The sequence below is a fragment of the Hippocampus guttulatus genome, chromosome 19 (genome assembly GCF_054856545.1).
Source record: "Hippocampus guttulatus isolate MCC_2025c chromosome 19, RoL_Hgut_1.0, whole genome shotgun sequence".
NCBI classification, from domain to species: Eukaryota; Metazoa; Chordata; class Actinopteri; order Syngnathiformes; family Syngnathidae; genus Hippocampus; species Hippocampus guttulatus.
In genome coordinates, this window is record NC_141279.1 from 5037967 (window position 1) to 5316799 (window position 278833).

The window sequence follows — 278833 nt, forward strand, 5'->3', positions numbered from 1 at the left end:
ATGAGCCAGGCTAAATATTGGCCAGTGAAAAGACGCCCTCTTCTTGCACGGACGGGACGTGCAGGTTATTCCAAGAGGAGCACAGAGAATCATTTATGTCTCTCTCGCTCTCTTTCTCTCTCCCCTCGCCGTGGATCTGAGTTCAGCCAATCTGCGCGCAGTGACGCAGAGTGAAAGGCTGGATTTTGCCTTGACTTCACCATCATATTTAACACCCTCACTTGCTCCGAGGCGTGCTTCTTCTTCTTCCCCCCCCCCACCTCCTCCGTTTATCCAGCTGCACGCCCCGAAGGTGTCTCAGCGCTCTCCTTCGTCTTGTTACCTGTTCAGACAGAGCCGCCTGCGTTGAGAATTGTTAACCCACGGAGAGCTGATTTTTTTTTTCCGGATAAGTGCGCGTCGACCACTTGCGGGGACTTTGCCTTTAAAAAAAAAAAAAGAAAAGAAAAAAGCTTGGTAGTGAAGAGACGAGCTTTTGGGTGTTTCTTCTTTCTTTTCTTTTTTTCTACGTGCTGCGCGCGGACGTTGGACCGACGCGCGTCTCCGGACCTCCCCGTTTAACGGATCCTTATTAGGTTCCGCGTTTTTGGCCCGATGTGTTTGGAGAGCAGCCGCGTGACGACGATGTGGTTTGCGCAAATCGACCGTTGGTCTGAACCCACTCGACCCGGTCCACCTGGACGCTCGCTGATGAACCTTTGAACAATCTGCACAAAGCTCGAGGGGTGGAGGGGGGAAAACCCCCTCCAAAACCACCAACAGGACTCGGATGCTGAACCCACGACGCTTGAACACTGAATCCTCTACTCAAGACGGCAAGTGAAGATGGGTCATTGGTCTTTAATGTATATTTCATTAGACTGGCGTCCAGTCTGATTAACATCATCAGCGATGTAGTCAGCCTGTGCATATGCGTGCTCATCATCTGCAGTAAATACTCACATCTGCTCAAAAGGGAGACCATGAAGATGATCCTCCTGCGGAAATTCAGAGTTTTCATCCTGATGGTGTTCCTGGTGGCGTGCTCCATGCACATCATGATAGACTTGCTGCCCAAGCTGGAGAGGCAAGGCGCGGGAGGCTGCTCCTGCTCGAACGCGCCCAGCGAGGAGCCCCGCAGCTGGGCCAAGCAAGGCTGGCCCAACAAGCACACGCTGCGCATACTGCAGGACTTCAGCAACGAGCCCAGCGCCTCCAACGTCTCGTCCCATTCCCTGGAGAAGGGCCCCGCTGCCGGAGACAAGTCTCAGGGTGGGATCAGGAGGCCGGAGCACTACGCCCAACGCGGAGACAGGAAGAGGCAGTACATCCAGGACGCGCCGGTCAGCAAGAACACGCCGGCCAAGGGTTCGAGGCTGGCCGCCCTCTATGAGCACCCTTTGTATAAAAGGTCCTTGCCTACGCTCACAGACGAGGATACGCTTTTCAACGTCAACACGGACATCCGGTTTGATCCCAAAGCAGCGGAGCAGGACTGGTTAAGTATACTGTATATATTTTTTAAATTTATAATCATGAATCCCAAGTAAGAAAGTTGCCGCCTTTGCAAGACAGCACACTGATACACAGGACGGGTTCAGGGTTTGAATCTCACCCCCAGTCTTCCCGGTTGGAGTTTGCATGATTCCTGATGGTCCCTCAAACATGACTCCACAAACATGCATTTGATATCTGTGAAGAAAATCTGGAAACTCGTTCTAGCCAGGAATGAAAATAACAAATCCATTGAGCAGGAAATATGAAGTAAACCAGTTTTAGTTGCTTTCATGGACCAGAAAAAGTGATGTGACGGCCGTGATCTGGCCCCCGGGCCTTGCGTTTGACACCTGTGCTCAAAATTGTCCATAGGTGTGAATGACTGCCTGATAGAAAACGGAAGGATGGATTTATTTCACATATGAAGCTACGATACTCTACTTCAGTGTGTGCCGGATTGTGCAATCTCATTTGTTTGGCTTCTGTGCAACAACTGTCAAAAGAAAAAAAAAAACAACAACAACAACCTGACAATCCTTTCACACAGGAATGGCGAAGGAAATCCCGAAGAGTTCAGCCCGACCGGAGAGCTGACGGCCGACTCCTATCCCAACTGGCTGCGCTTCCACATCGGGATTAATCGTTACGAGCTCTACTCCAGACACAACCCCGTCATCGACGCTCTGCTGAAGGATCTCGTCAACCAGAGGATCACCAGCGTGGGTGAGTGGCAACCTTCCACGGTTGGAGCTTTCACGTTGTACCAGTGTTTTTGGCACCTTGCTGCTAGCGGGAACGAAAACTGACTTGCTGCAGTCTGCCGATTTGCTTCGTGGAAGGGACAGAGCAGTAATGTAACGGGAGGAGCACAATGCAACAACTACCATGGCTTCTTTTTAGCCACATAGAATTCTTTCCGTTGTTGCCTCCTTGTTTGTTTTCATTTCATTCACGAAAGGCCCCAAATGAGACTTGGACAAGTACAGTGTGTAAATGCTAATAGACTCTTTCATGCACCCTGGAACCTGATAACATGTTCAGCCCTCCACTGTAGTGACCGCTGTCCCTGAAAGGGTTAAAAGACAATCAAATGTGTCCGGAACTTTTCCTACAAGTGCTTCAATATTTTGTTCTAGTTCCTTTTGGGGGGTTTTTCTTATCAGTGATAACACTGATAGCAGACATGTGACTAGCTTGCGCAATGACTTCACCCCTTCTCAGTCCATTTGCGGTCCAATGTTGAATAAAGCCTCTGAATTTTTGTTCAATTCGTTTCATATTGTCCTTTTGGCCAAAAATCCGAAAAATGGGCGGAGCTTGTATGTCCATTTCTGACCGTGTGTTTGACTGCAATCTTGGAGTGGGAGGAGCAGAAGCAGGAGGAGGAAGCGGCGGCTGCTAAAGTGACAGTCAAATGCGGTCCTCACCGTCACAAGCGGTGACATTGTGAACACACTCGAGCGCACACGCAAGGATGCATCAAGACTTAAGCCGCCCGCAGGCTTTGTCATACGACACGAGCCGAGTCTGATCAGCCAAAGGCCAAATCGACTCTCCTACGGTGTCAAAAGCGCCACGGAAGAATGCATTAAGCCTGGAAGAGCAATGGCAAATCTCCCCACAGCTAGTGGCCGCGGTTTGATTTCCGATCAAATGCTTTTTGATCGACAAGTCACGATGTCAATCAGGCACTCCGCAGAGAGCTGAAAAGTAGACACCTGACAGAGCTCGTGTTTTGTTTTTTTTCCAAATTCAGAAGGGATTGTCTTCCTGTTTGGCTCAGTCTTGTTCCCAAATTCCAGGAGTGCTTCTTGCCTCAGGTCGCTCACGCTGCAGTAACTCTTCAAGGGGAATTGCCAGATTCTAGGCTCGGAGAAAGCTCCAAGTGGCCTTTGGCAAAGACGAAGAACTTACCTGGGAGTTTTGCATGAAGCGGTACAAAAGCCACATTCTCGGGACGACTTGGGGAATTATTTTTTTTCCCCCCTCTCTGCTCCAATTTCTGACTGGGTGTTGCGTGATTTCCTCTCCCTCTTACTTTCTAACTCCCTGCTTGGGTGGATTGAAGGAAGGCGCATTCTAGACAGTTAAATACATGGTGACTCAGTAATTACAGAGCCGTGACACAGGCCGGGGGCACAACACCAACACAAGCCAACGGCACTGTGTTATTATCCGAATTTACGGATAGCAACGCTTGCATTTATCATACACCAGCGAGTTTTTATGTTTTTCATCGGTGGAAAACTAAGCAAAGGCGTCAAAAATACGGCGATACCGCAAAAAAGAGCCAGACAAATAATAAATTTTTTTTTAGCTGTGGATGTTTATCCGTTCGTATGAGCGTAAAATCATGATATCGTGCCACGACGACTTGCAATTCATTTGCATCACAACAAGCAGAGGACTTGTAAAAGTCTGCACACCCCCTGTTCAAATGCCAAATCCTTTTGGTGGCTTGCTGAACTGAGGTCTCGTTGCGTATGCTCCAGACCTCGCTCAACGCAGGGGCTGCTGGATTACGAGCATTTTAAATCATTTCTATGGGGGGAGGGGGAAATTACATACAGAGATACAGTGGATCCCTTCTGGCATTGGTGGCAGATTTTTTGTTAATATTTTTCTTTTGGAATTTGTTTTTAGGAGTCAAATTGGAGGTTTATCCACCCATTTTTTTTCAAGAATTTTCAAACAATTTGGAGTCTTCAACTTAACCTCACATGCTTGTTTTTGGAGCGAACCACTACGCTACCGCGCCACTCTTGATTCAATATATACAACGAAATTAAATCATTGATTCTGAAGGTTGTTCTTTAGCCCGAGGCCTTCCGAACCCGAGCTTTGCAATCGATCAGCGCTGAGGAGAAATAACAAGAAAGGAAAGTCACTTATTTTGCTTTTTGGAACACAGCGTCATGTTCAGGGGGGGGGGGGGGGGGGGGGGGGACATGACACACACACACACACACACACACACAGACAAGCACATGTTGGAATTTCATGATATTTAGTTTTCATGTTTACCTTTCTATCCTAAAAAAAAAAAAATCTAATTTGAAAAAAATCTAACATGAATCGTGTTATGACGAATATTCATATGACACACGTGTTGGGCATTTTGTTGTGATGCTTCTTCAAGGCTACTTTTGATGAAAACAGGCTTTGCCTCTGCTTTGTTTATGCATCAAAAATCAGTGAAGCCCCGCGGGCAAAAAAAAAAAAAAATGCATCGTTTTTCTTATCATGCTTTAAGAGGTTTATTAAGCTTTGTTTAATTTGTGCAGCTTTATGAGGAAAGCTTTTCAGAAAACAGCTGAAACAGAGGCTTTGGGTGATAGGGAGCTTAACGGAATTAAGTCGGTTGTCGTTTTGTTTACCTGTTATTTACACAAAAAAAAAAATCAACTCATTGGATTAAATTGAACCAGTTATTTCTTTATCTATTTTTCAGAATGCATTCATTAAAGCCCAATTATCAGCTTGACGACAAATGATAATTTGAATGTGCAAAGTTCAACTAAGCTGAGCTTGTCAATAATTTCATATCAATATTTTATTTATGCTTTTTTTGTTTGCTTGCTTTTTTACTCCAACAGCGATGAAATCTGGAGGCACTCAACTCAAGCTCATTATGACCTTCCAGAACTATGGACAAGCTCTCTTCAAACCCATGAAGTAAGCTTTTTTTTTTTAACCTACTTGTCCTTCAAAAATATGTTGGATGGATTTAGAAGTGCACTGTTCCCTTTCCGTTTCACTGTCAATGTTTTGACCTCAAATGCTTTGAATATTTGACATCTTTTGCCATCGCTTTTGTGTTGCTTTAAACTTGAACCGTGTTTGGATTTCGAGTGAACCGCGGTGGATTTTGATTGAGCAGTTGAGTTGCATCGAAGGCAAGCCCCCCGACATCAAAATTTCTCTTCATTTTGAGAACTTGATGACTTATTCCCAATAGGTGTGAATGCGAATGATTGTCTAATATGAGCAAATAGACTGACGGAAAGTGTGGCGGGCGTGCTGAAGCCGATCCCAGCTAGCTTCGGGCAGTAGGTGGGGGGACACCCAGAACCGGTCGCCAGCCAATCGCAGGGCACACTTAAAACGAACAACCATTCGCACTCACAATCACACCTCGAAACAATTTAGTGGGTTCCATTAATCTGCCATTCATGTTTTTTGGGAATGCGGAAGGAAAACTGAGTACCCGGGGAAAACCCACGCAGGCACGACATGTTGAAGATGGCCGTTATCTTGACGCAGCTTCACGATGCCTTCAAGGTTCCGCTCGTATGGAACGGCGGATTGACTCCAAGTGAATGAAAAAGCCGCTGAAAGAAATGACTTAATGCGATCTCGCGATCCGCCTGTGATGGACAATTTAACAGCCGCTTTTTAGCGCTAATGCCCCATAATAAGTGTACTTTTTGGCTTAGCGCCCAGTCGGAGTTGAAAGCTGCAGCCTTTCAGGCGTCACTCTCATACCGAACGTGCGATGGTGTCATATTTTATTTCTCATTGCGTTTTCCCAAACTAGTCCTCTGTCATTTTGCCGCACGTGACAAGCGCGGAGCTTTTTGCCTTTTAACTCATTCGGTACCAACCAATTCTGGACCAAGTCTGAAAAGACGTTTAAAAACGTCTTTGGGAGTGAATGAGTTAATTGCAGATCCACTTCTCCTTTTGAGGCATATTCCTCCCTTCTATTGAAAAACTCTGACAGGTGAACCGCCCATAAAGAAGTGATCGAGAATGAAACAAATACCTTTTTTGTTTTCCTTTTCGCCCAACGGGGGGCCTCCCGCACAACCGGTTGGCTTAACTTGTTAGGATAAGTAAAGCCGAGCCGCTTCTCGACAAAGTGGAAAGTTTGATGAATTCACATTAGCCTTTCTCCACGGCGTCACCTCGAGATAACACATCCCGAGAGAAGTACTCTTTGCTCCTAATCCTTCCTCAATTTGTGGATTTAAATGTCACCCCGTCTTTTTGTGATGATGATTGTAATTTAATTGCGGGTTAATAGCGTCCTACAAGGGCCTCATGTTTGGCCCCCCAGTTTGTCAGCATACAGAGCGGGGTTAAGCCCGCGCTTGATAGGTAGCGGCGGCGTTTCTGAGATGATGGTAATTACTGCTTCAGTCGTATGACACTAAGTCAGGCCCAGCCCACCGAGCCTGAAATCGCACTGACGGGCCGGGACGACGAGTGATGAGGAACGGAATGGGAAAGGGGTGAGGTGAGGAGTGCAGAAAAAAAAAGCCTCTGGTAAATGGGTAATAAATATTGATTAAACTTGTTCAGTGAAAATTAATGTCCTCTAAATTTGACACACCACAAAAAAATTTTTGTTTCCACCTCTGCCAAATTGAAATTTTAAAAAACTGCCAAGTATATGAACTAGGGCTCAGCATCTTTTGTCTGCCGACACATATCGACGTGTACGAGCTGTGACAATGCAACTACTTCCCAGAATCCCTCTGTGACAACGAGGCGCTCTATAGCTGCCATGGCGGCGTGAAGCTCCTGTCCGCATATGCCGGCTGTCACTTTGTCAGGAAAAATCTAAAAGCAACACTTCAGGAAACAAAAAACTAAATGGAAACTAAAATGGAAAAAAAACAATTGTGAATGAAATAAAATAAAAATTCACTGAGAATGGAGAATCGGACTTTACTTTAACTCCGCAACACTTAGGGACCTTTATTATATTGCTTTTATTGTATTATTTATTTTTTAATCTTGGCGCCATGAAATTTTGCACGTTCAGAAACACATCATATATGTTATAGTTAACAAAGCTAAAACTAAGCCTAAAACTAAACAGAATTTAAAAAAAAAAACTAACAAACAAACCCGCTCTCAAAACTAATTAAAAATAACGGAATCAAACGAAAAAAAAAAAGTCAAAATAAATTAGAACCCTGCTTTTCCCACTGCTGCAAATGCTGGATGACAAATTGGACGAAATGTGGCGTTATGGCTCGGACACAAATCTGTTGCTTAACAGTCGTGTTTGTCGTAACTGTGTGATGTTTGATCATCCCGAGGACCAAAGGCAGGCAGAGAGGAAGGAAGGGGTGTGTGTGTGTGTATGTGTGTTGGCTATTCTCTCCCCAGCCCCCACTGCCAATCCCGCTCGGATGCACTTGACTTGAATGAAATAGGGCAAACCATGATAACGTGTGTGTGTGTGTGTGTGTGCACTCATTTGGCCCGGGATCAAGGTCTTGCCAGATTTGCGCGCTCATTCCCGCCATTTCCATCATCCACACGCCTCCTCATCTCCTCGGCCGCCGTCTACTTTGATTCGGCGTGTCCCAGAGACGGACGGATGCGTCACACGTGCCCGCCGTCAGCCTGGAAGTCGACCACATGGTGTCTGGGGTGATCCTATCGATCCGACCATCCGTATCTGTAGATAACGACCCGCGACTATACTATCCACCACCAGCCGCTGTCTTGCACTCGGTTTTCTGTCCTTAACATTTTGGCTCAAAAACACACGTGCAGGAATCAATCGGGGAGGGGGTGGGGGGGGGGGGCTGTGTATATTGACACTAGCTGTATTTTCCTTTACTTTTTGGATTTGCTTTGTCAAACAAGGTGCAGGAACTACTTTTTCCCTGCAATGGTTCATTTGTGTGTCTCGTGCAGGCTGTGTTTTTATTGCTCTTTGATTGGTTGATTGTTTCTTAAAGCACTCGAGTCAAAGTGGAATGCACGACTTTGATTTGTTGATTCTAGTTTGCAGAAACACGGCAACAACTTTGGCACGTCGAACCACGTCCGTGACGAGTTTCCCTTTGACAAAAAAAGAAAAAGGAAAAAAAAAACAACAACAACAGCCAGAGAGCATCAAAAATACAGCAAAGGTTCGGACGTGCATGAGGCGTAAATGAGGAAGAGGCTATCTGGCTTCATCTGTGGGGAAATATTGTCAGTCCAGACCAATTTCTAGCCCAATGTCTTGACTTCACTTTCTGTCTCAGCAAGTAGTTGTTTACTGGTTTTAAGTTTAAGTTTACTGGTGTGTGTGTGTGTTGCATCAGGTGTTCAGTATGTATCACGGTTTTCACAGTTTTGGATTCAAATTAGGGCCGCGCTGTTTTGGCTGGAGGCGGGGGGGGGGGGGGGGGGGGAGAGACGTTCTAGCTGATGATGTCAACGAGGACTCCGCCCGATGACATTGTGTCTGCATGCGCTGTGGCTTCTCCAAACATCCAAGCCGGCTAAACGAATGACACACACTGGATCATGTTTTTTTGTGGTAATGTTTTACACAACCGGAAAAAAATGGTTATTATTTTCATAAGAATTATTATTATTGCCGTATGCTATTCTAGGCAAAATGCTCGCTCGCCGCCCACTTCATGCAGCATATGTGTCCTATCCAACGCAAAAACGATAATTGCTGATTTGTTTTTCCTTTAGTTTTAACCGTGGTGCTATTTGTCGATTTGGGTCATATTTAATTACCAAGAGTGCCACGTAGTTTTATCTGAGATTGTACTCAACGATGCTCTCGATCTTGACTTTAATTTGTCATTCAATTTGCTTTTTCCGCTTCGTCCGGGCCTCTGTTCTCCGCACCAATGGCGGCTTTATGCCGAAGTTATTTGGGGAAGAGTTGATTGTAATATTCACGCTGAAATTAGCGTGGGGATCACACAAAGCCCATTAGATGATGAGTGCAGATGATCGAGGGGAAGGAGGCGGGGGGAACGGCCCGATGATTGATGTAATGATGGTGTGGCGCTCCTTCCTGCTCTCCCACTTAATTGTCGCGCTTGCCAATCAGCCGGCACGCTTAGTCTCATCCCAATCGATGGGAGTATTCTCATGAGACCCGCCGGCTGGATCTCCCGATTGGCCGATCCATAATTGTGCCGGATCGGGGACCGTGAGTCATCTTTGATTGAAGCTGCGGGCGGAGACGGGAGGCGACATAATGCCGCCGAGTTTGTGTCAATAATGTCTCGACAAAGGCGTGAATAATAGCCTGAAGGAAATGTCTGTGTTAAATGCGCGTTATCAGTGAGAAATAGTGCACGCGGCATACGGGAAGTGATGCTACGGCCTCTGCGGGAGACGGAAGAATGACATTTGCCGACATACGTGAGTTCAAAGTTGCGAAGACCTTTGCCAGACTTTCGTAAACGGTTTTACTGGTCGCAAACAGTGTTTTGCTCCGGCAAGTTTTGAAAATGATCGAAATGTCTTTGCGACAACCCGTGTGCTGCCGCGCGTACCTTTGAGGGGCGTGGCCTAGTGAGTGACATCAGAGAGTCGGAATCGGGCTGTCAAGGATGTCAAGTTTCATGTTCCAGTGATTTACTTGAGAAAGAAATAGCTCCGTGAAATTGTTTTGAATTTGTTTTAGCGTTTTTTTCATTTCGGATACAGCCCCCCCCCCCTCCGTCCCCACCCCTCCAACTGTTTGCCATCATGTCGACTTGTTTACTGCGCAATCAAGTTTTCACAAGGTCCTCCGTGTGTACGGTTTGACTTTGAGTCAGGAAGCAAAAGGATGAACCGCCTGGAGACAAGTCATTCAGAGCGTCGCTGATGGCCACTCCGGTTTGAACTTCACAGATGGGGGGGTTGGGGGGTCGTCGTGGAGGTACAAACTGCACGCTTGCGATGTACACATCGCAAACCGGCGCAAGGCATAGAAGAAACACGCAGCTGCGCTCAGCCGTGGCATCAAACATTTCATCCTGAGGATAAAAATAATAACGTGAATTAGCACGAGTACGATGTATCGCCGAATCAGAATAGCTTGAAAATTACAAGCCATTCAACCACTCTCGGATTCATATTTTGAGGGGGGGGGGGGGGGGGGTTGCGTTAAGTGTTCCATCGGGTGTTTTTCTGAAAATGATCTTTAAGTAGAGTAAGAATCAAATTGGTAAAAGCTCCTTAGCGAGCGGCGGAGCGATTATGAACAATCCAATTGCGCCTTCAGGCTTCATGAGTTGCCCCGCCCCCACTGCTCAACCAGACCGCTTTTTGCACCGCTTTGATTTATGAACTCATCGTCAGAACGATCATCAATAACGACAGCATCAATAACTTGAGTGGAGCCGTCTTTGATTCGAATAACATTTTACCGAGCCAAGTATTGTTCATCTAACGAAGTGCACCTTAGACGTGCGTAGCAGCACAGTAAAGACCGAGAGCACAATAACCTTGAAAAGCAGCGGCACTATTAAGGCGCACGTAGAATAAGCGCTCTTCTTTTGTCGGAATTCCCACTCCAATTTCGCATCCGTTCCACCCGTGATCATTTTTCTTGCGTTGAGATGAGTGTGACGGCAAAGGGCAACAGTGCACGGTCGCTAAGGAAGATTATACTGGGACGGTAGAACTGGCGGGGAAAGGACAGCTTGTGCCTAAACAAGTCTGCGGTCGTAATCTGTTAATGTTTTGTTGGCGGGATGCCATTGGCAGTATTCGGCGGGCATAGTGATTTTTTCTTTTTATTTTTTTGGTAGCTAACAGTAAGTCAGAGGGATTTTGCACACTAATGCATTCTAACACAGTGTTGCTTATAAGCTCAATCATTAACGTAAAAAAATAAAATAAAAATAAAAGAAATCAAATACAGTGATCCTTCGCTATTTCGCGATTCGTTTATCGTGGCTTCAGTGCATCGCGGATTTTTTCCAAACATATTCATTAAAAAAAATTATTTGTTTTTCATATAGATGTAGTACAGTACTGTATATGTTGTTCTATGTGACTCACTGTTGTTTTGCTGACTTTTGCAGCTTCTCGCGGACCGTTTGCTGACTTTTTGCGGACTTAAAAAAAATAAATAATTTTTTATGTTTACTGTATTTTGTTATTCATAAACTAACCTAACTTATGCATGTTTAAATCTATTAGTATACAGCAATAAGTCATGTTAATTATTTCAAAATGTACTTCTACATGCATGTATACCATTAAATTTGGCTTTATAAATATTATGTACATGTACCTATGTGGAGGGGGGGGGGGTGTCGCTACTTCACAAACCGTGAATAAAAATAAGAACCAAAACACTACTTAGATGAAAGGATGCAAAAAAAAAATAAATACTATGGCGCAAAATCACAAGACGTCTCGAAAAATGGCACTTGGAACAATCCGAACTTTCGTTGCCGGGGAAACGTATCGCTCTGTATTTATGGCCGTCTCAAAGTCAAAGCTAATTCCACGCGGCAGGACTGGGAATGCCTTAAAAGGCCGTTATCGCTCCGACGCCCCCTTCAGGTAAATTGTTATCAGCGTTAAATTCTTCCGCTGGAGGAACGATAAGACGGCGTTGCAGCCAGCAAGAAACGACCAGCCAGCGTTCCCATCTGCATATCAAAGCTTCTGCCAGATTTTCCACTGCCATCTGCGCGCGAGCTCACGCGCGCCTTCTGGGTTGGAGGTTCATCTGACGATGACCCCGGGAAAAAAAAACAAAAAAAAAACACCCTTTTGGAAACACATTTATCAGGTTGTTCAAAACAATACCTGTTTGTTCCTGCAGGGTATTGCTTGAAACTGGCTTCTTTGTCGCCTTTTGTTGACATGACATGCGCGCGTGTTAAATGTTGACGCAGTACTGTGATCGGTGTGGAGAAAAAAAAAAAAAAGCTTCCTGGAAAAGCACCGAGCGGGAATACGAACGCTGATTTTATTATTTTATTTTTTGTGACATCTGTACTTTCCCCAACTTGGACTTGTAACAAGCAGGTCTGTTTTCACGAATGACTGTTTAAGAGTTTTAAATCTAGGTGTCGTTTGTTCTTTGTTTTCAATTCAGTGAAAAAAAAAAATCATTACGCATACGCTCCAAAAACCCGATTCAAGAGTTGGCTTTTCTCACGTCTGTCAGCTTGTCGATTGGCTTTGGGTGAGCTGTCAGTCAAAGGCGTCTTTTTCCCGGCTGTCTGGATGCGGCGCACTTCAGCAGTTGATACGCCATTGATTCATTTGGCCCCGTCCCGACATGCGAGAAGCGCACTCCGCTGTTGCCTGACTGAAGAGGCGCTTTCTCTTTGTCTTCCCAAATTCAATCGACAAACGGCAGCCGGCTCGCAGTCACGTGTTGTTGTGTAGTCTGAGTCATGTGTTGACTGCACGGATGCCAAACAGGATATTCATCACGCTCAAAAAAACCAAAACATTCACCATGAATTGTGACATAGACGTGGAAATGCTGCGTTTTTGAGTCTTGAGGCTCCGAATGCACGTCATAAGTGAACCACAAAAACAGGGTGCGATTGTCAAGGAAGAAGCGAGAAAGAGAAGACAAGAAATAAAAAAAGAAAGTATCGTAAAATAAATTTTTAGTTCGATTCCGTTATCTTTAATTAGTTTTGAGAGCGGATTTGTTTGTTAGTTTTTTTTTTTTTAATTCAATTCAGTTTAGTTTGAGGCTTAGTTTTAGCTTTGTTAACTATCGCATATATGACATGTTTTTGAACATGTTCAAAATTTCATGGCGACAAGATTAAAAATTAAATAATACAACAAAAATAAAATAAAGAATTCGTCACATGAACAAACACGGCAGATTTAGTGGTGAAACTGTGTTTTTGTTTTTTTTATGTTGTTTTCTTTGGAAGGAGGCGTCGGAGAGCAGCCACAGCTCATGTAACAACAGACCGTCTCTTTTATCCGATACCACGAGGGCAGACTGTTTTCGTTTTAACAGAAGTATGCTGCATTTTAGAGCGTGGCGTTGGCTGACGCGCAAGCGCTAGCCAAGCTTTATCCTGTGAGCTTCATTCGTCGTGGCTTCACGCTCTTGATCGAACTGCACGAAGAAACCTGTCCGTTTCGTGTCAGGGAAATCACTTTGTGCCTGGTTGTTAATTGGCAAGGAATGAAGCATGCGAGCATTCCCGATTGTCTGCCTTGATTCGAGATCTTTAGACTTTTTTTTTTTTTTGTTTGTTTTTTCCAAGACATTTTTCTCATTCCGTTAGCTTGGCCTCGTAGCATCTGGACATTCGGCCCTAATGAGCCTCTCCCCTGACGTGTCAACAGCATCTGTTCCACGCAGCTGCATTTTGCCCTGCACTCGATTGAAGTCCGGCGCTTTCCTCTTGTGTCTGCCTATTGCCCCCCCCCCAACCCCCCGTGCTTCACTCTGCCAAGACAGAGGAGAAGAAAAGGGCTGTGCAGTCAAAACAAGTGATGCAAGCCACCTCTGATGAGGCGATTAAAAAAAAAAAAAAGCAAATGCAAGTCTCAACTTGAGCCCATGAGTCACACGGGAGCATGGCAAGTTCGTTTTTTTTTTTTTCATCTCTTTTCTTATTCTTCGCTGTTACGCATCAAACCGAGCAAGGTCTCATATTTCCCATCCCGAAGTAGCTGAATAGCCTCTCGGTTAGTGCAGTTTTAACCCTCACCTACTCTTCATTTTCCATCCGCGCTCAGGATGTGCCGAGTCCCTTTTTTTTTTTAGTCTATCCTCATGATTGTCCAAATCCAATTTATAAACTTGCTTTACTACGGCCGCATGTAAAACAGCTGATTGTGCGTCAACCTAAATCATGTTCTAAGTCGGTTGGATGGAAACAGGAAACGTCGTCTGCGGATTGTACAGTCATTTCCCCCCTGACGCCGAGTCATAAAGTGACGGTTTTACATTTATATTAGACCATAAATGCCCATTAGATGTGTGCATAATGATAAAAAAAGAAAAGGGAAGTTATTAGCATTTCGGGCCCATCGCATCCCTATACCATCCCTGCCGTTCCCCTGATTATTAACTCATTCACTCCCAAAGACGTTTTTAAACGTCTTTTCAGACTTGGTCTAGAATTGGCTGGTACTGAATGATTTAATGTCAGTGCGGTCTGGATAAAGAAAAGACCATATGTTTAGGATTCACCAAAAAGGATTACGGTTTGTTGTTGTTTTGCAAAAAAAAAAAAAAAAAAAAAAAAGAAGGGAGAAGGGAATAGGAGAGTCGGAGAGGAAAAGTGACTTTCGCATTGTTAGGCCTGCCGAGGAGAAAGCGGATTGGCAAAGTGGCGCGGATTAGCGCGCGGGCACGTTCGGCCATCCCCGCTGCGAGTGTGACGCTGCGCCGCGTATCCAGTTAACTCAGTGTAGGGGGATAATGTTTGTCCGGCGCTTATTCAAATATGAGCTTTGGAGCCTAAACACAAGCTGGCCTAAAAAAAAAAAAAAAAACCCCCAATAATAATAATTAAACATTCGCCTTCCTTGGACCAGTGGGCGGGGATGTTATCTGCTCATTACATAAGGCATTATCAGTTGCTCCTGCGTACAGATTTGTGTGTGATGCTACTTTCTGTTTTTGTGACTCCCAAGAGGTCGTAGAATGCAGCCAAGAGAGGAATCATCAACTTCTCTGACAGGCCTATTAACTCATTTACTCCCAAAGACGTTTTTAAACGTCTTTTCAGACTTGGTCTAGAATTGGCTTGTACTGAATGATTACTTGGGAATAAATATTCCCGCCAACTTGATCCCGCAATAGGAAACGCTCCCATCACGGTGTGGGTCTTGGTCGAAACTAAGAAGTCGACGCATTTGTCATCGAGCGCAAAAATCTCGAAGACGAACATGTTTGAGGAGGATTACGCCGGTTCCTTCCACAGCGAGGAAAACTGCACGCCAGTTGTTGTTGCCTGTTGTCCGTTCGCCCAGTTGGCAGTCGCGCCTGAAACCGCCGTGCTTCTTTTCCCTTCTGTCCGTCATATTTGAGGTATGTCTCACTCGCGCGGGACTCGAGAGACAGAAACGCTTCCAATTTTCTGCTTGGGATTATTAAATAAGATTCTCATGCGGGTTTCGCGGCCAGCATGCCGACCTCGATGTCGGCAGATTTTGCTTCGAGGTTTCACCGATGGCCTTCTCGGGCGGCGTTGTACGTGTTCTCCCTCCGCACTTGTGTGGGCTTTCTCAGGCAAGGTCTTCCGACTTCCTCCCACGTGCGGCTCGCTCATGACCTGGACGGGATCAAGCGGAGTGGAAAATGGATGGACGGATGTTGTCTTCTCCTTCTCTTTTTTCGCCACGCGTCGTTCCGCTTATTTTGTCCTCCGGCCTGTTATTGTCGCGACAAAATGCAAATCCCCCCCCCACCCCGCTCCCAATATCCCGCAACCCCTTGCTGTCATCTTCAGGGCTAAGGCCGCTCCTCTCCCTCTTCGACATCAGCATTCTCGCGACGCTCACATCCCCGGGAAATGTTCACATCCGTCATAAATCGCCGGCCCTCTCGCAAAATGTGTTTTCTCTGCTCATAAAAGCCTTCCAGACAGTCCTTATAAATGTTTAACAAGGTCAGCTTTGCATTGTGCTTTGCAGCCCCGGCCCATCCACGTGGCTTTCGCTTGCACTTCAGACATTTGAAATGCAATTAAAAAAAAAAAATATATATATATATATATATATATAGATAAATAAATGAATACATAAAAAGAGGGAGTGAGCGCTTTTACGTAACAGAACTGATTTCATTTTCATACTGGATGTACTTGATACACTCCTGATTTTATTTTTTTTTTGTGGCTGTTGGATCGTTTATTTCTGTCTCCTTCCATCTCGCTGACTTTTATGCCCGACATTTTTTGGGGGGTTTTTGCGCTCCCTGCATCCGGTTTGCCTTCCAGCCAGCCCTCCCCTCCGCACCCTCGCCGCCATGGTCTCATGGCTCCATGGTTTTCCCCGATGAGTATTTTTATATGCGCCGAGCCCTGTTTCCCGTCTGCTTATCAACGGTTTGTGCACCCCACCTAACAATTTGCCAACATGGGTCTTACCACAGGCGCTGGCTGGAGCCATTCTCAGTTTACCACACCTTGACGTCTGTCCTCCCCTCTCTTATTCCATCCCCTTTTATCAAAACGTGGAAAAATCCCTTCGTGCATGTGCGCTTCCTCTCATGACGCCGCTCACGCTTGTGACCCTTTCACTCAGATTCTTTTTTTTTTTGTGGTAGCACCAGCACACTGTATATAACCTGGTGAGTCCCCAATAGTCGCAACATTTGGTAAGGTGTTGTCGCGATCATTTTCCTTCATGACAACTTTTGCGATGCTTATCACGCGCACAGGATTGTGGATTGCGCCGGCCTCGTTCTTGATTTAGTAAAAAAGAAAAAAAAATGCAAATGGCGGCAAGTGCGCAAAGGTCACAAGTTCACAAACTTTAAGAGTTTGAGTCATGATGAATGAGTCGGGAAGGCGGGGCAGGTGCTTTGCGAGGGGGGCGGGGCCTAAAACTTTGCCTGCGGAATGGGCCCCCTTATCTTGACGTAATGGGACACGGCAAACTGTTGGGTGAATGGTTTTCTCCCTTAATTCTTCCCAACTCGGTGCTCATCGTCGGCCATTGTGGACGACACCAGAACTGAATAGGAGGATTAACATCACGTGGCCACTTTTAATTACATTTTGTGCCTTATACGGTCACATACTTGATTATCTTTCCAGCCTTGCGAATATTGCATGAAAAGTACACGGTTGTGCAGTTTTCAAGTGTCAGCTGTCAAAAAAAAAAAAAGATGCAAGAAAGCTGCAAGGATGTCGAGGCATTGAGCGTCCAATCAGGTTGCCACAATTTCCTTTTGCCATCGTGCATGTTTGATATGATCTGCTGCGATGTATTAACCCCGGCTTCTTTGTCTCACTGTTTTTTGAGACGAATATTGACCTTGAGACGGCATCTCTCATTTCGCCACCACGTCATTTCCGATGGTATTGCAGTATATGTTTGAGGGTTTGGCATCAAAAACCGGTGGTGCGGAAGCATGTCGAAGGTACAGCTAGCCGCAATAATTTCAGCAATTCAAATCCAACTCCTTTTTTTTTCTTCTTGAACTCAGCAGGATTGCAAATGCAAGCTAAATTAAATAGAGAGGGAGGGAAAAAAAATCTTTGCTGCTCTGCAGAAATGAACTATTTATGCAGGAGCGGAAGGCTTGAATATGGAACAGCCCGCCAAAAAGCAGCGCATATCTTCCGTTATCTGTATTTGAGCTTCCCCCCCATTAGGGAGCAGCCCGCCGGCGTGGACTAGTTTGCAGAAATAAACATATCAGACTTTCTGGTTATTAACAGAAAAGCCCCCTTTGACTCTAATGACGCCCTATTAACAAATTCCCCCAAATCCATTTAGCATCATCGGCATCTTGGTGATTTCTTGCTTCCTTTCAAGTCCAAAGCCACAGGAAATTGGGAAAATCCATTAGCTATGCCCCCCCCCCCCCCCCCACTCGATGCTACCGTTCACGGAAGTGCCGTCCTACCCCCTGTGGGCCTTTACGGCAAGGGCTGAAGGAAATAGCCCGGGCATTAATGGCGGCTTTGATTACTCTCCTGTCACTAATGTAGCCGACATGAAAGCGGAAAATGAAGAGAGGGGGGGATGACTTCTCTGCCTGTATCAAAGGCATTCTGAAGGCATCTCGAGTATGTTCGTCTTTCCATCCGCCGCCGCCAACCTCCGAGCTCATACTGGCTTCATTTCAAAGTTTCGGTGCAGAGGTGGCTAACTATTGAGAGCGACAAATTACAAATGTCTATTTAAAAAAAAAGAAAAAAAGTCAATATTGTTTTTGATTAGTGCCAGGGGGCCATTTTATCCCAAATAAAGACAACCACCTGGCTCAGGGGTGTCAAACTCATTTCACATTGCTGGCTACATATGGACTCGGTAGATATCAAGTGGGCCAAACCATTAACATGATACCATACTGTGCTACGAATCACCAAAATCTTGTCTCTTTCCTTTGTTTTGGTCTCAAGAAGCATTAATTGGCGCTTTCATTTCATTTGCTGCGTTGGGTCTATCTCGGTGACAGACTGAGACTGCTGTTTTCTTCCCCGATCAAAACAATGTTGCCTTCAACTGTGATCAAAACAGTATGCCCCCTAGCGGATAATTCACGAATTGCATTTTATTTAAAATATTCCTTCTGTGTCTTTAATGCATTTTTTGTTTCACCTTTAAATGATCCCACTGGCCGGATCGAACCTCCTTGGGGGCCGGTTCCGGCCCGCAGGCCGTATGTTTGACACCCCCGGCCTAGCTAATGTAATTTAGGGAAACCCTTTTAAAAGTCATTCGTCACCTTCATAAGCCACATTTATATCCAGCTGCTAACGATTGAGTTCATCCCTGTTTTGTTGAAACACTTCTTACAATCAATTCGCCCCAATTATGTGGGTGACTGGGTGATTTAAGTATGTCGTTATAACACTTCGTCATCAGAGTGTTTAACCGGCTTTGGCTCACGTGAAGCAATTTAGGGTGTCAACCTGAGCAGTAATGAGAGCGGCTTTGCCTGTTTCAAACCACCCTGGCAAAAAGACCGCTTGTTGTGGAGGGGAATGATTTCGCGCAATCCGCGAGAGAAGCGCACTTCGGAAAAAAAAAATGCAAATTCTATCGTGGCAGGGAAATAAAGGTTCCGAAGGAGAAGCACAGGGTGTTCCCGCTAACTGGCATGCTGTAATTTGGCTTTTTGGCCCAAGCGTGCCACACATGCAGATCACCGAGTGAGAGAAAAATCCCAAAACATTCTTCTCAATAGCATGCGAGCCAGCAGTCAAAGTTCAGCTCGTTTCCACCCCTGCTTGCTATTTAGTGCGCGCCAGTATTTACCAAGTCTCGTCTTTCACTGTAAATTACATCACGCTAGCATTAAGTCACATAATTGCCACTTAAGCCGCATGATTACTTGATTACATTCTTGTAATACAATTTCATCGTGCGCATTTCCCCACCATCGAGCGTTCTTGAAACTAGATATGGTTTGCAAATGCGTTTTTAAGCGGCTTGATGGTGGTTAATAACCAGAGGCGGGTCTGCTCGTGCATGATGAGCTTTGAAAGCGCGTTGTGTGATGCGACCCGCACTGACCGACCCCCGATGGGAGTCTGTTTTCCACGGCAGCGGTGCTAACAGGCCACACGCGGCGCCCCGCCCATCCGCCATCCTCCTCCTCCTCTCACAAGAAATGTACCTGTCGCCGATTTCCTCTTCCGCCCGCCTGCTTTGCCATCCCACAAGTGGATGAGTTCCTTCGGGTGCCTTCAGTGCGACTCAGTTCATTTGATGTGAAGCACGGCCTCCCTGACCGAGCCCACACAATAGCTGCAACATGCTCACAAGGCTTCCGCTTTGGTGTGGGGAATAAATCTTGGCTGCCATTTTCTTCTCTTTCTCCTGAAATCCTTCTAATTCTATTAGCGGCGACTGTTCAAGAGTGGTCTGATAAGGCGCAATGAGGGCCACGCTGGAGTGGTTCTTCTGGGGTTTGGATGGTGCTGGGCTGCGACACTGTTTCAAATATTTCTAATGTAGAAGTGTGTGGCCACAGTCCGGTTCCAGTGCTCCAAATCAGGGCTGGACAATTCACTGAATTCAAATTGGCATCGCAATGCACTAGACTGTCATCTTCAAATCGCAAAGGCTGAACAAAAATGTTTATTACCCAGAACAAAAGCACACCGACAATGCATGAACAGAAAACGCTGGTCAAACGAACCAGGACAAACAATACATGAACAAAAAGGCGCTTGAAAAAGGAAAGCCAAAAATGAAACCGAAAAAACCAATGACATGTCAAGAATCCAATTTACACATAACAAAACAAAAAAAAAGTCCAAACAAGACTGTACTGAAAAAATGAGGTACGAAAGGATCCAGGTCAACTGTGACGAGCGCAAGAGCAACAACAAGGTCAAAATAATCAGACAAACTGCAGGCAGTTTATGTGTGTGTGTGTGTGTGTGTGTATGTATGTGTGTGTGTATATATATATATATATATATATATAAAATGAGCCATGCACATCCCCGATAAACACTAATTGCACGACCTCGGTCATCGTTCACGTCCTCTCTCGTACCTTCCTGCTCTGCACCCATCAGGATGTGAGCATACACAAATGAGAGACCATCTCAATAGGAACCTGGCCCGCTAATAAATCCATCCGTCTCCACGGGTGCAAAAGTGCGAGCGAGAGAGAGATTTGAGGGAAGGAATATGGAAACCTGCGTCGAGTCGCATGGTCATGAATAATGGAAGGCGCCGGAACTTTCCCATCAGGCTCGGCGACAGCCCAGCATCCTCCTGTGCCATTGTGGTTACAAGCAGATGAAGGCCGCTCGCGCAGCGGGAGAGGCAGATAGAACTGCAGAGAAATGGCCCGAGAAGTGAGCCAATGGATGAGATGGACGTGCTTTGAGAGCTGAAGAGAGAGGTTGATAATTAGCAGTAATTGTTGTTCAGAGAGGGAGAGAGGGGGGGGGGAAAAGCCAATTAGATTGGGATTTTTTCATCCCAGGAACTTCTTTCTTTCTATTTGCTTCTGTACTTGCTTTTAATGCATTACTTCTTTTCATCCTGCATGAATAATGATCTGAACATGTTTCGCTGTCTGAAAGGTACGCCCCTCATGATTGGTTTCAATTCTTATTGTGTGTGCTGAGAGATTGTGTCGTTGTGGCTTACTGTACTTTAATAGATATAGATTTCTCATTTTAGTTGTTTTATTTATTTGTTTTACTTTTAGTTTAAATTGAATCGGTTTTCATTTATGTACCGTATTTTCCGTATGATAAGGCGCTTTGGAGTATAAGACACACCTTCACTGAATGACCTATTTTAAAACTGTTTTCATATCCATGGCGCTTCGCATTATATGGCGCATAGAAGGGATGCTCCAATTGCGGCTGGGGTTGCGTTATACATCCACTGGATGGAGCGACGCTAAAGGGAATACAATACAATACAGCTTTATTTATCCGGCGAGTTCACAAACGTTGCAGCTCTAACAAAGCGCGTTACAGAACATTTAAAATAATATATCCAAGAAATATGAATATTGAGCCATATATAAGGCGCATCGGATTATAACGCACTCTCTTGGCTTTTGAGAACATCAAATGTTCTTAGGTACGCCTTATAGTGCGGAAAATACGGTACATGTCAGAAAATGTCCATCATCATCTGAGCAGAAGCGTTCATCAGCACGCATAAAATCAGACAGCATGAAAAGGCAGAATCTTTCCCCACGCTGCAGGTCCACCTAATGTAGTGCGTACGTGCATGGCCCACGCATCCGGTGAGGAAATAATGCCAGCTGACCCACAAAAGGTCCAGCGAGAAGCGGCGCACTGTCAATACAGAGCCGCGCTTGGCAGTCTTCCCGCTGCACTGGAGCGCCGCGGGCTGCAGGCATCAAGTCAAAGAAAGATGGGCCATGACAGAGCTGTAAAGCAGCAGCTCTGTATTTAGTTACACGCTGGCCGTCCTCATAAGCTTCTGTTGCAGCACGCCGCAGAGACAAAAACTGCTTGGAGGTGAACAAGCTTACAGGCGACGTGAGAAGTTCCCGGCGCCTTTTTTTAGCGGGACTCGAGAGGCTGTTTCGTGCGCTCCTAATCAATCACGCCTTAATTATTCATCGTAATGCACGAAGGACATCATGAGAATTTGATTTTCTTGACGCTTTACAAAGACGAAGGCTATTAACAAGATGTTGTAAACTGATGGGTGAGTTACAGTGTTCTTCCACTAGAACAGTTTATCGTTTGTGCCACTGCGAGTGGATATCGCATAAGCGATCTTTTTGTTTCTTTTCATGGGATTTTACTATGTGCAGGCTAGTTGGAATTTAGAGTTGAGGTCTGCTGCAAGAGATTCCGCGTTAAGAGTAAGAAGTGGCAGAGAAGGTCCCGAACAACGATACCAGTACCAACACAGTACACTGTCACTCCCAAAGACGTATTTAGAAGTCTTTTCAGACTGCAGACATTCAATCCCAGGTATTTATATATTTTTTCCTTTTTTTTCAAGACTTAGGGTAACAAAGGGTCTTAAAATTGGCTGGTACTTGATACAGTTCGTGAACGAACGTAGACACAAATAAAATGCTCAACAAAAATATTTACTTCAGGAATTTTTTTTTTCTTTCCTGAAATAAATATTTTTGTTGGACCGACAAAGTACCAATAGAAATCGCTGGCAACAAAAAGCCAGAAAAAGGAAACGTGAACAGAAAGCGCTTGCAAAAAGGCGAGGGAACGGCAAAACCCGAGAATACCGTACACGAAATTAAACCGGACTCTAAACGGACAAGAGCGACTCGGGACATGAGCGAGAAGGTTGAAAAAGTAACATTGGAGGCGGTACAGCGAGCAAGGTCAATAATCTGACAAAAACGTGAGGCGCATGGCAGTTCTTAAATACTTGAACAGGTGCACATCCAATTCTCTGACGGTAGTGAATACGGCGCATCCCGCAAACACCGTTTGATGCTGCGCTTGGAGGCGGAGGACGGCCATTGTTGACACAATCGGAATAGGGGAGAGGCATCATCAATCTTGTCATCAAAAATCAACATGCTTGTTTATCTGTGACGGCGTGCGGGCGCTTGCGTGAGTGTGTGCGTGTGGCGCGCCGAAATGAGATTCATCTTTTTGGTCCGAGCCGGTTTCTTGTGGGCTGCGGTCGATAGATCGATGCGGAGTGGAAGACACACACACTCAGCAGAGCCAGAATAGCTCTGGAAAGGCCACAGCAATCAGTCTTAGGCGAGCCATGTCCCATAATCATCCCGTAAAGATTGTGACTCCGAACCGAGGCTATTTGAGCAAACCGGCACCGGCGACACTTTCAAAAATGCAGCAATTAGAGACGCCGATAAATGAGCGGCATGATGCAAGCATTGTCTGATTTTATTTGATTTTTTTTTTCTTGTTTGCTTCAAATCCAGCAGCAGGTCCGTCTTAAAATAACAGCGAGACAGGACGGCTGCTTTTTGTCTCATAGCAAGACTTAAAACCGACGTGGGTTGAGCGAGAACCGCCGATTGCCAGCCGGCGAACGGAAAATAGAACGCCTTCGTCAAAAATGGCTGGCATTCGTCACCTCGGCGGGACTCGGTAATAACGCCGTAGCATCGTCTCCTCTGTGAATGTTTTATGTGAAGCAATCGTGTTGTTTCTTCCGCAGAGAAAAAGAGGCTTTAGCCGCCCGCTCTCATGTCCTTTTCAAATGTTTTTCATTTCAGCAGTAGCTATGATGCTATTTAGCGCAAAGATGTCATACCTTTAGCCTTTTAACTCATTCAGTACCAGCCACTTCTAGACCAAGTCTGAAAAGACGTTTAAAAACATCTTTGGGAGTGAATGAGTTAAGGTTCTGATCAGTCGGGCAACTTTGATGATTATAAAAGCGCTCATGTTTTATCCTTCAGTACACCGCGAGGGCCACGCTGCATACACGAAACCCCCCGAAGACCCCGACCGCAATATTCTATTATTAATAATTCAGTCCACTGTATCGAAGCCGGCTTTCATACGTTCCATGCATTTCATTTCAGTAATGAGTCATGAATCACCAGATTCAAATTTGCACATGGAGTGCGCAACAAAACAACGGTGTCACGCAGATCGGAAAATATTGTTTGAGCATTTCGTACTTGGTAGCTTCTTGCAAATACATCCCACCCCCCCACCCAAAAAAAAATCATCACGCACTTCAAATGAAATGTCAATTGGGTTCGCTTCTAAAGAAAAAACATTTCAAGCTAGTCGCGCTACATGTGTGCATCTTGGACCCCCAAAATTAAATCCCAGCCGACAATGATTTGTGTTCTCATCCGGTATTCAATGAAGACGGTCCTGGCGAACGTCATCGCGAGCCCAAAGAGATATTGTCGAGACTCTTGCACGTTATATTTCAAAAGCATCACTGACTTGTCGTTCTATTCACAGTGCAGGATGTAGAATTGGGTCGCATAACGTGATTAACTCATTCAGTACCAGCCAATTCTGGACCAAATCTGAAAAGACGTTTAAAAACGTCTTTGGGAGTGAATGAGTTAATTGGTCGGGAATGCCGGCCTTGTGTTGCTGGCGCGTACATTGGCGCGGCGGCATCAATGATGGGGATTCGTTCTGAAAGCTGAATGAACGGCGAAGATTAGGGTTCGTCTTTTATGCCACCCGGCGAAATTCATCATCTCCCCACCCACTCCAACGAGGCACACACACACGCGTGTAATCCACCTCTGCTCTAGAAATGGAGATTAGAAAGCGGTGAGGCCTCTTTTATGGCTCGCTCGGGGGGAATTCGGCGATTTGTGTTTACATTTCTGTTCCCGGGATTCAATTTCAATCGATTCTCCGTGTTTGTCATGTCTCGGCTTGGCGTCTACGTGCGTTTGAAGCCCTTTTTTCAAGCACGTTTCCTCCGCTCCCGCATATCTTAAAAGCATCCGTCGCTACCTGTCTTTACTCCCCTGGCAACGCTTGGATCGATTACAAACCTCCATTTTTAATCAAACGGGCCGTCTAATGACCGCAGAACGCTTGTCGATTTCCATCCGGCTTTGATGCATTTTGAAAGCGAATGAAAGCGATCGGGTCGCCGCGCCTCGCGTTCAAAACTGCCCTGTCACGGTGCTCTTGATGCGTGACCAAAAGCGAAACGTTTATAAAAAATAAAGCCTTATAATAAATTTAGACCGAAGCGTATGTTTTGTCCTTTAGTGCCAGTTTTTTTTTTTGCTTAGTTTTTTTTTTAAAGCAGTATTTTGGGAAAGGCAAGCCTCATGGTTGGGGATTATATCAACACTTGTTAGTTTGGCATGCACTTGACATCCCACAATTGTGTTTTGTATCTCGGCGGAGACAGAATTGTGAATGATTTTTTTTTAAACAAAATTTTTGCAAATGTGAGAATAGCTGGCGAGAGTCTGTGAGGACGATGGAGGGGTGCGAGGGTGCGAGGGCGCGCGCGTGCTGTAATGCGCAGATAAGGAGGCGACGCGAGCTGTCATTGCATCGTGATCAGATTACGTCGCGATGATGGCTTCATCTTGAAGGCCCGTTTACAGGGTAGCATGACCAACAGCTCCTGATGCCTTTGTGTGTGTTTGTTGGGGGGGGGGGGGGGGGGGGGGGCGGTTATACCTGGCACACCTCTCCTCAGGGATGAATGCACAGAATGACAATACAAATCCATTTAGACTTAGATTAATGGCGTACGCCTTCCTGTAGCCCCCCCCCCCCCCCACCCACCATCTGAAAAGCCTCTCAATATCAATCTACTCGAGCATCCTTCTTCCGGCATCCTCCACCTCCTGCACTCGCGGCTCCTCACGGTGTCTCGCCACATGCGGAAGCTCGAACAAAAGTGCTTCTGCTCGGTTATTTTGATTTTCGGGCTCTTCTTTTTGTGGCGCTCTGTCCTCTTTGAAGTGGCGGTATAATAAGCGTACTTTTTTTTTTTCCCCCTGTGTGTGTTCTGAGGGTGTTACTCAGGATGTCTGCATTTATGCATGCGGTGCGCCGGCCCCCCGAGGAGACGGAGGTTAAACGTAAACTGGATTTAGTTCTGGACTGCATTATTCATGGTATCGATACCGTGTTTATTTGCGCTTCTTGTGACGCTTTGTGAAGTCTGCTTTTGTCTGTGGCGCAGGATGCTTCAAGTACGCCGGCATGAAGATCGATTCATCGCTTTGGTAGCGTTCGGCTGAACTTGAGTAAAGAATATAGCGAGACGCATATCGAAGCAATCAACATGATCCAAAAATACAAGAGGACGGTCCCCTGTACTGTATTGCTCAAATTCATCCCAAATGTGCGTTTGTCGGATGAACTCGACTGACCTCAAGAGCGCACCGAGCGGGTTGAATTAATGATACATCTTGACTGTCTTAAAATCATCGAGGAGGAGCTAAATTTAGCCTGGCTTGCTAGCAGAAGTTACTTCTTGATGATTGCATGCACTCGTTTTTGTTTTTTTTGTTTTTTCCCTCTCAAATCCAACCACGAAAGCTCCATCGCCGTGCCTATCTTTCCTGGAGCGAAGCGTGACTTAACTCACTCTTGGCTTTTACTTCCTGCGAGTGAGTGGCGCGCTCGCTGGAAGGAAACAGCTGTCTTGCCGCATAGCCGACCCGGGTTCTGAAGGGCTAATGGAGTAACGAGACGGAGGGGGAGGGGGGAGAGGGAGGAAGAGCACTGTAGTGCCTGGGGAGCTGTGACAGCCTGACACTGAAAATGTATGACAAACACACACACACCTGGATCACACTGTGAAGGTTATTTCGAGAGCCTCGAGGCTTGTGTATTGTGCTTTTTCAAAAAGATGGAGTGCCCCCCCCCCGCCCTAGTGTCTTATTAGATTGTGAATTTATGGATTTTTCTTTTTGGGGGGGGGGGGGGGGCGCGCAAATGCATTGTTTTATCTATTTGGCATTGTGTTTGTAATTTGATGAGGGAATTTGGGGGGGGGCTGATAACATGCGAAACTGTCCACTGTAGTGACCAGTGTCTCCGAAAGGGTTCAAACAAAAAGAAACATCATTCATGCTTTCAAAATGGAGCAAGGTACCTTTCATTTCCTTTTCTGTTCATTTTTCTCATCTTATTCTGGATGTCTAATATTGATGTTTCTCTTTTTTTTTTCTTCTTCTTCTTGTCTCCCTTTTGCAACATGATACAGTACCGCTCTCCCTCCCTGTCAACGATCCTTTCCATCATTGGCGTCTTTCTCTCCTGTTTCCCGTTCCCCCATCCCATCCCCACCTCCGCTCACATAAACCAAATGTCATCTCGACCATGCGCGGAGCACTTACTCAAAGCACAATAGCCTGTCACGCCTCCCCATTTGGGGGCGCCGAATCCACGCCGCAGACATAAAATTACAGCGCAGTGCCACGGCGGCGACGCGGGTAAATAGCCGCGGCGGACGGACGCTCCGCCGCGCAAAGCACATCCTGTCTTGCCCCGCTCGCCGAGCGGCATTTAGTCACTTTATCAAATGTCGCCGCTGAAAAGGTCAACCTTCACACAGGCGCACGCTCGAGATAAAACAATGCTCCGCCTCCTCTCATCGCCCGCGGTGATGACTCTGTGCTATCTTGGCCTCCCATGCTTTTAAAAACTCACCTTTGTCCTCTTGGCCCTTCGTGTGTGTGTGTGTGTGTGTGGAGGGGAGGTTGCAAAAAAAAACATTGGCAAAGTTTAGCGAGCTACAAAAAAAAATGCTTCAATCTCTTCTCCCCGCTGTTTTTGAGTCGGTACCATCTATGTACTGAACTCTATCTGCAGATAGATTTCTCCACATGCTGCACTTTCACTCACCTTTCAAATTCTCACACCGCGGTGTGTTTGCTGTTCGACCATCAAATTCACCCCCACACCCCACACCCCCCTTTCACCGCCTGCTCTGGGGCCCCCTCGGACCTTGGTAGCGGAGCCAAGAAAGTGTCTGCCCAACCAGTGTAAACTATGTGTTTACTGTGGGCCCCCCCCCCCACCACCCCCGGGGGTCAGCCAGGGCACGTTGGGCCCAGTATGTCTCACCTGCTGTCATTGATCACAGCTCTGACTTCAGGATGGACAAGCTGTTTATTGTAATACAGATTAATTTATTGCTTGCGGTGGTGAAGGAGGGGCGGGGGGGGGGGGGGGGGATACATGGGACCTTGAAAGCCTTTCAATTCATTTCAATGGGGAACAATTAATTGATACGCGAGTCAAAGTGCTTGATCAAAGAACTAATTAAACTTGTAAGTCATTATATGACTATGCCACTATATGAAAGCAAAGTGAGTTCGTTCTGAGAAAAGGGAAGCTGTCTTCCTCTCTGTTTTCCCCCCTCCAGCTTTGTGGCATACTCAAACATTTATGGAGCCGGGACTTTACGATGTGGTCATGCATTTATGTATATTTCCGCGCGATCAAAACATGCATGAACATAGGCACGGCTCTTTTCGAATTTGCACTCGTCCCCGCCGCCGCCCGCCCCATTCTTGTCCAGAAATAACATTTTCCCGCATATTCTTGCCTCGGCTCTCCTTTGGAAGTGTTTGGGGTCGCGGGGTGTTGCGGCACGCTCCAAATAACCGTATTGATTAAAGCAGCGAGTACTGTTGTGGACATGGGAAGTCGTTCTTTAAAACCGTAGGTGACCATGGCGTGCATCAATCAGTTGAGGATGGATATTTACGATGTACATAAAAGAAAGTTCCGAATTCCGGGCAGTCTTGATGTTATTTTTGTTTTTCTTTCACGACATTGCTCTCATAGTCCTGCTTTGCTTGCCTTTGACACGCAATTAGTCCGACACAACGCAAAGCTGTCAAGCCTATAGCCTCAATATTGTGCACTAATATAATATTGTCCATCTGTGGACGCTGCCCTCACTATCCATCGTTTTCATTTTTTTTTCTCGAACGTGGAGTGAAGCAATCCAGAAAGAAGAGAGAGTGTGTGAGCTGATCAAAAGATGCTGTTTAGTCAGTTATTGGAATGAGGGGGGAAGAGCAAAGGGGCGGCGGCAATTTGTTTTCAATTGAGTCTGAAATTGCCCACACGCTGGACTGTTCTCCAGCAAAATGACTATTGAATAATAAGTATTGCACGTTTGAGTCCTTCATTGAACATCGCAAAAGCACTAATGCACATACTAATGCCGTGAGCTGTCAGCCGCAGCTCACGGCCCAGACGTTCACACGCAGCTAACCCGCCAGGGCCCACCTCTTACCTCATTCACTGCCATTGACGACGATAGACGTCACAGATCCATTTTCACTTCAAAGCGATTCCATTTATTTATTTATTTTTTGCACTTGAACCCAAAGACCTCTGCCTAGCAACAAGTGACCACGATGAAACAAACTGAAGATCTTAAAACGGATTCTTGCCTCGAAGGTTCATGCGATCAGCTAAATTATCGCAAGGGCGCAATGCCTGAGCGATTGTGTGTTGAGGAGTAGAAAACGGAGAGTAGAAATTGAGGCTCGTCCAAGGGATGACTGTGCTTCTGGGCACCGCGTTGGGATAGTTAATGACTGGTATGTATGTCAGTTACACAGCTGTGGAGCGAGCGAGCCAGCCAGCTGAAGAGTGGAGAAGAAAGAAGAGACGAGAAGAGAGCTAGATGCAGCAAGGGAGTGGGGGGGGGGGGGGGTGCGGACCGGTACGAGGCATGAAGCTGTGCATGCACAAGTGGAGTCAGCAAAGAGTGAATGAAGATGCGGCGGAGGAAGAAGGAACGGCGAGAAGATGCCAAGATATTTCCGAGCCTTCTCATCTTCCTCCAGCAAGTTAAAGAAGAAATGGCAGAGGTTGTCAGTCTTTGAAATTGTTGCTTCTGTGCAAAAAGAAAAAAAAAAAGACAGTAAAAGTAGAGCTCATAAAAAAAAAACGTGGGGTGGGGGGGGAACTCAAATACCATGCTGTCTTGTTTGATTTTTACACATCTGTCCTGCGCCGTTCTGGCTGCTGTTCCATCTGCGCTGGCTTTTCAAGTCTTAAAGGGGGTGAGGGGTGGGGGGGGGGCTCTTGCATTTCTTGTAAGAGCTTTAAAATCCGCCGAATGTGTTGCAGGATGCAATTTTTCCGCCGGATCAGAGTCGGGCGGGAAAAAAAATACACAGTGGGAACAGGAATGGTCGCTTCAGGAGGTGTGGGGTGGGGGGGGGGCTTTGACCTTGAAATTGTCCTCGATCCTGAAACACTGACTTCCTCAAGGGTGTTGATTGAGATGCTTTGATTGCGGCTCGGGTTTATTTCTACAAACGGCAAACGGGGGTGCAAAGGCGGAAAGCCACAGCGTTGAGTACCCCCCCCCCCACACACACACACACCCCCAACTGGCTTTTCTGTCGGACGCCATTCAGACAAACAGCTCAAAAGAGGAGACGAAGACGTCGCGTGAAGTATCGGACGATTGAGTTTCTCATTTCCCTTTCTTCTGTGTGTCCCTTCAGGCAAACTCGTGAACAGGAGACGCCCCCGGACTTCTTCTATTTCTCCGACTTTGAGCGACACAATGCTGAGATTGCCGCCTTTCATCTCGACAAGTAAGACGGAGCAAAAATTGCAGCCGCTCATACGAATGCCCCCGAATTGTTTTTTTTTTTTTTTTTTTTTAAATCGGCAAGTGGATTAGACTAGCATGAGGGCTGCTGCTTAACACGTCTTTGACGAGAGCAGACCCTTGAAGGCGGGAGACTTTTTTTTTTTTTTTAATTTGGGGGCCGTGGCGATGTGAAAAACATTCCAGTTTAGCCGAATCCTCAAAAAATATGCATCCGACGATGGCCACGACAAGGTCAAGTTGCCAATGTGGAGGCGGGGGAAGGGGGGGGGGGGCGACGACAATGTCCTGCTTGATGTCCTGCTGATTTTACTCGGGGCCCTGATTGCGAATCTGCACCTCCTCATGTCAGCTCATTAACCACCTGGCAGGGAAGACGGCAAAACCGCAGAACACTTGACGCCAAGGGCACCTTTGCCTTTGGAATATGACCCGTTATTTTACACGCAGACGAGAATACGAATGTTTTTGAGCCGTTTCACGTCAAATTTGCATCGAGTGATTAGAGCGATGATCGAAGAATCGTAGAAGGGGAATAATTACGGATAGGAAACACCGGGACGGGGATTGCAAGAGGGATATCGCCGCCAAGGTGCCCTCGAGCAAAGCACCAGCGATTGTGCAACCACATGATGACATAACTGCCTTGTGTGGGGGGGAGTCAATTTAATCCCGGCAACCTGTACTGCTTGGTGGGAAAAAATTTATTTAATACGAACGAGAGCCATACAGCAGGCTTGGCCCATAATGGCCTTCAAATAATATCTCAATTTATTTTTGAACCCAAATCCAATTTGCAGTTTGAATCAACGTTGACACATTATTCAAAGCTGGTTTGGTGTTTTTGTTCCCCCCCATCTCCCTTCCGCTACCCCCTTCTGGGTATTGCTTTATTTCTCCTGATAGCAAACAAGCTTTGAAACTGTTTTCTTCCAGCGTCCATTTTTTTCCCCTCCCCTAATCAATGTATCAATCAATAAAAATTTGACCGAATCAATTTTAAAACATACAGCTCATCAACAATCACCTCAAAATGATCATGAATTATTCATCTATTAATTTAATAGTCGTTTAATCATTGACCCCAAAAGGTTGGTAAGTGCCTGTAGATGCTCCAAGGTGGCAACAATGCACTGTTTGTTGAAACGAAATTCCTCAACTCAACTGTAACATAGTTCCTTGGTTCTAAGATGGCACCGAGGCACTACTTTTGTCTGAATTAAGTGCCTCTGTTTACTTCAGCACAGTTGCTTGAGAGCAAAAGTGTCACAAGATAGTGACAAAGTTGTACTTGCATCGCTTAGGATGAGACCAAAAAAAACAACAACCCAAAAACGTGTTTTTCAGCAAGTGACGCAGGACAGGTTGAAAAAAAGAAATATACAAATAAGTTATTTCAGAGATGCCAAACCGTGAATAGGTGGGGGGGTTGACTGTTTGAGCAATGCAAGTTAGCAGGGACGTTCTATTGGAGTAAAAAAAAAATAATAATCTTGTCAAATAACCTCGAAAGTCACCCAGGCCAACGGTTATGTTTGCAGATGCGTTCCAAATGGTAACAAGGCAAACAAATACCACCGGTGGTGGAAAACATTCCTTACGTAATGCAGCGACACGAAAGAAGCGGAGAGATCCCCTGAGCAGAAGGTCAAAGTCCTCCAGTCTTATTGTAGTTAGCGTCTGAAAGCATCGAATGCTTCCGCGTTTGTTTCACGTCGACTGCCCTTCTACTTCTTGCCTTTCACTGGCTCCATCAATTTGGTATTCTCACAAAACGCGGAGCCCGAACAATGACTGCAACCTCCTTACTTAGCAAAGCAGCACGCTTCTTGACTCTTCCCCTCGAGGGAAGCTTGATGAAAAGATAGGAAGCATCGGGAGGCTACAAAACAGAAACGCTGGTGCGCGTGTTTGTGTGTGTGTGTGTGTGTGTGTTTTCCCTTTTCCATGCCGGCACAAGACGAAAGCGAGGTTACAACACTTGCCCCGTTCACATGCGCACCATCATGGCGGGGGCCGAAGAGGGGGGAGCGACGTTGAATCTGCTCGCTTCCTTCCTTCAGGCACCGTGACACACTTCTGCATAAATTGCATTAGCAGCAGCTTTTGTCAACAGTCTGCTCCACATCTGGTGCGCTTCTCCACACACGCACACGCATACTGGCAACATATGTGTGTGTGTGGAGGGTGGGGGGGGGGGGGGGCTGAAGCGAAGGGAAGAGGAGGAAACCAAAAGCATGAAAGACCCTGTGCCCATTCTAAATATAAGCCAGGCAATGGTTTGCCAAAAGCAGCACTTCATTTTTTTTTTCTCTCTCTTATTTTGTCTGTTCTAAATTAGACCTTGGCTGCGGAGTGGCTGCTCGCTGGTGTCGCAGAGTGAGGCTACATTGCCTCCCAGGGGGAGCGGGGGGGGGGGGCATAACCACACAAAACCTCCTTTTAAAGCAGCATTAACAGCCAACGCCGCTTCTCTTATAGGCTACATTGCCATTAACACACTTCATTATGTGATTGGATTTGCTTCGGGGAGGGGGGGGGTCGGCAAAGAGCATGGACCAAAATCGAAAATAAATAAAAATAATAATAAATTATGACCGCATTTTTGACAGTTTACCTCTTGAACAACTGTGCCTGATCAGGGAACCAAAAAAATCTGAGCTAATGCATTCATGGCGGCGCGGGCACCCGCAGCGGCTCCTCTCGTTGTCTGTTTGAGAGAGGAAATTTCATCTGCGCTGTATAGCACATTTGACCATAAAAATTGTACTTGATACTTGATCTGCCTTTTATCCGGATTTTTAAAAATCAATCACTAAAGTGTTTGCTTTTTCTCTTCGGTGCATTGCCATTTTAATACAAGATGGCGGACAAAAAACAAAAACAAAACAAACACCTGCTATGAAAAGAAATGGTCGTTTTTGTGCAGTCATCTTCTCTCTGTGGTTGCTCTTTTCTTTCATTTCATGGCAATTTTCCTCTCTTCCTCCAACTCTTTTCTTCACCCTTTGCCCATCTTTATTCTGATCCGTCCTGTCCTCCCACTGCCCCCCCCGGGCCCTGCCCATTTGCAGTTGTCGGGCACTATCAATTGTTAAAGAGTCAGTGCCGATGTCGGAACTGGAACCCACAGATGCATTAAAATCGACACTTGGCATGCACGCATTCGCACGTGCAGCCTGAGGAAAACCTCATCTTCTCTTCCTACCGCAACAATACCACAACCTGGCTTTCCACTTAAACTGCGCCGGCTAAAAGGCGCATGGACCACAAAAGCCTTCAATGTTGGAGCGTCAATACAATTTCCCCCCGAACGGATGGTGAAGTTATCTTACTGGGCTTTTACATCGGGGGGGGGGGGGGGGGGTGAAAAGGTGTCTGGTGCGGAATGACCGCGGTGTGATGATGCAGAGCGTGGTCACGATGCCCTCTAGTGGCCATAAGCGGCATTATGAATTTTGACATCGTCCTCGTCGGCTAATGGGGAATATTCTTGGATTTGTTTTATGATGGGATTGTTTCAATTTTACTCACCCGCCATGCTGACAATTGAATACTCTCCCGTGTTTGCTTTGGCTTACTGTAGGATTCTGGATTTCCGCCGTGTCCCTCCTGTGGCTGGCAGACTCGTCAACATGACCAAGGAGATCCGAGATGTCACGCGGGATAAAAAACTGTGGCGGACATTCTTCATCTCACCAGGTAGTGGACAACTCGACTTGATGTTTGAAAAAAAAAAAGGCAACGTGAAAAATATAAATTGTTCTTCGTGTAAAGCTATTTCTGTTGCCTGGGGGGGGGGGGGGAATACTTGGCGATGTTCATCAAATGGAGAGTGACTGGAGGCTTGCTTGCATCAAGGCACAGCAGTTAATGAGCTCTGCAACTTTTTTTTGGTCGCAGGCACGTGGGGGGTGGGAGGAGGGGGGGGGGGGGGGGTCTCACGGGAATGAATTTACTCACAGTCTCAGCAATTAATACAAGTCATTGAATCCCTCCAGGGGCCATTAATCTTGTCTGAACGTCCTTCCAAAATATGTGTGCAATGAATTCTTAAAGAGGAAAAAGAGAGCACAACCGAGGGTGTAAATCACCCCCCCCCCCCACCCCTCTTTTTCGCTCAGCCAACAACGTGTGTTTCTACGGGGAATGCTCGTACTACTGCTCGACGGAGCACGCTCTGTGCGGCAAGCCCGACCAGATCGAAGGCTCGCTCGCCGCCTTCCTCCCGGACCTGGCCCTCGCTAAGCGCAAAACCTGGAGGAACCCGTGGAGACGCTCCTACCACAAACGCAAGAAGGCAGAGTAAAGAAGATCCTCGCTCCACACCGGTCAGCGCGCCACTTTTGTCCGTCTTAAAAATGACGTTTGGCTTTTGTGACACGCAGATGGGAAGTTGACCCCGACTACTGTGAGGAGGTCAAACAGACTCCGCCCTATGACAGCGGGACAAGACTTCTGGACATCATGGATATGACCATCTTTGACTTCCTCATGGGTACGTGAGATATTTTTTAATTTTCACTCGAGAGCGAGTGCACGTGCTATTTCCCGTTCCTTAAAATCCCTCGACAGGAAACATGGATCGGCATCATTATGAGACGTTTGAAAAATTTGGAAACGAGACGTTCATCATCCATCTCGACAACGGCAGAGGGTGAGAACTCACAGCGTTTCTGTGTTGTTGTCTTTTTTTGTTTGTTTTTGGCCACAGTTTGCTTGTAAAAGTAAAAGTAACTTGGCTAGGTTACTGATGACTCTAGTTTAAAGAAACCAAGTTAGTTTGTAAGCTAATTCAAGTAGTTACATTCAACAGATGCCCACAACCGCCCTTAACACAAAATTAACCAGTGTTGTTGAAACTGATTTGGAAGGACATTTTGAACAGTGGCATTTAAGAATAAAGTGTTTTTTTTAAATTTAGCATAAAATAATGAGGACATTTTTTTAAACTCAAATACCTATAATTTGCGTCACTATTTTTTATGAAAAAAAAAAGTATGCATTTATTTTTATTTATTATCCAGGTAGACTTTTTGAAGCTAGATAACACTTTGTCAACAGTACAGAATGTGCAACGTCCCTTCATATTTTCTTGAGCTGACACAAACTGAAAATAGTGACCAAACGTGACTCCGCCGTCATCTTTCACGTGGTCGAAACGCGACAACGGTGCAGATTTGACGTCACTCCTCCAGATGGGAATGCAAATTCTGAAGTCGCAGAATGAAACTCCATTGGATCACAACCCGACAAATAAATAAATGCATAAATAAAAGGCACTTCCAGAAGTCATTCCAAGTTGTATTAACCTTCCATGCTTGTTTCTCTCTCTGTAGGTTTGGAAAACACTCCCATGATGAGAAGTCCATTCTGGTGCCACTGACACAATGCTGCCGGTAAAATATTTGTGGGGCTGAGAGCATGCCTGTGTGTGTGTGTTGTGTGTCTGTGTCAGAGTGTGCGCTTGAGCTAATCGCCTGGATTTTGTGCAGGGTACGCAAGTCGACCCACTTGCGTCTGCAGCTGCTGGCTAAGGAGGAATACAAGCTGTCCACTCTAGTGGCGGAATCCCTGGTGAGGGATCGTCTCAGTCCCATCCTCATCCAGCCACACCTGGACGCCATGGACCGCCGACTGCGCCAGGTCAGCACTTTTCCTCCTGACGTTATTCATTACACCGTGAGCTCCTTTCATCTGTTTTGTTTCCATCTGTCCATAATAATAACATCTTTGTCACTTTTTTGGGGGGGGGGGGCTGTCACTCGATGGCGCCTGTTTTCGCAGGTTCTGCAGGCGCTGGTGGAATGCATTGAAAAGGAGGGCTACAGTTACGTGGTGGAGAACGACCTCCAAGGGAGCCAATGGACAGACCACAGCGAGCCGAGGAGGAGGTAGCCGGATTGAACTTGAGCTGGGAGGATTTGAATCGCCTCCTGATGCGAGATAAGCGCTTTCGGGCCTCGCTGCCTGCTGGTCGGAACCTAGTGGACGCAACAGAACTCGACGCAGGTGACCTCAATGCGGATCTGGGATCGGACCATGAACTTGAGTTGGACCTTCCTGCATCGCCTTGGCTCTTACAAAAAAAAAAAATAAATGACCCAGCCACACTTAGGTGTAGGATAGTAACCGCAGCCAGACTGACCTACTGCAGCACTAGCAAACCGTGAAAGTCTTGTATGAGACGCCTTGTCTATGTCTTCTTCCGGACCTCTTTTGAATTCAGTGAATTCTGAGGGATGTGTTGAGGTTCTTCAAGCTGAGCAATCTGTTTCGATACATACTGATGACATCACAAGCGTTCAATTGAGTTGACTTGGAGGAGGAGCTACTTGTTTTTGTCATCACGAAGAGACAAAAAGTAAAATTGCCTTGACAGTAAAAAAAAAAAAAAAAAAAGTATATTTTATTTCCTGTCAAAGCTCTTTGGGGTTTAAATAATTTTAATTGGAGTGCAGGTTAACTCTTGAATTTGTCCATTATATTGCCCGGAAATGTCCTCGAGAGAGTATTTATTAAAACCCATATTTATTGTTTGAAATCAAATCAGCCTCCAAAATAACATCATAGTGATGTACTTTCTTATTTGCCCCACAAGAGGGCGTAATTGCTGCGTGCTAATTATTTCCCGGCTGTGAAATGTACAATAAATTGGGCAAGAGCGTGTTTACATTTTGAGTTTGTGTCATTTAACTCCCAACAGCTGTCTTACCTGTATCACCTGTCATCACCAGTCACAATATTAGGTACACTTTCACGATGTAATAAATTCCCAGTTGAAGGGTTGTATCAAAATAGTGACCTTTGGCATATCATTTTATGTATTCGTTGACCAATGAGCGTTTTTACGGTGGTAATTTTGATGAGTGCGGAACAGCACTGGAACATACCGAGAAGTGTTTCTATTTATTTTCTTACCCTGCCATGATGGTGGAAAATATATTGGAAATATGCGCAGTATGTCCCGGTGCTGTTTTACGTCTGTTTCAATAAAATTGTTTTTAAAAATAAAATAGTGTATTTGTCAAAGCAGAAAGATGGATACGTGTTATATTTGCATGTGCTGTAGGTGTACCTAATTTTGTGGCCAGTGAGTGGAAACGGTACCAAAAAGCCAAACGTTATGTCACATCGTTTTGTATTCTTTGTTTCTTTGTAATATACGACTTATTGTCCGGATGTTGCTGTCACAAAGAGATTATTTTTCGGGATGTACATTTCATTCATCAACAAGAGCTTAGAGACGGACGGGCGAGCTGGTGGTTCTGTCGTTGGCTCAAATTTAATATATATCATAGGAAAATCTAGTGCCTGTGCATTGATAGAAACTTGAATGTCTAGTTTCATACTTTTCCCGGATGGTGAGTACAGAGAAGATGGGGAGTTGTTTGTATGGATGCATGTGTGTGTGTGTGTGTGTGTGTGTGTGTGTGTGCTCATTGCAGTCCTGTGTCAATACATTGTGTGTGCGCGTGTTTGTGAGAGAATCCATGGAGAATGTACACAGTATGTTTTCCTGGTTTAAAAACGACAACAACAAAAGGTTTATTTTCATCATCAGGACATTGTTTCTGTAAAAAAAAATAATTGTTCATTTTTTTGCATCATGTTTAATTAAAGTGCAATAAAACAAAATGCACAGAATTCAAAGTCTTTCTTTTTTTATGTGTTTGAAAATATAGAAATAGACAGCAGCAATGTGAATAGTTGTATGCCATGTTTGGCGAGGGTGTGTGTGGACGAGAGGCCCAAACAGCCTGGCCCACCGGGAATTGTGCTCCAGATTAGCCGCTCCTCGCCTGATGGAACTTGACGACTATGATTCACAACCACTGGGCCGTAGTCACCCCCCCCCCCCCCCCCCCCGTTTCATTGTCATGAAAATTATTTACATCAAATATGACGCATGCCATCCAGAATAATGAAATGCTCTTCCACTTGAGGACAGAAGGTACCATGAACCTGTTTCCATTCATACAGCAAAATATTATACTCGACTAAACATCCCCCTATTTCAGATTAAATAAATGCAGGTGCACACATGGCAATAGCGTGAGTCCCAGTTCCCTGTGGTCTATTTTGTTTTGTTGCGCCATAACTTTTCCTCGCAGTGTGCAGCTTTATGAAACGTTACTTGTTGGTTTCTCATCAATGCACCCACAAAAGGAGTCATGAATGGAAGAGGTCGAGCCGGCGACAATCCATCTAAGAGCGGCCTGAGGACAACAAATCGCTGCAGCCGGCCGCAGACAAGCCGCCAGAGGAAGCATCGTCATGGGAACAAGCCATGACCCTTCTTTTCAGCGAACCGACCTTTTTTGGGTTGTTACGCTTGGAATGGAGCGACGCAGCGTCACTGTGGTCCACTGGTTAGTGTGCACCGGTTTACCAGCGTAGAGGTGCAGGGTTGAAATCCAGGTTTCGGCCTGTCTCTACGGAGTTTGCATTTAAAAGCATTTTTGAACGACGACAGTATGGACATGAAGACCTTTTTGGGGTGCTGCTTATGCGTTCAATGGAAGAGCGCCATCGTATTCAACTGGTTAGTGCGTTGGCTTACGAGCACAGAGGTGCAGGGTGCCGTCACGTCGTCCACCGGCGAAGCTCGTCCCATAGGTGACCACTACACGAGAGACGCCAACCGTCTCACCAATTATGTCTTCATCTTCAAAAACGGACTCATCTGGTCGGCCGCCTGTGACGACAGACCTATAAAAGTGGTGAAAGTTTCGTACAGGAGTGGCCTGATGGTGAAATACATCCCTGGCTAGGCAGGCGGAACGAGTTCTATCCCACCATCTGTTCCACTTATAAATTTTGCAAGAATCGAACCCGTGTGTCCCGTCACCTCGTCCACGGGTGACGTGAGTACCAGAAGCGAACACTCCACGAGAAATACCGAGCGTCGTTACATTTTTTTAACCTCGTGTGGCTGGCTGACGCCCTTTGATTACATCTAAAATTTTCGAGCCAGAGTGGCTGAATGGTAAAAGACATGGCGGGTAGTCAGGCAAACCGAGTTCGAGCCCCACCGTCTGCTCTATTTTTAAATTCAGCGATAATCGAACCCGGTTCCCAAATATTGTCGTGATCCATTCGACCACGCTGGGTCATTGGTCAAACTTTTCGAGTGGGGTATATGTATAGACCGACACAACGGGACTATCCAATGACAATAGATAAGCATAATCGTAGCGAACGCTATCGTAGAAAGACAGTCAAGTGGAATACGACGGTGGTTCATGACTGCTGAACTCGAGTTCGAGTCCTGGTGCTGGTCTTTGGCAGAGCACTTGTCATTTCGCTCCGATTTTTCCCACACAGTATCTTCCCATTCACTTCCTCTTTCAAATTAAAGGCTTTATATGTTTATTTTTGCGTTCCGGAAGTGGCGTCATCATAAGAAACCTATTTAAGCCGGGACGAGGCAGTCATTCGTTCTCTCCTCTGACAGCTTCCACTCGTCCTCGCCCACCTGCTCCTGCTCCTGCTCCGCACGCCTGAAACAAGATGACGGAAAACTTCAACAAGGTGACTTTTTACTCTTTAATAGCCTTTAACAACACTCACCTTGAATGGTAAGCAGCACTTTAGACGTGCACGTACCTGGCTAACGTGCTCAGCAAAAACGTTTGCTCGAGCGTTAGCAATCAAGGTCTCCTGCGACCTTACTTTGCAACAAACCCCCCCCCCCCCCCAACATCCTACGACGAAAGCGGCGTTTCGCCAAATTGGTAAGTAGAGAAAACTAATTTCTAAATTCACAATTAAACCAAACTAATGTGCATGCGTGTTAATTGTGTCATTTCTGTTCACAGGTACAAATCTTCAAATGGAATCAAACACGGGCCACTCGCTGTGCGTTTTAATGTGGAATGCAAGTCCTGAATCGTTTGGAACAAGCCCATCTAATTTCTCTTTTCTATCCACAGGCTTTGCATCTTCTACAGAATGGCCAACCAAATTGACTGCAACACGGTAGAACTGCCACATTTTAAGATGCCACCATACGACAGACTAAATCCCTAATGTGTCGATTCTCCTTTCTGTCTACACAGGCTCACATCGACGGAATGACCCATAAAGTGGCTGCCATCCTGGCTTCACGAGGCTTTAGCAGGTCTTTTACATGTGTACCAAATGTCTGGGTGCTAAGCCACTCGCTTGCAAGCTTGAAACTCAAAAGTTGTTACCGTGTCTTTCAGGCCACTGTGCTGTCGAAGAGGCGTCCAGCTCTGCTCTAACAAGTGAAGCAAACGCTTTAATACATCTGATGACTCGTAATTAAATCGGCATGTGATTGACCAAAGATTGGGTGTCAAATCCAGAAACAAAAGTTTGGCTTGAAACACAGGAGCTTTTCCTCAACCAACAAAGCTCATTGACCTGCTGGTTGAGTAGGCGCACCTGTGGCGGGGCTCTTAATTCCTGGCCCCCTCACACTTATCCAAATGGTCAGGATCGTTGTCCGGCTTCTGCAGACCTTGCTGATGATCATTTGAATCGGGTGTGTGTTGCAGATGAGGGAGAAAACGGCAGCTGCTCAACATGCACGTGTCTGTCCTGCTTTTGTCCACCAGGTGATGCTGAAGGACCTGATATACGTCGTGAAGTCGAGTCGTCCCTCCTCAACGTTTGGACTTGTTGCAAAATTCCATGCCAAGTCCTTGAACTGTTGCTTGTAGGCAGGCCCTCGGCAAACATGGCGTCACGATCCACCTGATGTCACACACACGCTGACTGGTGACTGAAGCTACACCCAAAAAGCAATGCACATTTAATTTTCAAGCACACTCACCTGCTTTTTTTTGACTCTGCTTGCAGCAAGAGTGCTTCCAGAGATCCTCCAACTGCTGGGCCAAGAGACAAATGCGACAGGCTTGTAGCTGATCCTCAACGTTGCCGTTGAAAGGTTCAAATTCAGAGCTTGATGAGTCACTCGTTTGCGGTGTTGGCAGGTTTGACCACCTTGGATGAGTTGCTGGACCAGTAGCAGCTTGGACTGTTGGTGCTGATCACGCAAATTAAACTGTTGCAGCAAAAGGTTCCAGTGTCCAGCAGCTGCGGCAGCGTAGAGTAAAACGGAACTGCGTTTCAGGTTAGTAATTGGTGTCTACTCACCTGTGCCTTGTCATTCAGATGGAGCCTGTGCGATGAGGTGAAACGTGACTCTGAGCCATCTGCTGGTAAGAAGTCTAGTTTCATTTCAACAAGCGTGTGTTCATTTTCCACAGAGTTGAAGGAAGACGGTTTTTGGGTCCTCTGTGCCGCAAGAGGGAGGAGCCTGCTCACTGCCAGAGTCCACAGACGAGCAGGAAACGCTTTTTGCTGTTACTGTTATTTGCAAGGTGCTGAAGCCAAACTTTGCCTGAAAGGCAGGGAGACATTTCCACTCGTTCAATGCAGCATGCCTACTTTTAACTGTCTCCTTCTCGAAGCGGCAATCAACACGATCAGCTTGCTGCTCACAAAAGACCCAACAACTCGTCTCTCTCGCTGGTAAGTTTCATGCCGAAAACATCTTTGTCTGCACAAGACATTGACTTGCGTGTAACTCACGGATGTTTTTCCTCTTAGATCAACGCACCTGTCTGACGTTCTTCTCACAAGCGGACCACTTCGCCACCCAGCGACAAGCAGACTGCCATCCAACTTGCAACTTTTTCCTCTGCTTTGTGATTGTCTGTTCTGCAAAAGAAATAAAGCTTTATTACAAAGAACACTTCAACTCTCAACTTCATTCCTAAACGCATCACAAATATAACTTAAACCATAAAAAAAAAAAAAAAACATTGTTAATGTTTCTAAACTTTTTTCTAAAAACATTTTTGAAAATTTTTTTCAAATTTTTTTCTAAAATTTTTTTTCTGGATTTTTTTTTTCGGGGCAGAAATTGAGGAAAGCGGGTGTGGCATAGCTGGAATGGCGACTCATGATTGGCTGATGGCCGTGGAAGTGGGTGGAGCATGGCAATAACGTGCTGTGATTGGTGGAAACGAGGGTGCGGTTATGCAAATGAGACGCGCTCTGATTGGCTGGCCAGTTATGGGGCGGGGATATGCAAATTACAGCAATACGATTGGACAAGAACTGGAAAGTGGGCGTGGTTATGCAAATCCGAGCATTCTGATTGGCTATGCGAATTTATGCAAATGAGGGGCACGTCGTGATTGGTGGGTGCCAAATTGGGTGTGGTTTGGGCTAGCTTTGCAGAACATTTTCTAAGTCCCACTTGAGTTTTGAGGTCAGACTTGCACTTCGGCCACATCAGACAGTCTTTTCCCTGTTCCGGGCGGTTTCACATGACCCAAAAGCTCAATTCCTGGAGTTTCGAGTCATGTGGAGACCAATGGGACCAGCAGTGATACACTTGTGACTGATGCGCCACTCTCACCTCAAGACTTCAGTCTTTGAAAAGTCTTCCGTTGCAGTGATCATGAGGCATGAAAGGCTTCGAGAGAGTGGAGGATGGATTTAGTCATAAAAGACAAAGACTCAAACTCAAGTTGTTAACACAATTTATTGGACAGAAAAGCCAACATGACATTGTGAAAGCATTTCGCCAGTCAATGTTTGTGTGGGCCTGTTCAAGTTGCACGCACACAAACACTGACGTCAGGCCATGTGCTTGACCAGCTCATGCGTGAGGTCACTGACGTCTCATGACACACCAAGGAGGGCATGAGCACGTCCGACTTCTCTCACTCAGACAAAAACTAAGTGCCGTGCCCTCCACAACAACATGATCACACTCGTCTGGTCAAGTTTTTAAATGAGATTGAAGTTGGCCAAGTTAGTCATATGTATGTAGATATTACATATATGCATACATAGACACATTTAAACTAACTTGGTCCACCTCAAGGTTTAAAAACACATTCCACAAGTGCTTGATGATAATCGGGTTGTCTTTGTGCAGTTGACACTTTTGTGCAGGACACGAAGCAGAAGTTTAAGTTGAGTGAGAGCTTGTTTTGCCTTGACACGGAGAACCTTCGCTTTGTGCTGCTCCCCTCACCATCTTCTACGGCGCCGCAGCAGCGGACCAACGGGAAAAAGGGACGTCTCCTCGTCGAAGCAAAACAAGCTCGAGGGAAACAAACTCCTCTCGAGTTGTGTTAAATAGTAATAGTAAACAAATTAGAGGAGCAACGTATAGTAATTGTGCTCCGAAATTGTCGACATAAACACATTCACAGATAAATGTCAAAAAATCAGTTTAAAATGTTAAAATTACTCACTAAGAACATGGCATGTGGACAGCGGAAATACTTGCTCGTTGAACCGGATGTGTTACCATTCTTGTGCTTGTTCTTCTTCTTCTTCTTCTTGGTAGATTGGATCTCCTTAGTTGATATCGCCCCCTACTGTCCGGGAAACCACAAAGGCGTTTGGTATTGGCAAGCAATCTGAATCTAATTCACAGGATGAGCCAAGTATGCAAAAACACAAAAGGAATTGACTTTCCCAGTTCCAACTCGTCCAGAGGATCATTGACGCAACAAAAAAGACCGACATGGTGAGACAGCGCCTGATAAAGGTACCCAGAGAGTTGTACTTTTTCGGTGGGACTGTTCTTGAAAAGTTGAGAGCCACTTCAATCGATGGTGCATTATTCCTATTGAGCACCAGCAGACGGCGCCCTTACGTTTCTTTAAGACCTTTTGTTGTGTTGTTTTGTTTGTTTTTAAGCGTTAACACCGTCGACGACGGGCGCGAGCGTCTTGCGAGTTTGCGGTCGAATTTTACAATGATTCCTACTGCTGTTAGCTGACATTGTAAAATCGAAATCGGGTTGATTGTTTCCTCTTGCCAATGGCGAGCCCTCTGCTGGAGTTTGAGACTGAAATGTTTGTGTGACTGTCCGGCTGTGACGGGCTGCTGCTGGTGGTGCAGGGGCTGGGAATTGACCGCATTCTGCTGCAGTTCATGCGGGTGTACTCGGAGCAAGGAGGCAATGACACGACCAGCGAGGCTACGACATGCCCAGCTCTGAACAGCTTACCTACCCTCCAGCAGCTCAACACCACAACGACATTTTGATTATATTCAGAAAAAAATAGCCTGCGGTCATTTTATACAATACATCAGCGCTTTCATCAAGCGGTTGACAGAATTTTGGCAAATGATCCTGTGCCGGACGGTCAGGACGTCGCCCCCACCCGCCGAACGTTGTTTTTGAAGTGGTGGTGGTGTATTGATTTTCGTCGTTCGGTCAACTTTGCTTCGGAGGTGGCGGTTGGGGGGGGGGGGGGGCGTATTGATTGGCGTATACTGTATTCCCGAAGACAGCGAATACTTGGAGGGGGTCGGGGGTGATTGGGGCCCTGCAGAAAGTTTTCTAACCAATATGAAATGAAGTTTGATTTCGGCGTGATTCCTTTAGTGTTGCAGGTTCTTCAGCCTCGGGACCCGTTTGGACCAGCACAGACCAAAACCACCCCGACGAGACTTGGGTCTCAACTATTCCAACGGAGTTGCCCTTTTCAACAAAGCATCTTGAAACAATGAACAAAGTTGGCTTCCATTTTTGGAAGTGTGTGTTTACGAATGTTTTACTTGTGACTGAAGCAGACAAGAAACGTGTGTTTTATTCAAGCACTTTATTCACGATCGCCAATAAAGCAAAGTAACAAAACGACACTGTCTATCTCTTTGTGATGCTCGTCTTCAATTTCAAAGCAAGTTGGCTGAGCAAACTCCCTCTCCTGATCTCAGGACGGTATTATGAAGGGAGCGGAGGGGAGAAAGCGGTGAGGTTGAGGGCTTACGGGTTAGGTTCGAGTGCCGTCACGAAGTTGAGGGCCGAAGTTTGGAACACAAGAGGACCCTCACCCACTCACTCCACGAGAGATGCCAGCCATCTCAAGGCTCACATGTTGGTTTTACCCAATATTAGATATATTTTTTCGAAATTTTCGCGGCAGAATGGACTAATGGTAAAATATGACGCGTAGTAGTCAGGCGAGCCGGGTTCGAGCCCCACTGTCTGATACATTTATAGAGCAAGAATGGAACCCGGCTTCTCCGGGGGCCACGTCATGTCTTTGTCCATTCGACCACGCAGATAGCTTCGATTGCAAATTGGTTGGTCGTATTTAGATAATCTTACTTAGTTAGAATCGTAACAATAATTATAAATGTAAAATCGGTTGATCCTGTTGTCCGTTTATAACCGAATGGTGAACGACTGGAATTCCCAACTGGTGAGCTTAAGTTCGAACTCTGGTGTTGGCACTGATAACTTTCATTTTTCCACCTTCAACTTCACATTCATCTTCTCAGTTATAAAAAAAAAAGCAGGAGCTGTCATGTCACTCTATAGCTGAATGCTATACGACTCGGCGATTCACCTAATGCACTCCAGTTCGAGTCCGGGTGTTGGCATTAAGCACTTTTTTTAACATCACATTCACCTTTTCTGTTATACACACGTAAAAGCAACAGGAGTGAATATCAGTCTGTTGTCGAATGGTTTACGACCAGGAGTCCAGCCTGGTGAACTCAAGTTCGAGCCCGCGTTTTGGCACTAATCAATTCCGTTTTCCACCTTCACATTCATCTTCTGTTATATACATGAAAAGCACAAGAATCACTGTCAGTCTATAGCCGAATGGTTTACGAATGGAAGCCCCGTCTGGTGAACTCAAGTTCGAGCCTGGGTTTTGGCGCTAAGCTCCTTTTCACCTTCACCTTCTCTGTTATATACATATAAAAGCGACGATATTCACTGTCAGTTAATAGTCCAATGGTATATGACCGGGAATCCCAACTGGTGAACTCAGGTTCGAGCCCGGGTCTTCAATTACTATTTTAAATATATTTTTTCTTCCCCGGAAGTGACGTCATCAACGGATACCTATTTAAACGGCGACAACGAGGCAATCATTCTTTCTCACCTTCGACAGCCTTCGCTCGTCCACATGCTGCTTCTGCTCCGCGCTTCTGTCCACAAGATCACGCAGAACCCCAACAAGGTGACTTTTTACTCTTTAATCGCTTCTTAAAACACTCACATTGAGTGGAAAGCGGCACTTTAAACGTGCTCGCAACTGGCAAACATGCAAAGCAAAAATGTTTGCTCGAGCATTGCCATTAACGTCTCCCGCGACCTGACTGTGCAACAAACGCTTCCCCCCCCCCCAACTTCCTAGGAAAGCTTCGTTCGCCGAGAGGGTAAGTCGACAAAACTCCTTTCTAAATTCACAATCAAACAGAATATGCTTGTGTGCATACTAATTGTGTCATTTCTGTTCACAGGTTCAAATCGCGTCTAAAATGGGACACTTGCTGTGCGTTTCAATGTGGAATTTAAATTGTGAACCATTTGGAGCAAGCCAAACTAATTTGTCTCCTTTCTGTCCACAGGCTTTGCATCTTCTACAGAATGGCCAAATTGACTGCAACAAGGTAGAACTGCCGCATTTGAATACATATCAGACTAAATCCCAAATGTGTCGATTCTCATTTCTGTCTCCGCAGGCTCACCTCGACAAAATGGCCGCCATCCTGTGGCGTTTGGGTCTTCCAAATATCGGGGTGCCCAGCCACACGCTTGGAAGGTTTGAATATTTAAGAGTCGAGAGCTAACGTTACCGTGTCTTTCAGGCCACCCTGCTGTCGAAGAGGCGTCCAGATCTGCTCTTCACAAGTGAAGCCAACTCTTTTATAGATGTGCACATGTGCGAGTACTCGTAATTACATCAGCACAGGTGTCATATCCAGAAATTTGAAAAAAGTTTGGTTGAACCGCAGGACCTCCGACTCAACCAGCTCCTGAAAGCTGGTTGAGTAGGCGCACCTGTGGCTCTCGCACACCGAGACAAATGATCAGATAAGCTGTCCGGCTTCCGCCGGCCTTGCTGATGATCTGATCATATGAATCTGGTGTTGCACCAGGGGGAAAGGGCGGGAGAGTGGCCCAAGACATTTGCTCAACATGTGCATGTTTGTCCTGCTTTCAGCCACCAGGTGGTGCTGAAGAACTAGGTAACACGTTGTGAGGTAGAGTCGTCCTCAAGGTTTAGGGCTGTTGCGAAATTCCAATCCAAGTCCTGGAACTGTTGGTTGGAGGCCCTCAGGAGACGTGGCGTCACGATCCACCTGATATCATGCACGCCAACGGGTGACTGAAGCTACACCCAAAAAAAGCATTGCACATTGAATTTTCAAGCACACTCACCTGCTTTTTCTTTCATTCTGCATGCAGTGCAGCTTCCAGTCAGATCCTCCGCCTGCTGGGCAAAGAGACGAATGCGACAAGCTTGTGTCTGCTCCATTTTCAACGTTGCCGTTCAAAGGTATGAAAAGACTTGACAGGTCTCGTTTGTGACATTGGCAGGTTTGACCACCTTGGATGAGTCACTGGACCAGTAGCAGCTTGGCCTGTTGGTGCTGATCATGCTGGACCAATTGTTGCAGCAAAAGATTCCAGTGAATCAATCAGTTGAAAAATGAAGAGCTTGTGCGGCAGCAGCTTCGAGTAACATGGAACTGCATTTTGGTTCGTAATTGTCTACTCACCTGTACTTTGTCATCCAGATGAAGCCGGAGGAGTCTGAGGCGAAATGTGACTGAGCCATCTGCTGGTAAGAAGGCTCATTTCACTTCAACAAGCATGTTCTCGGCAGAGTTGAAGACTACTTTTTTTTTTTTTTTTTTTTAATCCCCTCTTCAGGCAGCAGTGAACATGATTGGCTTCCTGCACAAAAGACCCAACAACTCGTCTCTCTCGCTGGTAAGTTTCATGCCGAAAACATCTTTGTCTGCACAAGACATTGACTTGCGTGTAACTCACGGTTGTTTTTCCTCTTAGATCAACGCACCTGTCCGACGTTCGTCTCACGAGCCGACCACTTTGCCACCCAGCGACAAGCAGACTGTCATCCAACTTGCAACCTTTTCCTCTGCTTTGTGATTGTCTGTTCTGCAAAAGAAATAAAGCTTGATTACAAAGAACACTTCAACTCTCAACTTCATTCCTAAACGCATCACAAAAAATATAACTTTAAAAAAAAATGTTTTAATTCTTTTTCAAAAAATTTTCTTTCAAATTTTTTTCTAAAATTTTTTTTCTGGATTTTTTTTTTTTCAGGGATTTTTTTTCCGGGGCAGGAATTTTGAGGAAAGTGGGTGTGGCATAGCTAGAATGGCGGCTCATGATTGGCTGATGGCCGTGGAAGTGGGTGGAGCATGGCAATAACGTGCTGTGATTGGTGGAAACGAGGGTGCGGTTATGCAAATGAGACGCGCTCTGATTGGCTGGGGAGTTATGGGGCGGGGATATGCAAATTTGCAGCAATCTGATTGGTCGGATAGTGCAAAGTGGGCGTGGCTATGCAAATCAGAGCGTTCTGATTGGCTATGCAAAATTATGCAAATGAAGGCCACGTCGTGATTGGTGGATGCCAAAATTGGGTGTGGTTTGGGCCAGCTTTGCAGAAAACTTTCTAAGTCCCACTTGAGTTTTGAGGTGAGAGCTGCACTTCGGTCACACCAGACAGCCTTTACACTGTTCCCGTCGGTTTCACATGACCCAAAAGCTCAATTCTTGGAGTTTCGAGTCATGTGGAGACCAACGTAACAAGTAGTGGTACACTTGTGGCCATACGAGTGACTGATGCGCAACTCTCTCCTCAAGACTTAAGTCTTTGAGAAGTCTTCCGCTGCAGTGACCACTCAGCATGAAAGGCTTTGAGTGAGTTGAGGATGGACTTAGTCATGGAAGGCAAAGACTCGAATTCAAGTTCAACAATTTATTACACAGAAAGGCAAACGGGACAATGTGAAAGCATTTTACCAGTCAATGTTTGCATGGGCCAGTTCAAGTTGCACACACACAAACATTGACGACAGGCCCGAGATGGGAGCAGCTTAAGTCTTGCATGTGCTTGACCAGCTCATGTGTGATGTCACATCTCATGACACACCAAGGGGGACATGAGCACGTCCGACTTCTCTCACTCAGACAAAAACTAAGTGCCGGGTCCTGCACAACAACATGATCACACTCTTCTGGTCGAGTTTCTAAATGACATTGAAGTGGGCCAAGTTAGTCATATGTATGTAGATATTATATATATGCATACATAGACACATTTTTAAACTAACTTGGTCCACCTCAAGGTTTAAGAACATATTCCAGAAGTGCTTGATGATGTTCGGGTTGTCAATGGTAGCCGACACTGTTGTGCAGTACACGAAGCATAAGTTTAAGTTGAATGAGAGACAGGCGGGCGTACTCACCTCCACCTTGTGGTGCGACGTGCCATCAGACATCAGCTCTCCAAGCACACAACAAGGCTCAATACTCACATGTGTTCAAATGCAGGTTGGGCTCACTTCAGCATGTCCTCAGAGTCTGTCGGCTGCACCTTTGGCCCAGTCGACTCTTCGATCTAGTCAGGCAGAAAGAAAACAAAAGTGGGAAGTCATACTCTTCTGTTCCCCCCACCCACAAATATTTTTTTTGTCGGTTTTTGTTCTGATTTGTGTAATTCTTCACAGGATAAGTGGCAGACCTTCACTTCTAACACGTCCATTTCCAAATCTGCCCGCTCGCGGCTGTCTCTCCACACCTCATGTACATTGAGCAACCTCCTTTCAATCAACTGCTCAACTACTGAAAAGACTCAACGTCGTTCAACCGTCCACTAAAGTTCCCGTAAATTGGAGACAGCAACACTGCCCCCTCCTCGCGGACGAAAACGGGATCTCAAAATCATGAGAAATGCTCACACCACATAGAGAAACACGTGAAAATCCTGAATGGATTTGGGGACCCGAAAACACCTGTGAAAATGACGAGTATATTTGTGGACATTATCAACACGTATTTTATGTAATTGAGTATTTATTTTATGAAAACCACAAATTGATATCGAAGAACAATTGCAAAAAAGTCACGGATGCATTTGTGGGAATAGTTTGCAGATAAATCTGCCTTCATTTGTGAACTGGCCACCGTAGTTGTGTTTTTACGATAACTTCCATGACTTACTAACAATCAACAAATTAGAGGAGCGACGTGTGGTCATGATGCTCCGAAATTGTCTGCATCAATACATTTGCATATAGTTCGTTAAAAGGTTAAAACTACTCACTGTGAGTCCGGCTTGTTGTCCGCGGAAAAACTTGATCGCTGAACCGGATGTGGTACGCTTCTTGTTATTGTCCCTGTTCTTATTCTTGGTAGATTGGATCTCCATGGTCCATATTGCCCTCTGCTGTCCGGGAAGCCACAAGGGCATTTGGCAATAAATCAGACTCGGAATCAAATTCACCGTATTGGTCAAGAATGCAAAACCACAAAAGGCATTTACCCCCCACCCCCTTCCAGTTACGACTCGTCCAGAGGAACATAAACAGAACAACAAAGACCGATATCTTAACCCCCCCGCCCCCCTCCCGACAAAGATACCCAGAGAGTTGTATTTTTGGTGGGACGACACTTGTAAAGTTGAGGGCCACTTCAGTCGCAGGTTTGTCGTTCCTATTGTGCACCAGTGGACGGCGCCCTTACGTTTCGTGAATACTTTTTGTTGTTTGGTTTGTTTTGTAGCGTAAACACTTTCGACGACGGGCGCGAGCCTCCCCGCGAGTTTGCGGTCGAATTTTACAATGATTCTTCCTGCTGTTAGCTGACATTGGGACATCGGGTTGATTGTTTCCTCTTGCCAGTGGCGAGCCCTCTGCTGGAGTTTGAGACTGAAATGTTTGTGAGACTGTCCGGCTGTGACGGGCTGCTCCTGGTGGTGCAGGGGCTGGGAATTGGCCGCATTGTGCTGCTACATGCGGGTGTACTCGGAGCAAGGAGGCTACGACACGACCAGCGAGGCTACGACATGACCAGCTCCGAACAGCTTACCTCCCCTCCAGCAGCTCAACACCACAACGACATTTTGAGTATATTCAGAAAAAGATAGCCTGCGGTCATTTTATACAATACATCAGCGCTTTCATAACAGCTGTCATCAAGCGGTTGGCAGAATTTTGGCAAATGATCCTGTGCCGGACGGTCAGGACGTCGCCACCCGCCCGCCGACATAGAAGCCTCCTGTTGACTCATTGTCGTCGTTGGGTAAACTTTGTTTTGAAAGTGGTGGAAGCGTTATTGATTGGAATATATTCCGCAAGACAGTGAGAGGTGTATCGGGGCCCTCAGAAAGTCATCTGAAACGAAGTTTGATTTCACCGTGATCCTTTGGGTGTTGCAGGTACTTCAGTCCCGTTGGGACCAGCAGTGACCACCCCGCAACCATCCAGACGAGACTTGCGTCTCGACTGTTCCAGCGGAGTTGCCCTTGTCAACATAGCTTGAAACAATGAATAAAGTTGTCTTACACGTTTGGAAGTGTGCGGATGGATGTTTTATTTGCACTTTATTCACGATCACCAACAATGCAAAATGACACAATGCAAAATGATCTCTTTGTGATAATCGTCTTCAATCAAAAACGAAGTTGGCTTTGTAAATCTCAGGATGGCATGATGAAGGCATGCGGTGGTTGAGAATACTGGCGGGGTCCAGGGTGAGGTTTGAGTGCCTCACGTTGCCTCAAGGCAAAGCAAAGCCCATCTCATAAGTGACCACTCCACGAGAGACGCCAACGGTCTGGCCAAAAGTTCATTCTTGTGATCAACCCCCTGTGATTACAAATTTTAAAAAAACGAAATTGCCGTTCCGGATTGTCCTCATGGTCAAAGTCAGTGCGTGGTAGTTCTGCGAACTGTGTTCGACCCCCACCATCTGCTCCGTTTATAAATTTAGCAAGAATCGAACCCGGGTTTCCCGTCACGTCGTCCAAGGGCGAAGTTCGGACCAGAAGCAGATACCCCACGAGATGCATCTCATCGCTCCAAATGAGATCATGTGCCTATCATTTGATATATATTTTTTGAAAATTTCGTGGCAGAATGGCCTAATGGTAAAAGAGGACACGTAGCCGTCAGGCGACTCGGGTTCGAGCCTCACTGTGTGCTACATTTATAAATTGAGCAAGAATCGAATCTGGCTTCCCGGGGGCCACGTCAGGTCTTTATCCATTCGACCACGCGGATGGCTTTGGTCAGAATTTGGTTGGTCGTATTTAGATGATCTTACAAATACTTAAACGGTTCAGTAGCTCATGATAATAGTTATATAAGTAAAAGTGAACAGTAGTACTGTCAGTCTATAGCCTAATGGTATACGACAGGGAGTCCCGACAGGTGACCTCAGGTTCAAAACCCGGTGTTTGCCCTAGGTAAATCCCCCCCCCCCCCCCCCCCCCCCCGCATTCACCTTCTTTCTTACTATACATGTAAAAGCGGCTCAGGTAATTGTCTGTCAATGGTCCAATGGTATGTGAATGGTAGTCCCAACTGGTAAACTCAGGTTCGAGATCCGGTATTGGCGCTATGCGCATAGTTATATTTCCCTCCCTTCACACTCTTCTGCTTTTATTAATATATATGGAAAAGTGGGTGGTGTAGTTCAGGACACGGCCTAATCGTATACGAATGCGAGTCCCCACTGGTGAACGCAGGTTCGAGACCCGGTGTTGGCGCGATGCGCATGGTTTTATTTCCCTCTTCACATTCTCCTTTTCTCTTACTATACATGTAAAAGCGGTTGGTATACCTGCCAGACAATGGCCCAATGGTATACGAATGCGAGTCCCGACCGGTGAACGCAGGTTCGAGCCGTGTCTTCTATCACTCTTTTAATTTTTTCTTCTTCCCGGAAGTGACGTCATCACCGGATACCTATTTAAACGGCGACAACGAGGCAATCATTCTTTCTCTCTTTCGACAGCCTCCGCTCAGCCACACGCTGCTCCTGCTCCGCACGCCTGTCCACAAGATCAGGCAGAACCCCAACAAGGTGACTTTTTACTCTTTTATAGCCTCTTAAAACACTCACATTTCCTCACTTTGAATGGAAAGCAGCACGTTCAACGTGCTCGCACCTGGCAAACATGCAAAGCAAAAATGTTTGCTCGAGCATTGCAATTAACGTCTCCTGCCACCTTGCAACAAACGCTTTTTTTTCTCCAACTTCCTAGGAAAGCTACATTCACCGAGGAGGTAAGTAGACAAAACTTATTTCTTAATTCACAATTAAACCTAATATGCAAGTGTGCATACTAATTGTGCCATTTCTGTTCACAGGTACAAATCTCGTCTAAAATGGGACACTTGCTGTGCGTTCCAATGTGCAATTTGAATTGTGAACCATTTGGAGCAAGCCCAACTAATATGTCTCTTTTCTATCCACAGGCTTTGCATCTTCTACAAAATGGACCAATTGACTGCTACAAGGTGAAACTGCCGCATTTAAATATCGGACTAAATCCCAAATGTGTCTATTCTCATTTCTGTCTCCGCAGGCGCACCTCGACAGAATGACCCTTAAAATGGCCGCCATCCTGTGACGTTTGGGTCTTCCAAATATCGGGGTGCCCAGCCACACGCTTGGAAGGTTTGAATATTTAAGAGTCAAGAACTAACGTTACCGTGTCTTTCAGGCCACCGTGCTTTCGAAGAGGCGTCCAGCTCTGCTCTTCACAAGTGAAGCCAACTCTTTTATACATGTGCGAGTACTCGTAATTACTTGAGCACAGGTGTCAAATCCAGAAATTTGAAAAAAGTTTGGTTTAACCACAGGCCCTCCTACTCGACCAGCTTGAGTAGGCGCACCTGTGGCTAAAATCAAACGGTGGCGGGGCTCTTTTCTGGCTCTCTCGCACACCGACAAAAGATCAGATTCGGTGTCTGGCTTCTGCAGACCTTGCTGATGATCTGATCATTTGAATCGGGTGTTGCACCAGGGGGGAAACGGGCGGGAGAGTGACCCCAAGACATTTACTCAGCATTGCGTTTGTCCCGCTTTCATCCACCAGGTGGTGCTGAAGAACCAGATAACACGTTGTGAAGTCGAGTCGTCCTCGAGGTTTGGGCCTGTCGCAAAATTCCAATCAAAGTCCTGGAACTGTTGGTTGGAGGCGGCACTGGTGCAGGCCCTCGGGAAACGTGGCGTCACGATCCACCTGATGTCATGCACGCTGTCAGGTGACTGAAGCTACACCCAAAAAGCACGGCACATGCTTTTTCTTTCCTTCTGCATGCAGTGCAGCTTCCAGTCAGACCCTCCGCCTGCTGGGCAAAGAGACAAATGTGACAAGCTTGTAGCAGGTCCTCACTGCTGCCTCCATTTTCAACGTTGCCGTTCAAAGGTACGAAAAAGGAGTTGACGGGTCTCGTATGTGTCACTGGACCAAGTGTTGCAGCAAAAGGTTCCAGTGAATCAATTGGTTGAAAAATGAAGAGCTCGTGCGTCAGCAGCTTCGGGTAAAATGGAACTGCATTTTGGTTCGTAATTGGTTTCTACTCACCTGTACTTTGTCATCCAGATGAAGCTGGAGGAGTCTGCGGCGAAATGTGACTGAGCCATCTGCTGGTAAGAAGGCTCATTTCACTTCAACAAGCATGTTCTCGGCAGAGTTGAAGACTACTTTTTTTTTTTTTTTTTTTTTTAATCCCCTCTTCAGGCAGCAGTGAACATGATTGGCTTCCTGCACAAAAGACCCAACAACTCGTCTCTCTCGCTGGTAAGTTTCATGCCGAAAACATCTTTGTCTGCACAAGACATTGACTCACGGTTGTTTTTCCTCTTAGATCAACGCACCTGTCCGACGTTCGTCTCACGAGCCGACCACTTTGCCACCCAGCGACAAGCAGACTGTCATCCAACTTGCAACTTTTTCCTCTGCTTTGTGATTGTCTGTTCTGCAAAAGAAATAAAGCTTGATTACAAAGAACACTTCAACTCTCAACTTCATTCCTAAACACATCACAAAAATGTTTTAATTCTTTTTCAAAAATTTTTCTTTCAAATTTTTTTCTAAAATTTTTTTTCTGGATTTTTTTTTTCAGGGATTTTTTTTCCGGGGCAGAAATTTTGAGGAAAGTGGGTGTGGCATAGCTGGAATGGCGGCTCATGATTGGCTGATGGCCGTGGAAGTGGGTGGAGCATGGCAATAACGTGCTGTAATTGGTGGAAACGAGGGTGCGGTTATGCAAATGAGACGCGCTCTGATTGGCTGGGGAGTTATGGGGCGGGGATATGCAAATTTGCAGCAATCTGATTGGTCGGATAGTGCAAAGTGGGCGTGGCTATGCAAATCAGAGCGTTCTGATTGGCTATGCAAAATTATGCAAATGAAGGCCACGTCGTGATTGGTGGATGCCAAAATTGGGTGTGGTTTGGGCCAGCTTTGCAGAAAACTTTCTAAGTCCCACTTGAGTTTTGAGGTGAGAGCTGCACTTCGGTCACACCAGACAGCCTTTACACTGTTCCCGTCGGTTTCACATGACCCAAAAGCTCAATTCTTGGAGTTTCGAGTCATGTGGAGACCAACGTAACAAGTAGTGGTACACTTGTGGCCATACGAGTGACTGATGCGCAACTCTCTCCTCAAGACTTAAGTCTTTGAGAAGTCTTCCGCTGCAGTGACCACTCAGCATGAAAGGCTTTGAGTGAGTTGAGGATGGACTTAGTCATGGAAGGCAAAGACTCGAATTCAAGTTCAACAATTTATTACACAGAAAGGCAAACGGGACAATGTGAAAGCATTTTACCAGTCAATGTTTGCATGGGCCAGTTCAAGTTGCACACACACAAACATTGACGACAGGCCCGAGGTGGGAGCAGCTTAAGTCTTGCATGTGCTTGACCAGCTCATGTGTGATGTCACATCTCATGACACACCAAGGGGGACATGAGCACGTCCGACTTCTCTCACTCAGACAAAAACTAAGTGCCGTGTACTCCACAACTACATGATCACACTCTTCTGGTCAAGTTTCTAAATGACATTGAAGTGGGCCAAGTGAGTCATATGTATGTAGATATTATATCTATGCACACATAGACACATTTTTAAACTAACTTGGTCAACTTCAAGGTTTAAAAACATATTCCAGAAGTGCTTGATGATGCTCGGGTTGTCTATGTGGAGTTGACACTGTTGTGCAGTACACGAAGCACAAGTTTAAGTTGAGTGAGAGACAGGCGGGCGCACTCACCTCCACCTTGTGGTGCAACGTGACATCAGACATCAGTTCTTCAAGCACACCACACAGCTCAGTACTCACACGTGTCCAAACGCAGGTTGGCGTCCCCTCCGCATGTCCTCCGAGTCTGGCGGCTGCGCCTTTGGCCCAGTAATCTGACTAATCTGGTCAAGCAGAAACAAAAGTGGGAAGTCACGCACTGCAGTCCAAAAAAAAAAAATGTTTTTTTTCTTTTTAATTCGAGTCATTATTCGTAAAGTGGCAGACTTTTACTTTAAACCCATCCCTTTCCAAACGTGCCCACACTCGCAATGCATCTGCCTGAGCGATCCACTTGCTGCTCTCTTCACACCTCAAGTACAATGAGCAACCTTCCTTCAATCGACTGCTCAACTCTTGAAAATACTCAATATCGTTCAACCATCCACAAAAGAAAAGCGATTGCGATATGCCTACTTTGTTGCATCGAAGTCGGGAAACACAATTCGGCTGTAGCTTGTTTCCCTCGAGCTTATTTAGCCTTGACACTGAGAACCTTCACATTGTGCTGCTCCCTCATCATCTTCTACGGCGTCGCAGCAGCGGACCAACGGGAGAAAAAGGACATCTTTGTGTCAAAGCAAAACAAGCTCGAGGGAAACAAATTACGGTCGTGTTTCGTTTCCAGAGTTGTGTTAAATCAACAAATTATGAAAAGTTCGTTTTCCTTTAATCAATTTCCAAGTTTGAAACGAAATCGGAGGTAGAGGTCGTTCCCGTGAATTGGAGACAGCAACACTGCCGTCTAGCGGACGAAGATAGGATCTCAGAATCATGAGAAATAAATACTGCACATCGAAAAAAACCCACTTGAAAATCGTGAATGGATTTGAGGACTCGAAAACACGTGTGAAAATTACGAGCATATCTGTGGATATTATCAACACGTATTCTTTGAAATTTAGGATTTCATTTTTGAAAATCACAAATATATTTCGAAAAACAAGTCGACAAAGTCACAGATGCATTTGCGTGAATAGTTTTGAAACAAATCTGTCCCCTGACGTGAAGCAATCACACTTCCACTGTTCGTCAGCAGCTGTGGTCTGGAAAACGTACACAACAGCATTCAAGTCAAACACTCTTCTCGATTGCCTACCTGAGGTCTACTTTTCGGCAGCGTGCTCGCTCATTGCCCCCCTTTGCTGACGTTGTTTTTTACGAGAACCTCCAGTGACTTAGTGAGACACAACAACAAAATTAGAGGTGCAACGTGTCTTAGTGACGCTCCCCAATTGTCTACAGCTATACACTCAGAGATTAACGGCAAAGTCAGTTTAAAATGCTAAAATTACTCACTGAGAAAGGGGCTTGTGGACAGCGGAAATACCTGCTCGTTGAACCGGATGTGTTACCATTCTTGTGCTTGTTCTTATTCTTCTTCTTGGTAGATTGGATATCCTTAGTTGATATCGCCCCCTACTGTCCGGGAAACCACAAAGGCGTTTGGTATTGGCAAGCAATCTGAATCAAATTCACAGGATGAGCCAAGTATGCAAAAACACAAAGTCGGAACTGGTTCTACGACTTCACGCTCCCACCCATGAACAACCCCCCCCCCCCCCGCAACACCACAAAGAAAATTTGAGCATATTCAGAAGAAAATAGCATGCGGTAATTTTATACATCTTGATTTCTTCAGCACTTACACAACAGCTGTCATAAAGTGCTGAAACAATGAATAAAGTTGGCTTGCATGTTTCGAAGTGCACTTTATTCACGATCGCCGTTAGAGCAAAAAAAAAAAAAAAAACGACACGCTCCATTTGTGGTACACTGGTTAGAGTGCTGCCTTACCAGCGCAGAGGTGCAGGGTTCAAATCCAGGTCGTTTGCTCAGTGTCCATGTCAAGCTTTTTAAATGACCAGGTATGTAAAGGTCTTTTTGGGTTGTTACTTGTGAGAGCAGTACAGAACGCCACTATGGTCCACTGGTTAGGGCATCTGCTTAACAGTGGGAGATGTAGGGTTCAAATCCAGGCCTCGGCCTTTGTTTGTATGTCAAGCTTTTCTTTGAACGACTAGTTACGTAAATGCCTTTTTAGGTTGTTCCTTGGGAAGTCATTACTGAGTGCCACCGTGGGCCACTGGTTAGTCCCCTGGCTTACCAGTGCAGAGGTGCAGGGTTCGAATCTTGGACTTGGCCTTCTGCTGCTGCAGTTTGCATGTAAAAAATTTTGGACTATGTATGTGAAGACTTTTTTGGTTTGTTACTTACACACACAACAGAGCAGCATTGCCGTGGTTGACTGGTTAGTGTGTCAGCCTACCAGCGCAGAGGTGCGGGGTTCAAATCTTGGTCTTCGTCTGCAGAGTTTGCATTTATATATTAATGCTTTTTCTAATGACCATGGATGGTAAGGTTTTTTTTTTAAATAACCATGTACAGTTAGGCGTTTTGAAAGAAAAAAATCTTGTAAATAAGGACTAAAATAGACCATGTATAGGAAGGCGTTTTTAGCCCCCCAAAAACGACCATGCATGACACCTGATTATCTGAGTATTTGAATGACGTGTTTTGCACCAGGCAGAGATGGGGGGGGCCTTGGAAGTGGATTGAAGACAACTGCTCAACAAGCTCCAAGACCATCTCTCCTGCACACGTGCGTGTTTGTCCTCCTCTTGTCCACAAGGTGGTGCTGAAGAACCTTATCCATGTTGCATGGCTTTGGGCCAGCCTGAAAAGTGGGAGACATTGACACTCTTTCAATGCACCATCATGACAACTTTTTTTTGATACTTTTGACTTAACCTGTCACTCACGGACATGTCTTTACTCTCAGGTCGACACACCTGTCCCACGTTCTTCTCACAAGCCGACCACTTCGCTGCCCAGGAACAAGCAGGCTGCCATCCAACTTGTTTTTTTCTCTCTTTGCTTTGTGATTATCTACTCTGCAAAAGAAATAAAGCTTGATTAAAAAGAACACTTTTACTCTCAACTTCATTCACAACATTCTCACTTATTACTCATCACAAAAATCTAAAGTACCCAATTTTTCACAGGTTTCTCCCCCCACCCCAATTTTTTTTCTTCCCCAGGATTTCCCTCCCCCCAAAATTTTGGGGTGATGAATGAGAGGTAAACAATGCAAGGGACGTTGTTACAATTTGATAGTGTACCTAATGTTTTGGCCTGAGAGCATGAAGTTCTCTCCTGTGCCAACGGGCCCACACACAGAGGACCCTCGCAGACCTCGGGGTGTTTTCCCCGCCTCGGCCACCTCTCGGGACCCTTCCAATTGCTCCGTCCAAGAGTCCCTTAAAAATACACCCCCCCTCCCCCTCCCTATTTCATAGACACGGAAACAATTTATGGTCATTACAGATCATTACAGATAGCATCTCCAAAACTTCCCTAAATGTCTGCCAAAGTGGACGCGCGCGGGCGCGGGCGCGCAGACACACACAAACGAGCACGCTGGACAGTCAAAAGAGTTAAAGAGGAAGAAAAGGAAAACAACGACGCAGAAGGGTTTGTTTGTTGGTTTGGTCTTAGCAGTTTGAACTACAGCAGCAGAGATTAGACTATAAAGAGAAGCAAAATAAAACATAAAAGCAGCATGCAAGAGCGACGGACCACCCAGAAACTTCTTGGATGTGACTCACGGGAGTGTTTTTCTTCCCCCTCAGATAAGCTGTTTGCTACTGTGAGACGGTCTGGGCTGAGTAACTGCATAGTACCACCATCAATGTACTCGGGGAGAAAAATTAAGAAATGATGATGGACGATGCAAAGCGTTGGGGAGTTTTTCCATCTAAAATCTGCTTCAAGAGGTTGAGGTCAGGGCTCGGTCAAGTTCTTCCAACCCAAACTTATCAAACCTCCATTTGACCCCCCCCCCCCCCAAAAAAAAAATTAGAAGTACTTCATTTCAAATAGTAATATGAAATATAAAAATGCATTGTTAGATCACCGACGTCCAAGGGGGAAGTAACGGACATCCAAGGAAACCACATTCTCCTCTTGCACCAAATCCAATTGACAATCATGCAAACTTAACAGGAGCGGACACCGTCTGGGGCAAGACGGAGGGGAGGAGGGGGGGGATGTCGAGGATGTTGGAGGGAGGGTGGGGGGGCTCTGGAGGAAGAGGAGGCCGCCACCAGGAGAGCTCCCAGTGGACGTCGGCTGGCTGAGCAGAGCAGCAGGAGAAACGACGACAAGGTGTTGCTGCGGGAGACACACACACAATTTTTTGGGGAGGGGGGGAAAAAAATATATCACATAATAAGTGCAGACATGTTTGACACTTCTCACTATCCTTTCAACTGTTTCAACTACGATGGAGACGCGTACGCATCTTGTAGCACGGACCAGGAGAAGAAAATGTGTCGGCCCGCCTACAGGTAGGAAAGAGCCAAACTTTGCTGTTTCTTTTCTAGTTTTTTTTATTCCATTATGAGGAAAAAAGTTATCTCGGGGCGTTTTGATGACGGCATACTAACGGCCAGTGTTAGTGTTCAACTTTTGTGACAAAACAGGCTTTTTGGTTGTTTATCAAGCAAGCAGCCATTATTACAAAATTCCAATTTTACCAAAAAATATATAACACTCAATTTTCACATGAATGTGCATTGTTAAAAATATGTATGAAGTATACCAGAAATGAATTGACAGCTTTGTTATAATTGCGAGTAAATACGATTTAAACTACCGACTTATTTTCTCGAGGTAAGCACATTTGAAAACTTCAGTTTCCTTTCAACGATTTTATGACCACATCTGAAAATAGCACCATTGAAATACATTTTGCATTACGGTACCTTTTTAACAGGGATTCTGAAATATATACATTTTTTCCTTTTAACTTTGTACTTCGATATATTTCTCTCGTTCAGATGACATGACTTTGACTTGTCGTTTTTCCTCTCCCCCCAATATGTACGAAACACAGGCCATGTGTAGATAAATGTAGAAAATGAATATACTGTACATTCATTTTCTACATTTATCTACACATGGCCTGTGTATTTCGTATTTATCACACCCGAAATGAATTCAGTATATTTTAGGGTCACTACAATTTAAGTATGAATATATAAATGTATGTAAATTTCCCCAGTGTGGGACAAATAAAGGATATCTTATCTTATAAGAATTCATGGAATGGTGATTGTGTGTTTATATGTGTGTGTATATATATATATATATATATATATATATATATATATATATATATATGCTGAATTGAAATTCTGTCATTTTTAATTCTCTCATGAACTTTGACCATGATAGACAGTTGAAATCTTGATCCGCTTGTCTAATTGACACGCGTGTATACGCGCACGTGTTCACGTCAGCTACATCGCCCTGATCGCCATGGCGATCCAGCAGAGCCCCGAGCAGAGGGTGACACTGTCGGGCATTTATGAGTTCATCATGAGAAGGTTCCCTTACTACCGCTCCAACCAGCGGGCCTGGCAGAACTCCATCAGGCATAACCTGTCGCTGAACAGCTGCTTCATTAAGGTGGCCACGCAAGTAAGATTTCATTCATGACGAAAAATTTTGGGAGATTTAAAGGATCTCACTGTCGCGTCGCAGGTTCCCAGGACAGAGGGAAACGAGAAGGGAAAAGGAAACTTTTGGACTTTTGCCACAGGATGCGAATCCATGCTTGACCTCTTTGAAAACGGAAACTTCCGACGGCGCAGGCGCAGGCGCAACATGAAAATCGGCCTCCGCGACGCGGGAGAGGCTCCGCCCCGGCCTGCCGAGAGCCCCGGCAAACAGCGCGCGGCTGCGGTCCGCCCTCCCGAGGCGGACCCTGACCTTTGCCCTTTGAACCCCGGCAGGCCTCGGCCACGCCCCGTGCCGAACCCCCTCGCCCCGAAACCGGAGTCTGAGATCAAGTTCAGCATTGACTACATCCTGTCGACCCCGGACCCGCCCGCACCTGGGGTCAGACCCTCGCACGTTGGCCCAGCAGGACCACCCGTACACGTTCTGGAGCCTCAACACCTGAACCTGCAATTCTGGACCCTGTGAGGGTGTGTGTGTGGAGAGGGGTGGGGGGGGGGGGGGGGTTCTGGATCAAACTGTGAGGATTCTTTTTTTTTCTTCCAAAGACAATAGTCATTGTATTGACTTTAAACTGTAATTAAATGAGAAACAAAGTAGAAAGGTACAGTACAACGTGTTGGTTTCCAACGCAGAGAAAAAAAAAAAGAACAATATTGTAATTAAATATACGGCATGCACAGATAGGATAGACAATAGTGTCCCGTATACATTTACATGAGCTAAAATACTGTATTTTTTTTTGGAGTTCATTTACTCGACAATGTTAAAATCGGAAACATTTCTTTGAACCAAAGCTCAGGATTAGCGTGTAGCGGGCATGACGGCGGCCTGTTACGCCCACACCGGCGACGCGCCCCAGCCCACTGCCTAAATTCTTTCTTTGTCGCTGACCTTTGGGAATCCTGATTGACTGACACTTAAATTCTAATCCACTTGCTCCTTATTATAACACATTATATGCACCTTCTTGCTAATGAAAAAAAAAACAAAAAACCAAACAGGTCTGGCAAACACATATTTCCTGTGTGAGGGAGATCAATCATACTTGTGTGCCGCTGAAGGGACATTTTTCAATTTAACCTTTATATAATGCGTTGACTACAGCGGGGAACACACTTAACATGAGTGGCATTTAATATAGCATAACACTTGCAAGGTGAGGCCCAGATGTGACCCTATTTAAATAGTGAGAGGGGGTCGGGGTAGCGGCTGAGCTTTAACAACGTCGCCCCCCCCCCCGCCCCACTTCCTTTATACACATGCCTACAAACCCCCAATGCGATTCTAATTAAACACTTTATGCCTCCTTTGCAAATGCCCCTCATCGATCCGCGCAATTTTTTTTTTTTTTTTTTTTTTTGCGTGAGGTGCCCCCCAGCAAACGTCTGCAGCAGCGCCAGCGTTTATGGATCAGCAAGTTTCCATTAAGAAAGTTGTTGATGTCGAATAGCGGGCCACGACGTGGATATATTTGGGTAAATTAACTTAGCATAAAGTGCTTCCAGGCTTCTGGCTGCCAGGACCGATGTCGAAAAACGAAGGCCAGAAAAGTCTCGGTATGTTTTGTGCTCTGAAAGAGTGTGGGGGTCGTGTGGAGCTATTGGGCTATTAAATAATAACAAATCCCTTGAAATCTTGCAGTAGCTCCAGCCGTCGGTTTCGTAATTGCTGACGCCGACCACGCTCCCCATTTTTTAAGTCGACGTGGATAACTTCATTAAATGTGTAAAATGAGCAGCTCGGGGGCGAGAGGAAGTAGCGTTGCAGGTCGGATTACATTGAGAAAGCCGCCGATGTGAGACGTTCATAAACACAAACGGGTCATTTAGTTTCAAGTGATTACAATGAGGCTGTGGAAGCACCGGGACGGATAAATATCGGACAATTATTTCTACAAGTTCCGATGAGGATGTTTCCTTCATTGTGTTCTGCAGGCAAACTAAAGAGAAGTATTGGGGGGGAAAAAAGCATTTACTGTATTTGATATTCAGTTGTAGATTTGTGAATTAACCTGACAACATGCTAAGCTGTCCACTGTAGTAACCACTGTCCCCGAAAGGGTGAAGACACCATTGCAGAATTGTCCTACGGGTAAAGAGCGTACTAGTAGGCCGGTGAATACGCAAACTGTTTTCTGTAGCATGAAATCATGATGCGCCGGCAGCTAAATGAGCTTTGTTGAAATAGCCTCGAGTCTTCACACTCACACACAGACAAACAAACAAACGGACGCATGCGTGACCTTTAGCAAACATTCAGGTGGCGGTGCAACCAAAGCAGTCCTCTTTTACATTGGCCTCGTAGGAGTAATGAGACAATCAACTCAGCATGTCAATCGATGGCCGCTGGGTGACGTGTTTACATTTTTGTTGTTGTTTTGCAGTCTGATCATGAAAACAAACAACACCATCATATATGAAGCAATTCCAATCTGTACTTGTCTCTCGGGCAAAATATTAAATGGTTGCATGCGCAAAAAGAAATATTTACAATTTTAAAGCATTCCAGAGGTGGTGAATGATACCGAATGATATTCTGAGTAGTATGGAGACCAAGTTCTATGTTGCACGGCAGTAACATTGCACTTCATGGGGAAATAACATGCAATGCAACGACAATGCACCACAGTTCTGGCCGCAGTTCCGACTTCCTGCCACTTGGGCTGACGTCAGTGTGCAGTACCTTTTGACACCGCCAGAGGCCGCTTGGAAGCTGCGAAAGGAGTCTCCACTGTGTTGAGCTCGGCAAAAACGTTGACCCCCGAAGCAGAATAAAAATCTGAAATCATCCAGAAGAGATAATTCAGGATGTGAACACAGTCAAGAATAACACCACCACTTTAATTTTATGACTAAATTCTTGGACAATAACAGATCAAGGGAATTGTGACTCAAAAATGTTATTTACACAACAATCTTTTTTTCCAAGAATGACAGCGTTTTGAATTTAATATGATAAACGTCAAAAAGATAAACCAGTTACCTGTTTGCATCACAATCCGTCACACTTCAAGTGTTCCTTTTTTTCTGGTGCTTACGTTAACAGACCCTACTTTTATTTTGACCGAAGGGGAGAGAGAAAAAAAACAACAACTCCTGTACAAAGGAAGAGGTGATTACAGACGACAAATTGGGAAGGCCCTGGTGTGGGGTCCACGGGCCCCCATAAGAGAGTCAGGGTAGGGCAAAAGGGGTGGTTAAATGGCAAGCGTTTACTACAGGTCAGCCAATTAGTCTGGCTCGTCAATAAAACGCACAAAGTCAGGAGGATGTCACACTGCTAAGGTTTTATTTGGTTCATGCAGATGTCAAACAAGGAGAAAATCACACACCTCCACCGGCAATTCTCCACTTAAGTGTTCGGTGATGCACACAGAAGCACAACGTTCCTCCGAAAAGGAGCGATACTAGGACCCAGTTACACATCAGCAACAAAGACGACACAAAAGCATGAACGGATTCACACGGGGCTAGCGGAACACCGGCAATGCACGAGGTATGTCAGTAAAAGTTCCGAGACTGGAGTCAAAGAAAGATCTCTTTGTAAATCCAATTACTTTCAATTTCGGCCCACCTGGAGTCTCACGCACTTCCCGAGCCTTTTCTGCAACACCTTCATGCTTCTGGCACCGTCTGCATCCACAGCTTCTAAACGGATGCCCTTGATGATCCCTTGACCTTTGGTAAGAGGTGGGGGGAATCCCACAGAGACGTGTTGTCGTGAATAACTCTTGTCTCTTCCCGTGCACTGAACGATTATGACAGGATCTCTGTGGACGAGTTCGAGGTTTTGAAATGGCTCTTTAGCGACGCCAGTCTTGGAATTTTTCTGACACACCTCTTGGGTTGAAAAGTTCAGAGCGGGGAGAGGATGCGCCAGTCAACCTAAAAAAAAATTAAACAAAAGATGGATCCTTCATGTCTCAATGACACGTGATGCTTCTTTACACAGGTTTACATTCAGCCCACAAGAACACAAACAGAACCACTAACAGAACAGACGTCAGCTAGCAGCAATGTATAAAACACATCAAGACTCCATAAAAAGCCACACAAATAAACGACTGTCCTTACATAGATCATTTCTCCATATAGTTTTCCTTGAGCGCAATAAAACCATTTAAAACTCATCTGAAGGAGGAGGGGGAAAAACATTACAAATAAATTATTTCGACACGCCCTAACTCATTAATGAATTACACCCAAGTGCTCGTCACGTAGCTGATTTACATCCAGTAATAGTTCAAATGCCACGCCGCAGTCAAAAGTGCACGCTTGCGCTAAGCACGTGGGAACACGTTTACTCCCGTCAAAAGCATGAAAGGTCTCGTCGGTGAGCGCCCGAGCTCATTTCCGGAGAACAAATAGCGGGCGTCGGAAAAATCAGACCCTCACGTTGGCGTCGAGGAAACGCACACAAATAACGCGCAAACTGCACCAAAGTGGATGAGATGATGGAACCGTGCGGTAAACTCGTCATTTCCGCCTCCAAGGGCAAAACGCATTTGGACCTTTGAGCGAAAGAACGAGAAGAATAGAATACGACTGCCCCCTCAATTCTCTTCAGAGCATAAAGGTGGTCACACAAACAAAACGAGTCAATTACATCTCAGCACGTAACCGCCTAACTCGGCGGTTTGAAAACTATAACACACACACACACACACACACAAGCAAATTGGACCCCAAATAAAACTACGCCCAAAAAATTTTTTTCCTTTTAAACGTCAAGTTCCCGTTACTTGTGCAGCATTGTGGGGCGTATCCCTCATGATACAGCAGCAAGGAAATGTTAAGCTCATCATCCCTCGTCCCCCCATTACAATCCAACTGTATATTAAATTTATCATTTACACATTTACAACCGACCTCGGGTCGGCTTGCAGAGGGACACAAACGGAAACAATATTCTCGTAGGAATGCTCGGGACAACCAAAACTAAACCGGAGGATTTCCTAACTAAATGACTCGTCGTGTGTCAAAGCATGCTGGGAGGTTTTCGGGGACTGTAGGAAGCCCCCCCCCAAAAAAAAAAAGGGGCACACCCAGTTTACGACTACATGCTTGCGTGAAGAGAGACGTACCGGGACGGTGTCATTTCATGCCGCTCGGCCCACCCCTTTTTCATTTATTTTTGAACATATGAAAATAGACCGCTTTGTTTGGTTTTTCCCTTTTAGACATACAGACTCCCTTTCAATGAGGATACATCCCTGTCGTGGATCTAAATAGTGTTGTTGGACGTGTCTCGGTCCCTCCAGGCCATCCTCCCAGGTGAAGCCGACGACAGCTCTACATGGCAAACAAAGTGTCCTCCTGTTTGTCCGGCTTCTTGCGGCTGGGGGTCCCCTGCGCTGTGCCGGGGTCGCCACTCGTGGGCGATGGCAGGTTGGGGACCATCTCTGCAGCTTTGGCCCGCTCCTCAAGGAACTTGTCAAACTCTGCCATCATAGAAGCAAATAAAAATGAAAAGTCTTAGCTGGGCTGCAACGACTGCTGAACGGTTGAGTAGACGCACGCAAACGCTAATCTACTGCATGAGGGCTCTGCGATAAACAGGAGTTCACTGTACTGCACTTACCTTCACTAGTCACGCCCTCCTCGCCTTCCTCTCCTTTCTGTCGATAAGAGACAGGTTTTAAATGTGACACTGCACACAGGAGGAAAAAAAAAAAAGCTCCCATCCGTAGTGGCGGCACCTCAGAACCAGCATGCAAGCAATTGTCGATAAACAAACACTCATCTGTTCAATCAGATTACCCTGCCACCTCTGAAAGTCCTGAATTAAAAATGACATTAACGTGCATCGAGAGAACCACAAACCCTCAAACGCGCGGATGGTGATATTCAAAAAAGAAAGGATTGCATATTTGTGTAAAATGAGCATGCGCAGAGACCGTGCAAAAGCAGATGCAAATGAGTTGGAATTGATGTTTTACAATCTTAGCACATGGGCTGCATTTGGGGGAAGTTTTAAAGAACGTTACAAGGGTAAAACTGTACGACTACAAGTGTAGCAGGAGAAGAAAAGTAATTTGTTATGCTCATTTTTAACAATATGCTGCCATGTTAATGACCACCGGTTCCCACAACGGCGTGTTAGCAAAGTCATCTAGGATGTTAAAATTGGATGATCAATGGGGGAAAAAAGGTGTAAGTGGCTACTCGAAGTAGCGAGACAAAGGAGAAGACAGCATGAACAAAAAAAGTCAAAAGGAGGCAGAACAAAAATCAAAAATCATGATGGGCTCACCACATCAGTACTGAGCCACTCCTCTATGTCATCCATGACAGAGGACTGGCCTCCGACACACTAGAGGGCGACATCAAAACGGCCGTGGGGTGGGCCATTGAGGGCAGCAAAGCCACAAAAGAAAACAAAACCCACCCCCAAAACACAAAAGATGATTATGACAATTTTTTGAATGAACTTACAGCAACTTAAAAACCCCCAAAAACAAACAAAAAAACATTTTTAAATGGGATGAACAAGGTTGGTGTAAAGCTTCATTTTTTAAAAAGGATTAATCGCCCCGCCCCGTTTATTTAGTGACTCCTACATTTAATCATTCAACACTCCCATTTAAAGGATTCTGTTAAAATAATCTCAATTAACAAGGGGCTATCGTGATTTGTTCTTTGGCTAAATAGCATCTGGCAGTGCTTGCTGCAGGGTGCGGAATTTCTACATCTGTCTTTATTCATGCACATCTGAAAAAAGTGTTTCACTGGGTAGACTCACCGTGGCGGCACGTGGCTGTTGTACGTCCAGTGTGGGAGGATGATCAGCCGTCGCAGCAGCAGCAGCAGCAGCCGGGCTGTCGCCTGCCGAAGTCCTGAGAAAGGAAAAAACCATGATGCATTGAATGAGTGTTTTAGTGTCATTTAACCCTTTAAGGGACAGCGATGACCACAGTGGACAGGTGATCATGTTATCAGGTTACAGGGTGCATGAACGGGTTCATTAAAACAGCTGTTCCAACTTTTTTTTTTTTTTTCCCCCACCATGGGCTGGTTCACATAAAGCAAATTGTTTGACAGACCAGCATTAAATATCAAAAACAACAACAAAGGCAACTCACGATTACACCGAATGTAGTTGTTGTGATTCACAGGCCAGATTTAAAGGCTCGTGAGTGGCACGTCACAAAGTCATTGATTGTTCAAGCCTGCCTATTTGACTTACATCTTGTTCGGTTCAGGGAGCGATACAGTCCTAGTTTGGGCGAACACGTCAAATTCATCTTGGGAAGGGGGAGGCTTGGAACTGCTCAAAGAGCTCAGAGTGCTGGTCACAGTGTCTGCGCCAACATCTGCGGGGAACATAAATACGCTTCACAGTTTACCGCTAACACAGGGCTAACTTGCGCAGCTCATCGACAGACAAATATGACACATTTGTTCAATTCGTTTTTCGCGAGTGGTCCTGAGCCCTTTTTTTTTTTTTGTGGGGTTGGCTGTAGTAGACATACCGAGTCCAGCCAGGCGAGAAGCCAAGGTTGCCGGAGAGGACGGTCTCCCCGCGGTGGCGCTGAAACTCGGGGGCAAGCCGCTCGGGGCGGCGTTCGGCATGTTGCTGACCACTGCCGGCGAGGCGGGGCCCAGATCGATCAGGTTGTCTTCCGTCGCTTCACTTAAGACCTGGGTGGGGAAGAGAGAATTACATATGAGCAAATCAAACTCATTGTTGTGCGTGTTTCTTTTCCCCCAGTATGGCTGCATCGGGGTGCGAGGAGGCGGGGGGGGGGGGGGGGGGGTTCCATGCTGATATGTGACAGCATAACCTTATGATAATACGGGGTGGAGACAAGAGTGTAAAAACAAGAGACAAGAGTGATGACGTTATGCAGCGCAAGACATGGGCATCATCGATGTGTGGAAATGAAATCTAGCCGATAAGCTTCAGGACAGCATGAAAATGTCTGTTTGGGAAAAAAAAAGTTTCTTAAGGGGTTGTATACTTTAACTGCAATACTTAACATACAGAATATAGCATCAGCAGAATATTTATTTCTCTCATAATAGAAAATGTCGAATAACACTCCCCTTAGAAAGATGAGTTTATTGAGCTGCGTAGTCAAAACACGCTATCAAGGGTTGGAAACTCTTCATATTTAGCCGGGTTTGAAAAGTCCACATTGGGTCAGACTACTTTCACAAGCTACCGATCTTTTAGGGAAGGCTGACATTGGTTTCATACTTGCCTGTCTCAGCTAGCCACAGAAACAGAGAACAGAAAAGAACAGGGGGGGAAAAAAAAATAGAGTTTGAGTACAGTTTGATGCCCGGAGGGTGACAGTGACAAAGAAACGATGGAACATATGCACAGACAGTGCCCGAGTCACCGGAAACCTAACAAAGCAAGCGGCTATATGCTTCTGTCTTTCGGGTAATGTCTGTGGAGGCAAAGTACATCTTGAAAACAAATATCGCGGGAACTAAGCCTCGGCAGAACGCACTGCAGATGGCTTGCATCATTTTCTTGGATGTGACGTTTTTGTTGTTCAATAGAAAAGGCACATTTCAATGATTTAAAAATACAGTGGGAAAAGGGCACTTCTTTTACTCGTCCAATTCAAATCAATTGAAACTCATTCTTGTTTGAAGCTGCGTGGCGATTTTCTGAATCAAGGCATTGATGCCCAAATTGAATGACTGCGTCTCTGTTGAGCTTCCAGTTAATCAGGCATGAAAACCAGGGAATGACATTATGAAGACGGCTGAGAGCGTTCGGGCACACCAGTTAGAAGCGGAAAGGCGCTGGCGTCGAAGAATGTGATGTCATGCAGCCGCGGGTTGCGACAGTAAGCAATGAATGGCAGAACAGATGAGGGGACACGTTTGCCCCCGCCTGAAGTACCGACTTACCCCGTTGTTGACACTCTGGGCTGTAGACCTTCCAGATCGGAACCTCTCGTATCTGTAGTGGCGAAAGGGCATTGTCAAAAAGGGGCGGCGACAAAAGCGGGGTCAGTCCCGCGTGCAGCCGACGACACTGTCAGCGTTTTCACCTTTCGTAGCGCAAGAAGATGTTATTGAGGTCGTCGTTGACGTGCAGCAGCTCCTCGGTCACGGCTTCGTTTGAGACACAAGAGATGAGCTCCACGATCCTCTGTTGCATGGCTCGACAAGTCCTGTTCAGCTCCTAAAAACACACACAGGGCACACAAATATATAAATTAAAAAAAAGGAGTGCAGAAGTGTTTTGTGTGTGTAAACTCAAGGCAGGAGCGCTTCCTTGCCTGTAGCAACTCGTAGTCCGAAGTGTCCTCCTGTCCCGGGACCATCTCAGTCAGCATCTCAGACATGACCTTCGTGTTTCCTCGAACAACATCCAACTCACTGCGCAGTCTGCAAATCTGACATGGAAATGAAAGCAACAGACTGAAAAATTACGGACAAAATTCACCCTTTCATGCACCTTGTAACATGAGAAGCTGTCCACTGTAGTAACCGCTGACCCTGAAAGAATTCAATTGCACCCTCTTGATGGGAATGGATGTGACCAGCTGTTCAATTAGTAAGACTCACTGGTCAACATAAAGTACAGTAAGTAAAATTCCCGGTATGTATTAAAAAAAAAAAAAAAAGTACCTGTTCAGGTGTTGGGTTGATGGATCCAGAGGGTTGAATGTTTGGAACCGGAGGGCTAGTGTAGGCTGTTGGAACTGCATGCGGTGCAGGCTGGGGAGGCGTGGTGTACTTATGCAGGGTTGAGTCACCCTCCGGTGCAGATGCGGTCTTGGTACAAAGCAACAAATGACATGAAACGATCTGGCCGCACGCGCCAACAATCATCCGCTTGTATGGGATCTTGTCTTACCCACTGAGGCGTATGTATAGGCGAGAGGGTCTCCAATTCGGACAGGGGGAACTCAATGCCTTTTCTCTTGAGCTCCTCATAGATTTGGACAACGCCTGTGAGGTCAGGGCTGCTTCTGAATGCGTCGGCCCACGCCTGCAGGTGCGGGCGCGGAGGAGCAATATTTTAGGTTTTCGTTCCGTTCAGGTTCCGATAATAATCCTCTCTCCAATTTAACTTGACTAGTCGCCAATTAACTGCAGGGCATATATAGACAAACAACCACTCAGACTTGACACTGGTTCTTTTCTAGCAGTGGAAACGGTAATCTTGGAAAAGCATTCTCGGACTTGGTATGTATAAGAATATCTGTTAACATGCCAACAAGACTCATACGACCCGAATGGAACAATGGTTTGTCAAGCCTAATGGCTTGACAAACAGTGTTATGCGCCTGTCCCTGGCTCCATGCAATGGCCAACTGGTGAAAAGAAGAGCATTGCAAGGTTACCTGATCCGAACCTGGTAACATGAGCCGCACTAAGTGAAGCCCTACAGACACTCGATTTCAATCAGACTGCACCTCGCTCACTGCTGCACAGTCTCATAAACGCCTCATTGACTGTATTTTGATCATAAACAACAATTTCTCCATCGCAGTACATGAAAAGGGGAGACGAGCACGCATGTGCATCGCGTTTGTTGTGATCTTACCTGAATGAGGGCCAACACTTTGTCTTGAACGATGGTGGGGGGGTTGTTTTTCGGAGAGATGATTTTGACAAGCACGCCGTCGACAAAGTCCCTGCTCGTGACCAGCGCATGAAACCGGTGGCCACAGTTCTTTACGCAAGTTTCCAGCACCTGCAGGAAGAGGTGACAAATGCCAAAACTTGTTTAACACACAGAATGTGTTAAAGTGACTGTTGTCACTTGAACTAGCAAAGGGTACCAGTGGCATGACGACCACAACAGAGGTTGAAATGAAACCTATGACAAAGCGGCGGCGTACGCATGCTCTCCTGGCTGCACAGTGTGGTATGTACACAGCAAGAAACTCACCTGAAAACAGGTGTGTTGAGTTTTATTAAACAGCTTGTCAACTTGCTTTTATACAGCCTTGTACGACAGGGATATGAACAAAGCAAAATGAATGCCTTCAGCAAGTGTGTTTTTCAGTTTGAACATAAAGCGCGGCAACCACGGCCCAAACGACTTTAATGAGCTGTGCGCTCACCGTTAAAGCCAGCATCACTTCCCTGTAGTTCCTATTGCCATTCAGTCTCTTCTTCACTGCTCTAATTGCGTCCTTTGGCCTGCACACAAAACGGCACCTCAAATGAACAACGGCAGCATAAAATAATACACAGAAGAATTTTTAAATAGGAAATGAACTTCAAAATCGAGAGCCACTCTTATAAGTCAATGATTTTCACAAAGCCGGTGTTTACTTGTACACAGGCGGTAGTAATAATTAACGCATGGTTTGTTTGAATAGTTCGGCATAACGACATGGATCTCATACAATGAATACCCAGAGAGGAAGAAACGTAGATGTGAGCAGACTATTTATAAAGTGACATGCAGAGGCTGGGCCCATCTGAGATGAATTACAACCACTTATCAAACACGCTCTGGACTTCACACAACAGCTCAACCATACAGCGAGATAAGCAGCGGGGCCTAGTATAAATCGTATGTGCACAAAAGAGATCGGCTTCAAATTACACAAATGTAACATAATGGCAAGCGTGTTGCGCTGAAGCTATTCTCATTACCTGTGTAAGATGTGACCAATGTGTTGATTTGCTCTGTGCACTCACCCGTCTTCCGTTTCATTGATAATGTCACATATTTCCATGTTCAAAGTCCAGTCTTCACTTGGTAGCGACCCATCAGTTGCTTTTTCTAGAATACAAGTACAGCGAGGGGAGAAAACGCCGTTTAGTTGCCTCTTCAACGACTGGAGTTAATAGGAGGGTGATGACTAATGCTTAGCTAACTACTGGATAACTTAAGCTCGAGCTCTGCTCATTCAGCGCACCAATGAATGAGCGAATGACTTCGCAAACGTTATCTGCGGATCGCTAAGCACAACAAACGACTTAAGTCGCGCGTTTTGTCACCGGTAATGCTTTTGCAACGATCACATTCAAAATATGTTAGCTAGGTGGCTAACGGAGAGACCTTAAAAGAGCCCTGTTAGCCTAGTGCTCGCTCACACGTACACAACATCGGCACGGATTCAACGTATTTTCCAAATATTTGAAAACAGTGTCGTTTCTGTGATGCCTTTTTTTACATACCAATGCAATGCCCCACTGGGGTACTGTACGGATTTCCCAGTAGGAACTCCATCTTGCCCGTCAACAAACAATTCAGGTCGGGGAATGGTGATGTTGAGACATCAGGAAACTTCCAGCATACCCCGCCCCCCTAGACATGTCATTGGCCGAGGAACGCTGCGCCTTAGTGCGATTGGTCAGTCCTGACATCACTCATCGGGTGTAGTCGATTATAAATAAAGGCTCCAAAGGTTACCACTGTAAAACATAAAATTGTTTTATGGTTACCTCGCTTGCTCTGGTTTTGTAACAAGAAAGGATTTATACTTTTTTTTAAATTGTGGAATGACTGCATGTTGACTGGTGCGGAAAGAAGACAAACGTGACCTAATTTGTCTATATCCGTCTAAACTGTGCTTTGAAACTTATATGTAAATGACAACTTTAGATTTGCCACTATTAAGGCACTTTTTACATATATTTCTTGTGGTAGCTCCTGTGAATTTATTGGTCAGAAACAATGTACATTTTACAGTACAGTATTTAATTTCTACCACAAAAGATGATGAGAACGTGGATATCACAGTATTTCAACAACATCTTTGTCCCGTTACCACAGAGCGTATCATCCACACATTTAACATATTTCTATGTAGCAGACAGTTCGCTGGCAAGCAGCTCAGGGTGGACCCTGACTCTTGCCCAAAGGGAGCTGGGATGGACTCCGCCAACTCTCACATAACCGTCATGAGGATTAACAGTATAGGATATGGATGGATTCAAAGTGTCAGTCAATGAAAACTCTGACAGAGATTTAACACTCAAACAAAAAGAAAGAACATTAAGTCTCCATTCACTTAATGCACAGTGTCCAAAAATGTCACAGGTGACTGAGAACCAACTGGAGACTGAGTGGGTGGTGTCATACTTGGCATCTATCACAGACCTCCCTTCCCCCACAAGAAAAAGACTGGCAATGTGTTTTCAAGGATGGAAATGACTTCAATGGCTGACAGCTGTTATTGCCGAATAGAATGAACATGAAAAATTGTATTTCTGACTCATACACTGTAGAGTTCTGTCAGTTAGGCTGGAAGTTTGCATTTCTTTGAGCATGCAAGTTTCTTCCTCAGTCCTGCAAAATTTTGCGTTTGACAGTTGAACCCTCAGACGAGAGGTGTACAAATAGAGCACCGGCAGCCGTGCGGGCTCTCAGCTCATACATGTCATAGTCGTGAGCCCATTCCACATTTCCCCAGCATTGAATCTGTTGGGGAACAGGAACAAGGCGTACTGGGTGAGTCAACAACAAATCTAATTTCTATATTTTATTTATATTTATATTAATTTATATAATTGACCAAAAATGTCAGAATCGGGCTGTTAAATAATGATCAAAATCTCAACGCTGAAGTGTGAATTATAGGCCCAAAAGGCAACGTATTCACCAAGGCAAATATAACTGGATGATGAATTTAAAGGTAAAAACAAAAATAATAAAATGCGGCCAGCCTTTGTGTTGTACCTGGTATTCCTCCTCCAGCCTGGAGAGCAGCACAGCCTGCTCCACACTCAGATATCTGTCAATCATTCCGAGTGACAGCACGACAGACTTCAGCTGGGTGATCACATACTCAAGCCCTACATGGAAGAAACCAAATTATTATGGAGATCTACTCTGGGAACATCAAAACAATCTGATATTTCAATCAAGCTGTTAAACTGCACATAATGTTATCAGGAGTTCTCATTTCCACCCAAATACATAAATAAATAAGCAATCGTTTGCAAATATATACCTGTGAGAGACCAGAAGTTGTACGATTTGAGATGTTGGTAGAATGTGTCTTTGGTTGTCTGAGGGATGTCAGGGCCCATAAAACTGGACGAGGAGCCAATAGTGACGTCATATCTGAAATTCACGGAATGAACATCTGGAAAGTCCTTTATAGCATTCATATCTACTTACATTCACAAGTCACATAATATATATTGTACATTTCTTTGGCGTGTGCTGGTGTGTTTTTGTTCACCACGATTACCTGTTCTCAATCCATTGCAATACAGGGTCCCACTCATTTTTCTGTAGGTCAACCAAACCATAGGGCTCTTCGACTCTGTAACTACATAAAACATCAACTTAATTAACACTAGATTGTACATTGTGGCTTTCGACAGTTACTTCCTTATTATTACATTTCAATCGACATTGCAAACACATAAAAGTTGAAATGGCGTGTGTAATTAACACACCAAACAGTGTCTGTCTCCAGAAACTTTAACGCAGCGCTGATCATTTGGTCCTCATTGCGTTGTGTAGGATTGTCCAGTGCAGTGTTACAAAGGGTTGTCTGCAAAATGAGTAACAGTACAATGAATTGGAAAAATTTGGGGATTTTGGCAGAGCAAAAATACGAATATTCTGAGTGACTGTGTACAAATCTTTGCAAAATATTACACAGATATGAAAGTCACTTGACTTTAATGTCAGGTGATGAGCTTTACCAGGTGCATGGCATAAAACTTAAGCGAATCCCTTTGAGCATCCCACTCAGTTGCCACGGCGATAGCGAGAGCTTCATTTGGCACTGTCAACAGCTTTCCTCCAGGAGTTTTCAGCTTCCTTCGGTCTAGGTTTATCTCAAATAAACCTCCTAAGAGAGACAATTTAACAATATATTGTAGGATTATCTTTTACATAAAATCCGTGATCATTAACAAGCACACTGATTCCGATTGTGACATGAAATGCATCTCATCATTCTGCATGCATTGGAAACTGATTACCGGTAAGTTCACATACCTTCACCTTGGGATATCGTGACATCCTGATAAAATCTTTTTCTCTCTGGAAGCAAATAAGAATATGTTTGATTCCGTCTTCACAGCGCGAAAGCAGAAAATTGTCAGTTACCTGTTGCGACTGATGAGTATTTTAACGAACAGCTGAAGTGATGATGATTTGTACGTCTTTTCCACAGCGACAAGGCATTTTCAAACTGACGGTGGAGTCTCGCAAGGCTTCTAAACATTGCAGCGAAGATGTGATGTGTTCTGTTTACGGAAAGCTAGGTTAGCCGAGGAGTACAAACACTCTGGGTTCTTGTTCTTAGAGCACGAGACGCCACATTTTTACGTGTATTTATGAGCATTACATCGCATTTTCACGTCTGTAGTGAAATTATTAATTAAGTATACCTACTGGACTTTACATCCCAGTTGAAGCCCGTGTTCAAAAGCACGCGTGTGACCTCTGCGTCTGTCAGGCAGCAGTGTAGTACATTTTAAAGAGTAGGGAATTGTAGTTTTCTAAGTGGCTGTTGGTACTCTTACACAAGACAAAAACACTACATTCTAATCCCGTGAAGCTTTCCGCCAAATGAACCAATAAGAATACAGGACATTACTACGTCGAATAGTGGTAGCCAATGAGAGCTGCGGATGCTTTTACCTTCGTCGTTGCGACGAAGTCCACTTCCCTCGGAGATCGGTACCTGGCAAACTACGGCGTTCAGGTTTCGAGGGGATTTGGAGGCTGGAGAACAGCTTCAGCCCCCTTATCGCTTCTTCGGGGACGCCGGCATCACGCAGACGGCGATTGACCAGTGTGGGTACCCAGCCATTTTAACGGGAGCCATGCCTGTCCCTGCTGGATACACTAGCGACTCCCACTGCGCGGCCTTCGCATCCTCGGCCTCGCTTATCCCTCCGCCCCCGATCAACACCAGGCAGCCCGGTGTTGTCACTTCGCTGTTGTATAGCGGCTCAAAGTTCAGGGGGCACCAAAAGAGCAAAGGAAACTCGTACGACGTGGAAGTTGTTTTACAGGTGGGCATTCGAAGGGGCATTTTTCATGTGAAAGGTGAACTGTGAGGGGCAATGGTGATCTGTCAAATGGGAGCGTGATGATTGACAGTTGCAGAATCAATGAGCATGGGCCTAGCTCGCCAAAGCAGCAAGCGCTTAGCATTGCCTGAATCAACACTAACAGCCACGAAAACAGTTATTACTCCATAATGACACACCTCACTCTCAAGTAAGACTTTGCATCTGCGAATATAAATCTGAAGAATTCCTACTGAACTCAAATGCATGTTTTGTGTGTGTGTTATATTCGGAAGGGCGGCATTATTGACTTGCCAATTCTGCTTTGAGCCAGATTGTCAACATGCTCACGTTTTTTTTTCTCCTTCCAAGCACGTCACCATGGAGGACTCTTACTTGTGTGGTTACCTGAAAATAAAAGGACTAACAGAGGTGAGCCGGGCTATTATCACTATTTAATAGGTCCATCTTAAACCATGAATAAGATGTCATGAGTAGTTTTTGACGTCTTTCTGCAAAATGCATTCATCAACAGTCTGCCGCATTCCATGCACAAGCAAGTTAATAATTTTCCGCTTCACAAGAAATCCCACTTTTCTCAGAATTCAAGACAACTCCTGCACTACATTCATTTGCTAGACATGCAGAAAACAGCTTGTGTAGCTCATGTTATGTCCATGTAGCATTCGCAGCTGCAGCTGTATCACTCCCCTGCCAGCTTTTAATTTTAGAAAAAACTGGTCACATCCTAAATCACGAAGCTTACTGTGAAGAGAATGCACATGAAGATTAATTTCAAAACCTAATTGTCTCTCGGGCCAGGAATACCCAACTTTAACCACGTTCTTCGCTGGAGAGATAATCAGCAGAAAAAGGCCGTTTCTCACCCGAAAGTGGGACGCAGATGAGGATGTGGATCGTAAACATTGGGTAATTGTCTACTATTGTTTAAGGTTTGACATGGAGCAGGTTTCTTCGAGAAATGACCAATGTTTCCTGTTTGCCACCAGAGCAAGTTCCAGGCCTTCTACCAGTATGCAAAGACATTCAACTCAGATGATTTTGACTATGAGGATCTTACACATTCCGACTATATTTTTATGAGGTGGAAGGTAAGTTGTCATTTTATCGTGTGACCTTGACGCCGTGCCGTTAGTAATGTCAGGCCTATTTTGCATCATTAGGAGCAGTTCCTGGTCCCGGACCACACAATCAAAGACATCAGTGGCGCTTCCTTTGCTGGATTTTACTACATTTGCTTCCAGAAATCCACAGCAACGATCGAGGGCTACTACTACCACCGGAGCTCTGAATGGTAACCTCGGCACAACCGTTATTCCTTTTTCATCGTCATGGCGGTGAACTGATTTCTGGATTACATCCCAGAACAGCTGGAGCTTGTCGGCAACGACCGAGCCACTTTTATTTCAGCGCCTGCTTAGCTTCACCATTGTTGACATGATAAGGTCAACATGACCTTAAAAGAGGATGTTCAATTGTATTTAGTTTTTAGTTAATATTCAAGCTCTCCGATGACATAGGAACTGATGCTCACTTTGCTTTATATTAATGTGATGTCATCCTTCTGCACGAAATCAAGGAACAACAATTCTCCTTTCACATTAGCAAGCTGTGATTTTGCACAGGTGGAATATTACATGTTTTTCCTCCAAAGTGGGGAATCATCAACAGCAAAAAAAAAAAAAAAATCCTTTCTCTATTGGCATGTTTGTTCTGCATGGCTTTCACTAGAATCCACCAGAACAATTGGCATGGCCTTTCAGAGCGAATGACAAACTGGGGCACCCACTCTGGGGCACCCGAGTAGTACACAGCAGTACTAATAATATGTGACTTTTTCACATTTACACATCATTCACATCTTGCTTTTTCCACATTCTCTTCCTGTTGCATTGTCAACCGATCTGTGTATAGAGCAGTAGAAACTTATTGGAACTTCTTTATGTTGTTGTTGTTGTTTTTTAACCTGGATTATTAAACACGTTTTAGTTTTAGTAAGGGTGGGCCAACCTTTGTGATCAAGAGATGTCGTTGATGTTTAAAACAGACAGATGGGTCAAGTTATTTACATAATCATATTACACTTGTAATCTTAAGTATGTTGTCTCACCTCACTCAGGTACCAATCTCTAAACCTCACCCACGTCCCCGAGCACAGCGCCGCCATCTATGAGTTCCGGTGACCCCGGCTGGCATCGTGGATCTTGTTTGATGGACTTGAGGCGAAGCGGAGGTCTGCAGATGCTACTGAGACTAGAAACAGACAGTATTGGGATCTTTAGAAGACACATCAAGCGCACGCGGGCTTGTCGGTCGGACGGACGGAGTGCGGACCAATGGATGGGAAAGGACATTTGAATGTATGTGTAAGGCTCAACATAAGAAAAAAAAAGAAAAGGAAATGCAACTGTGCTCCCTGGCTGGAGTGTGTAAAGTCCGAACCAGCATCAGAGTCCGGGTGTGGTTGTTCTTACCCGTATTATGTTTAAATGTCTGGCTTTTATTTTGTAATCCTTGGGACACTTCCTCAAGACACTTTATAAGCTAAGCTGGCGTTTGCCAAGGGGTGGACAATAACCAGAATCAACAAAGAACTGTGGCACTTCAGGTTGTAGAAATGGAACGGCTAGACATGACGGTATATCCATTATTTGGTTGAAGCCAGTTCTTTGTTTGCTTCCCAAGAGGATATTTTTGTGATTCTATCAGAAAAGATGGATACTTAGCAGCACTTTTATGCCCCCCCCCCCACCCACCCCTGTGGGTGACACGCTAATCAAGCAAATCCCTTTCTCCTTTCGCCCTTGTTAGATATGCTTTTTAATCACAAGTGATTGCGGTGGATGTTGTATGATTGTTACATTTGCACAACGATGAATTGCAGTATGTTATTAACGCTAATGCTCACCTGCCCCGCGGTACAAAAGCTCAAAGCAATATGGAGGGGGGAAAAAAAACTTTTCAACGACTTTTAAAGCGTTTGACTGTTTGGAGTGTTGAGAGACAAAACAATCACATTTAAGTATTATAACAGAGTATCCCCCCCCCCCCCCCCTCCAGCTCTGCATTAAAAAAAAAAAAAAAGCTTTTTATGTGTCCCTTTTAACTTATAGATTTCATTCCTTCCATTGACGTCTCTTTTGACTATGCAACATGTTCAACATAGCACTCTCCAGACACCAAACCTCCATTTTCAGAGATTTTATTCTATCCTTAGAGTATATGAAATGAAAAAAAAAAAGTTATCTTCGTTTAAAGAAAATATTTTTGTTAAAATTCCCAATGAGGCCCCTTTATCATGTTCCCTTGTGATGTGACTGTGCCATGTTTTTAAAGTTTATCAGAGTTGTACTTTAACAGATCCAGATGTGTGTTTTCTTGAGATTGAGCCTGAATTGGATTGATTGATTGTATCGAATGAACAATGGATTTGAAAAGAAGAAATCATCCAAACGAACCTGCTGTCTGTGCTTTTATAGCTTTTTAAAAAAAATATTTTAAACATTTGCTTCCCTCTAGTGGGTGACAATGGTTCATGCTAATTTGTATGCCTTAAGGTTGCATCACACCAAATTCAATAGGGTACAGTTTTGTGTTTGGAGGTCAACACCCAGATTAACAAAACAAAAAGAGGTTCTTGACAAAGTAACTGCACTGTTATATTTTAATTAACCTAAATGTTGCAATACAGAATATTCATGTATCGCCAGTATTTTATATTAAAACACAGCAACTTTCCAAACACCCTATAAGGCAAAAGGCCATCTGTTAATCATTTCTCCATTATGAAACAACCATTAATGAAACAAGCATCTACTAGTTATTGCCCTAACTGATACTGGACCAAAAGGATAGCAGCGATTTCCGCCTTCCAGGAGGAAATGTGGTTGGAAAAGTAAACGGGGGTGGGGGAATCAGCCTGCAAAATTCTCACTCACCATTCACTCTCAAAAACCCAAACGGCCATCTTGGACACCGCACTACTTGAATGCGGTAGGGACGAGACAAATACAACTTAGCAGAGAAGGTTGGAGAAGAAACAAATATAACATGTTATTATCTAACAATGGCGCAGTGATGACCAAGGTGATCCAAGTCTTCACTGGAAATTATCATTGTGTGAATGTCTTCAATGGAAATGATCAGAAAGACATTGGGAAACTAGTTTTCAGGTACAAACTGTACACGTTAGTTCTAATTGTGTAGCAAACAGCACACACCCATCATGTGATGTCTTTGCAACCTATAGGGTCGGCTACGTAACAACGGTTAAATGGGGTGGAAAACATTTGCCATTATGTAGTAGAAATCAACAACACTCTTAAGAAACATGTTCTCTGTCACCCTTGAAAATAAGAATGAGGAGACGAGTTGCTGCATTGATCACGTTGGATGCTTTGATCTGACTGTTGTTAGAGCAAGAGATGCAAACGAAACCCAAATGGACTCGACGGTGAACCAAGTAGAACACCACATGACTTGAAAACATTAGAAAATGAAGCATTTTCGCTATTGCTGATGGTAGCCAATTCCAGATGAGATTGAGCAAGAGGCACGGTATATGATTGACTGTTGACCAATCAATCAGAGTTCACATACAAACAACCATTCACTCGCATATTGAAATAGAATACAATCTGAACCAAATTTAACATTTGAATTTAAGCTTCCATATACTGTATAGTGGGTGGCCCGGTAGTCCAGTGGCTTCACAGTGCAGAGGTACCGGGTTCGATTCCAGCTCCGGCCTCCCTGTGTAGAATTTGCATGTTCTACCCGGGCCTGCGTGGGTTTTCTCCGGGTGCTCCGGTTTCCTCCCACATTCCAAATACATGCATGGCAGGCTGATTGGACGCTCTAAAATTGTCCCTAGGTGTGAGTGTGGGCGTGGATGGTTGTTCGTCTCTGTGTGCCCTGCGATTGGCTGGCAACTGATTCAGGGTGTCCCCCGCCCACTGCCCGGAGACGGCTGGGATAGGCTCCAGCACCCCCGCGACCCTAGTGAGGATCAAGCGGTTCGGAAAATGGATGGATATACTGTATAGTATAGCAATTCACACTGAAGGCCCTGTGAAAAGATGGCGACCAGTCCAAAATGTACTGCACCAGCCCAACAGGATAAGAGGAAGAAAAAATGGAGAAGAGGAGCGAAGGAGAGAGGCATGAGATAATAATAAATATGTGAAATATATTTTGTGGGATTTAGTTGGGGGGGTGCAACATTTATTTGGGGGAGGGTGGGCTGGCTCCCTTTTGCCCCTGCCTAGACCCGGCAGTGAAAGAAGACGTTCTGCCTCATTATCAGAGCGTACTTTATCAGTTTATGCAACAAGGCTGAACTGAAAAAGCCTGCTCTGATGAGAGGTGAAACATCTTGGAAGACAACCAGTGTCGTCAATCGTGGTTGATACATTAATTTGACATTGAAACGCCCTGGATGAATGAGAAGCATGTTTCCCTCATTTACTGTGACGCTGCAGTCACAGCAAATGAGGTCAGGGATAATAACTATTTGCAGTCTATGTTTAGGTTCATAACTCAGCGGAACTTGTTTTTGTGTGTTGTTCGAGTTCCGCTTATATGCTTATGTAAAATACTTATGTAAGGTTGTGTGCCTGGGGCTCTATTGTTTGCTGCAATGCCATCGTGCAGCGAATCATGACCTTTCCACCTAAAGTTATGAGACACACAATTAGGTGCACTTGCAAAATCTGTGAAGCTGATTCAAACTGAGAACGTTTTTGAAGGACTATCTAGTCCATCCATCCGTTTTCCATTATGCTTATCCTCATCAGGGTCGCGGCTGTGATTGAGTCTTTCCCAGCTGACTTTGGCCCAGAGGAGGGGTACACCTTGGACTGGTTGCCAGACAATCGGAGGGAACATATAGATTTAAAAAACTGCTCACACTCAGGTTCACGGCAATTTTTTGTCTTTCTTGCAGTACAAGTTAACACTAATTGAAAGACACGAGACTCACGCAACTTGAAAACCAACAACGCAGGTGAAGTGCGTTGAATTGCAAACATGCCGTACCTGCCTTCATAAATTTGCTCACTTTTAACTGATGTGGCAGACAGGTTTTGGCTATTGTGGTTGTGGAGTGAGGTGAGTGAAGCCTTTGTTAAATTTACTGACACTCAAGCAAACTCTGGTTACCTTTTTTTATGTTGAAGCATGTTATAATTATTATAACTATTATTTGGGCTCAAGCAACTGCGCAAAGGTCCCCATTGTAATTGTACAAATTCTTTGTTCAAGTGAGAGATTTTTATTGGTTTGTGCTCATTTATTTCATGATGTCAGTTGAAAAGATCAACAAAAAAAAAGTTTGTTTTCACATTGAGCAACTGTAACATCGTGACTTACCGACTTGGGTCAAAAGGTAGTGAATAAATGTCATTGCAACAAATGCCATGCACGCCTGTGATCAAGAGTTGGAAGCTGTTCGGTAATGGCAGAGCAAACAAAAAGGGGGGGGGGGGGGCGGGGCTCGTGGAATGCCACATTACCTCAAACAAAGGTTGCTGTCAATCCTAAGAGAAAACCTCTTAAGTCTCAGGAACTACATCCATCATGCACGCACAACCTTGGGGAAATGATATGAAATGAAGCTGCTGTAACTGAAATATTGAACAGCAAAATTTATATATGAACTCAAATTCCACCCTTGCCATCTGCCAGTGGAGCTACAGATTCCTGACACGTCGACAAAGCAGTTGAGGCCGCGGGGCCCAACTTCATCAACACGCACCACTAGTACAGGGAGCCCCCCAAGGATCTGTCCTCTCGCCGCTGCTCTTCTCCTTCTTTACAAATGACTGCACCTCAACACCCCCCCTTTTTTTTTTACCGTTTTTAAAGAAGGAAAGCTGAGCATTACAGTCTTGAGAGCCAATTTTGTGGTTGCTCAAGCTCCAAAAGTCCCCGCTCTTCATCATTGGAAACTCGCAAAGTGCAAAGTAAACATTTGGTGACAGAGGAAAAGGTCTCTCATTCTTTGGACTGTCTTCGTCGCGACACGGTGCATTTAGGTTACCTTTTAGCATTCCATGTTTATGATCCACTTTTGGCACAGGCATGTTTGTGTCAACTGGAAAGATGCCTGGGGTGATTCAGAGCATGTACACATAATGTGCTGCTCAAGTGTTACGTGATATATAATGAGCCAACGGTTACAGAATATTAAGTTGACAAGGTGCACACAACCCCCCAAAAATAAAAATTGAATCTAAAACCTATTAGCTTGATCCCCCAAAAATCTTTTCAACATATCTCTTACACACACTCCAAAAAAACTGTCAAACTGCCAAAAATGCACACGCAAAAGCTTTCGCACACACGGTAAAACCCCCCTCTCCCAAAAAAAACCCCAGAGCAACGACTATCACATACCAAAAAAACATCTTCACCAAAAGCCTCTGACAACCAAAATATTTCACATCCAACAAAAAAAAAAATCTCCTCACATAAATATCTCAAACGTTGCCAAAAAAAACTCACACCAAACAACTCTCACACCCTTAAAATATTCATACTCGGCAAACATTTCTAACACAACCAAAAAGCTAGCACGCCACTAAAAACACCTCTCATCCACCCAAAAACTCTGATACACACACACAAAAAAAGTTTTACTCATAGAAAAACCCACACAAACACACACACACACAAACACACACACACACACACACATAAGGAAAACGTTTCTGTCTGCATAAGGTCATTTTTTGGCCTCCTGCTGAGTCCTTTATTGAAATAAATGTCTTTTCATTATCATGAGTCAGTCAGGAGACGCATTTTGCTTTGGATGGGGAGAAAGAGGAGCTGCCCACGTTCTGCTAATTTCGTCATTTCTTTTGTGTGCTCTTTGTGCTTTTTATTTTGTGTGCGTGCGTGTGTGTGAGACAAGCATTGTGTTTTCCCGGCGGTGGCTATACATTTACACTTAGTGATAGGTTGTCTATGACCCGGCGTCATTGCACGGACTCCGCCTCTTTCTTTACACGGGAATTTTCAATCAAGGTCCTTTGTTGGGACTATGACAGTAAAAAAATGACGACGATATATCTTTGACAGAAAATGTAATGGGTTTTGTTGATTTAATCCGTTTTGTTTTCATAAAGAACTATGTTAGGATTAAACGCAGATATCCTTCCTTATGAGAAGAAAAAAATAAAGGCAATGCTGCTTCCTTCTCCCGCTTCCTTGTTTGGCTTTTGGGTTGAGTCACTGGTCAAATGCCAATGAGATTTGAGAAAAAAAAATAGAGAGATTAGGGCATTGGCTTTCACTTCTGCAGCCCTTTTCTTCCTTTAAGATGCTTTCGGAGCATTTACACCGTTTCCTCATTCACCCACTGTTGACAGAACATCGGGAGCGCCGGGGGAATTTGGCATCTTGCTCAAGGGCTCAGGATTGAACCACCCAACTATTGAACCACCTGAGCCACACCTCATCCAGATTTATTATATAACGCTTATAATGATGTAGCAGAATGTTTTTCGGTCATACCCCGTGCCGGGTTTCCTCAATTTGAGGGGATTTGACATTCATATTTCATTGCACATGTCGTGCGGACGGATTTAAATGAAATAAATGGCGTGCACCTGCACAGACAAAGAGTTGCTTGTGAAAACCGGACAAATCATGCAAAAATTATGCCGTGGGGATTATCCTGGTGGTGTTTCAGACTGTTCCTTGTCATGACAATTAGTGAACAGGATTGCGGTAAGAATAAATGTCGGAAGGTTACATCACACAGCAGCTAAGAACTAATAACCTTAAACAGGAACGGGGATGGACATTTTTAGCGAAACGAAGCGAGTACGGAAATTGAATGACTGTGTAACTTAAGGCCTCTAAAATAAAAAATATACCTGTATATATATTAAAAAAAAAATCGGAATGGCTGCATAGCTCTTAATGATGTTAATGATGGCGTGACTAAACATCCTTTAGTATGCAACCGTAAGTGCTGCTTCATAATTCATTCATAATATTTTATAGTTTTTCATATTGATTTGTTTTAAATAATGTCGATAATTGCAACATGATCGTGTTAAACTGGGCAAGTCCCCCACAGAAGGTCCAGGTGACAAATGCATGGCCCGCCCACCCATCACTGTCAAGGTGAGAGGTTGTTTGTTTTAGTGTCTTATACTGCCTTGCTTTTTGCTTCCTTGTGTGCTAACATACCGAGAACCCCCCCCCCCCACACACACAAAAAAAAAGTCCCATCATGTGCGCCTTGCTCACTGCGTGAGACCTCACGTGGCTCTTGAACTGAGGTGTTGACATCTTCGGCAGAGACACATAAAGCTGGACGGACACTACTGCCCTTCTCCTCACCTGATGCCATCTGAAGATTGATGCTATGTGTGTGTGTGTGTGTTTGCGTTTGTGTCAATCAGAAGAAATCCTGGCATCGCTTCATACAGGAACTGCACACTCGCACACTCTAATGAGTGGTTGAGATAAGCCCACTCAAGAGTGGGGACTTTTTCAGAGTGTCTTTGAAGAGACACCTGCTATTGTCTCTCTCACACACACACATGCACACACACATACACAGAGTCCCATTAGCAAGAGCTCTGCGGGTTGCTGATAAGAAATATTGCTGCCGCATGACAAGTCTGAAGTGACTGCACGTGCACAAATTCAATCATGCAGTTGGGAATCCAGGAATCCTTCAAGTAATTCTAGAACGAAAAACAGCTGACAGAAAGGGGCACGCTCCCCCACCCTCTTTGGATACGAGTGGTTTGAATTTGGCGTGGGAACCAAAAGAGCAACTTACGGCAACAGTCAAAGATTTGGATTGAGTTTGTATCGACACTACCGATTTTCTTTCTGTTTGCGAAGCATTTTGGAGCCCACGCAGTGTGTCACTTTTGAAACAGCATTATCCGTCTTACTATCCACGCAGGCGCGCGTGCGCGCAGACCACAGGGAGCGTTCCTCCTCACGGAATGAATTTAATTTCTCATTACGGGCTCTGGAGCATTTCTCTCCGCACAATACACGCAATGCTTTTAATGAGCTCTTCAAATGTTGTGGCTGCTGCGGCTATGTCGCTATGGCTGTAAATCATTACCCAACGTGTGTTGCGCAACCGATGGATATTTTAAACTTGAAATGAAGATCATATGGTGTTACATTTCGGGCAAAGGTGTCTAGATGAAATGAGATGATCGCAGATTAAGAAGGATGTCGAAATACGAAAACTTCTCAGTTTGGAGCAGGGCGGTTCTACACCGGCAATTATAAACACATTGATAAAGCCATACCTCTCTGAGAGTATCATGACACTGACTGTTGAAGATAAGCAGTAAGTAAAACAGTTATTCACTGCATGGTCAGATGTTTTACGGGGGCAAATACAGTATGTGGAGGGGATGATTTGGGAGTGTCTTTTCCCGGAAGATTTGTCAGGAAGGTTCGGCCAGCACTCTTCATGGTTCTTATCGCATGATGTAATTTAAACACTATATGACAAAGTAATACACTGACTACTTTTGCACGATTTGTTGCTCAGGTATTATTGCTCAGGTATTTGCCGAAACAGTTCCAACGTGCCCTTCTATGTTCCTGAATCCTGAGGTGGTCACGTTATTTCTTGCTGCTCTTCTAAAGGAAGCAGAATGGCTCATCGGCTCGGACATCTCGGTGAAGACTGGGGGCTGGAATTTAGACGTCATTGATCGTTCCTACCGACTGCTGTCAGGCTGCTGAATAAAAATAATAACAATAATGTTAATAATAATTAAATGATGTGGAAAAACAACTGTAAATAGCACTGCGATTTATCCATTTTGTATTTATATTGCACTTAATTGAACGGTGTTTGTTTTTTCTTCTTTCTGCCTACATTCTTGCTGCTGGAGGCTGTAAATTTCCCCAGTGTGGGACAAATAAAGGATATCTTATCTTACTTTCTCATTCAAGTTAGCTTGAATTGGGGGGGGGGGGGGGGGGGGGGTTGGAAACGCAATTTCTGTGACTTCACTTACATGGAGACGTGTATTCAATATAAGGTATGAATCTGCCCAAAGGTAGAGATTTGGACGCTTCCACCCAAAGCACTGCCATCAATTATGTCTTTGTATCACCATCCATGCGCACTGCTCACTGTGACCTAAATGCCCAAATTGTACGGCCCACAAAAAAAAACCAAAAAACAAAAAATATATACTGTATATATTTCCCGCCTTGCGCCATTTTTGGTGCACTTTGAATAGCTGAACGACAAATTCAACTAAACACAAGCATTTTTAAAAAAATTGAGCTCCATTTATCTATCTCAATCATATCCAAACTACAAAATAAAACAATACTAAGGACATCTAAATGAGTATCTGTCACTCAGCACGCACAGTGCACATCGAGTCTTCCACGTATGACTGCAGGAAGCCTGCCAAGCCCCTGCGGCTGTGACTCCGCCCACTAGGCGCATAACTATTTCAAGAGGCTGCGGCACAGCGGCACTGCATAAGCGCAGCGAACGGTGTTCACAGTTTTCGCCCCCATCCTGCACCCCCCTCCACTCCCACCAAAGTGACAAACCAAGCGGAGCAAGATGCCTGCAGAAAAGCGCTTCGTGTTCTCCGCTCGCTTTATTGGAGCCATGCACAGGGAGACACCAAAACTGAAGGTGAGTGCAAAGCTCCAATTTTAAGTTTATAATCTCAAAATATGCATTTGGATCGAGAATTGTATTTTATATTTTTTTTGTGGGGGCCTGGGGTGCTTTCCAGATGTTCATGATATCCGTGCTGTGGTCAGATGAGAATGAAGTGATTATCTACAGGTCTTATAATGATTACAAGAACTTTCATGTAAGTTTTTTTTCTTGTATTTCTTTTCTTTGAAAATGATTTTAATATGTAAATTAATAAACTCTTTTTTTCCCCCCCCCGAACAGAAGCAACTGAAGAAGAAGTTTCCCGTCTTCGACCCTTCACAAAGTAACAGCAGAATGATCCCAAAATTTAAAGGTAATGGTGCGCGGGCTTGTTAAAGAATCGCTGCTTATGTTAAAGTTCAGCTGCACTGAGCATTCTGAAGTGACTGAATCCATGTCCTCTCCTCAGGGGAGGCCCAAAAAAAGGGAATCCAGCAAAGTGGATCAAAACGATCAATCCAGAGGATGAAGGACTTGCAGGGCTACTGCGACAAGCTTCTCATGTGTCACGAAATGGTGACCCGCAGTTCAGAGGTCACGCAATTTTTCACGCCACTCGACCAAGACATGGTGCCGGACTTCACCAAGAACTGGTAGATTTCTCCTCAACGATTCGCCAGCGGTGACGGAGAGACAAATTGTCACATTGACCTTTGTGCCACTCAGCGTCATGATCCTGCTGCCAGATGATAGCTCGGCTAGAGGACGAGGAGGAGGAGGAGAAGGAGGAGGTAGCGTCTGGGGTGGAGGAGTTGGCTCCGTCACTCCCCCGTTTGTCACCGAGACGTACCGCTGCGTGGCTCCGTACGAGACCAAAGACACCAAAAACCGTCCCTTTAAAGTGGCCAAGGATGAAACACTGGAAGTCCTCATCAAGGACCCCGCTGGTCAGTCCACGACTCTTCTTAGGAAATCTAACTGACGACAACTGTACAAATCTGCATATTTTTTACTCTTCTCGAAACATACAACCGCCCCCCCCCCCCAAAAAAACAGGACATTAAAAATATCCCACGCTGAAAAATCCTAAATCCTTCACCATTACCAAAGATAAATTATCCATCAAGAATTGCAATCTGAAATGAATACACAGAGTACGTACTAAAACGACAGTGTATATAAAAAGTCTACACACCCCTGAATTCCAAGTTTTAAGCTACAATTATACGAGATCAAGATCAATCATTTGCAAACTATTTCCACCATTACCGCGGCCGACAACCTGTACTGAAAAAAAAAACCAAACAAACAAAAGAAAAAACTCTCAACTGCTTTCAAGACGGTAAATAAAAAAAAAAAAACAACAACAACTGGGAATGCGGTTGCACAAGTGAGCACACCCTTCTTATAACTGAGGTGGCTAGGTTCAGAATTGCACACACCTAGAACATTTTAAAGCACCACTGAGTAAACTCAAATAAAGTTCAGATGTTCCAGTAACCTTATTTTTATTCAATTGAATCGGACAACTGTGTGCGTATAACTTCCATGACATACCTATGTACAGTACATACACTATACATACCACACATATTGTACATTTCTACCCATCCGCCCAATATACACAGACTTGAATCTTATATTTGCAGACTGTCATATCTATCACAAACTCTAGTTTTTTTGGGGGGGGGGTAGTACCTCTCAATCAAACATTGGTGGAGATAAGGCATCAGATCCTACCTTTGTCACGATCTGTTTACTCCCCATCAGGTTGGTGGTTGGTGGAGAATGAGGACAAGTGCATTGCCTGGTTTCCTGCTCCCTATCTGGAAAAAGAGGAAGATGATATGAGAGGACTCCAGCAGCAAGGTGTGATATTTGTCTGCCGAGTTGAAATGTACCTTTTAGAAGAGGTGATCCATTCTTTGAAGTGAAATTAGTTTGAAAATCCAACAGAAAGGTGATGTTAGGGCATGAACCTAGAACGACTGGGGGTGGGGGGGGGGGGGTGAAATGAGTCACAATCAACACGTGCAACTTGGACAGTGAAATGGTGCAATTAGTGAAATGCCACGTGTCAAAAAGATTGGCAGTGATGCATTGCATCAATTTGTTGTCCTTCAGCCAAACACAGTTTGCTCAGAGTCCATAAAAGACAATTTATTCATGACAACTTTGCTAAGGTCGTTTTGTCTGCGTTGTCATATAAAGGTGCTCTCTACCTCGCCGTGAGAAATTACTTCACCAAGAAGGCTGACGAGGTGTCTGTGCCCATTGGTTCAGTGGTGGAGGTGCTTAGGATGTCCGATGACGGCTGGTGGCTCACCAGGTAACCTATATTTGCCTTTTGAGAAAAATTCCTATTGTGTTGCACCTTTCATACTGCAGCAATTGGCAGCTGTAAAACAGAACACATTGCTGTTCTACACCCAAGTGTCGACTTGGCGTTAATTGTTGGATTGCACAGGGACGTAAACAGATTTGCTGGTTAACTCTGGGGATTTTAATATTATACGACCGCATGTTTTCCTGCATGTAATTCAAATCCCCAAATGAATAGGCCGGTTCACTCACCTGTGTGAACAGTCAAGTTGGTCCTGAAGGCAGCACAACAGCCGTTTGACCAATTAAGCCACCATACGCGTCTGAAACACTACGACGCGTTGAATGCAGCTATTTAGAGGACACATTTATTCAATGCACATGCATTTTAAAAAATCTGCAATCGCAGCGAAGAAGAAAATAACTGTTTGTGGAGTTTTTAATCTCGATTTTGTGGTGGCCGAGACACATTCTTCTTCGCAATTGCAGTCTCGGGGTTGGAGGCGCTGGTGAGCGATGTCTGCCATTGTGTGGTCAATAGTGGTATTGCATCATACAATGGGTCAGCAACGGGAAACTTTTTTTTTCAGAATTTTTTCGAGGGTCGGGCACTCTAAATTGTCCCTAGGTGTGAGTGTAATTGCGGATGGTTGTTTGTGTGCCTTGTGAATGGCTGGCAACCAGTTCAGGGTGTACCCCGCCTGCTGCCCAAAGACAGCTGGTATAGGCTCCAGCACGCCCGCGATCCAGGTTTTGCTCTTTGGTTCATTAAAAAGTGCAAACAGATTACATCAGTGACCGCGTGCATCCTTGACGGCACTAAAGGGCAATACAATACAATAGCCTACACCTATTCTGTATGACCTAATGAGATCCAGTCGAAAATGTACAAATGATGAGGGAAAAAAAAAAGCAGAGAAAAGAGTCATCACAAGTTTGTAAGGTCAAAGTCCAAAAACATTGCTTTGTTTTCTCACTGTGACGTGTGGCAAACAATGAAAGTTAAATTATAATTAGCCAGGCGTATCCTCAAGACACTCCTTGTTGTGGTGTCATGACCCAGTCTGCCAAATTGTCAAGCGCGTGCGCTCATGGGATAATTAGCAATTGTCAACAACTTGAAAAAAAGGGAAAACAAACTTTAAAAAGTCTTCTTAAATGTTTTAAAGTTTACGATGCGGAGCCGCATCTTTTAATTGACTGTGCACCAGGCCTGTAAGTTCTCAAGAGAAAATCTGAGATAATTGAGGATGCAGGAAAATGAACAGTAAGGATAAAGTGTTGAGTGCAAGTTCAACAGAAGGTCAAAACCAACTTTTTTTTTTCTTCCAGATTCAACGACAAGGTGGGCTATGTCCCCTCCATGTACCTGCAGCCCTACAACAACCCTTGTACTGGACTTTTAAGTTTACAGAAAAAACTGAATAGATCCACCCACAACCTGACCATCAGCGGGTTACCTCTGGATGCTTCTTCTCCAGCCCAGATCGCCAGGGAAACCCATCCAGGGCAAAGTTTTGCACTCCAGCGGGGAGCTCAGTCCAGCGGACGCGGCTGTCTGGACAAAGCCAGATCTATGGAGCTTTTGTCAGTGACCCAAACTGTGCCTGCCCAGGTCGAGATCAATTACAGCCGTTTAAAAAGCCGCGTTCGCAGCATCAGCACAAGCTCAAGCATAGACACCAGCATCTCCTCGGTCAGTAGCTCGTCATCAACTTCGAGCGCAGACGTGCTCGTACCCTTCCCTCAACAGAGCGTCAGCCCGAGTGAGCGCAGTCACCAGGAGCGTCGCAACTCCAGCGCCAGTTATATGAGTTCCGGAAGTTCCGAGAGCTTCAGTTCCAGAGGCAGCGACACGGGCCCGGTTCCTCCGACGGTCCCACCCAGACCCAAGAAGGAGGAGATTCTTAACCGGTGCTCCTCCGTGACTCGCAAAGCTGCTCTGGAGAGCAAAACCCAGCTCCAGAGATGGGCCGATTCAACCATCCACTCTCGCTTGTAGGAACACATTCCAAATACGACACATTGGAGTCTTCATGATTTACTCACGCTAGTTCTCATTCACACTTTTTTTTTTTTGTTTAATTCCTCCAAAAAGAATAAGTGACGACAGAATTGCAAGAGAGGAAATAAAGTGTATCGAACTTGAAATCTGGTTCTGCGCTAAGTCGATGACAAGCAAGTGTAATGTAGCTTCAATGAAGCACTAGACGGGGCTGGTAGAAACAAACACATTGCTCCAGATGTTGACGTGGATTGTTGAATCTCAGGAGGTTTAAATATTTTCTCTTCCTTTCTGCTTTCCCGTGTACATCTGTATCATTTGTTTTGAACGCACGGAAAGCACAGCATGAATTAAAAATGGATGAATGGTAGCGGCATTTTTTACATTTCACGAGCATGCAGAAAAAAATCAATGTTGTAAGTTGCATCATTTGTGATATAAAGATTATTTGTTAAACTTTCTACACCACACTTGTTGTCTTTCTTCTGATGGATATTATGTCATGAATGTATTTGGAATGAACGGATGGGAAGATGGTACTTCATCAGTACTGTAGGATTCTTCGTGAGGGAATTTCTTTCTCCCCCCGAGCTTAAAGGGGGAGTTGCTAGTCATTTTGTTTGTTTCCTCAATTACTCGATTTGGTTTTGACAATCACCCGACGATCGTCGATCATGAATTCTGTTTTGGTTTGGTGCCAACTCTCATTTCTTCACAACAAAGGCTGGCCGATTGAGTGGAATACAAGAATGGTGCTTTGTGTTTGCGTGTTTAACAAGAACAGTAGTTCTATTATTACCCTACTATTGAAAATGAGAAGTGGCTTTTAATTCAAGGTGTGGACTATAGAATAGCATTCTAAACACTGAGGGGAGTTTAGTGCATCCTTTTAAATGTATTAGTATGGAGTAAGTTATGGTTTAAGGTGATTCATTTAATTCAGAATACATTTTAAAAATATACTGTATATCGTTCAATAATCTGTCCAAGGGTTGCACTATTTTAACGGTGTTTCATGTTATCAGGTTAGAGGGTGCATGAAAAGGGTGAATCATATTTTCACATTTGGAACGGTCAAACAGCGACGTTCAATTTCGCACACCCCAAGCAGGCCTGATACACCAGATTTGTTGAAATGAAAACCGCATGATAAACGTCCCGCAAAGTTCCCCAAAAGGGAACACAATGCCACGGTCCAATGAAATTCGAGAACAAATGAGAAACAAAGAAAATCGTCTTCGTTTGGAAAAAGGTTACAGTCAAACAGGGCTACTTCAGGATCTGGACCACTTTTGTCATCCACACAACTCACGTGCTAACAGTAAAAGAATAAAGCAGAAAATGTGTTCCCCACCAGTCCACTTGAAGTTGATGATGAATGAAAAACATGGTGACAATGTTGCTGAGGCTGCTTGAGGGGAGGGTCTCACATTAACAGTGTTGGTGGACGAAAACATCTGTATGATGGGAATAAAAACAACTATGTATATTTTAGCTCATCCTTTTCATTTTTGGCCACATAGATAACACATAGGGCATCTTTTTAAAGGCTAAATATCAACACAGTGCAACGCCTTGCAAAAGAAAATAGATAACGACTTGAATTTTGAGTATAGAATGCAGCAGGTGTCAAGCGAGATTAGCGATCATTACTCTCCTTTTGGCCTGGTGACAACTTTGGCTTCTTTACAAGAACAGCTGGTTATTGCACTTTAACAGCCCCGAACAATTAGCTGAATGGAATGCGTTGAGCTGGAGCCTATCCCAGATCGGCTGACGAAGGGCAAGAAGCTGGAAAAACAGAGCACTGGTAAACAACTTAAAAAAAAAAACCCAAAAACGTTTCAAACTGTTTAACCGTTACAGGGACAGCGGTTACTACAGCTGACAGCTTATCATGTTATCAGGTTACAGGGTGCATGAAAGGGTTAACTGCCACTCCCAGTTGAAGTTTACTGTCAACCTAAACACAAATCAAAGATAATGACACTTTGTGTTTTTAAAAGAACCACATAGCTTTGACTTTCGGTCTGCTAGCTTCATGCTAACACAAAATAGTATTTACTTTCGGTGTGATTTCAACATTCAAGCAACCGTTTGAACAGAAATGGCAGCCATACACGGAGGCAGGCAACGTAAACAGCACCCAGCCATATATTCTTTATCATCGGCAAAGAGCGACAAAGAAAAGTGCTGCACTGATTGTGCATGTTAGGTTTACTGAAGATGCTAAATAGTCCACGACTGCTACACAAAATGAAGGAACAGATGACATGCTGCTCAAAACGTTTTTAAGATGATGCAATAAGCAGCCTCACGCGACAATAGAAATGACCTTCGGCAACGCCTGCACACTAATTCCCAGCACGCGACTGCTTCCGCTGGGCTTTCCCTGCTTTCAAAGAACGTGGAGCATCTTTTGAAGTTATCTTATCAAGGCCACGCATTTATTGCACCATTTTAGAAGTTACCAGAAAGGCAATTATGATGCTCAAACTGCATTATTGGGTTTGCCAATATAATTACGGACAATTTGAAGAAGAGAAACGCAAGGTTTTCGCCCCATGTTTTGCGGACACAATAGGCATTTTATTGCATTTATGTTTGCGCGGGGAGGAAGCTGTCATCAGCCAAGAAAGGATTGATTGTATTTACAGACAAAGACAAGGAAACGATTGAATGGTTGACCAAAAAAAAAAAAAAGAAAGAAAGAAAAAAACGTGAGACTGACGGGAAGGTCATCTGGTCAGATTACTTCCCCCATTTTTTTTTGTAAACATTAGTCCTTGTGCGTGTGTGCACAGTAATGTAAACAGACTACCCGTAAGAAGTTCCATTTATCACTTTGTGACACACGAGATTACCGCCGTTGTCTCAAGATAAGGTGTGTTGCAGAAACAACACTTCAAGCAATAAACATACCATCCAAACAACCGGTGTCATTAAAACGGTGACATGGCCGTACACATTTGTGTTGTGTTTAAAAATAAAAATAAAAAACACATGCAGACATCTTTCAAGGCCAAGTCATCCTAATTTCTTTATTGGATGAGAGTCTGCACGTGTTTTGAGATTTGTCATTACCACGAGGTGATTTATTTGTAATTTTTTCGGGAAAGGGAGTGCTCAAGATTGCTGCGATTACTTTCACATACTAGCATCTATATTTGTCTGCTTGATGAATGGACTAATTGTAATTTGTTCCCTTGACTTGAATTGATTGTCGCAAGCGTCTGTGAAAAGTGACACAAGAGCAAAAGCACTCAGGCTTTGACCTCTCAGGTTATTGCTTTCTTTGGTTTTATCTGGAACAAATTTACAGCCAAAAGAGTTTCAGTAAGATGATTGCTTATAGCCAATAGCTAACACAACAACAACAACAACATTTGTAGCTCGTAAAACGTATTCCATTTGTTTGGTGATAGCCACCAGCCACGACAAGGTAACGGGTGTGCCTGTTACTGTTGCCCCAAATCAGCTTGAACAGGCACGGGCTTCTTGTCAATGCATGGGCTTTGTCGTAAAATGAAACAAAAGAATTGAATACATGAATGAAGTATAGTGTTTTATTTTATTGTAATTTTTTTACAATCAGCATCTGCCAATAATAAAAGAATCAAATAATCTCAGAGGGACGTCGATTTTTTACACAAAAGAGACTCAGCGGTCAGCGACATTTTGTCTGAGAATCTCCTGCTTCCGACAGAGAGATCGATAACTCTCCTTTGGAACAATATGAGTCAATGCGGGCCGATGAAGCACTTGGACCCCTTCGGAAGTGCATTTTTCTTTGCTCTATTTCAATTTGGAGCATGGCAAACGTCAACATGTCATTTAACCAGAGTACGATTCCGTTTAAGTCACCGCTGGTGGGATACACTCCATGGACTCAGTGGAGCTCTGGGACTGGCAATCACGAGAGGACGGATACTCCGACGTGTGGGGGTTATCCACGCTGGAGTGCATTATGGGTAAGTAGATGTCATCCATGTTTGGCAGCACAAACACTTTCTAGAAAGGGAACCACAGCAGAGCTAAGAGGAATGTAAAAGCGCGCATTGTGGCGGGTTGTACTTCTTTACCTGGAACTCATCCTGTAGTTTCTTTTCAATCCACTCGGTCACGTGACACAACGTCACCTCCCTCTCGCCGAGTTTGGGCCGGACGCGCAGATCCAGCTTGGGTGGGACGCAGAAGCTATACCTGCAGGGGACAAACGAACAATCAGAACGCATGCCTAACGCAAGCAAAAAAAAAAAAAAGCACAACTGTGTTTTTAATCAAGCCACAGTTTCATTTCATGCATGGTGCAGGGTTCGAATCCGGCTGCGGCCTTCCCGTGTGGAGTTCGCATGTTCTCCCTATGCCCGTGTGGGTTTTCTCCGGGTACTCCGGTTTCCTCCCACATTCCAAAAACATGCATGGCAGGTTAATGGAACACCCTAAATTGTCCCTTGGGGCGTGAGCGTGAGCGCAAATGGTTGTTCGTCTATGTGTGCCCTGCGATTGGCTGGCTACCAGTTCAGGGTGCATCCCGCCTACAGCTGGAATAGGATCCTGGTGAGGATAATCTCTTTTTCATCGTCCTCTTCCCAAACGCTACACATTCATTGGATTCCGAGTTTCACATATGCCTCACCATATCCTGTCAGTAGGGGGCGGCGGAATATTGACAACCAGGGACCCTGACAGCTCTTGAACCTCCACTGTGAGCAGCAGGGGCGTGTTTGACATCTCTTCAAACTTCTTCTTGATGAACTCATTCTCCGTTGCCTTCTGGAAATATTTGGATTTAGCGATTTTGTCCACAAATCTCAAAATCTTCCTTCCAGTCCTCCCGCCCCCTGTCCTGTAAGACACGATTAACAGAGGGGGAGGGAAGTATTAGTGTGGCCAAATTTAGCACTTTGGATGCCCTGCTCAAAAGAAAAAGAGGAGAGTCTGAACATTAAATTAAATTGCTCCAGTTTATATTCAAGTTGCACTCTGTCCTGGTGGATCATATTTGCATGTACCCATCCGTTGCTGATGACGGGCCCTTTTCCCCAGTGGGGCCCTGAGGCTCAGCCAGGAGTAACTCTTCCTCATCAGATGAACCGGCACTGGAGGACTCCTCGTCACTGTCCGCCAGCACACTTAGAATGGGTCTGCAGCTAGAAAAGCAATTAAAAAAAAAAAACATTAACAAAAAAAAGACACTAAACTATGCTCACTGAAGACTGAGTATGTGAAGTTGTTTGACGGGAGCGCTGAAGAGCACAAGTGGAAGTGTCTAGTTTGCAGGGAGGGACTTAAAACGGCCTCGGTGACTGCGGAGGATGTCGAACTCAGGCTGGATTTTTAATCCACGAGGGAGCTGGTGTGACAGTGTGCCTTGTGCTATATCAGTGCAGTTTACAGCTGAGGGGTGAGATTTCTCACTCTCTGCTATATTGAGTGGTTGACGCAAGTCAATGTCGCTCTAGCAAAAAAAAAAAAGAGAAAAAAAAGAAAAAAACAACAACCCTAAAATCTTTTTTTCTCTCCATTTTTTAGCACAAACTAACCAGAATAACGTAAATGACTGATATGTCACAAGTCAGACAACTGGGGTTCGCTCTTGATTTAACGTAAATTGAATTGCAGCACGGTGTAAGAGTGGTGAGCGCGTCTGCCTCACAGTTCTGAGGTCCAGCGTTTGACCTTCCCATGTAAAGGTTTTTATGCAAATCGTTCCAAACACATGATACGCTGATTCAGACTTTGGATATTTGTGAGGTGAAGCAATATAGGAAATGTAACCACAGCCTATGAGGTGAGTCCATAAAATGTAATTACGAACTGTGAGTTTCCAGGTTCAGTCAACCAATCGGTGTCCTGGCCGCCCTCTTTCCCCAGTTTGGACAAGTTGAATTTGGTCTGCAGGGTCATCTGCAGGGTGCCATTGTAGGCCAGCTGCAGCTCCACCCACAGGCCTACAAAGTGGGTCGTACAGAGGGGTCAGCGCCAGAACACCCAGAGTAAGACAAATCCCCCCTCAAACAGAATCTGGGCACACTAAACAGCTTTCATTGTGATTATAGAGCTTTGAATACTCATGACAGACTACAAGGAATTATGCTGTGGGTGCAACACATCTGCATTTGTGGAAAAAAAAAACCCCCAGACGGGCTGAATTTGTAGCACTGTGGCAGCAGAACAAGCAAAATTTCGAGGCCAAACATTTTCACGTCTCCTTGTCAGTGTCGGGTGCCAAAAAACAAACTCTTAAACACTAAAAAAAAAAATCACATGCATTGGAAAAAAAATTCTCACACCCATCCAAAAAAAAATAAAAATTCAGGAAAAATTATCTCATGCATGACAAACTCTCTTCGACACACACACAAAAAACTCTCAGACACAACAATAAAACTCACACCAACCTAACAAACTCTCACAGGTACCCCCTCAAAAAAGTTTTTGAGTGAATGTGGGAGGTATTGTGTTTGACAGTGTTTTTATTTTGTCTGTGTGAGTGTGTGTGTGTGTGTGTGAGAGGTCGATGCTACAGTATTTTTGGCCTACACAACACCCTAGATGCACGTGTTATTTTGCAGTGTCGATGCTCACCTCTGTGGTTTACCTCTGGTCGGGAGGTAGATATGATTTTTGGGATGGAACAGCCCATATCCAGCTCAGTCAGGGTCAGTTCATTCATAAAGTAAGGCAACTGTCAAAAGAGACATCACTTAGGACGGAAATTAAAACTTGTCTTTGTACTGCACAAACATTGACATCTGTTAATCGTACGCTCGAGGAAGATGAAAGAACATCCACAACAGTACATTCAGACGACACCAAATTACTTTGATTTTGCTGAGCTTCTTCTGGATCTTGTGGGAAACCGCGTCTGCCCAGGACTTCTCTTTCAGGAAGTCCCAAAAGATTCGCCCAATCAGAGCGTTCACCCATAAAGTCGAACTGCTCCCAGAGTAATCCACCAGATCACAGGTGCACTGTGGAAGTAGAAAATCTACAAGTGACTCTCGGCAAGCATGTCAAAGGGACCCGCGTGAGTGCTCCGCTTCAATTTCAGCATGACTTACGTTTCCTTTGAGGCTGGGGCTTGTCTGTGTACTGCCGACTCCAGGGCTGGAGAGCGGGAACAAGTCTTCTGGAGCCAGAAGACGAGACATGTAGCCGGGGTAGTCAAGCAGTGAAAGGCCCCTGGCGGTGCTGCTACTGCAGGAGGTCTGACTGAGAGAAACTGCAGGCACGGAGGGGCCGTCGTCTTCACTGCTGCCCACTCTGCTGGAGCCTCTGCTGGCCGGTTTATCGCTTTGGCCGCTGATAGCCTGCGACAGTACTGGGTCACCTGCAGGGAAATGGACGTTTTATGTAGTTAGCAAAAAAAAAAATAACGGTCGTGGAATGTGTAGTGAAGTGGAGGGAGGTGTTTAGGCCTCACGCCGACCGAGTATGCGATATTTTTGCTGTAAAAAAATAAAATAAAACAGACAATAATAATCTCTTTTTTTTCCAACCTAAAATAATTATTTGGCTCATGCTGATGATGTTCAAACCATCACAGGACGATAAACATCATTTTACCATTCCAGAATTGGCTTGTGTGACACGAGGAGACATGATTTAGTCATCGAACTTTCTTGCGGTGTTCCACAAGAGTCCAATTTAGGGCTCATTCTTTTTGCATTCCACCGCATCATCCATTTCTAAATTAACTTGTCATGTTATTTCATTCTGAACTAGAAATTATCTTTCATATCTTTGGCTCCTCACGTCTTGCCTATTGCAATTCTCTCTCCACTTGTCTTAATGAAACTGTATCTGTTCTGTGGTTCTTGTCGTGACTCACTTTTTATTTTTGGATTCAGCACAAACTTTTACTTGCGGTAAACTTACAGAGCTCTCAAAGGTCAGGGCCATTTTATTGCCCTCTTAGATCATACGTAGGCTGCTGACAGTCTTTTAATTAATGTCCCTGCAGCAAAACTAAATTGTTCTTGTTTTTTCGTGTATTACCGGTAATTAAAAAAAATCATTTTAGATATGTACAACTGTATTCTATAACGACGTGAAGCACTCTTGAGACACTGACAACGTAACACAAGCATGACCGTTGTTTCCTGGTGTCTGTATGTGAGATCCGTAATGTTCTCACAAATAGGATTAACTTTGACATGCAAAGAACTGGAGCATGTAATCCATAATCCACACACACATATATGTTCTCTACATCGATGCCTTATCTAGAGGCCTTGTCGTCACTAATGCATCATCTATAATTCTCCTACCCGATCGAGGCACACATCTGGAAGACCTTGGCTCGTCCCGATCCTTTCCTCGCTCTGCGCCCGTGGATGCCAGCAAGAAATTATGAAACCACTCCTCCTTTTCTCTCCCCGTGCGCCCAAAGAGGTAAAGAGTTGTGGCTGGGTCACGGGTGGACTCTGGGGAATGTTGAAATGAGCTAGCGGGTGCAGTTTTGAGCTGCTCCTCCACTTCCCGACTCTCCTCCGACCGTCGTCCAACCTCCTCCTGGGAGTTTACTCCACTGGCCAGTTGGATGCAGATTGGATATTTGGGGCTCCATAGTCGCTTACGAGCCAACACAGATGGCAACAAGAATACCTTTGAGGGACACACAAGCATTTTATTGAGCCATCAAGTGGTGAGAGGTTATTACTTTCATCCGTTTTTGAACATGTTTATGTCCTATATCCCAGTCAATGGAAGGATGTCAAATAAATGTGAAGGTCATGCTAACATTAACGTATTCAAAAACGGTCATGCTCGTCTTCCTCCAAGCCAAACTCTTTGGCCCGAGATGAATTACGAAACACCCGCAACATCTGTTGGATTGAACGCCGTCATTCCCAGATGCATCATTTAGCATTCCATCTGTGATGCTTGAGTAAAATGGCTCTTGGAGTCATTCATATTTAAAAAAATATAACAAGTATTTGCGTCCCTCTCGGGATTCATAAAACACACAAAAAGGGAAACGTTTAACCTTCTGTTTTATGCGCAAACCGTTTAAATAGTACTCCTACTTTGCTTTGTTCCAGCTGGTAGGTGCGCGTCTTTATGAAAGTGGACTCGTTGATTCTCTCGTCGCATGCGGCCCTGCGGCTGATGTTAGATTGGGGGGTATCGAGTCGGAGACGGGATCCCTCCAGCGTGGCAAACACGGAGTTTGTCTGTGCTGAGTGATACGTCTCTGGGCCGTAATCATGAATCTCATTCATCCAACCCTAGAAAATAGATGACGTTAGGCACAGTATTGAGGCATGTTCACAAAACTTTGGCCGGAGCATCAGGATATCCCATTCAATTTTAGTTAGAATATAGCTAAATGTGTAGTATTTTGATTAACTGAAAAAAAAAACCTGGAAAAAAAAATCCAAATAGGTAGCTGGGATTGAATGTGGAGTCTGAAAAGACATCAAATTACGTCTTTGGAAGGGAATGAGTTTGAAGGAGCAAAAAGGACATTTCTTGTAGCTTGCAAATAATGGCAATTAAAATTGATTTTTGAATAAATACAAGGTTTTTCCGACCAGGGGTGGACAAAGGAAATTCCACATGCCAGAGTGGGCCCCCTCTCCTTTTTAATCTGGCCCATTGAGCATTTACATTGTCCTCGAAGAGTCCCATACTCGTTTCTTTTATTTTGTAATTTTATATGAAATATTTTTTAATTCAAATTTCTTGAAAGAATTTTACCTTGATGGTGTCAGGCTCAGTGGAGCAACCTTTCCGAATCTGCTCTCCCAGAAGCAGTTTGCTTGGAAAAGCTGAACAGAAGGACCTGGAAGAGCCCATTCGAATCAGCAAGAGTCCGAGCAAGAAACCCATTGCCACCCCGAGAGCCAGGCCGGAGAAATATGGATTCAGCGGTAGGGTAAAATAACCGTAGGAGATTATTGCCACACAGAATAAACTCATGCACGGCGGAGGATTGTTTGTGTGAAGTGGAGACGTCCTACATGATGCGACCTGTGCCGCTTTCCTGGCTTGCAGGTGAGTATCGATGGAAAGAACCTGCACCGCGTCTCCATCAGAATAAAATCCTTGCTCTTCATCGCTGAGATGTTTGCAGTGATGCACTGGACAAGTGCTGCGGGGGCTTCTCCCGGCATATCTAACCGAAGGCCAGTGGAAAACATCACCATCTGTCCTGCCGCCACTCCTCACTGGAGATTCCGAGACCCCCGCGTCTGTGCTAGCTTCCTGGCCCGAACCTCTAAAAATGACCTGGGTGGTCTTACACGTGTGTTTGGGGCTGCCTGTGCTATCTTCTCTCCTGATCTTGTTGAACATGCTGCTGAGCGGCTCATGGACCGCCTCTGAGAGTTTCCTCTTGGTGTCCTCGAGTTCCATTTTAAAGAAACCGCCTTTATGACCCTCTCCGCTTGGAGAGAGCGTGCTGGGAGATGGGGGTGCTGTCCGAGAGTCCCCGGTGCTTCGGTTCTTGGGCTGCGTCAGCTGCTTCAACAGGTGGAGGTTGAGGCGCGAGTCCGATTTGGACTGCGACACCTCCGGCTCCGAACGAGAGAGCTCGGAGGAGATTGACTTCACGAGGCTGAGAAGAGGTTTTGGCCTGAGGGCGGAACTTTCTCTCAGCTCCAGCTCTGTGGAAAGCGACTTTACCAGACTGGACAAGGGCCGATGAGTGGGCGAGGAAGGGCCCGGGGAGAGGAAGGCGGGGCTCGCGGCGGAGCAATTCCCCAAAGAACCAGGAGACGAGGGTGAAAGCGGGACATGGAACGCTTGGGACTGCAATCCTTTGACATCGTCACCGGAGATGTGCTTCTGACTCGAATGAGACACCGAGGCGTAGTACTCATCGTGATCCAGCGAGAAGATGAGCTCACTCTCATCCAGGCTGCTCCATTCTCCCTCCGTTCCTGTCAGCTGGATAACAATCCCCCGGGGGAGATGTCGCTTTGTCCCAAGCGAGTTTGGGACAACATCTGGGCTGCGGGCATCCGGGAGAGGTCCGCCGCCTCCTCTTGCATCCTTCTCACATCCTTGCGCCCAATTGTTTCCGCTCTCTGCCATTTCGTGACTACATCACACGGCCGAGGCACCTAAGAGTCACTGAAAGAGAAGAACCGTGATTGAACCCCTGAGGCAAAACAAATGAAAGCAGACAAGGAATAACAGGAGGCATGCATTCTATGCTTCTGCCTCATTTGGATGAAAAACGGCTCGCATCCTGCCAATTAGGTATTAGTGTGTGAACACGACGTGCGCTCTGAAATGTGAATTCGCCTTGGACGCTTGAGTCGAGTGAGTGAATCGGTGCCAATTCAGCGCCTCTCCCAAAGCTGTTGCTCCACATCTGAGTGTGTTTTGGAGACAGGCAAAAATAGACCAGACAAGCTCTCAAGCCCGAATGCTGAATAAATAAGAGCGGCTTGGATATCATCTTTTGCGGGGTTTGATTGGATGAGAAGTTTGTGCATGCATTGGTGACATCGCCAGACACACATTATTTGGACAGGGACACCGACAGAAACTGAAAATGGACCGACTTTCATTATCCGTGAGAATAAGGACACAATCGAGAGGTTGTGCATCATTAAGAAACTACCTCCGATGTCTTTTAGACTTTCTTATGTAACCAAGGGTTGAAAAGTGCAAGCTGCGAAGAACACAGAAGAACGAAATCAGTCATCCTCATACAACCCCAAGAGGCTCTAATCAGTATTTCCAAATAGGCTGAGCTTGGACTGTCATTTTCATAGCCTTGCTCTTCATACGGGTTAAAACCTTCTTCGGACCAATCAGATTTATGTAACAATATTACAAGTCTGTGTGGCACGATCTCAACCAATTCCACAGCAGATGGTGGATTGTGACTAATCTGCTCGCACCCAAAATGCACGGCGGAGAGATAAAACCTCAGAGAGTCACACATGCAGACATTAGTCCTTCATTATAGATTTTCACACGGGGTGGGAGGTGGGGCACCAGACGGATGCTGCGGTCTTCACATTTCTTGTGATGGGCACGGCAAGAACGGCAAGACTATCTGATTGGAAGTTCACTTTTCGTGGATTCCGGTGACATTTTATTCAGGGATTTACGGGCCGGAGAAGACAAATTGCCCGATGTTTCAGTGTAGCACCAATCAACTTAGCGATTAGCGGAAAAAAAGCATACTCATTAATTTGATGCTACAAAGTCACAGACAAATTAGCATGATGCCAGTTATTGTTAGCATCTAGTCCAAAGCGGCTCAAACCGATTTAAGGGCACATTAACAAGTAAGCAACATAAACCTTAATAGATGTCAACAGATTGTGAAGAGATTTTTGTTGCTCTTATTATAAATACACACCGCCATAGTCTCAATCACAATAACCACGATCGCCGTTTGAGTCAATAAGGTAAAGTTGAGGTTCACCTCATCAGACAGTCACAATCTCCGATTAACATGAATTCAGGGTTTAGCTGTGAAATCTGACAAATCACACTGGCATGGCTTATAGATAAGCCAACATTTGGCAGTGTGGTTTTCCAAGCTAGCTCATCTCATGCTTACGTTGGGACAGACTTCGTGCGGGGCAAGGGAGGTCAAGAAACGGTTTGGCGATGGATCGAGTTTGAGACGTTGGTTCGTTTAATTTGTTGTGCATGGCATTTTGAATGAAAATAGCCTGAAAGCGCTTTTTTTTACCTCTTGAAAACTTAGTTGAGAACGAAAAAGACACACACAAAGGAACGACTATGTCAACATCAACACATCTTCTTAAACAATTATTAAAAAACAGTGACCTTGTGATCTTGGCTTCAGGAAATGATGTGTAGTTCACTTTTTGTTGATTTTTTTTGATGTGGAAAATGGTCAACAGGAAGATTTATTTTAAAAAAAATATCTGTAATGCTTTAACCAACAGATAGGCATCTGCATTGGATAAAGCACAACAAACCTGGGGGGATGTTAAAAGTGAATCTGCCAAGAATTCCCTGCAATTTGAAATGTAAAAGTTGAACCATGATGACAGCCATGAAATAGAAATGCACATAATAAATAAACCTCCAATTTGAGAAGTCATCATGCACTACATGTGCAGAATAATTTGGCGGAGTGCCTCGAATCAAACCTCTCATGACATAAGTTGCCGCGAATGACAACAATATGCAAAAACAAACAAACAAAAAAGATTAAATCTTACTGAGTCGACCATTCGGCCTCAACTCTGGATTATATTGCACTTGTTTGCTGTGCTGTGAGATGATCTGCAAAACAAACACATGCAGGAACGCGCACGGAGTTTACTCACCCGCGTGGGGATCAACGGGACGGCCACAACGGTCTTCAGAGAAGTCCATCTTTCCATTTGCGTGTGCAAGGACAGCAGCGGGGTAAGGAGGAGCCTGCATGAACACACTCTCCTCCACCATCTCTCTCGGTCTCGTTCTCATGCACTCTGACACACACACACACACACACCTCCTCTTTAAGCCAACGTGCCTGTATCCAGATGTGTCATGCGCTGCCGAGAATCGCAGCTCACCAACTGATTATGAAAAGCGCGGCCGCTTGGCATGATAATCCAGATTTAGAGTCGGGCAGCCCCAACAGACGCGCTCAAACAAACTCACCCATCTGATGTACACGTATCGGATTCTCTATCAGTCCTCATGAAGCGATACTGTTCCACTGTCTATCCCAGATAACTTGGGGGGACTCGTCACCCATCGCAAGGCACATAAAGACAAACAAGCACTCCCACACTCCCAAAATATTATTTAACATTCACGTTAATTGACTCCAAATTGGTGTGAATTTACATGTGAATAATCGCTTGTCTATTCCCTGCGAATGGCTGGCAACTGATTTCTTCTTTGCCTTGTGTCAGTGGTTGTCAAACTTTTTTTTCCCATCAGGTCAATTGGTGGAGACCAGGTTTCATTGAAAACATGGTGAAGCAGCCTTTGGGTGTTATGCTGCATGGAAATGGAATAAGCCGCCAACAGAAAGTGAAGTCAGCCCCAAGTCACTCACGTCTGAAGAATCCACTAGTTCCCCAATTAAGATTTGTCATCTTATACGAGCTCATATTACAAATACTTCTCCACAAATTTGCTTGTGTCAGTTGTCGCACGACTTGAATCGCTCTGTTACAGAAGAATCTAACCCAGTACTATATTTAGAGCACAGCTTGAAAAAACAAATCAAGCATCTGTCAATGGCATGTGGTCATATGATAATTGCCGTGGCATTACTTCAGGTTGGTGACGCAATTATGTATGTAAATCAAAAGCATGAAGTATGCAAGGGAGGGAGTGACTGCAGCCGACGTGTGCATGCTGGCTACCCTCTCATTACACCAACACACATGCGCAGAGACACACATGCCTTGCCATCTGTTGTCATCGGTTCAAAAATAGCCCTACCAGAAGCTTCCTAAGTGAGTGAAAGCTCAGCTGAGTGCTGGTGTTGCTGAACTTTTGTCTCCAGAATGACCACAAGCCACGAAAGGTCCGTTGACTTTCGCGTTTTTCATTAAGGGGACAATGCGCCTCTGCCGCCTGGCTCAAGTTGAAAAGTCGCTTCCATTCTGAAAATTAGAGTGAAGGAAGGCGTAACAGGAGATGGAAGCTTTACCGGACCACTTTATGGAATTCCACCCGGTCCACGGCTCCAACGTGCAACTGGACTACTCAGCGACCCAGGCCACACGGGTGGAAAGCTTCGCTAACGGAGTGTGTTTCAGCAAACATCCGTTAAAACCCGGGGAGATTTTCCTCATCGAGATTGAGGACAAGGAGCTGGGCTGGTGCGGCCACCTCCGGATCGGCCTGACCGCCAGGGACCCCAGAGGCTTGCAGGTGGTTCCGGAATACTCCATCCCGGATCTGACGGATCTGGGCGACAGCTGGGTGTTCGCCATCACTCGCAACCACAACAAGGTTACAGAGGAGGTCGATGCGGGGGAAGTTGGCCACCAGCCTCCAGAGGAACCAGCCGGGGGTCAAAGACTGGGTCGAGGGGAGGCTGAAAATAACGGCGACGCCACCTGCAAACCAAAAACATTTTTCACAGACTCTCATTTGCAGATCGAGAACGTTCTGATCCCCAGAGACAAGCTGGTCGGCCGCAGCCGGCCTGGGCGCTTCAGCCACATTCTGGATGACTTGTACAAGACCAACGCTTTGCCGCCGACTGCCAGACGCAGCCGGATTGGAGTTTTGTACGTAGCGAAAGGCCCCGGTCGAGGTGACATGCATATCGTCATCAATGGGGAGGACATGGGTGCTTCCGCCAAAGGCATACCGACGAAAGAGCCTCTTTATGCCGTCGTGGATGTATTTGCTGCTACTAAGTGTGTCAGGATTGTGCAGGTGGAGTATGGATGTGAGTATGAACCCGGCGTGGGATGTAAGATTTGTGTCATTTTATCCTAATCAGTACTTTCTTAAATTGTCTACTTTTCAGTCTCGTCCTTGCAGACGCTGTGCAGGAAGTCCATCCAAAAGCACATTGTCCACAGAATGGCCATTGACTGGCTGGAGCTACCAGAGGCACTCAAGTACTTCTGCAAGTACGAGTGAGAACCGAAAATCCTTAACGGCAGGAGCCGTCAAACAGTTTTTTGACTTACGAGGACGATGTGAACTGAACTGGGATTGTTTATCGTCAACCTGCTTGATGAAGAAGCACCGATGTGAGCAGGATTTGGAAACTCGTCAAAAGAAACCACACACATTATCGACCATGCTGCTGTAAAAAAACAAAAACAAAAAAACAAAAACACATATATACCGCAGGGTGCCATGATACCCACGAAGCAAAAAAAAAAAAAAAGAGATGGCCTAAACTGAAATAAAGATAAAAAGTGTTGTGTTTGGTGTCATGACAAACTTTCATTTTAAACTACGCTTGTCTAAGTTTTCAACAAATCGACCATATTTTTGAATTAAATGATTATTATTATCGTCTCCTCTTGGAGCGATTTACTTTACTTATCATCTTCATTTTGACTGACACTTCACATGTTTCTGCAATAAAGAAGAACGCCTTAATCATCATTCAAGCCATGCCCTAGACATTTTATAGCTATAGTTCACAGAGGGGTAAAACTGCACTGCATAATAGTGAGTGCTAATATTATGGAGCGTGACAAAATAACAATTTGTGCTATTCTACACTATTGAAAAAGGACAATAAAAACGAATGTTATTATTTGCAATTTTATAGTTATTTCCCTTTCAATTTTTAACGGAGAGGAGGCGTTCACGTTGTCAAACAGTGCCGTCTAGCGTCGAAAGAGCTAAGTGCAGGGGGAGGAGTTCCCGTTAAATCCCACAAGAGGAGCAGAAACGGGAAGGGACAGTTTATATCTATTCTGCAGACACGTCTTTCTATTATTTGGAATCAATTTGATCTGGTGCACAAAAGCAGCATGTCTTTCTGTCGTTTTTTTGGCGGAGAGACCTACAAGGATCATTTTAAACCAGGTAAACCCGCAGTGTTACATGATGAACTGAGATGTGACGTAACCTGCCTTCAGTGTAGATTATTGCAGGTGCAGATAATATTTTAGACTTGTTTTTTTCTCCTACCGAATACTGTTATTTATTTAATCACTCATCCCCGTTGTACTGAATAACTGGGTGACAATAATAGAATTTTTACACAACGTCTATTGGGTGTGACCTAGGCAGCATGATGACCTCGTTTGCATATTTGACTCAAAGATTTAAGTTTTCTGGGGTTGAGTCTCAGGTGCGGCTTTCCTGTGTGCAGTTTCCACATTAAAAAAAAAAAAACGACCAAAAAAAACGCATGTTAGCATGTTTGGTTCATTGAAGTAATTAGGTGTGAATGTGATTGTGAAGGGTTTGTTGTCCATATATCTTTCCTGCATTGTTATTTTTCAAAGTCACGTTTTCCACAGGTATGTACGTGTGCTCTAACTGTAACCATCCACTGTTCTCAAGTCGGTCCAAGTTCGCCCACTCATCCCCATGGCCCGCTTTCACCGAGACCATCAGAGAGGACAGCGTGACCAAACTGATGGAGAGCCTCACAGCTTTCAAGGTCAGCATGGCTTCAACGGCCTAACTATGGAGTGAAAATTTATCATCATATGTGTGCTATTTGTAGGTTCTGTGTGGCAAGTGCGGCAACGGGCTGGGTCACGAGTTTGTAAACGACGGCCCGCAGGAGGGGGTGTCTCGATTTTGAATTTTCAGCCACTCTCTCAAGTTTGTCCCGAACAAAGGTGAGAAAAGCACAGTGCTGCCATTCAAACCCATGTCAAATCGAATCATGACACTCAGTTATTGACATCTAAGGATAACTGCTCCAGGTAATCATTGAGTGGACTGTCAACCAGTCCAGGTGGTACACCACCTTTTGTCCAAAATCTGCTGGGATAGACTGCAGCTCAACTGCAGCCCCTAATAAGTACAAAATAGATGTGGACGGTGTTAAAAAAAAAATTGCGAATGCCGCTAAGTGGGTTTTTTTCTATCTTGGAAGTTGCATTTTTGAGAATGCCTGTGTATTCTCTTGACCGGAGTTGACACAGGTGGATGTCTCTTTTTTTCTTCTTCCCAGGCAAGGACAAGCACTAACGAGCGAGTTTTCTGACTGTTGCACCCGTCCTGTATGAGCATGTGATGCGGCCAGGATAAAGTCCCGAGAAGGACATCCTGTCTGCTGAAGTATCTCAGATCAGCCAGCGACATGCGGCATGGATGGAACACGTGCACATCTTTTTTTCTTTTTTTTTTTGAAAGCTACTGCTTTCGTACTTAAATAACTCATATTTAAATAAGACTCCCAACTTTGAACGCGAAAAGTTTATGTTGCATAGGAGAGAACTAAAAGGTTTGAATTTGGGCATTTTGTATGTTCATGTACTTTTGTAATAAATTTATTCAGTGGTAAAGACACTTCATGGACACGCTCTACGACTACTACCACTACAGACATGCTCATATGATATCATAAGAAGTACAGTCAGTCCACTGCATAAACCACACTTGCAAATGAATTTGCAGTTTGACAATTATCCGCTAGAGAGAGCCATCCCACTGCTTACATCACCTTCAGTGGCTTTAGGTTAACAGTCCAGCTTGTGCGCCCAAGTGAATGTGATTCTACGCTGTGTTTGCTTGTATGCAACGCACTACTTACACACTTCATCTGCCGTCCATGTTTTTGTGATCGAATGCGAACGTCGGTTGCATGAGTGGTGCTTTCTGGCTCAGCTGCAGGCCGCATTCCTTGCGGCGGTGGCTTGGCAATGACACTGAGGTTTTTGAGGAGTAGCCGGGTCGCCTGGTTAGAGAGTAAAAGGCTGTCATTATACAGGCAAGGCACATACAGTCAGAGAAGAGTGTTTGGCAGACAACAACACATGGCTGTATTCTTGGATATGGCACGGAAGAGCCGCTTTGAAGTTTTGTTGATGTATTCACTGGTGTCACGCTTTCTCACGCAGTCACTAACCGCCTTGTTTTAAGCGATGTCGTTCGTCTTGAAATGCACCGTTACTCAAAGCGGGCGCTGCGCTCGCATAAACTAGAACTTCAATGAGTATGTACATTAGAGTCAGCGGGGCAAGGTATTGCAAAGCATTAGAGCGTCAGTGTGGCTCATCGAGTCCACTCGTGGCTTTACTGTCATTTGACATGGTCGGTTTGTGGCAGTGGAACTGGAAATACATTCTCAAGCCATTTACCATGTCGTTGAGAGCCAAACAGGAATGTTGTGTCGGCCTCACCGATGTTTTCAAAAGACGGTTTCATGTTTGACTTTCATACTATTAGTGTTATGGGTTGTACTATAAACAGGGGTGTCAAACTCATTTTGGGACCGTTTTGATAATGGTACCGCAAAATTATTGTTTTTACACAACAAATTAATAGATTGCTAGTTTTGAAATCAGTCAAGTCGATTCAACTAGTTTGTTCAAGTGAGGGTAAACAGGGTAACAAAATGATTGCAAAATCTCAACGTTATTTATTACACATGACAATTTGACATTTCGCTGCAGATTTCAACAAGTTGACACACATGATTTGCTTTCACGGGCCACATAAAATAACCTGGCGGGCCGGATCTGGCCCCCGGGCCTTGAGTTTGACACACGAGCTGCAGTATATTGCATTATAATGCCAACTTCCATGAATTTAGCATTCCAATATTAATCAACATGGCGGATCCAACTTTTATCTGGATTTGCATCAAAATGAAATATTTTGTGCTTGGATTGTAACCCACCTCCACATAAAATGAAAAACCGAACCACTTCTAGAAATTTGTCTCTACCAAATTCAGAGCAAAAAATAAATAATACATTTGTCATGTGCATTTTGTAAGCTCCAGATCACATGAGATGATTACTCGCAATTATCTCATTAGTCAGTGCCTCCAAGCCAAAAGCAGGTGTTGTGAGTGACATCATTCTTATGAGAGCGCTCCAGGCCAGATTGCAGTGCCAACGTACACACGCACAACCATTTTGTTTTGAGACAGTGCAGTGATTGTTGAAATGGAATGACATTTTTGTGGTTTCCCATCTAACAGACAAAAAAAAAAAAAAAACATTCGTGTAGTTCGAGACTAAATCTGGTTTGGTTGTAATGTGTGAGTTCATTCCACCCTATGAAAGAAAATCATTCGACGATATATTATCTTATTAGTGCATCTGTGGTTTGATTTTATCCACCTTTCGTAACATAGTGAAACTTCCCAGAATGCACCAGTGACTTGGCCCGGACTTGTTTCCAGACGGCGAAGATTTATGTAATTTAGCGGTGAAATAACACGGGTGCTGGCAACTTTGTGAACATGTGTGCGCGTGTGTTTGTGTGGATAGATAGACGGAGAGATAGACAGACAGACAGTTCATAAATTGCATTGGGTATCCTTAACATATAACAAAAAAAAAAAGGTGAGGGGGGGCAATCAATATATAGTAAATTTCTATATTCAGTATTTTGCAAATAAATAAATACCTCCATAATGTGCAAACTGAAGTCATCTTTCTGTATAGTATTTGCATTTGATGCCTTGCATATGCTTGGAAGGCGTGGTCAGTTTTTACCAAATCCGCAAGCGGGGATGCCCCCAAAAATCTGCGGCTGGGATTTGCAACGGCTGAACCGCGAATACGCGGCTGTCCACTAAATTTTCAAACTGGGTGAAGAAGATCAACCAGAAATGTGGTTAGATTGATACGCTCAAATCCACACGATCCATCCGTCCATTTTCCATACCGCTTATCCTCATTACATAAATGGTAAACAGGCCGATATAGTCGTTTCGCTAATGCATTTGACATGTTTTCATTTGAAAGCACAACTGGCAGCAAAACAATCAAACGTCTGCTCGGATTTCTAATCCTAGACCTCGCTTGTAGAACAATGAAGGAGTTGTCTGAAAAGTGCTTAAGTGACATCATTCATCCTTCCCCGTGGGTTGACAAATTAGCGGTGCAAAAAGTTCAAACCTAACTGTCCGCAACCCGCAGGCGGCTACGTAGCCAACGTGACGAGCGTCACTTAGCATCTGGGCTAAATTACGGCTAAATCCTCTGGACACGGAGCAAAGCTCAGCCATCCGTCTTGCAAGTCTTGGCATGTGTGTGTGTGTGGGGGGGGGGGGGGGGCCTGGAGGCCGCAGCACACCAGCATGCTACACACCGGACCCTGGGAAGCTTCCCCTCAGTGGGTCACCGCACATCCAATACACCCGCGCAGTTGCAGAGCATTGAGCTGCCGCTCAATATGTCTGCGAGCAAGACTGCACGGACAGCAAATTATCGACGCCTTTGCACCCCTTCTCAGGATTTGACTTCGAAAGCCAACAGGGAGCTACTGACGTATTGCTTTTTGGCGTCTACGCTTCACAATGGTGGACTATAAATAGGCTGACCACAGACGTAAGGGGTGTAACTTGCATTCGGCGAATCCCCGGAGACGCCATTTCACTCTGATGCTGATAAAAATGCACGTCAGACTGCATTCCTTTTGGACCATACACAAGTGTGGTTATTGTTCATTTTCAATTGTCTTATTTATATTGCATAATACTCAATTGATCCTTTCTGAGAGCTATTCTGTTGAATTCATTTTATTGAGGTTAGAGGTGAGGTTGAAGTTAAAATCTAACGTTAGCTAAACTGCATTCAAATGTAGAAAGTTTAGCCTTGACCAAAAGTATATTATCATGGCCCAAATGAAGTCTTAATAAATAGTGTTGTTCATCCCAATCCTTAAAACTTAAAAAAAAAAAAATGTGCACGTGCAAGTTACTTGCATAAAACTTCAAAGTCAGCCATCTTGTCACTTCAAAAGGTGACTTATCAAGAAATGGTGCCAAAGCATCCGACTGCGTGAGAGGTGGGAAGGATTCAAAGTGACATTTTGGGAACGATCGTTTTCTGATGTTCATACTTCCAAATGGTGTTATGCAGATGAGGGCAAGAGAGGAAATTTCCAATGCTGTAGTTAAAAGATGCTGCGGTGCAGATGCACAGCATTCATTTAGAATATTTTGGTTCCTTCCCATTAATTAATTTTCTACAGCGAGGTATGTGCTCACCACGCCATCACCATGCTGCCTATTTTGGTTAACCTATTTAACCGAATAAGGGTTTTATAACATGGAAAAATAAAACATTACTTGAAATAAGATTTTTTTTAAATCCCCATTTGGGAGGGCCTTAACATGCCTTGAAAAAAACCCCAATTTTTGCAAGTGTGTGCAGGATACACGAAACAGACTCAAGGACCCGCGGTCGAAATTGACCAGGAAATCAGTTGTTTTGCTTTTACGCAACCGGTGTGCTAATGCTATGTTGAAGTCAACTGAGGAGCTTCGTTTGGATAAAAGTAGTGCTTCTACCACCATCTAGTGGCATTTCTAACCCCGCTTTTTTTTTTTCCTAACGTGGGTTAGCTTGTCCACTGTAGTAACCGCCGTCCCTGAAAGGGTTAATATTACAAACAGAGCATGTGAATGAAGTTTTAGGGGTATTTTTGTCATCTGGGTGGGCTGGCATGACTTCTAGAAATATGAATTGCAATTGAATTTGCACCACACGTTTTAAAGCAGCTTGTCGAGCAGCTTTAGGTCGAAGCCCATCCTCAGCTGCAGTGACATCTGCCCAATCCTGTCCCGTGTGTGACTTGAGTCAACATGGATGCCTCCCGACAGCGCTCGTGGTGACTGCTCGTAAACACGATCCCGGAGAGCTGTCTAACCGCGTTATCTTCAGTCCCGACACACAATAAGAGCCGACCTCAGCGACTCGCTTCAAAGCCGCTGAGCTCACTGAGGCGCTGCGACACACTCCGCAAAACTATTTAATCAGGAGCTTTTCGACTGCGACAGACGCGCGACCCGTGATACGCCGTGACAGCCTGCGTGTGTGTTTCGTGAGGTTAGACGAGGTTCGCCGTGTTTGTTTAGACTACCTGTCGTTCCTTCAGAGACTCGCTGATGTTTTTTGTTTTTTTTTAAGGGCTCATTCATCTCTGCATCTTAAATAGTCCAGTAATGGAGAGCGGCGTCGCCTAGCCTACTTTGCGTCGAACGAAAATTATACCACGAGCATCAGTCTTTATTTTGGCCTTGGGCTCCGTCTACCCGCTCTTTAAATTCACTGCTCTGCTTCGCTTGTGATATATCGTGCCCCTCGGCAGGATTTCGTAGCAGCGAGAATGGCCGAGAATGATTATAGAGCAGTTTTTATCGCATGAATGACATCACAACCGTAGATCATGGAATCGAAGAGGTTATACTGGGCTCGGTAAATCGCATAGTAGCGTCGTCCAAGAGTCTTGGTGAAAGGTTTGGATTTGGCGCAGAGGAAAATGCAAGGCCAGAGAAGGAAAGTCAACATTTTGGAACACGCGCACAAAGTCACACATATAGATCCAGCATTGACGAGTCATATAACCGATTGGGAGATTTTCTTGAGCGTTGCAAAACGATCTGCGGGTCTAACTGCGACACTACGCGCGGCGACTGGGGCTTGTTCTTCCCGGGACGCTTCTCCACCCTCGCCATATCTATCTATGCGTGTTTTGTGGACACGGAGGAGCAACAAAGAAGCCACCCCTGAAAGCCTATCGCAAAAAGACAGCAGATGTGAGGAGATAAAATGTGTTTTGTTGCGTCTACCGGGCCCACCTGTCATGAGGTCGCTTTTGCTCCCTGTACCGCTGCTCCGTGATCTTCCTCCGGATCATGATTGCTCGGCATTCCTTCAACACAGATCAGCAGTGAGAAATAACTGAAAACGATGTCAACAAATCTGAAATGTGCTGTATTTTACAAGTTAAAAAAAAAAAAACGCAGAATGTCAGGAAGAATATCAACCATATCTCAGGGTGCCCCGCTAGCCACGAGCTAGTAAGGCGCCCACTGATGGGATTCCTGACACGGTCTTGATTGTTTTGTCATTGATGTGGGCTAATGTCAAGCAGGCTCTGCACCCCCCCTCCCTCCCCCCGCCACCCTTTCATCTCTGCTCCCTAAGCAACTCCCTGTGTTGCCTGCTCCGCTGCGGCGAGGCCCCCCCCCCCCCCATCTGAAATGGATTCGTTCCACGGCTGCTTTTTTTTTTCTTCTCCAAAACAACCGAGCAAGATATATAAATAAATTAAGATAAAACGTACGATTACCCCCCCCCCCCCCTCTTTATCTCAGATCGCCACTGTTTTAAGTTTCCATTTGGGCAAATGCTCCCGATTCACTAAAATGGACTCGCGCTAAACGGGGTCGCACGCCACCTGTTGCTCTGGCACGCACTTTCCAGGCTTGCAAATGTGTTTTTGTGGACGGAGCTCCTTTTAATGAAACTGGAGATTTCGCTCGACCCCGTCATTAAACTAAAAAATGCCAAAAATGCACCAGTGATGGATAAGCGCGGATGCCGCTTTCACCTTCCCCTCTCCCCTCCCCTCCCCTCCCCTCTGTTATGACTTTGGTAAACACATTTGCCACAGAATAGTTTGACAGTCCTGTGCAGGCATGCTTGGCACGCTTTCTTTCAGTCGAAAGATGTTCCGAAGTCGCACGCTCTTAGGCCACACCCATGCAGTAATGCACGGTGTCGACGTGCCCTATATTTACCCGGCTCGCCGCAGAACACTGCCCTGCAGTTACGGCGGAGAGTGTGTGGCCTTGCAGCTGGCCTTCACACAGCATACGGCGTCTATATACACCCCCCCCCCTCCCCCCAAACCCACCCTCCACCTCTTGTGCATAGATATTGTTCTGAAATTACCATCCGAGGAGAAATGTTTTCCTGACGGCATCCCGGGTGTGAAATGAGGTCGCGGCGGTTATATACCACAGAAAAGTGTAATTGTTATTTTCTCTCCTCAAGGCCAATTATGCCGACGGCAGAAGTAATTTATTGTTACAAAGTCGAATATGAAAAAAAAAAAGGCCAAATGACCTCGACACACGCCGCTTCTATTTTCAAAATGTTACGTTAAAGCACACTACCAAAAAGAACGGTGATGAAAATGTTACCTTAATACAACGAATAATAAAATCAATCCCAGTCATGCTAAATGGATTCGGATTCTTTTTCGTCTCCGTTTGGAATTATCCACTGATAAAAGAGTAGTTTCATTTGAAAAACAATCACAATTTTCACATCCCTGAAATATCAGCATTATTTCCCCAATCGCTGAGCTAATGGCTTGGGTTTGTACCCATCAACCCCCGACCAGGGTGACTTTAATTAAATTTGCAAAAAAACATGCTAGCATTCATCCTCTAATCCTTGCTGACCTTTAATAATAATGAGGAGGGGGAGCGTGGTGACAAGCGTCCGGGACAAGTGTGTGTGTGTGTGCGTGTGCATTCCATACAGGTGAGCTAACAGGCCATTTGAAGAGCAGCACTTCTCGAGTACATCTGCTTTATTGTATCCTCAGTGACTTTGCCATGCTCACTTTTTAACCCCGCTTGAAACAAAGGGCGCAGTTCACTTCAATTGTGTTTTCCCATCGTTAAAATGTTGCCGAAATAACAAAGCGGCCCAACCGGTTTTGGGACCCTGCTATTAAATGGGAAGTCAAGTCGAAACGTTTCTTGATAATAATTTGTTTGACGCAACTCTGTTCATCTAAGATCGGTATTCTGATTAATATTGACACTTTGCAAAGTGAATGAAGCAGCAAAATCTGCCCAAATCACTTCAACATAGTTCAGTGACACCAAGATGCCACTTCAACATAAAATATTTCTCTTGACAAGATGTCAGAAGATAGATGCAAAAGCACTACTTGTGTCTAAATGAAACTACTCCACTCCATTCCCCATAGTGCCCTGCCACAAGATGCCACAAGATGGCGGCAAAGCACTCCTGTCATTTTGCACTAAATGAAGCTCCTTAACTCACTTCAACATCGCTTCTCGACAGCAAGATGCCACATGATGGTTGAACCGAACTGTACCGCTCAGCGGAAATGTAGATAAGACATGAAAGTAGGCCGACCCACTTTGCACTTCACAAAACATCATCTATTTTCTTTTTTATGTGTGTACAGCGGGTGACGTTCAAGGGCCCGAGAATGACGGACGGCGTCTTTGAAGCAGCCGCCGCTGGCCGTCAAAAGGGAATTTTGTGAGGATTACAGAGCGCAAATGCGCATGCTGCGCTTTGTACAGCTGTCTGCTTTCCCACAGCCGCATACCTGACGCAGGTGGACGGGCATTCAGCACAGAGGATGTTGCTCATGGTTGCAGGTGTGTTTACAGTTTGTGCGCGTGTGGTTGAGGGTGTGTGTGTGTGTGTGTGTCTCGGGGGGTGGGAGTTCCCATTTCGTGCCACTCAGCATTACATTTTTACTGTACATGTGACTGATATGTGCACAAATCATATTTTGGCACATTGCTGATGTGTTTTTTTTTTTTTAATGATTCCAACAAGGACAAGCTGTACTAAAAACAACTTTTGAAAGTACGACACCAGTGACAAGCTATTGCACCGCTTACAAGAGTTACACAAAAAGTATGTTCCATTCAGGTGCATGTCAGATGTGTTCTAACAAGCCACAATTGGAGTCATATCAGCATTTTTTTTCATCGTTTTCTTTCTTTCTTTTTTTTTTTTAACGTGGCAATGTGTGCATCGCCAAACTGAATGAGTTTTTCTGGGGGGTTTGTTTGCTTTTAAAAAGGACAAAAAAGCTCACAAAATAAGTTAAAGGCCTTTTCATTGGATTGTTTACAAAACACCAAACGCAAGTTCTTCTCTCCGCTAAGTGGAAACAGAAGTCGCGCTTTAGCAGTCGATCGCTAATGCTAGCTGCCAAACTCAGATTAAATAAATACCTTAACTGAATTTTGTCACGTGGGTTAAGGCCTGAAAAAAAAAACAACTTTGAAAATTGAAAATATAGGACGTTTATCATACACCAACAAAGTAGCATAGCGACGATTGTTTCGGCAACATTGCATTTGATCAATATGACAGAACGCGTGGCGACTACAGAAGGATAAATGATGTCGCCTCCGTTTAGGGACTCCAGGAAATTGACATACTGCCAGGTTAGAGGAGGCCCGGGTCGATCGGGGCTGCCCGCGCCCCCTCCGGTGTGTCAACTATATGGACGTACTGTCATGCTGCAACTCACGTATGCTTGAAGTTGCCAATAATTTGTGATCCACCCCAAAACACAAATAGTTTGTTTTGCTACCGTGCCAATTAGCAGCATCAATGTCGGAACAGTCGCAATCGGATCATTCTCGGTTCGACGTAATCGACCCTGATCCAACCTTTGATGCTTGACTTCAAAGTTCGAATTTTCAAATCAATATTTCTCCATGGCAAATAATGTAAATGTAATTTATGTTCAAATTATAATCATTGAAATCAACCATACACTCTAGGTTCAGTCATGTATAAGGACATGTAAAGCGCAAAAATAAAACTAAAATAAAGGAAAGCTACTTAGCATCGGTAGATAGCTGGCAGATGGAATGGAGAATAGGAATAGGTCCAGAGAAATATTGTCACCTAGTGGCGCTCTATAGAAATTGGTGACATCAAATGAGATGAATAAGATAAAAAGTCGACACGCCCATGTTCACATTTTTTGTGATATTAAAAAAATGACACAAAGATGAATAATTTCATTTTTTTTCTGGTCTTAACGTGGCTCATAACATGTCGAACTTAGTGATAAAAAAAAAAAAAGAAGTAACTAACTTGACTTAGCCTTTAATTAAGATGCCAATTTATTGTATGTATATTTTTAAATACAAATATTATTTTAAAAACATTGTGCACAAACACAACACGTTATTTCATTAAACAATCAGTAAAAAATTAAAATAAATTATTTTATATATGAAACATTTTGCATACTGAGATATTTCCCCCTTTTTTGGTTTTACTTCATGTCCTGGATAACTGGTCAATTTAAAACATCAAACCGTACCACTTTTGGAGACTTTTGTGATTCCAATGTCGGCTTTGGCAGTTTGCACGAAGGAGAAAGCTGGTGGCGGTCTGGATCCTTTTAAATTGCACGCCCGCACAGATTTAGGCGGAGAAAGGAGCTAAAACGGGGAGCACCTGTCTGTCCCAGAATGGCAGGAGTGCAAAGGTTACATTTGTCAAGGCAGGTGGCCACTAAAAAGTCCGATAATGCAACTTTGCAAGTGTGCGCTGCGCCTCTGGGTGGATGTGATTCACCGGAAAAATGCCCCTGGGCTTTACTTTCTTGTGTTTCCCGTCACCCAGCTAACGACATTTCTGTTAAATTGCTTGCAAAACAGCGAACTGAAAGCGAGGAGGCGTCTGCTAATTATTTCGGTGACTGACGACGGAGGGGCGTGCGTCTTTTGGGGCGAGGGCGTGGAAATGGCAGTCACTCGGGATGCGCTGATGAGTTTTTCCCCAACAGAGACAAGGGGGGAGGGTGGGGAGGGGGGCGGGGGAGATTCGGAGAGACCTCCAAACCCTTCCTGCGGATCACTCGGGTCGTCTTGAGGTGATCGTTCCCTGAGAGGAAAGAAGCGGACAGAATGGGGCGCGTCTTGACGCACGCTGCGCAACTTCGGCACCGCTTGCTCCCGCTCCGAGGGGAGATCATCTTTTTTCGTCTTTCAAAACGTGCCTTTTAAAAAAAAAAATACTAAACAAAACATAACTATGAAGACTCATGGGATGTAGTAAATGGAGAGCTGCGTTCAACTTCGGACACCTCAAGGTGCAGTCCAAGCTATCGGTCTTCTTGACCATGATCATCCTCTTCGTTTACCTCTTTTACTGCCTGAACGGATTCTGCGATTACTTGCCCACACCCGTGTATGACCGGCAGACTCATCACAAGGACAAAAATGTCCAAATCGACGCGCAACAGACATCACCAAAGCAAGCCGCTGCGTCTTTTGCACAGGACCGGCTATCGGACGTTGCGTATACTACAATTAATAATAGCATCTCCGTAGCGAATAACTTTGGGAGCAAAAAGTTTCCTCAGGCAATCATCATCGGGGTGAAGAAAGGAGGAACGAGGGCTCTCCTGGAGTTCTTGCGCATCCATCCGGACGTGAGGGCAGTCGGAGCCGAGCCTCACTTCTTTGACCGCTTCTATGATAAAGGGCTGGACTGGTACAGGTAAGATCACACAGAAGGCAGAAGGGGGGGGGGGGGACAAAAAACAAAAACGACATCCAGATTCATGACTATATTCTACAATAAGTAGCGTACTGGAGGCAACAACTGAGATAATTATTGCATGAGAGGAAAAAGCGATCCACTTTGAGGGGTTGTTTTTTTTATTATCAAGAGTGATTTTTGACCACTTAAATGCATATATCGATATTATTGTGAACTTACAATATATTTACACGCTTATGTGTATTCTTGCTTAGAGTATAGCCATGTTTGAATATTGCTGTTATCATAATTTATCAGTACCGCTCTCGTCTACCTGCATTTAAATCGATGAAAAAGAAAATAAAGACCTTTAATATATTGTTCGGGACAGGGGACTTTAATTAAACTGTATTGCACATACAAATTCTACACGCACACACACACACACACACAAAAAGATGCTGATCCATACATAAAAAAAAAAAGCTCTGAATGCCAATCAACCAAACTGTACATGCAAAGTACAATTTTGTGTCACCTGCCACCCAAATATGGCCCAATAACAATGTCATGTCACTTGTGTTACATTAAAACCGCCATTGGAAGCAAAAGCAAAGTGATGCAATGTCTTAAAAGCATAAAAAACACTGCTGCAAAATTACTACAACTGCACTGTTGTAAAATACTCCACTGGAGACTGATAATTTACTCCCTTGTGCAGATGTTACTTTGAAAGACTGACTGTCCCCCTATTCCTGATGTTATTGACAGTAAAAAAAAATGAAGCTTCAATATGCTTCATGAACCAATTGTGTTTATTGAGCACTCTAGATGGCGCTCAATGTTCAACATAAGGCTGAAACTACACCGACTTGCCGTTTCTGAAATAATAATAATAATACATTTTATTTATAAGCTCCTTTCAAGACACCCAAGGACACTTTACAATAACAAAAAACACAAAACAATACGGAACACCTTGATTTAAACCAACAGTGCCATCTAGAGGTGTAAAAAATACAACAACTGGTTCCTGAAGCAAATATGAAGCTTCATTTTCACAACATAACAATATATGATTGAACTAATAATAAACCTTGAGGTATGTTGTACGTAACCTAATAAGATGAAGGGAGCCTAATTTGATCACAATTTCATGTCAGAATTCAATGGTTCCAAAAAAACCCCCCAAACCAGCAGTCATGCAACCATGCAAAAAAAAAAGCATTAATATTGTAAAGTGGATGATATATTACAGACAACGTATGATCCAAGCAGGAGCTGGATATTTACCAGAAAGGAAAAGTGTGATCCAATGAGCTTTCTTTTGTCTTCTGTGAGAAATGAGTGAGGATTTTCATAGGGATTGAGTTTCTATTTCAGCGCGGTGAAATACAGTATGGCCGAGGGGTTGGCATGACGGCTCCATAAAGCACACATCCAGTAAAACAATGTGTTTTTCTGGCATGAAAAAAATCATTTTCTGCCATCAGTCCGCGAGATTGATTCAGGGGCGTCTCATTCAGCCATCGCTTTCTATGAATGCACTCAAGAGCCTTCATCGAGCAAATAAGTCCGTATGGAGCACTGATGATTTCCAAACATTTCTCTGCTGATTCATAATCATAATTGGACACTCTCAGCAATACGACACGGGTAAGAGCTCCCGAGGACGGCAGTGTATTCATTCCCCATGCCAATAAATTGCTGTTTATTGAGCTGACACGCCGCTTCCCAAAGTGTCTGCGTTGGTCCCCGGGGGAGCAGGGGTGGGGGGTGGGGGGGTGGCCTTCATCACCAAAGCTAGTGTGATCACAGAGGAGGGAGGTTGGTGTTGCTGCGCGCTGTGCTGATGTGCTGATGCTCTTCACTCAAATGGTGTGAAATGCAGAATAGCACCGACGACATTTCGGGGTCGGAAAGGACACGTGCAAAAATAACGGAATCGAATTCAATTTTTTTAAACTCATTCAGTACCAGCCCATTCTAGACCAAGTCTGAAAAGACGTTTAAAAACGTCTTTGGGGGTGAATGAGTTAAAGAGGTGAAAAGGAGAATGGGGGCTCGGATATTACTATAGATGAAGATGGAAAGGGGGAACGTGGACGTAATAAAGAACAAGTGGAACAAGATGCATGGATGAATCAATACAGCCGTGTAATGATCAGGTCAGGGTGAGAGGCTCAGATAAGACAGTAGATGATAGCGCATGTGTGTGCACAAGGAGTGGCTTGTTTTGCGTAGTGCGTTTCAGAACAGCGGGGCGCTATAAAGGAGGAGATGCTCCTCTAGTGCGTTTCTGATGAGAGCAGTGAAGAATGTGAGTAGTTCATTTGCGGACTAGTAAATGGATTCTTGCCGCTATTAATTGAGTGGGCGGGTAGCACATGAAGATTTAATAATGCAGGAAGTTGCTTCGCAACACAAAGCGAAGGGAGTTATCTTCCGCTTCCTTATTTTCTGAAGATGCTACCAATGCTATTTTACAATTTATTGGATGATTGCATCTGATCATGGGCATGGGATAGGCAACTGGTGGTTGGCGGAAGCATGCAAGGCCCCCGACCACACTCAAGCGGACCCTTGATTCATTAGAAAAAAGGGATTTTTTTTTAAACAATTTTTTCTTACACATTCAATATTGTTTTTTATTTGAAAAACAGGCGGGTGGAGGGTAAATGTTGGGGAAAAAAATCCCAGGAAAAAAACGATTTACGTAAAAAAAATTGCAAATATGCAAATTCAGGATTAGCGAACTATGAAAAGTGTCGGCATCAACTGTAGTTTTAAGTTGTACTTTATGACCAACGTTAAGTGTGTGTTGTATGACTGGTCGAATGTACGTACGTTATTTGAATATAATAACACCCTTTGACCGAAATGCAGCCAATGCAATTATAGTCCGAGGTTATGATCTGAAATTCAAATGACTCATTCTTCAATTGGACCGAACGCAACTTTACAAGAGCGACTTTCTTATTTTAGTCCTCATAAGTTCAGCTAATATGCCCTCATACTGCATATGCGCCCGCGGGTCCATAATTCTCCTATGATGTTATAAATTGTCCCCTTAGATTTTGCGCCAGATGCACAGCTAAGAAAATTTAGAGAAGCACAAAAGTCAGATTTATGGTCAAGTCGTCGACGTCGTAAATTCTCCCTCGTCGCCGCGCCAGATTGCCGTTCGGCGCTGCAAATGGTCGGAGGTCGGACGTACTTTGAGCTCAACTTTTGGCTCGCTGCAAAATTGGCATAGGGGATCGTCCGCAGTTCATCAAACCCGCTATCTATCACACGTATTGTGGGAACGGTGAATTTGTCATTTTTACGTATACGTCTCCTGTTTTATAAGCACTTAAGATGAAACGCTCGCAATTACGGATAAAGGTTTTATTCTGGTGACAGAGCCCTAGGAACCACTCCGACGGGTTAAATGTAACGAGACCTTTAAATGTTCCTTTTTATGGCTTTCTGCTGATGTCAAATCGGCTGTCCCCCCCCCCCCCCCTTTTTTTTTTTAAATGATCATTCAGCTCATTATTTGTCCCCTCGCTCTCGTGACGAAAGGGGTGCGTTAGCTCGCTTTCTAATCCGCTGACAGCACGCGTCAACGCTGCGCGAATTGGACCCCGTGTAATGACAGGTCAGGCATTAACACGGACAGCTCAGGGACGTGCACAGGGAGGGTGGGGTGGGAAGTGGTGGGTGGGGTGGGGTGACAGGGATTAGGCCCAGCGGCCGCTGTCAAACAAGACCTTTTCGCGACGTGAGTCCCTCCCCTCCCCCTCGACTCTTCGCTGGGATTTTGTATGATACCGATGCCATTTTGTGTGTTCACCTCCCGCAACTGAGCTTTCATTCCATATTATGGTGCCAGTAGTTGTGAAGTGAGGAAGTCTACCATCCCTTCTTAGTCACTGCTGGTGCTGGCCAAAGTCACCCGCTCCAGCTCACCCTCCACCCGGATGGGACATGACGGATGGTTCGCTTCTTTGATTCCCTCTGCTCATTATCCTCCCCCCCATCTTGCCCTTTCATCGTGATTTGTTAACCGTTCTTTTACTTCCGTCGCCATCCTTTCTTTCAGGGGGGGGAGTAAAAGGAGAGAAAAGGAAATTAAGAAGGAGAAGCAAAATGAAAGGAAATTAACAGGGAAGGGATAAGAAAAAAGAAAAGAGACCTTTGACATTTTATTGCTGCTTCAAAGTCAAAGTCCTTTTCTATTATCGCCAGCCTTTCATTGCATCTTCCCTTCGCGGCTAATTTCAACTTTGGAACCAATCAAGTGCTTTTTAAAAGTCAAAGAGCTCCCGTCTTTCCTTTCTTGTCCCCTTTTCTCAAAGCTTTCGCCCCAAACCCTCGCAAACCCGCTTGCAAGGCCCCCCATCCCCATTTGCTTTCGCAGCACACCGCGTCCAGATTTCACGTGTTATGATTCGTTTAGCACAATCGCACGCTAACGACGCTAGCGACTCCCATATCAATTTGAAGCAGACCCGCGGCGCGCCGGGCCAAGAAAAATCAACGCAAAAGCGAGCTGGAAAGTATCACTTGAAACGTCGATTCTCCCCGCTTTCAAAGCGCTGTCTGCTTCTTTGAGCTCCAATGAGAGAGCCTTGCCCCCCCCCCCCCCCCTCCTCCCGCGCTCAGCCGCTAACCAACTAAAACACATGGACATCCTTAAAGGAAGCATTTGGCAAATTGTTTGAGGACAAACGCTTATATGTGGAAAAGCCTTGGATTTGCCATCGACTGGAAGTGATTCTGCGGTTTCCTGATGGGGAGTGAAAGGTTCGCGTGTATGCGTGAGAGAGCCGGTTCAAATGTACCGATTCCCTAGCTGAAGTCTTTTCCCACACACCTCGGCAACACCGTGGCCCCTTCATCTCGGCCCTGTAAATGTCACAGCGATCAAATATTTGTCATTTGGCCGTACCGATCGGGAGAAAAGGGCCCATTCTATTGATCGCGCTTCCTTTTTTCACGCCGCGACAGCAGAAACGCAATTCGCTAGTGAAATATTGAATCGTGTTGACAAGGAGCTGTTTTTCCTCGCCGCCGCCGGCGTCGTTTACGCGTCAAGGTCGCCATGAGTGGGATTTATCAGCTTGTTCGGGTTGCTCAAAGTGTGCGATTTCAAGCCACGGGCAAGTTCTTTTTCTTGCTAGGTCACCGTCTCGAAATCCGTTTGCTTATCGACTCATCTGGCGCGCTCGCCGTCTTTCTTGTCCCGTCGTTTTAAGGAGGCTTCGTTGCGTCAATCCGCGGGGAGCAGGATGCGCTACGTACGCCAGGACTGCCTAGGTTTCGCTTCCTGTCCGTGAATTTTCAAGCAATCGCGAGGGAATCCTTGGTTGAATTCCTCCTTGGCCGCTGCACTTTTTTTTTTTAAGCTTTTCAGAAGTGGGAAAAAAAACGCAATGTATACGTTATACTGCAAGAAAGAAGGCTTTGTGCAGCAGATGGAAAACGGGGGAGACGGATGGGGGAGGTGGGGGATGCCGGGGGCGAAGGTGGGGGGGCAATGCTTTTTAAGCTGCATCAATGCTTAAAGGAAATACTTTTAGCAGGATGCATGTCAGAAGCAATCAGTGCGACAACCGCGTGCGTGGAAAGCACGGGAAGAAAATGCGCTCACTGGACCGACAAAAAAAAAAAAAAAAAAAATTAGGAACACCTGCAGAATGTAGACGGGCCGTAGCGAACCTTCAAAGGTTACAGCGCTCAATTTTGATTGACGCTGTCGCCGTGGTATTAATCCAACAATATGGTTATTGTTAGCGGAGCGTGCGGTGGTTTCGAGCCGCCGTGCATCATTTTGAGAGCTTTTGCCGCTCGCGTCAAGCCGACTAGCGTAAAAAAAATAATAAGCCGCAATGACCACAAAATAAACACGGCGCGAAACAAATACCGCCAAAGCCGTCGTATTGTACTGCATCGCTAACGCCGGCAGCTTATATGACTTACGATCAGGAACCGCACGCTGAAATAAATTACTTTTCGAAAAGGAAGAAAAGTGACATTTGTATTTTTTTTTTTCTTAACGGATCTCTTTGACTGTGTCAACAAAAACAAAGTGAGAATTTTCAATACAGATCTTCTCTAGTATATCATTACATTGACCGATGATACAAATGAAGCTGGGAAAAAAAAAGGAAGGTTATAATCAAGCATGACAAGATAAAGTGAAGTGGGACGTGTATAGATCCCACCACCCCCCGGGATGGAGAAAAGGCCTCGTCATCAATCAGTCAGTATTTTGACACTTCGTCATTGGCCGACCTTTCTCCTCCCGCTGGGCGGCATCTCATCCCGTCAGTAATAATGGAGTCGGATTGGTGCTTGGCATCGTTGAGACGCGCGTTCGGATCGCTGGGAGGCGGCATTGAGTGACAATTACAGTCCGGGTGATGACTAACTCTCGAGTTTTCCCCACTGGCGTTGCTTCTATTTATTTCTTGCCTCTGGAGTTTCGATTTGTCCGTGATATTCTTGCGTTGAATGATTCCAATGTATTTAACTTGACCGCTGACTGTTTTCAATGACCGCATCGGGTTCTATTGTAAGTTTTTTATTGTTATTTATTTGTGTGTCCTATTATGATCGATATTGTACGTCCACCCAGTTCTATGCGGAAGGGCGAAAACTGCAGTGTGGGACTTTAAAATGTGTTTTTGTAACTTTCTAGAGGCCACCGCTGAGTCAATTTTAGTAGAGGGGGGTAGGGGGTGGGGGTGCCTATGAGTAGGACCCATAAAATATGTAAAGTTGCATTGGGTTGCACACGCTTGCAAAATTTGGGTAAAAAGAAAAAGCAATTCATTTGTCAGAAGAGTAAAAGCAGCGATTCGAAGAAGTGGCGCTCGGGGCCCCAAATACCAAAGCAGACAACCCCCCCCCCCCCCCCCCCCCCGCACCAGCTGCAAAATGCACGCATGGTCTTTGCATCCTTGCAAGAAAAATATCATCGTGACATGAAACCTAAACAAAAACAAATATCGGTCCTGTGCCCGCCTGAAAGGTGACACTTTTATGCAAAAATATTGTTGAAACTCCTCACCGGCTTCGAGCCACACAACACGTCGGGCAAAAACAATCTGCAGCATTGCAGGATTCCCATACAATAAAAGTAGTGAGAGTTTGATTAGGACTTCTTGTGGCTATAATTTGACGTTAGCATGCAAACGGAAAACGCGCCCGAAAAAAAAAAAAACAAGCCAGAAAAATGTTAATTATGAGCTCAAATCCATCAATTATAACATCTGTCATTTGTTTCACTGATGCGGTGATGGAACGTAATCCTCTCAAATGTTAATGTCGGGCTCAAGCTGAGCAACAACTTGGCATTTGAAAGGGTTTCTCAAACAGCCAACTTCATTCTGACACTCGGCTCGCATGATGTTAACCATTGTAGGTGGAGGATTTGAAAAGACCGAGGTTCCCATTCACTTCAAAGTTGCCGCCGTTGGCTTTTGTCGGGCCCCTCTGTTTACGTCACAAGTCCGTCTGGAAAGGCGGGTAATTATGGAGTGTGTGTAGCTGTCAGTTGGTGTCCGCCTCTGTTTAATGTCTGACTCGCACGGAAAGAAGGGTGAGAAGGAAGGGGTGGGGGGGGGGGGGGTGCAGCCTTCATCCTGAAAGCGTTTGCTAGAAAACACACCTCCGCTGCTAAAAACTCTTGCTGAGCACCCCTTCCCGTCTCTCTGACGTAAACACACGGTGAAGAATCAGCGACCTGTCAGTGGATGCCGGTGCTCGTTTTGAGAGGAAAATGAGATTAATTACGCCGGGGAGAGAACCTCTGCTCGACCGTGAGGACGCGCCGAACGAGACACAGAGTATGGGAAAGAACCAAGAACCAGTTACTGCCTCACTTCATTCCAAATGACAACACCGCCTCGTGGGAAATTTGTCGGGAAAATCAAATTAATAAGAATCATAAATATTAAAACGAGTCCAGCTCTCATACGTCAAACATGATCGAAACGCTGCACTTTGGGTGAAATTCGGTGCATATTTGGGTGAAAATGCTCATGAGATGTCGGCCATTTTCTTTTCATGGTATAACGCTAACCGTGATTGGGCGGACTTTCTCCCAACAGGGCTGCTATGGCAAATTTTTCGCCGGGCATTCACGGCAAGCGCATGTCCCCCCCCACACACACCCGCATAATCTGAAGAAATCTCGTTTTGCACACAGTGGCCTGAAAACGAGGCTGCTCTGGCTGAGAGGAACATTGTGTGGACGTGGCTGAAAGCAGACTTCACTGTGGCGTACTAATAGCAATTGACCGAAACGCTGTTTCTAGTCCGACAAGCTAGCTGTGACTTCCTCTCAAAAGAAAAAACACACACAGGGAGCAGCGGGCAGAAACTGCTCGGAAGTGACTTGTCGGGGATCAGACAGTATCGAGCGCTCTTATTGGCCAGTGCCTGGGGAGTTGCCAGACAATTTCACACTGAGTCGATTAAGGTTTTGTACTTGTACCGGTCCCCTTGCGCGTCTGCTCATTTCCAGGACCGGTTTTATGAGAGAATTTGTTTTTTTCTTCTCCTGCATGTGTGCTAAGATAAATGCTACAGTGTGTTGAAAAAAAGCTTGTTTAACCCTTTCGTGCATGCCTGTGACCCAATAACGTGGTAAGATGTCCACTGTAGTAACCGCTGTGCCTGAAAGGCTTCGTTTTTGGCTTTTTTTTGTCAATGGCGGGCTGGTATTCAGTACCAGGTGACTTCAAAGTCAGCAGCAAAGCCGAAAATTGTCTCATCGCCATTAAGTTACAGGATGGCGCTTTTAAGTGCTCCAGGGGTAGAAACGGTCCGCTCCTTATAAGGCCGTACTGTCCTCCTTCCGTCTGCTGAGTTCTGTCAAGGTTGCGAGTTTCAGCCATTCCCCGAACGCGTACTAATTATGTTTACTGGAAGACACGGACGTGCTTTTGTGGCACAAAAGTTGTAGTATTAATTACAGGGTATAATCAATCTAATATTGGCGACTAATGTGACATATGGTTTAAAACCATACCCGTTTAAAAAAAACAACAACAACAAAAAACGCCATCACTTTTTTTAATGGAGGAAATATGTTATTTGTGTACAGTCCACGGGACTCATCCGCAGGGATGTCACAGTACACCACACATTTCCATCATTTCCATTTTAACAGCCCAATTATGGGACTGCGGCGAGGACACGATGACATCAGTGGGGTCAGCAAGCAACGACAATCTGTAATTTGCTCATCTCCCCGCCCCATCTTCAGCGCGTCCGGCCTGTGTTTAGGAGAACGCGCCCAAGGCGGGGCAGGGCGGGGTATAGCTTGGCGATAAAGCCGGACGAGTGGGCCCGCATGCGGGCCCGACAAGAACACGGCTGCAGATTTTCCCATTCGATAAGCCGAGCAATCAGCGGTGACGCGGCCGTCCACGCTAATGCGCGTAAACCCGCTCGTATGGCCTTCCAGAAGTGTAATTAAATAGTCAACACAAAGTCAGTCGATGTTCGACAAGGCAGGCAATTTACGCCGGCGAGAACAGGAAACAGAAAAAGCCGGCAGGAATGCACCAGCAAAGAGGAACAGGCAGGCTGGCACAGAGACGAGCCGTCATACCGGCCTGAATGCAATGGGGGGGTTGGGAGGGGGGGGGGGGGGTAATCCGAAACAGGTGAAAACAATCTGGGGGTGTGCGGATAATCGCAGCGAACATGATTCTGACGGTGGAAAATACTTTTGCAAATAAAAATGGGATACGTCAGGTCTCAGCAGTTTAAAGCACGAGAGCGGAGATACAGATTTTTTCTTTAATTTGTTTTTTTTTTTTTTTTTACACACAAACGCATTAATAACAAACCACCAAGAATGACATTCAAAAATTGGCAAAAAAAAAAAAAGCCAGATTTTTCTCTTCATTGTAAAGTCAAACAAATACTAGTTTTGTAAAAAACAGTCATCCATTCATTCTTATTGTTGGAAGTATAAGGAACCCCAATTTCTTTTTTTTTTATGATTATTTTTTTGAGTGGCCTATATATTTTTAAATTAATGATCCAATGAATCCGGTAACAGAACAATTTTACTCCGCCAAATTTTGGTATCGGCCTCAAAAAACCCCCATATCAAAATACGGCCCGCTTATTCATACAAAAGCCACGTTGCACATGGTGACATTTCGCCAATTTTTTTTTCATGCAATGTACAGTTCACATTTTTTTGCAAAGCGAGAACCCTGTCGGAAAGAACGACGATCCACAATTGAGCCTTCTACCCTCCCCAAAAAACGCTTCATCATTCCCCGTCAATGCCACAAGAAGGGCGGCACATTACTACTTTTGTCTAAATGAAGCTGCGCAACTCATTTCTTAGTGATTTCAAGATGCCTGCGCACAAAAGTAGTCAGTAAGCAAGTTTTTCAGCGAATCACGGGACGAGACGCTACCCCCAAAAAATCGGAATACATCGAATTATGGGACCGCAGGCGTTCACTGTTGAGTGGAGCATTTTTGTTGTTGTTGTTGTTTTTAATTCAAAAGAGCCACAAGCACAGCAGTTGTATTGCACGAGTGTAAAGTTTCTTTTCCGAACGACACCGCCAACTACCAGCCTGCGCGTATTCCAGGTTGTGCAGTTATCTTTCACTTTGTTTTGACTTTGCTGTCATCGTTTCATTCCCTTGTTAACATACCGATGAAAATCACATTATCCTAATCGAATTATACGACGGGGACGGGTGCGGAGAAGTTGCCAAGTTGTTTGTTTTATCAAACGTATTCAAGTCAAAAACGTGGAGCCGAGTGAATGGAAAAGGGTGACTTCCTGCGTCTTTCAGGTTGTGGTGGACCCCGACTGACCAGCGCTCGCTCACTTTTGTGGCTTCCAGGCCTTTGTACGTGTCGCGTTTTATTATTATTATTTTTCTCGGCTACACATATTTTTCCACTCTTTTCTAACCGACCTACCCCAGAGATGCAAAACCTCGTTGGCGAAAAATGCTTTTCGCTACACCGGAGCGTCTGCCAACAATAACCTGAGGTGTGCAGAATGGTGTAAAGCATAATACGGATTAAATTGTTTTTAAAAAAAAATCAACACACCCCTCCGCAAAAAAAAAAGTCAAATTGTGGTCTACTGGAAGGACGTATTACTCGGCCAAGCTTTCTTCGGCTCGAGTCCTTAAAGGCAACATGAGGTAAGAACATTTCATGCAGCTGATTCCAGTTTCTGCTTACTTCTAATCAGCCCGTAGGAGCTCTTGGGGCCTGTATTTGCCCTCAGTAATGACAAACGTCTCCCTCCACACTCCAGCGAGTTACAGGGAGCCGCTTCGCCTTTGAACACACGCTGGCTTAAGTGGTTAAGGATGTTGATATATTTGCACAAAGTCTATTCCTTTGGAAGAATGGATGGATTCTTGGACAGCGGGGGGGGGGGGGGGGGGGGGGTGAACCCGGTTCGATAATGTAGGAGAAGAGGAAAAAAGGGCACGCATGCATGAGCGTGTCAGAACGAAAACTGCGCATGATGACAACTTGCATTCAATGATCCTCGGTGATTATACTCTGCGGTTTGGGCCCTCTGAATCGCTACCATCTGACTCTGAAATTCAGGGTTGGAGGAGTCCCATTTAGTGTTGCCGAGCAGGGGCCGCGGGGGGGGGGGGGGGCTTGGCCACCGGCCAGCTTGTGTCGCCACAGATCACAGCATTCGGGACGTCACGGAACAGAAAACGTCAGAAACACTTCCTTCATCTCTCTCTCTCACACACACTCTCTCACACACTCACTCTCACACATACACACACATTGTGTGGGCCTAAACTTCATTGCTCCCAGATGTGGAACCGTCCTGTGGACTGGACGGCGCGTTCAGATGGTCGCGTACGGTTGGGTGCCCAATGTGTTGCGTTTTTGCCTGTTTGCGCCCCAAAACATGATTCAAAATGTTCGTGTTGGAAGATGGAAACAAAGCCACAAATGATGCCAACATGGCGGGCGAGGAAAAACGGTCTTTAGATTGTATATGCGTAGAAAGTGGAACCATTGGGTTTGGACCGCGATCTATTTTGGGATGTTGGTCGATCTCATTTCTTTCTTTTTTAAAAAAAAAAAAAAATTCTCCCTCTTAGGAAATAATGAAGAAAAAAAAACGGGGCTAATCCATTTCTTCCGTTGCAATTAGGAAACCTTTCACGGTTACAAGCAATTTTATATCTGGAAATGCAATTGGGATTGGCCCCGTTTGAGCAACAACAGCACGGCTGACTCACGCGTGTCCATATCCGAGTCGTAAATAGCAACCTGCAAGGTCCGCCGCCGTGTAAATGGTCTCTAATAAACCCTTAAGACCACACACATGGATTGTGTGTAAACGTGTGTGCACGGCCAGATAATCTGCGTCGTGACTGAATGCCATATGCTAACACAAAAGGGGAAATGTCACTTCCTGGTTCCTTTGAATTTGGGGGAAATTGGTGAATTTGTTTGGGGCCTCCTGAAGTAAAAACATGAAAAAAAAAACAACGTTACAAGATTTAAAAAAAAAAAAAGAAGAAAAAAAAAAGGCGCTCCAGTCTGGCGAGTGACTTTTGTTTTGATTGCGACTCTTTCCTTCCTTTCCTGCCACCGTCTCTCTTTGCTCTGCCTCTAGCGTGTCTTTGTCGCTAACCGCCACCCGGCATTCTTCTTCCTCCTCCTCTCAATCGCTGTGTGGGCTTCCTGCGTGATTGCAGGCCAGCGGTTGCTTTCACATCGACTTGAGGTCAAGTGAACCGTGCGAGGTTTTCTTTCCAGGGAGGCAACACTGGATGTTTGCAAAGAGACAGTTCTTGTACTGTTTACAACACGAGCGGACGCACATTTGTTCCACTTCCCCTCGGAGGATTTTCCCCCACTCCTTTTCGAAAACATACAATCTATTACAAGCAATCTTTTATACAAGACATGCATATGATTCCTTAATCGATGATATTCGCTCAATAAAACTTCATATTATTAACTCATTCTTTACCAGCTAATTCTGAACCAAGTCTGAAAAGACGTTTAAAAACGTCTTTGGGAGTGAATGAGTTAATATTGAGCCGCCATATGTTAACGGGCTACTTTTGCTATCGTGCAAGATGATTGGACCACACTTTTTGAAACCGTGGGAATAGCTATAATGTCCTCCAAATATTTTTTGTGATTTTGTTAGATTTTCTGTCCATTTTTTGTGACGTTATTTTCAGCGTCAGGTTTTATGACATCAGACGACAGGGAAGCGCGCGTCATTTTCATGCTAGGCTAGTGACTCAAATGACGCAAAAATAAACAAAAAATCCTCCTCCCGAAGTGGAAAAATGGTGTCACACATTTATTTTTATTTTTTTAGTTTTGTTAGCAATAAACAGATTGGCATTTTGGTTCAAGGGGGAAATGTTTTCTCGGTTCCATTGAATGGAATTTTATCAACGCGTATTTTGTGTTATTTTTGTTATTTTGACTTCAAAATGGCGCCGCGAGAGTGGCTGCCTTTCCAGCAGCTCCTATATTTTGTTGTTCTACTTCTTTCCCTTTCGTAACTTTGCTGCTGTGAATTGGGAATTTCTCCATTGCGAGACTGACTAATAAAGGTTTTCTTATCTTCTTATCTTATCTTACTAGCAAGCCGATAAAAAAAACGTACCGATCGTGAAGTATTGTCATGTAATTTAACCCTGCAACCTGAACATGATGCGCTGTCCACTGTAGTGACCGCTGTCCCTCAAAGGGGTTAAATTAAATGAGTGAATGTACTACAGCAGCGGAAAAAAAAAAAGAAGGGAAAAAAAAATCCAAAGAGGCTTCTCAGTTGGCACTTCCTCCCCAAAAAGTGTTTTTAAACCATTCCTTGGATCCAGATTCTATATCATCACTCACGTCACGCCGTGCCTGAAATAAATCTGCGAACCACAGTTTCACTTGAGTGGCCTCAGCGCGAGAGGCCGCCGCCGCCGCTGCTCACGCGTTGGCCTCAAGTGCTTCCTTCAAACAAATCCTCAGACATTTTCATACAGGCTAGTTTGGAAACCGTCTTTTTTTTTTTTTGGAGCTTTTCTCCTTGTGGTGTTTTTTTTTTTTTTTTTTTTTCGCTAAAAGCTGTCTGACTTTGTGTCGCCCCAGCCCCCACGGAGCACAACTCGTCTTATTAAAACCCAACGTCGTGTGCTTGCTGTCGCCCTGACATAACATCACACAACTGAGAGCCATCTCCCATCAAAGCTCAGAGCGCTATAAGCCTTCCACTTAGATACCAACCGCAAAGCCCAAACCATCTAAATATGCTTGCTCCGGGGGGGAGGGGGCGGGGGAACTTTGCTGAAATCCGCTGAGAGAGCTTTCGCAGTTCTAACCCTGGCGCTGCTCCCCACTAAGACGACTCCTACTGTCAGATGTCTCTGACACGGACCAAATAAAATTCCCCCCCGCCCCCCTTTAAAATTGGCAGGATGCTGCTCACAACAGGGGTTATGCCTTTTTTTGTTTTTACCACTACACTCGCATCTGCACGAAATATATGATCCCAATCAGGTTTTTCACCATTCCACACCCCCCCCACCCCCGCGCTTTATACAATCTGCCTTGGCACCCCTCGTTCCCATCTTTTATTTTAAAAGGTAATACATCCTCTCCACTTGAGTCATCAACTTCTACAAGCGATGAATCAAGAAATATGTCAACACCCCCGAAAACCTCGAGAACGGACGAGAACAATAATAAGCGGCGAGCCAAAAGCAATAGCCAGGATTTAATGAGAACACGGTGAGATTATCCTTGGATAACCTCACGTACCTTAGGCGCATACCTTTTTTTTTTTTTTTTTTTTTGCCCGGTTATCATTCATTGGGAAAAATACTCTCACTTTCCCCAAAGGAACACCTGCATGGTTAAATTTATTAGCTTTATCAAAAAGAATTTTTTTTAAAAAAAAAGATAATGCCATTGCCACAGACGTATTAAAGTAGTAGACAGTTAGAGACAGTCAGCAAAACGGTAGATACCATTATGTGCCGCATGGGGCTAATTATTCCACTCCCTTTCCAGACCCCAAAAAAGGTGGAGGTACGTTCCCAAGCTATAAAAGTCAAGGCTACCTTTTTACACTTAACCGTAGTGCGGTGATGCAGAACTTCCACTGAGTGATGTTTTTTAATATCGGGTCCCTCTCATGTCATTAAATAAAAGCAACAGAAAGGTTAGAAAAAGCATTTTGCGGTGCGGCTCTGGCCCGCCGTAAACTCCAAGCCCAAAATAAAACGTGACCGTTGAATGAATGCCTCGCGTGGATGTGTTTAGTAAAAACGGAGTGCGCGTAAATGACAGGAAGAAAAGAGGGAGCGTCGTAAAACTTTTTGAACTGTAGCGGCATGTTGAAAAGTCAGATAAACAAAAAAAATAAATCGTATATTAAGTCTCCACTAATAGCCAAGAACAAACAATCGAGGAGCCCATAAAGTATCTGAGCTTTATGAGTCTCACCAAATGAGAAAAAAAACCTTTTTTTAAATTAGAGGATGTGCTCATGGAAACATTCATGCAGCCATCCTTCCATTTTCTGATCCGCTTATCCTCACACGGGTGTGCTAGAGCCTATCCCAGCTGTCTTCGGGCGGTGGGCGGGGCGGGGGGGGGGGGGGGAAGACACCCTGAACTGGTCGCTAGCCAATCGCAGGGGCACATATCGACAAACAACCATCCGCGCTCACAATCACACCCAGGATTAATTTTGAGTGTCCCGTTAACCTGCTACGCGTGTTTTGGGAATGTGGGAAGAAATCGGAGTACCCGGAGAAAACCCACTCAGGCATTGGGAGAACATGCAAACTCCACACATTCAACTCCCCCCCCCCCCCCCTTCTCTTCTCAGGAATCTGATGCCCCGGACACTGGATGGTCAGATCACCATGGAGAAGACACCCAGTTATTTCATCACAAAGGAAGCCCCTCGCCGTGTTTTTGCCATGAGTCGCCACACCAAGCTGATCGTGGTGGTGCGGGACCCCGTGACCCGCGCCGTTTCCGACTACACGCAGACCGTGTCCAAGTCACCGGGACTCCCGTCCTTCAAGAACTTGGCCTTCCGCAACGCCACCACGGGCCTCATCGACACGTCTTGGAGCGCGGTGCGGATCGGGATCTACGCCAAGCACCTGGAGAACTGGCTGCGCTACTTCCCGCTTTCCAGCTTCCTGTTCGTCAGCGGCGAGCGCCTGGTGACGGACCCCGCGGGAGAGATGGGTCGCGTCCAGGATTTCCTGGGACTGAAACGCGTGGTGACAGACAAGCACTTTTACTTCAACCAGACCAAAGGTTTCCCGTGCCTGAAGAAGCCAGAGGGGAGCAGCAGGCCACGCTGCCTGGGGAAGTCAAAGGGCAGGCCCCACCCGCAGATCCCCTCAGATGTCCTGCTTCGGCTCAGAGACTTTTACAGACCTTTTAACCTCAAATTCTATCAAATGACGGGTCAGAACTTTGGCTGGGATGACACAGCTTGACACCAAAGCGTTTGAAAGTTGATCGGAGACATTCACCAAAGTTGAGATCGTGCAAAACAGGCCTTGCGATCGTTTCGGAGGCTTTAGGAATGCAACAATCATGCGAAATAAACGGTCGTTTTTTTTTTGTTGTTTTTTTTTGTGGTCGGTGTTTTTGAGTTTAGATCAAGTGCCATGGCGTGTGTCAGAAAAATTCCAGGACTGATATCACAAAAGATGGATTTCAAATTTAAACTGCGAAGGAGGCGTTTTTCCTTTCAAAGTGCGCCATACAATCAACCAGAAAATCTGCAAAGAGATGCTGCCCCCTGGGGATGCTTCACCAACGTACCTGCTCGTGACACCCTGAGCATCTGAAAGTTCCTGACCCGAGCAGAACACCTGACCTGCCCCCTCTGTTTGTTTGGGTTTTTTTTGTTGTTCACTGTTCACTGCAGATGGATGAAAACGTGTAGTCGGGATTTGAAATAAATCTGACATCACCCACATCAGTCCTGGAAATTTTCTGACAGGCCTCATAAGAGGAAATTTATATTTCCTTCCCGTGCAAATCTATTCCCTGGACTGTCCCCTTCAATTTCCAAAATGAAAGCACGGGAAGATGTGGTGGAAAGAGGAGCAAAAAGCGAGCGCTTTGCTACGTGTTGTTCATGTTGCAGGAGTTTCTTCTAATATAAAACTTTTCATGCGGAGCCTCCACAAATGGTACTCGCATTCAGCTGTGCAGCCTATTTCAGAGATCCTAATTTATAAGATGTCAAGATATTGTTGAAATGTTTTGTTTTTTTCCTCAGACTTTTGTATTTGGAACTCTGCTGAAATCCTGACTAAAACGTTTACTCTTCAATGTCGTTTTTTTTTTTCTTTTTGTGTGTTTGATTCAACCCGACGACGACAACTAAAATAAGACAATCGAAGTTTTACTTTCGAGCTTGATTTACTTTGACTGCCTGATCAGCTAATGAAAATATTGCATACGTCTCCATAAATGAAAGGTTGATAGCTCGCAGAAGTGTCCAGGTAGGGGGGTGGTTAACGTTGGGGAGGGTTTTTCTGATGTCTCAGCAATCAATTCAGCCAGTTGATTGGGGAACCTTTTGGGGGGGAGGGGGGGGGGGGACTTTGACATATTTCGACCCTCTCCCCCTTTCCCTTGACCTGTTGACCTATGAGCGTGCTCATCATAAACTGCAGACCGATACCCGCGGACCGGTTAATGGAGTCGCGTGGCGTGAGCCGCACACACACACACACACACACACACACGCACACACACACACACACACACAAATGCGATCTTTATCCTCCCAAACAAATAGGCAACCCTCCCCACTTGACGCATTCAAATTGCATTCTCAGGCGAGCCGGAACCCTTCGCGGCAGGGAGACGGCGTGGATCAATACGTGACCGTTTTGTTGATAGGCGGCGGGGTTGTGCTTATATGTACGACGTCTCATTGTCACTATGATTTGGCGCAAGGGTCAAGCAGAAGTCACCGTTAAATTTTTTTTGAAATATTCTTGAACACGGAATATATTTTTTCTTGCCTAGCGCGAGTATAGCGTAAAGTGCAGTTTGACGGCGTGCATGGCTGGAGTTTTCGTAGATTCGCATTCAAACCGTCTCATTTAAGGATAAACCTCTGAAAGCGGAATTTTTTGGGAGGAGAAGCTACAGATTGAAATAATTCTCTCATCATTCTGGGTTTGCTGGCAAACACGCATGACAACGGGGATCTGCGTTGTCGAGACGGTTAATGGAAGGGCTTGAGTCACCGGTCCGAACGCTCATTCGAAAGGCAACGCATAGCTTCCAACTGAGCTCACAAGTGGAAAAGGAATCAAAGTTTAAAAAAAAAAAAATTTTAATCCCCCCGATCCCGCTGCTGTCTATTCATTACAACTTCCCGAATGGCTCGCAAATTACACGGCACGTGATGGCTTTAATTACGCGTCCAGCTCCACTTGAACTGGCCCGATTTTCATTGGTTTCAAAGTCAAACCGGTTTACTTTGCGCGATTGCACCCGGCGTCGAGAGCAAAAATCCCGCCTGCGAAGGGTCGAAGATTTTGCACCCGCGTTTCCTCCCAACCTGGCAGATCAAGGCGACGCCGGCGATTCATATGATACAATAATTACTGGGAACGCATCCAAATCCTTGTGTATTCTATTTTCCATTTGAGCGCTCTCCTGCTGACAGCTTGTTAAATGAACGCAGCCCTCTCGTTGATTACAGCGTGCGCCCAGCGCCAGTTCGAGTGAGGATTCATGTTGATTCGGCTCCGACGCCTTTGGTGGTTCGTTTAATTTACATTTCACGGGATTGGGGAGGGGGGGAAGGAAAGCCAGTTTGAAGAATAGGTTCAATATGTTATTGACGTTTGGAAATGGGTTGTCATCTCAGATGTTTAAAAAAAAAAAGGGCTGGGTCGGCTGAGGAGTAAAGGGTGCGAGGACGACAACTTGCCCTCAGGGAGGATCATTAAAACCTAATGAAGCTGACCTCTCCGGTGGATATCTTTGGGTGAACTTTGACCCCGTAAAAGTGCATGGCAAGTGCATCGCAAGTTCTTAGACAGGGTGGGAGTGCTATATTGAGGGAAGTCGGGCGCTTGGTATTGTTCAATTTGAAGGATTGGGTATGAATGGAAAAAAAAAATTCCAGAAGGTAATACACAAACGGAAGGTTTCAGTCAAGCCTTTCGTTCGAGACGGGAAGAGAACTACTGCCACTCCAAAATATATATATCGTGTTCCATCAAAAACACTTCAATAGAAATATTATACTGCGTAATAGCAAGAAAACCAAATTTACCGAACCACGTTTTCTTGGCGTTGTTCTTCGGTGGATTGTCATTAGAGTTACGATTAGATGGAATAAAAGACGTTCGACGTGAACTTTTTTTTTTTTTTTTTAATTGTCGGCTTAACTCAGTGAAGTTCTCTCGAGTGGTATGGGGGGGGGGGGAATCATTGAATTAAATATTTTTTTTTAAAAATGACATTTAAAATGCGAAATACAATTTCATTTACAGTACTCTTAAAAAAAATTAACCCTTTGAGGGACAGCGGTCACTACAGTGGACAGCTTATCATGTTATCAGGTGACAGGTTATCATGATTGAATTATTATTTAACTTTTTTTTTTTTCCTTTATCCGACGGCGCTCGTGTATTTCAGCGCTTCTCAAATATTGTCACCCTGGTTTGTCTTTTAAGCTGATTTTCAAAACAGCACTCCCCCCACGTCACTCCAAAGGTCACCTCACATCCTTTCTATGAAGTCTTTAAAAGGGAGCGCGACACAAACACAGATAAAGACGCTTCCTTTCTGCGTCCTAATTGTTTGCTTCCCTTGCACTTCCCATTCTTTGGTTTTTTTTCCCCCCCTCTGAGCAGAAGGGAAATTAGACGCCACACTCTACATAACAGATGTCAGGAGAGTCGTGTCCCCTCTCCTCTGCCCGCCCGTCCCTCCCCGAGGACTCGCTTAGATGGGATGAAGTTTCTGAGAAACTCCTCAGGGACGTGATCGGCTTTCAGAATTTAGCAAAACGACGAAGAGAGGGAAGGCAAATCTCCTTAATCTTGGTCATCTCTCTCCTGGTCAGAAACACCCATCCAGGTGACGCAAAACTTTGCGAAAAGCAAAGATGGTGCGTTTGCCTTTCTCGGATTAACCAGCCTGCAATTTGATGCATAACTCCATAAAATGCGACACAATGTGCATTTAACCCTTTCAGGGACCGCGGTCACTACAATGGACAGCTTATCATGTTATCTTGTTGTATGTTATCATTATTTGTGCATGGAAGGGTTGAATTATTATGAAGAATATTATTATTGGTGCCATCATTATTAATGCTGAAATCTTTTTTCTTTTTTTTTTCAAAAGCAATCAGTCGTGCTTTGCAGAGCACATTTTATCTTGAAATGCAACACAAAGGACTTGGTAATAGTGAATTACTACTCTGACCCCCCACTCCAACAAAAGTTATAGTGAGTGTTGACTTCTGTTGACTCACATGTCCTCCCTGACTTTCAGTAGTTCAGTCTGAGCAAATATTATCTGTCAGCATGAGAAAATATCATCGAGCTTTATTATCTTCTGCAGTGCCCCCCCCCCCCCCCCACTCCCCGAGTATATTGGACAATGTCCTCCCTTCCTGCGTACTGCTGGAAGCACGGCTACACTTAATTCCCCTCATTCCCCATCTCATTCCTCCAGGACCTGACACAGGACCAGATAACCCCCCCCCCCAAGTTTCATTATTTAGGAACAGGACGTTTTATTGAGAGGCTGCAAACAGGTCAGAGATTTACAGTTTTTCATCGCGGGCGCGGAGCAAAGCGAGATTTACCGTCTCTGACAAAGACGGGAGCGCATACAAGTGAGTGGATGGTGAAAAGTCAAAGACAAGAGTGTGATGAATAACAACCAAAACAGGAGATTGACAGCAATTCGATTCAATTTAAGGGGGCGGGGGGAGGGGGGGGGGCAGAAAGAAGCGGGAAGTAATCCAGGCGTCCAGGTCAGACCTGAATATCAGAGGGGAGACAAGAGACAAGACATTCCCCAAGAAAAATAGAAATTGCTGGCCACACACATTTTCCATCTTTCTTTTCCTTTCGCTCCGTGACAGGAAACACATGGGCTGAAATAGAAGATCCCGATACTAACTACAAACAGATGTGGTCATCGTGCGTGTCTCGGATCAACAGTTTACAGAAAGAAAAAAAAAAAATCACACATGAGATGAATTCACTGACAATGTTGTCATAATTACTGCTCATCTGCCACAATGATGAGATTGTTTTTCAACCGTAATGAGTCCGTACTTACCCCCCCCCCCCCCCGCCCCCGCCCCCCTCAACTCTGCCTGTTGCTCTGAGGTAGACCGATGCTCGCTATGAGCGGAACCGGCAAACCACAATGAAGAAAAGCTGCAAATCCATTTTGTACCCTGCCGTAAACAAATATCGCATCAGTATCTGGGACGACTTTTTTTTTTTTTTACAATCCCGATGACATTTCTTTGTCTTTTATTGACACTTTCACAACAAGTGTCCCATTATGACCTCAGCCGAGCGGCCCCGCGGCACCGAAGCGAGAAGATTTGGTTTGTTTGCAGGCGCCAAAAAAGAAAATGAAATTTAAACTTTTTTTTTTTTTTTTTTTTTTTTTAAACATGACCGATTTTAAACTTCAACTTGATGGAGGGGCGCCATGAGCAGGGCCGTATGAAAATGACGCCGTTTTAACCCTTTCGTGCACAAATAACGATAACGTGAGAAGCCGATGAGCCGTCCACTGCAGTAATCGCTGTCCCCGAAAGGGTTCATGCTTTCAATACCCATCAAGAAGGAATACTTTTTTAAAAAAAATCAAAGTTTCTCTTCTCGTCTTCTTCCAGTTTCCCACATCACAACCCCAACAGAATTGCCCGACCCTGAACTGAAAGATACTCGCCTACTCCAGCCCCAAAGCCTTGATTGCAACGCTCCCAGACAACCAAACTACATCCTTCCCATCATGCGATGCGGTGAAATGTTCACCACACTTATCGTGCGCAAGGCCGTGGAAAAGTGGAGCTCTTGCGAGACAAATTTGCTCAAAGTTCAAATGAGTAAATCAGATGATGGGGGGGACATACAGGAAGAGTCCGTCGTTGATTTAGTGTTTCCAGACGTGAATCAAGGGAGATTTTTTTTTTTGAACATACTTTGAAAAACAAGATGGTCTGTTTCTCCCCTGAGGGGAGATGAGTGTCTATTTTGAAAGACCCTATGGAATGAATTCGAGCCAGGGCCCCCCTTTTCGACCCCTCAACTATCTCAGGAACAAACGTGAAAAGATGATGGCGTGAAACTCCGCTCCTCCCTCGCGCTGCTGTTTGATCATTGGTTGATTTGTTAGTTGGCAAGCTCAAAAAGACACAATGGATTTGACTAATTTTATGGAGGGGTGGTGGATTTGCTGAGGAACAACCAATTGGAGCCTATCCCAGCTGACTTTGGGGGGGGGGGGGGGGGGCAGTATCCTCTGGATTGACCAGCACCAAAAAAAAAAAAAAAAAAAGTAGCATGCAAGAGTAGCATTCTGTCGACAAAACGGACAAAAAAAACGGAGTTGGCGACACTTTGCCACACACCAGCCAAGTGAGCCCCGCCCATTGCGACACTGCGACACTGTATCAGGTTTTGAAGCTCCACATCTGCTGTGTCCACCATGCACGTAAGGATTTATGATCATAAAAATTCAGCATGTTTAACATGATAGCGATAGTGGCCGAGCAGACTTGGGAAGAAAAAAAAAAATCACTCTTCACCCTTTCGTGTAACCTGATGACATGGTAAACTGTCCACTGTAGTGACCCGCTGTCTCTGAAAGGGTTCATTTAATTATCTTTTGGCTGCTTGGGTCACAAAACTTTTTTTTTTTCCATGCCCCAAATAAAAATGGTACAGTCCTGTTGCCACTTGTCACGAATAACAGACGAACAAACTCAAATAAAATGCTAACTGCCAATCCAGAAATGTGATTTAAATGAGATGCGCTAACTGCAAATAATCAGCTCCTGAATATAATCTCCCGCTAAAACGCGCAATTTACTCCTATTTGTAATTTCTCGCCATCCACTCGTGTAGCCGACAGCGCCGATAGATGTAATCATTGAAATTTACAACACGCTCCAGAGAAAAGTATTGAACGTGTATTAGAAGTGAAATTGTGATCGATATGTGAACGGATCATTTAAACAGCGAAACGTCCGCTTTTTAGTGCCGACCTATGAAAATCGATACTGATCCAACATTCGTCCATACCGGCCGACCGGAACAGGGCCTCGCATGCCATAAGGTTGTCCAGCTGAACCGCGAATGCTTTGCGGTCTTTGGCGGGGGGGGATCAATGCATCGCCTGCATCATAAACACTCAGGCGACCCCACCCGAATGTGCACACCATCCCCAATCAGGTAATAGAGCACATCGTAATCGGCGCATGAGCGGCGGCTGGAGAACTGATCAATAGACGGCTAAAGGAACAGGTAATATGATATTGATGGAAGCGCAATTATGGGAAGCAGATGGATGTGATTTTGGTGTCCGTGGGCCGCTGGCAGTCATGCGTGCACCTGCACATGCGTTACTACATTTTTTTTTTTTTTGGGGACAACATAAATGTATCCTTGCCTGCTTTGGCAATTTTTTTTTTTTTTTTTTTTTAAACAAGCGCTTCACAGCCTTGATATTGATCTACCCGGCATTCTTGAGGCCTGTGGGAAATCAATTACACGGTGACTACGTAGGTTAATATCAGCATTAGAGTGGCATTGACTCACAGATAGGCGCGGCTGAGAAATAACCATGCAAAAAAAAAAAAGGAAAAAAAAAGCAGCAGTAGCAAGTTTCCTTTTCCAGTCCTTCTCCTGGTAATCATTCCTAAAAAGGTAGCCAGATTGAAGGAACAGAAGTCCAACTCTGGTGGTCCGGGGCATGACATCACAGACGGCGAAGGGGGGAAAACGACTACGGGTCAAAATAAAACGCCCGACAGAAAGAGAAGAAGGAGGCAAATCCTCTAATCCAAACACTGCAGATGTCTGCAGGTTGAATGGCGGACCGACGAATGAAAACAGAAAGCTTTTTTTTTTTTTTTTTTTTTTTTGGTGCGGTCGCAAACAAGTCATCGAAAAGGCGGCAAAGAAAGTCGAAAGCGCGTGTTTAAATTCTCCGCTTCAGTCTGTCGCTTCAGTCTGCCGCCACCACAGATGTTAAGTAATCACAAGCAGGAGCTGAAACGCTGACATGAGAGGTCATGAAATTTCACTTCATAGACGTCGCACTCGTCCTGATGGAGCCATTTGGATTTCCCTCCACGCCGGAGGTCGGAACCAACCTGCGCTCTCTGGGGCTTGCGGCTGATCTAACGGACGTGTCCCCGCATGGAGAGACAAGGTTTCCCCATCGGCGCGTGCCCCACCCAGCAACAACAACAGCAACAATGTTTCCCCCTGCCAGCTGCTCCGCTTTTGCATCTTCATCTGCTCCTGAAGTCACTTAATTCAACTTGATTGAATTTTCATAGGTAAGCTGGGACGGTCGGGATGCCAATGGCAGGAAGTAAACAGCAAGTAAATCTTGCTATGTTACTAGAAATGAGCACAGTTCGAACCATATTATATAGTATTTGTATTTTTTCTTATGCAGTGGGGCATTGAGCTAGGAGTTTAATTTTTTGGGCCATACTCATAACTCAAAACATGCGTATCTCAAATAATTGCTTCCATAGGAATTGAATGGTGTTGCCATGAATTGGCTCCAGCTATGAATTTTTATTTTTCTTCAGGAAAATATAACTTGAATAAATTGCACTTTACCAAAAAAAAGTGAGAAAATTGTATTAAACGCAAATATAGGGTTTGCATCATAAATAATTCATTACGGCTCCCTCGAGTGTGTGTGGCTTGGTCACAGGAGGGCAGTATAATAATGACAGGATATTGAAACAAAGAAGACTTTCGCAACTATCGGAACTATCAGTGACTCAGAAAGCTGCAGTATAGCTTAACGAATTTCAAATACAGTATATGCCTCTGACTATTGATATATTGACTGTATATATGTGTTACTGCACCGTTTGTGTTCAAGGGTGTGTTGCTCTAAACACTGTACCACCAATGCAATTCGTTCGCCTTCCTATGGCATTTTGCTTTGTTTGTTGGCATTATGCTAGCAGTGTGAGACAAAGTTATGTTTTTTTTTTTTTAAACACGCAATGTGGAATTCTTTTTCTCCCTCTGTCTGTCTGTCAAATGTCCCCAGGCCGTCTCCATAAATCTTCCTTCCATTTTAATCAAGAATCAAATCAACATTTATGGTTGAACTGCTTTTGATGGTCCTTTATCCCCGGCGGAGCCCGTCAACGTGCTTCTCCCCCCCCCCCCCCCCCCACCCCGACATCTCTCTGTGTGTTCCCTCGGCGTACCGCAGCATGGAAGCCCACAGGGGGACTTGACTGGTTAATCCTGGGGAAGGCTGGCACCCACCTACATTCCTCTCGCCGTCATCCTTCCCAGTCTGCGTAGCAAGTTGCCAAGGCCACGCTAATGCGTTGCAGTACATGATGGCGCAGACTGGGAGAGGGCCATAATTCGTTCCATTCCTCTTTATTAAACTCATAGCCGCATTGTTATTAGCGTGCGCTTGCCTGATGCCTTCCATATGGGATGTTACTAGCATCCCGAGGATAGGCTTTTACTATTTTTTTTTTGTTTCTTTTGCTTCCGATGTCATCGTTTGCTTTGAGGAAGGCCAACTGTTGTCGAGTTCAAAACAACACGTCTCCTTTTGACAGGCTTTAGCCCTCATTATAAATCATCCACTCATCAGGGCCATTTCTGCAACGAAATTGTTGTTGTTTTTTTCTCCCCTGCCTCTCACACTTTGAATCAGCTATTCTAAATACATTCTAAGCTCCCATTTTGGAGTTCCCAGTCCATGACTTGGTAGCTAGGCTGGGTGAAGATTCGGCAAGGTCAAGTGACAGGCTGCCGTGTAGTATTCGCTCAAAGTATTTTCGTTAGCTTCTGATTAAATAAACGCAGCCACAAGTCAGGGGTTTGTGATGAAGTGCTGCCTTCATGAGAGAAAATACAATCAAAATGTTTTTGTTAAAATAGTGTTTATTGTGCAAAAATAGACAATATTAGCTACACCAAGTAGAGCGGCACATATGATGCTTCATTCCGCAGTGATAAAAGCGTGACAGCAACAAATGGGAGATAAATCATGCAACTAAATCTTTGTTATTATTAGCTACATGCTTTTAAAAAAACAGAATAATGCGAATTAAATTTCATGCGTCCAACATTCAATCATTCACCAGGATGGAAAGCGTGTCTTTTGGCTTTTATTGGGACCGTTGAGAATGTCGGCACTTGATGAACTCATTTTAAAAATGATTCATAAATACCACTCGGTGGTGAAAAGTTTGTGCCCGTCTTTGAGAGACAATGCATCATTGTTTTGAGGGGCGTTTGCGCCCACGAAATGAAGGCGTCTGCTTAATGTTTCACTCGGCGGTAATTAAAGAAACGTGTTCGCTCCCCTTCACATCCTTAGAATGGAACACTTTCAAATTCCGAAAAAAAATAAATAAATGTCAGTCGGGGTCAAATGTGCCGTTCGATATTTCTGTCAGGGGCTGTCGGAAGGCGGAGGGCGGGGAGGATGTAAAGATTGGAGTCGGTGTAGACAGTTTGATGGGCCGACTTTCCTTAAGTATGCACCACTGGGATTCGACGGGGTAAAGATGATGAATGGGTGAAGTTTTCTCTTGGCATCGACGCATTTTCATTGGCAGTATGTCGAGCCTGATTTTTGTCCAAGAGAATGAAAATAGCGAGCGCCGGTGATTCACCTCCGAGCAGAATCCGATTCCGTCTGTTGCGGTGTCATTCAACTAAGTACATTTACTCAACAAACTGATTTTCGAAATTGGGTGGATGTTTACATTCCGTGTCACCGTCTGGATTGATTCGAGCAAAGCAAACACTTTTCCTTACTTGAACAATTTCGGTGACTTTAAATTACTGTAAGTGTTTTGGATTGCGGTAATCTGTTCATTCGCAAGAGCCAGTTCCACCCAGAGGAAATCGATGGAGGCAAACAAAAGGTCCCATTCAGCCCGATGGGTCGGAGCCCAGAAAGTGATGCCGCCATCTACTAGCAAGACTGTTAAACTACTGTACATGAACCCTTTCGGCTACAGCAGTTTACCACAGTGGGCAGCTTATCATGTTATCAGGTTACAGGGTGCACGAAAAAGTTAAAAAAAAAAAAAAAATGCTGATTGATTAAAATACCGTCGCTACAATTTCACTGTGTCTGTTTACAAACTAAACCCAAATGGTCGACTATGAACAAAAATACAAGAAGCTTGGCTAATAGGAAAGGCAAATACATATTGCGCAACTGTGCAAACCTATGAAACCTGCAAATAATACGCGCTCGCAATTCATTTCATCCTGGGTGGTGGCGAGCGCTTCAAGAGACAGCGCGTGAGTCATAAAATTGCATGAAATATTATAACAGATGGATCATTTTATCGTGGTCGGTCTTAAATTTTGATTCCTTTGACTACAACCATAATAGCGTTGCACTGTCATCATGAGTCAGTTAAATAATGGTATTATTTCCAGACACCCACATTGCCCAGAAGAACGAGTCTTTCGGATGTTCTGGTCTCCGGCACAAAATGTTCAGTTGCGACATTTTAACCATTACTATTAGGAACACTGTGCTGTACTGATGTTTCTGTTTATATCCAAGCTACCACGTTCTTCCTTAGAGCTCTAACACATCAAGTCACTTGTATGATGTGAAACGTTTGTGTATACTCGGTATATTCAGAAAATTCTCCACGCAGGTTCGAGAGAGATTTGTGAAGCAATGCCACATACTCGGCGTCGCTCCGAGGCATGCCACAAATGCAAAGGAGAGGCCGTGATTGGGGAAGGTAGACACGCAAGGAGATGGTGAACATGCCTGGGCCGCATGCTTGGATAATGAATCCCTATTCTTGTATTAGCAAGCTTAATGCTGACGCATAATGGGAAATGTCATAGACGGACAAACAAACTGCGCATCAATGTCACGTTTTTTCTTCAAAAATTTACATTTTGACATGAACGATAACACGTGATTTCAGAGCATACAACAATTCTACTCACGTATATATTCTTTATCCTCTGCAGAAAATAATCGATATTACTGCCGTTATTTAAGTGCTATTTCTCTTATTAAAAGAGAACAACGTTTCTTGTTTGTAATTTTTGGGCAGCTGGAACAGATTTATGGTATTTAAATTCATTTCAATGAGCGAAGGCGATTTGATACGCAAATATTTTGAGTTACAAGCGTGGTCACGGAATGACTTTAGGTCAGAGCTGTATGTTGAAGTGATGGCAGGAACTTATTTAGTCGGACCCGAGCCTTGTCTAATAGACAAAAAGTGTGTCATATTTATCATCAGCATTTTCGCGATTCATTGCAGGACTTGGTCACTCTGCCACTGACACCGTCACGGATTTCTTTACGCGGTGTCAGAAAAGTGAAGCAACCGCGTTCATTTCCACAATCTGCACCATGCTCAAACGTTTCCTTTTTTTTCCCCCTCTCTCACACCTACAAAACATGACAACTGTAAATTTCTAATGCCCCCCCCTCCTCCCGCATCTCTTTAAAAATGATATATGGCAATAGGTTTTATTTTCCCTTTTCGTTCTGCTTTTCAACAGCTCATGATTAGCATCATTGAACCTTTCCTTTACAGCCACATATATAACGCTGTCTTCCCAGGGTGAGCGGGCAAGCCGTATGGTTCCACCAGGCAGACCAGGAAGTGTGCATTCACTGGCTTCGAACGGGCCCCGTGGTGCAGCAGCAACCGTCCGTCACACAGGTGGCAGGGAAATTATAGTGTCCACATACAGTACTCGTATTTTGGAAGGCAATAAAGTCTGCTCATGCTGATGCCAACAACTGCAAAACCTATACTTGGACGTAAAAGTCTCGGCTAAGGTTTTACCAGCCTATATGTTTAATGATCTGAAGCAATGTGGATCTTATTGGAGCCGCTGCAGTGAAATGGTCTTTTTCTTAATAATAGGACTATTGTCATGGGTGCGTGTGAACTAAAGCCGCTGGTTAAATACTTCTGGTTTTTGTACAAAAAAAAAAGAAAAAGAAAGGATTAACAGCACTGAAAAACTGCTTTGCATTAAACCACATCGCATGCCGACTTAGTGTAAACACAAGACTAAGACTTCCTGGTTGCAAATGGTCTACGAGAGGAAGAGGTGCGCTTCGACAAAGACGCAAAGCAGCGGAAGGACTAACAAATGTGCCGCAGCTCCGAAAAGACTCGAGCTCGGCCACGAGCTGCCATTCTGCTGGCATGCCTCTGAGCAGTCACTGGTGTCTGTACTTCATCCTCGCCGCTCACGTGTACACGGACTTGCACGGTCGGACGGCAAATCTCCCCGTCTGGTGCCATTGTGGACAGTTAGTTGCTAAATAAAAAGCGCGGTGGCCGAAGGATTCAGATCAGACAAATCTGCAATGCTAATTTGAGGCGAGACGAAAACGTGAAGCGCTGTACTTAGAAATTCACACGGCCACAATGGCTCCTGTGTCACATAAGCTTAAATTACATGTTGTCTTTTTTTTTTTTTTTTTGAGTACTTTCACAACAGGGCCATACCTGTAATAGCTAAAATGCTTTTATCCTTTCAACAGGGCTCACAAGGATCAGGTCAAACTAATAAATTACACAGACAAAGAGTGGAAACAGATATTTTTTCCACTATACATCCCAACAAATTGGTACATTTCAACAAATATTACACAGTTTATTAATTTGTACTATAAAAGACTTACAAACACAGTCCACTGCCATTGGTGAACTCAACAGCAATTTCCAAAAGAGGAAAATACATTCAAAAATGACTGATAATATACAATCCCATCCGTCACTTGAGAATGTTTGAGGTAAATTCAGTTAATTAGGACAGGGGAAAAAAAATGCACTTACAGTGAGATGCTGGCGGACGTGTCTTCACCACAAACCATAACTGGAAAAGAAGCACTGGCGTTAATGACGTTATTCAGCTGAGATTTGAATACAAGGCTGCGTTTAATATTTCTGACTGTCAATCAACTCTTCCAATATAATATCTACTTTGATTTTTATGTGAGCTATTTATGGTCTTTACTTTGCTCGGCAATAATCTTCGACAAATGATTGCGCCACAAACCAAACGTAGACCTTCTTCAATATTCAATATTGGATCAAAGGATGATTCATGTCAGATTAGGACAGGCTGTGGATCAATGTGAATAAATCATTTGCCCAAATGATACAGTGTTGCTTGATTTATCTGATGGGGGGGGGGGCATAAAGGCGCTGCTGTGATTAATAGCATATTGATGAGGAAAAAAAACCCACTAACAAAATGACACTTTAAAATTGCATCTCATTTGAATAGTGTGCATCTGGCACAAATAGCAGATCAATTCCATCACACAGGTAATCAATCACTTTTTAAATATTGCTGTTTTACATTACACAACATATTGCATCTTATGTCAAATGTCTCCACAGACAGTGACTTAAAATTACAAACGGCCAAGCCTAAAAAAAAAAAAAAAAAAAAAAAAAAATCAACATTCGTCGAAAGGGATATGATGATCTCCCCAAACAGCCAACTGTGAGGATTATTCATACACAGAGATGAGGAAAAAGGCTGCGATATGATGATCTACCCAAACAGCCAACTGTGAGGATTATTCATACACAGAGATGAGGAAAAAGGCTGCGTTTGCGGGTTTACCGTCACCGCTCTTCATTCATGCTTAGCTATATTGGACAGTATCACGAGTCAGATACAGCTTTGTTCAATCAAACAGACAGGAAATTGTCACATTCATCTTTGCCAAACTGTCGCTGGTTGAATCCCGTGCTGTGAATTATGATTGGAATAGATTAGCATGGTAATATCCACAATGTAGTGTACAGTGCAACATTTAGAAGGAAAAATAATAATAAAAACAACAACACGTGGGCAAAAGTATTGGGACACTCGAGCCATTTCACTGACGTAATGATTCTCAAGACGTGGGAAATTATGCAATGTCAATTGGTTTTCATTTTATTTTTTGTGTTTGCTTTACACAAATGATGTATCTGTGTTAATCTGTCGATGATAATGACGTACAGTGACAGGCAGGTTTATAGAATACATTTAGCATTATAATAATAATAATACATTGTGGATTATTGATATGCAGTTCAACAAATCTCAGTGTCATAATTTTCAAGTTATTTGTGTGTGACGATTTGGCGTTTTCCATTGTTTAACAAAAGCGGACCAACATTTTTGTCCATGTTCATCTTTTTAGTTTATATAATTTTGTTTGGTTGTGTACCGTGATTTATATTTTAATGGGTGGAACATAAAAAAGAATTAAATTTAAAATTGTATTTTCGTCCCCTTACTCAAGGTTAGGAAACACAAATTTACAGGAAGTGAAATTTCAAGAAGATTGAGTTGCGTTTTAAATTGTGAGTTTGGGTTTCGGAGCTAAAAACATAAAAGACTTTAATGACAAGTTTGAGTGAAATTTCTACAATGGACTAAGCACAATTGTAGAGCATAAAAGTAGCTTTTATATGTAATATTTAGACATGTTTGCTTGGACGATATCATCAATGAAACCACATTATCAATATTTCTCACTGCACGCGAAGGCATCAAGTAAGCAAGCACAAGAAAACTTGAACAAGGTTGTACTGACACAAACTTATTCTTTGAGGAGGTAAATACAGTATGTTTATATTCGTTTGTAGTATTGGTATTTAACTTGTTGGTATTGATGAAATATTGTCTTTAAAGTTGTTAGGAAGAATTATTTGAAAAAGTGCTGAAAATGGCCGCCATTAACTACAATTCCATCTCTGAGCTTCATCCCAAATTGTCTCACTCTGTAAGTAAAAAATATTTTTCTTTTTACAACGGTCTTAACTATTTTAGGGGCAGGGTGTTTAGTATTTTTATTATTATTATTAGTTAGCATGGTCTGACGTTGTGGTTCAATGATGTCGACGTTTAAGGCTGAATTTCTTGATTCACAATAACGAGACTGTATCTTTTCCAGAAAGTGATCGGTATAATCATAGGAAAAACTGATATTAAGAGCTTCCCTGACAGAAAAAGTATGTATCACATTTATTCTCTCAGTATATCGAATTTATTATTTCAGTAGAAGTACAACATGCTCAGATTGTAAAATAATTCATGCCTTCGTGTTCTGTCCACTGGCGCCCTCTTCTGGTGAATAGTAATAATATGGTTTGAGCGTTTTTTCTTATTTACTCTCTTATGTGAATTTTGAGATTTTGGTGTGGACAGATTCACTTTTGGCTTCACCGTTAAGGACTCTCCTGACTTTTTTATCAATGTATCGGCTTGGGGAAGCGATGGTTACATTAACAGGCTGTCCAGCAGTTTCAGTTTCGGTGATGTTGGTAAGCAAAACCATCCCCGCGCCACTCCCGTCTAAACGTCCCTAACGTGTCTACTCTGATATTGCTGAATGCCTACGTCATTATTATGTCTTCAGTCATTATTGAAAATCCATTGGTGACCACCAAAGATCCAGAGAAGGAGGAACGATTCTGTCCTACCACACCGAGGTAACTAATCTTCAAGTCACATAGTTTCCAATGTCTAAGTTCACAGTTCTCCTCTCCTTCTCTTTGCCAGTCCCTACAGGTTGATGCTTGCAGAGGCTCATTCCCAAGTGTGTCTTTGTGTGGACATGGACACCAGTGACACCTTGCTGCCACTGATTCGCATGCCAGTTAAGGACTCCAGAGACTTCTACCCTCTGGGAGACATTGAGGCCAATGGGAAGAGTCTGGACGGATCATTTTTAAACATACTGGCTGCTGTGAAAGCGGTAGGTTCTCAATTTCGCCAGCCACAACATCGTGGACACCTGCGTGATCTCATAAGAGCCAATACAGAGATCAGTCAATTGTTCTATGAAGCAAATAATCATTCGGATTTTCATCAAACAGCGGTCAGAAGGTAATTTCATTCCGGTTTTCGTGACTTGTCGTTCTCCTTTTCAGATCGGTGAGATGAAACTGTTCAGAAAATCGGATGGACGCCAGGGACAGAGGATGGAAGTGAAGCTTTTTGATGAGTTGGTCTCGTCCTTCCCGCTCGTTTGGTGGGTCTCCTACTTTGTGTTCTATTTGCTCTTCGCTTTGTTTCAATCCCATTGACTTTGGTAAGATCAGTCTGAACTCGCTGGCCTCTCCAGACTAACTTCCTGACCTGCGATTAATTCACAGTTGGGACAGAGAAGTCATTCAGCATGTCCAGACTTCAGTGTCCAAAGGGACTGGTAGGAATGAATCTCTAGTTGAATGTTATTACTACCTGTCACGTCTTATTAACGTTCCCGTGCTAAAGTCAAGCATAACTGTGGACACTTGAGATGAAGCGCTCTGTTATTTTTGAGATAATTTACGCATGTTTTGACTCGATTCCTCATTCCAAGTGATCTTCATAGCGGATACGAAGATTAACTTTGACAGCTTCCGCAAGGGAATGACCGCAACAGTCAACTCCAAAACCATTATCACTGTCAATCCTGGTAAGCGTGTCACTGCATCGTTTCGCCAAAGCATAACAGCTAACAATTAAACAAGAGTCATGCCGAAAAAAGGTATGCGGGGGGGAGGGGGGGGGGTCGTCCAGCAGTGAGCCATACAAAGAGGCATGCACTGTGTTCATCTTTTTTTTTTTTTTTTTTTTTTTTTTTGGCAGACACGCATGAGGCTGGCTTGCTGTGCAGATATGCTACGGAGATGTTAGAATCCGGCGCTCTGGAACAAGATGACAAGGCAGAGGATGTGCAGGGTAACTTAGCATCAAGACTTGACTGACTCTTGGTATTACTCAAAGAAAAAGCCCCTGCATTTTAATGGGACATTTGATATCCCACTGGGATACGTTAGAATGTGTGGTTATAACTAGCGGCACTTAAGATCTCAGAATACACCAAAAGCTTTCATGATAGATCCAATGTTTAACCCCTTCATGCACCCTGTAACCGATAACATGATAAACTGTCCCCTGGAGTGACCGCTGTCCCTGAAAGGGTTAATTGGGATTACAAAAAAATCTGGTGGAATATGGCCTCGTTTTCATTTTCTTCTCATCATATGTCCAAATGTTTACGATTGAGCAGTGGAGTCAATCACGGCCGTGTACACGGTGGGTCAGCTGAAGGAAAAAAGCCAGGAAACTCCGGAGACGTCCCACGGCATCACATACAGTTTCATCACCAAGCTCGATCTGGACTCTTGCGTTTCCAAAGTCATCAGGACTCGCTGGTATGCTCACTCGGGGCACAAAGGATGAGTTAATCGTTGCAACAATTGCCCACTTTTTTTTTTTTTTTTTTTGGTCACATCTCTCAGCGCCAAGTGTAAGTTCCAGGTGACCGAGGGCACGCAATATTGCAGCAACCAGTTGTGTCCAGGAAGGGGTCAAGTCTTCTCTTCCGTCACTGGCTTTGACCTCCTGGTGGACCTCACGGACCACACGGGCACTCTGCACGCCTGCAGCCTCAGAAGCCCAGTGGCCGACGCCATGCTGGGATGCACTGTTAGTATTCCAAACAGCACCGTTACTCATCGAGAATCAGAGGGAGGCGGGGGGGGGGGGGGGGGGGGGGGGGGGAGAGAAACGCAAAGCGTATCTTTTCCTTTCTCTTCAGACCGAGCAGTTTACTCGTTTAACCGACAATGAGCGCACTGCAATGAAGTGGAAATTTCTTCTAGAGAGATGCAAAACATATGTGAAGGTGAAATTGCTGTTCACTTTCCACCTCAAGGATTCGGTGCAAAGACACACATTATAATTTGTGTTTTAGATCCTCCCTTCCACAAGGACAAAGAGCGGGGTGCGGGGAGTGGTCCTGGCCTGCTCACTGGCCGACCCGGGCGAGGTGAAGCAGCACATGTCAACCCTGCTGAAGGAGGACTGAGGAACTCCCCCTCAACTACACGGTGGAAGCTCGAGTGTTCGTTTCCTCCAAGCATTACACAGAAGCGATGAGAGTGTGTGTTTAGGTTGTTGTCATTCTGTCTGTTCTTCAACACGGTTTTGTATTTGTCTGAGGTGTTAAACCGTAAAAGCTTCTTCCGTGAAATAAAGATGAGTTCGTTCATTAAGTCTAGTCTCTTAAATCTTAACAGGACTCTTTTTTTTATCCTAGGTATTATCAGATTTTGTTTAAGGAAGACGGATGCAAACATCTCTGAAACATTCAGACAATTTACACAAGGAGTTGAAAGGCTGGGACATGTGTGACATTGAAAGAATGAACAATTAACATTTCTTGAGCAGAAGCCTGCTAGCTTCAAGACATGCATCTTCTCAACATAAAATATAATTTACACTGTATTCATATTTATGTGGCAGGTTTAGTCAATTTTGAAATAACAATACCGGTAGTTTGAGAGAATAACAACGAGCCAGCAGATGGCAGCATTGACGCGAGCAAAGCGGAACTTTTGTCATCATTATTTGTTGCTCGGGGGGGGGGGGGCTATTTATAAAGACGTACAGGTTTAGTGCAGGACCAAAACCAAAGGTAATCAAAACTAATTTAACTCTTCCAAGCTTAGACATACAGTCATTTATGTTTTTTTCCCATGCAGAGTTGCACATTTACTATATCGGCTTTTAATACCACGGATCTGTTGTTCCAACCCATTTAACATAGCAACGAACGTCAGCTGCTGGTTGGCGTCATTTGGATGCTGCTGCGTGGAAATATGCTGCACTACCTTCGTGTTGTGTCGCCTAATAATTGAACGTTAACACGTATTGGTGAACTATACTCACTTCGACAGTGGCAGCCAGAAGACAAGCATGAACGTGAATCAGGGGACCGTGGGCAGCGACCCGGTCATTTTAGCCACGGCCGGGTACGACCACACAGTCCGCTTTTGGCAAGCCCACAGCGGAATCTGCACCCGAACAGTTCAGCACCAAGACTCTGTATCCTTTAATTGGGGATCACACTTCCGGTTGAAGACAACGCAATACGCCTTTGCGTCACCTTTTAATTTTGCTTTTAAGCTCCAAATTCACTTTTAGGCTTTCGTTTTGATGCTAATCATTCTGCAACAATGTTTTGTACTCAATGATAAAGTTGTGAGGGGACACTGATGGTCGTGGTTCACATAATTGACTTCCATGCAGGAAGTGTGGGTTCAGTTCCCATTCAGCGACTGGAAATCTGAGAAATTAATTGTTTCTTTAAGAATACTTGTGGCCAGCAAGTCAATTCGCTTGAAGTAACACCTGACAGGAGTATGATTGCTGCTGCAGGTTAGTTACTTAAAAAAAAAAGCACTCTTGTCGTCAAACATGCATGTCATGAATCAAACGTTGCCTTCCCTTTTAAGGTTATCAGCATATCCGCATGTACGATCTGAACTCCAACAATCCCAACCCTGTCATTAACTATGACGGCGTAAGCAAGAACATCACCTCTGTGGGCTTCCATGAAGATGGACGCTGGATGTACACAGGAGGAGAAGATTGCATGGCTCGTATCTGGGACCTGAGGTACTCCATTGCCATTACGTTGCGCAAAATCATAAATACAGTAAATGTTTGGATAAATATGAAATATTTAAATACAATCAAATAATGAATGTGTCAAACTAACTTAATCCTGCACAGGTCAAGAAATCTGCAGTGTCAAAGGATCTTTCAGGTCAACGCGCCCATCAACTGTGTGTGCCTGCATCCGAACCAGGTGGGATGTTCACAAATGTGCGTTGATGTTGATTTTTGGTCAACTTGAAATGCGCATTTTTTTAGGCAGAACTCATCGTCGGAGACCAGAGTGGAGTGATTCATATTTGGGATCTGAAAACGGACCACAATGAGCAGCTCATTCCCGAGCCGGAAGTGTCGGTCAACGCAGTTCATATCGATCCAGATGCCAGTTACATGGCAGCAGTCAACAGCTCGGTCAGTTACTCAACTTTATTATTATTTTTTTTTCTTTTAACCCTTTCAAGGACAGCGGTTACTATCGTGTCATCAGGTTACCGGCTGCATGAAAGGGTTAAAATCTACATGGAAGGAGACAAACGGTGCACTTGTGCCTTTAATTCATAAAACTTCCTCGTTGTTCTCCACGACAGGGTAACTGTTACGTGTGGAACCTGGCCGGAGGCATGGGAGACGAGGTGACACAGCTCATTCCCAAAACCAAAATCCCAGCACACAAACGCTACTCCCTACGCTGCAAGTTTAGTCCCGATTCCACGTGAGTCTTTGCCTCGGCGACAATTCTACGCCCGTAACCCACAACCTACCTCACGAGGCATCAAATGAGTGTCGCTGACGCCGAGGTTCTCATTCTGTCAGTCTGTTGGCCACCTGCTCAGCTGATCAGACCTGCAAAATTTGGAGGACGTCCAATTTCTCCCTGATGACCGAGCTGAGCATCAAGAGTAACAATCCTGGAGAGACATCTAGAGGCTGGATGTGGGACTGCGCCTTCTCAGGGGACTCGCAGTATATTGTCACAGGTAGGCCTAGTTTGATCATATTAGCGCTTGACCAAAATGTCCCCGATCATCGGAATAATAATGAATTGCGTTATTATTTTTTTTTTTCACAGCTTCCTCGGACAACTTGGCTCGTCTGTGGTGTGTGGAGACGGGCGAGATCAAAAGGGAGTACAGTGGCCATCAGAAGGCCGTGGTGTGTCTGGCCTTCAATGACAGCGTGCTGACCTGAGATTCGGGACTGTGCAATGTTGAAAGCAACACCATAAAAAAGTTTTTTTTAAAAATCATATAAAAAAAGTGCGCCGTTGTCTTTTTTTTTTTAATTCAACACTGACATTACACTGGTTGTCGGTACAAGAGGGCAGCCAGGGAGGGTTGTAGGCAGGAATATCGTATTGACAGCATTCGTCTTGAAGAAAAAGTTCCTCTTCCTAATCTTTTTTTTCCCCAGGATAATTGTTAGAGATTGAGAATTACTCCGGTAGGTAGTAAAAGCAAACAGACACGCAGATGTTGTTGGGAAAGCATATGTCGATGCAGAAATAGACCAGCCGCTGTTTGCCCGGCCCTGAGAAAGACAGAAACCGAAAATGGTGTCAAATAAATCAATCAAAACTGAAATGGCTTGGATTTTCTCATGCATGCGTACCAGTTGTGAATAAGTCTTACACCAAATTGTACTTCCTATACATTCGCGTTCGAGTCATGTAATTTGCTGAGTGTCTTGAGGTCTGTTCTCCACTTCTTACCTTCGGCCCTCTTGGTCCAGTGAATAGTCTTATCCTGACACAGAAGCTTCAGAGGCTCTTCTAAGGTAGAGGCATCTGTCTGACGAGCAGGCAGGACCCCCAAGAACTCCGTGCGCCGGCGAGTCTCGTTTGCAGAAAGCTGGAACGGATTCTGATGGAAAAAGAAAAAAATATTAACATGTTGTGGTGACTTATATCAGAAGTACGGTTGGTCAATTATTAGAAAGGCCCCCCCCCCCCCCACAGTATGACAAAGTGCAGTTTCATACTTGTGGTGATCGACAACCCCCCAAAAAAAAGCTATTTGTAAATTTGTATTGGAGATCTTGAGATCGTGCAGATTAAAATGTGGCTGGTGGGCGTGGCTTTCGAGTTCATAACATTCAAGAAAAAACTTTTTGCCGGGTTGGCCAATATGATCATACGAGCCAGCTTCATCGAAATGCAGAAAAATATGTAGATGGCCGCTCAAATTGCCCAATGAGAACCAGTATTTCCCTCCAAAAGAGAAGTTTAACCCCCCACCCCCACCCCACCCCACCCACACACACACACACACACACAGTGAGGCTATTGTATCTGCTGCAGTCTCCTGTAAGAAGAGCCCAGGCTGCAGGGATCACATGTTCTGAGGAATCCAGCAGGAGCGAGATTTGAAAAGGATCTTCTTCACCCCCCCCCCCTCCTCCCACCAATTTGGATTTAGCAGCAAGGTAGTCATGCGGAACCACATTTTAAACGCACAAGTATCAAGCTAAAAAAAAAGTTGTGAATTCTTCAGGGGTTGGGTTAAAACTGCCATACTGTGCCTATGAATTCATCTTTATCTTCGCAAGATATTTTGGACAATTCTACACTTGCAACTTTGTGGGAGACCGTTTTCGCTCGTGAGTCCGGGGACTTCTCCAAAAGGATACTTTCGGAGGGGACTGTATGTCCAAAAAAGCTCCTCAAACCCATTTCAACATAGTTCCTCGAGAAGATATTGGCCAAAAAATGAACTTTTGTCCAAATAATCTCTTCAAATCACCTCAACAAGGTTCCGTGGCACCTACGTATTACTTTTGTTTGGCCCGAGTATAAAAAAAAATAATAATAATTGAATACTCAAGGGTTCACTTTTTACTACCTTGTGTACCGATGCTTGAAGAAGGGAGTGCACATTCTCATAGTCCGATGTCTCCATGGTCCGCAAGAAGCAGCTCTCCTGGTGGACCGGCTGGTAACATACCAAGCCCTGAAAGAAAAAATGTTTTTAAAAGCATGGCGGAATTTAATCAGACCTTTTTTCCTCCGTCATACCCCCGTTCATCGCTCCCGTGAACGTACGCGTTTCATGTCAAAGAGCACAGTGGACGTCCGATTCGCCCGCGCGGTCACAGAAAAGGTCACGAGGCCGTTCTGCTGGTCCACGATTGCAGACTGATTGAGGAGCAGGACCCCTGCCGGGTCTGGAGCGGTGAATCGGACAGCCTGTGAAGACTAACGGAGATGAGGAAGAGGAGGATGATGATGATGATGATGATGCGAAATAGGTTGAGAGATAAGACCAGCCAAACCTGCCAGAGGCGATGCGGCAACTCGAGGTGGCCAGTCAAACCGAGGGCCAGGAGGATAAGGAGCAGGGAAGCCGAGAGGCTGACGCAGAGAGCTTTTTTGGGGATGTGGTGGAAATCCGAGGAGCCCCCTTTCTTTGGAGACAAAAGCAGAACAGCTGAGAAAAGTTCGGCATGAAGAACCAGGAAACGACACGCTTACCGTGCAGCATCCCCTTTCCAAAGTGCCTTCCGGGAGATTCCAACATCTTCCCATCCCGCGTCCCATCATGGCTCCTCACTCGGTCTGCTCCCTTGTCCAACGGCGCCGGAACGGAGCTGTGCTCATGACGAGCGCTTGTCCGAGATCCGCTTCACCTGGCTGCCTTCCGTTTTCATCCCCAGAGACCTCCCACTTCACCCCACCACCCCCTCCTCCTCGTCTCTTCAATCCAAATCTTGGAATCACCCGAATTTCATCGGAGGAGATTCTTTTCATGCCTCTGACCCTACAAGGAAGAAGCCATTACATTTTGGTGTGGATCCACAAATGGTTAAGAGATAGGCTCCACAGAGTTCCCTTCCCGCAATCTTTTTGGACTTCACACACGCACGCTTGGCAGCCGACCTCAGTGCGGGACAATAGACAAAAGGCAGAAAAGCAGCCACGGCACGGAAGGCATCTTTCAGCAGGCGAGAAGGTGATACGCGACTCTGGAGTAGTTCCCGCAGGTGAAAGCATCAAAGTGACTTTACGAAAATAAAACCACGGCAAGTTGACATTAAGATTTTTGTTTTAATCAGGATCAGCGTTGTGTATTTGTGTGAACATCAAGAGGCCCGCATAAAAGAAAATCATTAGCCCCATAGCCAAAGTGCCCAAGCCATTTTTAACACAATGTCACAAGATCGATAAAATATACCAAAGTGCTTTTTAAAAAATATTTATAAAGACTCTCACTTATCTAGATCATGGTTATTTGCAAAACATGACTTAGGCAACTATGGTGTTAGGCTAACAAACTGCACATGTAATTTACATTTTTGCTACTCGCCATTATCCCCCCCCCCCCCCCACGCTTGAAAACGGTTGCAAACATGACTCCGTTTGCAGCTCACTTCCTTCCTTAAATTGCAGTTAGTTGCCAAAGCAAAGGCGCAATTAACCCTTTCATGGACTAACCTGGTAACATTGTAAGACACAGGTGTCAAAGTCAAGGCCCGGGGGGCCAGATCTGGCCTGCTACATCATTTTATGTGGCCTGCGAAAGCAAATCAAGCACGTCAAGTTCCATGATGCTTGCTAAAGTCTGCACCAAAACTTCAAATTATCATACGTAATCCACAATACCAATCATTATTCTTGACTTGTGATTTTAAAACTAATTATCTATCAATATCAATCAAAAGCGACAAAAATGAGTTAGACACCCATGTTATAAACTGTCCACTGTAGTAACCGCTGTCCCTGAAAGGGTTAAAGTACACGATTATCTGAGAATGTTATACTGTGTGGTACTCGTCTGTATTCTTGAAACTGGGTACATGGAAAATATATATGAAATAACAGTACTTAAAAAAAAATACACTCATTTGTAACTTGTGAAAAAAAGCTAGTCCCGGGTTAGCATACCACAGTTTGACACAATAACCCCGAACGCTTTCAATAATACTCCTTTAAAGATTTGAAAATTTCAAATGACGACAGACTGTGGTCCAAAATACTCTCACTGAATTTGGCTTCTTGTAGAATTCAGAATCAAATTACATTTGAGAACCATTTAAAAGTTACTGTGTCTTCTGGCTCATGCTAAACCCGTTAGCATTAAACTGATTTGACTTTTTTTTTCAGCGGGTCAAGTAGCACCTTGAAATGGACAATTCTGTAGAAGATCTTAAAAAGCCGACGGTAGTTATGTCATAAAGATGATAAATCATGACTAGAACCGAGACAACTGGAAGATGATGGTGATCCCAAGAGTCCTTCATCCCCGCAGGGCCGGGAGCAAGTCCGCAATGCTCTCCACGTAATAATCGGGCACCATTCCCTGCCTCTCCGAGCAGCCGCTCTTCTGATTGGCCTCAGCCTCGGCCACCGTGCTGACGCCGGTGAGGGTGAGGAGCGTCTTGAGGCCGCAGTTGGAACCCAGCATGATGTCCGTGTCTAGGCGGTCGCCCACCATCAGGCAGCGGCCAGGGTCCACGTGGAACTTGGAGGCCACGCAGTCAAACATGAAGCGGCTGGGTTTGCCCACTGTGGCGGCCTGGCGCTGGGCTGCGGTCTCAACCGCCTGCAGTAGGCAGCCCGTACCTGACGGGAGCGAGAAGAGACACAATTTGAACACTTAGGCCTACTACGCTACTGGTCAAGATGGCGGTATTTCTTGAGGTGTAAAAAGCTTGAGTGCCAGAAAAGATCGGAAGTGAAGGAAACCAACGCAAAGCACCCAAGATCCAAGCAGATTTCTTCCTACCTGGGACTGCCGTGCCCCCCTCCAGAGGCAGCCTGGTGTCTCTATTGGTGCCCACAAACAAACAGTCCATTCGGGTGAGGTACTGCAAGGCTCTGTTCAGCTTCATGTAGCTGAAATGCTCATCAAACCCGACCAGCACCGCCTTCACGTCGGGTTCCAGGGGCACGTTGGCCCAGTCGGTCTGCTTGCCGAAGACATGGTCCGGTCCCACTCCGGTTTGCTGGATGCCGACCGCCTCCAGCTCCTGTTTCATAGCGTTGCTGCCGATCAGGTACACTTTGCCCTGCAGCTTGCACACCGTCTTCAGGTAGATGGCGGAGCAGTACGCGGTCCCAAACACCTCGTCCTCGCTCGCGTTAAAGCCCAGCGTGGACATTTTATCCACGTACATCTTTCTTGTCTTGGTGCTGTTGTTGGTCACGAAAAAGACTTTCTTGCCGTGTTGCTTGAGCAGCTCGATGACTCGAGGGGCACCGGGGATGGCCTGGTCCCCCCTCCAGATGACCCCGTCGCAGTCAAACAGGACGCTGTCCACAGAGGCCAGCAGTTGTTTCGCCAGCTCGCCGCTGAGTCGGACGCATTTTGACCCGGCCATGAGGAATTAAGTTGCGCCCAAGTGTTCAAAATAAACACGTAATTTGTAGTTGCGCAATCGACGACCGTTCGCTTTCCGCACCAGGAAATATCTCTAGCGCATGACAAGGTTGCAAGTCGAAAGCAAGTTATAACATGACCATAAGTCAAACTTTTCGGGGTAAACAAATGGCTTAATTGTACTGAACAGTAATTATGTAAAACCTGACCTTCCAGTGAGCCCTTCTTCATGCCGATGCGATTACTTCCGCACCGGCTTATGAGATAGGACCCACGCTAGAAGCCCCGCCTACCGCCCCCTAGCGTCCGTTTCCACGCCTGCCTAAAATGTCATTATGGAAATTCCTTCATTGGACGTTCGGCTAATCTAAACATGATGTACAGAGTAAACACATTAAAAATATTCAATTTTCAAGCTATATATACTCTCTGCCCATTTTAAAAGGTGCACGCATATCCTGATATTGCACAAATATGTGCAGGGAGCACATGCTCCATCAATCACAATTAGGATTAAATGTACATTCATGTTGCACATGATTCTTGTTCAGCACTCTATTTTGGGTGTTGTGGATACATCATTTAATCAGTGAATAACACAATAAAATAATTCAAATTACAAATGCAAACCTTTTAATAGTGAAAAAATACAATTTAACTCATCCAGTTAAAGCAATACATTAAAAAAATGTTTCACATAGAAATTCCCTAACACATTACAGAAAATTCTCCTTCAAAATTAAAAATCGGATCAATGGTGCAACAACAACGAAGGGATTCAATATTTGTTCTCCCTTAGTCGTGGGGACTTTTCCAAGCTGTGACATTGTGTGGGTGACTATTTTTTTCAGAACTAGTAGTTGATCGTAGAATGTAAACAGACACCAAGCGCAGTGACAATCTTCTAAGTGGTTTTTTTCCCACCAGGTCGTCGAGGAAAAAATATTTCTCCCAAGTTCCGCAGTACCCCACGGCTGTAGTAGTTTCTCTTCGAGTTGTGAGACGCCGCGCTACAAAAATGATCTCCCGTGGGAGACGGGTGGCAGTGCTGACAAACGTAGCCGCGATTTCTGTACCACTCGTTGGAAGTCTGATTGATGAGCGCCAAGAACAAATGGAACAGTGTGTAACCAGCGAGCAGCAAGAAGACAAAGACGACGAAGCCCAGCATGAAGACGATTCGGGGGAAGGTCAGGAACAGATGCTACAAAGGAAAAAAAAAAAAAGAGAAAATATTTCAATATGAAATAAGGACCAAACGATCAATTTCCAGCACTCCCACTGGAGTTCACCAGCTTTCCAAATTGCCACTCAAACCTTCTTCCACTCCTTTGCGATGACATCATCAAAGCTGGTGGATGTTTGTTTTATTGCCACTGATTGATTTTTACCTGCATGGCAAATTGAGGCCCAGCTGGCTGTTGCTGGCCATACTCATCAATATAGCTGGCCCACAGCAGCCCCGACTGCAGCACGGCTTCAATTAGCAGGTCGGCCGTCAGGATGGCAATGTCAGCCGACATGGCGCATACGCTGATCAAGTAGAGCAGGAAGTAACGGATGTTGTAGGCACCGATGCAGTTGTTCACCCAGATGCAGTGGTGGTCGAAACGCTGAACGCACCTGTCGCACACTCCTGAAGTACAAAGTGCATTTGGGCTTCGTAAAGTTTGAATTCTCAATAAAATATCAGGAGGAATGAAGAAAGGCATGAATGCAAACAGTCAGAAAGGATAAGATGCAAATACAGTTTTCGATAAAGCCACAAGGGTGTGAACAAACGAAACAAAGAACTCACTGCAGTGCTTGGAGCGGGCAGGTTTGATAAGGTGACATGTTGGGCAAGAGATGCCCGGGTGAAACAGCCTCTTGTCGTATGGATACACGTTCAACTGGCTGGAGTTTTTCTTCTTGGTCACGGTGCCTTCGAGATGGTATCAAATAAACAGTTACAGAGGGAAAAAGGACAAAATAACAAAACCAAATGCAAGGCCAACAAAAAAGGTACCTGGTTCTTTGTTGATGCAAAGGTAGAAGAAGAAAGTCTTCACGACAAGGAGGATGTAAGGCACGGACAGGCTGATCAGAGAGATGCCCATCTCGACGCAGAAACCAAAAACCTCATAGGTGAACTCGGCGTATACGGCCCCTTCTAACAGGATGTGCAGAATGATGAACATTTTGGTCCTGCAGCGACAAGGAAGTGGCACATTAGAATGGCCATGTCCTGAGAGTGATTACAAGGCATCAAATGCATGTCTATGATGTGCAAGTATAAAGTGTACAGACGTTGTGTACACACCTCTGGTGAAAAAATCTGTGCGAGGTCCACTGTAAACACCGCTTGAGCCATTTTGGAGTAAGTGGTACAACTAACTGTGAAGGGGAAATTTAAAAAAATAGTAAACAGTATTTTAGTGGGTGTGTTGATCGTGCCATACTTACTCCAACAGCGCCCTTCAGAGTTCATTTCTGGAAACGTCAATAAAGACCCCATGTGTCTTACCTTTGTTGTGGTGTCGAAAATGTAAGAAAATGGACTTTGTTGCTGGCCCGAATATTTGCAGACTAAGATGATGGAAGTGAGCACCACAGTCACGTAGATGGCAAACAAAGTGAGGAAATCCATGTCTCACGGGACTACCTCAACATGTGTTCGCCGTATAACCTCACCACAACGCCGATAATATCGCCACTGTCAAATTTCGCTGTCGTTTTGTTCCCAAGTGAAGCATAAATGACAGCATAAATACATTCTAAACTTCTAAGATGGACAGGTTTAACGTCAGTAAGTAAGATTATTCAAAATACAGTACACGTTTTTTTTAAATTTAACCTCTAGACGCAAACAGAACTATTTGAAAATATTATCTCACGTTAACGTAACTGGTAAAGTTGTGCAGGTAGCTGACGTGGTTTTTCTTTCACGTTTGGTCTACTTCCTGTAAACATTGTTACTTCCTTAGCATGCGTGGCTCGCTAACAGCAGTGGGTGGGGCTTAACTATGCGGAGTCTGGCAAGACTAATTTTAAAACGACTCATTCAACGTTATATATTTGATATGTGTTTAATATAATCAGAATAATAATGTCATTTATATTTATTTTCCATTTTCGTGTTTATCCTTATTTTCCGATTAAGTGTCTGACACGTTATTAAAAAATGTATTCGTCTTTTGTGCTCAGATGCGCTCGTGTGTTTTGTTACCTTGTGCTCGCGTTTTGCGTTTGTTTTTCATTAAATGCCGACTGCATCAAAATCTGTGTTACGAATTATTGATCTATTCGGGGCTTTATCTTTCTCATCTTCAACTGATTTATATGCAGAATACTGCATGTTTTGTGTTTATCCCATTGTGTTTTATGAAAAGAAATGGATATTTTTATATCCCATTGCATCAAAATCAGAATCATGAATTATTGGCCTATTCCAGACTGTAATTAATCCAAAAAAAAATATAGAACCGTTGTTCATCTATAGTTAGGTCTGAAGTTGTTGAAACGATATGAAGTGCTCAACGTAAAATAAAATATTCATATAGCTCGAGTGTGATTTTTCTGATGTGCCGGTTACTGTAATCCACCGTGAAAGAAGACAAGGCAACACAAGACACTTACTGGATCTAGTTGCTAACTGGTCCTGACACTCATATTACAGCTCCTGTTGCTGGGAAAAAAGAAAGGAGCAAAATGTCCAGGAGTTATTGATGCTGCCGACAAAGGTATGAGATGCCTGCTTTTAAATACTTTGCATCTTTTCTTTTGCTTGTAAAAATGCCTCACTGTTGGACTGATATTGTTGATTTCAAATGTACTCATTGTTGATTTCAGTACAGACGTAATTTAATATTCGTACATTGCCGGTGAAGCGACAGCATTTTGCAGAATAAATTTCAAGGTTTGATATGGTCGAATGCAAAGTTTTACCCGTAATGTCCTGATAACAGTATATTACTTTTTTGCATCACAGAACCAAATAAGATAAGAACTATCGAATGAAATGATCACTTGAAAAAAACAAAACACTCCGAACTGGTTGCCAGCCAGTCGCAGGGCACACATCGGCAAACAACCATCTGCGCTCACACCTAAAGACAATTTAGAGTGTTCTATTAACCTACCACGCATATTTTTGGAACGTGGGAGGAATCCGAAGTACCCGGAGAAAACCCGCGCAGGCACGGGGAGAACATGCAAACTCCACACAGGAAGGCCTATGCCGGAATTGAACCCTGCAACTCTGCAGTGTGACGCCGGCGCGCTAACCGGTCGACCATCAGGCTTACCGTGTTAACAGGTTTACAGGGTGCATGAAAGGGTTAATATCCAACCAGAGACGGTGAGCATGTGTTTCTACTAAAGCTGCATTGTGATGTTGGGAGATGGAGGTAGGGCTACAGAGCCCACAAATAATCCATCTAATCCTGCAGCCTTAAGTCTTGAATGGCTACTCCTGCTTCTTAATGGACCGAAGCGTTTAAAGTGCGCACACATAATCGAGGACGAACAGAATTCCAGGCTGACGTTCCAATTAGTCCTCCTCATCAGGCTTCCTGACATCAACTCGGAGTGATTCTGGGCCAGGAGCAGTTCCTCGGAGAGCCACCTAGCCACAAGAAGAGGAGGCGGAAAAAGACACGCCGGTGTATTTATAGAAAAATGAGGCCTCACAATAGCCTTTTTCGGAGAGTGAATTATTAAGGAAATCAAGTGCACGGGTGGCGGCGTCCCAGTTTTCTGATGAACACAGCGAGCATCTCGGCCCTGGGATGAATCAGGGATGAGACGCAGGACAGACTCCTTCATAAACTCATCAAAAGACCGGATTTGCTTTTCATGAGAACTCAGCCCTCACTTCTTTGGATCTTGTGACTCTATTTTATGGGGTTCTGTGTCACGGGGTGATAAGGACGATTTTTTAAAAATCTACATTGACCTGGGAAGACGTTCTGCAATTAAAGGCTGAAAATGAAGAAATTTTTGCAAAACAAAAAAAGCAGATCTTCATTGCGCCAGACCAAACGGAGCTCTCGGTGTCAATCCAAAGATTTCTGTGAGTGGTTTCTTGTGTTCTCTTTAATTTCATGTCAATTGTCTCTTTCGTGTGCGAATAATTCTCAAGCTATTTTTGTGAAGTAGTTCAGAGAGGTAAACTTCAACGTTTGCAGTGGGAACCTCTTTTCTCGGGTCACGAAGGTCCCAATCTCTGCAAAGACTCAATTTAAATTGGCTCATATGCACTTTGTGAACCAGATCGGGGGGGGGGGGACTGTGCTGTATGTCATCGTATGGAAGGTTCAGGGTGGAGAAATCTACTCTGGCTCCAGTTTGAGGCAATTGTAGGCAGAAGATAAGACGGCATTCTTTCCAGTGGAATATTCGATGGAGAGTTTTTGTGTCACGTCAGTTGATTTGAATGCATCTTTTTTTCTTCCTTTTTAACACCAATTGAATTAAAAATTACAATACGAGGCATTTGGGGATTATGGGGGCTCTCAAGGCTTTTTCCCCATTTCAATTAAAAATACCTAACGACCTCCTTGCCCACCCTCCTCTTACTCCAGTCCTCAGCATGCCGGCGTCTAACCAGGGCTGGCCAGAGGAATTTGGATTCCAGCTTGGTGGGAATGGACCGAGCTACATCCTGTCTGTAGAGGAAGGAAGCAGCGCCCAACTGGCCGGCCTTCAGGCTGGAGATCAAGTGTTGGAAATCGAAGGCCACAATGTGTCAACGCTTTGTCCGCAAGCTGTTGTTGCCATCGCCCAGACGCAGAAGAACATCCCGCCCAGCATTGGTGTGGTGTCCCGTATCCAGCAGGTTTGTGATAAAACAAATACTTTTACGGATTTGTGCGATTTTCTTTTTTTTTTTCCAGTATTGTGTATTTTGGGTTTACAGATGGACATCGTACCAGGTCCTGATGGCCGTTACGGTTTCACCATTGTGGGAGATTGCCCATTGCTGGTGGAGGACTGCTTACCGTGCTCCCCGGCGGGCCGTGCGGGTTTGAGGGCAGGCGACTGCGTGATGGAGGTCAACGGCATCCCTGTCAGGCAGCACGAGATGGCCGCGGCGCTCATCAAGTCGTCCCAGGGGAGGACTTTGCGGTTGGGCGTGCTGGGCCTCGGCACGAGGCAGAAAGTCAGCCTCAGCATGGAGGATAACCGGATCGGAGGGGAAAGCACAAGAGCGGACCGGAAATACAAGGCCCTGGAGTTCAACAGGAAGGTAGCAGACACACCAGAATATTTATTAAGATTTATTTATACTCCACTCATTTGGATCGTTACTTTCTCACCACCAGGTTGAGCAGATTTTAAGCGACGAGCCCAACGTGAAGGAGAGACTCTTCAGCGTGCTGAAGCAATACGCGGCGGAGAAGAATGTCGACTGGTTGGCCTCCGTCTTGCCCGAAATCCTCATCACTGATGACCATCGACAGCTCGTCTCCAGTATCAGGTGAGAGGTTTGGCAGTCCTTAAATGCTTGGCAAACTGATGAAGCATTGGCAGCCGGTGCGCACGCTGGAGGGAAGGCCCTCCTCTGCCACCTGCTGGAGACACGCAAGAATAGAATTATGACATGAGTGAGTTTTAAAGTAATCACCCCCAATATTTTTTTCTCCGTGTTGCGTCGAACCAAGTCCAGAGACCAAACAAACAATTTGTCCTGCTCAAATAATCTACGGGGATTCATTCACAGTAATACCGAAAGAGGCACTTCCATCTGTCACCCAGGTTAAATCCACAGAGACCCCTAAGTCTCTGACGAGCTGGATGTCAGATCAGTCTCGCTGCAGGTTTTTAAACATTCTTGATTGAGGAATGACTGGGTTTGTTTTTCTTTTCATTTTTGAAGCGGTCCATCTGGTGTTTCAGGATATTCATCAGACTGGAATCACTCCAAATAACCTCATGTGAAAAGAAAAAAAATCAATTTTAGACAGCCTGAATTATCTGTTTGTCTACAGTCCAAAAGAGACTGCAGTCTTATTTCCCCCCCCCCCCCCTCTCCATTCCCCTGACAGTTTTGTCCACAGATTGCTCTTCCTCCACAAGTGCAGCCAATAAAAGCTGCCAATTATTTTCGTACTACTCTGGCTGGTTACCCACAACTACTACACCAGCCTCCACATACTGTAAGAAGGGTTTCCAGCATGAAAAGAGCAGGCAGGTTTTTTTTCTTCTCCAATCTGAAGCAAGGTTGAAATTTTAAGCGTGATTCAACAATTATTTTTCTTTTTTGCCACGAATAGATGAAGGGCACTCCTTGCGTCTACAGCACTAGCGGGATTAATGGCCTCCTTATGATTTGCCTTTCCACAACTCTCTCACCAAGGGGATATTTGTCTTCTGCTCTGTTTGTCTGTATTGCCCTCTCGTTATCTTACTCCAAGCCCCCCTTACTCTCCCCCCCCCCACCTCCAGTCCTCCCTCTCTCTGTGGTCCGTCTCCACCTGACACTTTGGTGGTGAAGGACTCTTGAATGCTCTCGCCGATATATATATATATTTTTTTATCCCCCTCTCAAACGTGGTAATTTAGTCAGAGGTGTGTTTGATACCGTGTTGACTACTCCAATGGCTCAGATGGTGTTTTGGTAATTAGTTTGCAACCATGGGTCGGCGCTAAAACAATGAACTGCCTCGGGTGAGTACACTTTCTCTTTTCTCGTGTCTGGATTTATGTTATTGTGTGAAGAAAGTGGACATCTTTATTGCTTTTTTTTTTTTTTTTGTATTCGTGAACTGAAAAGTGCTTTTGGGGAGAGCGGTTCTGGCTTCTGCTCTTCAGGGCTGCCTTTTTTTGAATAGCGTCGGTAATGATAGTGTTTAGGCAGAGGCTGCAGGTGCGGTTGAAATGCAGCACTGCAAATGTGATCCTGTGGGTTTTTTATTATTTTTTTTGGTGTGTCAAAAACATAGCTGACAAGATGTCAAGATGAAACCACTGATAGTATTATAGTGCATACAGAGTGCATTATAAGTCTGTTGCCATGACGATAATTTAATAGTGCAATTGAATTTTGGTTGTCGTCGTGGCTTCTCATTTGTGCCGAAATCTTGCTGACTGATCGAAAAAAAAATTTTATTCCCCCCGCTTTTTATGGCTTCAATAAAGTGTACTCTTGGAATTAGATATCGCTTGTGTCTCCTGTGTAAGATTGACTGATCCTATAAGGGGCCAAGCCAGGGAACAAAAAGTGCGGTAATTGTATGCTGCAACTTCAGGACCACGGAGAGCGACATTACAAACTGTAGCAACAACAACAACAAAAAACGTAACGCCGACTAAAGTGCTCGTCCTGTGGCTTCTGATGAAAAATTGGAAGTCACAGTGTTCAAGAGTGGTTGTCTGGAATGATACATATAAGCACAGAGTCGATGCTTAAGTTCGAGTTTTGCAGATCCTGAATCAAAGAATCCTTTGCCTCATTGTTTGCTTTTATCCTTTAACACAGACGAATCATTGCTCTTTTTTTTTTCTCTAGCGAAGAGTCAATTTTACAGTTTAGTCTCACTCGCCTGCCTCTGAGTCACATCTGAAGGCCTCCACATGTAATGAAACGAGGTCTGCTCTTTGTAGTTATCTGCTCGTCATTTTTGCCTTTGGAGAAATACACCCCTGCACGCTTCTATCAGATAATTATAGATTCTCTCTTCCTTGATAAATGAGGTCAAATCGGGACACTCGTTTAGTTTCCAAGAGTGGAGGCAAGCAACTTTTTTGGGGGGGGGGGGGTGAGCTCCCTGTTTCAACACATCAGTCACATTACTTCTGGAAATAACAGCGATGTTCCAAAAGACAAAATACACACACGCACACACACAGTAGACATACTGTAATAAGCTTTCTGGTACAAATAGATGACAGAAGAGACACAGACAACACAAACAGCGAGGGGCTGTGTGGGTGTCGACACCTACATGGCTGCGGAACATTTATTTAAATCCCGTGGCTCTGTTTATCGGAGCTACCCGTCGCCTCATGGACACGCGCACGTGCGAGCACACGCAAACACAGAAAATCAAATGAAAAAAAAAATTACAAAGGCAGTGAGAGCAAGTTAATACCCAGCTGTCCAAATAGACATTGAACTAATTAAAAAGCAAAAATAAAATGACCTTCAATGCCGTCTTCTGATGTTTGTTATGATTCAGAAGACCCGTTTAACCCTTTCATGCAGCAATAATGACAACCTGTAACCTGATAAGCTGTCCACTGCAGTGACCGCTGTCCCTGAAAGGGTTAAAAATGATTCAACTTCAGGGAATTTTTGCTGTCGAATTATTCTCAATTGTCTTTTACTTCCTGGACAAAAAATAATAATACAGGATGATGGTGGGCACTGAGCAATTTGGTTTAATTATTTGGCAAATGTGGCCAGGTCTCGGGTCAATAAGATGATGACAGCTTCCTGCTTTGTGCTCATACCGAGGTGACGAATGGGCGGAAGTGTGGGAGATGCTGCAGATGGAGAGAGAGAGAGAGTGAAAAAGAAAAGAGGGAGGTAGCCGAGGAGGAATCCCATGCTCTTTCACTCCCACACCTTTTTTTTCTCTTGCCGTATTCAGGCTCCGCTTCCTCACACTGCCGCACTCCGACTCCCGCTAGCAGTCTCCATCTCTTTGACTTCTCCTTCAACTCCCTTCAGTCTTTGCTTTCTCTGAGTTTTTTACAACAGGGGAAGGATTTGTCAAGTTGTCTGTTAAAGGCTCTTTCCTGTCTACCTTTAAAACTGGAGGCCTTATCAAGATTAGACTGGATGTAAATATCACGGGAGGACCTGGTGGATGTTTATCCATTCATTTGTTTCCATAAGTGGATCCAATTTGGACCCGTACTGTAGACCCTCAACTCTGCTGACTCTCTGAGGTGACGCTGGTGGACTAATCTCACCTTGCCGTTTTCTTCACATGCTGCCATGTTGGCCAGAATCTTCATTCCCAAGAAGCACCGACAGCGCTTCGACGAATCCGTCTCCCAGAACGTAATCAACAGGCTGCGTCGCAGTAAGAGCATCAGCGAACCGCAGGGCAGAATCCGTCGCAGCCGGAGCGAGGACCACTCGGACCGTCACCATGGGACCAAACGGGCCAGTTCGGTCCCCCGGGATGGAGGCGAACCTGGTGGGAGGGGCGAGGGGGAAAGAGACAGAGCCCACAGGAAGTCAGTCTCCGGAGTACCGACACATCCTCCCATTGGACCAAATCAGAGGTGAGTACGTACCTCTCATCTCAAACAATGAATAGAGAAACGGAGCTCATTTGAGACCGATTAAAGTATCGCGAAGCATCCGTTGCACGTTCGCGAATATACAACACGCAGCAAACTATGTCACAAATAAAAATAGATTCATCCATCCATCCATTTTCCGAACCGCTTGATCCTCACTAGGGTCGCGGGGGGTGCTGGAGCCTATCCCAGCCATCTCCGGGCAGTAGGCGGGGGACACCCTGAATCGGTTGCCAGCCAATCGCAGGGTACACAGAGACGAACAACCATCCACGCTCACATTCACACCTAGGGACAATTCAGAGCGTTCAATCAGCCTGCCACGCATGTTTTTGGAATGTGTGAGGAAACCGGAGTACCCGGAGAAAACCCACGCAGGCCCGGGGAGAACATGCAAACTCCACACAGGGAGGCCGGAGCTGGAATCGAACCCGGTACCTCTGCACTGTGAAGCCGACGTGCTAACCACTGGACTACCGGGCCGCCTAAAAATAGATTCTTTCCTCAAAATAATATCGTAATTTGTGGAACCTAACAAATGCTTCTAACCCTTTCATGCACCAGTAGTGATAAAACCTGTAACCTGATAACACGATAAGCTGTCCGCTGTCCACAAAAGGGTTAAAATACAACTTCTTTGAATTAGACCGAACAACACAGTGACTAAGGCCATAACTTGTGAATGTTGCATGTTTGTTCCCAAACCAATTGAGGAAGGGAAAAATATGACCTGAAATATACCAAATTGCAGATTGCCTCACATTGGAGTTAAGTCACATCGACCATTCAGCCGTTGTGGAGCTGCTCCATAAAGTGCCAGATGTAATTTTGAAGGGTTCCACAAAGCCATTGTCTCCCCTGGAGTTATGTTATGTAATAGTCGGCGGGGGGGGGGGGGGGGGCTGTTGATGATTGGAGAGTGATGAGCTGCTTTGTATAGGCTGACGTTGGGGAGTCAAAACGGCCTTGAGCTGCATGAGCGCCAATCTTTTGGTGCGCCTCCCTTTCCCCAACACCCACCTCGTGGACCCCCCCTGCCCCCCTCCCCTCATTGTACACCACCCACCCATCTGCAATCACTTTTATGTAACAGCTACCAACCTATAAAGAACATCGTTGGCCTCTTGCCCCTTGTTTACTTATCAACAAAGCATGAGTTGAGTCATCTCCATGGCAACCTGCCTTTCCCTGCTCCAATGTTTCCCGTAAATATCTTTCCATTCCCCTTGTGCGTGCTAAAAGACGCGGAACGGCACTTCACCTGTATTCTCAATCTCAAAACAGGCTCATCCGCGTCTACAGAGGCAAGAAGACCTTTGGCTTCACGCTGCGGGGTCACGCTCCGGTTTGCATCGATTCAGTCATCGCAGGTGTGATTCTGTCTTTATATTTGATACCCAATTAAGTGCCGGAGGTGCGTGCGCGCACGCGCGGGGTGGCTGAGTCTGTTGCTGTTTTCAGCTCCTGGGCTTGAAGGGCATCTTTTGTTCATAATGAATGTAGCGGGAAGCTAATTTGACTCACAGATGAAATTTGAAAAGCTCTACGAGTAGACTAAGGTGCATGAGGGCAACATTTTGCAGTTTTAAGAACCGAAGAACTGGTTTCCTAGTAACCATTTTTTTTGGCCAAATGGTGTTTATGTAATTCTAGGAGATTCATACAATATTATACTAACTAACGTCAATTTTTTTTTTTTTTGGTGTGGTTATTTCACCTATTATTAAATGAAACTGAAGAGCAGTAGAATACCCCCGCCTGGACATGTGAGCCGAGCTTCGCGTGCGCGCTTGTTTCTGCGCGTGTTCAGCGATGACGGCACAGCTTCCGCCCACCGCCATCTCCCACCAACATGTGCCGGAGAACACGTTGACTCAGTGGGCCTTATGGAGGATGGTATGGAGATGGTGGAGGCGGCTGGCGTGACTTTCATCGCCATCACGGATCATCTATGACACCTCGATGACACTCGATGTGGTCGCAGCACACGCTTAATAGATTCTCCTGGGAGCGGGGTTACGTTATGTCACAAAATGTCACCTGGACATCAGATCGTCGGTGCTCTTGTTGGGTGTCATACAAAGACTGACAAAAGCACATTTGTCACCGCTGCCACAATTATCCCGGTGTGCATGTCACCTCTGTGGAACTTCACTACAAATTGCTGGAAAACAGCAAGTTTGCGTTGGAGTCTAATGCTTCACTTTTTGTTGGGTCTCCTCACTTGTGTCTGATTTTCGGGCATTATCTCCCTCGCAGATAGTCCGGCTGAAGAATGTGGACTTAAACCGGGCGACCGCATCCTCTTTCTCAATGGACTGGATATGAGGTCAGCTCAGGTTTCGTATTCTCAATAACAACATTATCATCCTTTTGAAACGGGTTCGTCTCACTGCAAATATTACGATGTGTATCGCCAACTGCCGCTGAGTTAGATAATCCATCACAGAGGCCTTTTTTTTTTGTTACTGTCATAATCTTGAACTCGGTATTATATCACTGTTGCTGCATTGAGACTGACTATACAGTCAGTGTCAGCTCAACATCAAAATGTCACAATTCAGCAATGCGCTTGCACATCACTTATGAGCACATCAATCTTTTTGTATCTGGAGGTAGACAGAATGGAGCTGAGCTCCAATATGAGTGAAGGTAATTGTGTGTGTAAGTAGCTCGTGCAAGTGACGACTTTTTATATAAGAACTTTTCTCGTAGGAGGCATCGTAGTTCTCAGTATTCAACTTTTTGCCCAATGGATCACAGAGGGCACGGGTGGGAGTGAAAAAGGAGAAACTGAATATAAATTCAGAAATAACGGTAGACACTGGCCAGCCTGAACAATAGGTAAATTGTATTAAGTAAAAACATCGTAATTTCCAAAACAAAATCGGCTAACAAGGAACTGGGATGAATCAAACGTTCTAAAGGAACAAAGTCCAACAAATCACTTTGACTTCTGGGTTCGAATTAAAGGTTTAGTGTGAGTAATATACTGCCATCTAGCGGTAAACGACGTTCACTAGGTTTGTCTCTTTCGACTTTCCGTAGCAAAGGGAAGCCGGTGAAACATTGCAGCGGTAAGGGAGGCGCGCCTATGTCATATAATTTACGATTACTTCAACTAATCACATGCAAAAAATGACGTTGATGTGATGGAACACAGTTTTTGAAGTCATAAACACGCCGTCCCTGTAACTTGCGCAGAGAGCACGGCTGCACAACGCCGCGCAGATTCCCCATGCAAATGCAGATGATTGCCATCACGCATTCTATAATAAAAACCATATCCAATCCATAATCAATATCCTGGTAAATATATATATATTTATTGTGGCGTGCGTTGCCGCTCAATTTCCAACACCCTCCTTGCATTCCCCATATGCGACCGCTTATTTTTCAACAAGTTGTCATAGTTGGGCCGTTGAGTATAAGCCTCGATGGCGCAGTAGGCAGCGCGTCAGTCTCATAATCTGAAGGTCGTGAGTTCGAGCCTCACTCGGGGCAAATGTTTTTCGTCCGAACCAAATGACATTTCCAAAGATGATAAAAAGTATCTTTGCACTTTTGCAAAGCGAGTACTTATGGTACTTCTATTGTTATTGATCTTATTATTGTACACTTGAACTGTAGAAACATTATGAGTCATCTTTTCTTTCTGGTACGACTAAAAGCACATCACTTGTTTCACCCACCTTCTGTTTATTACGCCATGTTCCCTGCGTAGGAACTGTTCCCATGAAAAGGTGGTGTCAATGCTGCAGGGCAGCGGTGCGATGCCCACGCTGGTTATAGAAGACGGTCCGTCTGATTACTCCTCAGACCCGAGAGAAGCGGAGGAAACTCCCAGTCTGTCTTCCAACACCTTGCCACGCTCTAGGTGAGAACTTCAAAATGCAGGGGACAACTTGTTCAAGCACATGAAGTATGACAGTGTGAAAATGTGCCTTGCTGCTTAGATCTCCTGTCCTCAGCTCCCTCCAGTGGGTGGCAGAGATCCTTCCGCCAAGCATCAAAGTCCACGGGCGGACATTCGGCCAGCAGCTGGACCACTTATTGACAATCCAGGAACGGTACACTGTCTGCAAGGCCCTGGAGACCTTCTTTCAGCACAGGTCAGCATATCACTTGAAAATTCTCCTTGAACCTCCCCCCCAAAAAAGAGCAATAGCGTTAAAAAAAAAATTGATATACTGTATTTGGCATACATTGACAAGCACTGAAAGAAGAGTTGCTGTTGCCTTGGAAACTGTACAGTAGAGTTCACTGGTGATGATGTTGCAGGCAAGAAAAAGAGGGGGGACAATATAGAATACACGGGGAAAGCAACGAGGAGGCTCTTTGTCCCTTGTATCGACTCCCGACTTAAAGCTAGAACTAAAAACAACTCAGCAAATTGTTTGGTCGCAAACTCGCTTACTTTGTTGTGCTAGCTAACAGCATTGCCATAAATGTCAATAATTTACATTTTCAAGCTGTTCCTACTTAAATTACAACCCCCCCCCCCCCCCCCCCCCCCACAAGTTGTGATTTTTACAGTGATAGCAAATGCGGGGAAGAGATTTGACGGTGAAGATACTCCGACTTCTGTTTTATGTTTGCGTTTCTTATGATGCAAACGTGACAAGAGGCAAAGCAGCCATTCGACTCTAAATAGTACAGGGGGAAAAAAAATCACTTAAGGGCACAAACAACACAAATGTCCTCCCACTGTTTGATAATCTTGTTTACACCTTCCTCCTCATCCACCGTTCCGTTACAAATGCTGAGAATACCCATCTATACATCAATATGATCTGTGGTATTTGTGCTTTTTTTCCCCCAGGAATGTGGACACCCTTATAGTAGATGTATTCCCAGTATTGGACACGCCGGCTAAGCAGCTGATCTGGCAATTTATTTACCAGTTGCTGACTTACGATGAGCAGGAACGCTGTCAAAGCAAGCTGTCACGCTTCCTGGGTTTCAAAAGCAGCGGTGAGCTGAAGCATTTGGATAAGCAACTATTTAAGTGGAACAAGCCACTTGCTCTCATATTATTTTCACCTCCGCGATTGGCCCGGGGGTGAAAGGGTAATTAACGTTTCAATGATTTGTGTTTGTTTACTGTGTGTGTGTGTGTTTTGCTGCAGCCGTATTAGAGCCCGAAGCGGGTTCAGAGCACCACCGGAGAAGCAGCTCAGTGCGAATATCTGGGACATCGTATCGCGGCTGCGTGCGAGAGAGGAGTTCTGACGACTGCATCATCGGAACTCACCTGGGAATGGGTACGCTGCAATGCCACCAGGAATGGCAAGCAAAAGCCCGTCGTCCCAGCGGATGGGACAATCGGCAATTGCTAAAAAAAAGAAAAAAAAAAAAAGAAGAAGAAAATGTAGATGAGGTCAATTTTGAGCTGTCTCCCTTTATTAAAAGGAACAAAAATATAAATGTTAAAATCTTTGGTTTTGTTCAGCTTTTTGCATTTTGTAGTGACCACGCTGTTAAAAAAATAATAATAATCACAACTTGTATTTTTGGGGGGGCCTAAAACAGTCATTTAACCCTTTAAGGGACAGTTTCTCATGTTATCGGGTTACAGGGTTAGGTGCATGAAAGAGTTAAGTTGGAAAAACTTCAAAATATAAATGACATTTATGGCGACAATGTTAGTCAGCGCCACAAAGCGCCGCACGTTGTTATGCAAACTCATTTCTTTGTTGTGAAAATCAGGAAAGGCGATTTTCACAACAGCAAAGTTTGTTGACTTGACATTTTGAGTGCAGCTAACATGCATATTTCTTTGGCTGTGTTCCACGCTCAACCTTGTCAGTCGCTCGCAAAAATATTACCTTTGTTGCATCTGTGACGATTGTCCGCTTCGCTTTCCAGCATCCGCCTTTCGCTCCTCCGCGCGACTCTTCATCCTCTCTCCTCTCATCTGGGGAAGGATGCAAGAAAGTGTCACTCCTCATGCTTTATTGTGCTTCAGGAATTCATGTGGATGAATGTGGCAGCCAGGAGGAGAGGCAGTCGGGAGACGGAACCTCCTTCCCCGAGTCTCCTGACCTCAGCCATGTAGGTACAACGCCTGCGGTGGCATGAACAAAAGCTCGCCATGCTGTGCTCTTGTGTCATTTGAAGGTCAGCCGCTAACAATAGCTTACGATCAATTTGACTGAAGCAGGGGCGGACCTTCAAAGTAGAGTACCGCCCCAACGTGCGCTAATCATGCCTCCACTCATAGATGTCAGGTGTGTACACGGAGCTGGAGAATGTGTACGCAGGGAAGAGTGTGTCTCCGCTGCATGGGGGCGCCCCAGCGGAGTCCGAGGGGCCGGGACAGACTGAGGCCTACGGCCGCTCTCTCTCCCCCCTCACGCTTCCCCCTCTCAAAGGTACTCCAAAACACCCACCGCAATCTACGTCCGTCCGCATGCTCTCAGACGCGCACACTCCAAAAGTGCTTCAGTCGCCATCAAGATCGCGTTCTCTTCTAATTTGGTTGGGCCGCGATGGCAAAATGAGCGATGTGTCATTGTTACATAATCAAAACACTCATGTGAGCATCACGGCCCAATGTATCTTAGTCACTTGTTTGTTGTCATCGCTGTTTGAGGATAAAAACAGATTAGAGCGTCATCATTTTAAAAGAAAACATGACGTCCCGCACCCATTTTTTCTTTTTTTGTGATCTCCTTTCATCATGCGACCGTATGACGGTAAATTGGAAACAGGCAACCGGAAGTCAGGCTTGTCCCTCACCTGGAAGGAGCCCCTCCCTACCAACGTCTACGGGATCCACCACCAAAGCAGCGTGGACTCCAATCCCTACGTCAGCCTGGAGAGCCCCCCAACGTCTCCCCAACACAGCCCCGGCACGTTGGGCCGCCGCAAGAAGCTGTTCACCTTTTCCCGCCCGCCCCGCAGCCGGGATACCGACAAATTCCTCGATGCCCTCAGCGAGCAGTTGGGCCAGCGGGTCACGCTGGCGGATGACTACGTACCGGGCGAGAACGACTATGAGGAGGTGAGGGGAAACCTTGTATTTTCATTTCTTGATCTTAACCGTGCATTTTTGCTATTTGTTGCATTGTAGTGTTTCACGTTGACTTGAGAGGGTCTGTAATGTTTACTCCCAATGACCGCTTGTGTCACATGAACAGATATATCAAGGTGCTTGTCATGGTTTCAGAAGAAGAGGTGCGCCAGTAAGTAAAATGTTATCGACGTATCGTTGGTAGTATCGTATTTCTGCCTTAAAAGGACCGGAAATCACATTTTTAATTCCATCCCATCGGGGTTTTTTTTTGTCCTACATGGATGAAGAAAAACATTTGCTACCCGCCGAATAGCATAACGAGATGTATTCAAAGTGCTAATGAGCTAATATTGTATTTTATATTTACGGTATAATCAAGCATTGCTTTTTTGGTTCATGTACACTGCACTGCAAAAGTATTGGAACAGGGAGGCCATCTTCTTGCTGTTGACTGAGGTGGCTTGGGCTTGCATGGCTACTTTTGGGACGGCGCTCGAAGCTTCATTGATGATGTATCGCATGGTGACATCATCAAAATGAAACAATTTGTCTACCGACTGAAAGAAAAATGCCACCAAATGCCCCAGCGCACTGTCACCACACTCGACAAAGCACATCGGGCCAGTGAGCGGGCAAGTCGATCACCAGAGTTAAACCCAATAAGAACAAGTGTTTTCCCTGTTCAAAAATGGCCGACGGAAATAGTCTCCCAAAACAAACGTGCGGCGCAAGACTGGAAAGAATCCAATAAGAAAAACAGAAACGTTTGGCAAAGCTGATTGCGTGTTTCCTCCCTCAGATGAGCTTCCCTGAGGATCAGGACACGGGTTTCATGCATCGGCAACTCAGCAGTGGCAGCAGCGAGGAACACAGTAGCAGTGACGAGGTTTCCTCTCCCTGCTACTCTTCTGGCTCCGAGCACATCCCCCCTCCTCCGAAACAGAGCCCCCCACCCCCTCCACCCTTCCAAGTCTTGTTACCGCCTCCGGTCCAGTTCACGGATCCCGTGCCACCCGTCCGCTTCTCCCCAGAACACGTCCCCCGCAGTCGGATGCCCTTCCAGCCCCACCATCCCATCATCCCACCTCCGCCGCCCCCGCTGAGGACCCTCCTGTCCAACCGCTCCCCGCTCCACAAGGTCCCGCCCACCAGGGAGGATGCGGACGAACAGCGCTTCCAAACGCTGTCTCACGGCCGCACCACCTTCACCACGACCACCATCCTGCGCTCGTCCCGCCCCGGTTACCTCCCCCGCCAGCTCAGCCAACCGCAGCCCATTTGCCAGCCCTCCCCGCTGCCGTCTCCGCAGACATTACGGCCCAGCCAGCTCGTCCTGCACAGGCACCATCAGCTCCACCACCAGCACAGCTACCAGGGTCCGCTGCCCAGGTCCATCGAAGATCACAGCCCACCGCGGAGTCACAAACAAGACCCCGCCGCCTCATTTAGCAAACCCTCAAGCTCTCACTCCGCCCTCTCCAGCCACACGAAAATACCCAGACAAGAGCCGGAGTGTCAGCAGGTAGTACCTCTACTTATTTAAAAAAAAAAAAAGAGGACTGTGACAAACGAAACAAAGGACAACAGTGGAGGGAATCTAGAAATCTTCTATTTGACGTCAAGACACTGTTTGTGTTATTATTGTTCCATTGTCGTCATTGCACTAAAGTAGGGCTTCCTAACATGGTACCTGCGGGCTCCATCATTTCAGGCTCCTCCCCCTCCTCCTCCTCCCTTGCCCCCACCCTGCGACCCACCTCCACTCCCAAAACCGGGTCAAGCCTCAGACACCAATCACATGAGCGTGAAGAGGCTGCGCTGGGAGCAGGTGGAGAACTCCGAGGGAACCATCTGGGGTCAGGTGGGCTCTCTCTGCATGCTACAGTACACCCTCGCACACCAGAATTAAAAAAAAAAAAAATCAAATAAAAGAGCAGCTTGTACCCACTCAAATGTTACGATCCCGCTGAGCGCTGAGTAAGAATATTCCCGCAATGTGTCCTCGTTCTTTGTTCAGCTCGGGGAGGATTCCGACTACGACAAGCTCACAGACATGGTCAAGTATTTGGACCTTGATCTGCACTTTGGACCTCAACGCAGATCCAGTAAGTTGTGGTGGACATCCTTCTCATCCTTTTTGTACCGTTGTCACCATTTCACCACGCTTGCCACCTCACACTATTTGTTGGAAATGTTTTCTTACACCAATTTTTAGCTTTTACCGCTGTTTTTTTTTTGTACTCATATTGCCCCATTTTGATTTATTTCTCGAAGAAGTTGGATGTCACTATACCGTCTGTGTTTACTGACCTTGTCTTGCTTGCACTTCCACAGTCACATCGGTCACGTTCTGTAGATGAGGCCTGCTCTCCATTCGCCTTGTCTTCAAATCCATTCTCCATAAGGCACCCCCCCTTTCACCCACCTCCGGTCCAATGATAACACAGTTCTGCCACAGAAAAAAAAAAAAAAAAAAAAAAATCACATTCATCAGTCAGTGAACCGTGGCTGCAAGAGAGTCACATGACAGAACTGTGCTATTAAGCTATCACCCTGGAATGTGTGTGTCTGACTGTTTATGGGAGTGCGAGAGAGTGTGTGTGTGTGTTATCGATCTCCGGTGCCTGGAGAAGTCATCCTCACACTGTTGTTTAATTACCAGTGTCTCCACCAGAGCCGACCTTCCTGCCTGAGAACTTAAAAAAGAAAGACGTTGTGGAGATTCTGTCTCACAAGAAAGCCTACAATGCGTGTAAGTAAAGTATTTTATTTAAAAAAAAAAGTAAATAAAGTAATGATCATAAGTGAATGCAATCCATTTTTGTTGAATTTACTCAATTTGATTTCATTAACTGGTCGCACGAAATAAAATGGTCTGGAGGAGATCGCCTCGCAAAAGTGTTCCCGATGAAAGCTGCAAGTTGCCATGGCGACAGGGGGAGGCACAGCTGTTTTTCTCACATGCGGCGCTAATTGTTTTTGTTAACGGAGATGGTTAGTTACAGTGCTTCTGTAAGCTTAAGAGCATTCGTGCTGGCTCTGCGCTGGCTGGCTATTTGAAGTGTTTTTAACTCTCCACGGTGTTGCCATGGCGATCGAGGGAACCTTGCTCGTTCTCGCCTCAAGGCTGGAAGATCTTCCCCGGGGGTTCCACCATTAGCAAGCCATCACTCGTACACACACGATTGGCGACCCTCAATCGAATTACCGATCTCCTCCCCCCCTCACAGCCATCCTCATCGCCCATCTGAAGCTCTCCCCCGACGAGCTCCGGCAGGTCCTGATGGACATGACCACTGACAGGCTGGAGCCCGCCCACATCAAGCAGCTGCTGCTCTACGCCCCCGACGAGGACGAAGTCAAAAAGTACGAGCAGTTTGAGCAAGACCCGGCCAAACTGAGCGAGCCCGACCAGTTCATTTTCCAGGTGACTCTTACGCAAAACTGACAATAAAAAACACAATTTCGAAGAGATGCAAACACGAGCGGTGCTCTGTCCCAGATGCTGATGGTACCCGAGTATAAGACCCGTCTGAGGAGTCTCCACTTCAAGACCACCTTGCAGGAGAGGATGGAAGAGATGAAGGTGGCCTATGATTACATCTACAAGGCCTCAGTGGAGCTGAAGACCAGCAAAAAATTGGCCAAAATCCTCGAGGTGAAACCAATCACACATTCTTTGATTCATATAAAAGTACACCTATACTACACATACTTATATATACTTGCTCTTAATAATTTCAACATTTTGTATTATATTCTAAATATACAATGCCAGATCTGGCAGGGCCCCCCAAAAGATGGAGACCGGCCAAAAAATAAAAAATAAAAATGACTTACTGTAGAACACAGTTAACGTTGCAGAATTAATAAATGCGCATTCTGTAGGTTTTCTGTTTTACATATTTTGATGCTGATCAGCTCTTTCGACTGCACACAGTTTGTACTTGCTATGGGGAATTACCTCAACAACGGCCAACCCAAAAGCCACAGGACCACCAGCTTTAAGATCAATTTCCTCACCGAGGTATACGGCCCGGCTTTCGTCTCGACGGATCGATCGATCGCGTCTAATGGTTTCATTGCGTCCGCTAGCTCAGCACGACCAAAACGGTGGACGGGAAATCTACTTTTCTCCACATTCTGGCCAAGTCTCTGTGCCAGCATTTCCCGGAGCTGCTTAACTTTTCCAGAGACCTCCCCACAGTGCCTCTGGCAGCCAAGGGTAAGACGCAAGGAATTCATACGAGGAGCAGAACATGCTGCCAAATTCTGCCTCCATATATTTTTTGAAACCGCTTGAGCAGCATTTCAAAGGTCACTTGTTTCTCCAGTGAACCAGAGGGTGGTCACCACAGAGTTGAGTGACATTCAGGCCATCATCCTGGACATCAGAGCAGCATGTCTGAAAATCCCTCTCACCTCTGAGGACCACTTTGCTTCTGTCATGAGTGTATGTTACACAACATGGGCCAAGCCAGTTAATGTCTTCAACCTCCCCTAACGTGACACGGTTGATGAGAATTCACTTTTAATATTTCATGTCCTAATGCGTGTCGTCGTACAGAGTTTTCTGGAGAACAGCCACCCCGCAATACAGTCTCTGGAGTCCCTGCAGAGCCGAGCGATGGAGGAGTTCTCCAAAGTGGCTTCCTTCTTTGGAGAAGACAGCAAATCCACCAGCACCGATTCCTTTTTTGCTATTTTCACAGAGTTCGTTTCTAAATTTGAGGTGAGCGGGTGGATCGGAACGGTTGAGTTTTTGTTGGTGGGCTGTCAAAATACAAGGGGTCCTCAGTTTACGACATGGATGGGCAACTTGATGGAGGGGGCCACAGTATTATTTTTTTTAACTTCAAACAAATTGTCAACGGTTCTTGTGAAAACAAACAAACTGCAGTTTGTGTACTTTTGAGTTTGGTGCTATTTTTGGCAACGGTTTGAAATCATTCATGTCGATTATTGTCTCTAAGTAAGCAGATGGACATGCGTTTACATGAACAATGGGAGAGCAGAAAAGCACACAAACACAATGAGCATGCTCACGCAGGAGCTGGCGTGGGCCACAGCCCACGCTCACACACTCACGCGTTGTTGTGGCATCACAATGAGCATGTGGGAGGGTCAAAATTGTTCGAAAAAAAGTCATTTGGTATTTGTACATCATGTATCTTTGTATATCAGCCAGCGATCTTGCACTTCGGGTGCCAGTTTTTAGACATGATTTTGGCCTGAGCACAATACAGTGATTGGGTGAATTTTTCAGTAGTTAAAAAGATATAGATATTTGCAAATAGCATGTCACGAATATGCAGGTTTTCACTGTGCGTTAACTAACAGGATCCTTATTTGTCCTTCCAGCGAGCCCTCAATGAGACTCAGACCCCTGAAAATCCCAGAAGTCCAAGACTGTCCTCCCCTCTGGCCTGGTAGATGCAACACAGTCCAAACCCCACTACCAAAGTGCCAAAAATCACACATGGTAACGCTCCCCCCCCCCCCAAAAAAAGTGCAGAGCCACTTCTCCAGCACCCATGCAGGGAAACAGAAGCGCCCCCGTGTGGAGAAGAGATGTCACTTCAGGTGCTCACTGGAGCTGTCCCAAAAATCAGCACTTGACCGACCATTCCATGTAATTTAAACTACTGCAGATGATAGCCTAGATAGCTACAGATGTTTATTGTAAGATTATAAAGAATAAATATATTTTGTCACGCTGTAAGGATTTAGCAAAGATGTAGGCGGCTTCACAGAGGTTTCACAGTTTACATTTCCATGACAGTTCAACATTTGGGAGAATACAAAAGTCCTAAATGAGAATGTTCATGGAGAGTTATCTTGTAGTTCAGGATAGTTTATGTTCTGTGGTCTATGAGATGTATCTTGGGGGTCCGCAAAAATAATTTGCAATAAATTATGGAAAATAACGAACTAATTATAGCTGGACGAAGGACAAGAGTCAATTGTTAAGTGTTATTGTTTAGAGAAAACACTGTTGGGGTCAATTGAGCTAACTTAGCAAATTTTTCATTAAAATAAATAAATAAATAAAATAAAAATTTAAATTAAATCTATATATAATTCCTTTGTTAGAGGGAGCAACTGCGGGCTACTTCATGCCATTTTCGGTACAGTTCACATGACTCAATCTGGTATTACAAAAGAAGAGTGAAGAATTTGCATCATCAATCGGTGTCACGACAGAAGTGATTAATTCTCTTGAAGCTTCTGGCTTTGAACAATACAAAGGCCTGCTTGTATAAGCGGGCATGAACCGAAGGAAGGACCTGTAAATGGCCCATGATAAGTGCTATTGTGTTTGTCATGGTGACCTCAGCCACAGTGTACCAGTAGCTGTGGTGAACTTCTACTCTGTGATGCGTTATTGAGATTGTAAATTCCCATATTTTGGCTATGCACTGCTCGTTGGTTTCATTGTGAGTGCTCGGGCGTTCCTCACCCAAGTCTGGTTTTGATTTTGTCGTTCAAGAGTCACTGGAGTGTATTGTTTCTGTGTTGCACAGCTTTCAAAGTGCAGTGTTAGCGCTCGTAAACAAAACGCAACCAGAACTGCTGCTAAGTATTGTAACTGTGTTTCTGAATCGGTTGCATGTTGGTGCAGGTGGTAGCAAACAACCTCCATTTTAAAAATGAACGTACTGTACTTGGATTGATCAAGTTTTTTTTCCCCCTTACTTTTTTTTGGTCTGTTGAGTTTTTAGTAGAAGTCGGTGATAGTTTGACCCCTTACGTTTGGATCAATGCCCCCCCTCCCCAATGTTTTTGATCTATAAAACAGTATCCCGCTCGAAAGTATCACCTCTTCATTTGCACCACGCTCATTGGGAAAAAAAAAAAATTGGTGTCACTTTGAAGAGAATTCTGACATAGCTGTTTTCGTGACGCTGACAGTCCGTCTTTATTTGGATCTGGATTGACGCCACTGCGATACAAATGCAGGACTGTGTTCATGCTGGAATTTCACTTCTGGTGGACAGCACAACATTTTTTTAACACTTTATCAGCACAAATCAAGTATTCTTTGGAAAAGTAATACTTCTTACATGTCTGATGACAGGTCAGGAGAGTGATCCTCATAGGAAGGGCCTGCATCGTCATGAAGCATTGGAGGATTCTACTCGAGAAACGGCGGGCAAACCTGATTTTTGAAAGGGACAGATGGGTGGGATCATTTGTAGATGAGGTAAAAAGGAAGAAAAAAAAACTATTGTGACAAATCAGCTTTACACAACACAAAGGAGAGAACCGCGACAGACTTGAGTTCTTCATATACTTTATTTTCTTTGGAAAGGGTGTATAACCAAGCATTCATATAACAGATTTTATTCCATATTCCAGCTCACCAGACGACAAACATACAAAAACTACGCAGCATCATCACTTCTAGTTGAATGGCATTTGTTGGTCTCGATGTGTCGGGAAGAGGAGTAGGGAAGCGTATAAGGCAAGGTGTGACAGGAGCAGAGAGGGGAAATGGGGGGGACACTTGATTGTCTCGGAGGGGGGGAATCACATATTTCCAGGGCAACTGCAGCATCCAAAACTTTCTGTATTGGTACCATTTTGCGTGTCAATTCTCTAGGAACCGGACCTCTGCATTACACATGAACGCACAAGATAAAGAGAGGAATCTCGTCCATTAGATAAAATATTTGTCCCGCACGTCACTACCGAGGGCATACATGTTCTCAGCTCAGTGGGGAGTTTAAAATTTGTACAAAAAATGGTTTCATGGCCTGTGCTCATGTGCGACATCGGCTTCAGACAAAGAGGCATTTTTACAGAAAGATTCCTTCCGCTTACATTCATCACACTCTAAAGAAAGGCAAAAAATACTGACTGCTTGAGGCTCGGGGAGGGCAGCTAACCCTCCGTTTCTTGCACTCGGAACAGCCCCGAAAGAACCGCAACACGTTTTAACACCACGAGAGGGTTAAGATAACCTTCATATGACATCCCTGAAAACACCAAGACAGTTTCTCGGAAATACTGCACGAATACAAAAAAAAAAAAAGCAGTATTTGGAAAGCTGTTTGCGTATTTATTTATTATCTTTGTTATCAAGGTCAAGGTACTCGCGCAGTCTTTTGACCTCACTAGTAAGACAAATCTTGTGTGGTAGCAGAATGACCAGTACTCACCATGTTGTGTTATTTAGTGAGGACAAAGAGGGTACATGTACACGGACCTCGAGCTAGATATCAATAAATGCTCTCCATACAGTAAATCTACAACGTTTCCATCCTATTAAGGCTTTATTTACATGTACTGACTGCACAAAGTGTGGCGAGCCACAGGGAATGTGTATGTTTAAACTTGGTAGGTAAATAAATACAAGAGCAAGAGAAAAGATGGAAGGGGGAGGAAAAAGGTAAAAGTTGAGATGACTGGAAACCTGCAGTCACCGCTAAGTTTTTGGTTCCACCCGCTGAAGAATACATTTGTCATTTCATGTTCTAAGGCCATTTCAAACGTTTAAAAAAAAAAACCACACACCAAAGTCTCAAAGTAGCCCATAATCATCTTTTGTTTGCCAACTAACTCCAATGTTAGTTTGGCAAGAACGTATGACCTAAAACGGAGCATTTTTGCATGTAAGTTTGGTAAAATATTTGGGAACGATAGCACACAAAACCACCCTGCCCCCCAAATAATCGGTAGAACAGTATTGGAGTGTGTGCACACGTGTGTGTATAAAAAGAGGAAGTGTGCGTCCTCCCTTTATAGGACGGTGCTTTCGCTGTCCAGCTCACAGTCTCTGGAAGGCGGCGGCGAGGAGACTGGTCTCGGTTGCTGGTCTGCGTTGAACTCCGGGACCAGAGTCCGACTCAGCCCTTTGAAGGAAATCGCTGGGTCTGAAGACAAGACAACCAGACGCATGTTAGTCCGCCCGTGTGTTTCTCATCCAAACTATCAACTCACGCCCACGTGACGTAAACAAAAGGCCCCTCATGGCAAATGTGGAGCAGCACGAGTGTACTCGAAAGCCCTTTGAGCATCTAATCGATATCCTTGATGTACTAGTGTGCTCTTTGTCATCACTAGTAAAGAGAATTCAGCAGTACACTAGTAGTGTTAGTTCCACTACTAGTACTAAAACATACTCATTAAGTACTGTGCTGCACTAATAACACAACTGGACCCAACGAGTAAACATGTGCCACATACTAGTAGCCTTCTGATCAGAGATATCAACTAAATGATCCACAGCTTTCCATACAGCTACTAGTACAAGATTGACTTCCTAGCAGAGCTTGAACGTTTAAATTTTTACCGAGGAGAAATAAATAAATTGCAATCAGATTATTTTTCTAAATCTTTCAGCTCTACTCACGAGTATGCTTGCTACTTGAACATCTATTCGATATCCATCTTAAGGCTCACGTACTAGTACTCTATGTCCTCACTACAAGGACAACTGCATCTACATGTTATTAGTTTGTTGTTTGTTTGTTTGTTTGTTTGTTTGTTTATTGAACATAAAACATATATACAGTAATAATTTGACAGAAAATAAGGTAGATAAAAAAAGTAAAAAGAAAGAAATCAATCTTCATTCAACACAGTTATTATGTTCAAGGGAGTAGGAAGAAGTAAAAAACTTATCTAGTCCTACCCCGTTATGTGATTGTATCTAATAAATCATTTTTATATCAATCAGAAAAGTAAGAAGAAAGAAGTCTCCATTAAGGCTCATACTTTACCCTTAACCGTGATATTTTTACAACTTTTGGTTTGTATCGGGATTATATACTTACACACCCTGACACTCTTGTGTCAATTTTCTCTTAAATTCATAATGGATATTTATATACCTTTCTCTATTTATCAACTTAGTTCTGATTTATCATTATATTTAATGTTTTGAATTTATCATTTTAACTCTGATTGATGTAGGTTGTTTGTACTATTTTTTTGAATTTGTTTTTTAACTCAGCAAGCGATTTACTCATTTTCAGGTCCGTTTCGAGATTATTCCACAGATTAACACCTTTGATAGATACACTTCTTTGCTTGATGTTTGTTCTTGTTTTGAGTTTTTTGAATAAGTTGGTACCTCTTAAATCATAGCTGCTTTCTCGAATTTCGAAAAACTTCTGAATGTTTTGGCAGAGCAGGTTATTGTGTGCTTTGTACATTAATTGGGCGATTTTAAAGTCAACCAGGTCATAAAATTTCATCGTATTTAATTTGATAAATAGTGGATTTGTGGGTTCCGTATATTTTGATCTATTAATAATTCGAATTGCTTTTTTTTGTAGGTTGAGAATAGGGAGTGTGTTTGTTTTGCAGGCATTTCCCCATATTTCCACACAGTAGGTCATATATGGTAATAATAATGAGGTGTACAATGTGTACAAAGATCTCTTATTTAGCACTTCCTTGGTTTTGTAGAGGATCCCTACGGTTTTGGCTATTTTTCTTTTTACGTTATCGATATGTGGCTTCCAACATAGTTTTGAGTCTATTACTAATCCGAGAAACTTGGTTTCATACGCTCTTTCTATCTCAATTGAGTTTACCATAATTTTAGCTTGGTGTTTGATTGGTCTTGTGCCAAAAACAATTAACTTCGATTTTTTCAGGTTAAGTGACAATTTATTTCTGTCGAACCAGTTTTTTAATTTGTTTAATTCGTTTTCTACGGTTGTCAGGAGCTGTTTCAGATTTATTCCAGAACAGTAGAAAGTTGTATCATCAGCAAATAGGACACATTTAAATTGTTTTGAGACCTTGCAGATATCATTTATATATAAGATGAATAGTTTTGGACCAAGCACTGACCCCTGAGGAACTCCGTGAGTGATTTTTAGTTGATTAGTTTTTTTATTGTTGAGTTGCACGTACTGATATCTGTTTTCTAAATAACTTTTTATCCATTTATAAGCTACACCTCTAATGCCATATCTTTCTAGTTTTTTCAATAATATACTGTGATCTATTGTGTCAAAAGCTTTTTTGACACAATAGTGTCAATTAGTGAGGCAAAACTGTGCCTGAGGGAACATCTGCACGCGACTACTAAAACTAGCATGTCCTGAGTAGCATGCAGTTGTCAACTCGTGCAGAGTTTTGTCTCATTATGTTGACTGTACTTGTCATATGTACTTCAAGATGGATATCAAGGATATCGAATCAATGCTCAAACGGCACGAGTTGGCAACTTCATGCTCCTCGCACTGCGAGTGAAACTAGACAACTTTACTCGTTAATATCTCGCACTTCACTAGTCGTCCTAGTGGAATGCACATATGGCTTCTTTGAACATTTATTCGGTATACTTGATAAGGAGATTATTGTGTGACACATGTCTACGAATTGGACAGAGTCGTGTTACGTACGAGTATATCCAGTAAAGCTGGAGTGACATTCCTCCCCCCAAGAGCTTCACTGCTGTGCATGGGGAGTGCTAACAGTAGGTGGCGCTGCTGGCTTTGGGGGTCACAGCAAGCAAAGACAAAGTGAGATGAGGGAGGGGGGAAAAAGAAAAGCCCGTGATGGATGTGACTTGAGTAATGTGTTGCAAGTACAGTACTGTATTTCCTCAGAGTGGCCAAGTGCGGAGAGTGTCTAATGGGCGTGAAGGTCTTTCTTTGCACCAATGCATTTTTATTTGTATTTTTGTCAGTGTTGACAGACGCACTAGAATAATTGAGAGCATTGTTATTGCTTTATGATTGTAACTTCTGAAACTCAAATGAGATAAAAATGATTTTTTGTTTTAGCTGCCACCGCTTCTTAGTGTGACATTCAAATGTGACTTTCCTGGCCTGATGAGCTGTTTTTAGACAAACCACACCAGGAAGCAGTAAAAACTCTGACAAAGGCTGAATATAAGCTGAACTTGTTAGTCAGGTAAGAGAACTTCTCTTTACCCCCAAAATATTTTCCTGACCACTAGAAATGTAAAACAAAATTGATTAAATTACAGCGACTGAGTGGTATAACCTGCTTTTAATTTGCTATGGAGAAAGGAGGAGGCATCTTTTTTGAGATATGGCATTCACTGTAATTATTCTTCCACTTGTCCATTTGCTCCAAGTGGAGTTTTTTTTGTTTTGTATTGTTTTGTTTTTTTAAGTAATACAATGTGGAGACCATCATTTTTGGAGGGAATAATAAAATAATGTAAAAAGATATGCAAATAAAAATATACATGTATCTATTAGATTGGAGGCCACAAGTGAACACTAAACTAAAGTGTCTATTTTTTTTTCAATAAACCAAAAATGCACGCTGTTTACTCAATCTTAGAGGCCACGATTAATATAAAAAAAAGCCACTATTATTTTGGAAAATAGTATAAACTGTCTACACGTACACACACAGGCTGCATAGAATGGAGGCTACACATACACTTCTATATTGGCCAATATTGAGGAAATACGGTACATGTCAGGGGCTGGACATGCCTCATACTGACAATTGTAAAACCAAGTATGACCCATATTGCACACTAGATTAAAAATGAGTGTCTCGAAACAGCTCCACTTTTTCAAACAGGTCAGTTTCATGAGTCATGTGCAGCATGGAAGCTGCGTGTCAGCCTTTGACACGTGATATGCGAAGGAGAGACAGTAGGAGGTGTCGAATGGCCGCAGTGACAAAAAGTGCACATCCGTGAACTACAAACCTCTCACACGAGCTTCTTAACCCTGCGGAGGTGTTACAACGCACATGTGACCATTAGTAATCGAGGTCGGAGAGAAAAGATGACGTTAGAAAAGCCGCTCACCCATCGTCTTATAAGCGGTGGCGCAGATCCCGTTGGTGTCGCTGGCCACGGGATTGGGCTGCGGCGGAGGGGGTATGCTGGGCCGGTTCCTGGGTTTGGGGACAGGCCGCGGTCGGTGGAGCGAACCCGTCTGGTAAGGGGATGGGGAAGCGGGGGCAACCTGAGGGCCGTCCGGGCTGGGGGCTGCGGGTGGCGGAGGGGTATCAGGAGGGGTGGGGGACTCCGGCGGCGAGGGGTCTGCGCTCTGAGGATCCCCAGTGAGCTGAGTGGGTGAATTGGTGTGCGTTGGCGGCTCCGGGGGCGGATGGCTGGGGGCTTGGATCGGCGGCTGGTTACTGGAGTGTCGCCGGTGTGTGCTGTATAGCTGAGAGTTGGGGGATGTGGAGGAGGTTGGGGAGTGGCCGGACAGAGGTCTTGGAGTGGGGCTTAGGGGCTGGGATAAGTTGACTGAAGTGGAGGGCTGGCTTGGCGGAGGGTTTGGTGGCTTGGGGGGAGCGGGTGCCTGTTTCTTGATGACTGGGAATTGATGAAGAACATTGGTTGCATTGTGGATTGTCCCAATTGTGCAAGGTAAAGTGTTTTTTACTAACTTTTATATGTGCGAGTGGTAATATTGTAAATTCCCCTTAAATGTCCCCACCAAATCACCCTTAAAAAGTTTTTTTTAAAGCATCATATATTTTCAAAAGTTTAATTCCTCATACAGTTCTTGTAGCACATTACATTAGACTGTACCATGTTGTTACAGCAGGTCAGCTGGCTCGTGATGTATATGGGGTCGGTTGTCTCACCTCGGCGTGTCAAATGTGGACTGGTCGCGGTGCCCATCTGGCCAGCAGCCTGGCTCCCTGCTCCAGAACCGTTCCGTTGGAGGAGGGGGGTCGATGTGGTTGTAGGGTCCCGCGGCTTTGGGCTGCTTGATGAAGGGAAGTGAAGGCAACAATGAATTCGCCAGTATGAAGGGACTATGTATTCCCACAGACAGCGGAAGCGGTAAAGCGAAGCAAGCAATAGAAGCTGTGCCCCATACACACACTGGTATGGGCATCCATTTGAATGGCAAACCACACAAAGCTTTTAACAGCTAAAGGCCTCTAAAAAAATCTGTTCCTACCAGAGTGAATAAATGCCACTTGCCAATATCTGATGAAGCACGGTAGCTAATTATTCTTAAGTGAGTTGCTTCATGTGCATTTGACAGGAAGCCAGTGCAGGTGTGACCCAAATGTCGCCAAAAGTCAGCTGAGATCGGCTCCACTTAAGTGCAACCCTAATGAGAACAAGCCTTGGCTGGTCCAGACTCCTTTTCTTAACAGTTTATTTAGTTATTGAGTGACTAAGCAGAGGCAAGATTGCACAAAAGAGCAGTAAGATGACTTGTGAAAGAAAAAGCACACTAGGGATCGGGCTTTGTGAACACAAAATGAGTTGTAAAGGCATGTTGTCCCTCCGCCTACTGGTGAGCAGCATTGTCGAACAAACAGCTCTTACCTGAGCTCCTCCGTGTGCTGCGCCTGAAGCTGCTGAGAGGCAGCGAGCGCGGAGAGGACCGGCGCCGAGCTATAGGGGCTGTCGGGCCCCGCCGCCCCCGGCGGAGCCGGCGGTTGGGGCTCGGCCGAGGGCTGTGGGACGTGCCCGGCGCCTTGTCCCTGCCCCGAAGCCTCCACGGGCGGTAAAGGGGGCTGGAAGGCGGGTGAGCTGTGCTGCTTTCTACTTAAGGTGGTACTGCCTCTACGGTGCATATGCTCCGAGTGCTTGTTAGAGGTGTTACTGGGGTTGAGGATGGAGGTAAGAAAGTGAAAGAGACAAACAGACAACACCACAGGAGTGATCAGAAAAGCAATGATTACATCAGAAGACGGATCATTTCGAATCCAGCGAGAACACAGAGTATGAGTGGGATTACCTCCTAAACACAACAAAGATTTTTACATATAAAATGTGAACTTGGGAGAAATTGCATTTGTGTGTGATCTCCTTGAGTCCAATAGTCAGGAAGCGAAATCAAAGCCAGGAAAGCAAACTGTACTAAATCCAGAGATGAAATGCTATTCAAACAAATGAAGGAGCATATAACACTGAAGATGTTTACGTCTCTTTGCGGTTTGCGTCTGTCTCTGGTCCCACTAAACTGCCTGGTCTCTTTCTCTCAATCGTGCCGCTTTCATAATCCAGATGATTGTTGTGGTTGGATGAGGGTACGGGCATTGCAAACATGCCAGACACATTGAAGTCCACATCTGAAAGATAAGAGGGAATATTTAGAAAAACATTTTTGCAGTCTTGCTGTACGCATCAAACTTTATAAGGTGCGAGGACTGCAGGCAAATTGTCATTTCCGCTTTTCTTGGGTATCTGCGTATCCAGGACATGTGTTTCAGATTTCAAAAGAAAAAAAAACTATAATCGTCTTTCATCAAATAAATACATTTTAGCCATGAATAAAAGACCCCTAAGAGCACTGTCTTTATGGGGGCTTGGGAACTCTTAGTGTGGACTTGACTCCCACGCAATTTGAAAAAATAAATAAATCTGTTAAGATGTTAAAAATTTGATGTGCGTGTGAGTCTTGGAAGAGGCTAACTCCTGTGAAACTTAACATTTGCTCTTTTTTAGGATGGAAAATGTAAATTCTCAAAACAGCTGTTCATCCCTGTTGTCAAGTAGGTAGCTCCAAACTTCTCTAGGGCGAAAAAAATGAAGGTTGTAAAGAGAAAACCCAGAATTTACCCTCGGGAAAGAACCAGTCAGCATGCTGGATGATGGGTTCTATGATGGACACCACATGCACAGATGTAGCCGCAGCCATCTCTGCCAAACTCCTGGGGTGCGCAGATGAAAAAAAGAGAGCGCTGTTTAACATTTTTATGACGGAAAACTAACGTTAACTGGATATTTCACCACCCACATATTTCTTTTCATCATTATGGACACCTACTCACCCTTCAGTCTTGGCCCAGAGCAGATTGGGTCCGAGGACAATGGCAATGTTGCTGGGAGTCATTTTGTTGACCTCGCTGTCCTGAGACAATTTCGCAAGGAACTTCACCAGATACCTACATGTCAACAAAATCAAATCAACAAAATCAAATAACCGTTAACAATGAGACACCATCGTAAAGTATTGTTGGAATTTAGGGCGAGGTTACCTCAGGTTTGTTTTGTTGTTCTTAGGTAGCTTATCGCATACAAGCCACAAAGCTTGAAGCCTCTTGTCCGAATCTGGTAAACTGAAATGTAGAAAGAGCACAGCTCCAGGCAAGTACACACATACCGATAGTATCTGTCTAATCTGGGCTGGGGAGGGGCACTTGCATGCAAGTTAGGTGCATTTTTGTCATTTGTTAATTTCGCATCTGTGGTTAGCCAGTTCATAGGTTTTGATCGCATAAAAGTCACATATGCTGATTTTGTGTGTGTGTGTGTGTGGGAGGGGGGGTCTCTCACACATTTGAAAAAAGGGTTATTGTGTTGAAAACATGAACTGCATGACGAATGAATGAAATCGTGACTTTGTACTCATGTCATGTTTGTTCCAACGTATGGAGCCTTGCCTGCATGCTTGCGTCCATTCATCGTAAAGCTGGTGGGTCATTAAAGGTTCGGGGAGTTCCCTCAGGTAGGACTTCAGTGCCCCTGAAATTGCACGCCCACCCAAAATTTCAGATTTGCGTTTCAGGCAAGCAACAGCAAATTAGAGTTCTTGTTTGAGGGGTCATACCAGCAACAGCATGTGGGTCAGAGTAGAACTCCTCCAATTGTGAGGTGGAACAGTCCAGCGCCGCCTTCAGCTTCTTTAGCTTGGATGCCCCGGCGGCAATTCTGAACAGACCCTGACATCAAAAGAATGAAATGAATCAACGGCGGTCACGGGTGCCCGAAAACAACAGCAAAGTGTGTGCGCTGCCAGCAAACAAATAAAGCAGTCTTCACACTGTAACAGCACAGACCAGACTAACCAGGATATTGGATAGGCCTATGCTTTTTCTTGTACAAACTCAGACTCACGGCTAGAAATCTGAATTATAACCAGGAGGACAAATTGACAATTGTATTCTAAATTTGCTTTCACGAGGGGACATCACCTTTGCATCAATCATCATGCTCGTGGAGTGGCCGGCGATGGGAATTGCGTCAAAGTTTCCCCTGTTTACACTTTTGAGTATCCGCTCATCTCTGGCAACTTACATGTGAACGAGCTATTTTAAGCTCGCGCTCAGCTAGCGGAGCTGTGAATCGCAACCACGGCTCCGTGTGAGTTTTAATGAGCTATGTCAGCACTGGTTTGACTAAAGGCAGCAAAACAAAACGGTGAGTGGTCAGGTTTTGAGCATACGAATACTCATTCTGCAGAGGGGAAATTAACTGGCGGCAAGATCATCTTTAAACAATGAAAATGCAGCACTAACATCTGTTGTGGTTTGAACGGGCTGATGGCAAGGATGATGGGTTCGTTTTCTTTGGATCGCAAAACAATTGCCAAATGCGATGCAGGTGGTTTGAATCGGACAATTCATCTTTGGAAGGGAGCGCCAATGGTAACTTAAGAGTGGAAAGCACAAATAAAATTACACTAAATCAGACATTATTGACAAATCCTGCAATTTAAGCTGTAAATAGTGGGTTACTTTCAACTGTAGAGTTTGAAACGGTACACTGTGACCTAGCTGGCAGTTGTGCATTTTATGCTTATTTGTTCCAGTTCGCAATCAGAAACTTTAAAGTGTCTCGGTAGAAACTCCATTTAAATGAGCCATGTCCCAATTACACTTTTTTTTTCTCCATCACACGATTCTGAATCGGAGTCTTGTCCCGATCCGATACAATGCATTTTGGGATCAGATTTTTCTATCCTTAATTTAAATGCCAGCTTCATATTACCTCTTCCTTCATGCCCGTTTCTAATAGCATCATGACACAGGCCTCTATGGGCAGTGCAATCTCCCTCCCGCTCCTCTTCAGGTGTTCATCCAGCGCGGTGCCAAAGGCGGGCTTCTCAGTCCATGAATCTGAACACACAATGTGAAATTCCGCATGACGACACACGCGCTGCAAAAAAAAAAACCTTGTGCCATCTCGATTTCATCACGAGCCTTTTTCATCACAATCGTCGCTTTTGTAACGACACATAAAACAATGATATAACATGCCATTGTCATATCGGTGTGGCCTGGAATTGTTCTAGGCGGCAGATTTGTGGGGTCAACCGTTGAGTAGAAGTACAAAGTCAGCAGGATTGATTGTGCACGGGTTTGGCGTTTACGCCTGTGTCAGATATTGCAATGGAGGTAGGCAGGAGCAACGAGCGTCTATGTGCACACGCGTATGAACTGATTCTCCTCGACACCTACTGAGCTTTTTCGCATTGCGATAAATAAGAGTGTCACCCGACATCTGGAATGTGATTTCTCGTCAGGTGCTCGCTTTACCTTGCTGAGCCTTGATTGTTGGCAAGACACTCTCCAGTAAAGCGAGAGATTTTCGGTGGTATTCAGCCTGAGCTTCAAGAAGCTACGGGAAGAGAAAAGAAGAAGAGAAAATGATGAAGGCTACAGAATGAGACAAACCAAACAGGAAAGCGAGCCTGGTCTGCTTTTTAAGTGACGCAACAGCTGCGGGCATTCCCGTGGACGCCACGCAAACACGTTTTTTTTTTTCCACTTGTCAAGCGTGGTTGACTCACTGAACTCACCGTTAAAAAATAGCAGGCGTAGTCTCCTTCTTTTGAGAAGAAGCTGTACATGTCTGCGGCAAGTTGGTCCTGGTTGGAGAAATACATGGTGAAAAGTGAGCCGATGCCAGTCAAGAGAAGGAAAACGGGGTACTCGATATGAAAAATTTTAAGTGGCACTTGGTTTGGTGTGCAGTAAAGTGACTATGTGAGTCAAATATCCTCCTGCGGGAGAAAATGATGAGGTGGAAAACACAAGGCTCTTACTCTTCCTGGGCAAAAAAATAAATAAATTGACATGCATCCTGCAGCAGAGCGACACTAAAACGCGTCAATGACCGACTTCAATCGCTCCAGACACATGCGCGCCGGAGCTGACGGGGCATTTTGAGACATCCGCGCGCGTCAGCAAACTGGTGTTGGAAGGCTCAAAAGGTCTTGGAATGTTCACTCGCTGCTGTGATAACTTTTTCACAGTTGAAATGTTTGGCCTAAACCCACGCAGACTACAAAAAGACAGCCGGCCCGCATATTTGTTTCAAAAGTCACCTGATCTGCCAGTATACGAGGCTGTACAAGTTTTCATGTGAATGCAATCTGAGAGACGCTTCCACAGCTGCATGAGAGTGAAACGGGAGGAAACTGGTGGTTGAAAGGAACACTTTGAGGCAGCTCGTTTTTGATACCTTGCAAAGTTCCACTTTGTTCATGGCCTCGTCCACCTCCTCCTTGAGAAGGTCGGCCTTGGCCGTCAGTGCTTGAGTGTTTGTTCCTGAGATTATTGACTTGGTCGCCTGCAACCATCTGTGTTTGGCCACACACACACACAGACAAACACGGCGTCAGATTGTTTCCATGACATCACAACGTCACCTTCATAAGTGAGGAACAGACGACCTCTCAAATCATGTTCAATTTCATATCCAAAGGGACAGACCTCGCTCGGGCAGAATCGTAGTCCAGCACCAATTTGGCCAACTGCTTTCTCTGTTTCAAAATGTTGGGAATGTCCGCCTACAAGAAAGCAAAAACGACTTACTTACTTAAAAATACTTCTTCTGACTGTGAATCGAAAATCTTAACCTAAACAGAAGAGAAACGCGAGCGTTGACAAAAGTTGTTGGTTTAAACAGGTGCTATTCTGATTTGAAATAGTATAACACCGCCCATACAGACACGCGTGCAAAGCGAAATCTCACAACGTGAAATGCGATTTACGGTTTCTGACCTCGGCAAGCTGGCTGAGAGGATCCAGGACGTCTTTCTCTATCTGTAGCTCGTGCAGCATCAGTTCAGATGCCAGACGACTCTCTGCGTCCCCGCACACCTCCATCATCTTCCTGCCCACACATATTCGGTACAGGAGGGGTTTTAAGTGTGGGCGAAACACTGAGTAAAATGTAGGAGGCAACTGACAAACTCTGTGGTCTGTCAGATTTTGGTCCTCCATTTTCGTGAGATAGTTGAGAAAGCGGTCACGGACATTAGAAGACGAGGTGAGGCGCACTCTCCCTTCCTCATTATTTCCAGACAAACATGTGACTGCAGACTACTTTCAGAACCGTTCCGAGACTTTTTTAACATCCTGTTTTGTGCATTTTCATTTGGCAACCGTTTTGCAGAAAATAGGATGATGACGTTTCTGTGACCTCATCATTCACACTCCCTGAGAAGCATATCGCCTGCATGGTAACAGTCGCCACTGAGGAGGAGAATATCAACTCGAGTGTCAATCAATGACCAACTCACCCAATTAAAGAGTCCTCACCCAGCTGGTTTCCACCTTCCACCATAGCCTGGGACAACGCCGTCAGGGGAAGCTTTTTCTGTGGCGGATATGTTTGTGTGGGAGAGAGGCAGACGCAAACAATGATTAGTCTCAAACACAAACAGTCCGCATTTCTATTCAAAAGCGTGAGGTTGAGGCCAATGGAAATGTCCTCAAGACTTTCCATTGAGCGGGCAAGAGGTGCAGTCACAAAGTCAGGAAGAGGAAGTGAGCTTTCTGAGAAGGGGGGGATGTGGGGGGCAAAGTTGAAGTTCAATGGGATACAAGAGGCGACCAGGTGAAGTGAATCTAGAAAATGCACAGTGTTTTTTTTTCCAAGCTCCTCGAAAACATCCAAGTTGTCCAAAACGTATGCTCCCAACCCTAATCTAATGAGGAAAACACAACCCAAACACTCATGCAGAGACTCTAGTGAAAGCGAATATAAACAGCTCAAGAGATGAAATGGAACAAGTGGTTGTAAACAGGCCAAGGAGGTGGAATACTTCTTTGTTTGTTTGCTTTTTTTTTTTACCTGACCATTTCCTGTATAGAGGCGTGGTACGGACTGTAGTGCATGATGGGTCGTGTGGGGGCAGAAAGCACAGAACATAACATCAAGTCTACTGGGATATTTCTCTACAATTCTGTTTACAATTTCAAATGATCATTTCTTGCAAGATTCCCAGTAAATCACACAGTGCCTATCACTAGTGAGCCATTTTATGAACAGGCTCGATACCTGGTCCTAAAAGCCACCGTGTAGGTGACCACCTGAGGTTGGACAAAAAGTTGACTCACGTGTCTTTTCTCGACTTCTGCGCCAATGTGTCCCTGTAGACACGAGACCATCTTCTTGTGTGTGTTGTGCGACACCACGCGCACCAACTCCATCCGCCGCTCAATCTGTTCGACAAGATGCCACAAATATTTAGCATTTGGATTTTAGAGTCTCGAAACGGAGACACCGACGAGCCGCATTTTGTGCATCTATGGCCTTGGAGATGTGGATTCGGGCTTTAATCTGTGGACTACATTTTGTTGTCGTCAACGAGTTTGTGTTCCGAGCATCGATTTGATTTGCGTCTGCCCTGAGGGGAGTTCAGAGTTCAAGCGTGATTGATAGGGCTGAGCCCAACAGAGCAACGCTGGAATGTTATCTTTAAAGCACATGGCTCATCGGAAGTGTCGCCCCGGCGACGGTCACTGTGCTGAGAGCGGGGCCGAGGCATTCATTAGTGTTCAAAAGGCGTTGGGGTTACACAAGCTTTCTCCTATCTGCGGCTCGGGCAACACAGATCCACTCTATGTTTGAGATATAATGCCGTCATTGATTAGCTGGTCAATGATGGGAGTCGCAGCTTTTTTGGTGGGAGGCCAAGTGAAGCTGTGCACTGTCCTTGTGATGCCAGGTGCTTGACTGGTGCCGGCCAGTGTCAACAATGTGCGCGGCATTTCCGTCACTCAGCCTTAGCCAAATAAGAGGATATGGGAAAACGCTTGGCAAGTTGACTCATTTATCTCCTCAAAAGCTGCCAGCACAAAAGGAAGAAAGCCGAGTTAAAAACAATGTTCCATGGGGTGTTGGGGGGCAAGCGGGAGGGGGACAAATGCAAAAGGGAGGATCAAGCAAATACCAGACAATTGTGTTCCAAATACAGAACGGCGTCAGAATTCCACAGCAGATATCCGCCTCCTTAAGCCAGCCTGTCTCCTTCGTGCCTCCCACTGTTCTGGCGCTCTTACGTCAGCCGTGACCCCCGGCGGCCCCTCCGACATTCCCAAAACAGCTGGGTCGAGTGCAAACTCACTGAACGCACACGCAAAGCACAAGATCTATATAGCCTTGTAACTTTGCACAGACTGAGCGCAGTTCACACTTGGCACAAAAACAAGAAGGGGATTCCCTTTCCGCCGCAGCAGGAGGAGGAAAAAAAACAACAAATCTATGTATTGGAAGTGTTTGGCTTATGCATCGCTAGGAAATGGTTTCCTTTCAAAACAGGATACAGAACACCACTGCAGAATTTCTGCTATGCGCCTCGAAAGGGTACCGGCAGGGTGTGTCTGACCAGTTTGGATGAGTTAAACAAGGGGGACAATCCCATGACGTACTCCAGGCTAGGGAATCCCAGACCCGGACAAAGACAAAGAAGGTGCCTGTCCTGCTGCCTGTATTTGTTTATTGGTTACCAAGAGAAAGGTCGAGTTTGGAATGGCAGGGGGAACAAAATATGACTCACTCAATATGATTTTAGGAATCAAAATAGTTTGCACGGGAGAAAGTGAAGCAGAGGTTGGTCGCGACTCTACCGGGCTGCTGTCAAATTTTCAAGGCGCACAATAGAGCAGATTGTGCAAGTCGGCGCCTTGTTCGTTGCGCGGCATTTCTGCGGCCTCCTACTGTGGTCAAGCCGCTATTAAAGAGGAGCAGCAAGGAATGGCAGTTCAGCGGGAAAACAGGGGGTGGGGGAAAAAAGATGCTTGGGTCGAACAGTACAGTAGACATATCATTCCGAAAAGCCAAGACGATGCGCGATTTATTAAACAAGTCGTGATTTAAAACCTACAACATAAATTGATGGCTAAATCCCTCCATCCGAGGGTTTGCGTCATCATCTTTTGATCCTCCAATCACATCCGTGTTGCTGAAGCCCTTTTGTGTGGATCAAGGGCAAAAATGTTTGTGGGAACATTTTCCGCGGGTGACGTTTGCTTATGTGCCGCTTACAAAACACAAAAGCGTGCGTTACTGTCGGTTTGATTTCTCAAAGCCGAACACTTTGTTTTACTTGCGCCCTCGACAACACCCTACTTTGAACACAAAGACACTTCATCGCTGGAATGCCTTTGCCGAGCGGCCACGATTCTGCCGTCAACCCCACCTGCTTCCTCAAGACAGACACGGAGGCTGGAGGAACAAGTGAGCCAGAGGTTTTTACGTCATGTATCTATCCGCCCTGGATGCCCTTAAAAAAAAATTTTCTTGAAACAATGCCTGGGAATCATTTGATAACGCTGAGGACTGAGATGGGCAAGCATGCAGCTGGAGACAACGGTAGAGCAGGGGCAGCTTTTCCAACACGAGGCATTTGGTTGTATGCGAGGACAAGTAGGGTGGAGGGTATGACACTTGTGACGCAAAACTCCACCCATTGCAAATAACTCCTTGGAATTTGTGTCTTTCGTCGTTCTACATAAACACACAGAACAAGATGCCTTCACGGGCTTTTATCAAATGCTTGGAAGGGAAAAAATAATAATAATAAAAAAGTGTGGCCAACACCCAACAGATGGAGCCTTTCCCTTGGATGAGGTCAGAATTGGCCCCAGCACTGCAAAAGTCAGATTAATGGTTTACCTGTAAAAGGTCATCGCTGAGAACTTCTGTTTTCTCCGCTCTGTGGATGGAAAAGAAAAACAGAAAGGAAGTGATCAGTACTGACAAGAAACGGGGCCATACTTCATTTCAGTTTACGTGTGATGAAAACATGTGCAAGGAGCGGACCGCGCGGCAGAAATACCGGTCCGCACACTGAACTCGGAACTCTGTGGGAACGTTATCTGGCGCAAGCAATCAAAAGGCTACACGAGTGCAAATCAAGAAAAAGAAAATGTGTAAAAACAGTCTTTAAGAGATTTCATAACATACAAATGACAAAAGCGTGGCACAGGATCAAACGGCGCAGCTCAAAGGGGGGAGTTGCTTCAGCTCCAGTGGGTATGTGATAACTCACGCACGCGGAGCAACAACACAGCAGTGCCCTGCCCCGAGCCTATTATTAGTCGACTAATAGTTGGGCCTGGTGAGGTCAGACAGATTAAATTCACTTAAAGGGAGAGGATACGGGAGGAACTAACGCTTGTTTAACAACACCTTCACATGAGTTGATTGCTACTGCTTGGAACGAGCGCAACTGCCGAGACAACCGTAACCTTTGTAAAAATGCTAACTTAGCCATGCCAAACGCATCATACTTGAGGGGTGTTTTTCCTCATGCTGGGGTGGCTTTTCTGCTGGTACTTGGGCTTCCTCCCATCTATAAAAAAAACAAGCACGTTTGGTTCACGGAGGGGACGAAATAGCACGGAGGTGTGAACTTAAGCACAAGTGGTCATTTGTCTTAACGTGCTCTGAGATTTGCTGGCTGACAATGAAAGATGTACCCTGCTTCTTGCCTAAATTCCACTGGGATAGGCTCCGGCTCACCCGCAGCCCAAATGAGGACACGCGGTATGGAAAACGGATCGATGGATGGATTGAGGTCTGCAGTGATTGGACAAAAAATGGCCGCTGGAGCTACAAGCTCCAGAATGCAATGAAATAAATTACTATCCTTGGATGGAATGAAGTGTTCAGTGCACGATGTTACTAATTAACAGTCAAACAGTTTACACCCGCCCTTTAAGGCGACTCACTTTGCCTCAACACGCCCTGTTTGCTGAACACGCCGAGGCAGGTAAGGCCGCCGACTAAAGTATACCTGGTAGACGCCTGCAATTTGAGTAACCGAAGCTTTCCACAAATTCTCCCTCAGACTGTCGTCTTGATGAACTGTAGTAACCTCATCAGAGCAGAGGACAGCTGCTTTCCATTACAAACATGCAGGCAGAGAGCAGGCAGAAACTGCCAGACTGACAGGGGAGCATAGTTTGGGGGTTCCGTGGAAAGAAACACAAATGCTGAGGTTCAGAGATCGCCGGGGGGCTTACAAACTCTGAAGTCATGTAAAGCCAATGCATGGATTTTTTTGGGGGGTAGTTGATGAAGTGACACATGCAGAGGAGAGGAGTTGCAGAAAAATATACAGAAACACAACGCAGCACTTCTGAAGTCAGTGTGGGATTTCTTGTTCTGGTGCGCACAACTCTGGCGAGGCGTTTATGTGGTTTGGTATAAATGCTAATTGATGGAGTCATCAAACATGCTGAGCCTGTAACCCGACATTCTCAACCAAACATTTGCAAGTTAACCAACGAAACATGAGCTGACTACGGGGTATGTGTGAATGGAACTTTGATGTACTGATGGAACACTTTAATACAGAGCGAAAGCTCCAGCATGAATCCTTGGGAGCTGCTTCGCGATGGCTGCAAATAGAATTTCCCACCACTGATGAGTTGTTGTTTTTTTTTTTTTCCAACACACCACAGTGCATCTGGCCCACGAGTCTCCAAGCTGACTCAAAACACACACAAGGAAATGTAACGTTAAAAAAAATAAATAAAAATGAGCCCTTAGTAAAACGACATCTATTTACTAGTGCACAAGACGTTCTAACCTCTAAAGTATGTGTGTGTGTGAGTAAAATTTAGCCATGAGCATCAACTGACATATTTTGGAAAAATATGCCCAGATGCCGCGAACCTTCATATTTTTCATCATCAACATGCAAGATGCGCACATCTCTGTCCTGGATGCTCGGTAATATATGTCCTAGTGGACAACAATCCAACAGTAGTTTTAAAACAATACACAACAACAAAATGGAGACATTTCTTGTGTCTATCTGAAATAATAACCTCATAAATTGTAATCTCCCTCTGCAAACAGGCCATCATGTCAGTTATTTGTGATTTAACAACCATTTTACTATTCCCTTGAAATCTTTTGGGTGAGTTTGGATTAACCAGCCTTCACCAGTAGCCAAGACCGAGAAATAAGGCCGGTATCGGGCCGATACTGTGCTGACTCATCACCGATTGTGCTATTATTTAAAAAAAAAAAAAATATATATATATATATATATATCCTTTCCTGATTGTGACAAATCATCAGTTTGTTGTTTTTAGCAAGACTCGTCTGTCCTGGCACTCAAAAAATAATAATAATAATAAAATTAAAAATAACGCAATGATGCTGCAGAGAAAATAATTGGCCCAGTGTAGCCCCGACAAGGGGACAACAAACAAAACAAGTGTTGAGCTTGCATCAGCTGACTTACAAGTGAAGCTAGGTTGCCCCCCCCCCATCCTGCCCCCCATCACAGTAAACTGAAGCAGCAGCCTTTGAAATGGGATCCATCTGACTACTTGACCACCGTGGACGCCACTTGGGAATGGTAACCATGGCGATCTACTATCAAAAAAAAAAAAGTGGAAATTGAGGAAGAGAATACTGCCACCGGAAGCACAATAGAGCTTCTGTTAGCGGGCGCGGCACACAATCAGCGGGCTGAGGAGTAGGGAGGGTCTTTCTGTTTGCAACAGTTGACAGCTTGAGGCACCCCGTAATGGATACTGTACCGGGATAAAAAGGAAATGGGAGAATCATTGAGTGACTCGGGCCATACAGTTTCTTCTAATACAACGGAGTGTGTGAGCAGTCAAAATGCGCAAGTGCGCGCACCACAACGCTAATTGAAACAACAAATCATGACTTGGGTCGACAAAACGGTCGTTTTTATCGTTTCACTTGAGAATGCGGTCATACAGTTCCCCGTTCTAATTTGCCTACAATGTGAATTGGTTCGTCACGATTCAAGAATTTCCTTCACCATTACTAACGAACTAACATACATAACTATGCGCACGCATAAAATATTACCATTACAGCCAATTTAAAACTTCCAAGGTGCTTTTTCAGTCTCGCCCATTCCAATTGGATGAAAGCCAAACGCTTGCGGTTCAACAAAAAGCCGTCTCATTTTGCCTGCCACCAAACCAAACAAACAGCTGACACCCTGACACACCTTGCTGTCCCCGGGGCAGAGTCTCTTGACACCCAGTTAAAAAATAAAAAATAAAAATAAAAAAACCACCCATTTTCTCTTTATTCAAATGTGACATTCAGTCAGGAGGAAGGCGCCCTTCCTTCACTGAAATACTTTAGATTGCATTACGCTGAGCGAGCTGTGGCATCAGAAAAGATGATAAAACTATTTAGAACATGAGTGAGGGGCGGACAGAAGTGTGACATCACGGTTGTGCCGATTAACCGAATGACAAATTACCCCCCCCCCCAAACAAGATCGGCAAAGTGATGCAGCAATGACACTAATGTGCACGTTTGACTGCCACGTGCGATGTCAGTTGAGACAAAGATATGACATATCGGTCGTTAAAAAAAATGTCATTTGATTAGAGTTGGCGGGTTTATGAAGAAATAACAACAACAATAAAATGCATCAATAGTTTTGTCAAGGAAAATCTATGAATTTGAATATCCACACAAAAGTTGACAGTTGAAGAGTCCCATCTGTCTATTGCTAAAAAATGCGCCGAGCTAGCAGAAACTGAAACATGTTGCCAATTGCCTGGTCTGCCTGTTCTCAACGATTTGTCTCTTTACATGTGCCGCAAAGTAACCTGTGAACTCAAACTAAAATACGCTGTGGCCGGGCAAATGGCCCACCAGGACAAGGTGGGGGACACCCTGGGCTCGTAGCCAATCAATCAAAGCTATTCAGCTCCTTTGTGGTCATAACTGGTCTTCAGCAACAACTGTCACAATCCCGATCTTGTCAGCCAAAAAGATGCGCATGAAAACCAGTTTCTCATAGTTTTCACCTCACCGCAACTCCAAATAAGGTCATGTTTTACTCACGGACATTGCTGTGTCTCAGGTTCTCTTTTCACCGGACTTTACACCTTTACGTGCTGTGACTAGATCCTATACGGCAGATGTTTACGACCATCTCTGGCAAACACAGATGTATGGTATGAGGCCAAGGGGTTCACAGACTGCCGTCTGAAATAACCACACTCCGCGTACGGAGGACATGCTGCTTAGCCTCTCCACTTCAGTTTCACTCGATGCATCAATCTTCCCCAACTCTCCGTTCTCTCGCTAGAAAGCAGTCGCTTGTTTCTGGGAGGCAGTTTCCTGTTTGCAAAAGGAGCAGAAGGAGAGATTTCCTCTCAGAGGGCGCATGCTGGACATAGAATTCTGCCGCCGCACAATCGCAGGAACCAGGGGGCAGCCGAGACGGCCTCGCCGCTCCTTGCAGACACGGATGTCCAAGCGGGCACCACCTTCACCACAAAAGATTTGTTCCGTGCTTGCCCTCATCTAAAACACTGACATACCAACCACTTGGAAGGAATGAAGGAGACCGCTTGTGCCTGAAAGTAATGCACTCTCTCACACAGGCATGGTTCTGCTTTCTACATTACGTTCCTTTCAGCTTTAATTTACAGCTGGTCTCCTGTATGAACAAATATTACGAGGATAACAGCTGCCGTGGCTCTTAAAGGTACTTAGTGAACTCTTTAGGTGGTACTTACGCTGTCCATAAAAAAAAATGTCCAAGAGGGCAAACCATGTGTGTGAACGTCTTTTTACGATCAAAAAAGATCTGGAGACAAAACGCATGATGTCAACCTCTTAACCTAACCATGTACCTAACCATGACTTACTTTTAGGATATGGTTGAGTTTGCATGCATGTCTCATTTAGAACGAGGCACACTCCACAACTACGTCAACCAGTAATGAAAACTATGCTCATAACGTGGTTCATCTTATCTTCTTGAGTCTATCACACTGATTATATTATTTATACTGTAGGCCGTTGTACTAATGGTGACACACAGGGAATGTTGCCGACTGCTTCAATTTTTCATACACAAAAGTATCACACATACACATAACGTCGTTTGGAACGTGTACGTGTGATTTATCTGTTCACACAGGTGGAACGACTTGAAATATCGGCAGAAGCTGGCTCTACATTTGGACGATTCGTTATGTTCACACAATACAAGAGCGACTGTATATCAAATAATCTGCTTTACTCGTCGCGGTACACAAATCCGTCCATTTTGTATAGTGCTTATTCTGTTTAGGGTCTTGGGGGGATTTGAAGCGCATCCCGTAATCATGACATGAAAACTCCAGATGGGCCAGGATTCGAACCTAGAACATCACAATTGTCAGGTAATTTAACAACTCGGCCAGCGGACAACACCATCGTGTTCTGTGGGTCCTGCACTGGCGTGATGATTTTAAGGAATCCCCATTCTTTGAACAAGCAAATTTGACGAGCCTCCTCATCTCCATTCATGTGACCCTCATTTTACAGCCTCCATAGCAAGACTTGACTGTGTGGAAAAAAAGAAAAATCAGGAAAGAAAACACAGTGAACACCGTATAAAGTCCTATTAAGGTGAATACACATTTGCTATTTTGTTCTGGAGTAAATAACTTAACTTGCGATACTTGCCTGCCAACTGTTTGATTGGCGAGTTGCTTCATGCGATTAAACTGCTTCTTCATTTTCGGTCCTCCGAAAGTTCACACTTGGGAAAAAAAATGTTGACTTTGGATAGTCATGAAGTTCACATCCAGCCTCTGCCCGTTTTCAACTTTCCCAGCTATCGCTGTGACAGGGAAAACATGCGCGAGCCATTTGAGCCCAAAGCCAATTAACGATAGTTGGTTGCTTGCTAGCTTCTAAATTAGCCTTTCCGAAGTGGAAATGTCTTCAGAGAGGTGCGACGGCATGGTCCACCAACTTGCTTTTGGCGATATTTCCGAGCGTGAAAGTCGCGAAGGAAGCCGCGGGGCAAGTTTCACTGGTTCCAGCGGCCTTTCATCACTCTGAGCGGAGCCGGACGGTCCCCGGTTGGTGTTTGGTTGGTGACACCCGCTAGCCGACGAGCTAACGCTGCGTGAAGCGAGTCGGTAGTCGAGTAATCCGTCAAAGCGCTTTTTCCCTGTCGAGAGGAGAGAGTGAAGTGGAGCTCCGCTTGCGGGGAGACAGGGGGAGGGAGGGAGAGAGAGAGAGAGCGAGCAAGAGAGAGAGAGAGAGAGAGCGAAAGGGCGCGCGGAAGAACGTCACTGCATCATTTAATTTCAATTTGATATTTTTTAGTCTTATTCATATAGTTTCAATGATATGAAGTCTCACGTTTTCCACAATAGCAGGAAAAAAGCATTTAGGGCTTTTATTTGATGAGACCATATTTAGTACGTTATACAAATGTTTATAATTGTTCAAACTGATGTTTGAGCTTGTATTGTACAGTATTTAAATAACTGTTTTACAGGTGATTCGAAAATGAATCAGGTTTGAGGTTCGTTGCCGCTCCAGTCCAGCAGAGAGCGGTAATGAACGTCAAATCTGTTTGCCGATTGCCAATAAATACTAGTGAAGAAGAAGTACCTACGTTCTACTTCCGGTCCAAAACCACCATTACATTAACAGTCGGCCGTCCGCAAGCATGATATCCCACTGTGAAGTTTAATTAAATGTTGTTTCGATTACTGTCGCAGTCATCACGTTATTCTGTTAAACTGATAGTGGGTTTATATTTATTTGTTAATTTGTTCCCGCCTTGTGCAATAAGGATACTCTGCTGGCGTCGTTAGCCTGGCAGCTAGCCTCCTGCAAGGGAATAACAAGAGTGCAATGGTACAGTTGATATTTCAGTTTCGCAAACGTTGCATTTAGGATCGTTCATGGCAACTCGGCACCCCTTCACTGACACGGATACTTCCGATGAAGCGGTGAGGGCGACGTGTGATGATGCCACGGCGTGCAAAAGGTGAAGTGTGTGCTTGGAAACCTGCACTGCTGTTTATTTGAAAAAGGTTTAATGATGTCTGCTTTCTAGGTTTGCCATTAGTAAAGGCTACTGGAAAGACCCTTACATCCAGTATTTTGTAAGATCTGTTGGTGAGCGGAAGGCGCCTGAAATCAATCGAGGTAAACAATGTTTATACAAGTTGAAATGTTTCCATGATCAGTAACTGTCGACAACCTCGAGCCAGTGTGTTGGTCAAACTGATTGTTCCTGTCTTTATCTTACAGGTTACTATGGTCGTGTTAAAGGTGTCAACCATCTCCTTGATGCATTCATAAAGAAAACACAACGTGACTGTCAAGTAATCAATCTTGGTGCTGGATTGGACACCACCTTCTGGAGACTTAAGGTCAGTTTGCTTGCCGACTGAGTATAAACGATTGTCATCATCATCGGCACCTAGCGTTGAAGGCCTGCGATCATGGTTTGTTTGTAACAGGATGAAGACCTCTTGCCCAAGAAGTATTTTGAAGTTGACTTTCCTACTGTTGTGGCCCGGAAAATACACTATATAAAGTAAGATAGCCAGGTAGTTTGGTAATATTTTTATGTCTTTATCTTTGCAAACAATTTTTTATTGAAGTACATGGCTTATTTAGTCTTAAATAAACTTTACTTTTTAGGGACGCGTAGGCCGACTACATCACTGTATTCGAATGTCGATCTGATTTGTCTGAGCAACAGCGCAGTTATATTTTTACATTCTAATGCCTATTCAACTAGGACCAAACCACACTTATCCAAGCCTATCATCGAAACCCATTCAACAGATTCCTTGCTACTAGGTAAGCCTCAAAGCTCATGTCAGTGTTGTTAAGTGTTCAACAAATATTAGCAATTAGTACTTTTGTGCATTCATTTCCTCAGATGCCCACAGCCTTGACTCCGATCGATATTGCATCATTGGCTCGGACCTCCGAGACATAGCTACTTTGGATGAACAACTGAAGAAGTACCATCTTAACCCAGAGTATGTGAGCATGAAATGTGGGTTTCATCTCTATCTTGAAGATGAAAATGTACTTGCGAACAAGCGGATGATCGTTACACTGCGCTTAATTTTGTCCTATAGGTTGCCTGCTTTGCTGCTTTCAGAGTGTGTGTTAGTCTACATGACACCCGCACAATCCTCCAATTTGGTTCATTGGGCTGCAAACACCTTTCACACAGCCATGTTCATCAACTACGAACAGGTAACCACAATCCTAATACGGAGGTACCTTGACTTTTATTTTGATTCAAATATTTTAATAAAATTAAAACGCATAACTCAAAGTATTCATCAAAACTGAACATCTGCAAAAGTGTTCATTGAGTCTTGAGATGATCTCGCAGGTGTGCGTGTGACATGTCCAGGTGAACATGAGCGACCGTTTTGGCCAAGTGATGATTGAGAACCTTCAGCGGCGTCAGTGCACACTGGCCGGAGTCGAAGTCTGCCAATCTTTGGACTCTCAGGTAATTTTGTGCAAAGGCTGGCTCACAACTTATTCAGAACTGGGCAGAGGCCAGATCTACTTGCTTGTGTAATTTTGTACTCCAAATACCCAACTATCCGTACACGAGCAATTAAAATACTCATTACATTGCTCCTTTCGAAATGGTTTGCAGAAGGATCGGTTTCTCAGGACTGGCTGGGATCATGCGGATGCTCTGGACATGGTGACGGTCTACAGTATGCTTCCTCAAAAAGATGTGGAAAGGTAGTACGTGCTCTCCGGAAAGGGATGGGATCATGATATGCTTCAGTGTGTCACAGTCCACGTTGGTATTCATTATTCTGTGATAATAAGCCGTTTACAAAGGAACATTAACATTAAAAACAACCTAGAAAACACTAACTTGCGTCATATTCTTGGCTCGTCTTCATCGCAGAATTGAACGACTGGAGTTCCTGGACGAAAAGGAGCTGTTGCAGCAACTCCTCCAGCACTACAGCATCTGCTGGGCCAGCAAGGACAAGCTGAGTCTGGGTAATGATGCTGAACACTGTACGCTTCTTGAAATCATGTCGGTACCCAACCATTTAATTTACAAGCCCATCCGCGTTTGTGTTTTGTCAGGTTTGTCACAGTTGGCGTTTTGACTGAAAAATTCCTCCACTTCGTCGCTGGATGAGCGGTTTTATCGATTTAGTCTATCGCCGCGTGCATCATGGTTGTGTTCCGGCGGCTTTTGATTGAGCGACGAGGAGACTTATGAATGCTTTGTGAAGATGGCTTGGTGTTTTGTTTGCGGTGTCGACAAACTTAAAAAAGGATTTTAGTTGGCAGACAAGACAATCAAGCCTCTTCACATTTCTGAATCCACTCATCAATGCAGGATAGTCAAAGAATGTCAAACTTTTAATTATGTGCCACTTTGGTTGTATTTATTAATAAATTGCTTACACCTTCTCCTTTTCATAAATGCTCCCAATAAGATGAAATGGGAAATGCGCACTCTACTTCTGCATTCGCTTTTCATGTTTTATTTTAGGATCATTGAAATGTCATCTATATATTTGAATGTTGTCAATTGAATAAATTTTCTGCATATTCCCTACACTTCATGAAAATGTCAGCAATCACAATCATTTCTTAAAAAAATCAATTAGCACTGCAGCAGTATGTAGTTTGGTACACGTGCATTCCAAGAGCAACCATAAACGTATAAAACAACTTCAGTGGCTTAAATGAAAGCAACTGTCCACTAGAGAGCGGTATAGTTCATGATGATTACAATGAACAGTTGATGTCCACTAGCACCTCTGCGGGATGACCCAAACGGAATCAGATTGGAAATTCTGCAATTATAGATCTTGCCTTCAATCTTTTTGCCCCCTCACATAAAAAAAAAAAAAAATGGACTGGGGAAAGCGACAGCTGCACAGAGTTCTACAGTATTCCAATGTTGCTTTGAAAGTGATATAAAAAAGGAAAGGGGAAAAAACGCATTCACACAACAAATGTTTCTTCTCGTGTCATGTTTTTTTTTGTGGTGGGCAATTATTTTCTCTAGCGGGAGGAGTTGGAACTAGAGCGTGACCGGTGGCGACGGCGGCCAGGTGACCGGGACCTGCGCCGGACTGGGGAGCGTCGCCTTGGCGACCTGAACGACAAGAAAACGAATCACCTTGAGGGGCTGCTGCGAGACAGTGCGTGACCCTGCCTGAGCTCTGGTGCTCACCTTCTCCTCACGCGAGGCGGAGAGCGTCGCCACATCGGGGGTGGAGGCGGCATTCTGCGGGGAGGGGACATCCTCCGAGGTGGGGCGCGCACTGTCGGTGCCAGAACGGCTATGACTGTAATCTCCTGACCATCAATCTGTCCTGGGAAGATCAAAACCCCCCCCCAAAAAAAGGAAAAATCCCATTTGCTCTCTGGACCTTGCTTGATTTTTTTATATTCTTTTTTACAAACAACATATATGGCCCTAAAAAGCCACCAGCAAGCTAAAAACAGTAAAAATCAAGGCCAGAGGGTTAATGAACATCGATCCAGCCTTTCAAGCCCACCACAGCATCCTCTACCTCCATCCATGTGTTTGAGAGCCTTTTCGGCTTCCTCGGGGGTCTCGAACTCGATGTACGCGTAGCCCTTGGACAGATGAGGGTGAACGCGGTTCATCGGCATGTCGATCATCTTGATCTTGCCATAGGTGGAGAATATCTCCTGGATGTGTTCCTTCACACAGACAGTCACAGCACTCTTTCACTTTTTCCAAATCCAAATTAACATCTCACACTTTCAGGATCAATGGTTCAGTGACTTTTTACAGAGCATATATTGTCACAGAACCCCAAATTCATCAAAGACAAAGAGAAATTACTCATTGGGCTGAACATTGTCCAATGCTCATTAGAAGTACGACATGAATATCTGACACTATTTTTCAAAGACTAAATACACAACCGGACATCACATCTAGCGCCCGCTTGACTACTTGGGTAATAATGCTTCGCTCTTTTATCCTTTAACTCAATTGTAACGTCATCACAGATAAACCTTGCGACATCATTTTTTGTCACATCGTCACAAAACAAACATTCACCTTTGTGTCACACCAATGGATAATTTCGAGTCTTCAATGAAAAAAAAACACACAAGAACACTCAAATTCTGTGATGCAGGCTTGTTACAAAGCACTCAAAAGATCGTGGCCTCTCCATGTAAAGACAGATTTGTTTTTAAGTTTACTCCTTAGTTTCTTGAGTAACCTTAAGAGGTTTCCTGTTCCTGTGTAGCTCAACCAGAGTTTTCCAAAGTGTTGGTGCATTCACCTTGATGACATTCCTTGTTAGTCGGCCCAGACAGACCTTGGTGGGTTTTGGAGCGGGACTCTTCTTCCGCCGTTCCCGATCATCTTTCTTGATCACTTTGGGTCTGTAGTCAGCAAATATCCAGTCCTGTTATTTTGTTCCAAATACACTGCAATAAGATCATTTTGATTTGTTGTGGAAGAATTCCGATATTCTCTTCAAAGTAAATGGAGTCACTATTTGCTTAGTTTAAAATATAAATGGGAATTTTGTACTTTGAGAGGGAGCGTCGTCGGTTGGGTCGTTGTCGGTTGGGGCTTGGCGATGACGAAGATGAGCGGGAGCTCGAAGAACCGGAGGAGCTTGTGGACGAGCTGGAACTTGAACCCGAGCCGCTACTGGAACTGGAACTGGGCCAAGAAGTGGGAGGAATACTTTTTTTGCTCACTGGTACCGTTGAAGGATATGAGGATGCTTTCATTGTTTTATTTGACAAGTTCCACATTTATATTTTTTAGGTCTGACCTGCTGGTCCCACTGTGCGCACCGGGTCGCGTTTGGCTCTTCACTCTGCCCTGATCTTTTTCAGCGCCATCTTTTGAGGCTCCTGATTTCCGTTTAACTCCTTGCTTACTCTTGTCATCCTCCTTTTTGGTTGGCGAAGACGCCCTGTTGGACAACAATTCAGATTTACTCATAAAAAACGGAAATGGGTAAGTGCATAGCTGAAAATGATGACATAACAACGCCTACTGCATTCAGACAAAACTGCTTTGAAGAAAATTGCAATTAATGTCAGTCAGTTATGTGGCTCGAACTAAAAAAAGGAAAGACAACGCGCAAAACACAATCGACAGAAATGTCTTGACACATTTCGAATTGTACTGACTAAAGTTCAAACAAGATGACACACAGTTTTTGACCACGAAGGCAAACGTTTTCATCTTCCCTGGTATCCTACATCAATGTTACCGACACCTAGGTACTTCATATTAACTTAATAAACACTTATGGTGGACTCACGTTTGTGAAACAAAACTCATTCCTTAATATGATGCTAGTGGTCTGTATATTTCTGTTCAAAAAACAAAAGAAAGATATATGAGCTGTCACTTACATTTATCCTCATACACACGACAGTAACAGTCGCATTCTGATGACGACAGCACAACAAACCCAATCAGGATACAGCGGAAGACAAATCATTATCCCGATGTTTATTCTTTCAGGGGAAAATTGGTTTCGCCAACGCACTATAATCTTTGATTTACAGTTATTGAGACAGTTAAAGAGACATTAACCAGTATATGCTTGCTGATATAATTCAATTATTGTGGTCGATTATTAATTGGAAGTGAAAACATCGAAAACATTCCTCCTGACATCTGACAATCAGGAAGTTACCATTCCGCAGTATTACTGTTTGCTTATTGGCACCGTTATTCTGTCTGGCAACCTCAGCAGGTTCATTCTCAGAATCGGAAGATACGCTACGCGTTGCAAATGCGATTTTAGGATAACTCACTGTGGTGTTGTGAAGACCACTATTTGTTTTCCTTTGTGGGACACAAATGTCTCACACAAAACCGACAGGAAATGCAGAAGAGGAAGCGGCCGGCAAAGGATCAAGTTCCAAAACACTTGCTCTGACGGTTTGCTCCGCTGCCATTGGAGGCACCTTCCAGTATGGATACAATATTTCGATTATCAATTCTCCCACCAGCTACATCCAAACGTTCATCAATAATACCTACGCAGCACGCAGCGGCACAGGCTTGGCGACGACCCACGTGACTCTTGTTTGGACTCTGATTGTATCAGCTTTCCCACTTGGTGGTCTACTTGGAGCCCTGCTGGCTGGACCGATGGCGGTGCGCTTGGGAAGGAAGAATTCTCTGCTTTTCAACAACTCTTTTTTGCTCGTAGCTACTATTTTGGTTCTGTTGTGCAGAATCGCAAGGTCGTTCGAGATGATCATCTTCGCACGGTTTCTCGTGGGCATTAATTCAGGAGTCAGTATGAATGTCCAGCCGATGTACTTTGGGGAAAGTGCCCCCAAACACCTCAGGGGCGCCGTAGCATTTTCCTCCGCTGTTTTCACGGCCTTAGGCATTTTCTTAGGTCAAGTTGTGGGACTGACCGTGGTGTTGGGAACAGAACCTCTCTGGCCCTACTTACTAGCTAGCAATATGCTTCCAGGGTTGATCCAGGTGCTGACGCTCCCCTGGTTCCCCGAAAGTCCAAGATACCTACTCATTGACAAGGGGGATAGGGAAGGATGCGTCCGGGCACTTGCAAGACTCCGTGGTGGTGTGGCCCCTGTTCTCGAAATACAGGAAATACTGGAAGAACAGCAGAGGTATTCAGATCCTGGATCTGCAGCTTCTGCAAAGACACCCTGGTCCCTTTTTACGGATCCTGATTTACGATCCCAGCTGCGAACAGTCATGGTGGCAAGCAGTGCCATGATGCTGTGCGGCAACGACTCCATCTATTTCTACGCTTCCTACATATTTCTTCAGGCGGGCATCCCTGCAGATAGAATCCAATACGCCACCATTGGCACAGGGGCATCTGAGTTGACTGCTGCCATCCTGAGTAACTTCCTGATTGAACGAGTGGGCCGTAAGTGTCTTATTGTTGGGGGCTACACTCTTATGTCTTTCTGGTCCATCGTCTTCACCGTCGCCCTCACGCTCCAAAAACAAGGAGTAGAAGGGATGGCTTACCTCAGCATGGTATGCGTGTTCGGCTACATCCTTAGCTTCGGCTTGGGCCCAGCAGGCGTGACAGGCGTCCTACCGGCGGAGATCTTCGACCAGACGGCCCGGCCGGCGGCGTACATGGTCGCCGGATCGCTAATGTGGCTCAGTCTATTCCTGGTGGGAATGTTGTTTCCCTTTATCGTCAGCGGTCTGGGGAGCATCTGCTTCCTGCCGTTCTTGGCTGTGTGTTTGCTGTCAGCTGTGTTTTTGGGGCTCACGGTCCCAGAGACGAAAGGCAAGAGCCTGGCTGAGATCACCGCGGAGTTCGATCGGAAGAATGGACGAAAGATGCCGGCGGAGCAGGTGAATGAGCCAGTGGAGGATCGCAATGTGCAGGAGACAGTCAACAGCTACTTGTCCTTACCAAAAGACCTTGACCAAGAAGACTGAACTCAGGGAACTGTGGCCATCTTATTTATCTTCCAGATCTTCGTGTCTGAAAGTCTGTGCAGAATTGCTTGCTACATCACCACCAATATAATCTTCAGTTTTTTTTAAGACCTTATAGGACACTGTAGCATTTTTAAAAAAAAAATTCAATCACATGCTGTTGGAAGATGACGTACTGTACTGTACTCACACCTCACTGATGTTACTACGGCACGAAATGACATTTAATGCAATGGTCGTAAAAATTGGGAAAGGTGCCCTTGAGAGCATGTTTAGAATAAGTCACTCATGTTTGTTCCTTGCACTTCCCTACTGTGCAAACTGAGTACTGCATCATGCTCCATAGTTTTGTGCCATTTGTCATTTATGCATCATTTCAATCGTAGGGCCCCTAACACTGCGTACTTGGAAGCGTGTAATCATTTATCGTGCCAAAGTTTTTTTTTTGTTTTTTTTATGAGGTTTCAGTTGAACGAACGGCATGATGTTGCAATGCTCAAGATCATGAACGCAGAAATGCATCCATGCAAAAATCATCACCGGTTGTTCCAGTTTCTGTCACTTGGTGCCAAAGAGCAAATGTCACACTCACAAATGAACGTTGTACAGTATTGTCATTGGAATGAAATGCAATCGATTGCTGGATCAGCTGCTGCTGCTTTTGCTGTATATGGCCTCGTCAGGCCGTCGGGTTCTTTTTGAGAGTGCTCACAAGTCCAAAGAGAAGTATTCTGCTCACTGAGAAAAATTCTTGAAACTCGTTCTTGTAGAGAATCAGTCACGTCAAGTCAGACCCAAAAAGTAAACAAGGAAATTCAGGTTTTGCTCATGCATGTTGCACATCTCTGTACTGTATGTCAATATTGCTTCTCCAAATGCTAAAGATACTGTATATTTGTATATGTGTGTGTATATAGCTGTATGAATATATATATGTGTGTGTGTATATGAACAAAGCAAAAGGGAAAATAAATATGGAAACTGTATCTATCTCAAGACAATTAAACCCGATGACCTTCCCCACTTTGTAACTTTTCTGATGTCTCGGTTGTCATTATTTTCAACCCATCTTCTTTTATTTTCTAATTCGACAACGTGCCACGTGAAAACATCCCAACTCGTCGGTTCACTTTTCTGTTGTTAAACTTGACACCGGCTCACTCCCCTCTAGAGGGCTAACATGAGGACATCAGCTTCGGGAAGTTGAGCTACGATGGCAAGTCCACTAGGTGGCTTTATTCTGCATAACGCGAATTAACTCATTCACTCCCAAAGACGTTTTTAAACGTCTTTTCAGACTTGGTCTAGAATTGGCTGGTACTGAATGAGTTAAAAGAAAGTCATATCAAAAACGGAAATCATTCATTTCACCCTTTCGGGGACAGCGGTTACTACAGTGGACAGCTTATCATGTGATCAGGTCACAGGTTGTCTTTATTGGTGCTTTAAAGGGTTAATAATGCCATGTTATTTATTTTATCAATATAGTCGGCTAAGTAAAGGTATGAAATGACTCCCTCAAGCTGATTTGCGTTTCAGACCTTTAGCCTTTTTTTACTGTTGGCAGTCAAGTCAGCCTTGAAGGTCATCACACATACCATCGAATTTCTTTTAAAGCTGACTTAAGCAGCACGATTATGGGGTTAATATGTTTCTAACCAGTACTGTATTATGGTGAGCACAAATCGTGGCCTACAGCTATGAAATATGGTTTATATTTAACCGGACTGGAATACTTAAGTGATTTCACTTGTTTCACCGCTGTCGGGAACGACACTGCTCCTCATATGGGAAGAGAAGTTGAAAAAGAACGATCGTCGTTTGGGCAGTTTCGTTCTTTCACTAGATTATTCAAAGGGCCACCATGCCTGCCATGCAGCCGCCAGGAACTGCGAAACAAGAAGAAACCAGCAAGCCATCGAGTTCCAGAACATTGGCTCTGACGGTTTGCTCCGCTGCCATTGGAGGCACCTTCCAGTATGGATACAATATTTCGATTATCAATTCGCCCACCAGCTACATCCAAACGTTCATCAATAATACCTACGCAGCACGCTGGGGCACAGGCTTGGATACTCCCCATGTGACTCTGGTTTGGACTCTTATTGTATCCGCTTTCTCACTGGGATGTCTATTCGGGGCCTTGCTCGCCGGTCCGATGGCGGTGCGCTTTGGAAGGAAGAATTCGTTGCTTTTTAACAACGTTTTCTTGTTTGTCGGGGGTTTGTTTTTTCTGCTGTGCAGGGTCGCACGTTCGTTTGAGATGATCATCTTCGCTCGGTTCCTCGTGGGTATAAATTCAGGGCTCAGCATGAATGTCCAGCCGATGTACTTTGGGGAAAGTGCCCCCAAACACCTGCGGGGCGCCGTGGCTTTTTCCTCCGCTGTTTTCACGGCCTTCGGGATTTTCTTAGGTCAAGTTGTGGGACTGACCGAGGTGATGGGAACGGAACCTCTCTGGCCCTACTTACTAGCCAGCAACATGCTTCCTGCGTTGATCCAGGTGCTGACGCTCCCCTGGTTCCCGGAAAGCCCCAGATACCTGCTCATTGACCGAGGGGACATGGAAGCATGCGTCCAGGCACTCGAACGACTCCGTGGCGGCGTGGCTCCAACGTTAGAAATGAATGAAATGCTTGAAGAACAGCAGATGCACACTGACTCCGGATCAGCGGTTTCGGCGAAGACATTCTGGTCCCTTTTTACGGATCCCGACCTACGACCTCAACTCCGAACAGTCGCGGTGGCAAGCAGTGCCATGATGCTGTGCGGCAACGACTCCATCTATTTCTACGCTTCCTACATATTTCTTCAGGCGGGCATCCCTGCAGATAGAATCCAATACGCCACCATTGGCACAGGGGCATCTGAGCTGACTGCTTCCATCCTGAGCAACTTTCTGATTGAACGAGTGGGCCGCAAGAATCTTCTTGTTGGGGGCTACACTCTTATGTCTTTCTGGTCCATCGTCTTCACCGTCGCACTCACGCTCCAAAAACAAGGAGTAGAAGGGATGGCTTACCTCAGCATGGTATGCGTGTTCGGCTACATCCTTAGCTTCGGCTTGGGCCCAGCAGGCGTGACAGGCGTCCTACCGGCGGAGATCTTTGACCAGACGGCCCGGGCAGCGGCGTACATGGTCGCCGGATCGCTAATGTGGCTCAGTCTGCTCCTGGTGGCGATGATTTTTCCCTTCATCGTCAGCAGTCTGGGGAGCCTCTGCTTACTGCCGTTCCTGGCGGTGTGTTTGCTGTCGGCTCTGTTTATAGGGCTAACGTTCCCAGAGACGAAAGGCAAGAGCCTGGCTGAGATCACTGCCAAGTTTGAGCGAAAAAATGGACGGACAAGAGAGCCCGGTGAGAACGGAGTGGGGAGTGAATAAGTGATGGATCAAGTTGGCAAGGAAAAGGGCGGGGGAAGGACCTGTGGTCATTTTCAGGCCCAGTTAAGATATAATCACAGAAATCACAGCTACATGTGATCCAAATTGGTGTTTATTATTAATGCCTTTAGTTTTTTTTGAAGTACAAATGATGCCATCTAGCCCTTATGTTCTCACACTTAACAACAGTGGTGCTCGTGTGTTTACTTCTATGCAAGCAGTTTGTTCCATTTACCACAAGAGGACTCCGTTTTCTTCAGCCAGGTCGAATGATTACAATACAATACAATACATGCTGATTAAAAGGTAAATGTGATTAATTTTCTCCGCTAGTCACGCACTGTACTTATTTTATGCCAAGTGCCGTGCGAGAACATCTCCCTTCAGGTATTTCGTTTCATTCTTTGCATAATTTGACTGCGCATGGGAAAAGTTTCAAAGTTGACTCTTGCATGCTTGGTCTTTCGAAAATGAGCCTTTCAAGTTAATCAGTAAGCGTTTTAGCTTAGTTGTTAGTGTTTTTTTTTTTTCTGTGTTGGCTGCACATAGAGTTGAAAACGCATATTGTTCACCCAAGAAAAAGAAATATAGAAGAGAAAAAAAAGGAGTTTGGGAGTGAAAATAAAGAAATAAATACTGCAAATCGCATTTTACTGAATGTGCATGGTTTGATTATTGTGTAAACTTGGCATTGTAGCTTCAACCAGCCGGGCATGTATAGAATCAATTATGGCAATAAACAGTCCAACTATGCATTTATTTGCACCGTGTTCATTTGATTGGACGTCGTTTGGAAACATCGCCACGAGATGTCATCAATATGCGCATACACACCCGCTCTGTTTGGGAGTCACAAATCAATACCGATCTTATTTCTGTGAATCCAGACGCTAGTCAATAGGCTGATTTTGACACAAGGAACGAATGACAAATTGAACTCAGGTGGCTTGCCCCAAGTGAAATCCCGAGAGAAGCCCAGACTGCAGTTTCAATTATTTTCCCATCACCCCGAGTGAGTCAAACATTTTCACTCATGCTGAGCATTGATATGTAAGTCGAGGAGTGCGTAGTTTGTGAAACGGCAAAAAAGAGAGATGGATTCAGTTTGAACGCAGTTTTATTGAAAGGACGTACGCACCCGCAGCAACTAAAACGCTTCTTGCTTTCCTTTTCTTCAGCCAATCAGACGCTGTCAACATAAAAAACGTGTAAGTTAAGAATTTAACGCTCAAACATAAAATGATAATAATTAACATTTTAACATAATCTTACAGATACTTCATCGGGTTAAGTCGCCTTGTAATTGTTAATGTGTGATGGAGAGGTGAATCTTTTTTTTCCCCGCAGATGTTTAACATCAACAGCTGTTTTTTCCCCCTTTATATTTTTATGTGCCACAAGAACACGCCCTCAATATTCCACATTTTCTCAATTTTTTTTCTCCGAATGGACTCGATGAAACCTTTCCTGATTAACAGCGCGAAACAAAGCACTAGACGGGAAATGAGATACAAGCCGGTAGAAGGATTGTCGAACAACAGCAGGCAGCTAAATACTCGGAGAATAACAAGCTCCAGGTGGGCGATGGAAGTACAAACTGGGATCAGAGTGGTCGGAAGAAGGACAAGGGTGCAAACCGTGACCGACAGGTGAAAACCGTTCTCAGGGCAACAGTTTCCAAAATGGACTCAATTGCTACTTCGATGACTTGCAAATAGATGCAGTGCAGGTGCACGTAGTCATGGAAGCTAATGGTATTCCATTCGAGAGGTGTTTTAACACAGAGCGAGGTTAAAGTGGCTTTGCACCAAATTGCAGTTGGCTCACTCATTTTCATCCGAGCGAGGAGCTCAGATATCAACCTACTATTAACCACGCAAAAAAAACATCATTAAAAAAAAAAAAAGTCAGCTGCACAGTCGTGAGTTTCAGTGTTTGAATCTCGGCTCCAGCGTTCCTTTTTGGTGTTTATTTTCAATTTGAGAAATATTTTTTGACGTCATTATTGACAATAAACCCACCAGCCAATTATTTAATCGGCCTAATGAATCATTAGATTTCTATATAGCCACTTTTAGTGGAAGAAAAAGACGAAACTATTGCAACAAACGTTACATGACTTATTTTCAACGGGCTGGATTAAAGAACAGAGAAGAAGATTTTAAAAAAAAAAAATCTAGAGCATATGTGACAAACTCAAGGCCCGGGGGCCAGATCTGTCCCGCCACATCATTTTATGTGGCCGCAAAAACAAATCATGTGTGCCAACTTGCATGACCCTTGCTAAAATCTGTACGTAAATGTCAAATTGTGATTGGATACTATTATATATACTTTTCTTGGGATATTTGTGGACCGATATGAATTAGATTATAAGTGAATCCTCACTGTCTCTCTGGGTGTCACCCAGCCTGCTGCCTTTATCTGCCGCCTGCCACGACAGGCACATGGAGAAAAAAAAATCACCTCATCCCTCGACATCATCACTCTTGGCAGAGCACATTTTAGCAAAAGGACACATTACCGACGTAATGAGACACCCACACCTCTCAGGAATCCGATTTGGGTGTAGCCGAGCGTAAGAGAAAATCGAGCTCAAGGGGCTTATTATGTTTGTCAGCGCATCCCTTTGAAAATAAATGGCCGACAGATGACTTGAAATTTTCAAACATTTGAAGTACACGTGTGGCGTGGTAAAGACTCCCCTTAATTTATGCTAACACCTCAGGCTAAACTGACCCCGCTCACCACATTTTCTTTTGGGTGACTCGTTCATTTTGGTAAAGCGTTTGGAATGAGTTGATACGGCGAAGCCTTGTTCTTGTTTTAATGCTTTCTCTTTGTTGAAGGTGGAAGAACTGACTCAGTCCTGGCTAACATCCCCATCTGCGCCGTGGCTTTTCCTCTCCACGTCTGACCTATACCGGCTGTTATTTTCTATGAGAAGTAAGTCACATTTTTTACCACTGCTAGCATTTATGAAAGTGTGAGGGTGAGTACTCACTTTTGTGAGAGAATGGTGCAAAATATTGAAATAAATAAATCCAGAAAGAAAGAATACGCACGAGGTATCGAATGAAATGTAATATAGTAGGAAAGCTACATTAAAAAAAAAAAATCTGACGTTTCATAAAATAGTAATTTCTTTTGTTGATGGGCGAATTTCTTTGAAGCTTTCATTTGTTTGCCGACTGATAGTGTCAACACATTCGTCTCGGTCCTGTCGCAATGATTCTCTTTTTCATGATTCCCACTGCTATATCCCCTCGTTCATTTTGGACTGTCATCATATCACGGTATGGAATCATATATGGTATGGAATAGTTTTCCAGTGTTTTACTGCAGAGGAAGTCATGGCGCGGAAACACAAATCCATAAACTCTTGCCAAGCAGAAAGACAAGTATTAAAGAACGGAGATAGTGTAAAATAACTTTGAACTGAAGGTTCCAACACTGAACTAAATGAAATGTATCCCCCCCCCCCCGACCAAGTTTCTATTGTTCAATTTGAATGATAAAAAAAAAAAAAAAAACAGTACGTCTGCTTCAATGTTATGAAACCTGATGATGTGATCTTGCTCATGCCGTTCCTTATAAAAGTATTCAACTTCATTCCTTATCGAAGGATTGAACCTGATGCACAAAAAAGGTGTGCTGCACAATAAAAAAAAAATGGATACAACTAAAAAATGGAATATAAATCTTGCAACAACAAAAAAAATCTAGAACGTTTTGATTACATCTTATTTATTTATTCAATGTGTACCGGCCTGACTCATCAGGCCAGCTCATCCGCAACCCCGAATGATCATTTTGCGTTGTTTCACTTCACCATGAGCGTTTTTTTTTTGTTTGTCTCTGTATAATTCAATGTACCATAAAGATTTATGAGTGCAAAACGAGCCACCATATTTAATTGAATCAATTACACAAGATTAATAGCTCATAACCCGAAAAACCAAAATGTGCGGCATAGACTGTGTTGATGCAAGGTCATGTTTCACGCTGCTTATTCTGTTATTTTAAAAATGACACATACTGGGGACTCCTTGACACAAAACTCTTCGCCACAGCTCAGCGGTGGAGGCTGGAAATAATGACTTCATTATGTCGCATTCAGATTCTATTTAATACTAAAAGTCCCGAGGCAGGAATAGCTTTGAGTTTCTCTTAACTGTGCTGATTCGGTGCTGATTGCATATTATTGCTTTTTGTCATTTCAAAATAGGCAAGGGGAGAAAGCTGGAGGGAAATTACAAATGAAAATATGGCGCATGAACGTCTGACACGTAAATCATATACAGAAGTTTTCTGTATCTGATTGAGTTATGTGACTTGAAAAATTACACAATAACATTTTCTCTTGGGATTCTTTCTGATTATTGCTTTCCTGTGCTCTTGTTAGCTCCCCCGTTCCTCATCGACATGACCAATGAGATGGGTCAATCTCATTGGCTCATCAGTCCCGAGTTTTGAGAATTTTAGCATCTTAATATTTTTTTTTTCCCCAAAAATTGCATATTCGTGTCAAATTACAATAATCCTCACAGTATTTCAATGGCTTGCTCTTTTCTGGCCTGTATTCCATCACATCAAACATGCTGTGCGGCATCGTGATGACTCCAAAACAAACGGATCAAGAAATATGGTCCAACACAATTTTAGCACATTTTCCATTCAACATTTTCCGTTAACATTTAATACCAAGAGGACTGTGTTTGTTAGTGATATTGTGGTTTTATCATTGCTCTAAACTGGTTCAGCTTGAGTGCATTGATTAAAAAAAAAAAATAGCAATGATTCAATGGTGGTTGCTGGACAACTGTTAAATGATTTAAAAAAAAAAAGAAAGAAGAGGATCTCATCTCTTTAATTTAAAGATAGGAAGCAGGACTGCAATCTGGTCTTCATTTTAATCCTGGTTTGCCCCTGTTACATCACCCCCTGTCAAGACAGCAGCCATTTGGCCACTTTACCACCATTGCCACACTAAGAGAAATACGGTGAGTCATCCTGCAACCTGGAGAAAAGAAACATTTATTTTGGTTTCACAGATTAAAAAAAAGACAGATGGGTGCATTGGATTTGCCAGACGAGGGCGGAGGGTTGCGCAGTAAAGAGTGATGAGGGACATAAAAGTTCCGGGTGGATAAGCCTGGCGTGGTGGGCGCTGATGTAGAAATGAGGGAGAGGCAGCGGCGGCAGAACGAGCGAGCGAGAGGATGAGTCACCTCACATCATTCCTCGTCATCCTTTATAGAAAAACAACCTCGAATGAGATTACAGAAGCATCCCCGCCCCAAAAACAAAACACTAATGTGTTAAAAGTAGTGAAGAGCCAAAGAAGGGAGACTAAAATATACTGAAAATAATCACGATACAATAGTGTTGTTGCGCTCTGACAATGACATCATTGCCTAAAATGATTATTATGAGGTGATGCTCGCATCGACGGGCTTTATCCGATCTGTCAGCAGTCGTACTGTCTGATGCTATCCAATTCCACGTGGGTTGTTTTTTTTTTTTTTTCTTCACCCTGATGCACATCTGAAATGTGTCACTTGAATCAAAATTGCGCCCACTGAACCGTTCATTGTAACTCAACTTGAAAACAGATGAGTGCAATTCACTGCCGGTCTAATGTCAATCGAAACTGAGCATCGTCGTCTTCGTAAAAGCAGTATTTCTGGTACAGCTTATGTTTTTGAGGAGGTAATCATGCCGATGTGCAAAGCGAACCGCCTGTTGAGTGTCTACGGCAGATTTTAAGCACCCTTCAGGCATCGTAAGACGGAACTTGTCCACAATTTCATTCCGCATCTACCCAGCGTGCTGCAGCAAAAAATAAAAAATAAAAGTCGCCAAGTAGCATTCTCATCTCATGGATGCTGATTAGCATGCAAGATGTGCACCAAACACACACACACACACACACACACACACACACACACACGCTTTTTATATATACTGATTTCACTTATAGCTCTTCCAGTACAGAACACATCTTGTTTCATATAATGCAGAAAAAACACTTCGGGTGTTATTTGGGAACCTGTAATCTTTTTTTTTTTCATTTAATTCCCTTTTTATAGTTCTCTGACGTGACTCAAGCCACACCTTCCTACGCGCCGACATGAGATTGGGCCTACACAAGCTCTGTTGTAGGCTCTGTTGTGTAAATGTGTGGCAATTTGTGAGCGGTGATGAATTCTTCTTTTTTTTTGGTCGGTATATCATCATGATGACGTACGGACAAATTGCTTCTTTGTTCTTTGGAACATTCGTGGAGAGAGAAAAAACAAATCAGACAGAGTCCTCGAATTGGAACTACTTGTACCTGCAGTTTATGTCAAAACGACACCTGACATACAGAGAGTGAGAAATAAAATGCCAAAGTGCAAGCGTGTCAGGGGCCGGCGATCAGGCCATGATTTAGGCTTTCATTCGGAGAGCCCAAATAGAAAGGACAAAGGGAAGACATAGGAATGCAGGTTTAAGGTTCTCCTACATTGGCCTTCCTCTCAGCTCTATTTTCATTTTATTGATTTTTTTTTTCTGTCTTCCTAACTTTAGTCGCAGTCTTTCGGAAGCACTCTCACACCCCAAAAAAAAAAAAAATCCCAATAATAGAAACACAGTATGTTGCTGGCATAGATGCACAAAGGCATTATTTGTAGCAAAAAAAACAACTTTTTGTTCAACTTAATTGACTTGATCATGCAATTTTATCTGCCATTGCTTTTATGTATCTTGGAAATATACGTGCATGTTTTTTTTTCCGTATTGCACATCTGTCTGTCTCATCTCCTCTCTGCGATTGGTCATTTCTTTACTGACTGTTCACGATGCATTCAAAGTCCTCTCGGAAAAGCGTGTAACGACATGTTGAAAAGGACTAGATGTTTTTTTTTTTTGAATGACTGTGAAAATGTAAGGGTGGGAAGAGGGGGCTGATTCAGAAAGCGGGTTGCGATACTCCCCCACTACACTCCTGACTGTGTAAATTAAGCACTATTAGTCATGCGCTGTGCATGAGCAACGATGAGTAATTAGCGACTCTTGATCATTAGATTGAATAAATTTCTGGCGTGTCTGAAATTTGAATCGTGTTCAACCACTCAGGGAATCCAGCTGCAAACTGCTCCAAAATGCGCCTCAAATTCGGAGTCCACAGGTGACCGAATCATCGTCTTGATTTGTTTTGACCGCTACAAATTGACACACACTTTACGCCACCTACTGGACTCGAGCATGTTTGCACTGAAGATGGAGAGGAAGAAATTTCATCAATGCCGCGTGTCATACATAAAGCATATTTGACAATAAAGATGACCTTGACCTTGACCTTGAGTCGAATCACAGTGACCCGAACGAACCGAGTGAACGGTCAAGTCGTAACCGCCGAACCGCACTATTGTGGCGGTATTTATTTATTTTTCCTTCTCCAGTCTGTAGCCAAGCAGGAGCACCCATGCATATATTGCACATGGCTGAAATACTAATCACTTGGATGACAATGGCGATAGAACCTCCACAATCGGAGCACTTATTTTGACTGTGACATTCAATAGGGCGTCAAATGTGATCTTATTTCCCTCTTGATGATGAATCAGAAAGGACCGTCGTCATCGTTGTCATCAGATGAATAGTTTCAATCAGCTGCATTCTCTCCAGAATATAAGACACGTGCAATTTATACACTGACGAGGAGCATCACCGCATTCTCCTGGAGGTTAGCTGCTTTTATAGCCTCGACTTTTAGGAGTGTCACCAAATGTTTGGTTGCTGTGGAACACTCTTGAAAGTTAAAAAAATAAAAATAATATATATACTGTATATGTACATATCTCCGAGTCATTTCCTGGTTAAATATCAAAGCAATCCTAAGTTGATAAATAAATAAACAAATAAAACATGATGCGGTGAAACTGCAGACGGCAAACCAATTTTCCACCGTCGTGTCCATGTGATGATGCACATCAGCAACTGCGTGTTTGTTCCCTCCCGCGTGTACGTAACTGAATAATTGATATGATCACCTCATAATGCCGACACCGGAAATGAGCGAGCCATTGGTGCGGCGGCACCGCAATCGGTCACAAAACTAAAACCAACACGAACGTGCTCCCTGCCTCGTCTTCTTCATCTTTTGGAAAATGAAGCGGTCACCTTTGTTAAAAGCGAGTTGACTTGAACTGCTCCGAATCGAGTGGAGGAGGATGAAAAGGAGCAAAAAGGGAAGCGACAACCTTGCCGTCAGATAAAATGTTAGCGGTGACTTTCCTGCGGTAATGAACATCCCTTTAACACTGGACCTTCAAGCCTCAATGGAGGCAAAATCTATTCAATACGGGGCTAATTAACTGAAGCTGCTAATTAGATTGTTTTTTGTTTTTTTTCCTTCTTTCCCAAGAAAACACGGAACAGGCAGGTGAACAAACAAGAGGAACGGTTGACTTTGCTTGAATGCACGGGCGGTGGAAATTGGAAGGAAATTTTAATTAGCGCTTCTGAGTGAAGGTTTCGAAGCGACGAGGAGCAGTTTTCAGCAAAATGAAAAAAAAAAAGGCACAGCTTCTCGCATCCCAAACACTATTTGATGTTATATTTTGGAGTTCACAACCAAAATGTTGGAGATGAGGAGAACTGTAGTGTTTACATTTTGTTGGATTCAACAGCGTTAGCTAACAGCATCGATGAGCGGCACATGCAGTACTTGATTTCTCGGAGGAGTTGACGATTGATTCGGGGCTATTTGTCTTCGGCCATGTGTCACACTGCAATGTGTGTCAGTGAAAGAATTGCTGTCTCCATGAGTGAAAATCTGGTTCATTGCCTTTACGGGGTTCCGTCTGACTGGAATGGGTTGAAAAATTGTCCATTTTCGGGTATCGACCACGATTTCATATAAGGGAGCTGCAACCGATTGCAGTCTATTCTGTATAGCTACCCAGTTTCCTTTCTTTGTGCTTTCCAGTCAGCCTCAGTTTATTTTTAGACTGTTCCAGTGGGGGGAAGCAAAGAGGGAGTAAGGATGACACAATCCCTTATAAATGGGTGAATGAAGACGAGGGGGAAAAAAAAAAGAGTGGGAAGAAGAAAGCGTGGGCACAGACGGGTTGGGAGGCGTGCTCGTAGGAAACGTCCCGCTTGACAGCTGTGCTCACAAAAGATGCCGGGCACGGACATGGCTGGTAAAATCAATACATCACTAAGTATCAGATTTAACGACTTAACTGGAGCGCTCATGACTTTATTTAATTTTCTTATCAGACTTTCTCGACGTTTTTGCTGGTCTTGCCGTGTTCCCGAGGGACATTTTGGCCTCTGCGGGGGCAAAGCGTTCCGTTCTTGCCTGTCAAATGGTGAGCATGAAGTGTGCACTGAATTGTTAGAGGATTTTAAGTTGCCTGATGGAGCTGAAATAGATGACAGGCGACCAAATTATAGTGGGGCCTTGAGACACGAGTTGAATTCGGTCTGCGTTTGTGATGACACAAAACACTTGTATCTCAAGTCATCAGTGCCTCATACAAAAACATCCAAAATGTACAGTTATAACATCATTAGTCCTGCAGCAGCCTGTCATAATGCTCAGTAGGCTTCATACAACCCCCCCCCCCCCACAAAAAAAAAAACTTCATCTGTGCACGAGCTCATCAGTGCGGCACTATTAGTCATTCTACGCTGAGGATAAATCATATATGACTGTCAAGACTATACTGGTGTATTGTCTGCCTGCAAGTTCAATAACTTTTGAGGCTCGTCATTCTATTTCATCACTCTCTGAACTGAGGAAGATGAACCTTGGTACTTGGACACACTTTTTTTCTTGCTCGAAGGTCGTTGCTAAAAAACTGTTTTTATTGTCCGCCTGGTGACTATTCAAATAATCAAGCTTACCAACCGTCACCAGCTGCCCATCTGCTATCCCGCTGGTTGCTAATTATCTCCCATTGCTCCAAAGACGCGCCTGAAGCAAAGCGATGTTGATATAGTCCCGGAACACTTGAGAAGAAAAAAAAAAATCTAAAATGGACAGAAGGCCATCAGAAAGATGTTATGTTGCGATTTGCCATTCTGCGCGAGTTGCCAATGGCAACAGCTTTTGTTATAGCCATTGTTTTCCATCTGTGCATCACACAAAATTGCCTTCCTTGATTGCTTATCTGCATTATCTGCAGTGTCAAGAAAACACCTGCGGCCTCGTTTAAAAGTAAAAATAAAAATTACATTATATATATATATATATATATATATATATATATATATATATATATATGTATATACTGTATATAAGAAATAAGAGACAGGAGAACAGGAGAAGGCACTCAGGAACAAGCTGGGTCATGCCAATAAAGCCAATGAGGAGTTTTATTCGAGCTCTTCCAGTTACTCGAAGTGACAGTTGCTTTAAAAACATTTTCTACTCTCGTCACTGGAGGTGAAAGGACAATGAAAAAAAATAAAATAAAAGCCCACTTTCAATATACAAGCACGCAATATTTTTTTTCACTATACAAAATAGAAGTTACAGCTTTACAACCTGTACAAATAAGACACTTACTGTTCAATATACATTCATATGTGTTTTTTAATTTTATTTTAGCAAACACCAATATTTGGTTGCCTATTTGGGCTTTTCTACAATGTTAGGTGCACAAAGAGGAGAAAAACCCTCCCGAAGGTGATTTCAGAAAACAAAATGAAAAGTGTAACCCAGTTAACATTTAATCGAAGCAATTAACGATCAAATACATTGCTACAACTAAGTCGATGCTACCGGGTCTTCTAACCACATCACCAGCTGCTAAAAGCCATTATGACATCACCACGACATTGTGCTTTACTGTACACTGGCTGACCCACAGTACATGCTACATGTCGGCTCCACAATCGCTTCTTGGCTTGAGACATGCTATCGTTGGGTGGGCTTTCTCACAAATGCTACCGCTCGCTAAGCTATCGTCCACGCGAACCGTATTCCTTTCTCATGTCACCGAAATGAACACGTGGGAATCTTTTCACGGATAGAGGGAGAATGGGATTCCCTTGTTACGCGCCACAGACTCTTCATGTCAGTGGGAGTAGCCGGTTTGATTTAGCGAGGGTCAAAAGAACTGTTGTGCTGTCTTTTTTGTTGGTTTTGTTTGGGGGTTTTTGTTTTGTTACGTTGTGTTCACTGAGGTATGTCTGGAATGGGAGTTGTTTGCCAAAAAACAAAAGGGTCACCAACAGGAGGACATACAGCAGGCAAAGCAATTTCATCTGCAGGAAAGGAAAAGAAAAACCCAAGTTCATCTCCCCCCAAGGCTTCATCGTTCACATCACAGCTATTTCTATTGATCCCACACAGCTGGATGGTGGTTATCCCAACAAAGCTGGGGGGGGCAGCAAGGGAAAGTGTTGACCTTTGAGAGTCTGAAGCTTTTAGAAGTTGTCCATGCAGGCAGAATTTGTTTCTCCAAATGATTTTCAGCGACTTCCCGACAGATACGAATTGAAAAAATAAAATAAAGAGCCCACTTTCTACCAACCGGGACAGTTTGACTACGTTCCAATCGTCAAATGTTTGTATTCTCGACTTTTAACTTTTAGAACATGTTAACATACAGCTTGTACTTGAAGGGATATAAATGGACTCCCCTTCCTACTGTTTCAATGAATCACCCGGGCTCCAACACAAAGTTGGTTCACGAAGCGATCATACCATGTTTGCATTTTCCACATCTTTTCGACAGTCGGTATCGAGAGATTCTTTGCCAGAATCCACGAACTGTTCAACTTCCCATCACCCTGTCATGCCCTCATATTTCCCTTGCTACAAGAATTATTGTCCTGTACGTAAACATTGCCGTATCAAGTTTCAGGTTAAGGATCAGGATGTCTTTAGGACTCTTGCATATCTTTACTTCTGTTCCCTGATATGAGGAGGCAACTTTAGGGTGAAACTATCAATAAATTGGAGGGCATATTTGTGATGTCTTGAGTATCAGGACCTGTTAAGCGTGACACACTCCATAAGTGGTCAAGATGGTGGCGACCCCTCTTCGAAACGCTTTGTCGAATTGCGATGATGCGGCGCTGTCACAGTATGACATCAAACTTCTAATCATACACCCGGTCCACATGTATTGCCATTCATCTGTCCTGGTCAGTGACAGTCTGGCTCAAAGTGTTCCGTCTGGGATATACCTGACTCCCCCCTCTATCACAAAGTACCCAGATCGGTGGTAAAGAACCCCCCCTCCTTCTTTTTCCTCCTTCTCAGTCTGTGGGCCCGCCAACAGACGGCAGCCACCAGCAGCATCACGACACCGATGCAAAGCAACGCCACGGAAACCACTTTGGTCTGGAGCAGATTGTCGAAAGTGAACGTCACCCCCGTGCCCGCCATCCCGATAACCAGTGAAATCACCCCAAAAGGGAATACGCAGCGGTACCAGGACTTTTCTGTGCCCCCCGTCGCTTGAGCCAGTCGCTCGAGTGTGGGGAGAGACTCCGGAGGTTTGACTTCTGGTCCCTCCACACTTCCCGAGCTGTTTACATTCTGGTTTTCCGAGTCCTGGGGTAAGGCGTTTGCGTCGCCGCCGTGGCTACAGTCCAAGTCTGGGTGAAGGACCGGGGCGGGGGGCTGGCGGCCCGAGGAGCAACCCATCTCCGAGCCGCTGCCCTTGAGGAATGATGCAGGAAAGGTTGCCCGTTTACGGAGGGGGATCCTCTCAGCGTGCGGTTGTGGCTGATTGCCGCTACACGAGCTGCTTCCACGACTATCTGTGGCACTCTTGTTCTGGTTCTTGCCCTCGATACTTGCCAGCAAGTGCCTGCAATTTTGAAAGATAGGGGGAGAAGAAGGGCTGAAGATTAAAATTAAAAAAAACACAAGCCGAAAAGATATTTCTGCCGGAAAACATTTGTGGACTGGAATTTAGGACTAAAATGATGCAGCTGAGTTATTTTTAGCTCCACTCACATAACACGCACAAACGTACCAAACGGAATCCACTCACCCTCTTTCGTCACCGTCCATCAATAACGTGAAGTCTTCATTGCAGCCTCGTCGCACGAGCCGCGGCGTGCGTGCGTGCATCCGTGTTGCCATTGTCCCGGGGTCTATATACTCACAGATGAGAGAGGGAGGGGCTTATCGGAAGCGCTTTGACGTTTCGCAGCGATCCCATAGGCTCAGAGAGCTGAGAGGTCTCAAGAAGGACGGGTTTGGGTGACGTTCGCAGCCGAGCGCTCTCATTCAGTGGTGCTCATCTATTATTCAACTTGAACATGAGTGCCATGAAAACGTAAAAGGTATCCAGATGGAATGCAACCCTTCCATGCACCCTGTAACCTGATCATATGATCAGACGTCCGCTGTCCCTGAAAGGGTTGTTTTGTTTTTGTTTTGAATTTAAACTGAAAAATCCAAATCGTTCAGTTCAGTGGAATGGTCACGTATATTAATGAACTGCAACTGCCCTTGAACTCAATGGGGGCGATTGACAGCATCCCCTAACATGCATTTGGCATTGATTTTGCTGTGATGTCAACAATGTCGTCAATGCATATGCATCTGTGAATGTTTTAATGAAAGGCAAACTCACATTCTTCATGGTCACATGGGACACTCGAGGATGTCATGTCATCGCTCTTAATGCCTCTTAAATGAGACACACATACCGTCCATCTCATAAATAATGATATGATTGATGTTGATTGGCCAGGGCGTGTTGGGGGGGGGGGAGAATCATGCCGTTCTACTGCATCATTATACCGCCCACTCACATTAACAATATTGTACTTTCTTGCCCAATTAAAGGCAACAAAAGAAGAACACGATCTGCGGCGACGTGTTTTTTTTTTTTTTTTTGGTCTTCTATCGCACCCTCCCAACTCGCATTGCGTGCGTCATCCACAACCCCCTGCGCGGCGACACGGCAGACCACCATGTGTGACATTCCCTCACAAATGCAATATGTGTCCATGTTTATCATGCCTCTCCCCATGACAGTGAGACACATTAGCCAGCCTCCAGGCCTCCCCTGGGAGACAGTGGATATACCGCGTGTGTGTGTTTTTTTTTTTTATTCTCCCAGCGTGGGCGTAGATTGAACCTGACTTACCTCTCCTCCTGAAGCGCTGGAAAAATTTTCGTGCTCAGGTTGTGTTTTATTTTCCCGACGTTTAAATTTTTAGCAGAGCTCTCTCAGAGGAGCATCTGCTCAGGATGTGATTTTTCTATTATGGAGCAAAATTTGATTGATATTCAAACAAGTTACAGTGAAAGTGGGGAAGGGGAAAGAGGGATTACCGTTGAAAGATGTTTTCTAGGGTGGTTATTATTATTCATTTAACCCGCGTTTACTCAGGCAGGACAGATGATGAATGTAAAGCAAAAAAAAAAAAAAAAAGAAATAAAAATCGAATGACACCAAATAGACTGCATACCTGCGCCAACGTCTCGCAGTCATGCCAGATGAGTTTTGTAATTATTTACAGTTCCAGTCCCACTGCAGACAACACCAAAAATAAATAAATGGACAGACTATTTACTGACGACTTTGATTTTTATTGTTTGCTTGTTGCTACGTCACTCATTTGATCGTACTTTCCGTCCCTTGCACCTACCTTAGCAGTGTCATATTTGTTTGTGATGCTTGCAAATGCGGTCTGCTTTCAAGTCAGGACAAAACAAAAAAAAAAAAGTTCAAGACCGGTGCTGAAGCTTTTCCACTCCAGTCCTGTGGGTGACAGCATCGATAAATTCCTCCTAAAAATAGGATTCGGAGGGCCTGGATTACGCACATCTCAAGTAGCGGGCACTTAATTACATGTTTGCGCTAACAGTACATGCTGTTGGTGCATGTGTGTGTGTGTTGCATGTCATTGACGACGATTCCAAATAGCGACTGCTAAATTGGCAACAAGTGTGAACGATTGTTCAGACCGGTGATGCGAACAGCGGTTCATTTGACCGCATGGGATTACCGTAATTAGTTCTCTTCTATACATTGATGATAGTAGACCGTCGTTCGTGGAAAAACGGTTTGCTCTTTTTTTTCTTTGTGCAATCTGTTCACCCTTTGTGGACGGCTTATCATGTTGTCAGGTTACAGGGTGCATGAAAGGGTTCATAAATACAGTTCCGCAATCTACATACAAATTTAGTAGATCACACTGTTGGAACTGATACATCATTAAATTGGTGAACTCATTCACTCCCAAAGACGTTTTTAAACGTCTTTTCAGACTTGGTCCAGAATTGGCTGGTACTGAATGAGTTAATAATAAGCCGCTTGCAAGCGCTAGTGTATGAGAGAAGAAGTCAAAGCTCTAAGCTCTAAGATGCTTCTACACACAGTACATCCATTCAAAAAAAAAACAAATTAAAAATCCCAGATGTCAGTACCTAAGCCAGTTGTTCTGGTTAACCGCACAATTGCATGCGTTCACTGTAATCAATGACAGCTGCAAATTGTTCGGAAATGCCACCTATTGTGCAGAGAGGGGAGAGCGATTTATCACCGCAGACATTTACTGTCACTGGTTGCAGTAACCAGGTGGGAACTGGAAGGTTGTTTATTGTCCTTGATAAAAAGGTTCTCTTCTTCAGGATTTGCATCACTGGTGTTTGCCAGTGCAGGTGAAATAATGCGGCCAATGAACATGAAGCTCATCTGTCATTTTTCACCACATCACGTCAAGTGAGGCCCTTTTTCCAAATGACGAGCTAATTACGATGCATTTGTAAAACTGCAAAAGTGCCACACCGCCCAGGAGGTGGGCCGGGGTCAAATTGTCTTTCGACCCAAAATAATGGTTCCTCTTTTATGCTTAAGTGCTCTCCACCCGCGAGCCTATCATCTGGGAGTGAAGTTGTTATGTCATGATCTACAACGGGTGGTTTAGCTTTCTATTCATCAAGGGTGAGAAAAACAGGGTACATGTGTATCTTTTTTTTTTTAATGTGGCCACATGCATTTGGATTGACAATAATGACTATTGAACACGTGGGTTTTCTCCGGGTACTCCGGTTTCCTCTCACATTCCAAAGATATGCATGGCAGGCTGATTGAACACTCTCAATTGTCCCTAGGTGTGAGTGTGGGCGTGGATGGTTGTTCGTCTCGGTGTGCCCTGTGATTGGCTGGCAACCGATTCAGGGTGTCCTCCGCTAACTGCCCGAAGACAGCTGGGATAGGCTCCAGCACCCCCCGCGACCCTAGTGAGGATAAAGCGGTTCGGAAGATGAATGAATGAATGAATGACTATTGAACAGGTTTAACATTTAACTCATTCAGTACCAGCCCATTCTAGACCAAGTCTGAAAAGACGTTTAAAAACGTCTCTGGGAGTGAATGAGTTAATATTGCGGCGGTGTGACATCACAGTTATGTCCATTGTTTCATGTGCAACTCATGTAAGGAGAGAATAGGACAATCCTCACAGGCATAGAGTCTTTATCCCCTGTAAAGAATGACTAATAAACCTTCCCTCCGAGAAGCCAAGAGAGGATCTGAGCCTCCAATTGTATTTCTACTGACTTGTATTTCTATCTTATAATGGCCCCCAGGTGGCAAGGATGTGTACAAAAATGTAAGCAACGTATTATCAGGCAGCCTGAGAGTGGAAATGAAATCCTGAAGTGAATGAGACTGCTCTGCATGCTTCCCGTTTGGTGGCTGCGATGAAAGAATATCCAAAGACATCGCGAATGGGGGAGGCGTTTTGTCAAGTGGCTTTGCCTTGAGGTTGGACATTGTTACAGCCACCTGGCAGCAACATTACTTGGCAACAGGTTGCTGTGGAGCCAGATTGATTTTTTTTTAAAGATTTTGGTAAAGGCAGATTGTGTTTTTGTTGCATTGTTACAGTTTTTTTTTCTTTCAAATTTCCTGGAGGAGAAAAAAAAATCTGTCTGCTGATCGGATGATGACTGAAAATGATCAGTCTTTTTGTAAAGGTGCAGTTAGGGAGACTTTTTTTTTTTTTTTAAACATTATTATTATGCATTATCCACTTTTTACTTTTATGCCTACCAGAGAGGTTTATTTTTGGGGCGGGGGGCATTTGTTCCCATGGCAGCTGTAATGACTCTGACCATTAAGTAAAACCAAGCCTTTGGCTCATTAAACAAACGTAATGAGAGAAGAGAATTCACTTTCCAGAGCTGAAAGACTGGGAAGAGAAAAATGTAGAGCACTAAAGTTTAACTCGCGGTACATTATTATTATTTTTTTTATTAAAACGCACCTTTCAGTAGGTGCCATTCCTTGAAAGTAAAACTCGTAGCAAGCCAGGGAAGAATTACAGGGCAGCCCACACTGCAAGTGAAGAGCCGCATTGCACAAGGGCACTAAAAATGGAGTGGCTTTCTTTGTTTGCATTAGCTCTTTACACTCCCGTCTGAACCCACGTCCTCTCGTAGCCCACACACCCACTCGACGGAACAATGATTCTTCCAACCGTTTGTAAGGTTAAGTCCCTCCAACCCCCGCAATCCAAATCGGTATAACGCTTCGAAGGCACAGACTCCTAAAAAGAACAAAAAGGCATTCATTCCAATCGTACGAGAAGGACGACGGAAAAACCAATTAAGGGGAAGATTACCCACAAAAAAAATGTAACAATTAGAAAAAGTGTCATTGGCATCGAGAGACCCGGCCCGGAGAAAAGAAAGAGAATCTTTGGCTTTGCAAGGTTCTAAAATCGAACTAATGACGGTGGATTAAAGGTGGCTTTGCCTGGAAGAGCAGGTGAGGGTAGAGTTGATATTTGACAAAGGCTTTAACAAAGCCGTGGATTACCATAAGTGGCCATACATCGTTAGCAGGGTGGGTATAAGGTTACCTTATAAAAGTATTCCGAGACTGGTTGCCTGTTTGTCAACAACCTGTAATCCGAGCACCATAATAGTAACTGCTACTGTAACTGTATCAGCATACAGGTATTATTATTATTATATATTTATTTATATTTATTCTCCTACTCCCCAAGCCTGACCATTCGTGGCAGCATCTTTTTTTTTTTTTTTTTCCTCCATGTGCCAATTTATTAAAGACTTGGCTGGGTTGAGCTCTGCACTTTTCTACTTTTCTATTATGGATTTCCACACTCCGCGACAGTGTTGTCACAGTGACATTTCGAAATGTATGAATGAGCAGACCCCTGTGAAATCAATGCCTGGAAGGTTAATCTTCTTCTCCGAGCATTGAGATATTTGACTTTTACCTCATTATTATTCTGCGCCTGAGCTGCAGCGACGTTATAGATTGGTTCACCCGGCCAGCTTGTGGTTAAACGTTGTTATTGTTCCGTCATTCTTTATCTCGTGAATACGGTTGAAGATTTTGACGAGGTCAAATTCACCGCACACGCGCACGTGCGCGCGCACGCGTACGTTGGGCTGTTGCCCGGATGCTGTTGCTATGGAGTGCTCTGAAAATAATTGGCTGCATTTCCTTTGCAAAATTGGCTCCTTTTTGCTTCTATTTTGGGGGGGCGGGGGGGGGGGGGGGTTCAGCCAGTACCGCAGCAGAATAGTTTGAGACCGTTTACGTAACTCAGCAAGTAGGGCCTTACTGTCATAATGGATCGTATGGATGAGGGGCTCTTTGACCCCAATTTACTTTGACAAACTGCAAAATATCCTGAGTGCTGCTGAATGTATTTTGAAGAAATAAAGTCAGGTTTTGACAATTTATTTTCGTTCAAAGACACAGGAAGATGAGCTGGCAGGTGCATTTGTATTCATGAAGTCCATAAATAAAAACACACACGCTAACAGCATGCAAAGCTTGGAATAATCCAATGCAGGAGGAGCGCACGCAAGGCAGGTCATCTGATGAGTCATAACTCGCAACAAGCTGTTTATTATGGACACATTGTGGATCACTCAGCTTTTCGTTTGCCAGTCTGCACAGAAATAGATGATGGCACGCTATGATATCATAACAAAACACGAGCAGGTGGCAGCAGCTTCCGGGTGAGATCAATACATTCCATACAACCCCCGAGCTATTCTGTAAAACTAAATGGAGGTCTACAACATCCATTCATGTTTTGTCTCAAGCTGATGCTTTCCAATTCTACAATGCGTCCACCAGCTGTGCGCGGTGATACGAATGCGGTCGACATTTTTAGAACCACATCATTTAGAACCACACTTTTCTTGACTTTGTGATTTTCTGAGTAAAGTCTAAATAACTGGATGGTGTCCAATTTAATGCACAAGCAAACAGTAATTTAGAAAACGGACAGAATCTTGAAGGTGCATTACATATTCTAACCACACGGTGGCACCAAAGCTCTATCAAAATAAATGAGTAGCTGACAGTCCGTTTTTTTTTTTTTTTTTTTTTACAGTGCAGCCGACTGTCCAACAAGTCCACGAAAAGCTGCCATACTTTTGGTTGATTATAAATAGAGAATTAGTTACTTTGCAATGATGATAATATTTGTGCTGTATGTTTCATCAAGGCTGTTTTCATGTTCAATAGTGTCAGGCGCAGGAGGCAGAGCAACCAAATGGTCGCACAGCACCAGTATAGATAACGGAATGATGATGACTGTTAGTGTTTTTACATCTTTGCTCCATTTCTTTCCTTACCTTGCTTTACTTTTTGTATTTTGTTATCTCCTGGTGGCTTCTTGTCCTCTTTCTCTCCTTTATAATTGCCTGGGAGCTGCCAAGCTCCCCCCAGCTGGTCGCTATTGTGCCAAACACCCCCAAACCACCAGCCCATCTCCTCACTACCCCTCCACCCCCTCCATTTTTGACTTCCACAATTGACCTGTGCCCTAAACAAGACAAGAAAATGAATTGAATGGAACTGTTTCTGTCTCTTTGGACGTGCAACTGTCTGCAACTTGTTTATGAACTCACAAACACATTTCCATGCATGGAGCATTTTGTAGGGAGGAGAGCTTTGAAAGTAAGGAAGAAAACAAAAAGGCTAAAATAGTCATTGAGGAGAGGAGGGGGGCGGGGTGCGGAAAATATGTTTCCAATTGAAGAATGTAAGTAATTAACCCCTCTTCCTCTCACAACAACAACACTATCCCAGAGCATGTGTGTGTGTGTGTGTGGGGCGGGGGGATGCATCTGAGCATGGTGTGTGTCAACGGACAGATGTTTCAACCCATACACTTGCGCACAGCGTCTCCCTCTTGAATATGTCGAGCCAGTTTTGGATACAAATAAACTATTGCCAAAACAGGTGCGGGGACGAATCGTAAAACTTGGAAAAAATAACACACTCACAGATGGACTGAACAATAGTATTGATCTGTGAAAAAAAACAAATTTGGTCTTAGGAGGTTCACACGTGACAGTGACGCTACGTCTACAAGTTTACCATAAAAGTTATTCAACCGAACAATCGGGTGGCATTTACAACCTCACGTTTTCCAAATAAATTGTTGCTTTATTGAGACTTTTTAAGCTGGTGGTGGTGGTGGTGGGGGGGGGGGTACATTTTCATTTGGCATTTTGCACAATGTGACACGAGGAAGGGCATCAGAAAAGAGTTGGAAAACTACTGGGCAGGCCCGGGGAATTTCTGGCGTCAAACATGAAAGGTCAAACGTCGTGGTTGGCAACCCATCACACTTTCGGGGGGGTTCAGGCTTTGAATCTTGGCTCCAGCCTACTTGTAGGGGAATTTTCTCTGGGGACTTTGGCTTTCTCTCACGTTTCCAAATCATGCTTGCTCGGTTAATTAAAGACTCTAAATTGTTCATAGGTGTGAATGGTTGTTTGTCTACATTGCTCCCTTCCTTGTCTTGCGATTGGCTGCTAACCAGTCCAGGGTGCACCATATCCCTTTCATGCACCCTGTAACCTGACAACATGATAAGTCAATGCTGTCCCCGAAAGGGTTCAATCCCTCCCAAAGTTCAGCTGAGTTCTGGTAGCAGTTCATGTAGCAGCCTACCACTCGCACACCAGAAATTAAATGTGAGGCCAGCGCGCAAGCCGTATTACAGAAGCTGACAAACCAGTTGGAATATTGCTCGAGGAGGTCTTTAAAAGGAAGTGCATTGTACAAATGGGCATCTGGTATCAAGGGGAGGTAGTGACGTGAGGTGGAACAGTGGAGGTTACGTGTAGCGGTTCCGAGCCAGTTCCCGGGGGCAGCGCCCTCGGGGAGCGCAGCACCCAAGGAAGGAGCAGAGTCATCTGCAGATGTGGCGGAGAGCGCTTCCAGATGACTTGTTTGCGGAGGAAAGGACAGCAATAGCATCAAAGTAGCAAACCATCTGGATGCAAGCTTGGGTCTGATACGCCCCAGCTGGGTCACCTGGAAGAGAAGTGGCGTACGACGTCGAAAGACCCAAATGATTCCCGGAACATGGCTGAAGGTGCATACACGTGTATCAGCGCACGTATGTACAAAGCTGTGTACATTGTACAGTGCTACCCTAGTATCCCCTTTACTTAACTTCTACCTCTCCCTGCATCTCCAATGATGCACTCCCAGGCCAGCTGCAAGATGGTGTCTCCTTCCCTCCCTTGCTCTGAGGCCTCCCTGCTGTGACATGTCCGGAAGACCGCACCTGGGAATGTATCCAGTAAGGTTGTGGAGCAACTGTTCGAATTCTCCTGAGGGCAGCTCAAGGGTTAGCCTGCTTGAATCCCCTAGCTTGTCATTTTGCTCACAATCCAGATGTGGTTGGCCGAGCCAAACATATGAACCTCGATGGCACAGTAGGCAGCCCATCAGTCTGAAGGTCGTGAGTTCGATCCCCTTTCCGGGTGTGAGTTTTGGACAACACAACAGGCGCTGATTCTGTCTGACCTCTTGACTGGTCGCTTTAGCCTAAAGACTCTCTGTAGGCTACTTGTGTTTATTTCCGACATGTATATTTTACTATAGCGGCCCGGTGGTCCAGTGGTTAGCGCGTCGACCACACAGTGCCCTGCCCTGTATGTCAATCCGGCGATTCAGTTGTCATCTGATTGGTTTCCGTGTATGTCAATCAAGTAACGGGATTGATGATCGGCTGACGTGGTTAGTTCGGTGTATTCAGCGCCCTTGTTTCAACGGCAGCGCCACCGCTGAGGCGTTTTCGACGCTTGTCATGCGAAAGCCTGGGAGCCGCATTGAACCAGCCAAAGAGCCGCATGCGGCTCGCGGGCCGCGGGTTGGCCACCCCTGCAGTGGAGCAACACTCCCAACTTGAACCCCCCCCCCCCCCCCCCCCCCAAACAATTGAAAATGACCTTGTGGTGTACCAAGTACCATCCACCGTATGCTTGTATATATTGCTGATTACATCTGGCTAATTTGAATGAAGCCCATCTGCTAAGCATGACATTTTAATTTCAATCGAGGTAACATGAATCCGGGTGGCGTTTGAGGTCATATCTCACCATGGAGGTTTCCTCTTTTCGACTGATCGCAGACTCATCATCCTCTGATCTCTGTGTGCTTTGGCAAAACCAACAACCCCGCCGATATCCCTCCCGGTACAGAGCAGCTATCTTCTCTATTCTTAGGATGAAAAGGGGAAAGCTGTCACCCAGTGAGCATCCTGGAAACTTAGTTGGTCCTCCTCTTACCTCTTGTCTTTGAAGTGCTCACTTCCCCTTGGACAGCAGGTTGAAGAAGCGCACAAGTTTCTATGGGGGGGGTATATGTTGAAATGTTTGTGAATGGGTCCTTTCATCCATCATACAGAAAGTGTATGGACCAACCAACCTCGTTCTTATTGTTTCCGAGTCAAAAAAAAAAGAAGCTGAATTAGCCAGACTGTACGTTGTGCACACAAAGTGGTAACTGTGAGTGGAGGCAAATTGAAAATAAGGCTTTTATTGTGTAATAGAGTGACTGCGGCCAATACGGGGCAAAAATAGAAAGAGAATGTGATCCACCGGGGTTGCACAACTGTTTGCGGTTACGCGACTCTACATATGTTATTAAGTTCGGCGGGAGTGCCGCGGCCAGCCAGCGTTCGATTGCTTTGACGTCAGAGTGGTAGATTGGGGGGTGGAGGTGGGGGGGGGGGGGCAGGGGGTGACATTTAACTTTTGATTCGGTCTCCATGGAGAAAAAAAAAAAGAACAACGCAAAACCGATGATGCAAAATGGAAAAGCCATCGACAGGTGTGGCAACGGTATAGCGAAAATTTAAAAAAAAAAAAAAAAAAAAAAAAAAAAGGCAAGTGTAAAAACAATCATTTGTTTCCAATTAAATTACAAGTTGACAAGTTTCCTATCTTGTGGACAGTCCATCTTGGTGTTGGTCCCCGTGTGTGTCCACGCATGCGTTGAGCTCAATGTGGTTCCATTTAACCCTTTTTCATCTGACTGTGGCACGTTTTTAACCGGCGAACTGCTGCAGTTGAGATTCCACTTAACGCCACACTTCCTGTCCGCTCAGCTGCTGGAGGCAACTGGAAGCGTGCACACACACACACACACGCACACGCACACGAACATCTACTCACCCACTGTGTGCGAGTCACCCAGTGTACCACTTCGCCGTAAAAACGCCGACCTCACTGATGAGCGTACAGCCCACTCCAACTTGCCGCTTCATTTCTTTACTTGTGCATTCAATGGTGGTTCCCGTTTTTTTTTTTTTTTTTTTTCCCCCCCAGTGACGGTTAAGAGGATATGTGTTGCTCCGGTGAGCAGGTGGCTAATCCGTTATCAGTGTTTCAATCAAATCTAATCGGGCTGCCTGGGTTGCCATACACACATTCACAGCGAGGTCCCGATCGTAATTAGAAACGTTTGACAGGTGCAGCGGTCAATGGAGTGTTTTGCTTTTAAGATTTTTTTTTTTTCACGCAGTGACCAGCTTTATCATCCTCAGAGAGCGTACCTTCCGTACTATGTGGCACATCTAACAGCATTCCATTTTTTTTTCCAAAAGCCGTGAGCGCGTCTTATAATCCGATGCGGCTTCTATATGGATCAATATTCTGATTTCTTGGATGTAGTGTTTTAAATGTTCTGTTCAGCGCTTTGTTACAGCTGCAGCAGTTGTGAAAGCTTTACGTAATTAAATCTGTATTTTATTGGATTGGATTCCCATTAGCGTAGCTCCATCTAGTGGATGCATAATGCAACCGCAGCTCCTGTTGTGGCTTCGATTCTATGCACCTGATAATGCAGGGGTTTTTTTTTTGTTTGGTTTTTGCAATTTTGAAATATAATAAAATAAAATATGCAGTTTTCAGGTAGTTATCATATTGGGATAAAAGGACCAGAAAGGAATTCAACAGAACTTTTTAAATGATGCCGGATTTGAAGGGTTGCGAACTTTTTTTTTTTTTTGTTATTGTTTGCTTTGTTTTTTTTGAATGACTGACCACTTCTCTCTTTTAAGATTTCTACTATTGTGTGTCTAAGAATGGCATGAGGAAAACGCAGAAATAGCCTCGACAGGATTATGAGTTCACTGTAATGGCATAAGAAAAACAAAAAAAGTTGTCGCCACCTCAGACACCTCATCCTACCCTCAGCCTATCTCGGTGCATGATTCACACTTAAAAATATCATTTGTGGCTGTCTCAGGCCTGATGCAACCTTGTCATTTGTAAATTTGGACTTTTATTGTAGTCAAACCAATCTTCTCATTGTCACGTATGGCTAAGTTTGTCCTCCCTAGCAACCTACAAAAAAATAAATCAGTAGTTTTTCAGCAAAGTGATAGGATGATGCATACAGTGTTGCCGAACATTAACTTTTAAGTTGATTCAACAACCAAGTATTTTTTTTTTTGTTATCTGCTTATTTTTAAAGACGTGTCCATGAGTGAGGTTGTGTTACATAACAGTGGGGCAAATTTATATAATACGCCCCCACACTGAGTTTCTCTGCCCGGGACACCCGCTTGAAGGCTAGGCAAAGATCCAGAGCACTTTCTTGGAAGAAATTTGTTAAGTGTCTTATTATCCATGGGATTTATTTAAATACAAGCATGTCGCTTCATACTTTTTTGCATTGTTCGCCAATGAATTAATTTTGAAAATATTGCATATCACGTCCCGTGTGAGGCTAACGGATAACGGCGATCACCTCTTTGGTGGCGAATTCAACAGTGAACTCATCCCTTGTCACAGAAGCATATTAAAATGACACCGCAATGACGAATTGACATGAGATTGCATTCCGAGCCCCAGCTCGACTTGCACACACTTTAATTACTCACGCATTAACCTGAACCCGAATGAGTGTGTAGATCTCCCTGACAGATTAATGGCGGAGGAGGAAACCGGCGTGACTCATAGCCACCACGCACGCTAATAACTCGACTCTGGAGGACCTCACGAGTCACTGGCTTGCCCCACGCACGCCACTGCGGTACCCGCAAGGGACTTGTTATTTTATTATTTCAATACAGAGCTTCTTTATTTCGTGACCTCTTAAAATGTGCCGACAATGAAAAGGTCTGTCCGGCGGGAACAGACGCAAAAAAACGGGGATGCACCCTAAAGAGCTGAAGTTTTCCCATAAACCCGATGGACTAAGATTCCAAATGCTGAACTTATTTTACATTTAAACATAGTAAAGTCAACAAAAATGGGATGAAACACTTGAAGGTTTTAGCATCACGCACGCACTTAAATTCTCATGCAGCTATGTTTTAAGGCAAAAGGACAACGTTTGGCCAATGGACTGACAACGCTTCTCACTGCCATGTATTCTGGTTTCATCCGATTATTCATCTGAGGCCAAAGAAAATGGAAAGTAGACAACATCGTGTATGGATTCCCGCGAAGAGATGAGGCTGACATCTAGCAGAACCTGGCAACAGGCAAGAGTTGGTGAAAGAGCCACCTTGGCTGATTTTTATTTTATTTTTTTTTCGAAAGATGAGCCTTTAGCGGTCATTGATTGAACGTGATACTTTGTAAATATCTAACGTCCTGCAGTCGTGAACATCTATCACGATTTGTCTTTGTTTTATTCCTAAGATGCGGTGAGTCATCATTTGAACTAAAATAATATGCGGCTGAAAATTTTTAAATAATTATCTCAGAGTGGGCGCCCGAGCAAAGGAAAATAGTCAAATGGCTCCATTTTTACGGTACCTCGTTGAGTGATGGAACTAGTAATTTGAAAACTTCATTCACACCTAATGCATGTAAGTTTATAGCTAAAATCCGATTCCACAGGCTAAAGTCCAAGTCAAACCAAAAGAACATGGCGAGACATTTTTTTATTTTTATTTTTTTCCCTCAGGGGTGCGCTTAACTACGTTAACGATGACCGTAAAATGGCGTGACCTTAGTATGTATACGTGGGTTCATCCAATGAATCGTGTGGTCTCGCATGTTAACGTATGTCAAGCTCCAACGTCTCCCGCATATTAGTGCGCTTGTATTTTATTTCAATTAAAAAATTTTAATGCGTATGTTTGCGTATTGGTAAAAGTCACGCCAAGTCAGGGGTCACTTGTCACTCGTTGCTGGATGTGGGAAGGCGCCAGTGGAAAAGGCAGTTGCTTATTTCCCAGCGCCTCACACTGGTCTTTTCCTCTCCGTACTTTGGCATAAGCTTGAGGAAAACCCTTTTGGTGTGTGTTCACGTGTGTGTATATGTGTGCGTACGCCCTCGCACCTCGTCACTTCTGATGCTGCAGTGGGAAGCCGAAGTTGCCAGGAGAGCCCCAGACTGGCAGGCGTTCCGAACGCCGACGCACACACTCACGCATGCTTTTAACACACACGTGAGCCTCACACACACACAAACACATATTTAAAAATACTACACACAAGTCCTTCCTCTACACGCCTACCAGCTTTTCCATAACTTTACTGCCTTTTCTCTTAACAAGTCAAACTTGTTCTGAGTCGCTACAATTATAGTCGGGGTCACCTGCGAGGTGGCGGTATTCCGCGCCTGCAAACACAATCACATTTTCCGGCCAATTTAACGTTTTATTTTTATTTATTTATTTTTAAATCATGATTTTGAACTGATGTTTCAAAAACAACCCAATTTGGGGCATAATTGCACCAGACAGGATCGAACTAAAAAAAAAAAGGAGAGACAATGAGGCACACCTGGAGAAGACACAAGTAACTGGAGGGAGCCGATTGATAAGCAGGCTGACAAGAACAGGTGGAGACGAAGACGTGCAGACGTAATCAACATAGTTTTTTTGTTGAACATGGATTTCGAGATGCTACAGTGGCCTTGAAATGCTTTCCTTCTCCAGCTAATTTCAGCGACAATCACGGCGGATGCTCACATTGATTACCACGTTCCCTTTTTAATCCTCCTGCGCATTCATTAAATAGTATTCCAGTGACGAGCAGGGAAAATCCGTCATATGGGAAAGGGAAAAATACTTGCGGTCAGCAGGTGTGACTTGGATCAGAATTGAGCAGAAGCTTCCTTCCCCCCCAGAGTTGTCTGTTGCACGTGCGGACAGTTTACGTAGAGGTGGTTGTGTATGTGTTTGGCAACCCCGCGCTGGAACGGGAAGCGGGCTTTAGGTTTCTCCGTGGAAATGTCAGCTGACTAGTGTTACCACCAGCGGATCAGAAAGCAGTCGGGCATCAGTGGGCCATTTCCGGATTGGAATTCTGGTGATTCCAGTGCTGTGCTTGCTTCTTAATAGAGGTTTCCTAATTGGTGTGTGTGTGTGTTGTGTGTGTGCGTGCATATGGATGTGCATGATTGGCCGGGCAGATGTTGGCATTTAGTGTGTATCCTTGCAAAATTGGATTGCAGCAGAGCATCCCGTTTTGGATGTTTTGGAGCAGGGGAGGATTTTTATGTGATATTATGCAGATGCCGCGAGATAACAATTCATGGATCCAAAGCATTTTATTTCTTGTCATTCGAATTCTTCGGCGAATGATGTTCAAAATTTGTTCAGGTTTAGGGTTAGGGTTGGAAGGGTCACACCGGTCAGTCTCAGAGTACATAATGACCGACAACTATTAGCACTTCTATTCACACCAAGCTAGTACTTTCTGCATCCAGATTCCTTGGGATCTATTTTCTTTTTTTTTTCATAAATATGACAAAAGCATGCATTGAAAACTTTGAATCATTCCGTAAATCATATCTGTGACCTACCTGGCCCATGGGGGTCTGTTTGCTGTTCCTCATAAATGTAAGTTGAGGGCCTTGAACTGCCCAAAAACTACAGCGAATCAGTTTTTCCTTATGCCACGTCAGGGACTATTGGCAGCAAATGAAGTCGGCTGTGTTCACACCCACAGCGGCGTCCACGTACCTGCAAAAATACCAAAACAAGGTCCACCCCACCTCTGCGCAAAATTATCCCACACTATGCACTGGGCATGAAAATAGAGTCCCTCAAGTCAAAAAATACCCAAAGCTCTGATGTCAAATCCTCAAATTAAGTATTGAATACTTTCTTGAATCGGGATGTACTCTATGGTACAGTGGGATTACCGTTTGACACTACGTAGCAGGTATCCATCGAAATACGTCTGTCTGTGGAATTTTGCGTGTGAATGTCTTCTTCCTCTCTCTGCTCCCATCTGGTGTCAAAGTAAATCTGAAATGTTTTTGTTGTGTGTTTTCCCGAGGCCAAATGCCTTTGATTAAATCCAGATACACGTAAACATTGGACCCAACCTAGACCTGGTTTCCCCTTGGACTTTGGATCATCTTGAGGCTTGGCACAGGAGCTGGAATTTAGACACCAGATTAAGCCTGAAACTTTGGATGAGGGGGATACGGATGCGACTCCAGTTTATAGTCAGCACCGGCCCCAGAACTTTGAATCGGCCAAAAACTGAGATGAATTGAGGACAGCCGAAAAATGATATCACGGTGATGTGAATGGATCTCTCAGGAGGCAAGAATATGTGGGAATCAGATGCATGAAGTAGAAAAAGGAAATAAACATGGAAACTGATACTTCCATAAACACGCGCAAACAACACTAATAAAATGAGTACGTCTTTGCAATCAAATTTCAGATGAATCATCTATCCCGACTGTGTAATATTAAATCGTGGCTTTGCGTCTAACTCCGAGGGACAAAAAAAATATAGATTGTGTCTATCTTTGTATTCCCTTGCAAAATCATGCCACTTGTTTTTAGCGTCAACATGCACAAATGAGGTTATGTGAGAGTCTCTTTTGTCGGATATCTGTGCACTGGGCTGTTTATGCCTGTGTGTGCGTGTCAGAGTGTGTGGTGAAAATCAGGCAGTGGACTGGGACGCCGCCGCCGACTATTGACACAATCTTGGCAGAATATTGTGAAGGGCGCTCCAAGAAATGCGGCTGGTGGGGCTCAGTGCTGCAATTCGATCCCTGGCTTAGAACAAAACACTCTGAAAGGCTCTGCAAGGGACACAGCTCTATTTTCTCCCACCTGATCTTTTTCTTCCTGCCGTTTGTATCAACCAACCCTTTGGGACTATTGGGCCTTATCGTCCTTTGTTGAGAGACCCGAGTAAGATTTGCAACATGACAAGTGGTTGCCATCTTGGTGACATTTTCTCTGAGGGAGGGGGTGGGGGTGGGGGGGAGACACTCTGAGTTTGAAAATTGAAAAAAAAGACTGAAATTTGGCCCGTGCAAGCTTATCGATAAATATTTTATTATGACTCGGAAAGAGGGCGGCATGGTGGACGACTGGTTAGCACATCCGCCTCACAGTGCAGAGGTTGCAGTGTTCGATTCTGTGTGGAGTTTGCATGTTCTCCCCGTGCCTGCGTGAGTTTTCTCCGCGCACTCCGGTTTACTCCGGGGTAGGCTCCAGCATGCCCGCCACCCTCGTGAGGATAAGCGGATTAGAAAGTGGAGGGAAAGATTGAGATCCAGAGTTAAAAACTCTCCGAACAAAGACCAAATCCAATTGATGACACGGCCACTGTTCCCCATTATTAAACAATCCAACGCACTGAACAATACATTTTGAACAAAAGCCAAGTTTGATTTACATCGTTGTCTATTTGCCCTTTCATGATCCCCCCCCAAAAATGATAACCTGTAACCCGATAAACTGTCCACTGTAGTAACCGCTGTCCCTCAAAGGGTTCGTACTGTACATCCGACCGCACAGCAACATATGACCATTTTAGAAATAAACAATTATAGAAATTGATATAAGGTGCAAATCGTCATTTTGCCGTCGGTCATGGCGGAGGGGGCGTGCCTACGAAGGCCGTAGCATAACGCACAAAGGATTAATAGTATTGGAGGACTCGAGATTAGTTTCTGGGACCGGGCCATCTTTCCCCCCCTATTCAACCTTGATGACATTTTAGTTCTCTCTCTCTGCAGAATTTAATTGAATTCATTTTTTTAAAAAAAACGTAGAGACCAATTTGAGAAAGCCACCATTATTGACAAAAAGCTTTCGCTGCTGCGGCGCATACACGGTTTCTGTTTTGATGTGACGAATGGTAAAGAATGAAGCGCTGCCATGTGCTTTGACGAGTGGCTCTAATTTGCGAGGCCAATCATCTCCTTTTGGCTCTTCTTAAACCAATGGAGCTTTTTACATTTTTATTTTTTATTTTTTCGACTGCCAGCCTATGTTGCCAGTGGACCGGCGGACTTGGCTCAGCACCGCTCCCTCCCTCTGCGGCACTTAGGGGCAATGGTATACAGCCAGTTCGAGGCTGATCTCTTGCAGAAATGGCCTGGAAAAAAAAAAAAAAAAAAAAAAAAGACTGCCGGGGGCCACAGGCCGGGTTGTAATCCTCAGCAGTATGTCCAATAGTCTTGGCTTAGGCTGAGCTGTTCTCAAATACCCTCTAATTCGACTAATGCAAGTTCTTTGGCTCCTCGGAGCACCGCGCAGACAAATTCTCTGCCAGATTTTGGATATTTCGATTGGTTCTTTATCAGCGCCCACGGATGTACTCGTGATCGTGATAAGCCACTGCTGTGCCATGCCTATGAAAACTGTGGTGTATGTATACTTTTTTTTTTTTTTTTGCTAATGCTAGTCCTACATAGGTCAGCGAACAATAGACAAAGGCCCAACACTGCCAATAACATCTCATTGGGACGGTCACGGCTGGAATTGACGTACTCTGTGTAATGAAGCCCAAGAGAGCGCTGTCTAAATGACTACTTGGCTATATTGTGCCCTCAACAGCAGCCAGAAGCGGGATTATAAAAACGATTCGCCTACAGTGATGCATTTAGTTTGTTTAGGCGGCCTTTTTCTTTTTTTTTTTTTTTTTTTTTTGTGGTTGTTGTTTTATTTTTACACATGAAAGCCATTTATATGAATAATCGTTCCTCTACCTGGTCCTTGTTGAAGCGGATTGAACAAATGAACGGTAGGAAACCCACAACATGTTTTCAGAGCCTAAAATTTCCAACGTATGAAAAAAGAACTAAAAATCCAAAAATATGTCAGCATCTGTAATTTTGCCGACTTTTTTTCACGATTGGATTCATTTTATTTTTCATGTTATGTCTTCTAATCCCGTGTCCCCGCGTTGCGTCATCGGCTGGTAAGGTGTTCATCGCCACCTGTTGCTTGTGTCAATCTTTGGGCCCTCCAGCCAGCCGCGTCGTCCAGGTTTTCGTCATCGCCGTGTCAATTTGTTTTGGATTTATTCCTGTTTTCTTGCCGGCCGGAGGTTTATTGCTGTTGCTGTCATATGTTACATCACCTTTGTTGTCATTTCTCATGGTGTCTTTGGTGGTTTTTTTGTGGGTTTTTGGGGTGGGAGGTGAAGTTTTTGTATTTTGCAGCAACAAACTCCACCTCGCAAACCCACTTACTCAGACAATGACTATTAGTTAAAATGAAAAGGTGAAAATAAATTGCTATCTTTTCAACTATAAAATTTCAAGAGGCATGTTCACTTATTTTTATGTTTTATTTTTTTGCCAGACTCAAATTAATTCACAAAACTATGAAGATTGAGCTCTGAAAATTTCCAAAAAGATTCAAATCCACGTCTGGTCGTCCTAATAAAATTGAAATTCGAATGGAGTCCCTTTAAAAATTTTTTATTACAGTTCAGTCTTCAATTCATTGATGTGTCCTGCCCCTTAAAGGACAGTAATTAGATGTTGCATTGATTACCCCCCAAAAATAATCATAACAAAATAAAATCACTTTCCGTCTAACCTTTGCTGTTCTTTTTCGTCACCTTCAATTGTTTGACAATCGTCGCAGGGGGGCAAACTTGGAGAGGGAACTTTTTTTTTTTTTTTTTTTTTTTTAAACATACGGCAAGGAAGTGGTGTGGTTTTTGGAGCGGCGGCTTATTGGCTCCTTGTTTCCTGGTTTTAGAGTCTAAGCCTAAGTGTATAATGAGAGCACTGTAAACCTTTGGTGCTGCGGTCAGAGAAGGCTGCAGCGTAGTGAACATAATTAGGACCAACGTGAATGCTGTACCACCAATGTGGAAGAGTTTAACGTCGCTGGACCGCGATGAAGAGAAGTGAAAAGAAGTGGACGACCTCAGGCTGGGCCGAGGCTGTTTCGCTGCCGCAGAAAAGACAACAACGGTTCTCCAAATTGAGATTTGAGAAGCATCTTAGGTCAAATAGGCACACTCGAAAGTTGATATTGGCGGATATGACCGACTTTGTACCAGATGGCTACTTTAGAGGAAATATCTGTCAAAGTAAAAAAGTCTCCCAGGTTTCGTGTTGGCAGTCTCGTACACTCTAAAGTTTGTTGTGTGTTTTTATTTATTTATTTATTTATTTTTCATCTGCGGTTGCTGTGGATTTTTCTTGGAAGCTTCCAAAGAGGCCACAAACTCTCACCGTCTTCTCGAAACTGCGACGCCGACTCCTACAGTTTGGCATGTCATCTTCAGGCGCAGTTTGGGGAACAGCAAGGTGGGGTCCTTTTTTTTTTTTTTTTTTTTTTTTTTTTTTTAAATAGAGGCATTATCTAACTTACATGGCAACAGATGGTCTTTGGATCTGTTGTTTCACCCTTGGGAGGGAATAAATGAGCATATTTAGGAGGGAGATCCAAACATGCAGCATGTTGCTACCCCGTTTAGAGGTTTGTTTCTGAATTGTTGTGGTTAGGGGGTTTTGGCCCAGACGAGGGAGGTGTTACAGATGCTGGAATCCTTTTAACTCACAACAGACGCACCACCGCATTGGAACAAGGTACTCCTGACCACATAACCACCAAACACGTGACAATATGCCTAGTTAGGCTTTGTGTTGCTAACACAGTGGCGCCTTGAAATAAGAGTAACCCGACTTACTTCATTTTGCGATACAAGCTGTTGTTTGGCCAATTTTATTTGATTTTTTTTCCTTGCAAGCAAAAGTTTGAAATGCACAGTACACTAAAGCGCTCGGATGGTGGTTCATAATCAGCGGCAGTCGCTCCGAGTTGAAATTTTCTGAAATACTCTACGGATAAAGATCTTGGGGATTCTGACAATTACATTGGGGCAAAAAATGAGAGTTGACCAAAGTCACCACATGACCCCTCCCCCCCATTCCCCCACCCCCATTATGAGGAAGCGAGGTCGGGATGGCGATGATGATGCAATTACTGCTCAGTCAAGCCTTTCATGTTGCGAAGAGCATGAATAAACATGGCGTGTAAAGCGCTTGATTCATTTCAAAGTCCTGATTATAGTTTGGGTTACGCATCCACAATGAGAGGACGCACATACAGTTTTCTCAAATTTCCATGGAACAATACCAAGGTGAATTTAATGAAGCAAAAAAAAAAAAAAAAGAGGAAAAATTATTGATGATGTCTGTTGAGGCAAAAATGTTTCTGCGTGTGTTGTTTTTCTATTTAATCCTTCATTCTGACCAAACACACTAACAAGGGAAAATACTGTTTGGTCTTGGGTGGGCCATAAATAAATACCGATGACACCATCCACTGCCTTGTGGTGATGCACTCATGCGCTTTGTATATACAGTACGTATTTTTTATATGCACACTATATGAAGTGTGTCAGAAAAGTTCCAGGACTGTCGTACCGGAACTGCAAACGACGCTAGCGCATGACAAGAGTGTGGCAGGATTCCTTATAACGCAGCTGCTCAGAATGCCCCGAGCATCTGACAGTTCCCGCCAGAGAAGCACATGTGTTAAACTCCAGAGGATTGCTTTGAAAGGGGAAACTTGTAGCTCGTTGTTTGGATTTGAAATGTATATGTGGCACAAAGAGAATTTCAAAAGAAACTCTTTCGTGAGCAGTCCCGTAACTTCTCTGACACTTTTATAAAGTGTCATTTTATTGGTATTATGCTCACCGAAAGAGCGGCCATGACCCAACTTTGGCCCCTCGGCTCCCAATTTCGCCTTCAACTACTGTGTGTGAACTTACGTATGGGGTGATAGTAAGATGTCAACATGCTTTCACTTGCACAACATGAACTAAGAATTGTTGAGTGGAACACTCCAAACCACTAATGGGCTTAAATGGTGAATGACATCACAGCTGTTAGGCCTCTTGTCATTTTTCACTTTTAATGCATCTGCAGCAGCGCTGGCCGCAGTGGCTGAAGACATTGCGTTCTCGGGTTGCACGTATTATGCAGTGCTTGGGAGCACAACATATTAGACGTGCCTTGAGGGAAAATCTTGTTACACAGTTGAAGGTCCAATATCATTGTCTAAATACATTTTGGAGACCTGGCGATATCCAGACGTGGGTAGAGTAGCAAATAATTGCATTCGGCTTATTAACTGTTACTTTGCAATATCATAATAACTTCAGCAAGTATTCAATGACGATATATCAAATCGACAAAAGTATAAAATAGGCATGTGGAAGTTCGGTTATTGCCGGAGAATTTGCTCTGCTCTGCTATGCTTCCTGTAAATGAGCCAATTGGAAAACGGTACTCCTGTGTGGGCGGAGCCATGGAGGTTTTGCGTACAGTCAATCGACCGCCTTGGTAAAATGGAGTCAAACGTCTCCCGGTGGTAAAACAGAGTCACGTGACAGAAGTCTCTGTGACCAGAAGAAATAGACCGCACAAGCAATCATCACGAGAATCACGAAAATACAAGTAGCAAACTGAAACTTAGCTCAACATACGAGGAAATGTAGCCTTTTTGGATCGTACGCTCTGACGTCATGCATGACAGCAGTTCGCAAGTTGGTGTCCACCATTTCTGGTGAAATACTCCGCTCTGAAAGAATTCACACAAGGTCATGCACCTCAGACGTCCAATACCTTCCCCCGCAGTCTGGTGTTTCGAAGACCTAACCACCACCCAGAACTATTCCACGCATGCAGGCCTGAGCATATTTGAACAATATTGATGACCTCCAATTACACCACCACCACCAATCACGTTTGAATCTAATGGACATTCCGTTGGCATTGATTCCCTAAAACAAATCTGTGGACTACATCACCCCCCCAGCCTCCTCCACGGAATGCACCGCGGTCATTTGATGCATTTTTAGGAGATCACTTTGCCCCAGGAATTATGTGAGGTCGGCTCTGACAATAGGGTAAGACAATAGGCAACCCCCCTCCACCCCAAAAAGGCAAGAATAGTTAGGCAGCTCTGATGGTCTAAACTGTATCCTCTATGGTTAACTCATTCAGTACCAGCCAATTCTGGACCAAGTCTGAAAAGACGTTTAAAAACGTCTTTGGGAGTGAATGAGTTAATATGCATACTCTTTCAAAAGAAACTTGGGAATTCAAGAACACCCCCACCAGAAGTTATGTAACACGTCTGCAGTTTTTATTCCAAAGCAGTGTCATTTACTGTAATATGCTGGCAACATTTTCACCCCCCGAAGAAACTCGATCCAAAATTTTTTCGAGCCATATTTATTTTTGATTAGTATCACCTCTCAAGCCTATGAAAATGTTTTTCTTCAAATAGACAATTTGAATTGACCACTTTTTTTTCTTTTCTGTGCTGTAACGGGATGAACATGCATCGGGATTGTGTTTTTAGGTTTTGAAAGCGTGATTTCCGGCCCCTGAGCAGCACTTTCTTTTTTTAATGTCTTTGTTTCTGGCTCCTTTATTATATTGCAAACGTTCACCCCACCCCCTACTTATTCTTTTTTCGGTTTTGTCTGCAAGCTACCGTCTTGCTTCAAACTGGCTGGCCAGAGTTCCCGTTGGTGACGAATGCACATAGGAGGAGATATGGCGAGGGATGACATTAAAGTGATTGATCAAGGCATTAAAATGAAATAGAGTGTGTGAATGGACTGAATGATGGCGGGCGGTTTGAACCGTTTCCTTCGATTTATCTTGCTGGGAAAGGTAGGTTCCTCGCTAATGGCTGTTTGAAAACTGCAGTTGTTTGTTTACATTCAACCATGAGCCAATGCGAGTGACCTCAGGCACATTGTGACGACGTCTTATTTGTGAAGTGCTTTTTTTTTTTTTTAATGTTCAGTTTATATTTGTTTGAGCTGCGGTTGTGTTTGAGAGTGCTCTATGTATGAGAGGAGTTGTGTTTAGCTTTTTGGAAGAGCAGGACTGTTGGGCACAGGAGGGTCAAGCTAAGTACATCTTAAGTGCAGAGCGTTTTCTCGATTTGATTTTTTTTTTTTTTTGTTTCATTTGGCCGGGCATGAGAAAGAACGCAATGATTTACAATTAGGCTTTCCCTCCACGCGCCAACCACATTGTAGCGGGATTCATTACAAATGTAATTTGAAGTCGCCAACAGGAAGAAAACCCTTATTCACCAAATTTTATGGCTATGCGGAGACAGATGTTGACATTTAGCTGGAAGCCTTAGGAAAGCTAATCTTGACTAAATGAGTAAAGGTAAACAGCCGACTGAGTAGTAGCTTAATTATACTTACGGTAGTTTAGGGAAAAAGGGTGGCATAGGACAAATGGGAGTCCCAAATTTATTTGATCCGACCTACGCGTTTTTAACAATGCTGTCGTTCCTTTCATGACTTGTTAAATATGTCGTGACAATTCATGAAAGGAAGCGGTCAAATAAAAGGGTGACCATAAAAAAACAAAAAAACAATCAAGATGGAAGAGATGTTTCGCTACCCTTTTGAACCCTTTCAGGGATGGCGGCTGATCATGTGATCAGGTTCCAGGTTGTCGTTATTGGCGCATGAAAGGGTTACATTTCTGAACAGCGCCAAAGCGAATGATTATTTTTAAGTATATAATTTCTGATACGGCATTCAAATGCTATTCAAAACACTGTACTCCTTTTCTTTTGTAGAAGCGGCAGGCGTGCGTCTGCGATATAGGCCGGGCGGAGTTGACTTTTGTCTGGGGAGGCGCGGCTTCATTTCGCTTCAGAGATGTCATCGCTTTTGAATATGAATAACATGGCCTCGAAACAACGTCCTCGGTTGCCCGGCTTGGTTGTCTCGTCCAAAAGTGTGACGCTCTTGTGGCCTTTTGTCCAATCAGTTTGCTCTCTCCTGACATCATATCCCCTCATTATCACTCGAACTGGGTTACCCCGGCAACATCGGCATTAGCCGCACTGAGCAATTCTTTTGTGAGCCCCCCCCCCCCCACCCCCATCCCCCGAAATTTGACAAGCATTCCTGTTGTGTTCGGCTCTTTTTTGGATGCTAAACAACAAATTTATCCGACAGCAGAAAGGGAAGGGACAGTGAGGTGATGCCGACGTGAGGTAACATCAGTGAAGCGGGGCCTGGACTTCAAGTTTTCACTTTTGAAGTTTGCTTCACGTCGGGATGAGTCATGACAGGACGCCAGGGAGTTAGCGAGCGGCTACAAAGCTACACAGACGCCCCTGCCGGCCCCCCGATCGAGAGTTTGCTCTTCCCATCGTGCGATATCCCAGCCAAGGCGCTTCTCCCTCAACTCCCACATCATCATCAAAGTCGAACGAGTAGCGTAAGGAGGTTGCAGGGGAAAAAATAACGAAAAGGAGAGGGGAAAGGCTCTGTTGTACTAATCACGTCCTCGTGGGGATTCAGCAGCGGAGGTGAGGGCGAAGTAAACAGTTTTCTCAACCATGTTCGTTTTATTATTTTTTTGTAGTGTTCTCATCAGTGTTTTTCAAGATTCTAATTCTTTGTTGTTGTTTTTGATTTTTTATTTTTTTGCGTGCTGAGGAATAGGGAGGTGATTAATGCAGATCCCCTCGCTATTATTTGCCCCCTTTCTTCTTCTGTTTTGGGAAAATTCCACCCTCTCCCGGTAATTAATTCACAGCAGAATTAATTAGAGTGAGAAGAGATTACAAAGGAGAGCCCAGTTGGGGGTGGGGCTCGGGGGAGGGAGTCATCTTGAGATGAATATGTGCAATATTTAGACAGGAGAAGAACAGCAGTAAAGTTAAAAAAAAAAAAGGATGATATGGTCGTGAGTTCATCTAACAACATTTCACACGGCACCCAGCGAGGCTGTATCGCAGTCTCTGATTGGACTGTTGATTTTGCGTTGGGCTTGTGTTTGGGCATTGGTGTAATCAGAGCCTTCCCCTTGCGTTGGTGTTTTGTTTTGCACGCTGATTATTCGTTTGACCTCGTCGCCGGCTTGCAGTAACCTTTATTCGTGCCTCCCACCAGTTCAGCGGCCTGCCCCCACCCTCTCCCAGCTGCGTCTTTTGGTCACAGCGAAAGCCAGATGCACTGTCTTGACAAGAAAAACACAGTACATTTTATTTCGCTTTTTTAAAAATTTTTATTAATCTTAAAAAGAAAATACAAACGTCAGCATTTGAATTGAGGTGTAAAGACGTCAGTATTTCCAGCTGAATCTTTGTCTCCGTCTTTTTTCCTTCTACTTCAAGTCGCTGTCCTATATTCGGATCCACCTGCATCCATCTTTTTTTTTTTTTTGGTGCTAACTTCCAGAGGCTGACGAAAACGAAAATTCTAAATTAGGTTTGCCCTAAGCCGAGTGGCACGCTGAGTGCGGGGCGCAAAAGGGGGCGCGGATGATGGGGATAAGAGATCAAGATATTCTGATATGCCACTTTACGGGTCTGACTAATGGAAGGTGACGTATAAACACACGGATGATGACAGAGAGATGAGAGCTTGGTCGGACGGGCGGGGAAGGCAAAGAAAGACGCGGCCGAAATAAGTGCCGCGGATCGTCTTTCCTCTGTTTTGCTTACATTTTCCTCATCAGCTGCATCGTTCCCATTTGTCTCCGAGAGAAAAAAAAAAACGAACAGAGCGTCCAAGTGTTGTACGTCCGCTAACATAAGGACAGAAGTGTTCCTCAAAAATGAATCCTGTCTAAACTCAATCAAGCACTTTTCCATTTGATTCTGCCGGTTTATGAACTGGCCGAAAAGCGGAACGAATCTCCGCGGCTGGCACTTGCCCGCCTCTCGGCTTAATTGGGTAATTGTATTAAGGAATTGCAATGTGCTTATTCATTCTCGAGTATCGTCTCCATCCCTTTTTCATCACTTGGATTCGACGTCTTTTCCTGTCCCCCTCCCTTCATTCTTGTCCTCTTTCACTCTTGGCCACAAGCTCACCTCCAGGTTTTTCCTCCCACTCACGGATCCGCCGCATACGTCCTTTTTTCCACCTACCTACACTCTGTTTCACCTGCTTTCGACTACTTGGGATCATTATTCAAGCTCTCCTGCAGGAATTAGCCAAAGCAAATAGCGTGTTTTCTCAAAACTCCCCAGCCTTCCATTCTCAAGAGGAAATGTCGCTTCCTTTCCCCTTTTTAGTTGCCGCTGTTTTAAAAAGCCCGGAAAATGAATCAAAGCGGGTCATGGTTTGTCTCATTCAAATCGTAATCGTTCTTCGATGGGGTCCTCTTTCTTGAGTGGGGTGAGACGCTCGACTGTATAAAATCAAGACCTCCCTACCTACTCGAAATGGATGTTTCCAAAAGGCTTGTTTTGTGATGGAAAGTCCCTAGCAACAAAAAACATATATATTTTTTCCCTTGCCGGTAAGATTAAGATCTAGCAGTCAAGTATGTTTGCGACAATTTAAAACGCCAACTGCCCGCCGCACAGATGAAGAAATGAAAATTTATAACCCGACGGCGACGCTCTTCCCAAAATGCTCTGAATTCCTGTTCACAAGTCTCCCGTTTCCCAGAAGAGTTGCTGTCATCTCCGTGGACGTCGTTCCCGTAGCTGAGGTCACGTTGCGGCCGAGTCACTTCATTTCGCCTCGGTTGCTTCGAGACGTAATTCATCAACACTCAACTTCGAATCAATTATGCCCACGCCGAGCAAAAAGAAGGCCCAAAATGTTATTTTGGCACATTTTCTGCAAATGCTAATGCTAGCTTTATCCTTAACTCATTCACTCCCAAAGACGTTTTTAAACGTCTTTTCAGACTTGGTCTAAAATTGGCTGGTACTGAATGAGTTAAGATGTGTCCAGCAACAAAATCCTTTGTACAGTGATTCGGGATCAAATTTCAAGCAGTTTATATTTCAGAGAAAATATCTCGATCTCATTCAACTAATACTCGGACTCCAAAACGTTGCATGCAAAGAGCTGGCTGCACGACTACTACGAAGTCGTTAGCGCCAGAACAGAACTAAAAATTGTCTGCACTGAACTGGAATCACTACAGTATTAGTAATAAAAATGACTTCTTTTTAGTGGCCTCCATCAATCTTGAAATGTCTTATTTCCCAAGCCAGTACAAACCTTGCTTGACCTTCAAGTCGGCTGGCTCCGGATCACTTGCCTGCTCCCGCCAGATTCAAACGAGATCCAGTGAAACTGCTTTCCTCAAACGCAACCCTGCCAAAATTGGAATGACATTCCGGTCCGCTTCTCAATCTCGAGACTTATCATTCGCTGATGACATGCTCGTGTTTCCATTAGTGTTTTATGATCTCGTTTTTTTTTTTTTTTTTTTTGGACTCCAGGGCACCTTCTTGAAGTAAAGTGGTACTTTGGGTGCCGTGCCTGAGAAACTCACTGTATCTATTTCCCTTGATGGCATCCAGATGTGTTCAATTTCTCACTATAAGGCCCACAGCTGGCCTGCGCTTTGTCATCCGGTCGCTGCTCCAGCATTTTGTCACATGACAGAAAGAGAAGATGTCATCCCAATTCTCGGCTACAAATCACCTCGCGCGAGCTCTTGATAATTTTTGGAATATATTTCCTTTCTTGTTTAATAGGGGAAAACAAAAAGATGGTTTTGTTTAAGTCACAGCTGACAAGGGAGTAAGTAAAAGACAAATAAAGCATCGCTTATTAAAAGTGGATCGAAATTCAACTGTTTCGCCACAGCCCGAAGCCTTGGGAAAGTCGATTTTAATGGAACTACAGCATGTTCTCTCCTAGCCTTGCGCATCTGGTAATGTCTAAAGCTTAATTCGATTGTATTCCATTAGAGAGCGGTTTGCTGTCACGATGAAATCAAGATGGTGGGAATACGTATTTGACTCTGCTTACTGATGTTCATTTACTCTTCACGCAGGACTCATTCAGCAGCTTTTTATTTTTCCTTCTCCTGTCCAACGCCGATGTATTTGAACCGCTCAACCATATTTCCAATTTCTGCGTAATCCGGACTGCGTTTCCCACCTCCGCATTGTATCCGGACCGTCGCCGTGTAAACACGCCGCTAATCGGTATCAGTGTGTTTGTGTGGCTTGCATGTGTGGCTTTAAGATAGCGTGGGTGTAAAGCGATAAGGGGAAGTGAATGATTCCCTTTTGTAAACAGAGCTGTGCGGGACACAAGGCAGAGGGCGGGCGGCTGCCCTGGGAATGTGAATAATCAAATTCAATCATGTTGGTCACTTTATGAACATCATCAAGAAGTACACCGAAGGGATAGATGGAAAAAGGTGGGGAATTGTGCAAGGTGGAGGACATGACACTAGCAGACAACGCTTCATCCAGTATTTCCTGTTTGAAATTAAAAAAAAAATTGCTATTGTCGTAAGAAATTATTTTATTAAATAATATTTCACGGGCTTCGGGGTTGAATATGACACTGCCGTTTTGGCTTTTGAGCGCGTCGCACTCATAGCCAACTGTGGCTACCGTCGCTGTTTGTGTCGGCCGAGCCCAGTAACCGATTGATTTGGCAAATAAATAATACATTATTGTCACTCATTCCTGGTAACTAATAAATGGCGCTTTCAGAACTGCGGCCGGGTGCCAACGACTGAAGCCCTCATAACACAGGCGCTGCTCCAATGCACCATTCATGTCTGCGTCACTGAAAACGTGATTACTGTATGTTCTTTTTGAGACTAGTGTTGAGAAAACAATGGCAGGGTGATAATGGCTTTAAAATCACTGACTTGACCTTTTTTTTTTTTACAGGCAAGTATAGCTTTTTGACCAAAATTTGCTGCAAAGGCGGGATGTAAATTTCATTTTAAATACAGTTTTATGTTCTGTAATACCGGCCTGCTGCAATTCTCGGGCAGAATATGGTCATTTCTGGGAAAGTGCAGCCCAACAGGCGACTGGTACAGTCCTGAAAAGGAACTTTCCAAATAAGAGCAGACTATGCACACATATCAAAATTGGGAGTGTCGCAAAAACAATGTTCCAAATGTGGAAAAAGTCATGAGCTCAATCCTGATTCGCCTCACTTCACACAACACTTCTTGGCCTTCCTGGCTTTGAGGTCAGGGTCCTTTTGTGATTGTTTTATTTTATTTTTTTTAATGTGTGGTGACATTGCAGAGAGTGCGCACACGCACACTCACACACTCGCACAATAAGTCAAAAATAACCCAGACTTTTCGGTTGAACGTACAGTTGGTGTGACCGCTTTTCAATGCTTTCACATCCAGAGAAACGCATAAACATTTAAGACTGGAACTCAAAAGAACACTCCAGTCCTACGACACACCCTCTCTCCCAAACACACCTCCAGCCAGACTGTTGGATAAGCCTCATTTAGCCTGGTGTGTAACTGCGTCTGTGCAACGCAGTCCTACAGTCACACAACATTTGCAGGCCCTTTTACACTAAACAGACACACACATGGAATATGACTACACACTCACGGATCAACGCAATACCCACATGCCCCTGCTACCAGCGTCATACATCACCTCCACGTCTCTGTTATGCTCTACATCAGCGGCCCGGTCTGGCGCTCCAATCCTCCGACGAAGTGCGCGCCATTTTGGGCCACTGTGTGTGCCACGCCTGCCTTTTCTTTGGGTGGAGCGCCGTCATTTAACGATGAACCATGTCACATCCTCGGCTACCACTTTCTCATTCGGTCCACGGCTACTGACAGCGGGGGAATTTGGACAAATGACCCATTTTGAACCAAACCCCCCCCCCTATGTCAACATAGAGAAGACGGAAAAACACTGAAAGTTCAGTTTTTGATATGGTCTCATCTTATGACTCATGTAGGGTGAAATCATGATTAACTCAGCGTTTTATTTCTATTGTGAGATACTTTGCATTACAAAACTGAAAGCTTTGCAATTTCGGATAAGAAAAAAAAACCCCAACCTGTTTTCATGCATGCAGATTTTTACATCGTCCTGCTACAGTGTCAGGGTGAGTTTTATTCTGAAGACAAATATGTAATTAGAATACAACAATTGGATGTACCGCAAGAATATATAAACATTTCCAATCCAGGAACGATCCCTCCTCTCCCCCAAAGTCAGCCGGAATAGAGTCCAGCTCACCGGCAAACCTAATGAAGACAAGCGGTATCTAAAATTAATCAATGGATGAGTCACGGTGCTGCTTAAGAGTAAGCAAAAGTGCCCCCCCCCCCACACACACAACTCCCTCCCCCCTTAGGTCATAGATAACAGGTTATCGCAGTTAGCTCAAAGATTTAACTCGTCTGTGTGAAAAAAAAAAAAAGTATTGATCACCGCCGAAGCGGCCTAACAAATATTGACCCATTGTAACTTCCTAACTGATGCACGTGATTTGCGCTTCACCAGTGGGAACGGATGAGTGTTTGAGCGAGCGTCAACATCGGAAAGGCCTTGAGTTACATAGTTTCACACATCGTTACGACACCTTGTTTTGGAATTCATTATTTATTTAGTTTGACACACACACACACACACACATGCACACAAAACAGCGGCATTTAAACAATGCGCCTCTCCTGCACTGGATTGAAAGGGAATGAAAGGAGCCGCTTCCATTCCAAGTCAGCTGTGTTCACACCCACAATGGCGCAAAGTCCGATTTCTAACTGCGCGAGTCTGCAAAAATGCCAAACGAAAGAAAACTCTGCCCATGGGCAAAGTTAGGCATGGAAATAGGGTTCGTGGTCTGACCAGGACACGTTTCGATGGACTTTTTCCGACACCAAATTGTCATTCCAAAAGGAGAAACTCGACCAACGCTCAATATGCTGCGCCGGTGCACCCACCTTGGCGGAGGCCCATCTGCCAAATTGACAAAGCGGCAGTGAGCCTTGCGCAAGTACGAAACTCAAGAGCCGCCGGCGTTTCCACTCTACTGCAGACGCCCTGTTTACAAAAAAGAAAAAAAAAGAGCCCTCTTTAATTCTCTTATTTTATTTGTCGGTTTTGCAGTAAATTCCAACTGAGCATGACAAACAGCTTGAGGCCTCGTTTTAAGAGAACTGTGCAAATGAGGGAATCTTTTTTGTGCCCTCAAAGAAATGTTACGTGATGCTCGTCCGTTTCTTGACAGTGGAGGCATGAGAACTGATTGGTAAAAGTCTGCTTTAGGTTGTTTAAATGTGTATTTCCGCGTCAGGCCAGTTTATCCAAAACTTCGGGCGAAGTTACAAAAATAGATTTTAGAGTGAACATTCCCATTGAACCATTTTGTTTGTGGATAGAAAAGAATCCCACTTACAGGACAAAAAAACCCCCAACAACAAACAACTTCATACCAGGCTGTGATTACACTTTTGATGACGCATACCTCCTGAAGGGCACTGATGCACTCCCAAGCATTTCCAAACCACAGTTTGGAAATGCGCCTCATAAGGCATTTGTTAGTTTTCAACCACTAGTATACAGTGGATTAAAAAAAAAAAAAAAAAATATATATATATATATATATATATATATATATATAAAGCCTTTTCATTCTGGGGGGCCTGAAGCAGCTGAGTCAGAATCCGAGCGGCGTCGGATCATGCAAAGCCGCAGTGGCGAGAATTCTTCTCCTCGGAGCCAAACTGATTAGAGTGGCGACACTGTAAATATTCTCTAGTGTGATAAGCGATCACATTTGGAAACCAAGGTAAATGTTTAGCCAAGGCAATCTGGAGCTATTTCCAAATCTCGAACGGGTGATGCTTTCTCGTATAGTCGTGAAATCCAAGTCGGCAATATCAGAGTCGCGATATCTATCAGTGATGAAGTCCGATAAATAATAGTTTATTCCACGTCATCAACATCTTTTTGTTTGCTAGTCCCTCACCGGTGAGTCTGATGATGTCTCTGGTGGGCAGCACATGTGCGGGATTATCAAACTCTTCGAAGAGAGGAGATAGTGTTTCTTTCGCTAATTTTCAATTTCTTTTTACCATCTCCGATTTTTACAACGCAATCGGTTCCACCTCAGGGTCAGAAAGAGCGGCCACGTTCGGCAACGAAGAGGCCCTGTAGTTTAAAAAAAAATAGGATAAAGCCTTTGGGGAAAGACTTGACCTTGACCTTCATCCTTTCACCCCAAGGTCACCAAGAGGTCACACATCTGTGGGCTAAAGTGACGGTGGGCTGGAGAGGCAGCGCGTTAACTTGCTATTAGCGTCATTTCTCATATCATCGTCAGGGCTGTTTTGTTTACTGTCGACGTTACCAGCCGTCATTGGTATGGTGCTAAAGGGCAGGCCAGTATTCAATAGTCATCTATCACTTTCTCCTATTTTTTTTCCACACTTGTATGTTTTTGTCCCCCCCACATATGTTTTACCCCTAAAGCATTGTCATGGAATGCGGCCATCACAACTGTTAATCATTACCCGTTTCCTGCTGTGACAAGTCAAAATAACTGCCCCAAAAAGGAAAAAAAAAACAAAAACAAAAAAAAAGGCACGGTCGTTTTCTGTCTACTTTCATGATAACAGAACAGTAAGTGACATCAGTAGTTAATGTTTGCAATCCAGCACTTCATGGAATTACCGTTTGTCGATGCCAGGATGACTCAGCACCCGAGTTTCACACACACAGGCAACAATATACATCGAAGGTTGTAAACATGGCATTTATGTGAGTCCATAACATTTGTTCTGCTAAAATTGTAACAAACAAACGAAAAAAAACAACAATTCTGCATCGTTACAAAGTCTGGTAAAGAATCACAGATAAGCTCGTGCATGATGGTTTTATTATTATTATTTTTTTGATGACATCACTGAGCCTGGGTCAGTCAACCATCTCACTGCGCTATAATAGTTCCTGGTGATGAGAATCTGCTCAGCGAAGGAGGCGACGGGGGGACGTGTGAGTCACCACGCATTCATGATATCAGAATTAGCAAAGATCCGATATGAGCCATCAAACGTACGCTTTTTCACGATCGTGATGGTGACCGTTTTGTATAGTTTGCAACTGAGCGGTGTCCCTCCATGTTGCACTCAGTGTCACGACTGATTAGGATTTGACCCAAGTGCTGGTCCCTGATTCAGAACAAATCATTTTAAACGGTTATAAATGATTTCCAAGGAACTTTGACAACTTAACTGGGTCGGTTAAAAAAAAATAAAATAAAAAAAGCCTTCCTCAACAGAATCAACTCAGATACCCTTTTATGTCATCCTCCGTTGGTTTTATGCACATTGTAGGCATCTTAATGGCATTATAAAAGTGTGCTCACTGTTCTTCAAGGTACCGCCATTTCAAGACCTTCAACAAAAATTACCCACGCGGTTGATTTTCATCGGCCGCTGTAATTTTCCATTTTTAATGACAGTCAATGATTATGGTGTGTAATCATCCAAACCGTCTCCGTGTAAATCTGGACTCCAGCCATCATTTTTCATTTTGGCTGGATCATGTGTGGATGCTTGTCAACGCATAAGTAACAAATTGAAAATAAAATGGAAGACCAAAAAAAAAACAAAAACCCCAGACCATTAACGTGTTTATTCCTTTATTTTTTATTTTTTTTTCCGCTTTGTAACTCCTCGCACTCTTGACTCAAGTATCGCTGGAAACGCATCCACCCCTGGGATTTGCTCACGCTTCACATACCTGATTACTTGGCATGACAACGCAATCTATGTTACCGAATACAATGAGAGCACCGCAGAAATCTAAAGACGCTCCCTATGAGATTTGTTTTTCTTTTCCAGCAGTTTCCAATCCATAAGCGCAGCTTACGACGGAGGAAAACACATGAAGCATCAAGCCAAATACCGCAAAACTACTGCAATACTAATGAGAGAGTATCAGGTATTACGGCAACCCGAAGTAAATGATTTGGTACAGTTCTCCGCAAACGCAAATGTTAAGATAATACTTCGTTACTTCAATCAATATGAGGACACGACCATCCAGGTGTGGCTGCGCAGATTGCATGCAAATATTGACGAATATACACTGCTAAGGCTAACAAACATTACAAAAATACATGTCGTACACCGTTTAGCCTCCACATCGGAAAACAACATGGAGGATGCACTGGCAGGAAATGAGAGAAGTAATAAAATAGAAGTTAAGACGTCAGCGTTGAAAACAAATTCAGCGAACATATTTCATGATCGCGAGGCTTGAGCTAGCAACGCAGCATGGGGCCGGTTGTCCGGTTGTCAAAAAGTAACAGCGCTATTACCTGACTGGCTTTCAAAGTGTTATTTTAAAAGCTACCGTGCATCCGCGCAGCGCTTGGCTGCCCGGCGTGTATTATCTCGGTGCAATAAAAGCCAATTATCTCAGCTACTGCATGCAGCTGGAGGGCAACAGTGATAAAAATGTACAAGGCAGGGAGGGGGGGGGGGTGGGGAGCAGATAAAGTTATCGAGCAATGGGAGCATACAGACAAAAGAAAAGGACAGGAAATGCAAGTGGAGTCAAGGACGGACGGACCGGAGGAGGGGAGGAAGTACTTGGCCATTAATCAGGAGCAAGGTGTTGTGTAACCTTGACATGAAGTTATCTGTGAAAACGGCACGGTTGTCTTTATGCCGTCGACATTTTGTTTCGCAAGAACACCCCTCGGCTTCGATACCAACTGCGATACTTTAGACGGAAATTATGGAGAATAACGTCATTGTCACCAGAACACTTCATGTGATTCCCAGAAGATACTCCGGGGATGACGAGAGAGTGGCGAAACCCCTGCGGGACGCCCGGTTAACCGCTAAGAACCAGAGAGGCCTTGCTATGCCAATCATGCTGTGCTCTTAAATGGCCACTTCACTAGCACAATGACAGACTTCTGGTGCCAGAAGAGAGGCCAGCTCATGCGGAATTACCACCGATAGTTCACACACACACACAGAAAATGTAATAACGTTGTAAAACGGAAAACCCAAGGATACGAACAAGGATGACAGTGGAAAAACACTTTTATGTTGGGACTTTTTAATTTTTTTTTTCTATTGGGTTGGCAGTGATTCACTACCACAATTTTTTTTTTGAAACTTTTCATGATCAACAATATGCATGGGGGGGGGGGGGGGCGAGGGCTGGTTCGAACGACCACTGGGGTTCTTTTGACTAGACTGAGGGACAGAAATCTCCAGGTTTACTACCCCTATTCCTGGTACATGAGCAAAACCTAACAAGAAAAAAAAAGGCAGGCGGCATTTATCATTTTCCAATTTCTGTCACCTTCAACAACAGCTCTCCGGAGGCAACATTCACAAGAGAGGAAGTATTGCCATGATTGGGGGGAGGGGGGGGGGGACTTTATTTATTTATTTTTTTCTTCAGCCAAATCAAGTTGATACTAAATGACAAGCACCGGCAGTCGTGGTCCGAGTCAGGGTGTGTGGGTGAATTTGAGCCAGCGTAACAATAAAAAAAGAAAAAAGATTGCCGTGTTTGTTTGGACAAGCCGTCCAAATCTGACACTCCCCTATGGTGCAAAATGCCCAGCTTTGTCAGCCCAATAATGGCACCTAATTTGCTTGAAGTCAAGAGAAATCAGCGTTGAAGCAAAAACAAGGTTGAACCAAAAAAAAAATAAAAAATAAACTGCTCTTGCCAACCCTCCTTAATTTCCCTCGTAAGCATCCTGTCAAATATTTCAGGCTTTTCCGTCCATTAACCCTGGGACTTGTGGTGATTTCTCAGAGACGGAGTGACATTGAGGAACTGCAGCGAAATGTCTGAGCTGCTTTGACGGTTTCTTTTTTTTTTTGAATGTCTGGAGTGGACAATTGGGAGGGGACGGCGGGTGGATTGTGCTGCAGGTAGGACTGATGACAAAGAGCCGGTGGCCCAAAGATACCGTGGAAGACCACATGAAAACCCGCTTCGACCGTCTTGCTAATTTCGCTTATTTGGCTCCTCTTCCCCTCGCGTCTGTTCTCCCTCCGCGTGGCCGTTGTGAGCCGCGAGGAGCTTGGCGAGGCAGCGGAACCGAGCGGGATTTTCCCAGAAACATTAGCCTCTCTAAGGACAAGGTGAGCTCGGTGGCCTGGATGACTATCTGTCTGGCTGCCCGTCTGGATCAGTCTGACTGTCAGTCCGACGCCGTTTTTGCTTTTCGAGCCTCCCGTGCACCTCCGCACTACAAAAGTCATTTTCATCATCAAGATACATGAGACGTCTCTCCGGAGCGCTATGAAAAAAAGAAAGAGGAGGGTAATTAGCATGAGGATGAAGATGATTGCCTCCGGACAGAAATGTTCCGTTTGTGTTCGTCTGTTCCCACAAGTCAAACAATGGCTCGGAGTCGTTGCCAAGGCGTGAGCCAGCTCTGCCAGTCGCGAACATGGCAGCCGAGACGATGTCCAATTTCGGTCAAAGCGTAGGTTTTTCTTTCGGGAGCTACGAGTTAGCATGTTTGTACATTTTATGGATATATATATATTTTTTGTGTGTGTATTCATATTGGCAGTGTATCATTTTCTTCAAATGTCACATTTTTGTCTCAATTATTACCCAAGAGTTTGAAGAAAAGTCATGATTTTTTTTTTCCCTGGAAGACATTTTGTGCCCTTTCATCAAGGTCTTTTTTCCTACGCCAGTTAATAAACAATATTCAGCAGAGGCAAAACGGCTCCGTCGATTTCTCACTTTTCAAAATCCAAACAGTGCTTATGAGTCACCGCAATCCGTCACGACCCATCCGTCAAAGGCCCTCGGTCACCAAATTGCGTGGATGACGACAACAAAAACAATACCCATCAATGGAATTTGCAGTTGGGGGAAAATCAAAGGTCAAGATCAGGAATGATCGTTTGAAATATTTTCGAGAATCGAAAATCTTTTCGCAGCTCATACTCGTCTCAAAACTTTGAAATGTTTCTTGCTTGAATGCGCCTCGGTGGAAGTCCAGTCTCTTGACATTTTGTTTCCTTAATGGTCACTTAAGAATAACTTACTAATGATCTCAACCATTATAAAGAAATCATCTCGTCATTGCAACTCGACATTGACTTGTTTTGAAATTCTTCTTGAGTTGCCCGGTTCCATGTTTGGAAACTCTCGGATTTCCTCATCTGTCTTGCTGTTTTGTCAACCCTCAATCTCCCCCCCCCTCCGTTCCACCAATGTGCCTGCAAATTACTCTGTCACTCTGAAGCCTCCGTCTCATATTCCGGCACTGAGTCATAGTTTTGATGAACGTAAGCAGCGAGTCGAAGAAAAGCTCAAGTAACCACCCCCCCCCCCCCCCCCAAAATATTGCGGCGACAAAACGTTTTGTGTTATGATTTGCGAAAGTCATCGGTCAATCTGCAACTTTACCTTGACCGGGTTGACTAATCCTGGAGAACATTTACAATGGGTCACACAAAAAAACGGAGGCAACAGAGGGTCCTTAGAAAGAACGGCTCCGACCTCAAAGTAGCAGCTGGGCACGAGCGTGCACGAGACCACGAGATGCCTGTCGGAAAAGACGAAGAAGAGGCAAGACGGGGGTGACTCACACATTTGATTTGCCATGTCGGTATACCAAGCAAGCTCTCGGTTTGCTAAAATTGCAGCCTTGCTCGCTCTCGCGCCTTCATTATCTTTCACCCCAAAACACAAAACACATTCGATCTCCCCCCAAAAAACTGATGAGTGTTTATATGACAGCAAAAAGACACCCTTTTTTTTCTTTTTTTCTCGATTTCTCTGTGCCAGGAACAATCCTTCATTCTGACAGGCCACAGGCAAAGAACCGAGGACGACTGTCAGAACTCGTTGTACCCATCTGTCAAGCGGCAGCGTAAAAAAGGGGGCGGGGGACTTGGGTTGAGAAGAGGACGGCGGGTGGGGGGGGGGCGATGGGTTACAACAAAATATGCCAACGTTGGTACCTTTTTGCGGTTCCCTTTGCGTGATTGCTCTCGGTCCAATTTGTATAAACAAAAAGGGATTTAATATGGCGCCACTGGATGGCGCTGTTTTCTCTTCCATTATTGACTTTATATTTAATACAGATCCGCGATTCCTTTTGCGACTGTATCGGCTCTCGCAACAGCTTTTTCAAAGGTCAGGGACCAAGCTAAGTTTTGCCTGCTTTTTTAGTCAACGGTTTTCCCCTGCCGAGTAGTTAAATATACGAATATTAAAAAGACTGTGTGATATATTTACTTTGGACAGCTATTTACATCTGCTATTCTAAGGTTTTTTTTAAAGGCAGTTTTCTTGCTATTTACATTTAAATTAGCATCCACATTTTAGCGCAACATCTCATGCGATGAGCCACAAAGTATGTTCCTGCCGACACACACACACACACACACACACACACACACACGCGCACGCACAAGAAAAGGTACACTCTGCTCCGGAGGCCACCTCACTAATAGACTTATTTTCTTCACCTTGGAAAACAGGAGAGGATGCCAAAGTTCTCTCGCCAGCCTTTTTCGACCACACCCACTTGCCCGCCCAATAAAATGGATGTTTATGGGAGAAGATAGTCAATTCTGTCACCTAGGTGCTGGGATTCGCGTCGTTCAAGAAAGATTTATTTGATTTATTTTAGGGGTGTTTTCAGTCAGAAGTCTTGTAAACGACAAATGATTCTTCACCGCAACGAGCAACTTCTCTTTTTCTTTGAGGTACTACTCGCAAACCCATTTGCAAGGAAGCGTTTCGCCCAGCGTCTAAGACGTCTTGCTCCAAGCACCTTCTCAAGGCTCTTACCTCCTCAGAGTTTCCATTTAGCATGTCAAAATGCTTTTTTTCTTTTTGTACTTGTTGTGGTTTTTGCCGTTTCTTGTTATTCTGACTCCAACAGTTGGAAGTAAAGCGAGTATGATATGCGTAAAAAAAAACGATATGCAGAGAGAAAATGCTATAAGGGGATTTATTACAGGATGAAAGCAGGTGGTCAAGTTGTTATATTAAACTCGTTGCATTGAAACATCATGCATCATCATTTTTTATTTATTTTTTCTCATCGTCACTGTCTTGTCAAAATAATCTACTCAAAGTCATTCTAAATCGATTCTATGGGTGGGGGGTCAGGGTTCCGTGTCACCCATTCCAAGATCAGTGGATCTCTATTGTTTAGGGACCCTAATCTGGCATAAGGATTAGGTGTCACTCATTTAAAATGGATTGCGGAGTTTGGCTCGGGAAACGAGGGCAACAAACGAAATGCCTGATGTTAATTGAATGTCGAGGTGCTGCACTTGCAAAGAGAGAGGGCGGTGGTGGTGGTCGGTCGGGGGGGGGGGGCATAAAGTGTTCTCGGAGAAATCACAGTTTTGATAACGCCGACATCAGCTATCGGAGGGGGAAGAGCTAATCCTGCTGTTCTCCCTCTCCATCCACCTCTACCTCATCAATACCTCGTCATCCAGGCTGTTTTGTCAGCGTCTGACCGTAAAGTGTACCTGAGATTGTTCAGGCTCCGAATCCCAAAATATACTTTCCCCTTTCCTTGACATCTCATTAGATTTGCCTTGATTGGAGCGATGATGACATTTCAATGATTCTGCAAAGTATATCAACGTTTCTTTTCTTAACCTTCCAGATGACACTCTATATCCTCTGCTTTTCTCTGCTCCCTCCCCCCCAACTTCCATCCTCTGGTATTTTTTTTCCCTATATTTCCCTCTTCAAACTGTCTCCCTATAATCTATTTTCCTGTCTTGTCATCCTCGGGCTTCCCCTCTCCCATGGGGTCTCATCTTCTCCCACTGCATCAACCTTTTATTATACCCTGGACTTCGTTTTAGATATTCTCAATGCTAATAAGAGAAATCTACAGTAATCCAGTAGAGGACACGTGTCCTGTTTTGAATCACCCACGCACCTTGGGAAAAACAGGTTCGATATTTGCTATCGTTGGGAAAAAAAATAAATCCTTACGATCATGCTTTTTTTTCACTGCGGTTTTGTTCCATAAAAGCCAGAGGGACAAGTTGATGGCAGTTTAGTTTCCAAACAAGTGATAAAGTCGTTGAAACCAAGAAGTAATTGGAATTTGACACTGACGCCACGTTTGCTCGTGTCTCGACTCAAGCGATCGGCATCATTGGCAGGCACCGTTAGCCACATATTAGCGCTCAGAAACCCGATATTCTATTGGGCGGACCGTTTTAGCAGAGAGAGAGAGGAAGTCATGAAGCGGATAATATGCATCTTTTGGAGGCTCGTATGACATTAGTGCGCACGGAGAAGAATACGCCATATTAACTTTTCAGGATTTGTCACTGTTGTTGTTATGGTACATTCCATGAAGGCGAACCCTTCATTGGAAAGTGAATTTGGTCCAGAAGTTGTTTATCCGTTTTATCGGTCCTTATCCAATGATGTCAAATGAATGTTTTGGTGCAAACGTACCACCGGGTTCACCGATGAAACAAATATCCAAATAATTCATGGCAAAAAGAATACAGTCCTAGTTATGATGGACTCAAGCAGAAAGTCCGTGCCTGGCTGTGTATTTGCTGACCAGGCTCGATATCCCACCGAATGACGATGACTCTCGGTAAGAAGGATTAGTCCAATTTTTCAACAAAAGTTCAGCTAAAGCGAGTTCTTCCAAGTGTTTCTGGCTTTTGGCATGTTGGCTCCTAGCACACAGGATTTAAACGACGGCCATGGGAATCGAAACAGGGTAGTTGCACAGTGGGGAAGCCTGAAGTGTTAAATACAGTTGCGAGGCTATAAAGTGTGTGTGTGTGTGTGTGTGTGTGTCGTAACTGCAAAGAGCAGCCCACAACCAGAAAGAAATATAACCTAAGAGGATTGCTTGGGATTTGTGTTCATTTCCAGTCATTTCATACTTGAGAAAGCATTGAAGTAGAAGGTTGCAAGAATTTTGCATGGGTGCCGGATCTGTTTCCTTTATTTGCCATTGTGGCCCAGATGGTTCCACGATGTTGCAACTCAGCCTTAAAAAAAAAAAAAAAACGACCATGACTGTGGTCTGCAAATCAGAAATGGAAAGAAATGATAACCAATATTTTCTTGAGACCCTGAGCAACAGGATTTATTGACCCCTCCCCCAGCTCCCCCAACACACAAGAGACTATAATTACGTGCAACCATGGTGAGCTCTGTGTGTCTTCACGGTAAGATAGAGTTACCCCAAACCCAACCGCAACATTGGGCTATTGAGCATTTGCTCTTGAACTGGTGGTCATGAGCACTGTGGCTTTTCTGTTAATCACACGCATAAATGTGCTTTACAGCTTTATTAGGGTTTAGAACTGAAAATGTTGGAGAGCCCTTTTTAAAAATTTTTTTTAATAAACC

General features: G+C 44.6%; 20 protein-coding genes, 7 long non-coding RNA genes, 1 other non-coding gene and 2 pseudogenes across 75 annotated transcripts; 17 read left to right on the forward strand and 13 right to left on the reverse strand.

The window, feature by feature from the left end:
• The first annotated feature begins 226 nt into the window (after positions 1-226).
• Positions 227-38001, forward strand: fam20cb (FAM20C golgi associated secretory pathway kinase b). The gene is made up of 11 exons (XM_086099375.1): positions 227-1477; positions 2024-2199; positions 5073-5151; positions 30245-30337; positions 33941-34056; positions 34479-34659; positions 34743-34852; positions 34930-35011; positions 35694-35753; positions 35850-36000; positions 36142-38001. The coding sequence occupies exons 1-11, from the start codon at positions 963-965 to the stop codon at positions 36250-36252; spliced, it is 1674 nt and encodes a 557-aa protein (XP_085955501.1). The 5' UTR covers positions 227-962; the 3' UTR covers positions 36253-38001.
• A 508-nt stretch (positions 38002-38509) lies between these two features.
• Positions 38510-42079, forward strand: LOC147189714 (uncharacterized). 3 transcript variants are annotated; one of them, XR_015097499.1, is made up of 10 exons: positions 38510-39221; positions 39812-40091; positions 40176-40215; positions 40290-40335; positions 40416-40477; positions 40563-41100; positions 41182-41455; positions 41592-41705; positions 41796-41856; positions 41935-42079. It is a non-coding gene; the product is annotated as an uncharacterized LOC147189714 (long non-coding RNA). The 3 variants fall into 3 exon arrangements; XR_015097500.1 differs by lacking the exons at positions 38510-39221; positions 40176-40215 and having other exon boundaries at positions 39812-39888; positions 40563-40604; positions 40938-41100; XR_015097498.1 differs by lacking the exons at positions 38510-39221; positions 40176-40215 and having other exon boundaries at positions 39812-39888.
• On the reverse strand, positions 39710-43647 carry LOC147189715 (uncharacterized). 2 transcript variants are annotated; one of them, XR_015097508.1, is made up of 6 exons: positions 43599-43636; positions 42752-42808; positions 41945-42045; positions 41479-41537; positions 41156-41368; positions 39710-41076 (listed from the first exon to the last, which is right to left on the reverse strand). It is a non-coding gene; the product is annotated as an uncharacterized LOC147189715 (long non-coding RNA). The 2 variants fall into 2 exon arrangements; XR_015097507.1 differs by lacking the exon at positions 42752-42808 and having other exon boundaries at positions 43599-43647.
• On the forward strand, positions 42607-44998 carry LOC147189716 (uncharacterized). 2 transcript variants are annotated; one of them, XR_015097510.1, is made up of 2 exons: positions 42607-43897; positions 44744-44998. It is a non-coding gene; the product is annotated as an uncharacterized LOC147189716 (long non-coding RNA). The 2 variants fall into 2 exon arrangements; XR_015097509.1 differs by having other exon boundaries at positions 42607-43876.
• A 1159-nt stretch (positions 44999-46157) lies between these two features.
• LOC147189717 (uncharacterized) lies at positions 46158-55159 on the forward strand. Of its 22 annotated transcripts, none has more exons than XR_015097495.1 (11): positions 46160-46334; positions 46512-46533; positions 46618-46649; positions 46726-46767; positions 46840-46896; positions 46966-47069; positions 47322-47482; positions 47567-47657; positions 54750-54796; positions 54888-54947; positions 55015-55159. It is a non-coding gene; the product is annotated as an uncharacterized LOC147189717 (long non-coding RNA). The 22 variants fall into 22 exon arrangements; XR_015097496.1 differs by having other exon boundaries at positions 46161-46334; positions 46966-47008; XR_015097494.1 differs by having other exon boundaries at positions 46162-46334; positions 46840-47008.
• LOC147189718 (uncharacterized) lies at positions 46336-50676 on the reverse strand. Of its 3 annotated transcripts, XR_015097506.1 has the most exons (7): positions 50460-50672; positions 49672-49754; positions 48183-48283; positions 47881-48058; positions 47709-47760; positions 47540-47591; positions 46336-47460 (listed from the first exon to the last, which is right to left on the reverse strand). It is a non-coding gene; the product is annotated as an uncharacterized LOC147189718 (long non-coding RNA). The 3 variants fall into 3 exon arrangements; XR_015097505.1 differs by having other exon boundaries at positions 47540-47760; positions 48155-48283; positions 50460-50676; XR_015097504.1 differs by having other exon boundaries at positions 47540-47760; positions 50460-50671.
• LOC147189719 (uncharacterized) lies at positions 53223-57966 on the reverse strand. Of its 3 annotated transcripts, none has more exons than XR_015097503.1 (6): positions 57751-57966; positions 57551-57628; positions 56494-56576; positions 54997-55125; positions 54732-54911; positions 53223-54492 (listed from the first exon to the last, which is right to left on the reverse strand). It is a non-coding gene; the product is annotated as an uncharacterized LOC147189719 (long non-coding RNA). The 3 variants fall into 3 exon arrangements; XR_015097502.1 differs by having other exon boundaries at positions 53223-54495; positions 55025-55125; positions 57751-57965; XR_015097501.1 differs by having other exon boundaries at positions 55025-55125; positions 57751-57964.
• A 103-nt stretch (positions 57967-58069) lies between these two features.
• LOC147189720 (uncharacterized) lies at positions 58070-60559 on the reverse strand. The gene is made up of 3 exons (XR_015104070.1): positions 59574-60559; positions 59214-59345; positions 58070-59128 (listed from the first exon to the last, which is right to left on the reverse strand). It is a non-coding gene; the product is annotated as an uncharacterized LOC147189720 (long non-coding RNA).
• Positions 60560-60578: 19 nt separating this feature from the next.
• foxl3 (forkhead box L3) lies at positions 60579-62450 on the forward strand. The gene is made up of 3 exons (XM_086138532.1): positions 60579-60800; positions 61755-61923; positions 61999-62450. The coding sequence occupies exons 1-3, from the start codon at positions 60694-60696 to the stop codon at positions 62440-62442; spliced, it is 720 nt and encodes a 239-aa protein (XP_085994658.1). The 5' UTR covers positions 60579-60693; the 3' UTR covers positions 62443-62450.
• A 2794-nt stretch (positions 62451-65244) lies between these two features.
• tom1l2b (target of myb1 like 2 membrane trafficking protein b) lies at positions 65245-74297 on the reverse strand. 3 transcript variants are annotated; one of them, XR_015104069.1, is made up of 16 exons: positions 74085-74297; positions 73602-73686; positions 73016-73094; positions 72493-72642; positions 71800-71934; positions 71571-71717; positions 71219-71335; positions 70988-71121; positions 70845-70896; positions 69449-69617; positions 69163-69289; positions 68719-68812; positions 68230-68289; positions 67558-67594; positions 65815-67417; positions 65245-65746 (listed from the first exon to the last, which is right to left on the reverse strand). XR_015104069.1 is itself a non-coding variant. In XM_086138530.1 (15 exons), exons 1-15 carry the CDS (start codon positions 74134-74136, stop codon positions 67269-67271), a joined length of 1587 nt encoding a protein of 528 aa, XP_085994656.1. In that variant the 5' UTR covers positions 74137-74297; the 3' UTR covers positions 65245-67268. The 3 variants fall into 3 exon arrangements, 2 of the variants coding, with proteins under 2 accessions (XP_085994656.1, XP_085994657.1); XM_086138530.1 differs by having other exon boundaries at positions 65245-67417; XM_086138531.1 differs by lacking the exon at positions 68230-68289 and having other exon boundaries at positions 65245-67417; positions 74085-74296.
• A 289-nt stretch (positions 74298-74586) lies between these two features.
• Positions 74587-77360, reverse strand: atpaf2 (ATP synthase mitochondrial F1 complex assembly factor 2). Of its 2 annotated transcripts, none has more exons than XM_086138926.1 (9): positions 77266-77360; positions 76978-77117; positions 76867-76911; positions 76569-76717; positions 76317-76414; positions 76106-76186; positions 75863-75975; positions 75589-75704; positions 74587-75330 (listed from the first exon to the last, which is right to left on the reverse strand). In XM_086138926.1, exons 2-9 carry the CDS (start codon positions 77093-77095, stop codon positions 75193-75195), a joined length of 858 nt encoding a protein of 285 aa, XP_085995052.1. In that variant the 5' UTR covers positions 77096-77117; positions 77266-77360; the 3' UTR covers positions 74587-75192. The 2 variants fall into 2 exon arrangements, with proteins under 2 accessions (XP_085995052.1, XP_085995053.1); XM_086138927.1 differs by having other exon boundaries at positions 77262-77344.
• Positions 77361-77519: 159 nt separating this feature from the next.
• On the forward strand, positions 77520-81366 carry LOC147189724 (glucose-induced degradation protein 4 homolog). Its single transcript, XM_086138928.1, has 6 exons — positions 77520-77891; positions 78261-78320; positions 78711-78818; positions 78899-79000; positions 79073-79203; positions 80029-81366. The coding sequence occupies exons 1-6, from the start codon at positions 77700-77702 to the stop codon at positions 80090-80092; spliced, it is 657 nt and encodes a 218-aa protein (XP_085995054.1). The 5' UTR covers positions 77520-77699; the 3' UTR covers positions 80093-81366.
• Positions 81367-89437: 8071 nt separating this feature from the next.
• noxo1b (NADPH oxidase organizer 1b) lies at positions 89438-94327 on the forward strand. The gene is made up of 8 exons (XM_086138924.1): positions 89438-89562; positions 89666-89746; positions 89833-89905; positions 90002-90185; positions 90259-90479; positions 91303-91401; positions 91744-91861; positions 93187-94327. The coding sequence occupies exons 1-8, from the start codon at positions 89488-89490 to the stop codon at positions 93854-93856; spliced, it is 1521 nt and encodes a 506-aa protein (XP_085995050.1). The 5' UTR covers positions 89438-89487; the 3' UTR covers positions 93857-94327.
• A 3084-nt stretch (positions 94328-97411) lies between these two features.
• tex2l (testis expressed 2, like) lies at positions 97412-108306 on the reverse strand. The gene is made up of 12 exons (XM_086138974.1): positions 107137-108306; positions 103568-104944; positions 102895-103095; positions 102136-102472; positions 100927-101195; positions 100687-100836; positions 100451-100550; positions 99681-99813; positions 98875-99012; positions 98499-98708; positions 97942-98062; positions 97412-97870 (listed from the first exon to the last, which is right to left on the reverse strand). Exons 2-12 carry the CDS (start codon positions 104903-104905, stop codon positions 97715-97717), a joined length of 3153 nt encoding a protein of 1050 aa, XP_085995100.1. The 5' UTR covers positions 104906-104944; positions 107137-108306; the 3' UTR covers positions 97412-97714.
• A 145-nt stretch (positions 108307-108451) lies between these two features.
• On the forward strand, positions 108452-109958 carry neurl2 (neuralized E3 ubiquitin protein ligase 2). The gene is made up of 2 exons (XM_086138975.1): positions 108452-109214; positions 109296-109958. The coding sequence occupies exons 1-2, from the start codon at positions 108452-108454 to the stop codon at positions 109409-109411; spliced, it is 879 nt and encodes a 292-aa protein (XP_085995101.1). The 3' UTR covers positions 109412-109958.
• A 184-nt stretch (positions 109959-110142) lies between these two features.
• Positions 110143-111760, forward strand: msrb1b (methionine sulfoxide reductase B1b). Its single transcript, XM_086138976.1, has 4 exons — positions 110143-110317; positions 110758-110900; positions 110967-111084; positions 111423-111760. Exons 1-4 carry the CDS (start codon positions 110263-110265, stop codon positions 111437-111439), a joined length of 333 nt encoding a protein of 110 aa, XP_085995102.1. The 5' UTR covers positions 110143-110262; the 3' UTR covers positions 111440-111760.
• Positions 111761-121806: 10046 nt separating this feature from the next.
• On the forward strand, positions 121807-139800 carry LOC147189729 (heparan sulfate glucosamine 3-O-sulfotransferase 6). The gene is made up of 2 exons (XM_086099405.1): positions 121807-122466; positions 138326-139800. Exons 1-2 carry the CDS (start codon positions 122009-122011, stop codon positions 138951-138953), a joined length of 1086 nt encoding a protein of 361 aa, XP_085955531.1. The 5' UTR covers positions 121807-122008; the 3' UTR covers positions 138954-139800.
• A 14988-nt stretch (positions 139801-154788) lies between these two features.
• Positions 154789-157756, forward strand: meiob (meiosis specific with OB-fold). The gene is made up of 12 exons (XM_086099248.1): positions 154789-154799; positions 154926-155041; positions 155137-155209; positions 155280-155475; positions 155651-155751; positions 155876-155928; positions 156085-156180; positions 156354-156446; positions 156778-156922; positions 157010-157196; positions 157309-157395; positions 157465-157756. Exons 1-12 carry the CDS (start codon positions 154789-154791, stop codon positions 157576-157578), a joined length of 1272 nt encoding a protein of 423 aa, XP_085955374.1. The 3' UTR covers positions 157579-157756.
• A 377-nt stretch (positions 157757-158133) lies between these two features.
• On the forward strand, positions 158134-160750 carry mlst8 (MTOR associated protein, LST8 homolog (S. cerevisiae)). Its single transcript, XM_086139049.1, has 9 exons — positions 158134-158187; positions 158450-158597; positions 158879-158930; positions 159008-159170; positions 159288-159363; positions 159429-159581; positions 159758-159882; positions 159984-160147; positions 160240-160750. Exons 2-9 carry the CDS (start codon positions 158469-158471, stop codon positions 160356-160358), a joined length of 981 nt encoding a protein of 326 aa, XP_085995175.1. The 5' UTR covers positions 158134-158187; positions 158450-158468; the 3' UTR covers positions 160359-160750.
• Positions 160603-162705, reverse strand: bricd5 (BRICHOS domain containing 5). Of its 2 annotated transcripts, none has more exons than XM_086139053.1 (6): positions 162637-162705; positions 162438-162569; positions 162208-162360; positions 162008-162115; positions 160879-161029; positions 160603-160697 (listed from the first exon to the last, which is right to left on the reverse strand). In XM_086139053.1, exons 1-6 carry the CDS (start codon positions 162703-162705, stop codon positions 160603-160605), a joined length of 708 nt encoding a protein of 235 aa, XP_085995179.1. The 2 variants fall into 2 exon arrangements, with proteins under 2 accessions (XP_085995179.1, XP_085995178.1); XM_086139052.1 differs by having other exon boundaries at positions 162005-162115.
• Positions 162706-163189: 484 nt separating this feature from the next.
• Positions 163190-165724, reverse strand: pgp (phosphoglycolate phosphatase). Its single transcript, XM_086139050.1, has 2 exons — positions 164888-165724; positions 163190-164724 (listed from the first exon to the last, which is right to left on the reverse strand). Exons 1-2 carry the CDS (start codon positions 165480-165482, stop codon positions 164399-164401), a joined length of 921 nt encoding a protein of 306 aa, XP_085995176.1. The 5' UTR covers positions 165483-165724; the 3' UTR covers positions 163190-164398.
• A 367-nt stretch (positions 165725-166091) lies between these two features.
• Positions 166092-168977, reverse strand: zdhhc4 (zDHHC palmitoyltransferase 4). The gene is made up of 6 exons (XM_086099219.1): positions 167988-168977; positions 167784-167857; positions 167490-167668; positions 167280-167405; positions 166873-167117; positions 166092-166685 (listed from the first exon to the last, which is right to left on the reverse strand). The coding sequence occupies exons 1-6, from the start codon at positions 168108-168110 to the stop codon at positions 166386-166388; spliced, it is 1047 nt and encodes a 348-aa protein (XP_085955345.1). The 5' UTR covers positions 168111-168977; the 3' UTR covers positions 166092-166385.
• A 148-nt stretch (positions 168978-169125) lies between these two features.
• grid2ipb (glutamate receptor, ionotropic, delta 2 (Grid2) interacting protein, b) lies at positions 169126-189548 on the forward strand. 4 transcript variants are annotated; one of them, XM_086099213.1, is made up of 26 exons: positions 169126-169203; positions 171046-171299; positions 171381-171710; positions 171787-171941; positions 175418-175699; positions 177002-177087; positions 177977-178046; positions 179442-179594; positions 179674-179829; positions 180540-180691; positions 180847-180981; positions 181686-181771; positions 181941-182091; positions 182431-182723; positions 182860-182904; positions 183535-184257; positions 184447-184596; positions 184753-184840; positions 185398-185487; positions 185966-186162; positions 186238-186393; positions 186676-186762; positions 186831-186960; positions 187070-187188; positions 187303-187467; positions 188097-189548. In XM_086099213.1, the coding sequence occupies exons 2-26, from the start codon at positions 171054-171056 to the stop codon at positions 188166-188168; spliced, it is 4317 nt and encodes a 1438-aa protein (XP_085955339.1). In that variant the 5' UTR covers positions 169126-169203; positions 171046-171053; the 3' UTR covers positions 188169-189548. The 4 variants fall into 4 exon arrangements, with proteins under 4 accessions (XP_085955339.1, XP_085955336.1, XP_085955337.1 ...); XM_086099210.1 differs by lacking the exon at positions 169126-169203 and adding an exon at positions 170073-170534; XM_086099211.1 differs by lacking the exons at positions 169126-169203; positions 182860-182904 and adding an exon at positions 170073-170534.
• trnam-cau (transfer RNA methionine (anticodon CAU)) lies at positions 179149-179221 on the forward strand. Its single transcript has one exon. It is a non-coding gene; the product is annotated as a tRNA-Met (tRNA).
• Positions 179717-212629, reverse strand: arhgap17a (Rho GTPase activating protein 17a). Of its 11 annotated transcripts, none has more exons than XR_015097438.1 (28): positions 212095-212629; positions 206293-206332; positions 203733-203837; positions 203467-203499; positions 202913-202989; positions 202392-202503; positions 202101-202177; positions 201850-201967; positions 201185-201253; positions 200922-201003; positions 200374-200501; positions 199214-199325; positions 199047-199128; positions 198642-198722; positions 198435-198548; positions 198223-198314; positions 197585-197732; positions 196984-197262; positions 196284-196405; positions 195493-196008; positions 195391-195412; positions 194099-194189; positions 191475-191611; positions 189800-189893; positions 185046-185184; positions 181546-181634; positions 180972-181052; positions 179717-179861 (listed from the first exon to the last, which is right to left on the reverse strand). XR_015097438.1 is itself a non-coding variant. In XM_086099215.1 (23 exons), exons 1-23 carry the CDS (start codon positions 212145-212147, stop codon positions 191585-191587), a joined length of 2583 nt encoding a protein of 860 aa, XP_085955341.1. In that variant the 5' UTR covers positions 212148-212629; the 3' UTR covers positions 190013-191584. The 11 variants fall into 11 exon arrangements, 3 of the variants coding, with proteins under 3 accessions (XP_085955341.1, XP_085955343.1, XP_085955342.1); XR_015097437.1 differs by having other exon boundaries at positions 196284-196408; XR_015097442.1 differs by lacking the exon at positions 203467-203499 and having other exon boundaries at positions 196284-196408.
• A 426-nt stretch (positions 212630-213055) lies between these two features.
• Positions 213056-215852, forward strand: lcmt1 (leucine carboxyl methyltransferase 1). Its single transcript, XM_086138957.1, has 11 exons — positions 213056-213418; positions 213488-213579; positions 213685-213806; positions 213897-213973; positions 214181-214242; positions 214325-214427; positions 214530-214650; positions 214814-214915; positions 215069-215160; positions 215333-215430; positions 215521-215852. The coding sequence occupies exons 1-11, from the start codon at positions 213333-213335 to the stop codon at positions 215541-215543; spliced, it is 978 nt and encodes a 325-aa protein (XP_085995083.1). The 5' UTR covers positions 213056-213332; the 3' UTR covers positions 215544-215852.
• A 59-nt stretch (positions 215853-215911) lies between these two features.
• On the reverse strand, positions 215912-218864 carry LOC147189739 (uncharacterized). Of its 2 annotated transcripts, none has more exons than XM_086138959.1 (7): positions 218815-218864; positions 218223-218366; positions 217973-218107; positions 217719-217821; positions 216969-217122; positions 216626-216767; positions 215912-216547 (listed from the first exon to the last, which is right to left on the reverse strand). In XM_086138959.1, coding segments are annotated over exons 1-7 (774 nt in total). In that variant the 5' UTR covers positions 218817-218864; the 3' UTR covers positions 215912-216453. The 2 variants fall into 2 exon arrangements, with proteins under 2 accessions (XP_085995085.1, XP_085995084.1); XM_086138958.1 differs by having other exon boundaries at positions 218721-218832.
• Positions 218773-221871, forward strand: LOC147189740 (solute carrier family 2, facilitated glucose transporter member 11 pseudogene; annotated as a pseudogene).
• Positions 221872-222616: 745 nt separating this feature from the next.
• On the forward strand, positions 222617-224651 carry LOC147189741 (solute carrier family 2, facilitated glucose transporter member 11 pseudogene; annotated as a pseudogene).
• Positions 224652-234577: 9926 nt separating this feature from the next.
• On the reverse strand, positions 234578-237358 carry LOC147189742 (uncharacterized). The gene is made up of 2 exons (XM_086138787.1): positions 237245-237358; positions 234578-237058 (listed from the first exon to the last, which is right to left on the reverse strand). The coding sequence occupies exons 1-2, from the start codon at positions 237334-237336 to the stop codon at positions 236446-236448; spliced, it is 705 nt and encodes a 234-aa protein (XP_085994913.1). The 5' UTR covers positions 237337-237358; the 3' UTR covers positions 234578-236445.
• Positions 237359-278833: the final 41475 nt, after the last annotated feature.

Excerpts from the sequence above, each read along its gene's own strand:
- pgp (XM_086139050.1), bottom strand. The coding sequence starts at position 165,482 with ATGGCCGGGTCAAAATGCGTCCGACTCAGCGGCGAGCTGGCGAAACAA. Across the intron at positions 164,725-164,887 it reads GGGGGGCACGGCAGTCCCAG|GTACGGGCTGCCTACTGCAG; the intron begins GTAGGAAGAAAT and ends CGCTCCCGTCAG.
- bricd5 (XM_086139052.1), bottom strand. The coding sequence starts at position 162,705 with ATGATGGGACGCGGGATGGGAAGATGTTGGAATCTCCCGGAAGGCACT. Across the intron at positions 161,030-162,004 it reads AAGCATCGGTACACAAGGTA|AATCCGTTCCAGCTTTCTGC; the intron begins GTAAAAAGTGAA and ends TTTTTCCATCAG. Across the intron at positions 160,698-160,878 it reads CTGGACCAAGAGGGCCGAAG|GGCCGGGCAAACAGCGGCTG; the intron begins GTAAGAAGTGGA and ends TGTCTTTCTCAG.
- zdhhc4 (XM_086099219.1), bottom strand. The coding sequence starts at position 168,110 with ATGGATTTCCTCACTTTGTTTGCCATCTACGTGACTGTGGTGCTCACT. Across the intron at positions 167,858-167,987 it reads TTTTCGACACCACAACAAAG|TTAGTTGTACCACTTACTCC; the intron begins GTAAGACACATG and ends TCCCCTTCACAG. Across the intron at positions 167,669-167,783 it reads CACAGATTTTTTCACCAGAG|GACCAAAATGTTCATCATTC; the intron begins GTGTGTACACAA and ends TTGTCGCTGCAG.
- lcmt1 (XM_086138957.1), top strand. The coding sequence starts at position 213,333 with ATGGCAACTCGGCACCCCTTCACTGACACGGATACTTCCGATGAAGCG. Across the intron at positions 213,419-213,487 it reads GATGCCACGGCGTGCAAAAG|GTTTGCCATTAGTAAAGGCT; the intron begins GTGAAGTGTGTG and ends TCTGCTTTCTAG. Across the intron at positions 214,916-215,068 it reads GCCAATCTTTGGACTCTCAG|AAGGATCGGTTTCTCAGGAC; the intron begins GTAATTTTGTGC and ends AATGGTTTGCAG.
- tex2l (XM_086138974.1), bottom strand. The coding sequence starts at position 104,905 with ATGGCAGAGAGCGGAAACAATTGGGCGCAAGGATGTGAGAAGGATGCA. Across the intron at positions 102,473-102,894 it reads ACCAGCTGGAACAAAGCAAA|GTATTCTTGTTGCCATCTGT; the intron begins GTAGGAGTACTA and ends TGTCCCTCAAAG. Across the intron at positions 100,837-100,926 it reads GCCCCAGCCTCAAAGGAAAC|TGCACCTGTGATCTGGTGGA; the intron begins GTAAGTCATGCT and ends CTACTTCCACAG.
- noxo1b (XM_086138924.1), top strand. The coding sequence starts at position 89,488 with ATGCCTGCAGAAAAGCGCTTCGTGTTCTCCGCTCGCTTTATTGGAGCC. Across the intron at positions 89,906-90,001 it reads AATGATCCCAAAATTTAAAG|GGGAGGCCCAAAAAAAGGGA; the intron begins GTAATGGTGCGC and ends TCCTCTCCTCAG. Across the intron at positions 91,862-93,186 it reads GACGGCTGGTGGCTCACCAG|ATTCAACGACAAGGTGGGCT; the intron begins GTAACCTATATT and ends TTTTTCTTCCAG.
- mlst8 (XM_086139049.1), top strand. The coding sequence starts at position 158,469 with ATGAACGTGAATCAGGGGACCGTGGGCAGCGACCCGGTCATTTTAGCC. Across the intron at positions 159,171-159,287 it reads GCTCGTATCTGGGACCTGAG|GTCAAGAAATCTGCAGTGTC; the intron begins GTACTCCATTGC and ends AATCCTGCACAG. Across the intron at positions 160,148-160,239 it reads CTCGCAGTATATTGTCACAG|CTTCCTCGGACAACTTGGCT; the intron begins GTAGGCCTAGTT and ends TTTTTTTCACAG.
- atpaf2 (XM_086138926.1), bottom strand. The coding sequence starts at position 77,095 with ATGTTTAGAAGCCTTGCGAGACTCCACCGTCAGTTTGAAAATGCCTTG. Across the intron at positions 76,912-76,977 it reads ATACTCATCAGTCGCAACAG|AGAGAAAAAGATTTTATCAG; the intron begins GTAACTGACAAT and ends ATTTGCTTCCAG. Across the intron at positions 76,187-76,316 it reads CTGGAGACAGACACTGTTTG|TTACAGAGTCGAAGAGCCCT; the intron begins GTGTGTTAATTA and ends TGTTTTATGTAG.
- fam20cb (XM_086099375.1), top strand. The coding sequence starts at position 963 with ATGAAGATGATCCTCCTGCGGAAATTCAGAGTTTTCATCCTGATGGTG. Across the intron at positions 1,478-2,023 it reads AAAGCAGCGGAGCAGGACTG|GAATGGCGAAGGAAATCCCG; the intron begins GTTAAGTATACT and ends CCTTTCACACAG. Across the intron at positions 34,660-34,742 it reads CACAAACGCAAGAAGGCAGA|ATGGGAAGTTGACCCCGACT; the intron begins GTAAAGAAGATC and ends TGTGACACGCAG.
- LOC147189742 (XM_086138787.1), bottom strand. The coding sequence starts at position 237,336 with ATGGCAACACGGATGCACGCACGCACGCCGCGGCTCGTGCGACGAGGC. Across the intron at positions 237,059-237,244 it reads ATGGACGGTGACGAAAGAGG|GCACTTGCTGGCAAGTATCG; the intron begins GTGAGTGGATTC and ends TCAAAATTGCAG.
- arhgap17a (XM_086099215.1), bottom strand. The coding sequence starts at position 212,147 with ATGAAGAAGCAGTTTAATCGCATGAAGCAACTCGCCAATCAAACAGTT. Across the intron at positions 203,500-203,732 it reads CAGAAGTCGAGAAAAGACAC|TCCGTACCACGCCTCTATAC; the intron begins GTGAGTCAACTT and ends CATGCACTACAG. Across the intron at positions 198,723-199,046 it reads GAATGGACGCAAGCATGCAG|TTTACCAGATTCGGACAAGA; the intron begins GCAAGGCTCCAT and ends TCTACATTTCAG.
- meiob (XM_086099248.1), top strand. Across the intron at positions 156,181-156,353 it reads CATTATCACTGTCAATCCTG|ACACGCATGAGGCTGGCTTG; the intron begins GTAAGCGTGTCA and ends TTTTTTTGGCAG. Across the intron at positions 157,396-157,464 it reads GATGCAAAACATATGTGAAG|ATCCTCCCTTCCACAAGGAC; the intron begins GTGAAATTGCTG and ends TTTGTGTTTTAG.
- grid2ipb (XM_086099210.1), top strand. The coding sequence starts at position 170,450 with ATGAAGAAATTTTTGCAAAACAAAAAAAGCAGATCTTCATTGCGCCAG. Across the intron at positions 171,942-175,417 it reads CAGCTCGTCTCCAGTATCAG|AATCTTCATTCCCAAGAAGC; the intron begins GTGAGAGGTTTG and ends CATGTTGGCCAG. Across the intron at positions 185,488-185,965 it reads CAAGAAAGCCTACAATGCGT|CCATCCTCATCGCCCATCTG; the intron begins GTAAGTAAAGTA and ends CCCCCCTCACAG.
- LOC147189729 (XM_086099405.1), top strand. The coding sequence starts at position 122,009 with ATGGGATGTAGTAAATGGAGAGCTGCGTTCAACTTCGGACACCTCAAG. Across the intron at positions 122,467-138,325 it reads AAAGGGCTGGACTGGTACAG|GAATCTGATGCCCCGGACAC; the intron begins GTAAGATCACAC and ends TTCTCTTCTCAG.
- LOC147189724 (XM_086138928.1), top strand. The coding sequence starts at position 77,700 with ATGCCTGTCCCTGCTGGATACACTAGCGACTCCCACTGCGCGGCCTTC. Across the intron at positions 79,001-79,072 it reads ATATTTTTATGAGGTGGAAG|GAGCAGTTCCTGGTCCCGGA; the intron begins GTAAGTTGTCAT and ends TTGCATCATTAG. Across the intron at positions 79,204-80,028 it reads TACCACCGGAGCTCTGAATG|GTACCAATCTCTAAACCTCA; the intron begins GTAACCTCGGCA and ends CACCTCACTCAG.
- LOC147189739 (XM_086138958.1), bottom strand. The coding sequence starts at position 218,740 with ATGAGTTTTGTTTCACAAAC. Across the intron at positions 217,123-217,718 it reads TAACAAGGAATGTCATCAAG|GAACACATCCAGGAGATATT; the intron begins GTGAATGCACCA and ends GTCTGTGTGAAG. Across the intron at positions 216,768-216,968 it reads TCTCAAACACATGGATGGAG|GACAGATTGATGGTCAGGAG; the intron begins GTAGAGGATGCT and ends TGATCTTCCCAG.
- tom1l2b (XM_086138530.1), bottom strand. The coding sequence starts at position 74,136 with ATGGAGTTCCTACTGGGAAATCCGTACAGTACCCCAGTGGGGCATTGC. Across the intron at positions 73,687-74,084 it reads CCCAGTGGGGCATTGCATTG|AAAAAGCAACTGATGGGTCG; the intron begins GTATGTAAAAAA and ends CTTGTATTCTAG. Across the intron at positions 69,618-70,844 it reads CCCAGAGTGTCAACAACGGG|GTCTTAAGTGAAGCGACGGA; the intron begins GTAAGTCGGTAC and ends TTCCCCACCCAG.
- neurl2 (XM_086138975.1), top strand. The coding sequence starts at position 108,452 with ATGGAAGCTTTACCGGACCACTTTATGGAATTCCACCCGGTCCACGGC. Across the intron at positions 109,215-109,295 it reads TGTGCAGGTGGAGTATGGAT|TCTCGTCCTTGCAGACGCTG; the intron begins GTGAGTATGAAC and ends TCTACTTTTCAG.
- foxl3 (XM_086138532.1), top strand. The coding sequence starts at position 60,694 with ATGTTTGACACTTCTCACTATCCTTTCAACTGTTTCAACTACGATGGA. Across the intron at positions 60,801-61,754 it reads ATGTGTCGGCCCGCCTACAG|CTACATCGCCCTGATCGCCA; the intron begins GTAGGAAAGAGC and ends TGTTCACGTCAG. Across the intron at positions 61,924-61,998 it reads TGAACAGCTGCTTCATTAAG|GTTCCCAGGACAGAGGGAAA; the intron begins GTGGCCACGCAA and ends GTCGCGTCGCAG.